We start from the raw sequence: 288,358 nt of genomic DNA on the forward strand, positions 1-288,358 counted from the left end.
AGGGCAGAGAGACTCCGATGATCTTCTCAGCTGTCCTCACTATCCTCTGTAGGGTCTTGCGATCCGCGACGGTGCAGTTCCCAAACCAGGCAGTGATGCAGCTGCTCAGGATGCTCTCAATGGTCCCTCTGTAGAACATGGTCAGGATGGGGGGAAGGAGATGGGCTTTCCTCAGCCTTCTCAGGAAGTAGAGACGCTGCTGGGCCTTCTTGGTGATGGAGCTGGTGTTGACTGACCAGGTGAGGTTGTCCGCCAGATGAACACCAAGGAATTTGGTGCTCTTGACTATCTCCACTGAGGATCCATCGATGATCAATGGAGAATGGTCACCCTGTGCTCTCCTGAAGTCCACAACCATCTCTTTAGTTTTGTCAACGTTCAGAGACAGGTTGTTTGCTCCACACCAGGCTGTTAATCGTTGCACCTCCTCTCTGTAGGCTGACTCGTCGTTCTTGCTGATTAGACCCACCACGGTCGTGTCATCAGCAAACTTGACTATGTGGTTAGAGCTGTGCATTGCTACACAGTCGTGCGTCAGCAGAGTGAACAGCAGAGGGCTGAGCACACAGCCCTGAGGGGCTCCAGTGCTCAGTGTGGTGGTGCTGGAGATGTTGTTCCCGATCCGGACTGACTGGGGTCTCCCAGTCAGGAAGTCCAGAATCCAGTTGCAGAGGGAGGTGTTCAGGCCCAGTATGCTCAATTTCTCGGTCAGGTGCTGAGGGATGATTGTGTTGAATCCTGAGCTGAAGTCAATGAACAGCATTCGTACGTATGAGTCCTTACTGTCCAGGTGGGTGAGGGCCAGATGGAGGGTCGTGGAGATGGCATCGTCCGTGGAACGATTTGGATGATACGCAAACTGCATGGGGTCCAGGGAGGTTGGGAGTTGGGTCTTAATGTGCCTCATGACGAGCCTTTCGAAGCATTTCATCACGATGGGTGTGAGCGCGACGGGACGGTAGTCATTGAGGCAGGAGACAGTAGACTTCTTAGGCACAGGCACGATGGTCGTTGCCTTGAGGCACGTAGGAACAACGTTGCTGCTCAGGGAGATGTTGAAGATGTCTGTGAAGACATCCGCTAGCTGTTCTGCGCACTCCCTGAGCACTCTGCCAGGAATGTTGTCTGGTCCAGCAGACTTCCGTGGGTTAACTCTGCATAGAGTTTTCCTCACTTCAACTGTGGTTAGACAGAGCACCTGGTCACTGGGAGGAGGAGTGGACTTCCTTGCCTTCACGTTGTTCTGTGCCTCAAACCGGGCGTAGAAGTGGTTCAGCGCATCTGGGAGGGAGGCGTCGCGGTCACAATCAGGTGAAGTTGTCTTGTAGTTCGTGATCGCCTGGATGCCCTGCCACATGCGCCGGGTGTCTCCATGGTCTTCGAAGTGGTCGTGGATTTTCTTTGAGTGTGCGCGCTTTGCCTCTCTAATGGCACGGGACAGTTTGGCCCTTGCTGTTCTCAAGGCCGTCTTGTCCCCTGTTCTGAAGGCAGCGTCTCTTTGTTTCAGCAGCGCACACACATTGGCATTTATCCACGGCTTCCTGTTGGAGCGTGTAGTGATGGTCTTGGAGATGGTCACATCGTCAACGCACTTGCTGATGTAGCTGGTTACTGTTGACGTGTATTCCTCCAAGTTGATGGAATCGCCGTTGGTTGCGGCCTCCCTAAACATGTCCCAGTCAGTGCACTCAAAACAGTCTTGAAGAGCAGAAGTAGCTCCTGCTGGCCAGGTTTTCACCCGTTTCAGAACCGGTTTAGAGCGTCTGACGAGCGGTCTGTATGCTGGAATTAGCATAACCGAGATGTGGTCTGAGTAGCCGAGATGGGGGCGGGGCTCCGCACGATACGCCCCGGGGATGTTTGTGTAAACAAGATCCAGCGTGTTCCCTCCTCTCGTTGCAAAGTCCACATGCTGATGGAGTTTAGGGAGCACAGTCCTGAGATTCGCATGGTTGAAATCTCCGGCAATAATAAACAGTCCGTCGGAGTGAGCGTTCTGTAGGTCGCTAATAGCACCGTAGAGTTCACATAGTGCCTCCTTAGCATTAGCGCTGGGGGGAATGTACACTCCGACAATGAAAACAGTGGTGAATTCCCGTGGTAAATAGAACGGTCTGCATCTAACAGTCACAAACTCCACTAGCGATGAGCAGAAACGTGAGACAAGCACAGAGTTCTTGCACCATTCCGTGTTGATGTAAACACACACGCCACCACCGCGAGTCTTACCGCACAGAGCAGCGTTTCTGTCGGCGCAAAACACGGTTAGCCTGTCTAACTGGATGGCGGCTTCCGGAACTCTGTCACTGAGCCACGTCTCCGTGAAAACAAAGATGCAGCAGTCTCTGAATTCTCGCCGCGTGGTCCGCTGGAGTCGGATGTAGTCTAGTTTATTGTCCAGGGAGCAGACGTTGGAGAGGAGAATGGATGGTAGAGCCGGCCGGCTAGGGTTAGCATTTAGCCTAGCACGGACACCTGCCCGCTTGCCGCGCTTCCGCTTCCTCGAGCAGCGCTTCCGACGTCCCCTCACCTGGCCACCGGCGTCAGGTGACACCGAGGGCTGGGGGCCTGGTATTTGTCGCTGGGGTTGTAGCAAGCCGAGGTCGCGAAGGTTACCAATTACTTCCTCGTGCAGATTATTGTATGTATGAACCCTGTGCCGCAGCAATGTCTGGCGGTCGTAAACATGAACACAGCTGACTATGGTGTCCATGTACTGTAAAGGGTCTGGCTAAATACCATTTGTTGGATCCGGAGAGGCCGCTGCGAGCCACTGCCGCGCCGCCATCTTGAAAACAATGTGATCAGGGAGACGGGTAGGAGGGTACTCGGTGTGTCATCTGGAAATAGGAAAGTGGACAAGGAGACTTGGTGGTGGAACGAGGAAGTTCAGGAGTGTATACAGGGACAGAGGTTAGCTAAGAAGAAGCTGGACACTGAGAGGACTGAAGAGAGTAGACAGGAGTACAGGGAGATGCAGCGTAAGATGAAGGTAGAGGTGGCAAAGGCCAAACAAAGAGCATATGAGGACTTGTATGTTAGGTTGGACACTAAAGACAGAGAGGTGGATTTGTACAGGTTGGTGAGGCAGAGAGATAGAGATGGGAAGAAAAATGCTCTGGAAAACAGAGGAATGAAGGTTAGTGGCAGTGAGAAAGAACGTGTGTGTGATTGAGAGGGACCCAAGTGGAAGGCTCACTGATTCACTGATTCCTTGACAAATTTGTGGTACAAACAGCCTATACAATTTTTCAGGACAGGTTTCTCCTGCAATATCTCAAGTCACTCTACAGAATAAAGTCAAATGCTATAAAATTGTTTAGAGAGAAGCTAACAATTCCCCCTTGAGCAAGCCCTAGGCAACAGTGGAGAAGAAATACTCCCTTGGTAGGACCCAGGTTGGTAGGACCAGTGGCTGCACACACTGGGAAACACACAGCTTCAAAGCCGGGGACACCTGCAGAAAGGGACAGAGAAGAAGAAAGACAACTATGGGAGAAGACACACAGAGTTAAGGTCATACAGTAGTGACAATTGCGGGGTGAGAGGAGAGGAAAGAGGGAGAAGAGGAGGAAAGGAGCTCAGTACATCGGGGGTGGGTCCCTCAGCAGTTTAGGCCTTTAGCAGCATAACTATAACTAAGTGTAAGCTTTATCAAAGAGGAAGGTGTTAAGCCTAGACTTAAAAGTAGAGAGGGTGTCTGCTTCCCGAATCTGAACTGGGAGCTGGTTGCACAGTAGAGGAGCTAAAGGCTCTGCCTCCCATTCTACCTGTGGAAATTCTAGGAACCACAAGTAGGCCTGCATTCTGAGAGCGAAGGGGTCTACTGTGATGATATGGTGCTACGAGGTCTTATATATATGATGGAGCCTGACCGTTCAGAGCTTGATATGTAAGAAACAGGGTTTTAAATTCTAGATTTAATTGGAATCCAATGGAGAGAAGCTAGTGAAGGTGAAATATGATCTCTCTTGCTAGTTCCAGTCAGAACTCTTGGTGCAGCATTTTGGATTAATTGCAGGCTCTTTAGGGAGTTACTAAAAGTAGAGAATTACAGTAGTCCAACCTAGAGGTAACAAATGCATGGACTAGTTTTTTGGCATCACTTTGAGACAGGATGCTCCTAATTTTGGCAATGTTCCATAGGTGGAAGAAGTCCCAACACAGAGCCTTGTGGAACTCCATAGCTAACCTTTGTGTGCATGGAGGATTCATCAGTAACATGAACAAATTGAAATCTATCAGATAAGATTTAAACCAACCTAGTGCAGTTCCTTTAATCCCTATTTCATGTTCCAGTCTCTGTAATAAAATGTTTTGATCATTGGTATCAAATGCAGCACTAAGATCTAACAGAACAAGTATAGAGATGAGTCCATTATCTGAGGCCATGAGAAGATCGTTGGTGACTTTTACCAGTGCTGTTTCTGTACTATGATGAACTCTAAATCCTGACTGAAAGTCTTCATAAAAAATATTCCTATAAAGGTGATCACATAATTGTTTTGCAACTATTTTTTCAATTATTTTAGAAATAAAGGGGAGATTAGATATTTGTCTGTAATTGGCTAAAACACCTGGGTCAAGACAGGGTTTTTTAAGTAATGGTTTAATTACAGCTACCTTATAGGCCTGTGGTACATAGCCTGTTTCTAAAGATAGATTTATGATATCTAATATGAATGTATCTATTAAGGGTAAAGCTTCCTTGAGCAGCTTAGTTGGAACAGGGTCTAGCAGACAAGTTGTTGGTTTAGATGAGGTAATAATTGAAGTTAGCTCAGTGAGATCTATGGGTAAAAAGCAGTCTAACAGGGATTGGGGCCTAATCGATGACTCTAGCACTGCTGTACGTGAAGATATATCTGTAATATTTGGGGGGAGGATCTGGTGAATTCTTTCTCTAATAGCTACAATTTTATTCATAAAGAAAGTCATGAAGTCATTGCATTGCAGAAAACTAAGGGGAAAACTAAGGGAAAACTAGGCTCAACAGAACTATGGCTCTTAGTCAGCCTGGCTACAGTGCTGAACAGTCGCCCGCTCTGGCCCCAGGAAGACATTTGACTACGGCCGCTGGAGTGTCTAACTTCACGTTTCTGACTATAGAGGTGCCAATTACCAGAGTTGGTTTCTCAGCAGTAGTGTTACTGAGTGGGGAAAATCAATTTCAAACGTGAACCGACTGGTGGTGTCTGTTTAGCATTAGATGTCTTATGGACTGTCACCCAGCCGGACTGGCTTCCCGGCTAATCGGGAACTGACAGGGGACATCTAACATGGGCTACACTAGGTTGGCCCGGACCAGCTACCGGGGTCTGACTAGCTGAATTGTTTTTCATGGTGCGGACCCGAGCTTCCAATTCCGTGAGCCTCGCCTCCGAAGCTGCAAAAACCTTACACCTGTTACATAAACCGTTATCACTAAAGGAGGCAGAGGAAAAACTGAACATGAGACACACCGAGCAAGTGAGAAAAAAAGAGACAGAGGGAGACAGAAAAGCCATTGCTAACGGATAACTGCTAAGCTAACGAAGCTAAAACAGGAAAAGTGTGGAATTAAAATGTGGAATTAGTAAACGTTAGCTAGTTATGTTTTACAAGAGCAAATGCTTGTGTAATACACGACTCAAGTATTAATTGATGTGTGAAGAAATCACTTATTTAAGCAAAATAAAAGCTGCAATTAATCAGTAAACAGTCCTTTGGTAGAAACCCAAGAGTGTGTAGAAACAGGAAGTGACGCAACACGCTTACCGCACAAGACATACACAAGGCTACTGTCAGATAAACTACCAAACAACTTTTACACGTTTTTACTAAATGTCTGTCTCTATGATCTTTTGGTGATTAGTCTAGAGCTTTACAGGATGAAAAAAATTGATTTTGGCCCTTTGAAACACCAGGTGGGGTTCACCTTGGACAGGTCTCCAGTCTATTTTAGGGCCAACAGATAGAGGCATACACAGACAAACATTCCATTCACACTCACATTCACACCTACGGGTAATTTAGTCACCAATTAACTTAACGTGCGCGTCTTTGGACTGATGGAGAAAAACCCGAGTACCCAGAGGAAACTCAAAAGTACGGGGAGAACATGCAAACTCCACACAGGACGGCCACAGTTTGTAGGCAGAGTTGGCAGTGCTAACCACACCTAACTGCAAACTCGTTCTAATTAATTGGAAACAGCAGGGGGAAAAAAAAATGTGTTTGATTCATGCTTAAATAAAAATATAGTGAGCGCTTTTCAAGGTGCTGGAATAACCCTGAGCATCATTTCACTTGCTGCCTGCCTGTGTGCTGTGCAGAGAAATGTTTAGTTCTACCATAGACAGGCATTGTACATTTATTAGTCAGAGTGAGATGCTGTCAAGTGTGCTGCTGCAAAATGTAAATCTTAACTCACTATGTTGACTTTGTGAAACATTCTCTTTGACTGTGTTGTCTAGTTTTTGGCCTTTGAGACAAGATATATGGAGTTGACAGTGTTTACGTTAGCATAATACTTTGATAATATGTTTTTTAACAAAGTTTGGCAGGATTTTTCATTGGGTGGAAATGAAGACCGAATAAGAGTTAGGAACATATTGTGGGTAAGGGTCCTTCATTTAGTCTTTACTTTAGTCTTTGACCAAGCCAACACTACACAGAGATCAAAATCATAATAATCCCCTTGAACCAAATATTCATATGCTTAGTTTGTACATATGGATCTCTTTCATACATGATTTATCTGTGCTAAAGTTCTTTCGAGCCCCTGGGGTCTACGTCTGGTACATTTGTAATGGAAAAACAAACAAACAGATGAGTATGGGTAGTTCACTCTGTTGATATAACCTGCATTAGAATCACAGCAGGATCCTTGAAAATAGAAACTGTCTACGCCTGACTGCTACTGCTGCAAAAGATAGTACACAGACGCTGCCTCAGGCTCCGTATTTAGTCATCTTCATAATTCAGCCGCGAAAGTGCAGGTCAGAATTAGTGAATCTCACCAACCTATGTGATGGGAAGTTAAAGCTGTTATGGGGCTTCGAAGCATTTCTCACTTGTATCTGTGTCTCCCCTGGTTTCCGTGGCTTTTTCCCTGCATCCTAACACTTCTCTTTACCTTTCACCTTCTCTATGTACTGTCTTTGAACATATATGACCCTGTTAGCAGTCTGATTTAGCTGGACATTTGGTAGTTGCATTGTTCTATTACACACACACACATGCACATGCACATGCACAAACATACGTAACAGATGGTGAGGCTAATTGGCTGCTCTCTCAGCTTGGTTGCCCCTGTGCGTATGTGTTGCTTTGTTGTAGATGTGTGTGTGCTCCTAAAAACCTGTGTTTAGGTTAATCATAGGATGTGCATGTGCTTCTGGGTGTAAAGATAGCGACTGAAACATTTTGCTCTGTTTCACTTGATGTCCGTAGAGATACAGGAAGTGCTATGTGTGTATGTTACAAAAATCAGGTAGAGTGCAGGCTCGTTTTACACCGTATGTTTGCCAGACGGATGCTGTGCTGGTATCATTTAACAACATGTGCGCACAGACACATACGGTGAGACTGTCCACAGACACAAATGCAGAAGGTAACACTTTCCACACACACACACACACACACACACACACACACACACACACACACACACACACACTTTAGGCTTCTGATATACACACGTGTCCTGTAACTAAACACAATCCCTGTTGAGCCAACAGGAGATGATGGCACCCTGCCGAACTACATTTGTCTATCATAGTCATACTGAAGGATGATGGCTGTATGAATAATGTATCCTCTCCCCCTGGATAGTGACATGACATTATTAGCCATAGAGCACATTAGTAGCACAATTAACCTTGTTATTTGAATTGACATTATGATGTAGAAGTGTAATAATGTCAAAACACCAGTTATAGTATAATTATCCGTAACCAGGATAATATGTTAGGCTCTGATAGGTGCAGCCTCAAATAGCTTATTTTGCCGCAGCTTTTGCATGTTGCAATGTTTGTTCTTTTTCAATAAAATTACCAAATAAACTTGTTGCTGTGAGAACAGTGTTCTGAGTTAGAATACAACACCAAAGTTAACACTAACCATGTTTATTTAGTTTAACTCACCTTGATATTTTAGCACTTCTCACAGTAATTTCTCTGGGCTGTAACGATGTTGTTGATACTTCAGGTGTTTCACCATAGAAACGTGCTCCTCCACAAGACTGTACAAGATGCAACGCATTCTTCTTCCACAAATACCCTGCATAATCTTTAGCAGTAGAATCTTTACACATGCAACAATAACAGTGGCTCTCTGAGGCCTGTGAGTTGTACAGAATACACTAAGCTGGAAATCTGATTTCTTCTGCTCCTGTCATAAGTGCAACTAGTATTTGCCTTTGTGTGTGCAATTTAATTTAAGCAAGTAAAATATTAGGAAGCTCTCCTCAACAGCTCTGATGCAGATATGTGAAGTGTTGAGGTGCCTACACACAGTGTAAATCAAATGTATGGAAAACCTACATCGACATAATTACAAGGTCTTCCTGGATGAACTGATAGAAGTTGAACGTATTATGACACAGGCTCATGGTGAACTGTAACCAAGAACAGGCAGAAAGTAAATTACTAAGATGCCATATTGGTAAGTAACTTTATTTGTGTTTGAAGATGCTGCAGTGGTGCATGGTACGTGTAATGAAGGTCAAAGAAAAAAAAGATCGTACTCGCCAAATGGGTGAACAAGTGATTATTATCTCAAAGTTATTATCTCCTATTCTGCACACTGTATGGGACTACTATTACTAATGACGCTTCCAGGTGTTTTTTGCATTTTGTCCAGCGCATGCTGATATACGCATCAGTACAAAACCCACTTCAGTGAGAAACTGATTCTGACTGAACGTGCTGGGGTGAGCAACCTAATAAACAAAAGTAAATAGAACAAAGCAGCAGGATAAATCATTACAAAAAAGAAGGATGATGGAAATGACACCCTTGGTTAAGACATTCTCACATACTGAAATTGAAGAATGTAGTGAACACAGACTTCGACTGCTTTGATGATACTCAGCCACTGTATCGCTCTTGGTGCCACAAAACTCTGATCAATCCTTGGGAGCAGCGAGGCATTACATCTCGTCTGTAGGTGATAGTCTGAGGCTGTGTCAGTTTAAAAAAAGCCGTTCTTTCCAGCACTGTTGGTGAAGCATAAGGATTTTACAAAAGAAACACATTTGGTTAAGACCACAGAGGTCTTAGAGGCCATAACATGCATAATGCTAGTTTATATTTTTGATTGGGAGGCTCTGCTGAAATACGATGGATTTGTATTATTTATTATGCAGTACCTTTTGTTTAAGAAGGTTTGTCTGTAATGCTTAGGGTGGGAGGGGGCTTTGAAAGAACAGAGTTAACCCAAGTGCACACTGTTCTGAGTGGCAAGCTTGCAGAAACCTGCCAGTAGCCTAAAACATCTAGAGCGCTTACATGAACTTAAGTAACCAGGTTACAGTCGGTGTTTTCTGAAAAGTGGATTTAATTATGTAGGTTGAAAAGCTGGTTTGCACAGATACATTTCTGATTTGCCTGCTATGTTTGCCATTGTTTGCCTTACTTACAAATACTATAAAAATAGGACTCAAGATAGAGAATGAAGTACATACAGTTCATGAAACAAGTGTACAGTTTGCTTTGCTTGCACGTGCTTGGTCAGCGCTCTTGGACTCTCAATGGGACGGCTGCGGTCTTAACCAAACACTTCAAGGTCCTGGAGTTGTGCAGCTCCTGCAGCAGTGGCTGATTGCAGCCAGTTATTCTCTCAGCCAAGCCAATGACTTGCTGCTCTTACCCTTGGTAGTGGAGGCAGCGAAGCAAACACTGATGGAGTAGGGCCAGACTCAGTGATACTGTGTACGTCTATAATGCCATGAGTACTTCTGCCGTTCTGCATATTTCCCTCTGCCTTCCCCTTTCCTCTTTTTTACCATCAATATTCTGCTATCTTTTGTGTTTTGTTCTAGCTGCTTTCTGGTGTAATTTTCTTCTGTCTTCTATGACATGCTGTGTTCTCCCTCTTTGATTATCCTACATCTCGGCAATAAAGCTAACACAGGCCTCAGTACAGTGTTATTGTAATGCTGTGTTTTTATGAAATGGAACGTTTTTCAACCCCATACCCATTAGTGAGGTTTCCTGACTGATAATACAGTAAGTGGGCTGCCTGAAATGAAAACACCTCATTATTTTCTTTTGTGTCTTTGCTCTTCCAGAGGGTCAAAAGCTTTGTTATTAAGAGGATCACTTTCATTTTCCCCCCACCACTGTTCTACACTGGCCTTGTGTCACTTGTGTGTCAAAGTTTGCTTTGAAATGTTTTGGTTCATACTGTATATCTATGTTCTCACACAGTGGTTAAAGGGAAACCACCAGAACCATTTCACTCACTTGACAGAATGAGCTGTTGCATAAAGAGGCATTGTAGCATTAAAAATTATTTTTATTTTAATAAAACTCCTTAATCTAATATATAAATCTTAACACCTGCATAATATGGTCTCCTTCTCATCCTGTCCTCATTCCAGAGGAATCAAAAAGCACTGCTATGTTCAGTCCCTTAGTGTTACATGCTGATGCTTAGGTACCTGATTGTGTCAGTGGTCAATGTTCAGAGATGTTCAAAGTTCTTTCCCTAACCCTATGACAGTTTTTGGATAGGACATTGTTCCCATGGCATCCAATAGTAACGCCAAGGTTTACCCTTTGACACCTTAGGAGGCATCAATATCTGATGCTATATCTTCACCTTCTGAACATTTGTTTGCACTGTACAATGTGCTACGAAACAAGTTGACAGTTCTCTAATTTAAAAGCCCAGTTTAACCAATGTGTAGCCCCCAAAATGTGCTTGTTGTTTTATCCAAAGGGGTTGATAAGGTTACTACTTAATTATCTACTCACACTCTCTCACATACACACACACACACACACACACACACACACACACACACACACACACACACACACACACACACACCGATGACGGTGGCTACCATGCATAGTATATAAACTTACGCTTCGGTGCCTTGCCTAAAAACACTTTGACATGTAGCCAGGATCTGACCCTGTTGCTCTTGGACGACTGTTCTGCCAACTGAGCCACAGCCACCTGTCTGTTTGAGAAAGAAATGAAAAGAACATTGAGGTTAACGTGAATAGTCAAAATGTGGTTACTGAATGGTTTTCGAAGCGATACATTAGCTATACTTAGTTAGTCTAGTACTTATTTGGGGGAGTACTTGCACATTTACTTCGGAATTTAATTCATGAACTTCCACAACATCTGTTCTATGGTGCATTTTGTGATGCCACGAGACTCCAGACATCAAATTCCCTATCAATTAGCTATTCTGACTGTTAAAATCTGAAAACCAAAATACTTTCACGCTCCAACCTCATTTAAGACCAACATACCCAGTACTTTACTATGGTCAAATATACAAAGAGGGCCATTTGTCACAGGAATGAATTCCAGTTGGCACAATATCACCTGGTCTCTAAACATAATTAAAGCATAGGCCAGGAGAAAATCAAACTCGTATCACTGAAGCCAAACATGCATGAGAGAGAAAAGAATTTCCCCGACAGTAATTCCCAACAAGTGATACAAATTTGGTGAGGCAGCAGATTGTGTAAGTATTTGAAATAATAACTGCCTGCATTTAGTTATGCCTCGTTATCATATTGTTTGTGTGCATGTTCTGATGGACATATTGAGATAAGAAGCATGTGAACAAAATGGCAATAACAAAACTTTGATTTTATTCTAATTGTGTTTAGGTGCTCACAGCACTTGACTGGGAAAGACCGTGGTCTCGCCCAATCTTTGTGAAGCTTGAACTTCACAAAGATGAACTGGGTGATGTTCTAATGCAACTTTTTTACAGTGATTTTTTTTTTTTACATATAGGAACTTAAGAAGACAGGAATACAATTCTGCAACAGCAGGTTGGTTTCTCTTCCATATATGTTTAAATTTACTCAGGATTTATAAAACAACCAAAACGATTATAGTTGTAGTTCTTGAAGGAGTAACTGGACACCCTGAAAATCTTTTCTATCTCCGTCTCTTTTAACAGCGCAAAGAGCCATAAATGCACATCTTGCTCTATCTTAGATGCCTGCACAGATCTAGTGAATTCTAGATTGACCCCACTCCCACTGATTCCACCTCTATTTTACAGCGCTGTAGTCCAGCTTCACCACTGGCCTCGCTGACTTAACTATACAGAAAGCTGTTTATCGCTAGCAGACATGTCTGACATAGGATTTGTGGTGTTTTGGCATGTCTTGGCCTCTTCCTCAGCTCAACAATGAGGTTTTGAAGGTGCATATTGAACAGGGGCCCCAAACCATCATCAACATGCCCTCGCATACTTCAGATAGAAATTATTCAATCTAGACCGATGTAGTCACGCTAGCAGTTTTCACCCATGACTCATCACTAAGCTTCTTCTGACACTGTCTCATTAAATATACAGCACTTTTTAGAGTTTTTAATTTTTCACATATACAATCAGCAAGTCCCATCTTTGGTACCAGTTATATTTAGAGAACATTCCCACACATCCAAAGCCCAACAATAAAAAAAAATAAATAAAAAAGGGAAGAAACTGCAGCAGAGCCCCACTGGTCACACTTATAGTATAGCACTAGATTCCCTACATCATCACTGATGCAGTCATAGGCATATTTTTAAAGGTAAATGGGAGAAAGCTGCAGAAAAACTTGATACACAGTGTACAGGTTCTTTTAATTAAGTCATGAAATCATTAATGTACAATTACCATACTGATATTATACAGGCCCTGACCTTTTCATTTAATTCTTGGAAAAAACTAATAATTTCTTACAGTGGCAAAGTATTGGTTTCATATATTTGCTCATATTATTAATTAGCATGTCTCAGGACCAGCTGGAGGAGAATATGTATCCCACAGAGGATTTGCTAAATCACTGCACAATATATGCCAAACACTAATGCGGGTAGTTTTAAAATGTGATTGACAAGGATTATCTGAACTACGCTTATGCAGTAATAAGTCAACAGAGTTAAGTCTACTTTACAAATTTTTAGATATAACTATATAAATATCATATTGACATATAATAACAATCTTGGACTTTTTTGTTCCAATCTATTTCATTCATCTCGTCCTGGCTGGGGTGGGCCTTAATGCAGCCCCAGCAGTACCATAGAGACAGAATGACAAAACGTGTGTGCAAAAGAGAGCAGCCCCACTTGAGTTAAAGGCATCCTTGCTTGTTCAAGTATTCTCAGTGTGAGCAATTTACTTTTCCCAAATGGGCAAAAGGCATCCTTGTGTGTACAAGTACTCACAGAAAGACTTCAGTTAACAGTCTAGTGCGCTTCCTCAGGCTGTGTGGTCTTGTTTCAACTTCTTTTTTTTTTCTTTTTTTTTTTGTACATCCAGTGAGCTGGTTGAGTCTGGATCTTTTGAATTTAATTTGACTGATTTACTCGTGCAGTCAGCTGCGTATCGGTTTATCAATTTCAAACCCGATTTGAAAAAGTTAATCTTTGGTACATAAGTCAAGGAAGAAGATGTGGTATCATTCAGCTTTAGAATAAAGTGTGTAACTAAAAAGAACACGATTCAATCTGATATTTTAAGAAGTGAACATCAGAATGATTGAATGGTTTCTGTTCCATTTACGAATACATTTTTTTACTTTTTACTTTACTTTTACTTCTTTTTTTAAAAACTGTTTCAGTCCCTCTGGCAGCATAAGTTAGAGTTGAGACAGCATGAGCTATAGGCTTTATCAAAAAGGAAAATTGGTTTGAAATTAGAGAGGGGGTCTGCCTCCCAATTCCAAAATACAAGGAAAATGCAAAACAGCAATTACTAACAAGGAATAGGAATTGTGTTGACCTCAACCAAACTGCATTAGCAACAGGTTTAATGTGTTAGTTAAAGGAAATATCGAGATCTATAATAACACCAACATTCCCCACATTAGTACTTAGGGTCAAAGCAATGCAATCTAAAGTAACTTTATGGCAAGACAGCATATTTCTGAGATTTGTAAGCCTGAATTGAGAAGTGGGAAATTAGAAGACATCAGGGTTTACGTCTTTTAATCATGCTTGAAGTTTAACTAATTGTTTGTCTAATCTAGTTTTATAAATAGAGCTGATTGTCATTTCCATAGCAATGTAAATGTATGTATTTCCTAATAATGTTGCCTAGAGTCATAAATAGAATGGAAATTATTGGTCCTATAACAGAGCCCCGTGGAACTCCATTATTAACTTTTGTGTGCATAGAAAATTATCCTTAATATGAACAAATTTGAATCTGGTAGATAAAATTTAAATCGACCTAGTGCAGTTCTTTTAATCCCAATGACATGTTCCAGTTTCTTTAATAAAATATTGTGGTCAGTGGCGTCAAATCCAGCACTAAGATCTAACACAACAAGTAAACTGAGAATTCCAGAAGATCATTAGTCATTTTCACCTGTGCTGTTTCTGTACTATGATGTACCGTGACTGGAAATCTTTAAACAAGTTATTCCTGTGCAGGTGGTCAAATATTTGCCTTGCTGCTGCTTTTTCAAGAATAATTAGAAATAAAGGAGCGGATTGCATATGGATCTGCAATTGCCTTTGGTACCAGATATACATCCTTATAAGTAGTGGTTTGATTAGAGCAGCTATATAAGCCTTTGGTAGATATCCTGTTAATAAAGATAGATTAACAAAATTATAGACATGAAGAAATAAGCATGGTTAGTGGTAATGTAGTGCAAATCTCAATGTAGAGGTATGTGTGCCTCTGTGCACGACGAACTGTGTGTGTTATTTAGAACACTCAGAACACTGACGTCTATTCTCACTGGAACAAGTTGTCTTTGATTTTTTTTTTTGCTTTAAGATGAAATGTAACAAAAATATTTGCCATTTTCATTTCATTGCAAAGGGACACATAGAAACATCACAATACCTAATGGGCCAAAAATCTGGCATTGCTAGCTGCAAAAATCTTCTGTGTAGAGTTACTCTTCAGTTAGACTCTGCCATATGCTATAGCTGTATCTGACTGTAACACTCTTACTTAGGCCGTTAGAACTCTTGATGGTAACATGAATGAATTCGATACAGAAGCTGAATAACAACTTAGGACTCACTAAGTGCAATTCTACTATATATGTACTATTTATAAGGCATAATACAATGACATAAAGGTGTAGCCCTGGTCTACAAGTGTTCCACTTTTAGCATTCAGAGAAATGTTCTTCACAGTCTTGTGGTTGTGCAAAAGAACAGTTAGGACTGAAAGCGCGAACCCTGATTGAATCGTACCTAACTTTACGTCACATTCTGTCGTGTTTTATGTTATGTTGTTACATTTTGTTCCATTACCTCATTGATGTCCATCCCTGAAGACACTGGGCCATGGAAGCAGCTTTGTGTGACTCACCAAAAGCTTGATAGTGCTGGATGTGTAAACGCATTCCTCCACCGCCACCTTTTTAATGGGTTATATTTTTGTCCCAACTAACCCCAGCAGAGGTGATGCTCTGCAAAAGTCACACACTTCAGAGTGCAATAAAAGCTGAGACCAATTCCGGTCATATCCTTTATTGGTCTCCCATTGCTCAGACCTATGAGATTGGAAAGACTGCTGCCGAGGTCCAACTGATCTGTTTTCCCTTCAGCATCTAGATCTGACCCTTTACTTTTAGTTCTTTCTTGCTGCCTTATTTTTATTTATTTTTTTGTCTTTGTTGAAAGAATGAAATATTACATTGCAGCCTCGAGTCATTTACCTTTTATGTAGTACCCATGCTTCGCTTGTTTGTTTGGGGTTGTAGTTGTACTTCTTAATGATTTTGCACAGACCAGACACTGTAATCGGTGCTTATTTCTTACAGATCTTCGCATTTTTCCCAATCACATGCTCCGTTTGTCTTCTAACACAAAACATTACAGTCTGCATCAATCATCCTTTGGTTTAAGGGATGTACATTTTTGATAGACATTTCATACTGTAGCTAGATGGACGTGTTTTGACAGTCTTGGATACACATGGCTATTTAAATTTCTGTCACTGTACTTTGCCACAATACTCCCAGCTCCATGGTTCAGTAAATATGTCAATACAATCTACCTAAACATTTAATTTTCTTAGAATTGCTCACAAATAAAAAATTATTGTTGCTTGGAGTTTTGCTAGGGGGGCCTGGTGCCTCAAATCCCACCCCACCAGGTGTGGCCCTGCCCAGCCACCAAGGACGACCCCAGTGCCAGTCCCGAGTCCAGACAAAATCTGGCATACAAATCCTTGCCAGATCAACGTCCAGAACAGCTTCTGCTGCAGCAAGCCCTGGTGGGACAAGCCAACAGCTACTGATCTTTGTTGCTTGGAACTTTGCTAGTTTTAATGCTCCATCATACACGTTGATATGATTAGAGTTGTCAACTAGATACCGTAGTTTTTAAAATGGGCTGTTTTCTGGGCCAGGTAGGCAAACTTCATAGGAGACGTGTATGATTACTTAAAAATGTGTGGCTTTTAGTCAAAAGCACCACAACCTCATAACCAGGCTATTCTATTTATAGATTTTTTTTTTTTTCTCCTTTCGGCTTATCCCCCAAGTTCAGGTTCACCACAACGAATCATTAGTTTGCATGTTGATTTGGCACATTTGTCCTCCACAGGATGCATTTTATCAGGCTTGGGACCAGCACTGGGTTTTGGTTCAGTTTTGGGCAGTTTTGGGGTTCAGTGTGGTTAGAGAGAGCAGGACATGAACCTCCAACCCTATACTTTATGGCTAATTCTACATATCATTCAACTGGTGGTGTTTATGGGAGACAAGTGGGGAAGTTGTTAAGTTAACAAATTGGCATTATTTAGCAATGTGTCGCTTTACTTTGTCAATTTGCAACATGTTTTTTCACATATTGTGCACTAGTTTCGACTCTTAAATTGAGTTGAAGCTAATGTGCCTTTATAAACCTGCAGACCATCAAAAACTTCAGTTTGTTTTCATCCTACGTCTGTATTATTCCTAGGAGTGATTTTGACACAAACGTGTCAAACGATGAAGTCAAAACTTTATTTTGTTTTGAAATGTCTCACTGTATTTGTAGCCATTTCAATGTAAATGGCGGAAAAAAGCCAAGGCCTAACAACAATGTTATCTGGAACATAGTGTCTATATAATTACAGTGTAATCCCTCATATGTCCACAAAATGTCTATTCTTGAAGGGCATCCAGTTTGTCTGATTAATTTACCATTATATATAGTTTTTATATATTTTTGTGGTTATTTGTGGTATTTAGATCCTGGTAGCTGTTGTTTGAAGTTGGAGAAAGTTTATGGTCTGGTTTATTAGAGAAATTGTAACCAACAAACACATATTGATTTACTTTTTAAATATACCCACAATCTTTCTCAGACGACATGCTTTTTATTGCCCACACCTCAGCCTTCACTGGATCCTGGAGTCGATCTGCATCCTCCTTGCAACTTGCTTTCTGTTTAGTAAATGCAGTATTTCCTTCAATCAAATCACACATTACATTATAATCATCCAGTTGCAGAGAAAAGTAATTTTTAGAAGTCAACGTTGCCAACAGAGTGGTGTGAAGATATCGGACGAACATCGGAGACAGAGCTCTGACGCACATAGATAAACCAAGGCAATGAAAAATTATATGTTATGTGTTACTTTTATTGAACTTACAGGACATGTGCAGGACATGTTTGTGCAGGACCTTGATTACTCATCATGCGTCCTCTAAATCATAGTTCACAACTTATAACTTGCAGAAACTTTCTGTGGTTTCAACAGCAGTTTTTGACGAGTTCGGGTCACAAAGTGCGTCAGAGGAAAGATATATACTTTCTATGTGAAAGGGGGGAAAAAAAATGTCCCATGGTGACTTGTGTCACTCAGGTGTGTCTTGGTGTCAGTGTACACGGAACATAAAAAGGAAGTGTTTCTGTTCTGGGAGACAGGCAAGCGACAGACATCAAAATCACTTTTAGTGTGCACTGCTTTTTGGTTTGTGCTTTTAAGTTCTGAGAGGAAGAAGAAGCCAAAGAACCCCGTGCACTTTTGATCACTTGAACTCCCTTTAGTGTTTCTGTTTTTAGACCCTTCCTCAGGTAAAACTCAGACATTGTTCTGTAGTTCTTTCGCATTCAAAGGTTTTGATCCTACACATATGTCAGTAAGCCTATCAAGCCCTTTTCAATGAGAGGTAACAAAGAAAAGAAACAAACATTTGTCTTTCTGCCATCTGTAGACCTGGTATGGCTCTTGGTTCTAAATGGCTCCATTTGGAGCCAAAAGTCAACTGATGTCTTCCTTCTTTCTGGGTGAACACTCAAGCCACTATGGTCACAATTTATCTGTGTACTCGACGAAAAGGAGCCATCATGTAACCAATCTTAAATGCAGATAATCTTTCTTTGTCTTTTCACCAAAAGCTACGTTTTAATGAGCTGCAGATGAAATGGAAAGTTATTTCTTGCTTCAGAGCAACGACAACTCAGGGATGACTCACTCGCTGTTTGTCTCATAAACATTTTGTTGATACAAGCACCGACTGAGTTCTCAACACCAACTGTCATCTGCCGGCTGGATTTTAAAAAGTAATTTCCTGCCTTTTATTATGATGAGAAGCGAGACTGAAGCTACTAAAACAGGCCAACAAGAGAGTAGTGAGTCACAAACAAGGGGCATGAATTAATGACAGTAAAATGCAAGTTCCATTACCACGGGGAAACTTGATGCACTGTATTTCTTCCTCGGTTCTCTCCAGGGGGCAGTCGGAACAGGAGCTATTTACCATTTCTTTTCTTTTTCCTTTCACTGTGTATTAATCACACTCTCTATTGCCATGTTCCTCTCTCCGTCTCTCTCCATCCCCATATTAAAAGCTTTTAGCCTTTTATCTCTCTTTCTTAATTGCCTCATACCGCTCCCTCCATCTCTCTTGTTCCTACTCCCGAGAGTGCTGTGGCGCCAGAGGACTGAGACTACAAACACCCACCCATTGATGTTCTACTTTAGCACAACCCTATATGCCACTCACCTGGTTTTGTTTCTCGGCCGTGTAAATTAGCAAACACTCTGTGAGAGCTGAAAAGCTTTTAATGCCGTGTAAGTTGTCATGATGGAAGGGTGTTTTTTTTTACTTGCACTCCTTGTTTTTTTTGTTTTTTTTTTGGTGAGGGGGTTGACTACACAGTGCAAATGAACATTGTGTAACAGTGCTGTGTGACTGTTCCTGTAGGAATGTTGTTCTTTTTTTTAAGTCCTGGCAGGGATTCTGTGTCTTTGTCTAGAACCTTTCAGTTAGGTTGATTCTAGTAATTAAGGGTTTTGAAGCTGGATTGTTCTGTTAAAGCAGGGCTATAGAGCTTGAGCCCAGTCTTGAGGTTTTAACATAGGACATGATCTTGGATTAGTCTTGTTGTCTTGCTCCCCCTTGTTTACTGTTGTGCATGTGTCTTAAGCTCAACCACTGACTTCAACTGAATTCTGTTGATTTGCTGAAAATGGAATAGAATATGATGTCAGTAAGTTGTCCGTTTCCTTTACATATACAGTATATATACATTTTTGAAATCTTTTTGAAATACATGTCCTTATTCAGTTTCAGAGGCATCAAAAGTTACATCACTTTTTGAAGTTATTTGCTAAAGCTCCGAGCATTAGTCACCAACACAATTGGGTACTCTATGCATCATGTAACGCAGAAGGGAGGGGACAAAGCGACGCTTTTTGACGCCTCAGAAATGAGAATGGGCTGGATATACACAGAGCACCAATGTACCATATTCAGTCCATCGGTAAATCACATTACTTTAGGTTGGACCTTCTTGTCATGTTTGTACCTTTTTGTTAACTTTAACTGCTTTGATTGTGTGCGTTTTTTTTACATATGTATTTTTTTTTTTTCTTAAGTGTGATTAGTTTTTTTTGCATGTTGTAAACATACTGTACAACACACCAGTTATAGTTCAGTCATGGTGACCTCAAGCACAAAACACAGTGTAAGCCACCAAAACATCTAAATACTTGAATATACCCCTAAGCAGTTGGACTAGTAGAACAAACGGTGCTTGTGACACTAAGAAATACTGTTTTTAATTCAAGGAAAAAAGCTGTAACTGTAAGGTCATCTGAAGAAGCATAATGTGAAAAATGTGACAGAAAACCTGATGTGTTTATAACAGCCGTGATGCTTCGCAGTGACTTATTTTGTAGAACGAGAGAGAGAGAGAGGGAGAGAGAGAGAGAGATTTTCCTCTTTTGTTTTTTTTTACTCCAGCAGGTATAATTTACTAAGTAGGTGTTAATTTTCCTTCATATTTTCTTTTGCTCTGCATTTACTCTATAGGAGGCAAACGGATATCCACCTTACAAATCCTCAGCCAAAGGAGTGTGAGCTCTCATGTGTTTTCGAGCTCTCTGCTTCTATCTCTGTGGGAACAGAGCGTAATAGACAAAATCTGTCCCGTGTCTCTTTGTTGTTACTGGCTGCACTCGCATCACCGCCTAACAGGTAACACACAGGTACACTTGCACTCACACTTCCACAAACACACACACACACACACACACACACACAGAAGTGCAAACCACTGCTGTAGAGATCAGAGGATCCAGCTGGTGTTGGTAGATGAGACTGGTCAGAGGTTAATCATTGCAAAGCAGATGAAAAGGTGACGGAAGGGAATGGAAGTGTGGCAGGAAGTAAAAGGAATGGGGGACAAAAAGGAGCAGAGGAACAACAGACAGCTAAACAGAGAGACAAACCTGAAAAAAGATAATGGTTGTTGAATGGCCTGATAACACCCCAAGCTTGCGTTTTGGTGCCGTTCAATAACCATTATCTTTTTCCAGCACAATACTTATTGGCCAGTTTGCACCTGCTCCGTATGCTAAAAGGCTCAGTGGGTCATTACCATACAGTGTTATGCCCTGCAATGTTGTTTGGTGTAGTAACAAAAAATACATGTGGTTAGGTATAGAGACCAAAATGCAAACATTAGAGGTAGATTGTGATTTTTTTTGTTAAAATGGTAAATACAGAAAGGGGAGTCACTAGTTTATATCCAGATCATAAATCCTCTTTCGACTTTCTTGATTTTAAATTACATCACCGAACGCCACTCTGGCACCTTGTGCCTCTGTCATATTTATTATACCCACTAGATGTCACTAATTAACCACATGTCACGAATAATAAAAATGCTGTTGAGTGGTAGGTGACCTACTAAAGAACAACTGGATTCGAAAATGGCCGATAACTCACCATTAATGTTTTATTTTTATTCCCTACTATTTAGCATCTACAGAGAAAGTACAATACAGTCTCTAATAGTGTTTGTTACTTTGCACTCAACACTTGGAAGGTCACGCAAACAAATCCAAATCTGACCATAATCATTATTTAGTTGTACACTATCAATGGCAACGATGCTTGAGCTTGAATTATGTTATGTAAGTGCTTTTTCTCCTCCAGTGTAAAATGGAAAATTCAAAATCAACTCTAGCAGCTGCTCTCACAATAAAATTCTAATAAAGAAAAATAAAATATGATCACAACTTAATGCTCATTTCCCATCAACCCACTAGGCCCAACTTGTTTCATAAGAACCTTTTCATCTTAAAACTCTAAAAAAAAAAGTCCAAGAGTTCAAACCTTTCTCCAAACCAGCTACTCAATGCTGTCTCTGTTCACCAGACACTGAAGCATTTTAAGAGGTTATTAGCCCTGTTGAGTTGACAGTTGGCACAGGTTAAACAGGTTACTTGAATTGCCTGTGGGGACACAGAGCCTCAAACACTAAAATCTGGGACCAAAGTGACCATGTCAAACTCAATGGACCTAAAAGCCTGCAATGACTTTGTGTGTCGTCTGCAGGATGTTCACATGATGATACACCTCTGTAGTTATCTTTATGTAGACCCCAGACCACACTTGGCTCCGTAAGGCAAAGAAGAGGTCATCCAGCTTTGGATGTTACTGCACCTTTTAGTGGCTATTATCAGTGACGAGCAGCAAGGATCTTGGATTCTGACCCCTGCTCCCCCCCTGCCAGTGGGCTCATTGGGTCATTATCGTACAAGGTCACGTGCCAGACTTATATTGTTTTTTGCTACATTATTTATATACACACAGCATTTGTCTCAGTTACTATTAAATGTGCATTCTAGTAGTTTTTCATAGCTGAAGAAACAAGTCAACTGCACAATAACTGTAACCTGAGCATTCACAACTGAATGTCAGGCAGAGATGGGATTTTGCAGAAACAGACTCGATGCGATCTCCTGGCTGTCGTTTAGGACGTCTGGGGTCCCAAGTTTTTTCAATGTGTCCCTATTAGTCACTTTGGATGCAGTCATTTGCCAAACATCTCAATGTAAGATATAAATGTAGCCTTACTGATTACTTACTTATCGAAGGTAACCACCTACTGGTAGGTATTAGATGCTCTACTGATTCTTAACTATGCAACTGCTACACGTGATATGTCACCCAGGTGACATTGTGTACTACAAATATTTTCACAGTTAAACTTTACAAGGCTCTAAAAACTTGCACTGATAAGTTTATCAACTGGCTTTAAAAGGAGTGTGTTGCATATATGTCCCCATCTCCAAGAAATAGCAGTGCACATCATCTGTAACATTTCTAATCGGACACAAAAAAACCTGGCTCGGCTGGTCATCAAAATAAGGTTGATGATGGACTTAATATTAGTCATAATAGTGGATTTAGTATTTGAACAAAACTCCACCTTAAAAACAAGAGTAAATGTTTTTTAATGCTGTGCTAACAGGCTAGGACACATCATTGTGCTTTCATCTAACAGCTAGCAAATCTATTTTTCATCACTGCCATAACAATTGTACAATAGCAAAAAATAAATTAAGCACTTTACTTAAGATGTCAGATGCCAATAGAAATCACTCCAACTGAGCTAAACAGACACACTTTGCATCTAAGCGACTCCGACATGGCTACTTCTGCATGCATGCTGAGCCGTCTGCATTTCATCAAGCAGTGGGTAGAGTATGAAATGTTTTCAGGCTGCACAGGGTATTGATTCTTGCTCAGAGGATCTGGTCAGCACTTCAAGCTGTCTGGACATTCATCTCTTTTCCCTCAAGGCCATCCTCTCCACACGCATGTGTGCACACGTTCACGTTCGTTTTCTCTCAAACTGAGAATTAATGGTATTCCACCATCGCGTTTCCAGTCGATGCTGATTTGATTTGTGAATTCATTACAGGTGGTGTCTCTGAGAACTTCAGGATGTGTATAGGTGTATATTTTATTTATGCCTTCATTCTGGGTTTCCAGTATTAAAATACATGCGTGCGAGTGTGGGTACACACTCTGAACACTCTGCACTCTGTACACACTTCCTTAAATTCTCTGATATGTGGATTCAATTTTTCACACAAGTTCCATTCAGATCACATCTAGGTTGCATCACATTTATCTTTAAGCTGCACATGGATATTAATCTCGGATGGATATGGCATTGTGATGTTTGCATTTAATCACACGCTTGCTCTCTTCGATCAGCAATGAAATCTTGCTGGAATTTTTACATTTATTATTGATTGCTTATCCTGAGCTGTCAAAGAAAGAAATACATACACCATAGCTGACCTTCCTGCTGCATTTTGCCTTCTAGTTTTACTTGATTAAAAGTTAGGAGCACACTGTACAGAATTGTCATGAAATTAATGATCTCTGCACAGGAAATGTTCCTCCGTGCTGTCGAAGATAAGGTATAATCCACCTTCTGCCTTCTTCCTCACACTGAACTCTGTATCTTCTCGTCTGATTTAGCTAAAATTTAATGTGTGGTGCCAGCCGATGCTAAAAGTTTAAAGACATTCTGTTTACCAAAAGAGGTTATAAAGGTGAAATGATATCATGATCCTGAAAAAATAAAAAACATATGAAAACTGGCCAGGGCTTGGCTCAGAGGTAACCATATTATATATAGCCATATTTTATGCCTTTTGCTACGTTTTATCAAGTCTGCAGCGAAGCTAAATACTTAAAAAAAAAAAAAAAAAAAAAAAAAAACAGTTGCATTTCATCCATCTAAGTAACAGATCTGCATTATAAATTTTATTTAGCTGCAATTAGCTGTGACAATACAACAGCCAGCACTAGTATTTGTAGGAAACATAATTAGTGGTTGGATTATGTTTCAATGCAACCTTTATTTGTTAGTTTGGTCGATTTTAAAATGCTGAAGTGCTGCATTTAGTGTTGCCAACTCCTGAGTATGAAAAGTAGCTATTTGCTCTTCCAGAGGCCTCACTTGTAAGTCTCTCTGGATAAAAGCCTCTGCCAAATGACTAAATGTAAATGTAAAAGTCGCTACAAGTCTCTAAATGGTGTCATCACATAATTGGTGATGTGCATGTTATTGTAATGGATGCGGTAGGAGAGAGGGACGACATTGCGGGAGACAAAGTAAGTAAAAAACACTGACTTTTTAATTGTTTCTTGTTTTGTTTTGTTTTTTTATGTCACAATTCCATCCCTCCTCCTTTCTCTAAGCTTGGGACCGATGTAAGAGATTGAAAAGTTATTTGTTTGTTGTGGTTTTTTGTGCAGTGGTTTATTTTAGACAAAGAACATTTTACATTTCGGGATCCGCTTTGCCTGCCTGATTCATTTCATTTGCAGCCTGGACATGGCAGAGGGGTGATCATCTCCTGCTCTGGCTGTAGCTGCTGCTAAAGTTGCTAAGTTGGTAACACTGGCTACATTTACTGACACGGTCTGAGGTGGGCAGAGTGGAACACAAAAGACCTGAGTCTGACTCTGGTGTGCCATATGTGGGTAGGGTTAGTCAAGAAGAGCACTTTGGTTTAGGTTAAAGGAAGATTGTGGATTTGTTTAAATGTAATCACCTTATGGCTGAAATCACTGTTTTTAATTGATATGAATTAATAATATTCTGATGGTTTCAGTACAAAACATGGACCGCTTGCAATTACATGCCCCAAAAAACTCATTTGTGACTGAAGCTTATTGCAAACATAATCGCTATGGTTCTGTATTAATGTGAAAAAATCTGTTTGAATTGGAAACAGTTGAATCAGTCTATCTCAGTGTAAATCATCACTGAGATGGTCATGAAGTGCCGGCAAACGTCTACAGGTTCAGGTCAGACACCCAGAGTAGACTGGCTGATGTGATCGAGCAAGAACGAAACTAAAAAGCCATATGTGACATTGTTTAGCAAATGCATTACGTGAAAATGATGGTAAAAAGGAAAAAAAAACAAGGGTCAAGTGGAAAAAAGCCGAAAGGAAAGAAAAGGATGGAGGACGTGAAGGGGAAGAAAATAGCAGAAAGATAGCGTTTGGAAAATGACCTTTTGAAAGATGTGATCCAGTTAAGTGGTTTCCACTGGTGTCTTTGAAAGTATAACAAAATGTCAGTCAGGATTTAGACTTGGGGGCTTTTAGAACATACCACAAACCCCCTGGGTGTCCTTGCCTTTGATAACTACATACAAACACAATGCTTGTTAAAATTTAAAAAGCAGTTGGTATAAAGCAGGTTTATGGATATCACACAAACCTCTGAAGGTAAAGACTGTTTGAATCCACAAGTTTTTGTCATGGTCATGGTCGCTGTCCCTCTATGTGCCCTATCATTCTCTGCCCCCCTCCCTCTCCCTCTCTCTCTCTCTTTCTTTACCCTTGCTCTCTCCTCTCCATTTCCCAGCCACTCACAGGTGTCCTGATTTACCTGATTGTGCTTCTCCACTCCTGCACTCAGCCCCCTGTTTCTTGTCCACTCATTAATGTCTCTATTTAAACACCCAGAAACATTCCTTCCCTGTCAGACCTTTGTTACCATCTCCCCATGGTGCATGGTTTTGGTTTGCCAGTTTGGGCTCTGTTTTCTAAAACTTTAGTCTGAGATTTAGTTATTTTTATATCTTGTGTTTTGATTGCTCCCTGTATATGTGCACTCACCCATTTTTTTGTTTGGTAGCTAATTGTTTATCCCTTTGTTGGCCTCAGAATGTGTCCACCTTAAGTCTTAGTCTGATATTATTGTCTACTCTCTGCTCTTTCCCTGTATTTTTCACTCTGTTTTTTGTTTAATACCTTCCCTGGTAGTTCTCTGTATACATGCAATTGGTTTCTTGGGTTTCCTCCATGCTGTCGCATCTAGTTTTGCTAGTATTTACTCACACAGATCCCATAGTTTCCACACGTTCTGGTTCACGTTAGATTCCTCACATTTACTCTTTTGGCTTGAGTTTAGTGTAAATCTTCAGATTAATGGACTTTATTATTTTGTCCAATCCCAACGTGCTTTTTCTGTCCTTGGTGTAAATTTCCGTTTTCTTTTATTTCTTGTCAGAAATTGCTCTTTTTCATCAAACCTCCCCTTGTCTTGTCCTGTTCCTGGATCTATTTCTTTGTCTACTTAATTTGATATAACGTAGGCCAATTTAGGGGTTTTGTTTTTCTGACTTACATTTTTATCAAAGTGTGAATTTTTAAAAATTGTGGATGGATGGATGGATGGATGGATGGATAGATATACAATTTGTAAAACCATATGTCCATGATTGTTCGGACTTTGAAACGCTGTCCTTAATATGACCGGACCTTAACCAATAACACTTGCGAAACTTTTTATTTCAAATATATTTATACAATATAGTAATCCACACCCTTTCTGACTTGGATGCGTCAGTCAAGGATCTGGTCCCTGTCCTTCTGTATCTGGATTAAAGTGGATCAAACAGCTTCGTGTTGCTCTCTCAAACATTCTCTTGCTGAACTTCCCACCCTAGTCTCACCCCACATACAGTAGATTTACTCTTTTTTTATCCCCCCAGGCCTACACTTGGAAGGTAGTGAGCGAAGTCTTTTATCCTAAACACTGATTCTTACTGTGGGGAAAAGAAACAGCAGGTGCAGGTGAACTCCCAGGTTCAGAAAAGCGAATAATGCAGGTTATGGTCTAACACAAAGTTTCCTCCCCCTAACAAAGAATGAAGAAACAACGTATTTGTGTGGTTAAACTGAGCAATCTTTCTCCCAAAAAAAAAGCAATTTACAATTTTACACAACACCCCAACTTTTATGGTATTCTGCAAAATCTTTTTAACCACTTTGAACACATTATTCTAAGTTGTATTTGTGTCTTCTCCATGACATAACAGCAAATCTAACATATTGCTCATCTATGAATCACTACAAAGAAACATAGGTAAATTTGTGGAAGCCACAGGGAACAGACTATACTGCAAAATGAAAAAACTGACAAAACGGGACTCAAGTGGATGGATGAATGCATGGAGACATGACTTGAAGGAAAACCAGATTACATTAGATAGACACAGATCTTGAATTGACAACGACTCTATTTCTAAAGAAGGGACACCGCAGATGCATAAACGGATGAATAGATGTTGGGGGAGATAGCTGCAGAGGCATGTCCCTACCCTTGGCTTGCTTGTAAATCTAATCTGTGACAAGGCCCTGTCCATCTGGCAGCAGTGACAGCCAGGCTCAGTGAATAATAAACAGACTGAAACTTTTTAGACGAGGAGAGACGGAGAGAAAAACTGAGGCCATAAAGAGGGAGAAGATTTCAGCTGGTCTTTTGGGACTGAATGAGGAGGATCAAAAAGACCAGGAGGTTAGAGAGGGGCCAGGATTGAGGGGAGTACTGGCTTAAAACATAGTGTCAACACATGTCAGAGATTGATAGAGAGGGAAAGAGGCAAGCAGGTAAAAAAGAGGGCTACAGGGGAATAAGGGGGTTGTTGGGGTTATTGAGCTGCTGCCAAGATGGAACGAGAGGAGCTGAAGTGGCAGTCTTGTAGAAAGCCCCACTGATGACTGCTGCTCATGAATGATGGATACTAAAGTGTATGAACACAATATACAATATACTGTTCCATACTTTTTATGATAGGAGTTTTAAATGCAACACTTAACCTTTTGCCGTGAGTCAACTTCTCACTTTGCAGAATATTTCAAGCAACATTTCAAAAGTTGAGCTGACTGTTTAAACCAAACTAAAGCAAAATATAGCACAAGTGGATGGCAGACATGCTTAGACGTTACTTCAAAATTCTACAACAGTGCGGATGTACATGAGCTGCACTTCGGTAAATGTGAATTAACTGCAGGAGCCCTGTGTGTTTGGTGTTGACCAACCTTTCTTGATTACAATATCAGCAATAATTATCCCTCTTAAATGTGTCAGCACCTTTTGTACACAGGCTTATAATTTGCCCATTTTCTAATTAGCATTTAATTACACCATCATATCAACAAACATTTTTATACTGTCAGCTATAAAATAAACAAGCCAATTAACATCAGAAACCCAAATAGAACGGAATCTGCAGGCTGCTTTCTGTTTCTGATCATGCTCAAGGATTTAGCTCTCTGATGCTCTTGACTCACTCGGGAAAGATGAGTTTATATTTTCAAAATTAAATATTAACTGACATTAATTTCATATCTGCTGCCAAGCACAAAGCAGTTTAAAGTTAATTAAACCTGCTCAGAATACAGTTCAAATGTGTCAGAGTGGCATTTACTCTTAATCCCAGTAAGTCTCATACGATATCATATTAAACTAAAACTTGCTAATGGGCTTTTTTTGTTGTTCCTCTTATCATTCTATCTTTGCATTTTAGTACAAAAGTTCTCTTTTTGTTGTGGATTTTCTCCTTGACTGAGTAATAACATTCTCATAAACTGAAACAATTAATGAATAATTTTCCCTAATAGGAACCTTGTCTTATCCTACATTAATGTTCAAAGGTCATTTGTATGAAACAAGTGGATTAATTTCTAATTAGCCTCTGTTCATTAGACTTAAGCGATAATGGGGCGAAGGGTAACGCACTAATAGGAGTAATATGCTAATTGAAGGTAAACTAATTTTCTCTCTCAGCAAGGGGTTTGATGGGCCCTGGAGGGGAATGAAAGGCATAGGGCACTGAGTGATTGCAAACTTTGAGCGACAGAGGGAGAAAGGGAGAGGTGAGCATGAAAAAAGTTAAACTATGGAGGAAACGGGGAAACATCCGAACCAAAGCAAATGGGCAAATGACAGCAAACGAAGTGACGTCAGACTAATGTCCATTGTACCAAAAGTGCTGTTGGCGAATCTAAAATTGCAAACTGCAGAAAGTATTTCCAAAACTAAATTTAGTTTAAGTAAAATTAATGGCCATTTATTTACAAATTTTGCAAAGCGATTAAAAATCCAAACCTCAAAACTGTCTCTCATTACTAAAAGTATAGCTCTAACCCAGTATAGGGAGTTGTTAAAGCTCTGGCTTTTCATGGGAAATTCTCTACACATTTCTTTCACCTGGATTTGGGCAGTCAGTCCTTCTTCTAAGTTATCTTCTGCATTGCCATCACATCTGTTAATAAGTATTAAAGTCTGGCCTTTAGTTAGGCCAGTGTCAAAGAAATGTCCTAAAGCCACTCCAATGTTATTTTTTTCGGCTGTTTTGCTTCAGGTCATTGTTGCACTGAAAGGTGAACCAACAGTCCATTTCCTGGTTACTGTGACCTTGAGTATCCTGAGATAACCAGTCAACGGTGTGGGTCAACTGCCAAAACTGCTATTTAATAAAAACAAAACAATTTTCTAAATCCTAAAATTAAAGGAAAATACTTCCGTCATACTACGGCCAGGAGACAAAGTACCCACCGGGGGCTGTGAGTATCCTAAATGTTAAGTCACAACACAACAAACCAAAATCATATTAAATAAAAAGACAATTAAACCATAGAAACACTAACAAATGAGTGAACTCCCAATATACTAACCATACCCATAGCTGTAGCCCCCAACCCCCGCAGGACTAGAAACAAAAGAAGAATTAAAACTCAACCAAATACAAAAACAACCTAACAAATTAAAACCATAATATACAACATTACTATACAACAATACTAAAATAAACGTTGCTCAGTGCTCTGCCTTACACCAGGTGACGACACTGCTCAACTTGTTAACTAAAGCCACAAGCAGAGGCATCTCAACAGTACCAGCAGAATGAGCATCGGCCAGCTTCCCACACCTGCTTCACATTTCTCTCTTAATCAGTTTGCTGTTTCTCTCATTGGCTGCTGCTCCATTAGATACAATTTATAACAGTTTTCCGTTTCTCTTTGTCTTCAATCACCCTTCTTTTAGTTCTCACCCATTGTTTGGCTCTGCTGCTGAGATGCACCCCCGGAGCTGCCATCACCATGCCTCACTGTAGAGACAGTATTAGTAGGTGACAAGTAGTTCCTGGTGTTTGCCAGGCACAGCACTTAGCATTGTGCATAACAAGCTTGATTTGTTCTCCATAGAATGTTTTTTTCTTATTCTCTTAGTCCTTTTAATGTTTGAAAACAGCAGATGAGCTTTTGTTACCATCTAACCACTGTACCATAAAGGCCCAATGGATGAACTATTGCAGTCCTTCCAGTATACTTACTTATTTGTTGGGTTCCTAATCACTTCATTGACCAAAGTCTTGTCTGGTTTTTCACTGGCAGCTCTAGAAAGATTGTGAAAGTGAACAATCATTGAGGCCACTTTCCTCCTGGCAACATTCACAGCTTTAGAAATGGTTTGATAAACACCACCACCACCACCAATCATGTTAATGTGGAGGTTTACAGAGTTCCTTGGAATTCATGGTTCACTTTATATCCTGACTTGCAGTGTTAACTCTGGTATGATGTCAAGTCAAGTGGCTTTTATTGTCATTTCTACTATACACAGTGGTACACAGTAGAAACGAGATAACGTTCCTCCAAGAACCAAGGTGCTACAAAACAACACAAGCTATGTAAAGTGCATCGAGTGCAACCTAGTGCAAACAGTGCAGACAAAAAACAGTACAGACAGACAATGTAGACAGACAACACAAGATACCACAGGACAGGAAACAAAACCTAATACAGCGGCGACAAGTAAACCTATTGTATACTTTGATTATACAGTAAAGTACAGTCAAGTGTGCTAAGGGTGTAAAAAGAGCAGCATGTAAACAGTGCAATTGCATTGGAATGTGCAAAAAACAGCAGGTAGAAACTGTAGTGCGGTAAATGTAGGATAATGTAAGTAAGTAAGTAAATAAGTGATGCTGGAATGAATTGAGATGAGTAATGAATGATGAGTGTGTGTAAGTTCTATTTCAGTTCTGTGTGTTGAGGAGCCTGATGGCTTGCAGGAAAAAACTGTTGCACAGTCTGGATGTGGTGGCCCGAATGCTTCGGAACCTCTTTCCTGATGGCAGGAGTGTGAAGAGTGTGTGTGATGGGTGTGTGGGGTCGTCCACAATGCTGTTGGCTTTGCGGATGCATCCTGTTGTGTAAATGTGCATAATAGAGGGGAGAGAGATTCCGATGATCTTCTCAGCTGTCCTCACTATCCTCTGTAGGGTCTTGCGATCTGCGACGGTGCAGTTCCCAAACCAGGCAGTGATGCAGCTGCTCAGGATGCTCTCAATGGTCCCTCTGTAGAACATGGTCAGGATGGGGGGAGGGAGATGGGCTTTCCTCAGCCTTCTCAGGAAGTAGAGACGCTGCTGGGCCTTCTTGGTGATGGAGCTGGTGTCGACTGACCAGGTGAGGTTGTCCGCCAGATGAACACCAAGGAATTTGGTGCTCTTGACGGTCTCCACTGAGGATCCATCGATAATCAGGGGAGAATGGTCGCTCTGTGCTCTCCTGAAGTCCACAACCATCTCTTGGGTTTTGATAACGTTCAGAGACAGGTTGTTTGCTCCACACCAGGCTGTTAACCGTTGCACCTCCTCTCTGTAAGCTGAGTCAGCTATACACTCATGTTCGTGGCTTTTTTAATTTGTCCCATCATTAAACTTCACAGACACCCTTAATAGAAAAGAGAGCCAATAGAATGCACCTAATCACAATTTGGACAACTAGGATACAGGACATGAAAACTTTAGTTAATGAGAGCTACATGGGTCAGGACGTAGACATGTGCGAGGACAAGCCGGGAAAAGAACCAACAATCCAACCAACCAACAATTACCAATAATGTAGGAACGTATGGGTTACCCCCCCATAGGACATTATTCAGAATTATAATCTATTAGACACATATCAAAAGCTCTAATAGACACTTGTAAAATTCATTCATGTTATACTGAAACCTCTCTCACGCACGCACACACATACTGGAGGACAACACAGTTTAAGTAAAGGACTTCCTGTTTAAGTTTAACAAGTCATAAGTAGTAGTCATTTATAGTAATGACTTGTTTTTCTAAAATTAAAGTTAAGTTAATTTATAAATATAAATGTTTACAAGTACTTTAATAGCAAACTGACAATGCTTTTATGTAGTTGCAAGTATTTGTTTTTATTAACGTTATTCTCAGTTTTATTTCTTTTCATTGGTTTGTAGCTCTGAGAGAGGACTTGCAGACCCATTGCTAACTGCATGAGCCACCACCAAACTTTCTTCTCACCATTAGTATTTTCCCTTCTGGTTTATAGTAACCATGATGGACCTTGGACATCATTTAATTATGCAGACCTCTAGTGTCTCTAGTGTGTTCTTTTATTTTTTTGACTACTATTAATAGTGACCTGAATTGTACCCATTGACCAAAATGGTCAAGAACAAGTGATTTAGGAAGCTTAATTACATTGATTTCCACAGATTCTGTGAAGGACTGAAAAGACTTGTGGTTTTGGAGAAAGTCCAAATGTATCCAGACAGCTTTCCCCCCCTGTTCTGCTATGAGCCAAGCACACTGACTGCTGACCAGATGGATGATCTTTTCAGCACTCGCCTGTCTCCCCTTTGATACCTTACTTTTGAGAAGTAAAATACTCAATTGGACAATAAACGAACACATAAAAAATATATGTTTTTACATAATTTTTTATTATTTGGATCAACTACTACTTGTAATTTTTTTCGGTTTCTCTATAAGAAGAAGGCCCATCAAAACTACAGCAGATACTGACCTTTGTAACTGGAGCCTCTGTGGTACCAGCCATGGGCTTTTCACCACCACCCTCTGTTGAGTTCATTCTTAAAGGAGATGATGACTTCTCCTGTAGACCACTGTTCCCTATTGCCAACACACGTGTAAACTGCATCAAGTTACCGCTACATGTGTCATGCCAAATGTTCAAGGAGATGTTTGACTTTGCATTAAGAAACACGTTGGCTTGGCAGGGCCTGAACATACTGTATCATGTTCTGTACGTTTTTGTTTTTGTGTCTCTCACTTAATTCTCAGTTTGTTTTACAAGACATGTTTTGTATTCATATGGTTTTTTAAATGTTTAAGATATATTTTACAGAGTTGGGCATGGATGTATGTCAGTGCCTTATTTTACCATCTCTTGTCTGCCTCTGTCAGTCTTGGTCTGGCTGTACTTCACTACTCCTCCACTCTGATCTCTAAATGTGTCTGTATTTCTCTGTCTCTCACATTCTCTTTTTTTCTCAGTCTTTGTGAAAAAGAACAATTACCAACTGTCATTTGTGAACAAATGTTTAATATGTTCAATTTTATGAAATGATCTTTTAAATGAATCAAGTGGGGAAAAAAACAAATAAACCATAGGATAACTCACTGCACTATTCACTGCAAATAGTTCAGAAGTGACAAAAACACATGTATTTCACAGTTTCCATCATTTTCAATTGGATTCAAATGTTGGTTAATGTTCATTGTGGTGTCATTAATGTCTGGAATTACAACATTATTGTTTGATTCAAGTTCTAGTAATAGCCCTTCTTCATCAATGCCATAGTTATTGACATCAAAACTTGTGTGGAGAGGTCATGGCTGTTGTATTGGTTGAATTCTGTTAGTGTCTGCTCAACTCATGGTAAATATGAATCAGAAGCAACATTATCTATGGAGAAGACTATGGCTAAACCACAGAAGACACATTGTTTGCTATTGTCTGTTGAAGTACTGCATATCCTTCAGTTTTTAAAAGCTTCCAAACCATTAATCAATAGCAGTATAACTCTAAGCATGTTCAATTGTATACACTCAGTTGGCAGTTTATTAGGTACACTTAGTCGCAGCTAACTGAACTGTACTGTAGCATAAATGTGTCCCCTGCTGCAATTTACATGCCAACCCTTGATGGATTACAACATCTGACTCACAGTAGATTGATGGCTGCCCATTTATCAGTGTACTGCTGCAGCAATCTGTTTGGGATTTAATTTACATTGGAGTGTTGTTGTTCTACTGTAAGTAGGATGTTGCAGCTGGACCTCAAGCACATGGGAGCAGTTGGCTTCAACTTGGGGAACTTGGCATAGAATTTATAAATGTCACTTACCTTGAACATGGTGACAGGTGGAGGCTATTGTGAAAATGAGAAAACTGCAAGCAAAGTTTGTCGGGACTCAAATATTAATGAAAGTGACAACATTTTATTTATCAAACACAGAGATTGAATTGAGCAAGAGAGCAAGGCAAATAGTTATGAGTCAGGAAAACTTCAATAAAGATCAGTGCTGCAATAAAACTCAAGCGGCTCAGAACATCAGTAGCTAAAGAGACGGAAGAAATACAAAGAGCTATTAGAAAATTTGTCGTGGGTCAGGCTGTGTTTTGTTAACTTGATGGAAGAAACAGTGAGTAGAGTGCATTTGGCCAGAGTCCAGGTTATTCTACAAATAAATGAATGGAGAGGAATTATATGGGGAGTGCCACAAGGTGATGGTTCAGTCGCAAATTACTTAAAATTAAATCTAATGAAAAATGAATTTCTGCATTCGGCAACATGTTATGCATCCATGTGTTATAATTTACTTTTCAGTATTGACTGGCTCAGTATCAAGTTCAGTTTCAGTGCTAATATTACATTTTCGATGAAGAATAAACCTTATCGGGCTAATATTTTAAGAAGTAAAGTGTGTAAAGAGAGCGCACCAGGGGAGAACGAACTGAGGAAGAAAATGATGCTGATAAAGAGGAGTGAAAGTGGAGGCATTAAAAAGGGCAATGTGTGTTACAAAGCCAGAGAATGGAGCATCTGACACACTCCTCATTTACTGTCAAGTAAGCGCAGAATGTTACAAAGGTTACTATCAACTATGTGAGTGACCCTTGGCGATCAATATCACATTTACTGTGATGGAAACTGAAACTTCTATAAAAGACTGTGAGCTTCTATGCATCAGGGCAATACAGGAGGATGCATAAGAACACGGGCTCTCATTCATGTATTATTTAGTCAGAATAGAGATTTCTACTGACAACATTGTGTAATTTACTAATAAACAGCCTTTGGTGAAGAGTTTGTTAATTTAACACTACCTGAAACCAGTGTCTGTTCAGTAGTTTAAAAGAAGATTCCATCAGCTTGCTAGCATTTGGCTCCAAATTAACATATGTCAATATGATGCAATGCAGGACGAATTACAAATAAAAAAAAAAAAAACAAGAAGCCATTTATGTTATGTATGCTTTGCATCAAAATGTACTTGAAAATCCTCACAAGTGTAGTTTCTTATAAACTATTGAATGGCATTGCCAACAGTATAAGTCGGCAAACTAATGCACAGTTGATAATGAATAACGTAACATAAGATCATTGGTGACAAATGCAAATTTAAGATACTGATGATTATCTTGCATTCCTTAAAATCACATTAATGCTATATTGGGATTTGTTGCAAGTAGGGAGAAGGGGAAACACATGCACTGTGCTTCTGTTATTTCTAGTTAGCACTGAGACAAATTTGTGATGCATTTTATTTTATCCTCCATTGCTTGCAAAGCCATAAAGAAAACATTGGGTTTCACATTACGTCCATTATATACTCATTTATGCCTGCTTGCAATGTTTTAACGATACCATTAAAAGCTATTATGTTTCCTATCAGTCCCCCTGTGTTTATACTGTTTTGATTAATTCTGCAATTCATCCCTACTTCATATTTAATCATAATTCACTTTCTGTTCACATCACCATCACTGATTGTCTTTTCTCGATTTTTATTCTAATATACTGCAGGCACATGTTCTGCACTGGGACTTTTGTATATTGTCTATGCAGGAAAAACGCAGAGTAAGTTAAATGATTTCCCCTCAGTTTTCATTGTTATGGTGCAAAAAGACCAAAAAATAAATAAAAAATAAATGACACATCTTTTACCTACAAATAAATTGTTAGCTAAGCAACCACTACCCTTTCCCACTACTTATTGAAGTTAGTAATGCAGTATAAGTATAAATGTATTCTTCCAATTTCTCTAGGTGCAATATATTAAAGTTCAAATGCTGCTAGTTTGGCTGAAAATAGGTTCAATTATACAAATTAGCCTCAACAAGGGGTATTCTACTGATTCAGCATTGAAAATAAGATGAGATCAATTAATTGTCTGCAGAAGGAGAAATAGTTGTGAATCAGAATTATTGCGACAAAATAGAATACATAGAAATAATAAATAAAAACGATGGTGTTAAAACATATTTAAATTAAACAAAATAAAATCTTTGCATCAAATGAGTTTTTAAGTTAAGGTGAGAAAAAGTATTGGAACATGTGACTGACAGGTGCTTCTTGCTACCGAGTTGTTACCGGTGAGATTGATGGTTTAAACAGTGAATTGGTTTTTAGTTTTAGTTTTAGTTTAGTTTTTGCCTTGCATTTTACTTATGAACACAGTATTGGCTGTTTTTTTTTGTTTTTTTTTGTCCTTTTGGCTTATCCCATGAGTTCAGGGTTGGCACAGTTGATCATTGTCAGCATGTTGATTTGGCACAGTTTATATTTTTTTTTTTTTTACGCCGGATGCCCTTCCTGACGCAACCCTCCCCAATTTCTACCGGATTTGGACCAGCACTGCACAGCTGGGGAGGGGAAACTGCTGTTGGTTTTTTAAGTCGTACATTTGTGGTCAGCAAACCACTTTTTGGAACTGTCTGTTCTTGACAGTGTCATGTCTAAAGAGTGGCAAAGCAGGCACAAGCCCCACATGCAAACTGACATTTAAGGACATTTCTACATCCAACAATAGTCCATTGTGAGAGAGGACAGGAGGCTGCTGCAGATGCACTCACTGCAGATGTAGATCCAGATCCACAATAGTTGAGATTTACAAAACACAACCAAGTATGTGTGCATCTCTATCAAGCTGATACAAATAATTTGCTGCATATATCTGTTTATGTACACATTTGTATGCATTTTATTACCTTTGACACGTAATGATAAATTTTAAAATAAATGTTGTTGTTGTGGTTTTTGTAATTACACAAGGGGCCCATTGAGGTTTTTATGTGCATACATTTGTGGAATAGCCATCTTCACTATTAAAAAACCCTATAAGTATTAGCAAAGCCATTGACAATAGTTGTTAAATTATTAAAGAATGAGGTGTTATTACAGGGACAAGTTGCTGTATCATACTTTAGCTTGTTTTATGTGTTGTAGCAGCGGTGACGCTCACTTAAAACTGTTTATTGTTGGTTGAAATACTGTGACCGAGCATCTTGCTTGATTTAAAGTGGCATAACAGTCTTCTGAAAGATAGAGATTCGGCAAATTGAATGAACGAGGTCAGTCCATCTGTAGACTGAATGCCTCTTTCCTTTAGATACATATTAGAAAGCAGGGCTGTTTTTATAGGCCTTCTGTGGACATGGATGCGCAGTAATTTAGTTCTTCTTCTTTTTTTTTCTTTTTTTTTTGTGGACTAAAGCTCTTATTAAACAAGACTTTTTAGCGTTTAGATTGATGATATGTGAATTAATGACTCTGTTAGCTTTTAGAATTCGCCTCCATTAACTGTACAGGGACTCTCACTTTCAAATGTTCTGTATCATGGTCATGGGTGTAGAATGAACAATATTGACAAAGCATGTAATAAATGTGTATTGTAGTATTTAAGGATGTGCTCTCACTCTCTCTTCCTGACAGAACAGGTGACGCACATTGTCTTTAAGCTTACCATCACCATCATTTGGTAATTAGCTCTAACAGTTATGATTCAGTGAAGCTGGCAATTCAAATTAAAAGCAGTGCATTAGCAGTCAGCGCTAACATAATTAGCTACACTTTGAAGGCAGCTAATCACAGAGCAGGAACCCCTGGGCAACCCTGCCAACACACAGAGGTTAGCAACACTGAACTGATTAAAAATCTGTCTTGTATGCACAAGGAAGGATTTCCATCGGACAACAGACCCAGTGTCAAACTGCCGCGTCGTTGGGCAGGTGATTCAGGAAAAGAGGATTAAGTATTCTGTATTGGAGAAACTCACTTTGTTAAAGCTGCACTGATCATGTGAAAGGTGTCACACTTTGGGGCAAACAGGGAAGAGAATTATCACCTGAATCAGCAGTTCACCTAAGCCCCATGAAGCTTTCTAGCTCGAGTGTGTGGTCGTTTTTGACCCACGTCCTTAGGTTCCAGCCACAACAGCTAAATATACAATCTATACAACTACACATGTTTTCCTTTGAGAAAAAATAAATCCCAACTAGATTACGCTTTTGGTGGGACGTTCCACGGAAAGGCCGCGGCAGACAAAATGTTCAGATGTAGGTATAAACGTGTCGGTGTCAGCTTACACTGAGTTGAGCGCTGTATGCCCAGAGGGCTATTACTACTCAGAAACTGAAGTAAAGACAAAAAAAAAAAAACACTAGTAAAGTCATGATTATTGAGTGAATTTAGTGTCAGATCAGCTTTTTTTTTCCTGCTCTATTATCTTTACCAACTTGGAAGAAGATAATATACAGTAACATTATTTCAAAGAGCTTGTCTTCTAAAAAGGACATTTTTAGGGAACATTTTTATTTTTGAATGAATGAAAAGCAACATTTATCCACACAAACCAAATGCGTTCGTTATTCCTGCCACCAAAAAGCAGCTAGAGTCAGACATTTCCTTCAACGGTTGGTCAACACTAAACTAAGCTTATAGTATAGACAATATTAAAACACATCTTATGGCTGAATGATTTAAATCCTTAGGTGTAATCCAGTTAGATAATAAAAAAAAGGTTGCAGAAGCACTATCAATTACATCAGGTATGGATTTTAAAGAGTAATATTTTCCCCTAATCCATGACCACTCTTGTTGCAGGTATCAACTATATGTCCTGTCTCTTGGTGTTTCAGTGGAGTTTTAAAAGGAACACAGATGCCTGGAAAAAGGTTACACTTTTTTTTTTTTCATATTAAGTGGCTGCAATCTTTCCAGTTTTCCTCTTCCTTGGTGTTGTGTAGGTATTGCTGTGGTGTTAGGCAGAAAGGTTGATTGAACAATCTGGTACCTGTTTCAGTTTTATATGAGCTTTCTTCTTTTCTCAGCTTTTAAAACTGGTTGGTTAACTCTCCCTCTTTTAAAACCATAAGTAGGATTCCCTATCCCCTATGATCCCATAATCATATATTCCCTTAAGACAATTCCTGACCTTTGTTCTCTGAGGCTTTTGCTGGCTCCTGCTAACATGATTGGTGGAGATTCTTACATTTTGAAGGTGGCTAACATCGCAGACAAGAAGCCCTGGGCTAATCTCCCAGTGGCTGTGGATCAAAACACAGACGTGATTGAATACGCCATATCTGGAAGAAGAAGGGATGGGGTGGTGGTGATCCAATCAGTCAGTGGGTGGTCTCTTTGATCAGACATTGGCTCAGGCCAGGGGAAATCGGGCCAACAAAATGCTGGATTGAAAGAAAAGAATTGCAGGATGAGATGTGTTTTTAATATTTTACATTATTTATAATGTGCAAATATTAAGGAGGGTTATTAATTATGTATATGTATTATTTCACTGTCCTCTGAAACCAATTTCATGTTAGATCTCTTTTCTGAAAAATGACATTAAGTTGGGACTTTCTTTCTTGTTTCTGGCTGTGTTCCTGACTCCTTGAGCAGGCTGCCTTTGACCTCATAGTTTATCATTTCTAAACAATAAGTTAGATGCCTCAAATGATCAAGAACTACAAATATGCAAGAATGAAATCTTTCTCCTTAGAAGAGATATTAGACCTGCTACTGCCTTTTTTTTTTTTTTTACAATACGTTACATTATCAAGAAGAACCTTCATACAAAACTAGAGAAAAAGAATATTTAACCAGAGGACAAGCAACTTTTTGCTTCTTTGTGTGCGATCACTTCTAGATATGATATATCAATGATATATGAGGGGAAATGAGTGTCAGGTGTTCCCTTAAGACATTCTTAATGTAACGAACATCCACATGCTTTTAACAGTGGCTTTAGAAAATGTGGATAGACAGACTAAGAAAATGGCAGAAAACTCTTGTGTTCTCATATCGATTGTTACTCTAAAACGAGGCCCTGATCAGTGATGGCCCAGGATCAATTCCAAGCCTGCAATAAGACGTTATTATTCATTTAACCATGATCAAAACCATAATGGAACCATTTTGACCTAATTACCTTTAAACATCTATTGTCTCTGTGTATTTGGAGTCAGGTTGTGGCAGCAGGTCCAACAAGGTAGTACAGACGTCTCTCTCCTTAGCAATGTTTCTAGCTCGCCAGTTGGGGTTTCATGGCCCTTTCAGACATAATGGAAATACATTATCTGGCCTACCAGTTGAACATGCCCAAGAGAGAGCATATCCACCTAGTACAAAGCTTGATCAATGCTTTACGTTTGTGTGACTATTTAAATTCAGTGTGTGTTAATGTGTGTGAGGTGAGCAGCCGTCATTTTATGTGCAGAACTCACACATACAATAAAGACATCTTCAGTCCCCATTGAGACTATACTGCTGAATAACACTTGGCTAAGGTGTCAGTCAAAGTTGTGGTATTGACACTGAGGATCCAGAGAGAATACACAGAGTCCCTTCTTACCATGGTGGGACGGGGAGAAAGACAGACACAAAGACTGATTAACTGTCAATATGGTGTGCTCAAGTCAGCTGTCTGAGTGAATGACACCCGTCTAGAGTTCACATCAGCAGCAGACCAAAAGACAGTACGGTCTCAAGCTTGTGGTGAAGGAAAGGATAACCAAAAGTAGACTCAGAATGTGATTCTTTTAGGCTGATTTCATTCATTTCTCACAGGATTTCTCCAAACCTTTTTTTTTTTTAAAACATTAAAATAAAATCATTTTCTTGATTGGTAGTGGAAGGATCTTGCATCCAGTAAAATTCTTGATCTAGGCCTGTAAACAAAAATGAAAAAAGATAATCTTGAACGTAATTTCAGAGAGTTTATTTTTCAGTGACAACTCACTGAGACACGTGCCCATGCACCTGCTAATTAAGCTAATTGGTATTGCTCTAGCACAACAGACTGGAAGGGCAGGTAACATCACCCTACTGTTTCCACTGCTGCAGCTGACTTCAAATTAGCATTGTAGTAAATTTGTAGAGCGTGAGTCTTATTATGTAGCTTCAATTGTTTTGAAATAAGTGTTTTTATCCCAAAAGTCTGTTTAAAACAAATTAATGCAGAGAACATTGCATTTCAGTCATGTAAGGAGCCGAGTCACCAGACGATACAATCTCCAAAGCACAATTTACAGTCATTGGAGTCCTATTCTCACTGGAAGTAAAGAAATCTCTCATGTGACAGCTAAGACAGGTCCTGTTCAGCTCATGACAAAATAGCCAAGACACTTTTCCCTTTAACAACCGACTTTCATTTCCAGTTTAATTTCTCTCACAGCAAGTTCTTGGCTCGAAGCGTCTTTCTGAGGGAATAAATCAGGGCTCGACACTAGTCCCGGGCTGTTACAGGTGTCTGCACAGATCAGGTCAGAACTTCCACCTGGAGGTCCTCATAAAGTGAAATCAAATGTCATGTTGGTCAATGAGGAAATGATGCTGAAAGGTAAACAGGTGAAGCACTAATAGAGAGAGAGATTGATTTATGTGAACTGTGCTGTGTGAATCAGAAAAGCCATTTTGTGAGGAATAGATAGGTGTGATGATATATTACAGTTTTGTTACTATTAAAAATCTGGACTCATTTATCAAAATATGCATAGAGCAAGTTCTTAATGTGTGCAATGCATGAACAAGAAAATGGTTATTTATCTATTAAACATGCACCTCAAACACCTCAAAGATGCTAAGTATAAACACAGCCTCTGTCCAAGAGGAATGCAGAATTAGGAGCTAGGTCTTTCAAGGCGCCAAGTCTAATTTCTCAGGTGATCCTGCATTATTCAAAGCTGCTAAATGTGATGAGACCATGGTGTGCAGATCCTCATGCACTGCTTGCTGTGCAAACACATCAACTGAAAAGAAAGCAATGCTTCCTGTCAGCACATGCAGTAATATCAAACTGTGCTCCAACAATAGAGCAGCTGAGAAACCAAGTAACCAAAAAACAAACAACAAAAAAAAAAACCCAACATTCATCCAGTCTCCTTTTGACATTTCCACAGTTTCATCTAACACTATCAAACGTATGATGGTGACGGCTGATTAAAGATGATGTTAGTCTGTCAAATGTGATTGCTTAACATTTAAGCAGAACAGAAATTAATGATACACTAAATAACTGTTTACTAAAATGATACTAAAACAGGTTATTGTGAATCCAGAGTTATTCTGTAACATTAGTCATAGTGGTAGAAATTCCTTTTTAATTTTACAGATAAAAACAGAAATGCAGTAACAATAGTTTACAATATAATCTTACTTACATGCTTTATTAGAGATGATTGAAGTCAACTATACCCTTTATGATGGGAACATATTGGTCCACCTAATCTGAAGCCCCATTCTGTAAACTATAATCAATAACTCCGTAGCCTCACAAAAAGAGCAAAGATTATACAATTTAATGATTTTGTAGATGTATGTGGCAAAAGACACAGCAACAGGTGAATTTAGCTGTTCTAAGAAGAATGCTGACAATTTATAACTTAAGAATGTTTTATATTTATTTTGAAATATTGGGATTTGGTTGGTTTTGAAAAGACCCCGAAATGGATTAATAATTTTTTTTTCAATTTGTTTAGTTCTACTAAACTAAAAGCTACTTAAAAACACCTGTATTATAAATACAGGCTAAATGGAATCTGACTGACCACAATTGGGACTGATTTGGTGGGTCGCCCCCATGAAAATATTCTGGGGGCACCACTGTTTTCATGCATCTGAGAGTATATGGATACTACACTACAATGCTGCTAGATAGAACAAAAATACTGCAGACCCTAGGCAGGAAAGCAAATAGTACAAATACATACCTGGTCAGTGTTTGAGAACAATTATCCAATTTACCTTGAAATCTCCAGTAATACAAATTTGTGGTACAGTTGCATGTTTATCCCAGACACATTGCAGGATGGATTTGGGGTTGAGATTCAGAATGGTAACTATGTAGGAGCTCTGGCAATACCCAGTGTGAAAAATGATGATGGAGCTGTTAAACACGCACACAGATTCACACACCCGTGTGCACACACACAGGCTAATGCTGATCCAGGACGCAGCTACCAAGTCAAAGTAATTGGAGAGTCGTGCGAGGTAACGCGAATGAAAACATTGAGCCAGCAGAGCCCAAAGGTAAGAAAAAAGGAATTCATTCATTGTTGAGGCTTAAGAGTGATGAACAACAACTGCAGAGGAAGGAGGTCAGAGAAGAAATACTCATGGAATAAAGGACAGAAGACCAGCTGTGTTGTAAAAGAACAAGGGTACGGTGGAAACTCGAGTTCACTTACATTCAGTTCCAGCCAATCAATGAGTTCAAAGACAATTGGTGGAGTTATACAAAAATCTCAACACCAACGGAAAAACTAATCAAGAAGCAGTTCTTTTAAAAGTGCAGTGTGTAAGATTGAGGCCAAAAAGAGGCAAAATAATAAATATTGGTGTGGCCTTCAATGAAGGACAAATGTTTTCACAGAGACGACGAAGTCATTTCAAGATAAGTACATCAAACAATAATTTAGTCGGTGGTTTAATCCCCAGCTCTTCGTCAAAGTGTCCTTAGACGAGTCACTGAATCATAGGTTGCTCTCAGTGGGTCAGGCCAATACCTTTACATGAAAGTTCAGTCACCACGGGTGTGTAAGTGTGCTTAAGGATACATAAGTGATCATCCGCCCACACATTGGTCCCTCACACACACTTTACAGTAGTAGCACTAATATGTCAAATGCAAGTAGTGCAGCAGAAATGGCAGTAAAGGGCAAATCTACACAATTGGTCTTTTCACTGCAGCGGCACAAAAGCACAAATTCTTTACTTCCCAAGGTAGCCCTGTAGGACACACACACACACACACACACACACACACACACACACACACACACACACACACACACACACACACACACACACACAGCTGCCATGGTGGCAGTGAGGGTAGAAGTAGTTATTTCTCTTCAAGCAAGATGGAGACAGGTTCATTTACTAATCCCCCCCCCCCCACCACCACCACCACCTTCAGCACCTCAGGGCCTGCCCCACAAGACTTTCTGTCTCACATAAACACACACACACACACAAAGATACCTCTATATTTCATTCCATCCCTTTATCTCATTCTGTTCTTTTCCCCCCTCTAAGCCTTTCTTGTGTGTTCCATCACATATCCCTTTCCATTTTCTGTCCAACTCCTGTCGTTTGTTTAAAATCCTTCTTCTTTTGGTGAATTGAAGGACAAGGACAAAGAGAAACCTGGTTAAAAGTGAAACAAAACTAAAAAGAGTGAATATAATGCAAACAATATGTTTATTATGAACACATCTTCACTTTTAATCAACAAAGAAGACATGAGGAGGAGGTTGGAAAGGATGGTTGGGGTCAGAGAGGACTTGAATCCAGGACACTAGCCCTTTTTTGTATTTAAGTCAAGTGGTTAGTTTTTAATATTTAGTCCATAGTCTGGATTAAAGTTATTTAAGTTTGCTAAAAACACATACAACAATCATAAGATATAAAAACTAGTAGATCCACTAATGGAACAATGTTCTCTCATGTGGCTGTGGTAAAACAGGCCACCCGCTAAACACAGCGTGTCCTGAGTTTCCTCATGGGGATCAATAAAAAAATATTACAAGTAGTCAAAATTAAATAGGAAGTTAATTAACGTTCTAATGTAGCATTTAGCATAAAGCACTCACTACCCGAGTACAGATTTATAGATCCACCAGGTTGCCCATAAACTCTTAGAGGGATCCTTATTAAGTTCCAAATTATCACCAGGGGCAGTGTGTTTACCAAGACGACCAGATGCACTGTTTGAGTCCAGCAACAACTCCCGACTAGACTGGGCCTTTCCTAAAGAAAATGTGTGTGATTGCTGAAAGCCAGCTGCTACAGCTGCTCGCAGCTTTTGCCGCTGTGCAATTGGAAGCCCTGAACAATTTAGAAGTGACAAGTAGGCTGCTATTGCTACCTGCTGCCATCTCCTCTGTCTGATAGACAGCGTTAAACACTTTTGAAGCGGAAAAACATTAAATGAAAAATAAATATTCAATTGCAGTTGGTGGAAAGAAAATACATCATGATGTTACTGCACAGCTGTGTGCAGAGTGGCAACTTAACTCATCGAAGTAGGAATTGAAGCACAACTCTTCAATACAACAACCTATCATTGGCCACGAGGTGGCGCTATATAGGCCACACTGTAATTAAGCAGATAATTTTAATATTGGGCAGCTGTACACAAAGTTTCATAATGTTACGATCTGTAGTTTTTGAGATATTGCTGTGTAAAGATGACTCCCATATTCACACTAATAATAAATACTGGAAACAACACAAGTTACATATTTCTGGAATCACACTAATATGAATAAAAACAACAATAGTTTTAATAAAATTATTAAAATAATAATAATGATATTAATATATAATATAATTTATTAAATACAAAAAGAAGAATAATGATGATAATAATATTCCTCTTCTTCTTTTCCTTTGGGCTGCTCCCTTTCAGGGGTTTCCACAGCGAATCATGTGCCTCCATCTAACCCTGTCCTCTGCATCCTCTTCTCTCACACCAACTAACTTCATGTCCTCTCTCACTACATCCATAAATCTCCCCTTTGCTCTTCCTCTAGACCTCCTGCCTGGCAGCTCCAACCTCAGCATCCTTCTACCGATATATTCACAGTTTCTCCTCTGAACAGTCCTCTCAGTGTCCCTCTTCTTCTTAGCTAACCTCTTTGTATACACTCCTGAACTTCCTCGTCGCAACACCAAGTCTCCTTGTCCACTTTCCTCTCTCCTGATGACACACTGACTACCCTCCTACCTGTCACCCTGATCACATCAGCTGTAATGGTCCAGTCATCTGAGAGCACCCCCAGACAACCCAGAGTCTGTCTCAGTTACTCAAAAAACTACACAACATTCTTCCTTTTTCAACTTCCACCACTTCGTCCTCTGCTCTGCCTTTGTCCTCTTCATCTTCCTCACCACCAGCATCATTTTACACACCACCATCCTGTGTTGTCTGGCTACACTCTCCCCTACCAATACTTTACAGTCACTGATCTCTTTCAGATTACAATGTCTACACAAGATGTAGTCTACCTGAGTGCTTCTACCTCCGCTTTTATACGTCACCTAATGTTCCTGCCTCTTCTGGAAGAAAGTGTTCACTAGAGCCATTTCCATCCTCTTTGCAAAGTCTACCACCATTTCACATTACATTTACATTTAGTCATTTACCAGACGCTTTTATCCAAAGCAACTTACAAGTGAGGTACAAGGCAGCAAAAATCTAAGTCACCATCTGTCCTTTTGCGTTCTTGTCCTGAAGACCAAACCTGCCCATCGCATTCTCATCACCTCTGTTCCCTTCAACTATATGTCCATTGAAATCTTCACCAATCACCACTCTCTCACCTCTGGGGATGGTCTGCATCACTTCATCTATTTCTCCTTCTCTTCTAACTCACATCCTACCTGTGGGGCATAACCACTCACAACACTGAAAATCACCCCTTCAATTTCCAGCTTTAGACTCATCAACCTGTCTGATACTCTTTTCACCTCTAGAACATTCCTCACCAACTCCTCTTTCAGGATAAATCCTACTCCATTTCTCTTCCTATCTGACCCATGGTAGAACAACTTGAACCCTGTTCCTAAGCTTCTAGCTTTGCTACCTTTCCACCTGGTCTCCTGGACACACAGTATGTCACCCTCCTTTTCTGCATCATGTCAGTCAACTCTCTAGCCTTCTCTGTCATAGTCCCAACATTCATTCATCCGATGTGTTTTACATCGGATGCCCTTCCTGACACAACCCTCTGCATTTATCCAGACTTGGGACTGGCACAAGAACATACTGGCTTGTGCCCCCTTGCAGTTGCATTAAGAATAAGGATAATAATAAACACTGGAAACAACAAGAGTGTGATCCCTAATAAATACAACCTGAATCCCCCTCCCACCGCATGGTATTGGCTCAAGATGACTTGGCCCTACTCATCGTTTATGTTTTCCCATCAGTAAAATGTGCATAAGGCCATGGTTACTCAGGTGATACTAAAATGTGTTGTGAAAAAACTCCGGACTCCGAAAGTGTCATAACCACCACAGTCGACAACAGCACTGTTGTAACTTTATGTGCTGTTGCCATTGTCACCCGCTACATCTGCAACAAAAAACTACAAACCTGGTACCCAAGAAAAAAGTTGAGCTGGTGCCGTGCATTTAAAAATCAATACTAGAGTTTTGGTAGGTAGCCAAGCCGCTCTTTTGTGCTGGATGTCAATTTCTCTTCCTCTCTTTGCTTTAAATTTCTCTTTTTGTTTGCACTGCTTTTTATAGCTGTTAGTCACAGACATTAATGTGGTGACATTTTAGAAGCATTTATTTCTGTTTAGAGTCTAAATAAAATCCTTTGTAAATATCATTCTTTGTCATACAAATAGACAACATTAGGTGAAACGTAAGTATTAGTTTGTATAAAGATTTTAATGCCAATTAACAATGTGAATGTGTTTATATTAATGTGTTTTATTCGGATTGACCAGAAGGACAAGCTTTGCTCAAAATGCTTTAGAAGCAAATATCTCTGTATTGTCGCTGTTCAATGAGCCTAAGCTCTTCACATCAAGATATGTTATGGTGCATAAACATATATAAAAATACATACAAAAAATGTTGTACACTGTAACTTTAAGGTCAACTCCAGGTGTTTCTTGTCAAATGAAGATTTTGGCTTTAACATATCATCTTTGTCTCCTTAAGCAACTTCCATCACAACAAAGTGAGTCTAATTATTTTCTGGAGCAACTGTATTAATACAATCACCATGCTCTAAAAAACAACATCAGCTGAAAGCATTGTTGCATTTCCATGCCCTTGTACCCTCACATTCCTCTCATCTCTATCTCCTGTTTTTCTTGTCCTTTCTCTCTGTCAGCTGATGTTTATCTCATTATTGCTTTGGGCCTCTGGGTTTGTGTGATCAACAGGTTATTCCTACAGGGCTGGGCTATCAGCTGAGTCCTTTACTGTGGGAAAAAAGCAACCTCATAAAGTATCAACCTCATTTCTTTAAAAGGCTAGTGTGTGTGTGTGTTCGTGTTTGTGCATGCGTGTGTTTGTGTGTGTGCGTGTGTGCGTTTTCTATGCTTGTGCTACTTTACTTCCTTACTTGTCGTACATTAAGACAACTGTGCAAACATTTACTCATCAGTTTCAGGGAAAAAGAGCAGATTTGTCTTTTAAAAGTGGTATCTGCAGTTTTGCAAATTTAAAGCCACCATCATATATTAATTAGTCCTGTTTATTTAATTAAATATTATTACCATTGTTATGGATTATTTAAGTACTGTGTGTTTTTCAGCTTCAAGATTTGATGCCTTTCACTCGTAACTGGGTTGGTGCACTCCAGGAAAAACTCATGCATTTACCCATTTCAAGATACTTGAAAATGAGGGTTGTTATCTGCTTCCAGGTGGACTATGGTGTCATTTCTTATGGGAATCCCTCTACCACAAGGAGGGACCTTAAGGAGGATTGGCTTTGTCAATGGTGACTCATTTAGACTCATTCAGAGTGGCTGGAAGTGGGCCTGGCCTGAACAGCTACCAAACGCTGCACGCTCAGCTGACTCTCTCCCAATATTCAAAAAACCGCTGAAAACTGAAATCTTCCGCATCTTCCTATGCACTTAAATCTCTTAACAAAAATAAATAAATCCTGCTGCTCTCTTGCACTTGCATCTCGTGAACTGTGAACACTTTTCTGATAGGACTTTGCTTTGATGTTTTCTCCTTGACTTAGATTTTTGCTGCCTTGCACATCACTTGTAAGTCACTTTGGATAAACGCGTCTGACAAATGACTAAATGTAACAGCTGTGTTAACCTTAGTGGGGTGGAAATCATTCACACTAACCTTTATTTATGTAAATAATGTTTACCAGATATCAGAAGCACTGCTTTAGCAAAATCCAATACAATTGCAATGGTAAAGCAAGCCAAGGAAATACTTAACAAGAAATACCATTCCATGTTTTTACTGAGGTTAAAGCGCTAACACCATTGAATGAAATAAATGTTCCAACACAATTTAGCTTGATGTACATAATAAACTGACAAACTAATTCTGCAGTTCCCCTTTGGAAAAACAGTAGTATTACAGTACAGGATGGCCCTTCACCCCTGCCACAAAACACACACACAGGTTCATTTAAGCACAAAACATCTGTTGTCAGATGCCCCGTTCTTTACCAGAGTAGTCTTCTTCAGGAAGCCATGCTCTGTGAACTCTGTATCTACCACAAAGCTTGTACAACTCATGTTGCACCTTTGCTGACCTGGATTTCTGCTGACTGAGCATTCTTGGGCACATCCTTGAGCTGTACTGCAAAGTGAAAAATGATTTTTGCACTGACAAAATCCTCCAGTTTTGTTTCTTCCAAGATACAACATGTCCTGCTTGACCCGAGGTTGAGCTGCCTGAAACAGGTTTACCTTTATGTCCTCTCTATTGTGGCAGTGTCATGACACTTCCTACTTTGTGAGAAGCAGTAAACCATACAAAGCATGGTCTTTGCAAGGCTGTAATGTGATTTCTGTGATGCCCTCACACCACAAAAACTGACAATGTAATTTTTGTAATAGAAAAGAATTAAATAACTGATATTAGTGCAAAGAGTGAATTGCAAAGTGTTTAGACCATTGATTCTGATGACTGGGCTGGTCTCCATTGACAAACTCATGTTTCTGGTTTAACAGTCCTTTACTTTCTATGTCCTCCATTCCCCACAGGATGTCTCTGTGCGGATCATATTCTGATGTGGTTTACGCCTTAATCCTCATTGGATTAAGACGTAAACCACATCACATATTCAGTGCTGGTTGAGCTGTGAATCAGCTCAGGACGTTTTTCATGTCATTCTCTCTAATTATGAAGTCACAGCATCACAGCCTCCACTGACTGATCGCATTTTTTAAATGTTAATTCCAGTTTCTCACAGCTTAACTCTTAAGTTTTGCCATCATTCCATATTTTTTTTTCATATCAAGTTTCAGTTTTTACCACTGTACCACTCCTTAAATCAGATATTAATAACTGTCACTAACACAATAAGAGCTGGAAGGTTTTCGACTGAACCAAAATTTGGGCTGATGAGAACTGTGACCAGACCGCTGAATGGCATAATAACGTCCCAATCGGGAAGTTACACATATTACCTTCCCAATTGTGGAAGTTAATGTGTACAGAGTACACACATTAATGACAAGAGACATATACAGATGCAAAATAGGAGCTGAAAGAGAATCTGCTTGGTAGGCAAAGCATTACAAATAATTGCTTTTCACATTCACGTTAAAATAATGAGCATACACGCAAACTTTGCATGGTGTCTTTTCATTATTTGTGTAAAAAGCGTGGTGCTCAACACATCCTCTTTACTCTACTGCACTAATTCTGCGTACCTTAACAAAAGAAGGTCCCTCCTGCCAATTAAAAGCACATTAGCCTAATCACCCAGTAAAAACTACTCATCCATTATGGCTCACTTTGTGAATTTTATCGGCACATTTCACCAGAGTAATGGCACCGCTCCACTGCAAGGGTCCCGAAAGTCATTAGCGAGTCTGCGTGAGTTTTAAAGGAGATGGCTGAAAATGTGTTGACAAATCAAATCACACACATTGATAACTGGGCATTACAAGCTACTAAATAGGAGGTGCTTGACAAATCGGGGTACGCGTTTTAGAATGAAAGCTAAAGCTCAGATATCAAGTTTACAGTAACTGTATTCATCCATCAAATCTGTGACTTGTGTTCTTCCTCCTTTCCTCTGTTTTGTTCACAAGTTTTGTCTTAGTATGCATTGTACGTCTGTGTGCATGTGAGTCATTGCAGCCTAATCCTCAGGACTTTGCAGTGCACACATAGTTCCACATTTGCAAGACAGATTTTATTATTTGTAATAAAAATAGAACCATGCATGAAGTGTAATGTAATTCTGGGTTTTTGTCCTATTTCCTTGCTCCTTCATTCAATTTCAAATCCAAACAAACTAATGATCTGCTGTATAATCTACTAGAGCAGCCTTTTAACTATTTTGAGATCTGTGCTGTGTTAGGATACAGAATACAGCTTGTGTTAAATTATGACTTTGCTGCTGCAATAAATATACAATTGTACTGTTATTAAGACTGTGACTGCCTTCAATACTGTAAACCACCAAATCCTGCTGTCCTCACTCTCTGACCTGGGCATCTCTTGAAAGGACTAGGCCTGGCTCAGGTCTTACCTTCAAGGTTGCTTGACAGTAGCAAATTTTTCTTAATACCTTTCTACCGGTGTGCCACAGGGCTCAGTTCTCGGCCCCCCTCTCATCTCTATCAACACCACATCCCTGGGATCTATCATCCTTATGGATTTTCCGATTATTGCTATATCGATGAAACAAAACTCTTCTGGGCCTGTCCACCAGAAGACTTCACTGTCTCATCAGCCATTTCTGCCTGTCTTTCTGACATCTCTGCTGTATTTATTGCCATTGCAAAAGACATAAATATGTAAAAGAAATCAGTCCATTCATTGTCTGTAACCGTTTAGCTTTTTCAGGTTCACGGGGGGCTGGAGTCTATCCCAGCTGTCACAGGGCAAGAAGTGGGGTACACCCTGAACAGTTCTCCAGCCTATCTCAGGGCAAACCCCGAGACATTTACAGACAGACAACCACACAAACTTACCAGTTAACCTAACATGCACGACTTTGGGCTGTAGGAGGAATCACATAACTAACAGAATATCAAGAATCATAAAACCATCAGTGACCAAATTTTAAACAACATAAAAAACATGGAAATGAGGAGAAATCAACAATCCCCTTATTTTAATCATAATCATAATCATATGGACTGTAGGGACAGGTCATTGCCAATATTTACTGAGGACAGTCAGTTTCAATATTTGAACAAATATTTGTTCTCATTACCTTTGGAGTGAAATGCCATCCCATAGATCATTGGTAGGTTTTCTCCCTGATGCTACAAATTATGTTCTACAGCCCCTCTAGGCTGCATCCTCTCAATTCTGTGTGCTTTCTTATGTTGAAGTGATGCTGTTATAATGTCATCTATTGCCCATAGGCGTTAATGTGATAGTTGTTGTCATTCTGTCTCCCTGTGTCAGCCCTGCAATAGGCAGGTGATCAGTCTAAGGTCCACTTTGCAGCTCAGTGACAGCTGGTATCCACTCCAGTCCACGCCATCCTCAAAAGTGGTATTTTGACAGTGTTACTGTCTGTTAGATATGAAGGTGATCTATTGAGATATGGAAAAAAAATTGTATTTATAATGGCAGGCTATTTAAAAAGCAAAATTATATATATTATTATTAATATTGAGAAATTTGTAGATATCACACCAAAACAGAACGGAGGCATTAGAAGTTTCTCCACCACCCACAGCGTAAGCAATATGCTAGGTAATAACTGAACTAGTCAATGCAACATTGATTTTCAGTATAAAACCTAACACCACTACTGTTACGGTCACGTTGCTACCAGGAAGTATATGGGTGCATAAAACAACATTTCATTCTAGAAACAGCATGAAAATGTTAGAATTAATAAATTATTTTGTATACTGGAAACTAAGAATCAAGTTTGAGATGTAATAGGAGGCTGGTGTCTTCCTATTACGGTGTGTAATAGTGTTTCAGGTGAGGTCATAATGATGAACCAAACCAACATTACTAATTTTCACTGGAAATTTTCAGAATAAAAGTCTATTGTAAAAGGAAAGAAATTAAATAATGAATAAATGAATGAATGCATGATGGAAGACGTGATCGCTGTAGGACACTGTAGAACTTTCTGTACGATGGAATACGGATGGTCATCTGGCGTTGACAGGTGCCGCTCATGCACAAACAGCTGCCTGATCACCACCTGCGTCACCAAAGCACAGCAGCACTATGACAGACTGAGTCATTACAGTCTCAACTTATAGATCCAGTCTGAGAAAACTGCTGTCACAGAAGACTCTCCCTGATTGGCGTACTTCATCCTCAGATTGTAGTCTTGATGGTTTTTATTCCGCTTTTGCCATCTTCTGTGCTGCTTTTATTTTGCACTGCAGTGGTTAAATTACTATGACTTTTATGGACTGAGCTTTTCTCTGGTTCTGTTTTTTTTTTTTTTTTTTTCTTTTAGGTCTGCTTTAGTTCACTTTAAAGTGCTTTTAAACTAACTTTATAGAATTGCTTTCTAAATTTTACACAACCATTATTAATAGTGTTCTTTTCCATTATCAACTGCTGACATTATCTCCTGAATATCTGAGAGCAGACTAAATCAGAAATAATGCATTCAGTACACCACCCACCACTGGGAGACCAGCTGAAAACATCTAGGCTCTCCAAGAATAACACAGAACATTGATAAGACACAATGTTAGATAAATGTAGAAACACCCATAAAAAGTGGCCACACGTCACTGCATGAGCAAATGTTTATTAGCCTTTGGAAAATAGAGGGCTTTGATCTAAGGAGAAAAATTAATTGTCTCTGAACAGAGCACAGAAGGGGCAGCCTCTGATTGTTCCCCAGTGAGTCATACATCACATGATAAAGATAAATAGGTGATTATGGTGCTGTGTAATAACTCAGGAGATCCTAATTACCATGTTGATAGCATGGTATTTGATCATTGCACATATTTCATTATTCACTCAGCTGGTCAGTGAACAATTGAACAAACAGTGGATTTTGATTGCAATAATAACACATCACTCGACCAAATGTTTGAACATTTGCATGGATGGTTCACCATATGTCTAACCCAAGCCTGCTTCAACAGACTAAACACTCTGAGAGCCGATGTTAACTGAGGAGGTGGTTCATAATTATTTTAGGGAGCCAGCATCACATTATTATTATCATTATTATTATTATTAGGTAGGATTTGATACTTTTGCCCTTATGATACTATGATGTAATCCAAGGTTTCAATCTTTTCTGCTGTGATGTGAGTGCATCCAAATTTTAATTTGGCAGATATATGGCATAGAGCACAACACCCAACACTAGTAATTGCAATTGAGAACCAGTTTCAGTTAAGTTTTGTTTCCAAATTTTCGAATCCTTTGGATGAAATGTCATGGTTGTTGTGGCTCATAAAAAGAAGCTGGAAGCCTGCAGCAAGAAGCCTTTGTTGGGAAGATTCAGACAGTTGGTGCTGAAACCTTGTGTAGACCTGTGTAGACTTTGTTTGGTTCTAAACAGAAAATTGATGAGACATCAATGAATTTCCTTCCCTGTCATGATCCCAGACATTTTTCTCTTTACTTCCATGGCTTTTATTTTGAAGTGCATCAGCCCTATTTCCCACTAGTCTTTTTGGTTCCCTATTCACCTTGTTAGTCTACATGGCTTTTATTTTGAAGTGCATCAGCCCTATTTCCCACTAGTCTTTTTGGTTCCCTATTCACCTTGTTAGTCTTGATAAGTTTCACCTGTTCTCCCCCTAGTTCCTCAGCACTCTGCTCTCACTCGCCTGTTTACACTCTCCCTCTGTTCATGGACAGTGGGTCATTTGTTCATTCTGAAGAAATCTGTTTGTTGGACTCTGATTCCCCTCATTGGTCTGAGGTTTGGTCTTCTGTTTCCTGTTTAGTGTTTGTTTATCCCTGTCTGTTAGATTCTGTTTTAGCATTGGGGTTTGGATCTGTCACTGTTGGCCTGTTTGAACACTTTGTTTAGTAATTGTATTCATTCTCTCCCAGTCTATTAATCAATGTAAGTTTGTTTAGTTATATGGTTTATTGTTTCTCATCTAGTTGATTTGTACATGCTCACACCCTTTAGTTAATCCTTTTTTCTTGTTTGCTTCGTCACTCGTTAGTCCGTGCATTTTCCCATTCTCTGTCTGGAGTGAATTTCTGTTTGTTTGCTTTCATTAATAAATCCTTTACTTTAATTCTTCCTCTCGCCATTACTTCCTTTTGGCTCCTCTATAAAAAAAAATAAATCTAACATTATCTACTCAAGCTCCAAGTTTTAACCCTAGTGTGTAGTTACAATGTGCTTTTAAAGTTATAAGCCATTTTAAGAATTTGCCCAGGACCACAATCTTTCTTTAAATATAGAGTTTTCCTGCAGACTTGTGCAGGGAGTGGATTCTGTCACTTCCTGTTCCTGCACACTCTTGGGTTTCTACCAAAGGTCTGTTTACTAATTAATTGCAACTCTCATTTTACTCAAATAAGTGATTTCTCCACACACCAATTAATACTTGAGTCATGACATATGCTTCTATTACACAAGCACTTGCTCTTGTAAAACATAACTAGCTATTGTTTACTAATTGCACATTTTAATTCCACATTTTACCTGTTTTAGCTCCGGTAGCTTAGCAGTTATCCGTTAGCAATGGCTTCTCTGTCTTTTCTTCTTTCACTTGCTCGGTCTGTCCCATGTTCAGTTTTCCTCTGCCTCGTTTAGTGATAATTGTTTATGTAACAAGTGTAAGGCTCACGGAATTGGAAGTGCGGCTCTGCACCATGAAAAATAATCCAGCTAGTCAGGCCCCGGTAGCTGGTGCGGACCAATCTAGCACAGTCCCTGTTAGCAGTTTCTTATCAAGAAATATGGCTGGTTTTATTAGACAACCAAAAGAATGACAATCCAGAGTTGAGCCTAGGATGCAGAGATCCAGTCCTACACGCCTCTCTGCAGTGTCCTTACAACCGTCACCCCCCCACAACTCCCACATACCTATAGAGACTGTTTGGTTTATGTAATTTAGTTGGTCGGGGAACAGATAAAGGACCATAAGAGGAGTTAATCATGATAACCTAATAAAAGTTAAGACTACTCCTCTTACAGAAAAAAACCCCAAAACTATTAAATGTGGATTATTAAATAGACATTCTGATATTCTCTCTTCTGGTAAATGACTTAATAAATGATCATCAATTCGATTTATTTTGTCTCACTGAAACTTGGTTGGAGCAGGAAGAATATGTCAGTTTAAATGAGTCAACTCCCCCAAGTCATATTAATTATCATGTTCCTAGAAGCACAGGCCGAGGTGGAGGAGTTGCAGCAATCTTCCATTGTAGCTTATCAATAAATCCTAGACCTAAACATAGTTATAACTCATTTGAGATTCTTACTCTTAACCTTTCACACCCAAACTGGAAAACTCAAAAACCACTATTATTTGTTATCGTGTACCGTCCTCCAGTCCCTTATTCAGAGTTTTTGATTGAATTTTCTGATTTTCTAGCTGATTTAGTGCTTAGTACAGATAAAGTCATTATAGTGGGTGACTTTAACATTCATGTAGATCCTGACAGTAACTGTCTGAGCACTGCGTTTAATTCATTATTACATTCAATTGGTTTTTCCCAAAATGTAAATAAACCCACTCACTGTTTTAGTCACACGTTAGACCTTGTCCTTACGTATGGAATTGAAGCGGATAATTTAACCATATTTCCTCACAACTCTCTTCTGTCTGACCATTTTTTAATAACATTTGAATTTACAAAAATGGACTATACAGCAGTTAGGGAAAAATTCCACTATAGCAGATGCTTAAGTGAAAAAGCTGTCAACAAATTTAAAGAAATGATTCTTTCATCATTTGCTTCACCATGTTAATATAATGGAAAGTAGTCTCCTTAATGTTACTCCTGCACAACTAGATTATCTTAACAATTCTGCAGCCTCACTACGTACAATACTCGATAGTGTTGCCCCTCTGAAAAAGAAGGCAGTAAACCAGAAGAGGTGATCTCCATGGTATAGTTCACAAACACGCAACTTAAAACAGGGAGCATGAAAGTCAGAAGGGAAGTGGCGTTACAGAAATTTAGAAGAATCTCATTTAGCCTGGAAAAATAGTTTAAAAATGTACAAAAAAGCTCTCCGTGATGCCAGATCAGCATATTATTCATCATTAATAGAAGAAAACAAGAACAACCCCCGGTTTCTGTTCAGCACTGTAACCAGGCTGACTAAGAGCCATAGTTCTGTTGAGCCTAGTTTTCCCTTTACTCTGAGCAGCAATGACTTCATGACTGCTCAAGGAAGCTTTACTCTTAATAGATACGTTCATATTAGATATCATCAATCTATCTTTAGAAACAAGCTATGTACCACAGGCCTATAAGGTAGCTGTAATTAAACCACTACTTGGAAAAACCTTGTCTTCACCCAAGTGTCCAACCATGTTGTTACTCTAGATGGCATAAGTCTGGCCTCCAGTACTACTGCAAGGAATCTTTGGAGTTATTTTTGACCAGGATTTGTCCTTTACCTCACATATATAACTAATGTAATGCCCTACTTTGAGAGCCTGCAATTAATTCAAAAGGCTGCAGCAAGTGTGCTGATTGGAACTAGCAAGAGAGATCATATTTCACCTTCACTAGCTTCTCTCCAATGGTTTCCCATTAAATTTTGAATAGAATTTAAAACCCGGCTTCTTACATATAAAGCTCTTAATGTAAGACCTCATAGCAACATATCATCCCAGTAGACCACTTCGATCTCAGAATGCAGGCCTACTTGTGGTTCCCAGGATTTCCAAAGGTAGAATGGGAGGCAGAGCCTTTAGCTATCAAGCTCCTCTCCTGTGGAACCAGCTCCCAGTTCAGATTCGGGAAGCTGTGTGTTTTCCAGTGTGCAGCTACTGGTCCTACCAACCTGCCAGATGTTTTGTTGTTGCTCTTTTTTTTTCTCTCTTCACTTTCCACTCACCCCAAAGGAGTTTTTCCTCTCCAATGTTGCGTAGGGTTCTCTCAAAGGGGAATTGTTGGGTTCTCTCTATACATCTTTATAGTCTTGACTTTATTCTGTAAAGTGCCTTGAGATGACTTTGTTGTGAATTGGTGCTATATAAATAAAGTTGAGTTGAATTGAAATGTAACCAGATACTGTGAAAGTCTAAACAAACTGTAAAATGAATTAAATTCAGTGTAGTGAAAGTTCACAATTCATAACAGCTACCTCAAAATTCAAATTTTAGTTCAGGAGTCCACAAAAATCAACTTGTCACAGTCTCTTTCTGTTGACTTCACCTGACTTTCAACTCTTTCTGTTGCGTGTCAGTGTAAGTAAGTCAGACTGCAACCCTAAAGCAGAATCAACACATACACAGGCAGAGGCAGCGAAATAAAAGAAGGTTTTATATAATGACCAGGAGTTGGCAAAGAGAAAAACAAGGTGGCTGGTCAAAACTAAAAATGTTTTACTACGAGGGACACTCTGGTGACTGGGAAGGTGCAGAGGATGCAGCTTTCTTGCCCCTAAAGGGAATAACCACACAAGGGATTTGTGAGCATATTCTGCCCAAGGTAACTGAGAAGTCCAGGTGCTGGGGTCCTTAGAACACAAGGCTAGTAGGGTGGTCTCAAGGTCCTGGTTAAATCTGTTTACCTGGCCATTGGTCTGAGGGTGGAAACCAGAGGTCAGACTGACAGACTCCCGAAAATTTGCAGAACTCCCTCCAAAAGCTAGCCACAAACTTTGGACCCCTGTCAGACGCACTTTTCACAGGGAGACCGTGTAAATGGAAATATTCAATCAGGATCAAGGTCAGCTCCTTGGCTGAAGGGAGGTTAGGCAGAGCCACAACATGAGCTAGAGAAACTGTTGACAATATTCAGAATTTTTACATTAAGATGGAAGGAGCCCAGTGATTAAGCCCAATGCAATGTGGGACCAATCCCGGGATGGTACAGGTAGAGGCTGTAGGAAATCTGCAAGGCGGGGTCCCAGTCGCATCTTTACACAGGCAAAGGTAGGATAGGCTTCCACAAAGGTCCTAACATGGTGGGATACTGTGGGAAATGCAGTATTTGTAGCTCTGGGGTGGCACGCCAGGCGGGAAATCTGCCCTTGACCTTTCGCTTCAGTGCATAGCTCTTCAAAAGCCAGTTGCGGGGTTGGTCAGGTGATAACGATCATGCTTTGGCTTTGCTGAAGGTGGCACTGACGTCATGATTCTCAGCTGGAACACTACTGAGGTCCTGAGGAGCTGGAGGAGACTTGGAGAAGAAAGTACGTACAGTGGCATCATATCCCATACTACAGCCCATACTGTTTAATTAACAGACTGGTCCTCACCTGGAGCCCATAGTATGTTTGAGGATAGACTGGGTTTGTGTGATACGGGTGATATAGTTTGTATAGTTTGTGTTTTTTGTTGTGTACTTTTTTTTTTAAGTTAAGGGACATGCCTAACAAAAATAAAGAAGAAGTGGGGAGAAAGGCTGACGCTTTCAGTGTATGACAAAAATTGTCACTTGAACAAGTCTACAACCAGCAGTGAAATATTATAGACAAGAAAAACAAACGGAGCGAAAAGAGCCAGGCTACGCCAGAGTTCAAACACTTTGGCCCTAAGTACTTGCAGTGTTAAAGGGATATTTCAGGGGAGCAGGACAGGACACAAAAAACGAATTGCAGACTGATGATCACGACCCAAGAGCAGACAAGGGAACATCTAAGACACACTGACATAGAGTATTCATTCACGCAGTCCACACTAATCAGCCTCAAGTGCAGAAAGCTGTGCATCCCTCCACAGCGCTGCTCTGGGGTGTGCTTTTGGCTTTAAACACAACTGACCTCTGTTTTTTTTACAACCCCTGAATGCATCACTTTACTGACACATTTAGTTAATTTACATGGACAAGGTTAGTCGGCTTTCTCAGGAACACTGATTTCCTAACAGTCATGTAAACGGAAAAGCTGGTTTCGAAATACGGGATAGGGAATTAGAGGAACCTGGTGTCCCATGGTAGATTTCTGTCAGAGAACATCGATTTCTTTGCCATCTATACGCGTAACCAGTTTTCTAATCAGCTTTCTCCAACTGTGCATGTTTGTACAAAAGGCTGCAGACAGGAATAAAAGATCATTAACAGGGCGATGCCACCTCATTGTTAAAACAAAGTCTGCCTAAAGTCCCATAGAAAACGTAACTAACACAAACTGCATTGTAGAAGTATGAATAGGTAACTTTCCCCAGAGATTTTTCACTTTAAGAGAGTTCCTATTGTAAATGAGCAAGAATTCAGTTCCATTTATTCTCATCATTCACTGTTATCTGTTTGTATCTCTTACATTATCCGATGCTTTCTATACACTCTGTGAGGATAGTGGTGATGATAACCGTTGCCAAATTGTACAGAGGTAATTCTCCCTAGTGCACAATGTTACCAAGGGTTGTTATACATATGCTGAACCTTAAAAAACGTCACACTTTCTGATGCACATCTACAGTATCTGATAAACTATGTTTAAGTCATTTGAAATTAGATTCTGATACACTCCTAATTAATTAGGTCTATAGGCCATAACCATGAAATGCCCACGTGATACTTTACTGTCTGTCCCTCACTGTATGCCAATTTCAGCTCGGTGTAATGTCCTGTCATAAAGCAAAAGCTGATTTCATTGCTGTCATTGTGCTATATTAGGCTTCCAGTCAACTCCCTCACCCCCACCGTCTTCATCCTTTGCCTTTCTCTCTGCATTGCAGTAGTAGCAGTAGCAGCAAGTCAGGCTGGTCGTTATAATGAATCCATTTAGGGCTGGAGTGATTAGGTCTGTCTTCACATCTGTCAAACTCATTTTGTCAATGAATAATCCCCACATTAGAGCGTGTGTGTGTGTCAGAATGTGTGTGAGTTTACTCACTGCAGCCTGTGTTAGGAGTTTTACAGTTTCATCTCTTTACCTGACTTTCAACCTTTTCTGCATTATAAAGTCAGGCTTTGTTGGTTTTTATTTTCCCTGACTTGAAAATTCATAACTTCTGGTTGGATAATTGCAACAGTGTTACTCAAAGCTAAATCAAAGAAAGCTAAAGGTCCTCAGGCAATTTTAAAGATATTTTATGTCTAATAGGATTCACAGTACATCTGAAGGCTCAGTTCTTAAATGAAGGCTAGTTTAAATAAATGTATGACCCTGTTCGTGTAATATTACACATTTTAGCACTAAGTAGTCTAATTAGTAGAAGCATTTAATTTTATTGTAGGAAAACCTAAAGCCTCTAGCAGTGTTACTTTTGAAGGATAAAAAGTAAAGCTTTGACAGCCCATATGTGCTCATGTAGCCTATTTCAGGGTTTAAGGATTTTTAAAAGGATACAGGCACCAGCAGGGCAAAAAGTTTATTTGGCCAACTTCCAATAAATGCATGAAAGGAGCGAAATGTGTGTCTTGATGGTTTACAGTAGAAAGACATACTGTCAGCAACTGAACAGTTACAGTGTAGTAAAAGTTATACATGCAATAGGCTGAACTATTAATAGATCATTTGTAAGTGTTTTGACTCACCTTAAGTGAACCAAGATCATATTTATAACCTTTGTGGTTTGCATACTACTACAGGCCTGTATTAATTGCTTCTACATTAAAAAATCAGTTAATTATTTTAAATGAATGCGCATTTTGAATTGGGTGCATATCTGCATTTGCAGTTTACGGTCGGCCGTCGACAGCCAGTGAGCATCTGATGGCCTAGTTTTTGTCTAGTTTTGGCACAAGTGGGACCCCTGTCAGCGGCTTTTAGCCAATCTAGCAGCTGTGAAACAGATCACTCTGATTGGCGATTCATCTTAATGAATCATTTGCTGCACCACATCCAGACTGCTAAGGCTGGGGACACAGCTGAAGACTAGCCAAGAGTTTCAAAGACTGGACAGTTCACTGGACTTTCCGCCAACAGTTTGACAGCCTGGCAGAGGCACACAGCAGATGACTTAGTAAACTGTGGGTAACACACTTAATGATTGGTTGGGAATGACTGACATTTCGCGAGATAAACACGTGGAAATCCGACGTATTCTCACAGGTACTAGCCCTTAAAAGTAAGTGGGTCAAAAATTCCGCGGTGAGGTCGTTTTCTTGCAATATCTCTGTAATGAAAAGTTATCATTTCATAGTCCAGCTATTTCGAAAAAAAAAAAAAAACATGTTATTGATATCATGCCACTTACATTTTTAACCTTTCATGGAAACCTCAGATTCTTTGACCGTCAGGAATATATATTCTGTGGACGTCACAGACTGTCACACATACTCTTTCACACAGTAATCATGAAGCACACGCACACACATTTCTGAGGTAAAAAAAGAAGCTAAGATTAATGTATGTATTGCATGTGTGTGTGCATTTCTTTATAAAGCTACATGTTGATCAATGGTTTGCTTGTCATTTGAAACTTTCAAGTAACAATGATCATAAAGTCAACAGTCAATGAGGGAGATGCAATGATCACAGCCAGAAACTTGTAGTTTGTCACATCTCTGTACAGTGATGAGACAAGAAGGCAAGAAAAGTTGTTACACACACACACACACACACAGGAGAGAGTACTACAAATTGCAAGGCTGCAGCTCAGTTGGTAAAACAGTGGTCCACAGTGTCAGTGGTTCGATTCCCGGACCCTCCTGGCTACGTGTCAAAGTGTCCTTGGTCAAGCACCTTGCATGACAGCCAGCGCTAGGATGTAAATGGGAATCTACATTGTACATTGAAAAGCTGTATACACACACACACACACACACACACACACACACACACACACACACACACACACACACACACACACACACACACACACAAAATGGATAATTTTCAAAATTACAAAATGTTTTCAAAATATGAAAAATAAAAGTATTTCATTTGTGAATACTAATGATTATTTTTAACCAGAATGACAAAAGTGGCATAAAAACACATGGGGTCATTTTTCTATCCACTTATAGAAGAGTGAAGGGTCCCATCACTTTTTGTCTTCTGTTGTCCTTCTATGTGAAAATTCTTTAACCCTTAGATGCACAAGATCCTTATAGAGCAGTGAGGACAATGGAGATTATAGAGCCTAGACAAGGAACTTGAGGTAAAATAACTTTCTAAACAAAGCCAAATTCAGGTGATGCTGCAGTTACTATAGGTGTCCCTTGGTTGTGATGTCCTTGATCACCAATATTCTTCATATATAAAAATTGGAATGGCCGAGACTGAAAGCTTGAATTTTTACACAGCTCACACTGACTGATTTTTATCTGCCAACTGCACTGACTAAGCTGCACTGGCACCAATCTAGGTCCAACTGGTCGTCACGACCAAATCACATTCGTAATTTGCTTCACAGTCTTGGTGGAGTGTGTGCCCAGCTTTAGAACACTGCATCTAAGGAATTCAACTGTAACAACTGCAATGCTTTTCACAGTTTTTTTCTCTACAAACAGGAAATACATCTTGTTCATTTGTGTTGTGCATCAATAACAAGAGTGTATCATCATTAGTTATTTACTTATTGGCCGGTTAATGAAACTTTATTCATACCAAGCCGGATTTTAAAGACTACACGTGTTAAACTATCTTGTTTCTAAATTGATCATACTAATGATCCTTTTTAGGATGGAATAATCTGCAGAGTATTGTCTTTAGTAACCAACCGATTGTTTGGGTTGTAAAATTTCAGAAAATATTGGGAAATGGTCTAATATACGTTCATAAACTTTTTGCCCTGTTGGTGCCTGTATCCTTTTCACAAATTGTCTAAACAGTTATCAAGATTGTTATCAAGACCCAATTTTAGGTACATGAGACCCTAACTGATCCTGCCTGTACCTGTAACTCACATACACAAAGACAATTAAAATGACCACATTCATGATGGATGCTTTAGCCCTTATGTGCTTTTCTGTTAGGGGTTAATTGAAGTTATAATTTATGTGAGCATCAGCGCAGCCAGACTGATCCTGTCTCTTTAAGTCACAAACTCACTCCTTGAATCGGGAAGCTTTATCAATGCTTAAACGTAAGACAGTAAAGTTATAAATGGGATACATACTCTATTTTGCAAAGAGAGATAGTGTTCTCAAACATGTTTATTGTGCTTCCTCTTGTGGCAGCCTTTGATTGCAATTTGCATTTGCGTTTTTAAAGGCAACTCAACCACGATTTATGGGATATCCAATTTGGTCCCACTGCTGATTTGAGTATCTTTTCTAAGGACAAAGATCAGCCTCTCTCTGCCTGGTCCTTCACTGCATGTGTGCATGTTGCCAGAGGATGTGCACACACAGACAGGATTCTTCCCTTTGCTGCCATTTTTGCTGCCCTTCCATTTTTTACATTTTAACATCTCGAGTCACTCAGTGTGAAACAGAGTGACTCTAGTCCACTTAATGTGTATTTAACTGCAGCAAAATGGGGTCTTCTGCTGTCACTTCCTTTCATCCCTGCACAAAACATTATATTTCACTGCTGGTAGTAGACTTGTGAGAAGTGACACTTTTTGTCATAGACTGAAAGCGTCAGCCTTTGTCACCACTTCGTCTATATTTTTGTTAACGTTAAAAAAAAAGTACACAACAAAAAATGACACAGCAAAAAGCACAAACTACACAAATTATACAAACTCTGTATCACACAACTAGATAAGTCTAAGAAGAGAATCATTACTCGTATTGCACTTACTGAGTCATCTAAACTTGACCTTTCTTGTGTCCCTTGATGCAAACTCATCAACGGCAAACCCACATTGGGTAATGTGCACTCTGCTAAAACTCACCCACAGTTTACTTTATTCAGCAACAGAATTACTGTTGTCCGGCAGAATCAACAGCTTTTACAGCTTGTTAAAGCAGTGTTCATCGTGTACTCATCAAAATGTCAAACTGCTTTCTTTGGGTTTTCATATAAAAGACTGATCAGTCCCAGAAAACACTTATGAGCTGAAACACAAGTGAGAAATCCTAAAGTGAAAGCAAAGACAACACTCATTCCTTCCTTTTGTTATCATTCATCTTGTAGAATATGGTCTTAGTTTTTTTTTTTTTTTTTCACTTCAGCAGACCAATTTGGAAGCTAGAACCTTTTCTTTGAATTTAGCAAATCAATTGACAATCTATTATGCTTTCAAACCACATTCATTCTTTGTAGAATTTTCATTTAGAATTTGTGTTTGAAGCAAAGTGATGCCGTGATAGCTGTTTCACATGTGGTTTCAGTGCTGTAAACCACTTTGGATTTAAAATCCACCCTGTGTGTGAGCTCCACAAGAGGCCCCATGTTAACAACATTTCAGCTGTAAATCCCATCTCTCCTGTGTGTGTGTGTGTGTGTGTGTGTGTGTGTGTGTGTGTGCTTTTTACATGCATGAGCAAAGGTGTGAGTCTGTCGATATGAGGGTGTGTTTGTGTATGTGTGCTCAGAGCCCCTCTGAAATAAATCTTTGTTCTCCTGGGTGTGTGTGCAACAGGGCGAAGCTCTGACGTCTGACAGGCACCATACGGACTGAAAACGCTGCTCCAAGATGTCTGTCATGTCCTCCAAGTCACCACACTCTCTTGGGATGACAAATACCCACTCAGCTTGCACTTCTTTCCCTCGTGGCTCTACCTGCTGATGTTGTCTTGACTCTCTTCTTTTCTAATGTAAATGTCTTCTTTGAACAAAGAGTCAAGCAGCTATACAACAATAAGCCAGAACATCATTAGACAACATTGAATGAATTACTACTAGTTAATATGGTTGTGAGCACTACACATTAAGTCCATAATTAAAATGCTCTATTTCCATAACCATCTGTTCCTCTTTCACATTGTTTAGTTTAATTTGCTGATGTAAAAATGTAAATCATAGTTCACGTTTTCAATGGATACTTTTATGTTAGTTGTAGTCTCATCATCTTCATGAAATATTGGCCGTCAACAAATATTTTTTGTCACTTACCAATGTGGTCAATATCTTTTTAACAAATATCTTTATGCTTTGTATTAGCAGTGTTATGTACCACCAGTAACTGCGAACATGTGATTTCTCCTAAAAGTTTAGGAATAGTAAAAATGCTCATCCAGTGGGCTGCCATGTCTGGCTGTTGTGTGTTTAATATTTTAGACAATATAGTACAGACAAACAGGCTAATCTACGCTGCAGGATGACAACTACCCAAATGTAAGTGGGGGAGTCTATGTAATTAAGTTTTTTGTTGTTGTTTTTTTTTTGGCTTATCTCATAAGTTCAGTGGCGCCACAGTGGATGATTGGACTGCGTGTTGATTTGGCAGATTTTTACACTGGAGGCCCGTCCTGAGGCAACCGTCCACAATTACCAGTCTTGGGACTGGCACTACCTGGCTGGGGAGGATGGGGGTTGGTGGTTTTGGGAGGAACCAGGCGCGAGCCTCTGACCCTATGGTCAGTGGGCGACCACTCTACCAACTAAGCCACTGCCGCCCCCCAGTCTATGTACATAATGATTGGGGACAATATGAAAGCAAGTCGAAACTAGTTTTTACTCGATTTACTGTCTTAATTTAAAAATCTAGCTGTATGTTCTTTGTTGGGTTTCAAAAGTCTCTTTTCTGTTAAAAAAAAAAAACTTCAGTCCCTGGTTTGTTTCTCAGCCCTGTGACTTTACGTCTTCCAGCCACTAGCTCCTCTCGTGCCCTTTATCTCTACTCTTTATCTCCGGCACCTCACCTGTCCCTTTCACATTAAACATATCTCCTAGTTTGTTCCTAGACCAGATTTTGTCACAAGCTAGTCGCTTTTCCTATCTACTAACTTGTGGTCAAAGGCATGAACCTGTTGCACCTACTTGTTTTCACCTACCCATGTTTGAACTTTGTACATGGAACTTTGCTGCATGTTTTTTTTTTTTTTTTTTTTTGTGGACTGTTACTGTTAGTGGATTTGTTTACCTGCTGTTGCCAACCTCAGCTAATCTCCCGACTCTGCCTTCTTTCAGACAGTCTGGTTTGTTCACGTGGACTTTCAGAAAGTCTGTTTATTTCCAAGTGAAGTGCACAAATCAGAATTCCTGCCTGACTGTTTGAAGCCACATCACAATATTCTGCAGCTCCACGTATACATGCTGTCAATTTCACAACAGTCATTTAAATCTAAACTTGCAATGACCTCTTTTCTAGAGTCAGATGCAAAATTCAGGCTTTGCGCTGTTTTGACCTTCTAACTATAATTTATATATAACGTTTTAATAAATGGTCCAACCTGTCAATACTGATTCTTGATGATATAATTTATCTTTAATGCCATATTAAAGAGCAATGACCTCATCATTCTTTTTCTTTGTCTTGTACTTTCCCTTTCTCTCTCTTTGACCCATCATGACCTCAAAGCAATTCTCAGAGGTTGGTGTCATGTTAGATGGATGACGCCATCAGCAAAACAGCCTGTGGAGGAGACAGGGAGTAGATATGATAGAGATGGCGGTACATGATGTAGACATTCAAACAAAACCCAAAAATCCACATTTTAGTCCCCACTATAAGCTTGAGTTTTGTTTTTCACAAAGATTGTTTTTCTTGTAACTGTAAAAATGTTTCATTGTTTCTTTTTTTCCCACCTTTCTTTCAAAGCACACTCACAGGGGTCAGCTGCCACGTTAGATGGATTGAATCATCAGAAAGCCTGGTAGATGAGGTGAAGAAGCAGTATTAGAACGAGTCATCAATTAATGAAATGTGAGAAGGATGAATACTGACAAGCTTGTCGTTAAAGTCTACACAGTCAGGTAGACTGTGCGATCACAACAGAAACATTAGCTATATCTGCATGTGTCATACAGTGAAGCTTATTATGTCCAATGTTGTGAAGCTGTTGTGCACCTCTCTCCCTCTCTAATCCAACCTGACCCCAAATGCACACTCACAGGTCAGCTGCCATTTTAGATAGATGGAGCCATCAACAGCTCTGACCTTTTTTTTAGTCCCAATTACTGACTGGTGGCTGGCTGGCTGGTGGACTGCAGGCTCTCAGTCTGTATGTCCCTTAATAAAGAAACATAGAGGCATGTTTCTTTATTATACTCCTAGCATATTATACTGGACTTTGCTCTCGTTTTAATTGTATGGGTTCCATTAAAGAACACATGAACTGTAGTATGGTAAAAAGAGGGTCAAGCATTGAAACCTTCAGCAGAAGTCTGCTATAAAGTCCTGTAGAAAACATGCACATTAAATAACTCATACTCATTGCAGGCATCAGAATAGATATAGAGGTAATCACTCACTTTTTGTTTTAGCCAGTTAATCATCAATTCACAAATTAATCAGTCATACGTCAAAGGCAGGGAATTCTCCAGATGATTAGTCTTCTGTATCACCAAAAGAATGTTTATTGATCTAATAACTACTTAATAAAAATGGAGGTAATTAATTAATAATTGAAGTAATTTGCAGTTTAAAGAATAAACACTGTGGGATGGATAAGGTTTTCAGCAAAGGAAATTTAATGGAAATATAAATGAGCTGATGGTTCATCATAGCACTAATGCTGAATAGTTTAATTTAGATGAGATTAAAAATGTTCCAGTAAGTTTATGTTAAAATGTTAAACATTGAGTTTTGTTTGCCTATTTCAGAGTAGCTTGGATCTCTGAAAGCTTTCAGAGCGAGAAGGAAAGGCAGAACGTGCCCAAACGCAATCAGGGGTCTTTACGCCAAAAGCATCTTTTGTCTCCAAGGCAACCACAGAATGCAGTAAGCCAGTCGCTCTACCAGTCATGGTGAGGATCAGAGTGGACAGGATGTGCAAGCCTGTAAGACTTTTGACATGATTTGTGTGAACACAAGATTTTCTGTTTTTCCACAATGTGGTCTAATGTCAGAAAGAGTCTTTAATCTGTTGCTTGAAGGAAAACTTTAAATTTAACAATGAACGAGCATAAAATAATTTTGTGAAACACTTAGAGAAAAAACGAAATAAATAAAACTGCGTGAGTTAGGAGCCAGCCTGAATTGATTTAGTGTAGAATGTTTCCTGTAATTTAAGGACAAATTTGTGTATGAATATATGTGAGGTTGTGAAAACTGAACAGTTTTGTCTGAGAGAGAAAAATTGTTTTGCATATCCATTAGGTTGATTTTATCACCATATGTAAGTTTAAGCCATGAGGATAATACCATTAATAAGTCACATGAAGTATGTGATGGTATAATCTTAAAAATACATTCAAAGTGTTAGAACTTACAAACCAGTACAAAGGTCCAGTGAGTCAATCAGACATGTTGTTAGCACTGTGATATGATGAAAGTTAGTACCTCTGGGCAGCGCTGTGGCTAAAATCACTAGTGTATTCTAGGTAGCAACATAACAGATCAGATCATTATCAGATCACTAAACTCTTTTACTTGGATGTTGGATGGTTTTTGACCTCTCTGGTTTGCGTCAAGGTCGAGAAGGATTTGAGAGTTTTGATCCATTACAGGGTCTTCTGGGTTTACCCTGGATTAAATGTTCATCAAGAGTCCCAGAGTGGTCTTCTTGAAGAGGACTATTGATGATGAACGGTTTTAAAGTCGTGGTTCCTGTTTCCACATGCATACACGACATCCTCTTGGGGAAAAGTCAAAGGTCAGTTTAATACCTTGGGATACTCAGGATTCTTTCTCTGCAGCCCTGTTTTTACTACAGTCCTTATGTGCACGGTTTGTCCTAATGGAACCCAACAGTTTAATCTATTTTACCATCTTCTCGGAAGCATACACTATATGCATGACTCATGATGCCCAGCTTAGTCTTTTCATTTTGTGGGTTTGCCCATCCTGTTTTTTTACCCACTGCCAACTCCCATTCTTACCACCAGATGCCCTTGCTCTCCTTCTCTTTTTACTCATTCATTCAGCAACCTGCCCTCCCTTGCCACCTCTGCCTAAACATCATGATTCCCCCTTTTTCCACAGTATTTTGATGGATTGTTGAAATTACCTTATGGTCTCTATATACGCGGCAGTTCTCCTGTTTTTTTCTGAGTTGCCCTGTTTTTCAAGTTTTCTAATAATGCTGTTGGCCTGTGTACTGGATATTTTTCCTGATCCCTTTCACCTACTGGAGTTGTGGAATGATTCTCATTACCGTGTGAGCTTTGGTTATGGAAATTATCGTCTACCGCATCCATCCACCTGTCTGTGCTGCAATTGTGTCCTGTTGGTCAGTATTCGGTGTAGCACATTAGAGAAACTGCAGAAACTACATTTATTGATTATGTATACAATTGGCCAGTGTGCACAATAACTGCTTATGGCTAAGAAAGCACTGCTGTGACAGCAGAGCCAGATAAAAGAAAAACTCCTAACACTTAGTGACGCAGCCTTGGATACAACTAAACTTTTCATCCCGAGTTCAAATAAAACGGAAACTGTATAAGTCTAAAGTCATTTTCCGTCACTGAACACCAAGAGGAAACAACACATACATTTGCACTGCAATGTCACCGACTTGTCCAAACTCTATAAAAAATTCTGAATCAGTCTATAGGTGATACAAGGGAGCTGTAGAACTATAATAAATTTGCAAACTGTTCTGAAATTTTGTTTTTGCATTGCCAATATGGGTGTTTGGGTGTAAAAATGAATATATTTATCCAATGGAAATTACATTTACAATGTAGTAAAATGTGAAGGGGCATTTTTTATCTGTCATCAAACTCCAAATTCTGTGTTGCCACCATGTCTTACGATAAAACTGGTGTCTATCAAAAAGAAGAAATTACACTTTATAGTGTTTTTGCGTTCTTGTTATAGTCTAATAACCAAATTTCCCAAATTGCAGCAGCCTCACCAAGCTCTGCAGGCAGTTAGATAATGTATCCACAGGTATTGAGAACAGTGTACTTTCTGATACTGGTGCAGGTGGTGATACTGGCAGTGACTTTGTACTAAAGCTATTGTCAGCATCCATGTTAAATGAGAAAGAAAATGGAGGGTTTTACAGCTACTGCAAGCTTGGAGGCAAAACTGTTAATAAGCACCCACATGGCTTAAAGTGAGCTACACTTTGGCAAACCACTAAAGGGATTTTGTAACACCATTTAGGGTGGTAATCTTTCCGTCACAGTTACTTGCAGTTTGTTGGTACAATCATAGCCAAATACATAGCAAAATAGGAGATATTACCTATCTTTCATTATAACATAACACACAGACAATGATTCTCAAGTGTTACTGATTTTGTGAAGCAAAACTAAAATCTCTTTGTGAAATATAATTCACACACTTTACAGTTTGTGTGAAAAGCAAAAAAACAAAATCTAAAAAAACAATCTACCATACATACAAATGGTTTAAGCGCATAAACAGTATGTAAAACATGCACTTGACTTATTTTGGAAATGTATTGTGTCACTTTCAGTTGTTCAACAGTATCAAAAAGGAACTGTTTTCTACATTTGGCCAGTGTGAGTCAGTGTAAAAGAATGTGATAGCAACATACCTGCTGCTTCAGGCTTGATCGGATTGTTCTGCAAACAACAATATTAGTAGTGCTACTCAGTCTGGTGCTTAAAAACAGACAGGGAAACACAGATAACTACAACCCTACAACAGCAAATGATAATAAAATATTGCCTCACACAATAAAGTTAAACTGCAAGCGGAATAACATAAGAGCAGCATCGTCTCATTATCAGTGCATATTGGAGGTAAGGGCAGATTTGCCAATGGTAATAGTGTTACTGTAGCTGATCAGGAAGGGTCCTCAGATAGGAGACCACCAAAGAACTTAAAAAGCTGCACTTTTTCCACACATTTATGTAAAGTAGGGTTGGTCTGAGTCCAGTTCTTTGGTCTAGGTTGTTTTATAGTAATGGTGGATGAGTGGACAGGTGTATAGTGTATACAGAAGTGGAAGAAGCACACATCCTTAAAGAATTACAAACTCAAACTGTTGTGCATCGCCATACTGATGATGAAACCAAAGAAACAGCACAAAACAAACTGGCCAAGTAATAAAAATGAGTTTGGTGCTGCATTTCATTTATGGTTATCAACCACATGATTTGGATTTTATTTTTGTTTTTGTGCGGGGAAGAGGAAGACAGGGGGCACAGGGCTGTGGTCAGATCCTTTTACAGCACAAACTAGGAAGTTTCACTTTATTAGACAGGTATACTGGAATGAGACAATATAAGCCGAACTGCAACCTGTGACTATTAATAAGCAACTTTTCAGAATAATCAGCCCAAAGTCACCTATAATAAGTGGACTTGATAGGAGTGGTAGTGAGCAACATGAGCACTGTACTGCACTGTACAAGCTCAAAGACCATATACATTGTTTGTCCTTGAACTAAACCCAAGAAAACACTTGTTGAAAGAGTGGCCCCCACGCCGCCAGACAACTGTTGAAACTGCAACCAGACACCAAAATGGCAACCGTTGCCTTTTTTAAATTGGCAAAAAATTTGCAGGTGGCATAAAACAATTTCTCATCCTTAGCTGTTTAGGGATAAAGATGTACAGGTTAGGTTCAGGCACACCTTACAACTTTTATGTTAATCCAAAGTAACATCATATATTACAATATATTTAGGTAATTTTGCAAACAAGGGGCCAAAATAACTTTTTTCTAGCATTACTGAACTATTTACATTTGTTTATACGAGTCTACTTTTTTGTCTTTTGGCTTTATTGTCCTAGCAAACCCTTCATGTGCAAAATCTAAATAAAAATCAACACAGTTGGTTTGAAAAGACCCGTTAGTACATTAAATAAGTGGGAGGTCTAATTGTGAGGAAGAGGTTTCACAGGTTTCACTTTCTTTCAAAGAGGAGAAAAATCCAGAAACGGTCAACAACAGTCATGCTTCATGAAAGTTCATCTTGACATGATGTGTTTATTTCCACTCTTCTATCTCTTCTGTCCAAATTGGGCAAAAATGATTTCCTCAAACGCTGCAGCTCTTCCCTTTAACAGATTCCAATAGCTGAGTCCTGCATTGCAATGCTAGAAGAGGAGAAAAGCTACCTCCGTATGAAATCTGACAGCCAGTTGGGAACATTACTCAAACCTTTGAGGCATGCACCTTTCAAATGAAACCACAAGAGCGAGTTGCTGAAAGAAAAAAGAAAAGTAGGAGAGAATGCAAGAGAGGGGGAGAGTTTATGATGCGTTAAAATGATCTAAGGAACAGTATCCATTTATTCTCATGAAGTGACAAAACTCTTTCCTTTTTTTCCTGTCAACCTCCTCCTCCCCCCATCACCTCAGGAATCGGTTTTCTATCTGTAGTCCTTTCTCTCATGCAAAGTAAATTCTCCAGCTGAGAACGCAAACTGAATTTATAAAAAGAAAAAATATATACTTACTGCTGCTTTATGTAGTGTTAATAGTTCTAAATAAAATACCAACCAATACCATTCATACTGTAATAAAACCATAAGGGATTTATGAGCAGCACAGAGCATTTTACATTTTGAATGCTGCAGGCCTAAATCTGCTTTTGTTGCATAGCTGACAAGTACCACACAAGGAATAAGTTTCTCTATCTTCTTGGCTTATTTTCAGCACAGTTATGAAGTTCCTCAGTGCCAGACAGCGTACAACAGCGTATTCTAGCACTGAAAGCTTCTTGAAAATAGAACAAACTTTACCACAAAAAACAAAAACTGATGTCATGATAAATTGTTCCAAGGCACATAAAGCATTAAGACCAAGAGTCCACAAACATCCTTTTGCACGGTTTTATGTGTTTATGCTATGACAATTATTTCTGCACTTACAATGGCAAGAAAAATGATTTGAACCCTTTGAAATCACTGCAGGAACTGGTCATAAAATGTGATCTGATCTTCATCCAGGTCAGAAGTAGAGAGATGCAAAATGTGCTCACACAAACAATCGAATAATACAACAACATCACAATTAAAACAAGAACGTTTCTAGGTTTTCATTTACTTGCCACTGCATGGGGTTATAACTGACATTTTTATGAAATAGGATCATCCAACTGTTGTGTGGTAAATTATTAACAGTTTGTAAAAGTTTCTTATTTGTATGGCCCTACAAAGTGTCTTATCCTGACTCATTTTCCGACTAACTGCATGGTGTTCACAGTCGGGCCAATCAGACGCAGTCAGAATGTGGATAACCTTATAATTTATACACCGTTTTGATGTGGGATTATAAAATGGATCACATAGCACAGCATTATATACAGCTAAAGCAGAGTCACATTTCAACAGTTTAGTGCATATTTGGTGCTAAATTGAGCGAATTTTCAGGCAACATTTGAGATAATTCATTTTAGACCACAGGGCCATCTATCAGCTGTTTTTTCCCTTGGTACACAGTACATGTCCAGTACAAAGGGTGTTCAAATGCAGTATTTTGTTACGGTTATCAGTCTCTTTCTAACTTTATGCAATCTTCTCAGTAAAGTGCTTCTAATAGCTGTTTTATTTAAGAGGGAGGAAAGGCAGCAAGGAAAACAGTGCACTTATTTCTCTGTCATAAAATGTATGTATACACAAAATGTATTTCTGCTTTGCTTTTCTTCTCTGTAACCATTTCAAAGCATTTCTTCACTTATTTGTTTTTTTCTATATAACATTTTTACATTTGGAAAACTGCTTCGTAATCCCTGACCTAATTGTTGAAGTGAGACCTGCAAACCTGTACACATTTTGCTTAGCAGCTGTGCTTTTGGATATCAAAGTGCACTGGTACAGTTTTCCACTTAAACCTAAGCAAAAAAGCCAGTGAAAGAATAAATTATATATCACACAGAATGAGGAAAAAAAGGTTAAGAAACACCTACAAACTTTCGTATTTCTATTATGTTGGGTTGGTTTTAGTCAATCAAATGGTTGTAAACCATTCAACTGCCCCTTGGAGGAATAAATGCCTGACAAATCCATAGTATTTTACTAATCTGTTTTTGCAGATATTCCAATATGATTTCCTCTCAGACCTTCTGCAGGACATCCCAAAGGCCTGCTGTGCTGGTTGGCACGTGTTCCTTAAAATCTTCAGTCCAGCTTCGTTTACATTAGCTTGATGAGATTCAGACCTATTGATTGATTGAGTTGGCCAAGGCATAACTGAGAATTTTAGCAGCTACTTTATTCTCCAGATAATTCTTGCACAACCAGGAAAATGCTTGGGGTCATTGTCTTGCTGCAGAATTACGTTTTCTGAAATCAGTCATTGCCGGGACAGAATGGCACTTCGGTATGAAGTGGTATCCATGCTGAATGAGGATGCCTCACCCATGATGCAGATCACCCACTCTTCCATACCCAAAGCATCTCCAGATCATAATGTTTCCATTCCTGTGCTTCACTGATGGTGTTAGGTAGGCATCCATCATCTTTTAAGGAGCTTTGCTTCTGACAAATGTTCTTCACTTGGATCGAAACACCTAAAACTTTGACTCATCAGTTTACAAGACTTTGTTCCAGTCATGTTAAGTCCACTGTTTGTGCATCTTGGCTCACTGCAACCTTTTCTTACGCCTTGCCAAAATTAGTACCGTTTTTTATTCTTTGCCAATCCATAGATCTCTTTAGGTCTCTATAGAGACTTTAGGTCACACCTTTAAAAAAAAATGTATTTGGATATTTTTGTTCTAATTTACAATAAAAATGGCAGGTTACTCTAACTATAGATGAAGAGCAAAATCAAAACGTATGTTATTGTTTACTGGATATGAACTTATTTTATGATGTTTTAACACCTGGGAGGGACACACACGATCAATTAGGGCATCTGCAATTAAATTTCTGGAAGCAACATTTTGACCATTATTCTGTGTTTAAATATGCCTAAAATCATTAGTTCTTTTCATTTTTTGATAAATCAGATAAATCAGAGAATAATATATACACAGATATATCAGTGTGGTATAAATTACACTATTTGACCTGAAGCAGCTGGAAGCAGAGAGATATTTTAAAATAGAGATGTTCAGAGGGAAATTGGATGATCTTCATATACACCCCTAACTACAAACATAGGGAATCAGTTGAAAATTTATAAAGTTGCCCAGGAATCCATGTACATCTTTAAAATGTGTGTACACTTACATTAAAATTAGTGTTTTTTTTGTTTTGCAGCATTTTGTGTGATAATGTGAACCACATTGATGTACCTCACATTACACACCAGTTGAAGGGCCTACATGTGTATATACTGTACATGCATGCTTACCGATGCTTATCCAGGTCTACATGTTTGCTTGTATATGCAACATTGCCTCTAGGGACCATGTGTTTCCAACTCTGTGTGCGCGCATGTGTGTGTGTCAAAGTGAACACGGCTGTGTGTGCGGTGGAACAGCATGAACCACCTGTTCCTGAAGCACCATGGCAAGTGAAAGGTCTGGATCAGCCTGAATCCTGTAGAGTTGACACCTGTCAGCTTGTCAGCCCTTCTGCTTAACTGTCCTGTCCTGCACCAGATAGCAGCTTCCAGCACTGATAACCCACAGACCATGTCTAACACTGACAGCTCCACTGCCTTACAGGGGGACATCTGGGGGAGACACACAGAACACAGAAGACTGAGGTATCAGTGTAGAGCTCAGAAGACAACTTGTTTTGAAGGCTATTGGCAACACATCTTCCGGAGATTGCTGTGTAGCAATAATGCACCACAATTAACCATTACTTTGATAAATATTAAAATAAAGTATAATTAATTTTTTAATCGTCAGCAAATCCCCTAGAAGTGCTAAGTGGTAAATACTGCATTTGGGTAATATTTTGATTGCACCAAATGGGGGCTATTTTCAGTGATAATTTAATTTGCATTTGGTGGAGGTGTGATCTTTTCCAACAGCAGCATGGTGAGTGAGTGAGAGTCAAAACTACAGTGTATGTCTTTATAGTAATGAAGGAAAATGTCCACAGTGTGGTTGACTTGCAGGCTGCTAATTCCAGTGAATTAAAGTGCTGGAAAAGTATTAGAAAAATAGATGTTTAAAAAAATGTTTTTTAGAGTATAGATGTGTAATGTGCACTCATATCTGGGCTCAAATGCATCACTCAGATCCAGATGTGTTGGCAAACATGAAAAGGCAAAATGTGGTGAAGGGAAAGGCTAAGGTCGGTTACAGGAGGCCTACTGGCTGAGGCACAAAGGGGCTAGGCTGGAGGCAGAAGTCACAGAGGCAAGCTAAGGTCGTCTAATGCTAGGAACCCAAGGAAAGGACGAAAGCTGGAAAGCTATGGCCGCGGGTGCATAATAAACAATCTGGCAGAGGAGAAAGGAAAGCTGGCTAGTATAAATACTGGTACTAATTAGGAGAGAATCAGCAGCAGGTGCCTAGAGGAAGCCAAGTGGACAATCAGACAGGACCAATAAGCAGGCAGGGGTAGGAGGAGGAGGAAATGGTTGGGGTCTGCAATTTATAAGGACACACATGAACCTTTTCCATCTATCCAGCCATCATCTTTACCACCTATTATGTTAAAGGTTTCTGGTTGCTGGAGCCAGTCAAAGCTGTCACTGGGCAAACTGCAAAGGTCTTGTCTAAGACCTTGTTGTCCCCGAACGGGTCTATATGTCTTGATCATTAAGGAAGTAAGCGCAAGTGAGTTTTCCCCCTATCCACTCCTAACGCTCGCCATGTTTGCCCTGTACAAATGTAGAAAAGTCCTTAAACATCAGTTTGAAAATTGATACTTTACCTACTCCACTGCTCACTACACCTGTGTCTGGGAAGCATGAGCGGCAATGATTGTGATAGTGACTGATTGTGTTGTTTTCCCACAGCAGCAGAGAATCTGTTATCATACATGATCATTAATCACGACTGTGGCCACATAAAGCCCCTGTACCACCAATTTATCACGAATAACTGTAAACCACAAATGCTGATAGCTGTTCCCTCAGCTAGCTGCAGATAGCTGTAGGAAAGAACAGGGGTCAGTAGGGTCTGCAGCTACACAACCCCCCTTCACAGCGACCTGTGACCCACTGTGTGTGGACACTTACTTATCATGGCCAGCTTAAATTTTCCCATGTCGACCTCTGTCCACCGTAATGTCATACAACCACAACCAGACATACACCTATCAGTCACAGCATTAACATAAAAGAGACTGGTCAAATTAGCTCTCAGGACAAACAATATCCCATTATTAATTAGCCTGCGAGATATCCAAGACAGGATGAATAGAAAAACTATCACAACACCTGAAGACTCTAATTCAGTTTCCAGATCAAACCTGGCAAAGAATTATTTGTAAGAAAGGTTAACAGTTTGACTTACGTGTCCTGTGTTGAGAAATGAGAAAACATGAGTAAATCTTTTTTATCTAATTAAGTAAATGTACAATTTACCTAGTTATACATTTCGCATGTTTTCAACTAGGTATTTCACATTTTCATTTCAATGCTTAGATCTGTCTTAATGTCTTAGTCTTAGCAGTGTAAAATTCAAAGTGGGTCTAAGTGTCGTCAAACTTTTGCTGCTGCATCTCCGATTTGTTATTGCTCCATAATTTTGTTCACACTTTTTCTTCGCTGCCCCCCCCAAGAACTTCGCAGTTGTGAAGCCAAAATGCTGAACAGGCTTTGTTTCATTTTAGACTGATACTTGGTGGCAGCATATCGGTTACAAACTTAAAAAATGGGAGATATCAATTTTATGATTACTTGTTCCATCCGTACCACATACCTACTGCATATTTTTATTGTAAGATTGACATGTTGGAAATTGGTGATATCTGAGTGTCATAGCAATCACGCAGCCTGTTGGAGTTGCACTTTGGAGTTGCTTCCACGGAAGAAATCGGGGAGGGATGTCATTAATAACACTGAATCCCAATATCATACTGGACGTGAATTGGTGTCACTTGGGTCAAAGTCTGTCGTACTAAGCCTGCTAGCATGTGAATAAGGTGCAGATAACAACAGACAATGGGCATTAAATGGTGTTAAAACATCCAAAGCTGGTGTACCCACAACACAAACCAACTCACAAGGATCAGCTTGATTGTGTGTTGCAGTTACTCTCAACAACAGAGTCAAGTTTTGTGACTACTCAAGTCACAGAAGTCTGTCCAACCATCTGTGACTAAATATTTGGTTTGGCATCCGGATTCTGTTCCGCAAAAAATTACAACATCGCATAACGAACACTCAGCAGGTTTAGAGAGTTTATGTGTCATCTTTAGTTTAAAGGAAGAATTTCTTTGAGATTGTTTGGCTTGAAGGCTGTCATGGCAGCATGAGTGATGTGCCTCTAGTGGCATCATGCATCATTCACAGACAGCAAGATTTAACTGATTTAATGTGTGTGTGTGTGTGTGTGTGTGTGTGTGTGTGTGTGTGTGTGTGTGTGTGTGTGTGTGTGTGTGTGTGTTCAAAAACCACACCTGCTCACCGATTAGCCGTCATGACCGCACACACGATGTTTATGAGATCTCTCTGCTTATTTTCAACACACACACACACACACACACACACACACACACACACACACACACACACACACACACACACACACACACACACACACAGATGGTCTACTGAACCATGTCAATGTGTGAACAGGTTTGGGTAAATACAAATAGTAACAGACAGAGTGTATACATAGATACTTCTACGAAGCTCACACAAACATGGAAAAACATGACCATCTGAGAACAATCACATCTCCTGATCTGGTCAACAGCAGGGCTCTGACGATTCTCCTCATCTTTTTGTGTCGATGAAAGCCCCTCTGTGAGTGTTCTTTAGAACACAAACTGTATTTCTGTCTGCTCTTCATTGTGCTCAGACATATTGGAAATCTGGCATCAAAAACTCTCAGTAAAGAGAGTCCATCCATTATCTTAATATTATTCAACTCTTTGTTCTGTGATCTCTACATTATGTCAATTATTTTAATCACCTACATTTAACTTAGTAGTTATTAGATCAATAAATATTCATTCATAGATGTCGGGTGATGTGTTTCAATATTTCTTTGGTGAGAGAAGGCAAATATCAATTATCTGGTGAAGAGCATCTTTGATACGTTTATGACCAATTTGTTCCACTTAATCAATAATTAAGTTGAATTAAACAGTGTGGTCATCTCTTACAACTGACCTAAAACCAAACATTAAGAATTTAGTAATTGATAATTTTTGTTATATTATTATGATGCTCTGGTACAAGGCCTATTATCAATAGTAATATTTTAATTTAGAGTTCTACACTATTCGAAATAGTAACTAATTCGAAACGGTTATTAAAACAAAAAATATACACACCACAAATCTCAACATTTGGTGCAGAACTTTGCATTGATGGGTTGGTTGGTTAATGTCACAAATTCAGGAGGCAGGATTGAAACAGAAATGAAAACAAAGAAAATAAAGCAGTATAAAGATGGAGCAGTTAAAAGACTGGCTAGCAGAGGATGTTAGAAAGTACTTTGCTTGTTTGTTCTTCTCTCCTTTCAGCAATTTGGGCCACCATGAGTATTCAGAACAGCTTCATAAAGATATTCCCTGCTTTACTGTTTTTATAACGGTGGAGGAGAGTAATTTCACTTGGGTTGTGTTGTTAAATTCTGTATTGTCAAATGTGACGGCGGTAACACATCATCGACGTAATTTCCATCCTGTTCAGTGATGCCTCGTGTCTTGATTGATGCACTTTCATCCTGTTTCTCTAATTATATATTCAGGTTTTGCCTTCAATTGTCATTCGTCTGTAACTCATAAAGTCACAACTTGTTAAACAAGCTACAGCATCTGGCTTTGGAGGTGGGTTCTATCCATCCTGCAGCCTGTTTCAGCTGCACACCTGCCAACTGAATGAGCAAATATTATTGGTGTGTCGATGCTTGATTCATGCCAACCACCTCTACCTTGTTATGAAAGCGCTATCTTACTTTGGTGCGAGATGTAATGGTTACCACTTGACCACAGAAAGGGAAGATGCACAGTGTGAAGCAGGTGGAGGAAAATCTAGAGAGGTGGAGGTCTGCTCTGGAAAACAGAGGAATGAAGCTTAGCCGCAGTAAGACAGAATACATGTGTGTCAATGAGAGGGACCCAGGTGGAACAGTGAGGTTACAGGGAGCACAGGTGAAGAAGGTGCTTGTTGTTCGGCTTAGAGACAGTGACACTGAAGAAAATACAGGAGGCAGAGCTGGAGGTAGCAGAGCTTAAGATGTTGAGGTTCTCTTTGGGAGGGACAAGGATGGACAGGATCAGGAATGAGGACGTCAGAGGGACAGCTCATGTTAGATGTTTTGGAGATAAAGTCAGAGAGGCCAGATTGAGGTGGTTTGGACATGTTCAGAGGAGAAACTGTGAATATATCTGTAGAAGGATGCTGAGGTTGGAGCTGCCAGGCAGGAGGTCTAGAGGAAGACCAAAGAGGAGATTTATGGATGTAGTGAGGGAGGACATGAAGTTAGTTGGTGTGAGAGAAGAGGATGCAGAGGACAGAGTTAGATGGAGGCACATGATTCACTGTGGAGACCCCTGAAAGGGAACAGATGAAAAGAAAAGAAGATTTAAAATATATGAAAAAAACATCTACAAGCAAAAAGCTGAAATCAACTTAAAAATGCATGTGACAAATTTCAGAAATGTATCTAGTTGGACAAAACATCTAAAATCTACCTCTTTTCCACGGTTTGCAGAGAGAATTGTCTCAGCTTTGTCTGAACATGGACAAATTATCTGTAATTATCTCTACTAGAGTCATTGTTATATTCTGCTATGAAAGAGAGTCTATTGTCTGACATCTTTTGACTGGAATTCAATAATTGTTCTCGTTGTAAATGTCAGTCTTTATGCTATGTCTGTCTTTATGTCTGTCTTTATGCTGGGACAACTGTCTGGGCCCTCTAACCCTGCAAAGAACAGACACATTGTAAAAATTGGTTTAATGGATGTACGTTTTTTTATAGTTCTGCCATCAGAAGATTGTAGGGGGACAGAGTTCTGAAGTTTTTCATCCATTAGACAAGCAGTTCTGACAGTGTCTGACTAAATATGCAATGGCTGAACAAAATGATTTTAATGATATCAAATGTGAGCAATTAAGTGCAAACAAGGCCTAAAATGCATGTTAGCTTTGAACTATGAGGAAACCATTCAACCTGCCCCAAGTAGACATTAAGGTACAATCTGCCGACACAGTCGTTACGTTAAGTAACTTAATGTTTAGCAGTGTCGAGGTGATCTTACTCAAATCTGACGTCTCTGCAAATACTTCACTCCGGAGATCGATGTATGACAAACATTGAGAAACTTGTTTGATGAAACACAAAACCCAATACCTACATTCACTAAATTATTAAAATATTTGCTAAAAAAAGTATTTTAAAACTGAGATGTCACAATGGACAAGGTTTCTGGTCTGAGCCTACTGATATTTTACGATGTGAACATAAAACTGTGTGAGTGTGTGAATGGATGCAGTTTTGACCCACTATCGAATCTTTTTAAGTGGCTGGCTGCTCATCTGGGTGCACAACTTTCTACATCAATTTCACATAACTCCTTTTTTTTAAGTTAAACTTTTGCTGCTATGTCAAAACTGTGCAAACCATTTCTTATGTCATACAATGTTTTTTTTTTTTTTTCAATAGACACAAGAACATCTTTTCCTTTAAGCCTCAGAGTGTTGGCTGTTTATCATGGGCATAATGCAGGTGCTGCCAGCCCTTCCTTAAAGACCCTAATTAACATTGTCCCCGTGGCGTGTCAGGCGGGTTAAAGTGAGTGGCCCTGGAGAATCAGAAAGTATTTAACTAACAATGTGACCCTGCTTTGTTGGCCAGAAGGTTTTCAAAGCAGTTCAAGTTGTCACCTGTCAGGGGACGGTGCGCCTGCTACGCCAGCATCTGTCCCTGTGACACACACACAGCTCACACACAGATAAAAGCAGTTTTTTTGGGAAACAAATACAGATGCTGTGTGCCCACTGTCTCTAGCCTACCCCACCTGTCCTTTCATGTCCACAAGTGTTCAAGTCCACGGCCTCTAAAGTGCTGCAGCAGATGGGAGCTGATTCCCAAACTCACCTAGTGACACTCCTCCTGTGTACTCATTTACCCTCCAGGCCCCTTTGCCTGCATTAGCATATAATTACCTCCCATTATAATTTTCCACTTTTCAGGATACACACTGAAATAATTACCTGGTGAAAAGTTTTCTTAATTTGTGTGAAGGGCTTGACAGACATCTACAAAGTTTTTCATATAGGGTTTTATTAAAATATTCCCTTCCGATACATTATCAGTTTTGTGAAAGAGATTCAAAGTAAAGTCTTTCAAAAGCAGTTGATGGTTACAAAAATTGGAACCTATACCAGTGATCTTAAGTGTCAGTTAGTTAGTGAGAAATGTTTTTATATTTTTAGTTTTTTAAGGTACAGTATTAATTACGTAGTATTTTCATTTTTCCATCATCATAACTGGTCCAAAGAAAGTGTGAGATAGTTTTGACGATGTTCAGATGAGTCTGAGTTTATAGAAATCATTGTTTTTATAAACTTTATTTACGATTTTATTTTATTTTCCTGACACTACTATTTATGATAATTATGTGTAAAATTCTTAAAATATGCCAGTCAGCTGCAACAGCAATGTGTCAGTACTGTGATTAATGTGTAAACGCCATTGGATCTTCTCTTTTTTTGTAAATACACCATAATAGTGTTAATCATCAGTGACTATGGGGCTTGGTGCAGTTACTTGACTCATTAACTTGAACAGTCAGATTTCCATAAATGTTAATATTTGCACTCTTTGTCATAAAACTTATTTAGCTTATATTTTTTGCAGGCAGGAGGAGGTGGGTCGTGTTACGACTTTCAGACTTAGGAGTCACATTCAAAGTTTTGTGGTTGGAAACAGGCACCTTCTGATTTCCCCTTTTTTTTTTCTTTGTATAACCTGCATTGGGGGGCGGAGGCTAATTATCCAAAAATAATTGTGTCATGATAACACAAAGTTAGATGCTTTGTCATAACTTTAAAGTGCAGCCATTGGTCCTATTATTTTATTAATAGAATAGTCCCGATTTTCTCTTCTTTTACAGGGTTTTGATTTTTGTGTTTGTTTATTTAAGCATTTGACATTTACTTTCATTTGATATTTAAAGCAGTTTGTACGCTTTTTGAGCAGGAATTTCACACATAGTGACGTGCTGGTGGAGGCCAAGTTACACATCAAATCAAGCAGAGGAATACAGAACACGGCATGATATTTTGGCGAGCCAAAAAAATTCACATTAAACCAGCTTCGGAAACAGATTTGAACAGATATTAAGAAGAACCTCGACTACATGAAACCATGTGTATCAGCCATGGATAAATGCTGGAGGCTGTACGCTTTCAGATCAGTCATATACTTCAGAGAAACATGCTTAAATAAAATGTTTTGTTCCCGAATGCAATAATGGAGCATTTATTTTACATTTGCAACAGTTCTTGTTTTGGCTTCTTTTCCTTGGCATTAATATTGGAAGGGTGGTTATAACTGAGAAAGGATCACCGTGGCACAAATCTTTATCTCTCTTCCTCCGATATGCTCTAGTTTGTAGCCCCTGTCAGTTGCTTGAGGCAGGCCTGGGTAGGAAAGCTGCTAAACTATGAAGTACTTTCACAGCAGACAGTGGCACTGCTTCCTCCAAAAGGTCAGTCACTCAGCAAGCAGAGGATCAAGGCAAGAGAGATGCTGTGTGATGTGCAGGAACAGAACTATGACCAAAATCTGCAATGTTTTATTCTTTGACTGATGACAGAACCAGTTAAAATGTGTTTCTGTCCAAACTTGACTTGTTCCCATTCGCTAGTTTGATTTCTAACCAAATGGCAAGAGATTTACAAACAAAAATAAGTTATTGTATGATAGAAAGCTGGAATCAATTTCATGTTTTAATTGCAGACACTGCAGTCTCCCAGCTCAACATCGATTTACAGATTACAGGATACAACAGCAGGTATAATCTACCCAAGAGCTCTTTGCATCACTCTACCCAACCACCTTACTTGACACATCTAATGATTTCCTGTATCAGTCCTATATACCCTTTGTTTACATCGTTTCCCCTTTGCTTTATTTGCTAGCTTGTTAGAGATAGTGTCTGAAGCTAACAACGTGTGTCCAGAATGTACCCCTGACAGTAATCCCGTCATTGAGGTGTGTGCACACACACAGAGTGATGTATTAGGCTACTAGCCCACTATCAGTTGGGCTATCATTAGACCAGACCTGCTACTGTGAATACACAGTATCACAAAGCATGGGCCTGTTCCACGTGTGTGTGTTATGCTGGAGAGGCTCTTGCACTGAGAGCCAAATGATGATTGCAATGACTGCTTGTTACTGCAAATCAAAAGTTAATAATGCCTTTTCTTCCCTAATGTCTTTGTGTCCTTCTTTCTCTACCATCCCTCTACTCCCCATTTTTCCTCGCTCATCTCTCACATTTTCATTGTTTCCTCCATTTCTGTCTTCCCACTTCTGAACTATGATCTAATTTGTTCTCTCATCTCTTCTCTTCTTCCTGTTTGTTGTGTATCTCTTGCTTTTTCAATTTTCCTTCCCCACTAATCTCTTTGCCCTCTGACTCTCTCTTTTGCTCGCTTTGTCTTTCTCAACATCCTTTTTCTCTCTCTCAATTGCCTCTAACCTTGTCATCTAATTCTCTGTCTCCAACAGAACACCTATCGGAATTTTTCTTACAGCAATTCTCTGAAAAGCAGTAATACAAAGACATACTATGATAAGGAGCATATTCGCAGTGCTTGGTAAAATAGCACCAACACATTCTAAAACCACCATATTTAAAGTATTTTCAGTTGTTGAAAGCTCTTTTCCAAAATTTCTTCCAACCTTTATGCCCAGAGGACTTTGTCCCTACACTCTCATATGACCAACAGAACAATTTTTTGAAAGAGCTTTCCTTTTGGCACCAAATTGCCAGATGCCGTCTCTAACAGTGGGACTAAAATAGTGGATATTTTTTGCGCTAAACAACAAATCTCTGGAAAAGTAATTGCCGCAAATCAAAAACAAATGGTGGAGCATTCGACAACTAATTAGGTTAATTTGCAACAGGTCAGTGACATGACTGGGTATAAAAGGAGCATTTCAGAGAGGCAGAGCCTCTCGAATGCAAAGGTGGGCAGAGGTTCCCCAACCTGAAAAAATTGTCTAAAAAAATTATGGAACAATTTTAGAAAAATGTTACTCTAAATTGCCCTTTAAAAAAGGCTTTGAAAATCCCATTATTTACAGTAAATAAATATCATCAAAAGATTCAGAGAATCAGGAGAAATCTCTGTGCTCAAGGTAAAAACTGGATGCGCATGATCTTCGGGCCCTCAAGCAGCACTGCTTTAAAAACAGGCATGATTCTCGACTGGACATCACTGCATGGGCGCAGGAACACCTCCAGAAATCCCTGTCTGTGAACACAGTTTGCAGTGCGATCCACATATGTAAGTTAAAGCTGTATCATGCACAGACGAAGTCATATGTGAACATGGTCCAGAAATGCCATCATGTTCTCTGGGCCAAACCTCATCTAAAATGGTCTGAGGCAAAATGGAAAACCCTTATATGGTCAGATGATTTTAATTTTAAAATTGTTTGTGGAAAGCAGGGACGCCGTGTCCTTAACCGCATACTGTATCCATAACAACAGCATGGCTTCAGAGCAGAAGAGTCTGAGTGCTGAACTGGCCATCCTGCAGTCCAGAACTTTCACCAATAGAAAACACTTGGGGCGTCATAAAACTAAAAAATCGTCCCAACTTTTTATAATTTGGGGTTGTAAAAGTGGCTGACTATGTGACAGGATGTGAACAGGATTAGTCACCAAGTGAACCATCTTGTAGTGTAGAATCTTTGGCTGAGCTAAACCTGCCAAAACCTGGCTTAGAGACAATTTGAGCTTTTAATAAAAGAGAGGCATGTACTAGATTTATATTAATACAATACGAAACAGCAAGCCGTAGCATAGCCACTAAATATAAATGGTTCTGGTTAATGAACCAGTTTGCCTTAAAAATTGTTTCGTTCTTCATGTCACATGACATAACAGCAATAAAAGCTGTTGTTTTGTTAAGTCATTCATTTTCCTCAAAAACCTTTGTGGGTTTAAATACTTTGATGGTGTTAGGTTAACTTCAGCCAGTAGATATTGTAAAGAAAATACTGAATTTGGTCTTTTTTGGCTTTTGGGACAAAAGACCTATGAAGTTAGATTTTACAGGTGGACAGTCTCCTTTCTTCTCCATGCACATCCAGAATCAGTTTGGAATTGTAGGGTTTTTAAAAACTCATCTATAATTTCATCCAGTCATCCAGATGGGGGAACCAGGGACTCCCACACATGTTTAATCTACATCACGGTCATTGCTGGCCTTTCTCTATTTCAGCTTTACATTTTTGTAACACCAGATGCAGAGTCTGCACTCTTTCAACAGTTTTTTACAATTATGGGTTTATACTGCTTAAATGTGTTTGCTGTTGTGTTGTTGTTTCTGGAGCATAATTCTGAAAGTGAGACATGTGCAGCAATGTTCTTAATATTTTAGTAGAAAAATAGATCAGACTGAAAATTGATCAATTTTTATCTAAGAATGTATTATATTGTATGTCCTTGGTGTTTTAGTTATACGACTTATTTTGCTACCTTAGTTAGTATCAGCTGGACTTAAATTCAATGCACTTTGCCCAGGGCTGCAAGTAGCTGTCTTTATGACATTACAATAAATAAGAATTTTCCAAAACTAATCACCAGAAATAACTAAAATGATATTTTTTTTTTAGTTAATTATATCTATCTAGTATTTCACAATTTAAACTTGCAAAGCACAAAACATCACAAGTTAAGCCCAGCAAACTAAATTATAAATTAACAGAATACATATACATATACACACACACACACACACACACATATATATATATATATATATATACACACAAGCAGTTTCAATTCTTTTGCCAAGCTTGTCCCAGAATTCGGTCATGTAACTCCTCTCAATCCTTCCTCCACTGGCTTCTTGCCTTTGTTTTGAAGCAGCCTCAAGGCCATAATTCAACCCAACACTTTGGCCTGGCTTCTGCACTTGGCTGTTGCTAGTCAATGTCTATCCCCCATGGCACCATGACCAGTTATCACTCTTCTTGGTGTGTAAGTGGTAGAATGATGATTTCACATTGATCAGCACACACCAGGGTGGTATGTTCACTATAGTTTTCCACTGTTGATAGGATAGATGTTCCTATTTAACCACCTAAATAATGCAGCTCAAGGACTCTTAACTCTTTCACTCTTGCATTTATTGTAGGCCATGCTGCGTTGTCTGCCACATCCCTGAATGTGAATAAAATGATCTGCGCAGAAGCACCTCCTTTTGTATCATTCATGTGTTCTGATTTGAATGTGTTCAACTAACATGAGGAAACAAAATCATACTGGGCTATTTTCTGAATTAAGGTTTTAAACCAGCAGTGCTCTGATCTCCTGAAATTTGAAGAAAGTGCATGTTTTACTGTGACTGAGATAAAGGAAACTGGGGCAATAACAGGTAATTTCAAGAAAGATTCATTTTTCCTGAGACATTCTGGTATCATCTTCTGGATTTCAGAAATGGTTGTGATATAGATTGGTTCGGTTTAACAATGCAAAAAAAAAAAATCATTGTAAAATCTAGCTTCAGCCCAAACTTCACAATCTGTGACACCCATTTCTTAACTCTTTGTATGCAAGGGTTAGCATAGTACAGATACCCACATCCTCCTGCTTTCTTTATATTATAAATATCAGCTTTGCTGCTGTGTTGTACATAAGCAACTGCAATAAATGAAGCCCCTTGTCTGGGAACATTTTTGTTGTAATTTTAGGACATAGAGTATTATAGGGAGAAATTGGGCAAATGGTAGGTTGCCAACTATTATTTATATATATATATATATATATATAGATAAATTCTATAAAAGCCCTCAAAAAGGATATCGCTACGAGGTGAGTGTGAGGCATTTTTCCACATTACGACAAATGCAAATCAAAGATAGGCTTCCCCATCTCTGTCCCTGATATGAACTATGTTATTTTAGTTCCTTCAATGAAGCATGACAGGAAGTCAACAAATGCTGCCAGAGGACTGCAGAGGCTATGGAGTATAAAATGTCCATAGTTTTTTTTCCTCCTTTTTCAAGTGCCTGAGGATGAGATTAGTGATCAAAAAGACAGATTTCTGACTGTGACTGACTGTGAATGTGCCCTGTGGAGAATAAAGAACACACATAGACCACGCATGGATTCTATATGTTCATTTAGCAAATCACTTTTGACATGATTATCATTTGGATAATATTTTCCTAAATATACACTGACTATGTGCCAGCAATAGTAGTAGCTTTGCCTAGAATCTTTTTTGGTATTAGTCAATGACCATATAGTAAAAGTGCATTTGTGCATGCATGTGTACAGTATGTTTCATTAGTCATCGTACCAATTCTGGGCCAGAAAATGCAGTGACATTTTGTCTTGTTACATAAAAGTACAGTGTGTGTGTAGATTTCACACATACAATGCCTATAAAAAAATGTTCGCCTCTCTTTGATAGGCACTGCATACTGTACATGTCTGTACAACAATCAGTCACAACATTAACTTAGTGGTCTCACTATTGTTATGGAGGAAAAGGGTCAGCACGGCCACTCTCAATGAATGCTATCATTATTTATATGTCATACACCAAGACCAGCCAGCATAGGCTTACAAGACCCTGGTTATGTCACCTTCAGAGGCAACATAAAATAAAATGCATCCCAAGATACAATATTACCTGACTACTAGCTATACACCATGTAATTTAACAAGCAATGCTTTCATATGCTGATGGCTTGCATTTTACAAATCTTTCACTTTATTATCTCCTTTAAGAAAACTATGTATTTTAAACAATAGTGATTGTGGTAATTTGGGCAAAACATATACAGTAATTAATGAAAAAATAAGGGTCAAAGGTCACTGTTGGAAAAACAGGAGCTGATTTTAAACTTACGCAAAAAGATTAGTCAGTACTGTGTAGAAGTTATTACATTTCTGAATAAAGAGTTTAAATATGTAAATTCAATTTCAGTTTTTGATTTTTAATTATTTGCAAAATGTTTAAAAATGTTTTCACTTTGTCATTTTATGATGTTCTGTGTAGATTCGTAGGCAAAATGTATTTTTCATATTTTTCATTGGGTTTTCATGAGCTTTAAATCTAATCTGTAGGTGCTCTGTGAGGTTGGTCACATGTAATCCAATGTCATTAGATACATTACATACATGTTCAATGCTGCATGAACATTTACAAATATACCATTATATACACTATATAGAATCTAAAGAATAAAACCTCCTCCACCAGCCTCCTTCTGTCCATGACCCTGACTAAGTTAAAGAGAGGAGCAGCAAGATGGTGTCCACTGTTGCCAAACCTCTGTCTATCCTTTGGCGTCTCCTGCCTTTCAACTGTGATGCCAAATTAGACATGTCACAATTTGCCTCTCAGGTCATAAGCACAGTCATTAACCTTCCTATTGTCTGCACAAACACGAACACTGATGAGGATCCTTACATTCTAAATCCTGCTGTTACTAAGAGGAAATTTTTCTAGTTGATACTAGAGGAACAGTCATGCACACTTTGAATGCTATTTGCCAGGTTCTTGTTACATTTTAATACTCTGCAAACCACACACACACACACACACACACACACACACACACACACACACACACACACAGATGTATTTTGAGACAGAGACAGATAATCAGCAAAGAAAGCCACAACATTAATACCACCTGGTTGTTTTAAAATGAAAATATGATATGTTAAACTATGAACTAATGAATGCTGACGTATCAATATGGGTTAAACATCTCTCAGCACTGGAAGTGGTTAACCATTCTCAGATCTGGGTTCAACCATTTTAACCCATTCTTCCTGATTCCATTCGTCCTCTCAAGCTCTGTAAGACTGTGTGGGAAGTAATTGTGAAATGTCTTATTCCGGGTAAAATGCTGTAAAATGTACAAAAAGTAAAGGGGTCTAAATACTTTTCAACACAACAGATGTAGATCCAGTATGACATCTGTACACTTCCTGAGGACAACATTACAGTACAGTATGTGCCTATTATAAATAAAAGTGATAGTTGCATTTCAAGGTTATACAGTACTTACAGTATTTATTTACCACAACCTTTTTATGAGGTGTGTAAGAAAGCATCTTTATTTCAGTATATATGATGAACAGAGGTCTAATGGGTAAAAGACAGGTTTTTGTTTCACACCTACATGGACACACAGCATGTTGCTATTCTGATCTTGCAAATGCAATAATTAGATGACAATTTAAAATGTCTACCTCTTCCAGGCAAAATCCAAAGTCAAAACATCAAATGAGAGAAGTGATGTGAAAATAACCAGATCTGTGTAGTTAACAGACCTGATTGCAAATTGCAATTCTTGAAGGTTATTGATATGCAGTAGAGTGGGCTGACATTTTCTCAGTGCCCTTACTATCAAAGCTCCTGTTTGGCCTTTTACACCAGCAGTTATGTAAAGCAAGAAGTGATTTCCACCAGAAAACATGCTTGGTCATGCCCTGCCAGATAACCTCACACTGATGCCAGCTGATCTCTGCTTCATTTGTATTCACCACAGAAATCATTTTATTTTCACTTTAACTTTTATAGAATTCAAATGCACTGAGGTTTTAAACAGCTCCCTGCTCCTTCTACTTCTGCATTGAATACAGAACCCTCTGAAACAAGCCTTTGACTGGTGGCAAATGGTCACGTTCAACCTGAAAACACACATTCCACAGCAAGAGCAAGCAGCATCAATATTAAACAGCGTCAGATGAAGTGAAATATAAGCTAATGTCATCAATAGAGGATTATTACACAGGAGCTTTGCATATCTCCTTATCAGGCGTAGTGGACCTTGCCGAGAGAAATTTCTATAACAATAACACAAGTGCCATCTATCATCCAGCTGGCTAATATTTCTTTTGTCAACAGGGTGCAAAAAAAACCAATGATCCTGTGGGCTGTGTGGGGAGCAATACTGAGGACTAAATCCCAAATACATCTACTCTGAAATAGCCCTAGACCAAGTGCCTCAACTGATTTACCAACAAGAAAGATTCACAGAACAAAATGCAAACTCTAAACTTAACAGAATAGAAGGCAATGCAAAGGCAGGAGACCACCTACATACTCAAAGCAGATGAAATAATGGAGAAATCCTAAATGCTTGACCCTGTAATGAGGGGATCTGGTGGCTCTCTGGACATATTGCTAGCATGCTGTGGGTCCACTTGCCCCCTTAACTGCAAATCAGTCCAAAATTGGTATGAGTAATCGCCTTTATCCTATAATGCAACATGTCCATCCAAGTTGCAGTGTCCACCTTCAGATGACATGTGTAGGGCATGAGGGTGTTCTGAATAGTTGGAGTATGAAAAAGGACTTCACACTCACCAGATCTTAACCTAGATGAACAGCTAGGACATTTTGCTTTCACACACACCATCATCAGAATACCAAATCGGGGAATATCATTTAATACAATGATTTTTCTGTGGAGATTCACAGACTTGTAGAATCAATGCCCAAGTAAAATTGTCGTAGTTGGCAGTTTGTATCGGCTGCTAAAAATAACCAAAGGTTATGTTTTACTACTTAACTCTAGTGACGGTCACATAGTATTTAGACTAACAAACATTGGTCCAGAGAAGGTTGGGATGGGTGAGATAGTGTGAAACTGCAACACCTTACATCACGCGTTGAATGACATCAACTTTACTTTCTGTATTGTTGTTTGTCGAACAATTTCCTCCATGTTTCTGGAGCAGAGGTTATGTCTGTGTCTCCAACCATGCATTTGTTCCCATATGTAGAAAATCAATGATTTACATGGACATTCCTGTGCACATTGTGCTGCTAAGTGGAAATAACCTGCTAGTTTGAAGGACCACATTGCATTGCAACCATCAGAATTGGGCATCATTAGAAGAAAACTTTCCGTTTCTTAAAGGGTTGTTTCCTGAGCTTTTATACATACTGTAGATGTAGGAGGAAGAAAGTTTCCAGTGTTAATGTTGTTTGCAGAAGAATTCCTAGTAAAATATATATTTTTGTTTCACTTTGCCATTTTATTGTTTCGGCATTTGCATTTCTTTATTTTTACTCTCACTATAAATTCACTGAAGCATCTTTAAACGCTCCAACAGTCTCTCTTTTCTATCAGTCCTGGAGTTACTGGCACAGCTCTACACTGCTCTGTCAGACATAACTGATGTTGTGGGAAGTATGGATTTACTGATGCTGAATTGATTTGACAGGTTAGTATTATTGAATTTCACTGCCAGCAGTGCTGTAGTCTTTAAGAGGGTACTCACTGTGTACAGTGATACTTACCTCTGCTTAAATGTCCTAAAGGACTTTTATGTGCTGCTCTCCTGGACACCTGCTCTGCCGCTTTTTGTTGGGGGTTTGGTATTTAAATCTAACATCTGTGCAGTTGTTTTCAGTTACATTTGATTATATCCTTCTAAATGATGGATGCACAGTGGCTGTTTAACTTAGTTTGTTCTATTTCTAACCTTTCTTCACGATGAGAGTTAATTATTCAGAGATTATTTGAAATGCACAAAAATTACTGACATGAACTTGACAGATATTGCAGTATTTTAAACTTACCAAGTGAATTGAATTTTAAATTTCGGATAGGTATTTGTCTATTTGTGAGGGTATTATTGTTATTCTAGAAGGTTTTACAATGACTGAATTATTGGAATAATGTGCACTACTTTGACATAGACCTCTTGCACTTCTGGGTAATAACCATGATTTCCCAGATGACACGAGAAAATACAAATCATTCCAGAGAACTACAAAAGCAGGTAAGGTTAATCAGTAACCTTACCCTGCTCTATTCTTTTTTTCTCTCCACTTTCCACTCACCCCAACCGGTCGAGGCAGATGGCCGTCCACCCTGAGCCTGGTTCTGCTGGAGGTTTCTTCCGTTAAAGGGAGTTTTTCCTCTCCACTGTTGTCTATGGCTTGCTCCAGGGGGAATTGTTGGGTTCTCTATATACATCTTTATAATCTTGACTTTATTCTGTAAAGTGCCCTGAGATGACTTTTTTTTGTGAATTGGCGCTATATAAATAAAGTTGAATTGAATTGAATTGAATTAAGAAAGTATAGCCATGAAGATCATTCATAGCAATTACCAAATCTGTGCTGCATGAACAGAGCATTGGGAGGTAAAGTTAAAGACATAAAGTTGTTATAAATGGATAAAAGTTAGTTATGTAGTTATGCCATAGACTGATCATGATATCTGATTTCTGATCTAATTTCTGCTTAGTAACTAATGAACGTGGTGGAAGTACATATTCGGTTTGTCAAAGTGTAAATTAAGCATAACCTAATGTAGGAAAAATAGTATATAAACCCCAAGCATTTGCTGGTTGGAGGGGTGCAAAATCATGGTAGAGAGGATGAGTATGAAAAGTAGCCATGTGTAAAGTAGACAGAGAAGACAAGAAAACAACTAAAACAGCTTGAGGTGAAGGGTCATGAGAACATGGCTGCTTTGAACATTGACAGCTTTATTTTGTCCAACTGATTGTGAGCCCACAAAAAAATTACAAACTTAAGTCCTATATGAATAACCAACATGTGTAATTAGAATTAGAAGCTCTATTGGTTGTCATTGGTCGACAAAATGCCCACTGATTGTAATGCACGTGCATGATTAGTCCAGTATTTCTGATCCTGAATCTGCAAGTCATGTCCCCAGTTTCATTGTTCCTCAAACTGCGGTTGACAGAACAAAGTCTTCCCTTTGGCTAGTAGTCTGTTAAGAAGTTGAAGTTGTAATATCCATGTAAAGGGTAAAGGAAGTGAATACTTAAGCATTTTTTTAATGCCAGCACAGCAAAATAGAGCTAAATCTCCGAGTCCCGCTCCCTGAGCCTTCTGCTCCATGAAATATGGATTTTAGACAGCGGCTGTTGAATTGATGGGGCACATTAAGAATATTGCATTTTTAAATCGAGCACATTTGACAGAAAGAGTCTTTGTGAGCAATTATGCACTGTAAACTCCTATTTTCACTCTGGTGGATCTTCCTCAGATACGCTGAACTGATTTCATCATTTGGATCGACCAGTTTGTTCATTTGCTCTTCTGCTGAATGATGTGTACTGTATATGTAAGCGGTTAAAGGTCAGTTAACATAATGGCTGAAAAAGGTCCTCAAAAATGTTGGAAATGCTGGGAAAAAAATAATCAGGGTAATTAAAAGACGTAGATGTATGATTAAGGTGATGAGAAATGAAATAAGTTTTTTTTTAGAAATCTGAAATGTAATGTCATTGAAATATCTTATAATATTAAAATAAAAGTTTTGTCCTTGTTGTTTTAATGACTTGTGTTTAACAGGGCCTTTAGAGTGGAAAACATGGGTCTAAGACTCTTTAAACGTCATTAGTGATCGAGTTGGCGGGCGAAAAGTTTTCTAAAATCACTTCACACATCAGCATTTTTCACACATTATCTCGTCTTTTCATCTATAATCTGTCTCTTTTTTTAAACTTCTGTTACATCAAAGTAAAAAGCAAAGTAAGAAGGTCAAGCCCGAGATTATGCCTCCCTCAGAATTCCGTCTGAATGTGTAGTCTTTCTTGACCCCCGTAAAGAAATTCCATCTTTGCCATAATCCTGTTTCCATCAGCCATAACTCCACTTTGGAACAATCTCATTTCCCATATCAGTAAAAATAAACTTTATTTGAGTTACCAACCCAGCCATGACATGTGACCTTTGACCAGCTAAAAATACATTAAATCTGCACAGTCCAATTTCAGCATAGTAGAGGAACTTCACATTAGTACTTCTTGGACTTTGGTTTTACTCCAGTAACATTTTCCTGCTTTTTGGTCTGTCATGTGCTTGTTCTCATAAGGCTTAATGAGCAAGCAGTCAGTTTTGCCAAAGGTCAATAAACTAATGGTGGAATTTTAGTTATGAAATCATTGTTCCATTTTCAACAGAATTTCTGACTGCCTGAGTGCAGTGCATGACTTTGCAGCTCTTTTCTGCAACTGCAACCAGCTATTAATCTGCTCGCAGACTTTGATTGATGGATAAATTTGCCACAAATTTAAGTGGCCTTTAACAGGCAACATTTCCATTTGATGTTTCTTTAGTTTATTATGCACATATCCACTTATTTTATTTGCAGTTTTTTTAAGTGATTTATTTCATTTGCCTTCTTTTTAAAAAAAAGCTGTAAAAAAACTCTTATCAACCATCTACTACCCTCTCAAACCACAAACCTTCGCATATAATAATTACACATTAGCTCACTGCAATAGCTTCACTGACTGAGGTCACTTCACAGTACCTGTCACACTTCTCCTTCATTACGCAGCAGGAGGTTGAGAACATCATCTGCACATCATGACCATCCACCTAGCCCCCTGGACATATTCCCCTCCCCTTGCTCAAAGCTCAAACTGATTAACAACATTCATAAATGTTTCTCTGCAAACGTCATGGCCCATCCTTCTAGCTCTCATCAGGCCTTATCTCGAGAAACCTACCCGAGATCCTGAAGTTCTGTTCAATTACAGGAGTCTGACTCTGGCTTCCCGTCTCTTCTCATCCTTCTTGACCTCACTGCTGCGTTTGACACCCGAGATCATCACATCCTCCTTCAACCGTCTTCAGCACATCAGACTCTCTGACACTTCCCTCCTCTGGTTCTGCTCATATCTCAGCTCATATCTCATGGTAAGGACTAAGTTTGTAGATCTGGGGGACTCTAAATCCTGGTCCCACTCCATCACTATGGGGTCCCCCAGGGCTCGGTGTTTGGTCCAACCCTCTTCACCATCTACATGCTCCTCCTCGGTCGTATCAGCAGGCATGATATCTTATTCCACTGCTATGCTGAGTACACACACATATACATTAAGGTCAACCCATACTGCCACTGTCGCACTGTCTCTTCATGCCTGGAGGAAATACAGGCATGGATGCGGCAAAACTTCCTGCAGCTTAATAGTTAGGGGTCAAATTTAATTCCCTGCTCACCTTTGAGAATTATATTAATAACATCTGCAAAACCTTCCTTTTCCATCTCCGAAATATTACCAAACTCGGCCCTTCACTTTAAATCCCTGCTACAGAGAAGCTCATCCATGCCTTTGTCTCCTCCAGACTGGACTACTGTAACACATTAGGATTCCTGGGAGGACTCTTCAAAAGCTCCAATACGTACAAAACAGTGCTGCCAGGATCCTGTTGAGAGTGAGGAAATATGAGCATGTCACCTCTAACTTCCACACACTCCACTGGGTCCCTGTTCACCTCCGTGTACAAACAAAAGTACAAACTCCTTTTTCACACCCATCTCTGTCTGTATGATGATGCCCCCCACATACCCGAAAGGACTCTCCCTCTGCAGACCATCTCTAAAACCCGGTCAGAACAAATGCACTGTCTTTGAGCATCCAAGACAAAACTCCAAACTCTTAGATGTTTTTAGATCATGCTATTATAGTATTATATTGTTGTCGCTGTAGATATTCTTACACTTTGTTTAAACTTGCATCTTCCTTGTAGCACTTTGTAAAGTGCGTTACAAATAAAAAGTATTATTATTATTATTATTCTAATGTCCTGTGACCTCCAATTTGTGCTTTTAGAATAAACTTGTTTCATTTACTTGGTATGGAGTCACACAGATGCTAAATTGGCTTCTAATTGAACACACCCATACTGTATGTGCCACCTATTGCACCTTCTGATTTATAACAGTAGCATGAATCCTTGATATTTTTCCAACACTACTAATAGCATTTTACTTTCTAAACTACAACTTCAGTGTAACAGACTTGCAGTAAAAATTGTCCTCTATGATGAATGTGTTTCTGCTGTAAAAGCCTGCTTTATTCAGAACTAGCAGGATCAAACTCATATGCATTTATAACTCCTCTAACCCTGAGTTTCAAACCCCCTCATTATACAAGTCCTGTTGCCCTCTCTATTTCATCCCACGAACTTTCTCGCTTTCTAGCACCCTTCTAGTCCCTCCCTGCTTTCTTTCATTCCTTCTCTCTTTCTTTCTTTCTTTCTTTTTCTTTCTGTTCCACTCTTCCATATGCTGGCTTGCACAACAGAACAGCCAAATCAATATGGTCGAGGCGATTAATGCGCTGGCGGTGGTGATGTACTTATAAAGAGCTTTCATGGCCCAGTGAAGGATGAAATCACCCTCTGAGTCCAGAGATCTTAAAGAACCTGAGGTGCACTGGGCAAAGACAGACAGAGAAAGAGAGTGAGCGAGGGTGAGAAAGAATGAGTGAGACCACAACAGAGTTCATTGGATCACCTCCAATAGGCGAAAATGTAGAAGGAAAGAGAAATGTGAGAGCTTTGAGGAGGGCATTGGACCTTCTCCAATAACCTAGTAACAGAGGCAAGGCTCCACTTTTGACAGGGTGAAAAAAAAGAAGCTGCAGCAGGGACTGAGAGAGTTGGAGGGAGAATGATGTAGCTATTAGTGCGTTTGGTGCCACTGCAACTCCTCTATTTAACGGCTTGCTGCTGCTGCTAAATATCTTTGGGGCTAAAGACAAGCGTCTACCATGTAAACAGTCACTAGTGATCTTTTTACTTACATGTGAATACCCGAAAAAGAAAACAACATTTTGTGTTTGCATTTATTTTTTGGATGAATAATGGGTGATAATAACATGTGACATGTAACATTGTTCTGTTTAATGGATTTTTAACATAACTTTGTTAAATGTAACTTTCTCACCTGACTTGCACAAGTGTGAAGATACCGTCCTATATTGGGATTTCAGAGAGACATATGTTGCCATAAGACAACATATTATCCCGTTACAGCCTTGGGGCCTGGACTCTCTCCAACCTTCTGAGAGTCTGTGTCTGTTTGTGTCCATGTAAATTAGACCTGTCCAATCCTCATTGGGGATTTTTTTTTTCTTTCTATTTCCTTTCTTCCTCCTTAAAATAACACCCTAAGTATCCTCTTAGAACCTGGAGTCCACATGCATATAAATCACATTTTGGGTTATATTTCCATAGTAGTTAATTCTACTTAACTGAGACCTCTTGGCCACATATATGGACACTTATATTAGTTAGGTCTTAGTTAATGACTAATGTTAATTGTGTTTTGTTTTTGTTTTTTTGGCTTTTTGTTGTTAGTTATCCTGCAATGACTCTATTACAATAATAGAGAATAACCACCAACATCAGGTTATTTATGTTGCTACCTTTAGGCTTGGTGCCTGGGGACGTAACAAGACATCAGTGGATATCTTAGCAGGACAATAACAGGCCTCATTATGCATTTGCTACGACAGTGTGGCTTCACTGCCCTGCATGCCTCCAAATCTGTCACCTTTTGAAATATATGGAGCATCGTGAGGAGGATTAGGGGAATTACAAATGACACATTTTAGTTCAACTCTTTTTTTGGGGGGAAAGGATATTACTCACTATGTTATCAGTTAGGTGTCTTTGTATTTTGTGCCAGTGTTTTTCATATGTGCATTCATTCTGTGTCCTGTGCGCCCACTGCAGTATCCGTCCTCGGCACCACTGTCTGTCTCTGCTCGTCCCTGGTCTCTGCTACTCGGCTGGGCTACAAATTCCTACAAATTCCTTACCTGTTCCTGATAATCATCATCACCATCCCTGATTGTTCTGTGTATTTATGATCCTATGTGTGAACTGTTTAGTTGGTAGTGTGTCATTGTTCATCCCAGTATGTTCTCCTACCCTACTCGTCTTTCCCCCAACCACCAGCCTTTTCTAATATCTGTGAGTCTCAATCACAGGTTTGCACTAGTCTTATTGACAGTCTTAAAGACAATACTAATTTAATGTGTTTTTCCTTGCACTACCACAAATATTAGAAGATGTTTTGTCAAAAAAGAGCTGGTTGGCTGAATCTTTAGTTGGGTGTTATAAAACCATTGCAGAGTAGGAGGATGGAATAGATTGTGAAAACATGACGGCAATAAGGCACTTTTGTTTCATGTATTTTCACTTTGTTAGATTTTTGCTTTACACCTTGCATTGCTGCTTGAAATAATAACTAAGGGAGACTTGTGTTGTACTGACAAAGAAAGTGAGTTGTTTCGTGGTGAAGGTGGTAAAGCCAGATGCACTTGCTCTGACACTATGTCATGATTTTCAAGACAAATCTGCAGAAAGATTTTGATGGTGGCTGATCTCACATTAACACACGTTGACCCTGCTGAACTCCCAAGTAGAGCTGTCATGACAAACACATGTTGCATGGCAAAGCACTATTCAAAGCCACAGATGTTTGTATATTAATTTTCTAGTTAAGATCTTGTGGTTTCTGAAGATATACATAGAATAACAGACACAGAGGATTTAGCAATCGTTAGGAGGATGACAGCAATATAATCCTGGATTTATGAAGGTTAGTAACAGCTTTCATAGTGTTGTAGCACAGCTGATTTGAGTGTTATGACGCCATTGAATGGTGATAAATAGTAATGATTGAGTTGACCATCTACTACTGTACCTGCCAGCATTGCTATTATTACTGTGCATTATAATTGGCAAAATCTAGATGCTGTTGTGAAAAAACAGGAGCAATAGTGGCATTGGGTGGTGTAATTTAGAAGACATACAGTTAAGGTTGTGGTGTTTAGGTGGGTAGAGTATGGATCAAGCCATATATTTGTTCTCCAATTGGACACAAGCCTGAGTGTTTGGTGGCCAAACCCTAATGGCTCATGATTTTATTTCTTTTCAAATAGCATCTTCTGTTAGACTGAAAAAGGATTTGTGTCTGTTTTGCGGTTAAAATGTCCATTATGTCTTTTTTAGACAAGCCTACTGTACATGACTGAACCCTACCCAAACATCATCATTTCTAAATTTCTGTCTTACCTATAATACTCAGGCATCGATAAGTATCATCATGCACGTGTCTTGATTCCTGATTTTAATTTTGTAGCATTTCTATTTTGGTTGGTCTCTGATTTCTCTTGGTCTGAGATTTGGTTTCTCGTTTGTTTTCTGATTATTGGTTATTATTGGTTTAATCTGTTTTGAGTACTGAGTTTTTTGTTTTTCTGTTTTGATATCTTTAAGTTACTCATTTGTCCATCTGTCAGATTCTGTTTCCGATTTAGGTTCAGTCATTGGTTAATCCCTGCTTGTTAGGTCCTGGTTTAGTACTGATGCTTTGGTCAGGTGTCTGTCACTGTTAGTTTTCTATTTTCAGCAGTTCTTATTAGTTTCCTATTATTCTTAACTATTTTGTCTCAATTCATTGTTTGCCTAGTTTGTTTTAAAACTGGGGTGTCCTGTGCTTTAAACTGTTAACCATCTTGTCTCTTTAGTCTTTACTCTATTTTAACCCACTTTATTTTCACTGTTTCTGTGCCCAAAGTTAATTATAGCCAGAGAACATTGTGGTACATAATATTGATACTGAACTACTGAGCCTGGCAGCATGTGCAGTAGGTACTTAGCTATAGTGCTGATATTAACAGATCAAAATCTGAAGCAGCTGGGCCAAAAAACAATACATCTAAACACAACCCTGTCAAGCTATTTTATGTCATTAGCTTAGCTGCAGTTTAAGGTTGATGGTGGGTCACTTTACTATCAGAATTGGCAGGACAGGTAAGGCAGTGAAATTACTATTCCACCTAGTATCTAGTAGTGGAGACAGTAATTTATTATTTATTGATATAATAATGAGGTAGTGAAGCAGACGGCAGGGAGGAGAGTTGTGTGCTGCAGAGGGAACCGCGGGAAAACAGTTGACAGCAAGGAGTTCTAGGAGAGAAGCAGAAGGTGAGTAATATGTCTGCGCATAAACAGATAATATATGGTGACAAGGTGCTTATGGTGGTATGGAGGAGCAGAGAAGGCCTGCAGAGGATCGAAGGGAGGGCCAGTTCAGGTGAGGAGGCAGGGGAAGAAGGAGAACTGAAAGCGACAGAGATTATCAGGAAAAAAGTATCCAATGCCAAATGTAAAGTCACTTACTGCTTGTGATCCCCAGGGAACAAGGCATAAGGTTTCATGGAAAACACAGGTCCTAAGGCCAGACAAATAGCAGAACGACAGATCATCGTTGGAACAGGTGAAACTCGGGAGAGGAAAACAGGTAGCCGCTCACAGGATACTGGAAGACTTTCTAGCAGAGAGGAGAAGGTGAGTGGTGCATATAAAGGTGAGGAAAGTTATGACTTCTTAGGCACAGCACTCGGGAGGGAGAGAGAGAGAACAGAGTGGAGAGTAGAGACAGTGGTGGTCACCAAGGCAACACGGATCAGAGTCACAGCCATAACAGTTACTCAAATGACAGCATCAAATCAGGATCTAGGATGAACTGAGCCAGGACCCACGAACGCTTCTCTGGATCCAGCTGACCAGGTTCTGGAAACCCTGGCCCCGACGGCACGATCTCAGCAACCGTTTAACAGAGAAGGCTGGGGCTCCATCTATGAGCTGAGCGGGTCGTTGGGGTCTGGAGGTGGTCCTAGGCTACTAGTGACAACAGGTTTAATACGAGAAACATAAAAGGCAGGAGGAATCTTGAGTGCTCTAAGAGTCCGAGATCCTGATCCTAATCTCTCAGCACCACACGGAAGCCTGTACAGAGGGAACCGATGAGTCTCTTTCACATAATTCAATAGTGGTTGATGGTAATTGAAAACTGCTCGAAAGGGAGTCAACCCCGTGGAGGCATACGGTAGGGAGTTGTGTGCTTACTCTACCCAGATCAGATTCTAGGACCAGGAGGATGGTACGCAAGAGCAGATATCCCGGGGCACAGTCTCCAGATCCTGGTTTAGGGTCTGACCATTGGACTAAGGATGGCAACCTGAGGAGAGACTGACAGTAACACTGAACAGCCTAAAGAACACCCTCCAAAACTATAAAGTGGGGGCTCTGGTCAGAGACGACGTCATAGAGGAGACCATGGATTGGACACGGGGGAAATATGAAATCTGGTTCCTCGCTAACACGGGAACGATCAAACATATGGGATAAAGCATCGGCTTTAGTATTTTTATGGCCAGGATGGCAAGCCAGAGTGAACTGAAAACTGAAGAGGTTGGCGGGAGTTGAACCTCTTGCCGATTTTTGGTAATCTAAGTTCTTGTGATTGGTGAGAACTACAAAAGGATGTTCGGCCTCCTCCAACCAATGCCTCCAGTCTTCCAACGCCAGTTTAACCGTTCTCGGTTACCAATGTCATAGTTTTGCTCTGCTTCAGAGAGGCGATGGGAGAGAAGCCGAAGGTGAGTAATATGTCTGTGCATAAAGAGATAATGTGACAGGGTGCTGGTATGGAAGAGCCGAGGTGGTCTGCAGAAGGTCCGAGGGAGGGCCAGTTCAGGTGGGGAGGCAGGGGAAGAAGGAGAACTGAAAAAAGTAACAACTCAGCATAATACAAAGTAGCAACACAACAGAAAATAAAAACTCAAGACAACATCCAATGCCAAACACAGTATAATAGCGTTAATCCACAAGAGGGCTGCAATCAATGTGAAGCCACTTACTACTTGTGATGGGGAACAAAACAGAAGATTTCATGGAAAATGCAGTACAAAAACTAAAGTATGTTAAATAGCAAGACACAGTCTTGTTCCAGTGGCATTTTGTTAGCAGTTAGAAATATATGTTTAGCTGAAATGTAAACTGAAATCAGTCTCCCTAATGACTATTTTCAAAGAGGACAAAGGCTTCTGTGTTCTACTAAATCATCACTGTGGGGCCCATCCTGCAAGGTCATTCATCACACCTCCGTGGACTGGCTGTGGATCAGCAGCTAGAACTGTTTGAACACCTAAACCTGCAATTAGTCAACAGTCTCTGGCTGTTCCTTTCTGTATGTCAAAGTGTCCTAAAGCAAAACAGTGCATACCGACTATTAGGCGAATGTGTGTGGGAGTGAGTGACTGAGATGTAAACTGTGCTGCAGTGGAGCAGCGTAAAAGCTCCACAAAAATGCATTCCACTGCAACATTTACTGCATTTCAAGAGAACGTTTGCTTGTTCTGACACAGCAATGACGTTCACCTTTCCACCCAGCTGCATTTGAACCACAAAAAGATGTGAATATGGTTAATTTGTTCTAAACTGGCAACGGCAGGACTGTACTGTATAGTATCTATAGACAGTGGCATTAGTTGAAATGAATACACTCAAAAATGTAGCTTATTCAAGTGCAAGAAAATGTCTCCTTAAAATTTGTTTCATTTGTGGAAGTCTGCGCATGTGAGAGTCTGTTTGTAACAGATAATTAGATGTAGAGACAGATGGACAGGGGCTGAGCTACAGATCAACTTCTGGCTTCACTGCAGTGAAATAAGGAACACTGTGTAATTGCTGTGTGCCTGCAGTTTCATCAACTACAGTGTTTAACAGACAATGTTGCATTTTGGAAGCAGACCTCACAGGAATTAAGATGAATTCAATTTACTTTGCATAGAGAAGGCGGAAAATGGCTTTGTGCTTCCTTTAAATGTCTATTGATTTGTTTTGAAGATTTAATGGCGTAAGTCCTTTGCTACAATTTATTTGCTAAGACATGCTGCATTTGGTTGATGTTGGCTTTGACTTTGAGTATGATTACAGCCAAGGGCTTGCAGCAAGCATAGTTTATGTTTTGGCAGGCTTTGAAAGGCTGTGAATTTCCCAACTGGGACTCTATAGTGGTGGTTGTGGGTGACTTTGGGAGGCTGTGGAACTTGCTGAATTGCCTCAGCAGCACAAATTTAAAGCTTGTATGAATAAAAGCAACTCAATGATCGGGCAGTGACTTTTAAAACTGCAAAGAGACATCTACGCAGATAAGGGGACCTAATGTACGTCGGTTTAATGTACACTAGACAAAAAAAAAAAAACATTGGTCACCCCTGGATCTTTTCATTTGAAAGGTCAAAGTCAAAGAAGAGTCTTCTACTTGCAGAAACTTTCAATGTATCTTTATAATTCAATGCATTGCCATCATGTCTCTCATGGCCAGTGTAAGTTTGATTATTAAATGATAAGATTTCCACTACTGTTGTTTAAGTTAAACTTAATTCCATGTTATGCTTCCCTGAAAGGTTTCCAGTCAAATAGAATGTAAACTGATCACAGAAATTCTTATTAAGCTGTTTATTTAATTTCAACTTTGCTTGTATTGAAGCTGGTTGATAAGAAGAGACAGAAAAGACAAGAAATAGAAAAAAACAAACAAATTTTGAAGGATATCCACTAAGTGTTGTTTCATATGTTATAAACAAAGACATACGGTAAAATCTTATTTTATTTATGTATTTATTTATTTTTGTTTTGAGAGGTGAATATTTAGCCTAACCTACCTGTACCTTATCTAAGAAAGCTGAGGGAAATTTTTCATTATTATACAGTGTAAACTAAACTGACATCAGAAAGGTGAACCACCCATAGATGGTTACCTACCTACCTTCACTCTACAGATAAAAGTACAATCTTATTCATCAAAACTGTGGTAGGGCAAATATAGTAACAGCCTAAAGGTGACTATGTTTAAAAAATATTTCTAAATAGATTAAAATCTAATTGCACTGACACAAAAACGGGAAAATGCAATATTAAATGCCTGTGTTAATATTGGCCATCTGTGAATGGTTGCATAGTGCATTAACTGTGTGTCAAAAGTGTGTCTAAAAATTGTCCCATGGTAGCAATTTATTTCTATAAATAAATAAATAAACTAACTACCGCACTACATTAGACTATTACATTATTATATCATTTAGCAGATGCTTTTATCCAAACTGAGGTACAAGGCAAGCAAAAATCAAAGAGTCAAAGAGAAAACATCAAAGCAAATTCCTATCAGAAAAGTTTTTTGAATATTGGGAGTGAGTTTGCTGAGCGTGCAGAGTTTGGTAGCTCATTCCACCACCGTGGGATCATTGCGCTAAAGAGTTTTGCTTGATGTCTTCTGTGCAGTGCTGGGACCACCAGGCGTCGTTCATTGGCAGAGCACAGCGGACGGGAGGGATTGAAGACCTGATTGAGGGAGTTGAGGTAAGCAGGAGCTGTTGAGTTGATCACCCTGTAGGCAAGAGACAGAGATAAGACAGTGGAGTCATCTAGTAGAAAGACAGTAAGAGCTGCATGTCATCAGCATAGCAGTGATCGTAAAAGCCATGTGAGAATCCAGGGATGTAGCATAGATGGAAAAAAGAAGAGGACCAAGAACTGAACCCTGCAGCACACCAGTAGAGAGAAACATGCCTCTGCCATGATACCTTGAAGGTTTAAAGCTCGAGCCTGGCTTTGGAATTACCTGTCGGGAGATAATACCGAAGCCAGGCTCAAGCTGATCCAGAGATGCCTAAGTCAGAGAGTGTAGACAAGAGGATCTGATAGTTCACAGTGTCAAAGGCTGCAGAAATGTTGAATAGAATTAAGACAGAAGACTGAAGACTGTCAGGTGCTGCTTGAAGCCAGATTGTTTGACATCAAGGAGGCTGTTCTTCTTGCTTCCTTAGCTGACACAAGACTTAAAACTAGTATTGTAAAAATGAGCAACACTTTCTTCAAAAATCATGCATATTTAGTTAAGTCAGACATTGAGTGTTTGTTTATGAACAACTGCAGGACATAGAGAAACTACTGTAGAGAGGAACCCATCAGACTGATGTGGGGTCTGTGCTAATAAGATGCATTGGCTTGGAGCATCTCTTAAAATGGTCTGTTACGAAATAGCACCCTAACAGTGGCAGTTTGGTTTATTTACAATAAATACAATTCTTTTTTTATACTATATTATTTATTTTCCACCATTTCAAAGCACACATAGAAACACATTTTATTTCAGATTAATAAAAGCGCTGATTAATGTGACAGGACAATGACAGTCATGGTTACAATAGGAAACACATTAACTATGTTGAATCTACATAGTTTTAACCTTCATCAGTTTAAATGTATCTGAATCCACCCAGGCAACAGTCACCTTCTACTTCTATGCATTACAATGCATGTGTATATAGCTATGTTATATCTCAACCTTCCAAACCACAAAATATAAATATAGTAAATATAGTTAATGTTTTAATTTTACTAGAAAGTCAGGTTTAACATCATATGTAGGGCTACAAAAAATGTATTGTGTGTAACAAAGCTGATTGCATTTACTTCCTCAATTTAAAAAAAACAAAAGCTTTTATATAAAGCAGGTATCACTACCAGTGTCTTAAAGCCCCATGAGTTACCTTTGAATAGTAGATATATAAACTTGAGGAAGTAAGAAATGAATATGAACTTCGCAATAGCAGTAAAACTATACATTTAGATTTAGAAAAAAAATACTGGCAAAATGTTATTTTAAACATTCATGTTTTGTTTACATAATTACATAATGTTCTCTACTTTGGTTTTTAAATACACATTATTTAGCTTTTTATCTTCAAGCTTTTTAGATGTTTTCCATGTGCCACACAATCACATTATTGAGCAGCAACTCTATCAGTTTTCCCACTCATATTCTTTACATTTTTCATTTTGACACTGGTAATCTGCAGTTTTTGTTTGTTCATAGGACATGAACTGAGCTGGAATGAGTGCTGAGATTTGTAGATTGTTTTCATGGAAATTTTAGAAAACCACTGTATGTATGTGTTTGAGCACGCATTTGTAAATTTGTAAAATCATGACAACAAAAGATGGATAAGTGAGATTACTACCACATAAGCCATATACTGTGATGCTCATGCTTATTATGTCACATGCACCAGTGCAAAGATACACTAACTGTGTTTCCAAAAACTCACTGTGATCCACAGAGACGCACAAATGAGGAGGAATCCTTCTCGGAGTACAAAATAATTCCCTAGAAATGAGCTTTAGGTGTCTGAAAAGAAGAAAACCAACCAAAGCTCTGTAATAGCTGTCTCAGTTATTAGCTAATGAAGAACTCTACGTGAACACATAATGAGAAAGTGGCCCCCTGAGGCAACAAACTCAAAAGGCTAAAGGCTAAAACATTTTTAAAAATTCAAGTCATACCACTCTGGAAGATTTCAAAATTGTTTAGTAACAAATGAGGGGATCGTGATTGGGTATAAAATGAGCTATATGACATATACAGAAAATGCCATTTCTGGGCTTGAGTTCTCTGGGCCCCAAACGTATGTCAGCTCATCTAAAAAAATGATAGAAACTCTTCTGTGGTCAGACAACTCTACATTTCATTTGGTTTTTGAAAATCACGACAAAATAAAATCAACAAAAATAAAGGCCAGACAGAGCATCTAGACTGTTATCAGATGCAAAGGCCAGCATCTGTGATAGTGAGGAGGTGAAGCGGAGTGTGTGATTTACATATGTACATATCTAGATACTAACATCTTCAGTCATAAGGTGATGTCATAAGGTCTTGTTCACCTTTTTTTTTTGTATGTTTCAACGCTGAACAACAAAACACTCTATTTGGCAGGTCGGCCACTGACTTCACTACTCCTCTTTGCCAGGTCTGCAGGCAAGTAGGATTTTAGAGAGACATATGCTGTCAACATCTTTTTTGTAGGAGGTCAGCAGGACAACGTCAGGCCTCAGTTGATACCTGCTATAACAGTGTGGCTTTATAGACACACAGTGTGTGTACTTGACTCACCATATCTGTCTCCTATTGAAATAATATGGTATTATCTTGTGAAATTATTATAAAACTTAAGAAAAACGAATTAGAAGATTCTGACACTGCTAACATACAGACATATGAAGACTAATTCAATTTTCTTTACTGTGCAAGAAAAAGAGTAAGATGGCTATTCAATGCTGCTTTACAAGCTGGGAGACATGGATTGATTAATTAAAGTCATGGCTCAATTGTTATTTGATTTACCATTGTAATTTGTCAATTCCCCTATAAAGTGTTCATACCAGTCACAACAGGTCCTTTAAATGTATTAGGTACCCTTTATATGTTTTCACCTTTGACCCTCAGACTGCACACATTAATGTGTAAACGTCATTAATATTGCAGGAGGCTACACTGACAGCTGCTTCATCCATATCAAATCCTCAGCATTTGTGAGCTGATTTTATTTGTTTTTAAAAACCTGCATCTCCAAAGCAACTATAGAAAAATGTAAAATATTTCCCTGTAAAATGTAGCCAGGTTAAAGTAATAGTAAATTGAAAAACTAAAGAGCACAATAGATTCAACTTTAGCTGTTTCATTGCTTTGTAATTGTACATGTGTAATGACAATAAAGTAAAGGTAAAGTAAATTACTGCAGACTGCAGGTATCTTAAATTTATGCTTAAGAACACTGTATTTGAGTAAATTAGTAAAATTTCATATAACAGCTCTGGATGACAGATCTTGCCAGTTTGACATTAAATTAAATTTTAAAGACTTTACAGAGGTCCTGCTCTAACCTTAGTATTGGGTTTTGTGTCAATTTTAAACCCATCTCTTTGTTATGACGTGTTGACCACTCCCTCTTGTTTGACAAGGGGCGTGAACTGACAGAACCTGGCCACATCCAAATGGGAGCTGTTGAGTTTTACTCCTCCCTATACAGCTGTAAGTAAAAGAAGAACAATGTGCTGTTTGAGGAGCTCTGATGTAAACAGCTTAAGGTCTCTGAAGAGACCAACTCTCAGCTGGAGAGGCCTCTGGAGGAGCTTTGCGCTGATCTGCAAGGCATGCGGGAAACACAAGCTCCCAGCATAGATGGCCTGTGTTGAATGTTACAAAGCCTTCTGGAATATCCTAGGGAACTATTTTCTAGAGGTTTTTAATGACACCATTGTTTCTGGTTCACTGCAACTGTCCTGTCGCATAGATGTTATTACTCTACTGCCTAAAAAAAAAAAAGGAAAGCTACATGAAATCAGGAAGAGCCTGAGAGAAGCTATGCAAGTAGGTCATCCATCAGGACCAGATGTACTGGGCCTGGAAGGCCCATGGTAGATAGTATCTGCCTAAGGTCGGGTCATTGGGTAATAACACTGGTGTGGTTTCTCTGCATTGTCTGGTGAGCTATATGCACTCTCCATGGAAGCCCTGCTTTTACCTGATTAAAAAAGTTATGACATTGTTTTTTAACAGTGTTTTAGCTCACACTTTTACTTCAATTTACACTTGGTGCTCAGAGAATGTCAGAAAACTGAAGTGAGGTCCTGGCTTTTAGTGAATGGCATTGTAGTCTTGCAGTTCTTCCCCAGAGCTTAGCCTGGAAATTTAAGTAAGTTGGTGTTTTCCTAGAAAATAAAAAATATTGTCTAGAAGAACTGGAACAATGTTGTAGAAAAGATGGACTGCAAAATGAAAATGGTAGATAGCTGTTGATTTACAATCTTGTAGCCTCCCTATTCTGGCATTGGCCGAAAAATATGCACCCCTCCAATAAATCAGGTTAAAAATAACAGGTAATAGATTTTTTTAAATTACTTTTTCAAGTATCATTTGCATCATTTGTGTTATTGTTGTGTTATTTGTATCTAATGAGGAAGGAGGACAGAGCCTGGCCAGCAGAACAGCCACCTCTAGATGACAGTGCTCTCAGAGATACCTGACAGAACCAATAGCTCTAGTATGGAAAGAAGTGACAACCTTCAGATGTGCCAATAACTTGGGACTGGATGCTGCTCTATTTTTAATTGATTCTAAGTTTTAGTTAAGTGAAGTGGGCTTCTTAGGCACATTTGTCTTTAGCGACATAACAGCATCATGATTTCAACTCACTATATTGCATGGATGTCTGCGTTGGCCTGAGCAGAGGGAGTGCTATGTAAATCAAGAACCCGTTGTCTGAAACAACTGTGGGATCCAGCAGGTATATTGCGGATTGCTGGGCCTGCAGTCTATTTACATAGTTCATACAGTTCTGGAGCTCAGGAGGCAAAGAGTCTCTGGACAGGAGCCTTATGGTGAAGGACACCATAGGAACTACAAAACCTAATGACAGAGACCAATTCTATATTATCCCCTTCAATCTGTCGTGGCAAAAACTGTAAGGCAAGTTTAGGAGGCAAAAGGCAGCTCACAGTCTTGGTTATGGTGAGTTTAATCAGCAAGACAGAGAAACACACACAGCGGAACAGAACTACAGTCATGAGTGGGTCAATCAGATTTGACCAGGTTTTACAAGTTATGGTGTCTTTTAACCAGCTCAGCAGCTGAATTTACCTAAAAGCACAAAGGAATGAGTCAATGCAAATCAACCTTACAGAACATACACACAGTGGTCAGGAATCTAATTAGCAAGTATCTGAGACCACTGGTCTCCTATGTGTTCCCTGCTTGGACAGCTTCCTGATGAAGCTCTGGTCTAAAGACAGTGCAGATAGAAGGTCTGCTGAGGTGTGAATGTAGCATTTGGTCACCATAAACAGGAAAATTTCTCTCCCAGAATTTGAGCCTCCACAAGACAAAGACAACTTTGAAATGCGTTTCACACCATTCACATATAGTGTTTGCTGTAGTAAAAATATTTCAAAGCGAAGCGCCAGCTAATAGGTGAAGCCAAACTGGCAATGTACTGAAGCCATAGGGCCCAACTGCAGGCTGGACCTGTACTAAATGTTCTGACCCTGTGGAGATCAGAGATTAACGCTAGGCAGTGATTGGAGTCCACAGATTGTATGGAGATTTTTAATAATCAATGTTATTATAAAAACATAATATGTATGTGATGAAGAACGAACATGTGCTGGTTGCGTGAAACCTGGTCTTGCTTTTTGTTTTTATGTGCTTTGTTTTGATAACTGGTGTAAATATAGTCTGCTTTTAATGTCAAAATCATTTAATAAAGCATATAGTTAGTTATAGTTATGCTGCCATAGGCTTAGACTGCTGGTGGACCCACCCCCCAATGCACTGAGCTCCTTTCCTCCTCTTGACCATCTCTCCTCACACCCCCCAATTGTCACCACTATATGTCATTAACTCTGTGTGTTCTCGCCCGTAGTTGTCTTTGTCCCTCTGTCCCCCTCTCTCTGTCCCTTTCTGCAGGTGTCCTCGGCTTTGAAGCTGTGTGTCTTCCAGCGTGCAGCTACTGTTCCTACCAACCTGCCCAATGGTTTCTGGTTCACTTTCCACTCACACCAACCGGTCGAGGCAGATGTCCGTCCACCCTGAGCCTGGTTCTGCTGGAGGTTTCTTCCGTTAAAGGGAGTTTTTCCTCTCCACTGTTACCTATGGCTTGCGCCAGGGGGAATTGTTGGGTTCTCTTTATACATCTTTATAATCTGGACTTTATTCTGTAAAGTGCCCTGAGATGACTTTGTTGTGAATTGGCGCTATATAAATAAAGTTGAATTGAATTGAATTGAATTGAATTTTCTCTCTCTCTAGGCATTGCATTGCAAATAATAGGCCTCCAGCCTTTATGTAAAATAAGGGATCATCAGAAATACAGTTGTTTATTATTGTTTATTTCATGAAAATTACTATAGGTAAACTACGAACTCTATGGAATTTACTGCGCCACTCTTGCTGGTTGAAAGAAAATTTTTTGCTCTGTTGCTCAGGGTGTCAAGTAAGGCACATGTTTGCACATCCTTGGTACATCTACTCAACATTTATTACAGGGAGTTACACACTGATGCCCTATAAACATGGGTAACAAGCCAGGCAGCGCAGCAGGGAGGATGACTTAAGAGAATTGGGGCTTAAAAGTTTGGCTTTTGCTGCAAGTATTTTAGCGTTTACTGAAATACAGACATCTAAGAATAAAGTTCCGATTTCTTTTTTTTTAACTAATTCAAAGCTCAGATGCATCGAATGAGTGGTCCACCAATTTACTAACACATGCTCCAGCAGAATAAATTGTAACTTTTCAACACATTCTTTGACATCAATAGAAAACTTTGATTACATAGTTAATGTGGCGCCTGCCTTATTCAAACTGGTGAGAGCTCAAGTAAATGGCCTGTTGAGGTCATAAATGGCTAAATGCCTGCACTGTGTTCTGTGCTTTCTATTTACATTTTATGGTTTATGTCATATTTAGAAAGAGAAAAGCAGAAAAAAAATTTGCATGCAACTTCTGCTACTCATAAATCAGATGTGACTCAACATTTTAAAGCCCCAATTACATAGGCATAGTTAAAAAAGGGCCACTGTCTTGTCTGGCTGCCTGTGTAATCCTCACTATCCAGCAACCTCCCTGCAAAAGATGGCAGCAAAACTGAAAACAAGTAAGAAAATGTTTAATCAGACACTAAAGTGATATATGCCATACAATTAACTCATACTATCATAGGTTCCTGGGAAGAGCAGATTGATTTTTGAGAGATTCTCCTTAGACATGGATGCTCATTTCTTTAGCAGAGGTCTTCTGTGTCTCCCTGAAGCTTCTGTGTCTGCATCAACAGTGACTTATTCCTTGGTCTGGTTTTACTGCCTGAGCTAAAAAAAAAACAAACAAAAAGTATTCTGTCAGGCCATACCTCTCTTCACCATAATGTACTAAAAGGGAAGCAGATTCTACCCAGTCATGAGTCATAATGATGATTTCTATGCCGCTTAGGCCATAATTATAACATTCAAGACAAAATAAAGTCACTGAATGCACAGACGTGGAGACACTGTATGCATGTCCAGTCCTTACATCAGATCTACAACACTCCGTATACAAATGCTTCCAGGTTCATGGGTCTTAGCCAGCATTAAAATCGTTTGCTTGTTCACTGGCCAAATGCTTACTCATGCAGTTAGTCAGAAATGGAGGTCAACATAGCCCTGTTGTATTTAGTTCAACCACAAATATCAAACATTAGCCACAGGTTCAAGAAAACTAATGGGCTGTATTTTATTCCTTCTGAGAGGGACAATGCAGCAGCTGAAAAAAGAGCCACAGGCACAGCAATGGAGCAAAAACACCATAGTGGTGACAATAGCAATGCTTGAAAATAAATACGCAGTCTGGGCCGAAAGGGAGCAGGTGGAAACGGGCAGATTCATATACTGAAGTGGTAGAATGAGGATCAGGTGATTGGCATGGGCAGGAAGACACTTGATACTGATAACAACAGGTGAGGAATCAACTGTGGAGCAAAAATGAACAAAAAATATGTAAAATTCTTAGCAGCTGATGTTATGACACCTAAAGCCTTGTCATTGAATGGTTGCATCCGTCATTCTATCGCTCAGCTACCGATAGTTGTTATAGGTCACATCATTATATTCAATGAAATTATTTGTTTATCTCTCAAGGACACTTCAAGACTGCCAAGTTTGAAAACACAATGAAACATATTATCTTTTATATTGACTGTTCACAATTCTTAACTGCCTGCTGAATAAACCGAAAATTCCTCCAGTTTGTTTTATGTGAAGACACACTCTAGTGCAGACCAGACTGCATTAATAAACTACTGAAAAATACTGAAGAATAGATATGCACTATTAAGTGATGTTCAATGATGAACATTAAATGATGTGATGATATACAGAGCAGGAGGACAAAGCAGACAATGATTGCATCTTGTAGGTAATTATGTGGCACAAACATCAGGTCAATCTAATTGTTGGCATATGCCTAAAAGAGTCAAACTGTAGTTCCTGTTTTATTAAATCTTATAAAGTCTATTAAGGTTCCATTTGTAAATGCAGTATGAGGTTGATTTGAGCACTAACACGTGCAGAGGCAACTTTGTTAACTCATGCATGGTAGAATAAGTGTCAGTCAATGGCTGCTCTGCTGTAAGCGCTCTGATTTCAATTGATCTTGCAGTGTCATCAGTCCTTTATTACATTGCAGGAAATGACATTAGCATGGGCTTCAGAGGTTTCCACCTATTCTTTTTGGCACTGTCTTTTGTCTAATTCATTTATTCATAGATTCTGGCTGGACATGTCTTTGAGGGGTACCCAGTGGATCCTTCCTCAGTAACATGCTAGATAGCACAGAGACTGAATATTTGATACCTCTGTAACTGCAGACCCTGCATACTGAGAAAGCATGAGCACCTTTTGATCAAAATCAAGGACCAGAAGTTTCAGCCAGAACTATTTGTTTCAAGTTCTACAGAACATTATTAATGATTCGGCTTAGTCTCAAGTCCCTCTATACTGAAAATCTGGCCTATTTTAAAAAAGCAATGAAACGTAATGAAGTTACTTTTTTTTCTACAATCTCTTTCATTCTCTCGTTCAGACTCAAGCGATATAATCCCGTCCATATCAAGTAAGTGCCTAAACCCAAGTCTTAACCTAACCTAACCTAAACCGACATCTAAACCTTTACACTGAAAGCAAGACTTAACCCTCAAAACGTCTTTTGATGTTGCACAGACTGGCCAAAATGTCCTCACAACAACAAAATGTCCTGGCAGTCAAGGAATCCACAAAAGGAAAATCAAATGTATCATATCCTTCAGCAGTGAAACACCCTGTGTCCTGCTGTTAATTTTGTTGAGGAAAATTATGGCAATATATTTTTCAGACATGTCTTTTGAGTTGACGAAACTGATCCCTAATTTGACTGAATGGAATTCATGTTTTTTTGTCACCTAATATTCTGACAAGAGATAAAACTTCTTTTCAGTCAACCAAAAACTGCCACATACACTACATACAGAGTCAGGGTGGCAAAGTCTAACACTCTTTACCATTATTAACTATAATGGGGAATGTTCAAAGCCAAATCTATCTGTCACAACAAAAAACAAAGTTTATATCCACTTTTAGTTAACAATCAAATAAAACAAATAAAAATCTTTTTAAAAAACGTTTTCTAAATTGTGCTTTATATAATTTTACAAATTCACTTTTCAGCACTGTTTCAATAGGTACAGTATATTTTATAGCAGATATTTTCCACTTTCCATGCATGGTTAAAATAAATATACTTCCGTAATGGAAATATGTCTACTACTACCAACCCCAGCTTTAATCACTGAGCATGGTGATGGTGATTGTCATGAGCCAAAACAAAGCACTTGGCCACATAGTGGGTAAATAACCCAGCAACATAGGACATAAGAATGTGTAGCAATTTTACTGTTGGGACAAAAAAAACAAATCGCTAAATACATGCAAGCTGAAAAGACAAAAAACTAAATAAAACTAAAAAACTTTTATACTAGATGCAACCGCATTAGAACAACTGTATCTTTCTGAAGGAGCAAAAGAAAACAGACCCAGTCTACATTGCCCATACATTAGTTAATGTGAAAAGCTCAATGTAAATTCAATGTGTAGCTCATTCTGAAATCATTCTACAGGCATCTCAATGCTACAATATGTCATGTCTTTGACTGTTTAAGTAGAAATATGTTATAGAATGTATCTTCCTGTGGAGTTTGTTTTATCGTTTTGGCATTAAATAATTATTAATAGCTGAAGAACGTTGCAGAGCGTGTCAGAGTGCAGCAGCTTGTTCCCAGCACAGGGAAAGGGAGCACTGAGCAGGGTGGACACATTTCGAGGCTAGCAATCGTCAAACTCTGCTCTGCTGCGCTCTGCTATGCTCTGCTTAACTGTGAAATGCTTTGCCCAGCATTTATGTGGTCATCATTGAATGAAAATGGTATATACGGGCAGGCCTCACTCAAAAACATTTAGAAAACGTAGTGAAAGTTCACACTGTGAAAGTTGGGTTTACAGAAGGCTCCAACTTCAACTGTCTACATTAAGATACATTTTGGGGCATATTTCTGGTAAAAAACAAAAAGTTACATACTGTAGCTTTAAGTGGATGAAAACTACCTGAAAAACTACAAAATGTTATGAGAGACACAGAAAAACAGAAAAAAAACCCAGGGTTTTAAAAAATTGAAATGAAAAGAGATATTTAAAAAGACCTTAAAAAAAACACGTAATATTATTTGTCTCATTTAAGAAGGCTGGACGACTGCTCTGCCTGCTGTGATGCTTTTGCTTTTCTGAGAGAAGTGAGGTCAATGTGTCCGGTCAAGAATAGGGGACAATTTCCAGTTTAAGAGACATCCACATCATATGGTTAAACATTTCCGTTAACTGTCCTCAAAAAAGACAGAATAGACTAAGACAAATGCAATTACTTCAGTATTTTTCTGAGAAATAAACTGATAGCCACAGTAGTAGCCTGTTACTAAGAAAAATCAAGTTATGATAATGATGGCCTGGCACTGAGTGAAAGGGAAATAAAATTTTATTTTGTGCAAAACAACAATTGTCATAAATCCCAATTTTACATCGCAAGGTGACCTTTAAGCTCATTAGATCAAGATAAATGTTCCCAATGGTGCTCATTACATACCGAGTTCAACTGCATGTTGCTCGTCTGTCTTTCCTGTCATCCTCATTTTTGTTCCATCTAATGAAGCAGAAATGCCATAAACACAATGTTTGAGAAAACCAAAGCAGTTTAGCTTTATTTGTGCAATGCAGTGGACGCGGTGTTATAAAAGCCACTCTAGGGTATGAGTCTGGATCCTTGAACCAAAGACCATCACAGAGATGAGAAATGACTTCAGCAAAATGGGCTGTTGAGACAGTAACACACAAGTACATACACAACAATGCGACACATCCAAAATTCCAGGACATAAATCCCGAATTCACTTGGATGCAAACTTGGCCTCTATCTGTGCTCATACACACATGTCTGGGACATAAACCTTAAGGACATAAACACACTCGCTCAATTTGAGGCTCTATCAGGGTTGAAAAAACTGAATTTAATGACATTAGTTGTAAAGTTGCCAAAAAAGTGGACATAACTTTTGTCCAAGGTTAAATGAGGGGTAGTGTCCACTGAGGCTTTGTAGTGTCAGAAGTAGAAAAGTTAGTTGACCACTGAGTAAACGGAAGCATTACACAAGTGTCTACAGACGTACCAGTGGCTCTATGAGACGGTACTTGAGCTAACAGCTAACAGCTAACATCGTCGAGTTAACACGTTTGGACCTTATTCCAATGCCTTGATGTTGCTTGCTGAAATGCATGTATCAATGCTTTAAATATTATGTAGAGAAATACATTTTATTTTGTTTTAGCAGCAACGATTAGGTGCTGACTCAACTTCTACCTGGCTGAGTAATAGATCACAGTACAGGCTCGCATTGGTCTTCTTGATCCATTACTCCACTCTTGCACTAGAAATCATTCTTATTCCAAAATGCACAGACACCAGCACATCAAAAGCTAGAAATATTTTATACAGTGCAGTCTGCCAAATTTTCAATTTGTAGCAAACAGACAGGAAAACAATACAGGAAAGTATGATGGATGTCTTATCTGTCTACCTTTATTTATCAACCAACCTGTATATTTATAAAAGACTCACATTTACAGCAGTAGGTGAACAAAGACCAGGACAATCAGTAATACTGGGAGTGCAAAGCTACAATATACAATACAGTAAGAATATATTCATAAGATGCAAAGACGTACATGTACATCTCTGAGTTTCTAAATAGACATTTTTGAATGTAATGTGTTTCATCATCAAGATGTCAAGCCTTTAGCTGCAAGTGGAAGAAAGTCAACCATGCTTCCTTCACATTGAGAGAAAGACATACGCAGTCCTCCTTCCACACCACTGGGATTGTCTGTCAGGAGCTGACAACTCATTTCCATTAAATGAGTAACTGTGGGAAACATACATAGAAACAACACAAAGATTAGAAGGCAGAGAAATGAGGAGTAACTTACTGAAGCAAAGTTGAGTCGAAGATGAATAGGTAGATGAAGATGAATTTAAAAAAGTACAAAGAATAGAAACAGATGGCTTAATCTTAGTCGCCAAAGGATGAAAACATTTGGGGTTTAAAAGGACAATGCTGTAAATTATTCCGAAATACAAAACAGTGGCCCATGGAGGACAAAAAAAAATGGGTTTAGGCTCCAGCCTCTCAGGAGGCATGGGTTTGAATCCTACCACTTCCATTTCACAATATGAGGCCATTTGACTAGGTGGCAGGATTTTATCTGTAGTCAGGACCACAGGGTGCAGAGGCAAAGCATCCTGGCTCAAAAAATGGTAATGTCAGCACAAAAAATTGTGAAACAAAACTGTGCGTCTTCTGACCTTTTGTGTGACATTTGCTGTTGCAGTTGCTTCTTCATCCCATAATCTAAAGATTAAAGATTAAGATATGGAAATATGTGCCTGTCTGACACCCTAAGCAACACAGCAGAGTGGTGCAGCAGAAGCGTTGCTGGGTCCAGAGATCGATGAACCAAAACCATCCTCTGCTATTTCTGTTTCTTTTTCAAGCAGCAAGTCTTCCTTTGATCTGCATCCATTGCAAAAAGTTTTGAAAGTTGACTTCATTTCTTCTCCAGTCTAAAAGGGGGAACAATTTCAAAAGACAAAGCTGAAAAAGTCGCCAGATACAAAGTCATTCTGAATTCCACTAACTGCTTTAGTTTTGAGCTGTCGATTGGAAGATCTTGGTTCCCGTAAATCAATCAGTGTCATTCAGTAATATGTTAGGTTCCTTTACTATTAATTTCTATTCATGGGCCCCATTGTCAATTTATCCTACGTGCTCAGATGCCTGCTGCCTTTTCGTCACAAGTGCAGAAAGTAGCTTGTTGAGGTAGTGTGGTCGAGTGGTCTAAGGCGCTAGATTAAGGCTCCAGTCTCTCAGGAGACGTGGGTTTGAATCCTGTCCCATCATTTGACAGCAGGAGACAAAGGAGTGCTCCTCTATGTAAGTACTGGTACTTTGTGGATTTACCTGTTCAATTCTTGCAGGGCGTCAGTGTTTACTCCTTGTACATTTATGCACAGATGATCATTATGATCACTCACTGCTCTGCACGGCCTATAAAATTCTGTCCAAAGATCTGGACAACAGGCTCAGAGAAGCAATGGAGCAAGTCCATCAAGACCAGAAATATTCCGTACCTGGCAGCTCCATGCTAGACAATATCTACCTATTCGGGATGTTTTGGAGATTTCCATCTTATTGGGTATGGACACTGATCTGATTTCTCTGGATCTGTGTTGAACACTGCTTCCTGGAAAACAATGGACAATATTTGATCCACCAATGGTTTCATTGCCGAGATCAAGGTACAACAGCAATGTTAAGAGTGTGCTGAAGTTTAATGGTAATTTGATTGATCCTTTTAGGGTTGATAGAGGCATCCGCAACCCCTGCTTAGTAAAATATGTTCAAACATTGACGGCTTGTTTTCACCTGATTTTAATTATAACATTTTTTTAAATCTTCTTACACAGATGACATTTTTATTAAAATCACGTGGATATTTCAGCCAACATTGTAAAGTTTTGTAAAACATATCTGCAACATGTGGAGCCATTGCTGTTGGTGAACGGCTTGATGGTTTCCCAGTTCTTCCACAGGATTCAGCCTGAAAAAGGGATGGACTCAAGTATCTGGGTGTGTTGATTCTGCTCTGTTTTTGACTGATTCTAAATGTTTAAGGTTAAGTGGACGACCTCCATTTTATCAGGATGTTTTTAAATTCTGGGCAGTTTTTAATAGTGAAAGAACAGACAACACTAACTTTCTGTACTGGTTATTGAAGGAGCCAATGGCTGTGCCTCACAAAGACCATGTGCCCTAACCAATTAGTGGGCACAGTAGGTCTGTCACTTACAAAGATTAGGGACACTAAGGTCCTTCAACATCTGCAGCACCATGCTGTGGATGTTTTATGAGTCTGTGGTACCAAGCTCCATCTTCTATGCTGTGGTTTGATGGGGAAGCAATATGAAGGTGACAGACAGTAACAGAGTGGACAAACTGATAATAAGGACTGGTTCTGTTCTGGGGGAGGAGCTGGACCCTCTGCATGTTGTGGCTGAGAGGAGAATGTTGTTTAAACTCCTCTCAATCCTGGACAAGCCCCCCCCCCACCGACTCCACTGTGTGCTGGCTGCACAGAGGAGCACTTTCAGCCAGAGACTGATCACAGTAAGTGCTCCACAGAACAACACAGAAGATCCTTTCTCCCAGTGGCCATTAAACTGTTTGACTCATCCCCTTTCTGTTAAAAGGAGGGGGACTGAATGTTGTAAATGGACAATTAGTATTGTTTTTATTGAATTTATTATTTTTATTTTTATTATTTTTATTCCTCTAGCTGAGTTCTTACTTATTAACCAGTATGTTGGTACTGCTACTTGTTTATTGTCTTGGTTTGGTGGAAGCTTTTTCCTTTCTTTTCTACTTTTCACATGGAGAGCAGCTGTAACAAGGCAACACAATTTCCCTATGGGATCAATAAAGATTTTTGTAAATTAACTCTGATGCCCAGGCCTTGGCCTCTTTGCTATTTGTGGGGTCCGTGTGGTTTGGTGCTATTTGTGTGTTGCAGAGTTTAGCAGAAGGATCCACTGAGCTTGATCAGAGATTCATTCCTTGAAATTTATTAAAGTCCTGTATTTGGAGAGCTGGGTTTAGCACCGTTTACTGCATGCAAGCCAGAAAAACTAATTCTAGAATGGGTTGATAAGAAAAGTCTTGCATGGTGAGATTACCACAAATGCTTTTATCTCTGTGCTAAACCCTGCTGTTTTAAGTACATGTCCATTCTGTGAGTTTCAAGAAAAAGTGTATGTAGGAGAATCACAAATTTCTTCACCTTTCTAAGTCATGCTTGTTTGATGTTATCTTGACTACACCTGTTTTTAATTTCGCGCTCAAATACAGAAACAATTCAATTATTGCTAATTATTTTCTTATTAAATGAAGCAAAAATCTATTTAAGTCACAGGGACAGATTGCAGGACAGATCTGTTTTTGTAAATCCTTAAACTCATGCATCATTGGTGCCAGAAGAACATAATTTGACATGTGTCAAATTTAGAACTGGTTGACTTTTTAAACTAAAACCACTTTCATGGTTGTTATAGATCAAAGATCAGCGGCTTTCAGCTGGTCCCTTCCTTGGTAGCAATAGGATGAATGAGGCCAGTTGCTCAGACCAACCCTCTTTTGGAAGGAAATGTAATGAGTGAAGAAATACTTTCAGATGCAGCATATTTTTGGAATAACAGAAAGTATTAAATTTTAAGTGTAGGGGCAGATGGTTGGCATATAAAGCATAGGACCTTCATCCCACAAACCCATTTCCAAATTCAGGTGTGTGCTGTGTGCTTTACAAAATCATGTAGACACCAAAAAAATGTCCATACTTGATATCACTGGTTAAAACAAGCTGATTCTGTTGTCACGACAACCAACTATTGAGCAACCTTCCCAGTGAACAGTTTATCAAAACTGCTTCCAAGTGGAAAAAAAAAAAAAACTTTAAATCTAACAAAAAACTTCTTCATAATTCTGAAATTATCAATAAATAGAGGCTGAGAAATCTGAAAATGTGGTTTTCTTTTATGGTACAGTATTTATCTTCTACGAAACACTTAACCTTAGGCTTTTGATTAAAGATCAAAATGTACAGTATTTTTCAGACCCATTATAGTATGAGTGGGGCTCTTTGCTAGAAGCTGCTTTGTAGCTTTGTGTAGAGCTAAAAGACACTAGAAATGTTCTCATGTTTTCTTTTTCTTTATTTACAGATTCGTGTACTTTTGCTGGGAAACATGCTCTCAGCCAACATAATCAAGAAGCATTGAAAACTGATTACTCCAGCGTGACATTTGAGATGGAGAGCTCAGAATGTGTTTGTATGATTGCTCCAAATCAATGAATATTTTCGGAGCAGTCAATTTCCTTACATCACAGCAAGCATGCTTCATTGGCCTCAGGGTTAATGTCTGCTTCACTCGGTCCTGGGTGTCGAGCTAGAAACTGACAATAATGGAAATGAATACATCTCCAGTACACTTTTAATATATATAATGTAAAACTTTTTCTGGTCCACAGAGGGACTTGGGGTGGGGATTTAGGAGAAACAAATGGGAAAGTGTCATGATTCCCATCACCTGTTGGCCATCCCTGTCCCTGATCTGTCCACTAACACACACCCTGTCCTCATACATACTCGTTCTTCCTCTCTCTCTTGTCCACTCATTCTCTTGCTTTCTCACCCCTTAATCTCCCCCTCTCAGTTTCTCCTTCTCGCTCTCTCTAGTCCACCTTCCAGCCAACTACAGGTGTCCCGACTTACCCGATTGTATCCGCCGCTCACACATTCGCTCACCTGCTCCCATTCTGCTCATTAACACCTCCATTTAAACCTCCAGCAAGATTTAGTCCTTGTCAGATCCTTGCTGTCTTCTTCCTGAATTCCCAGCTTCCCTGTTCTGCCTGGGTTCTGTTTTGATGGACTGTTCTTGTGTTTTATTTTAGTCTGAGGTAAGATTTATTGCTAATGCCTACTCCTGTTTGTTTTCATAGGTGTGCACCTGACCCAGGGCTGAGTGTCTCTAGTTTCCTTAAGGTGTACCAGTTGTTCTGTTCAGGTTTTTCTTACACTCTTAGATATTGTTGTTCTTTTCCTTTAGCTTCCTTCGCCTTTTTTGAGTGTTATTTTTTTAGTTCCTGTAACTGTTTGGATTCTTTAGCTTCAATTGCTTATTTATTTCATTTGCCTTTATGTATTCATGCTTGTGTTGTGGCACTGGTTTATGTTAGTTTCCTGGACCTTGTACTTATGCTCATGCTCAGACTTTTTAGAGCTAATTAACCTATCTTTTATCTGTTTCTCTGGTTTATATCCATTTACCCTTCATTGTGCCTCTCTTGTCCGCCTTTCAAGAGTCACTTTTCTGTTTCCTTTCTACTGTGCCCAGAATTAAGCCCATTTTTCGTTATTGTGCCTCCCCCTCATCAGGGGGGATATGAGAATTGTGTAATGATGGTCTCTAAACAGTATTACTTACTATATAGTCCTAGCAGGACCTAACTGTTTAGACCCCTGTTAGAGAAATACCTGTGACTGTTTCCCCTTTAGTGGATGTTATTAGGCTCCAAGTTGCACTCTAATCCCTCTGCCTAAGTTTGGATAAGAGGCTGGAAAATGTTGTGCAATATTTTTGCTATTGCAAATTGTTTATAAATTTACTCTTTAGCAAGTGGTTGAAAATACAAGTGTAATATATACAACGAGTAAAGTGTGGGCAATAGAAGAAATGGCTGCTAGGTAATGACTGGAACGTCTTGTGATACACTTCTGCAAATCCAGTGATATCGGAGCTACAGCCTTTCTGTGTTTAGTTTACATGAGTGGATAAGCTGTTAAGATGACGACTGGATGGAGAACTTTTGCACCATATGCAAAACATATGGTGAAATATTGAATAGAAATGTGTGGGGAAAATGTGAACTACAGGGTAAATTACTTCATGAATCAACGCTAAGATTATGTAATGTTTGATGTAGCACAACTCTCTTGGCTCTGATATGATCCGTTGCAAATGGTAATTTTATAACTTTGTTTTTAAAAAACCCCAAAAAAAAAAAAAACACACACACAACTGCCACAGACTTGAATTTATGTGTATTTGATAAATACAGTATAGTTTCACATACACATTTTTGCATTTTGTTTCAGTAAAAATATTAAAAGACTAGCCATGCAAATAATCATGCAGTTGCTGGGCACATTTCCTATTGTGACATAGTTGACTTTGGATTAAGGAACAAGGGAATTCAAGAAAAGGTGGTTTTACAGTTTTCTTTTGTCCGTGATTCTATTTGTGAGTAAAACTTTTTTAAAGCAAAAGGATAAGACAAAATTTATTCCTATGCAAATAGTTTGGTACTTGTGTTTGAAATGTACTAGACTTTAGATAATTTTATATAGCTCTAAACGCTACAATCGGGGATCAACCAGCAACTTGAGGATTGGTGGAAATCGCTCTACCTTCCTGCCCCGACTGTCTCCCCGTAAGCATTAACAGACCAGTAACACCCAAGAAGCTCAGTAGTTCCTATTAGTCTGTGTGCATTACTTTATGGTTACATTACCTCAGAAATTCATACTATTTTCATATCTGCAGTAGTTTCCTAAAAAGCTTATAAATGCTTGGTGCATTGAATTTAATGCCAGTCATTAACAAACGGTTCACCACAGCTTTTTTTGAAAACTTTGCAGGGACTTTGTAATAGGCTCACTTGCCTCATCAGTTAGCAGTTTGCTCTAAAAGATGTCTAGAGTGTAAGAGGAAATCCAACCTGAATTGCTGCCATATAAAAGCAATAAGCTGCTCTGAAAACCCTGCAAATTCCTCATTCATGTCATTCAGTTTTTTAAGGAAACCTCTCAGGTGTATTTTTTCATATCATCTGACTATTTTTTAAAGGGGGGGGGGGGGGGGGCAGGACTAAGACGATTATATTTGATGTATTGCTGTCCAATCCATCATGACTAAACCTGTTAGAAGTTTCATTTTTAACAGGTTTAAAGTGTTTGAATAGCAGAAGTGCTGTGTAGGAAAGAAATCTTATTTCCACATGCTTTTAAAGACTAAAAATGCCTCCTCTCTAGAAAGGTGCATGTGTTCTTTTTAGTGAGGTTTCACTGGGCTTCAAAGAGTTCTAAGGTCATAAACTTCGTTATCTCTCGCATTATCATCACAAAAGGGAATTGTGTTAATATGGCAGGTGGGTTATTCTTGTGGCTTTGGTGAACTCTAAAACTCACTAATGTGTCAAAGTTGGGGAAATATGCAGCCACAAAGTGGAAGGGAAGTGAGATTTCCTTCTTTCAGTTCCCTGGTAGTAGGTGGTTATGTGATCTATGCAACTCTACAATACGGTGTCAGTGTGAGCTGAGTGCAGTGTTTCTGTTTTTTTTTTTTGTTATTCATTATTTAAAAAAAAAAAAAGACTAAACCACTGCACTCAGCTCACCTTCTTCCATGTTCCTTTTTAAAGTCTACAAAAAAATGTAAATTCCATGACTAAAGAGGACACAAACACAAGGAGCCTGCTCAAATAAAATGCACCCAGAGTTTGAAAGATCTATTCATGAGTCTGCAACAAGGGAACAACTGGTACTTTGAGGTGATATTGTGGATTTTAGAAGATCAACATTATTCAATGCTGAAATAAAAGTAAGACTATCATCATGCATTTAGTTATACTGTATGGCAGGTCAATAGATTTCAAGATATGATTGAGCTAAGTTATATAATTTCTTAAAATTCCTCAGTTATCTCAAATCATTTGACCGGTTAAACCTGGAAGTTACTCACACTGATGGATTTGATACACCTATAATTTTTCATAATCATATACACTCACCAGCCACTTTTTTTATTTTATTTTTTTTTTAGGGCCACTTGTACAATCTAATGCCATCAAATACAGCAGCTCTGCCATAAATTCCACTATTAATTTCTCATTTTTTATGGTAACTGTCAGAAAGATAATTCTGCTCTGTTTGTTAAGCTCAAACGAGAATTTACAACAAAACATACTTGAACGGGCCTCTAGAAATCAATGGCTTCAGAACTTTCAATCACATTCCAATGTTTATATGTGCTGCCTCATATGAACAAAGGAAGAACATCGAATTCAGTTTATCACACACAGTCGAGTCACAGTTGAGTTAGACTGTAATTTGCTGTGAGACCTGGACTGAAGCTGTCAACATTGTGGGATAATTGACAATGAAATAATAAAAATAATGACTGAAGTTACTGTTGGTGTGCCACATGCATAAAAATGGTAATTCTTCATTTAAATATGCACATAATGGTTTTGCTGCTGCACCCAGATTGGGTAACTTTAATACAAAATTGCATAGCAACCCTTTGTTTTAAACCGTTAAAAATTTTACACAGACACTAAACAGGTAAAGTTGTGTTTCTGCATGATGTAACTTTAAAGAGTTTACATTAGTAGTTTTTATTCAAAATCCTGTTTTTGCACCTGAGTGAGAGCGCAGTGGGAGAGTAATGGAAAGAGGAGTCACACACAGCTGAATAAAAAAATAAAAATAAAAAAATAAATTAAAAAATACGCTGGGGAAAGTGACTTAGACTTCTTCGAAGTACTTTGTGTTAAATGTTCTGTCGGACTGCAGACAGACGTTTTGCAAATGAGGCGATACCTCATTGAGTCTCTCCACCGTTCAATCAATGCATGTTTCTGCAGCCTTTTGTTACATACAGTACATGTGCTGTTGGTTAGAACAGCGCATGTTGGCTGGTTAAAAAGTGGTTAGAAACCCGCTCTCCCCTATACATGCAAGTTAAGCTGCAGTGTTACTGTTTCATCTTTTAAAGGCAAAATACGTAGGGAAATGGAGCTGATAAATGGAACAGGGCAACATTAACAGTAATAATCTTTTTCAAAGCCAGTTAAGAGACATCTTTTGGTTGGAGAGTTTTGGATTAAAGCAGTTTATTTACATCGTTAACACAGCTCCAGAATTATGCCCATTTGATGCTGTAGCAACTAAAAGCTAAATGAAAGGAGGGATCATTACCAGAGCGCTGCCCCGTCGTTTTAAACACACAGCACAGAACATCTCTTTCCGGCACAATACTGTGAAAAATAGTCAACCACTGTTCCACAGATGGAATAGGTTTTATTAAGAGAAGCCCAGGTTTGAACACGTGAGCTGGTACATTGGCGCTTCCCATTGAAGCTACGCATTGGACCACAGCAGCTTTTAAAACATAGGTGATTAAAAATGATGTGGCGCGTGTCTGCGTCCCACTGCTGGGGTCTGCGACATGGAAAAGACAGTGGTCGAGTGGAGTAAAGAGTGAATGTAGGGAGTGGTGTTAACGAGACCAAAGCAGTAAATCTGATGGTCTCACTGTGGTTATGTTCTAAAGCACAGTTAATGTTCACAATGCAGATCACTGATAGGAAAAAAAAAACAGAGCTACAGTACAATGAGGGTTCTTGATTGGACAGAAAGTTCAGAACATCACACACTGAAAAATGCACTGCCACTTGATGAAAATTGAATGACCTCAACAAACATTCCTGAATCTCTACATTCCTTAAAAAAAATTCCTTTATGCAACTGAGCTTCATTTATTAGTGAAACTGCTTTGGAGGAAATTCCAATCGAGGGCACGTGGGGACTAGAAAAGTGACTAATGAGGTCACAGCAAAGGTTACATTTGTGTGTGTGGTTTACATCCACTTACTCTGCAAATGCAGCTTGCAAAAGCCAATATATTGATTCAAATCCATGCCACTTTGTGTCGATCGTATTTGAAACCTCACTAAACTGTTTAAGGTCATGGTATTTCGACTTGTATTTTGGCAATAAAATAATAAAGGCTCAGGTGAACTGGGTAACACAGTAATATTGAATTCAGTTATAGTATTTGTTTACTACATGTCAGTAAATTAATCAATGTGCCTTATTTATTTGTTTTTTTTTCTCCTTTTCCATGTGCCGACATAAGGAGCTGCTGATCACAGCCACTTCATCCGAGCCCGGCACTGTTCTCTTCAACAACACTCAGCTGTAAATGACAGTTAAAAGCATGGACACAAACAGTGCCATCTACAGCAGGTGAAACACACACACACACACACACACACACGGTATTACAAGCATAATAATGTGAAAATGACTTCAGTGTCAAATCAAGCAGACGTAAATACAGTCGACTGCACTTTCTCAAATCAAACAGTCAGCAGACATCTGCTGAATGACAGCTGGGAAAGGTGTGTGTCTGAATGAGACAGAGAGTCGGAGTGTGACAAGGATTATCAGCCACTGCTGCATCACTTCCCATACAACTGTGAGACTGAGACTGACATTGTGTTAACCTCCGTTATATTAGACAAAAATGTTTCAGTCACATACTTGATTTGTTTTGTGAGTAAATGTTCTCACTGCAGACGGGCTGTAAACAACACTGCAGTTTAGCCAGACTCCCTAAACATACTTCAGCGAGTAAAGCGAGTTGATAATCTGCCAAAAGTGATTTCAAACTTCAAATCGGTCAGTTCATTTGGTGTGGTATGACTATGCCAGGGACCACTTGGTTTACCTGATGGAATGCCAACGTACACATTGACATTGGTCAAAGAGGAGCAAACAAATGATTTCAATGTGTACTGCACGTTGATTTGGCAAGAGCTTTCATGCTGGACGCCCTTCCTGCCGCGACCCTTCAATTTTTATCGGGGCATGGGATCGGCTGGGCGGGGCCACACCTGGTCGGGTGGGATTCGAGCCTGTGGCCTCCTGCATACCAACCCAATGCTCTACCACTGTGTCACCAGGCCCCCAAAAGATGTGTGTGTAATCATTCTGCTAAAATTACAAAAAAACATTTATTTTATTTAGTTATTTTAATTATAATATTAATTAATGAAAACATTACTTTTTTATTAATTTTAACTAATTAAAAACTTATTATATAAAAAATATTTTTATATCAAAGGTTCACCTCCTTTGTTCTATTGGACTGAACAACATAAGAAAGTGAAGAATAACTACTGTGTAACATGACTAATTGCACAGTACCTACACATTGCCTGAAACTAGCAGTGCTACTAGTTTTGCTTTCAAAGTGTTTGCTTTCACAATTAAACAGTATCCATGTCTGTGAAACTGATCAAAAGTAATATTATGTTTACTTACGATAAACAGTGGCTTTAGCTGAGCTGATGTACGGCATAATCTAAAAGTAAAGTGACGTTTGCTCTTTGCTGAAAGGAGCTTTAAATTCATCCACTATCTCTAGTACAATTTAAGTTGACCTTTTTTATTCCATTAACGGCATAGAACAACAAAGTACATATAGTAGGATACCACTAAAGAAACACAGTGAGCAGTACAAATATGGTGATTGTTTCAACTGGATGAAATAAGGTGCTTTTCCAGGAAGAAAATGATGAGTTAAAGCCCTCCAGTCAGTAAAGACAATACAAAAAGTCCATCAAGGTCATGGACACACTGGATATAATTTGTTCCAGGCTTCATTGACCATTATGGTTTTCATTGCTCGATATCTCAAACACGTATGGGGTTAGCAGATGCGCACGCGCGCACACACACACACACACACACACACACACGCACACACACTTTAAGTTGTTTTCCTCCCAGAATTAACCTTGATAAAGTCTTTTATACAAAAAAGTTCTTTACTGCCCTTCTTTGAAGTGGGGGTTTGTGCTGCCCTACACTAAATCCAGCATCCAACTGACTGGCAGCAGAAACATATTACTGTTAAAAAGCTGAACTTCTGCCTTAAGAATTTTTTTTTTAGGATGAGGAAAGTCAGACTATATATTAAACATATTTGTGCAACACTTTAATGAGAAACATGCAGCAGAGGGTGGTAATGGTGTGGTGTGTGTGTGTGTGTGTGCGGCAGAAGGGCAGATGCTGGCGTAGCGGGCGAACTGTCCCCTGACAGGTGACAACTCTAGCAGCTTTGAAAACCTTATGGCCAACAGAGCAGGGTCACATTGTTAGTTAAACACTTTGTGGTTCTCAAGGGACGCTCACTTTAACCTTCTTGACAAACCATATGGTGAAAGGACTGGGGCCAACATGAGGAGATTTGTTCCTCAATCCTCTAGAAAGTGATGATTTAGAGATGATATCAAGGTCACATTTGGACTTGCACACATTGTAGTTCTGCAGTGCTAAATGCTCACAGTCCTACTCAAATCACAAATGTCACTGAAGTTTGCTGCCAAAATTAACTGTCAAAATAATTGGACCTAGTGAATATTTATTGGATGAAAATAAGGGTCTTTGGAAATCCTTGAGATATCCTCATTTCGCCTTCAAAGCCACAGTTTGGGCTGGCTGTGTTTGAGTGACAGCTGTGCTACAATGCATACTAAAATGCAGTTTAAGCAAACTTTAGTGGAAATGTGGCTTTCAAAGCAAGGGCAGACAGCATTAAGTTAGTAGTGTTGAGAATGACAACACTATTTCGTAGTCCAGGGGTCGCAACTATTTCATCACTGATCAAACTGAGGAAAAAAGCAAAAAGGTGCTCATCACGACTTTCCAGAGGAAGGTGAGATTTTAAAAACTGCCTTTTTAACTGAGATTCAGTTTATGATGATGCATGACTCAGAAAAGCAGCCAATCCTGACTGTTGAATAGTATTTTTTTTCACAGTGTTACTTGGCAAAATAAAAAGACCAGTAATTCTTTGCAGATTTTTTTTTTTTTTTTAAATTCGGCTCCCTGATTTAGGTGTCAAATATTAAAGTGTTGGGCTTTCTCTTTACACTGAAAGCACAGAGCATCAAACACCAACGCAAACGGAAGCGTCAGCATGTCATGCTGGAGGGACTGGATAACGTGACGCCTCGGGAATGAGAACGGGCACCTGGTTTTAAAGTAGTATATCCTAATTTTGTCCAGGAGCAGAGTCTCCCTGCTAGTGCTGATGTTGTTTGTGTTGAAAGTTTTTATCCTCAGCTCCCTCAGTGTTGTACCACATCTCTATTAATATAGCCAAGCATTTCATAGATTAAAAACCCAAATAATGCATATAGTATAACTACTTGGCCAGATTTGCTTTTATTCTCATCCCCGTTAAAGAAAAAAGTAGCCAGATTGGCAAATTTACAGTAAAAGATTAAAAGACTAATGGTTACAGACAAAATGACTTTCTTTCATAAAAAGAATTCCTGTTAATACCATTATTTCTGGTGCAGATCTTTTTTTCCAATAAAAATACATGGAATTCACAAAGCTATTTGCTGCTGCACGAACACCGTGCAGTTCTCTTACAACCCCAATTCCAAAAAAGTTGGGACAATGTGTAAAATGTAAATAAAAACAGAATGCAATGAAATCTTATCAACGCATATTTTATTCACAGTAGAACATAAACAAAATCAGTCATCTGTCAATATTCTACCCAGTCATCTTACTCATCTGTTGCCAATTAACCTAATTAGTTGTCGGCTGCGCCTGCATTTGTTTTTGATTTGCATTTTTATTTGATTTGAGATGTGTTGCTGCCATCAAATTCAAAATGAGCTAATATTTTCCGTGAAATGGTCATTTCTCAGTTTCAACATCCAGTATGTTCTTTATGTTCTGCTGTGAATAAAATAGTGTTTGCAAATTATTGCATTCTGTTTTTATGTTTTACACATCTCAATTTTTTAGAAATTGGGGTTGTAATATGTCTTTGAAACATGCTGACATGAGTCATCAAACAGGAATTTTGTAAACCACTATTTTGGTAGTGAAATTTAAAGTACTGAATGTATAATTAAGCCCAGATGTTGGCGTTTCATCATTATAAAGGAAACTAAATAGGGATCGTCAGATCTGCTCATCCAACAACAACTGGAAGCAGAAGGAATGATGGAAGGAAAAGAAGCATGGATAAGGGAGAATACAGAGAATGAAGTAGAATAAGGCAGAAATGTAGAGGAATGAACCTGTCATTTTCAATAGGAAGTGTGAATAAAGCCTGTTTGGTCTGGCAAACGATGGAAGCACTGTCGTTACAAGAATTGATTCAGGAATGGAAAGTGTATGAAAATGTAATAGTGTTTTGGGATTGACATAGCAGAAAGGGAATAGAGTTGCGTGTCTTCTTTGTCCTGTTGTCATGAAGCTTTTCACAGTCCCTGGACAAATGTGAAAATTGGAATAGAAAGCGCATATTGTGGAGATGTATTGTCCCACATGAAGTTAGATATTGACAGTAACACTTATGCTTCTCATTTCTAAAGTAATTTATTCTAGGTGGCACTTAATATGTTAATGTAAGAAATCAGTTGGTTAACGTCAGAAATCTCAAAGAATAAGGACCATTATTCGTGCTTCCTGCAGAAATCCACAACTACTTTCTTCGTTTTTGCCACATTCAGTTCCAGTTTATCTGTACTGCACCAATCCTAAGATGAAAGATGAAATTTGCATCCTATACATCAACCCACCACCATGATGTCATCTGCAAATCTGAATAATGACTGACTGACTGTGAAATGCAGCCATTGGTGAACATTGGCAACAAAAGGCTTTTGATGTTTTTTGATTGCACTTAACCACTTCAACCCTCACCGTTAAAGTCCAGAACCCTCTGGCACAAAGCTTGTTTAACACCCTTATGACAGAGCTTAACATACAGTCTAGATGGCAAAAATAGTTTTAAACACCAAGCTGAAATTGACTTGCATAATTACCAGGACAATCCAGATGTTACAATACAGAATATGGGCATAATGACTCCATATCATCAACAGACCTACTAGGCCTGTACGAAGCTGATATGGTTATAATTGTAAAAGTTATTTTAAGTGTGTGATGACCTTGTCACTATGTGGGTCTTTCTCTTCTCCTTCTTCCTGCAGGCAGCTGGTGGGTGGAGCTTGAAGGTTGGGTGTCTGTATTTGTGGCATATGGGGCAGTGTTTTTGGTATTTTTGGTTAGTTTCATTTAATAAAAAAGTTTGTTCAGTATAAGTGTGTGTGTGTGTGTTACTTTTTTGTTGCCTGCTTTGAATCAGCTGGTAATTAACTTTTACCTTTTTTTTGGAAGATTTTCTTTTTTCTTCGCATGGTGGATTGTGGTTTCTTCAGCCTTGCTATGTGGTTGTTAGTTAGGTCACTGTTGTTTGGGGTTTTTTCGTAGTTCTCAGAATGTTTCTGCCACTAGCTGTTGTTTTCCTTGGATGACTAATTTGTGTATGTGTATATTTTCAGGAATTAAAAAATTCTCAATGATGGCTTTTTTTTGTTGGTTTTTCCCTATTTTCTTTCTGCCTTTCTCCCACAGACAGCTCTCAGGTGTCCATGTAATCTATTCTTTTTTTTAACCAACAAATACAGTTTTCAGACAAACCCTAAGACTTAAACCAAGACAAGTCATTTGAGCCATTCATTATTGAACGATTAATTCATCTCACAGAAACCCCTGGGCTAACAGGAAACACAGTCACATGTTACGAGCACTTAAAAACAAATGGGGTAAATGTGCCGCAATTTTGAACTTTCTTCGTATCCATCTTTCTCAAACCTGAATGGTTTCTGTTCCCAGCAAGATGGAATGAATTGGTTTTACCTTTTCAAAACTTTTAGTCAGGGCTGTAGCTGGACATGGGGATTTTAGTCCATAGCCCCCCACCCCCTCCCAAATATCTGCCAATGTTTCACAAGCAAATTCTTTTACAGTAAAATGACAGTTCTGTTGACTGACAGCAGCTTCTGCTCATCACGATTCACCTACCAGCAGCAGCTGTAGCAGCACAAAACTCAAGCGGAGCTCTCTGCTTTGTAGACTCCGACAACAAAGGCGATGTGGAGCTGCCCGCATTGTTCCGCCTTCAGAACATATTCAGTGTGATCAGGCTCCAGCGCAATGTTTGCTGTAGGGAAATGATCCCCTCCCATCTCATCACTTTCTCCATCTCGGTCTACCCCACCATTTTTCATCTGTCTTCCACCCTCTTTCTCTGACTCTGCTGAGGAGCCATTCAGCAGATGCTTATTGACGGTGCAATACAAAGTATAGCTTTACAGTGTCACTATATCAGGGGATGCTGACAGTCACAATTACATGATCTCCAGAGTGTACTCATAATGTCCCTGCAACTGATGTGTGGTTTAATTGTCTTAACCCCGTCTGCTGTTTTTTGAGCTAATTTCCAAAGCTACATGCATGATGAAACTTTATCTACATTGGCAGCAGTCTCACTAATCACATGCGTACACAAGCCTTAAATCAGAACTATTTCCGACGCTACGCTTAACATTCCAAAAGAATGATCTCCATTCCCTCCACAGTATTTTCCCTTCCAGTGTTATTCCACTTCTATGACCTGCACTGTTGAACCTCTTTTCTATATTACCATATTTACTCTATTAACTTTATTTGTTTTCAGCTGTCTCAGTGCACATCTCAAGAGCTCACTTACTGCAGAATGTACATCAGCATGCATAATCATATTAAGACATTAAATTTTATGCAGCTACTAAACCTGATTTATTTTATTGCAGGAAAAAAGCGGCACTGTTTTTTTTTTTTGTTTTGTTTTGGTTTTTTTCTTCTTATCAACTCTCATTTTTGCATCATCAATCACTCCTCTGTGGGATTAGCTCATACTATCCTGTTTGTTTTTCCAAAATGTCCCAATAATGACAGTACAGCAGAACTTTGCAAACCTAATTAAAGTTTTGAAATGATTCCTAGTGGTTAGATTCTCCATTAAGATAAGACATCAGAAAACTTCCCTTTAGGGCTCTATATGGCATAATTTATGGCATAATGAGCTTTTCTAGACATTACCTTGAGGAGCAGTGTCTGAGCACTCAAATGTCCAAATCAGTTGGACTGGATAATAAATGAACGTCACCTTCTTATAGTATAAAGTCTGTTTGATGCATTGATTAGGTGGGCGTATCAATGATGATTTTGTGACTAGAGTGCAACCAGATGAATGCAAATATCCGCGTTTGAAAAAGAGAACATTTACATAACGGCGCCAATGGAAATTTCTAACTGGACAGAGGAGACACATCCTTTTCTGTCTGTAAGGGCAGGTTTCCAAATGGTCAGATAAGATCAAGTTGTAAGAGACAGCGACAGTTTGTTTATGCCTTATTTACTTTTTCCATCATGTTCACCAGGCTCTACCCTATGCTTAAATCCATCCATCCATCTGAAACCGGTGGGCTGGAGGTTCACGGCCCGCTCTTGTCAAACACGTGTCAAAGTGTCCCTGGGTGAGACACTGAACCCCAAGCAGCCCAATCAAATCCCCCAGCTGCGCAGTGCCCGTCCCAAGCCCGGTAAAAATTGGGGAGTGTTGCGTCAGGATGGGCATCTGGTGTAAAAGCTATCCCAAATCAACCTGCGGACTAATGATCTACTATGGCAGCCCTGAAATTACGGCATAAGGATGCTTAGTGAGCCATAATTATATGCTGATGAGCACTGAAAACTTCTTACTGAATGATTTTTTTTGTTTATAGATCAAGTAGTAAGATTTACCAGTTACTATCCCTTGCAGGTACAAGTGTATACTACACTCATACTACACATTCATGTTTAAAACCAACTGGTTGTACCAGTGACAATTTAGAGATATTACTTTAAAAGGAAACCACCAATTTTCAACTACTCTCTATGGCTTTAGTTTAGGGTGTAAATGTACCTTAATGCTTTTAAATGTCCCTATGACTCCTGAAGTATTTCCTAAGTATTTCTCTCTTTTAGCTGAAAAACTCCGGAGAAGTTTTACATCATTTTAGATGGAGCCCTGGGAAAAGTTAGTTGGCCATGATTACAAACTCTAGTGTGAGCAACAAGATGACATAATCTGAATTGATGGTTCACCCAAGTGATGTCATCTGGAGGAGTTTTTCAGCCAGAAGTAGAGATATTTTAATATAGCACAATCTATTTGAGTGAAGGCATCCTTTTGAAGATGGTGAATACCTTTGCAAGCACTTATTTTTTGTATTTAAAATTGCAGACAGCTGTTTTCTGAAGTGAAAGGTGTCAAAAAAGCCATATAAAATCAACCATTCCATGTTCCATTAAGAAGGTACTTTGCCTTTAGTGTGACCTGCAAAAATGTAATGTTATCTGTATGAAAGCTGAGGTACTGTATTGGTAGTTTTTTTTTTTTTTTTTTTTTATTAAAAAAAATAATTAACCCTAAATTCAGTCAACAATACATTTGAAATCGGCATAAATTTAACCGGTGAACATTTTTTTTTTTTTTTCTTCTGTTCTTCTTTCAGGTTCTAAACATAAATAATGTGATAGATAAAATAAAATATATTAAATAGTTTTGTCCAATCAACTTTAAACAAACACATTTCTGTTGTTTTAAACCTTTTTAAGGTTACAGAATCGACCCTCCTCAATCAACTAGCCTGAATAGTCTTTTCGTGTCATGTCAATTCTGCTGTTGTAAATGTTTAATAACTGACCTCGGTGCCCAAGACTTAATGAAACAAAGTTATTCAGATTTTCTGATGAAACACTGTGAACATTCTCTACTGAAACCTCGTTTCGAGTGTCATCATGCGTATAGCTATAAAATACAAATCCTTTAAGTCTTTGATTAGTATTTCCATTAAAGGTGACGTGGTTCTTCACAAATCAGTGCCTTAGAAAATAATTTCGGCAGACTTGAATCCTGCCTTTATGTCAGTAGGTCAGTTTTCTTTCTTTCTTTATTGTTAAAAATGTTCCCACTGGTGTTTTTAATGTCTAGCAAAGGCTTAAAGAATGACCTTGATTCTTTTGGTTCTAGTTTGGGAAGTACATGTATATAAATGCCATTAAATGTCCCTTAGGAAACACACAAACCGTTCATAAAGCACAATTTTGGAAATGTGTTTTCAATGACACATGAGTCAATATTCCAGATTACTAAGCAGAGAGGTACAACACTGCTTCTATGCTGATTGAACTGAAGTACATTTAAGTTTCAACCCTGTCTCCTAAAAATGACGCTCTTCGACAACTAATCTGCAGATGTGACACCGTTCTCCAGAGAAACATAATTTCAACCAAATATGTTGACATGTAATGTAAATGGGGAGTTGTAAATTCATTGATACTGAGCAAATCAATGTCTGCCGAAATATCTGGTATTGTTTTTCTTCCGTAACATGTGGTCCTGCAGAACAATGACCAGTTTGTTTGGCTACAGCATTATTCAAGCTTTTTATGGTTGTGATCAGGCAGATGCAGCCTCTGTTCAGGGTCAGAGGAAGATTGAGGGCAGGTGTAACACAGAAAAATGTAACAATAATTTTACACAAAACGTGTTTTATTGCTTTCAAACACATCCAAAATCTTTCTGTAACCCTAACTTCAGGGGTTTTCTTGCCTGAACATAACCAGACACAGGACTCATAACCAGCCATCTCCTGACAGCCCCTTTCTCTTAAACAAAATTTTCAGATGCAACGTGCTTTTTGAATGAATTAAACAGCACAGTTATGATGTCATTACATTTGCTACAAAAACATAATCGCGTGTGTTACAACCAATTCATCAGTTTACCATAATACACAATCTAAGGCTAAAAATGAAGGTGAAAATAAATCCACTGTTGAACACACAAACAAAAAGAAAAACCTAGATTTTGGTGGTTTCCTTGTTTTACATCTCATTGTGTTTTCTCTGCACCATAGCTATGGGACCCATTTTTGGATCCCTACTTTGATGACGGTGACGCACCCTCATCTGGTCCTCCCCAGGTGTTCATTTCATCCAATTGCATAAGAAGAAAGGATATCCCCACATGAATATAGCGTGGGCACAGAGACATGCATGGGCTCTGCTGTTGCCATGACACACCTAATAAAATGCAATGCTTCCACAGTCACCATGGTTACCCAAGTTAGACAGCCACGAGGTTAAAAGTAGAACATGCTTTTGGGAAGATACTTGGAGCATTGTGTCTTCAGTGGTTGTGATAACTGCTGTTCATTTTTTCTTTTTTTTCTTTTTTTTGTTATTTACTTGTGTGAATACATGCTGCATAGTTAGTTTTATACACAGTTACGGCATGAATAATATTCCCAGAGAGAGAGAGAGAGAATGTTTTTCTGCGCCTTGGATCTTAAGTAATACTATATTTCTCATTGGTGTCCCCAGCTGACAGAATTCAACGTCCTTTGATGTTTGTGCTTCAGTAATTCTTGACTCCAAGTCTTCATGTCATATTACTGCAGCTGCTGCCAGAAAGGGCCTTTTCACCTCTTAGACTTCACCATGTAGCACTGACTTTGCAATGAAAAAATGGCTGTGAAGTCTATAAGCCAGGCCTCTTGGATATGTAAGGTACCAGTCCACTGCTTACATCCACCATAGAGCAATTGAGCCTAGACAATTTCCACTGAAGGCTTCAGATCAGGACCCATATTTTCTAAAGTGAAAGCACGGGGAAGAATCCCACGCCTGTTTTTCACGTGTGTTCAAATAGTTTAGCGAACTGAACACAGCTCGTTTTCTAGCTGGGTGCCTGCAGCTTACGCCACATTGAGACCCTTGTTTTTACTGTGTCCGTGGTGCTGAGCTCATTGGTGTGAGTGCAGATTGGAGTTTGAGTTGTACAAACATTTCTCAGAGGCAAAGTTATTCTGTAGGCAGAAATAATCTCATTAAATGAAATGAAGCTCAGTGAGAGGAGCCAAAGAAACCTTTTTTTTGTGGCCAAATAAAGTATTATCACACAGACGCCAAAAGCAAAGACGGCTGATATTACACAGCCTGAAAATCTGATTAAAATAGCCATTTTATTTAACTTTATTTAACCAGACATGTTCATTTAAGCCAATAACTGTTTGAAGCTGTTACTTTGGACTGTTCTGCCCTAGCTGTTCAGAAGCGAGTGGCCTAACCTTCCTACAAGTGTTGTTTTCAGTCCACAGTCCAATATTTCACTAAATCTACTTGCAAAAACCTGTGACAAACTGATCCACATTGTCAATTTTCATGTTTTAGCCGATAGCCCAAAACCTTTCAGGATATCCTGTGAGTTCAGGGTTTCTTAAGGGTGTATGAATTCCAGGCAGTCTGCAAAAGTGAACAACGGATATAAAGTAAGTGTTTGTTTGTATTGTTTTTTTTCTTGAGTAGGAATATTAGCAGATACAGTGACTGTGTGAGGACGGCAGAAAAGTTCTTCCATAGGCAGTGAGCACTGCAGGAGAATTTCCAACCAGCTATTTTTGTTCCAAGGCAAGGAATGACAATACATCTGTGGTTTGCATAAGTACATGGGCCTTTGGGTTTTGAATTTGTAAGTGAGCACTTGGTGCAGCCAGGCAGTAATGCATTGTACTTGTCACTGCTCCTGAGTAAACATCACTTTTCAGTCTTATCACTGCTTATTTTGTACGAATACATTTACGAGGAAATTATACAGTATTGCTGTAAGTGGAAAGGAAACACATTTAGTTAGGAGCTAAAAGGATATGAGCTACATACAGTAGGATGTGCACGTTTGTCCTTTTGAACATTCAAATGGCAACATTTGAATAATGTACCGGCCCCGCAGGTACAAGCTTTTGTGCTCCGTGCCTGCTATACCATTTGTAGCTGTAGTAGTGTCCATAGTTGCTACTTGAAATGTTTTTATAGATGTATAGATATGAAGTAATACTAAGCAGTCAACACAAGGCACTAAACAGCAAAAAGAAATACGAAATAATTCTAGATACAAAACATCTACAAAAAGATCCATACATTCATTATCTGTCACTGCTCATCGTGTTTAGGGTCGCGGGGTGTTTGGAGCTTATCCCAGCTGTCGTAGGACTCATTGATTGAGATTCAGGGTCCACCCTGGACAGGTCACCATTCTATCTTCAGGGCCAACACAGAGAAAGACACACAGACAGAGAACCATTCACACTCACATTCGCGCCTAAGAGTAATTTAGATTCGCCAACTAACCTAACATGCATCCCTTTGGACCGTGGGAAGAAACTAGAGTATCTGGAGGAAACCCACACAAGCATGGGGAGAACATGCTAATTCCACACAGAAAGGCCACAGTCGGCCAGGGCACGAACCCACAACCTTCTACCTGTGAGGCAGCAGCGCTAACTACTCCACCTGATCAAAAAGATGCACAAAATAACACAATGCAAAGAGTTAAAACAACTACAATGACACAACACTTCAACAAAGAGATGCTAAATTATTTACAGAGGGATTCAAAATGACCAAGAAGAGACAGAAAATACTGTAAAACCACAACAAAGAGATGAACAACCACAAACACATGCACAATAACCAAGAAGCGAGCAAAGAATACAACATATTGTAAACAACCTGCAGTCCACACTAAACACTGTAAACTATGTTAAAGTTATAGAAGAGGACAGACTAGTAATGTGGATTGTAAATTATAATTTAAAGAGAGTCACCTTTTCACGATATCGTAACAACCTAATGTTTTTGTTAATACACTGCGAAGATAAAAACCACAGTAACTTAAGATCTACTCTAGAAATAATTGTATTAATTATCCAACTCAAAGATATTTTAATTGTTCTGAGATCTTAATATGTGTAATAGGTTTTACTCTGTGCTTTAAAAGTCAGTTATTGTTCTCTAAGCTGATTGTTCTAAATGGGATTCACAGTGATGATCTGTACTAAAGCAGTATTTAGGCTTTATTTGAAATGTAAATGCCATCTAAGATGACTAATCAGGTTGGAAAGGTGATATAAATGTAATAGCTATGATGAGTGATGATGAGAAAGGTATTGACAGAGTCCTCTACAGTGAGTAGTGTGTAGTGTATGTGCTTCGGCTCCAGTGGGAGTAACCACAACCCACAGTTACTGCTGTAACCCTGTCTCAGAGTAGACAGACAGAATTCAAGCTTTAGACAAGTTTTCTAAAAATCACAAGAACACATTGTACATTGTACAGTCCTAGAATGAAAGCTTTTTATTCTTTTTTTTTTTCCTCGTTCAACCATCTGCTAACCCCCAAATTACACTCACAAGCACTTTAGGTCATTAAAGGACCAAACACACATTAAAAGTATGAGCAAAGAGGTTTGTTATGAAAAAAGATCCTCCAACATGAACATAGAGGGGCAGCATTGGCCTGAGAACACTGAGGCTTCCTCATAGCATCACCGCACAGAACTTGCTGCAATCATACTCACCGATAATGATAGTGACAGATTACTTTAAGTGTAGAAATCAATTTCTCACCATGAAACACAGACAGACAATACACATGGAGCAGTGTGGAGAGATTCGTTATAGAGCTCAGAGGAAGGAGGATGCAGTCTGTCCAGCCAGTATGAATGAGACTGAAAGACACAGAATAGACATTTTAGACCATAAAAAAGATGCATTTGAGACTGTCCTGTAAAAGTGACCACACAAGTTTTATGTGCGAGGAGATTATTGCCACCGATGGTAACCATTTACTGTAAAAGCAAATAAAATTGAGGTGTCTAGTATAAAGACCCACAATGTGAAAATGTTTAAAAAAATGACAGAAAAAAACAAAAAAAACCCCGACAAAATGGCGGATACTTTTGCTTAGCAGCCAGTTTTACGCTAAGATGTGAGATTTAAACTGTGCAGACATGTTTATGCACAAAATAAAATGGTTAAAGTCACATGACCTGCATCCTGTTCCTGGCTGCGATAACACTGACAGTCGTTTCACACTGGATTCTCTGGAAGGTGGAGGTCTATAGTTTAAGGAACTAATTATTATGTAACATACTTAAGTTTACCACAGTCACAAGAAGTCACAAAACAGTAATACGCATCTCTCGATAGGTCACGATAGGTCACCCTACTCTGTGGAATTCTACAGGAGGACAGTCTCTATCGCTGTGGTGTCAGCTGCTATTTTGGGGCCATTGTAAGACACAGCAGGTGCTGTTCTGCTTCCTGCTGCCAGGTGGGTGTGGTTGCATGGTGGCACAAATGCACCTGTGGGTTGTAAGGGGGAAGAGACAAACTTATAGACTTATTGTCTAGTCCTAACCTTCTTCCAGCAGTGTGTCATTGGACTTTCATCCCTGTCCTGTACAGTGGTTTCTTTTTTCTCATTTGTTTTCTGGTTATTTTTTATTTTTTTTTGCCTTAAATTAAGAAAAAAATAAAAAAATAATACCATCTTAATGATCCAAACCCACACAAACTGTTTTTGTGCCTAAAACTAACCAAACTATAACCTGGCCTTAAGGGTATTTTCTATTGTTGCCATGACGGCAAACGTGTGGTCTTGCTGATGCACGCTATACTGTGTCTGCATGACTTTGGTGCTTCAGCATTTGCGTCTTATTTACCCAGTCACCAATAACAGGAAGCTACTAGGGAAGACACTGGACTAACCATCTGCATTCAGGAGAGCTGTGACCAGAAGCAGCCTGAAATCAAACAATGCTCTGATAAGCAAATAATAATCTCTACTCTTTTGATTCAACAATATTCTTCCGTTGCAAGTTAAAGGTATGCAATAAAACAGGATGATTGAATGATGATTCAACGATTGTTCTCCATAATTAGATTCCATGAGGAACAGGCCAGTCCCCCTCATACACTAACGTTCGCTCCGTATAATACACTGACGCCATAATGACGTCAATCTCTCTTCTGTGTTGCACACTAACAATGTTATTTTTAATTTATTATTACGGGGACAATAAAACTAAACAGTGTTGCAACTGAGCAAAAGGCAAATAGCAAAAAGCTCATTTTCAGCCCCTGATTAGGCTTTAGGACAAAAACATAAAACAAACAACAAAAAAAGAATGAACATATGTTTACATGTACAGCACAATGTCATCCCCATCAACCCTGACGTGGCAACTATGTACATATTAAACTCAACACTGATATATACGCACAAAGTATCAGTACAGAATGAGTATTAACAAGTATAAGACCAGTGTGAATCCAGCACACCCACCAAAACTGTCCTGTGTTCACATACCTCTTGTCATTTCAGTCAATGTTTCAGCTTTTTAGTGAAAACCCTGATTTCTGATTGGGATTTTAAATCTAAAGGTGTCATACTCCATAATTGTGAAACTTTTACTAAAATAGAGGACTGAGTCACAAATAGTAGTTCTGCACTGTTCGAACTCCCACTTACTTGCCCCTCTTGTCTTCACACCTGCATTTTCATATTTTCCTATCAGCTGACAGACTACATCTACTGGAAGGCCTCTTATATATTTGAGTGTTGATTTTCATGTATAAAAACTTTAAGAAGTTAACAAAAAAAATGTCAGTAAATTGCAATGAGGTGCTTCAGACTTTCTCCCTCCTTGTGTGTCTCCTGATTAAAACTCTGACCAATACTGTAAAAACACAAGTGTAAATGAAGCAAAAATAAACCCACTAGTAAACAAGAGTTTACTTCTTTACGCATTTTCCACACTTTGAAAGTATTTGTCAGGCTTAGACATGACACTTAGGATATGTTCATATAGAATGTGCAGTGTGGGCTGCACATTAGCAGAGGCTACAGTGCTACATGTCAGTGTTTAAATCAGAGTCTTGGCCACTTGCGTAAGCTCCCAGACACCAACACACAATCACTAAGATTACATGTGTAAATGCGTTAAAATAGACTTAAACCAAGCAAGTGGCACATGAGCTGATACATTGACTGAATATATTTATATAAGAGCACATCTGTTGTGTGAGACGGGCATGAAACAACTGAAAAAAACGTGGCTGACGCAACATCACACTGCTGACAGATTGTTATACTGGATTAAAATGGCAATAAAGCCCAATGAAGAAATATTTTTTTCAAAGTTTGGGGCTGGAGCAACTTGAAGATCTCTCATAAAACCCAAACCTCAACCTCTTCTAAATCCTTGCTATTTTAGTTTGCACAACTTTTCTTTGTTAACAAAGGGATACTACACCCATTACTTTAATCAGGTGTCCACATAACTTTAGAACACACATAAGAGGTTGTACCGCAAACTATTTTTTAACTAAGATTGGGAAAAATGTGACCACGCACCAGCAATAGCCTTGAAAATCCTTCTAAAACTGACTATCAAAATAAAAGAGTAATACAGTACATTCAGTGTGTCGCCCAGGGAGCTGACTTTTTTTTGCACCCAAATAACTTAATGTTACATCTTTAAACTAATTCCAGAATGATTATATTCTAAAAAATGTAGGTCACCCTGCTGGTCACACTCTTTGAAATGCTTGCTGGATACAAGTATAAAGCGGTACGTGCTGGAGCAACCAGCACAGCCGGGCAGCTCGAGAGACTCTGCTAAGAACTGCTGGTTTTCAGGCAAGGATACAGTTTGCCTCAGGACTTTAAGTCAAGGTTCCTCTCTTCAGAACAAATTCATACTCCCAGCTGGAGCCTGTAGCAAAAGAGCCCAGAGATGGCAACACGTTTAATGGATTTTATTATTATTTCTGAAGTTCTGCTTTGCTAAAATTAGTCTCAAAAATGCTCCAGGGAAAAGATAGGAAAGCTTGGCCACTGCTGATCTTTGTCTTTACCACACAGTGTTTTTTTTTTATTTTATTATTATTTTTTTTTTATCTGCAATTATGTTTGCTCTAAGATGTTTGTCATAATTTGGAAAAGTATTAAAGCAGACAGATGCTCGTCCTGTCTGACTCTCCATAATGTGACTGAGGGGGTATCATGTCCTTGTTTTGTTGTTTTCGGACAGAATATTACATGGAGCCATGTGAGTCCTAACATGTCACCCGTGGGTGTGAAATTTCACTGCACTTTCACATTTTTCATAATTGTCTTACTTTATGGGAACTATTCAGCGGATCCCTTTGTTTCAAAACAGCCAAATATGTTAATTGATATTATTTTTGAATGGACTTTTTTTTTTTTTTTTATTCTACACTTGCCAATAAGTTAACACAGTGGTAAATTAATGTTCATAGTGTCATTAAAGAACCTGTATAACATGTATTAATTGGTGCATTTCAAAAGGTGACCTGAATTGAAGCCATTTAAGTACAGCAGCCTGCGGCGTTAGTGCAGCTGAATGACTTGGCAGATTGACACAGTCTTTCCTGTCACTCTCCTCTGTAATTTAAGAGGCTCATGCAAAGAAGGAAGAAAGACAAGGGGGTGGGGGGAGCTCTACTTCTGCTGCAACACTGAAGCAAGCACTTTAATTTGATGTTTTCCGGTTAATGCAAATGGATTTTCCTGCAATGAACAGTTTCCTGTTACTGCGCTTGAACTGCCAATAGATGGTGCTATTCTTTAGACAGGTCTATTGATTTTAGAGGAAACCCACCATCCCCTGTCTCATTGTTGTTTGCATACCTATGCAGAGACAGCTGAAAAAAGCTCAATTACGCTAATTGAAATAAGATTGCTATTGAGTATCCTTGTGTATTTCATTAAACCGGCAGTAATGGTTTTTGTTTCTTTCTTTTTTTTTTTTTTAGCTTAACAAGCTGTAAACACATTTATAGGTTATCACCCATTAAAGTTGGTGTGGTCAACTAACACCACTGCAAACAAAGAGCTACATTAGCATTCATTTAGTTTAATTCCTCTCCTGATGGATTTAAGTCCAATATTCACTTTTCCCTTTTAACACTGTTTTCCTACCAATTCCTGAGGGAAATATGTGTCTGTTTAGCTCTATGTTCTGCACTCTACTCACCAGTCGTTGTTTAACTCTATCTGCCATTGGGTGTTTAGAATGTACAGTGCTTTATTTCAGTTTTTTTTTTGAGCTATGGATGTGGATTAGAGCAATGAAACAGGACAAACATGAACCCTTTTTTTTCCAACCCTACAGCTAAATCATAAAATACTAAAGCACTGAAACCCACCGTAGTAGCACATAGTAATGTAGTAGCAACATTGATTTACAGCTGTCCAACAACATATTCCCTGTTTGTTTTTTCAGAAATTCCATGTGGCTGCTTCACACTTTGTGCTTTGGGTCTATACGCAATTTAATGTCTTGATGCCAATACTAATATCGAATATTGGGTCTGATACCGCCCTCGGGTACTTTTATTTGTATTCATAAAACTTGTTGTCGTCAATACCTGCGGTTTACAGTTCTTTTTAAGATAACTGATGATGACAAAGGCCAAGGTAAATGCAAGCTGTGCTCTGCTCTGCTAATGGTTCTCAAAATTATTTTAAACCTGTTTAAACTTTAAGCCTGACATTGGTGACACCCGGGGAAGATCTACAGCAAATTGTTTTACTTTCATATTACTCTGTAAACTGTACAGTTCAAATTGTCCGTGTCTGTTTATCCACAATCTTACCTCAAATCTGTGGTTCATTCTTCTTTTTTTTCTTATCTTTAAATTATTTTCAACAAAACGTTTTTAGTTTATAATACCCAGAATGTTATTAGATTTCCTCTTTGGCAAGGCCTTCTATTGGTTAAACTGAAAGGAAATAGTAGTAGTGTAGTAGTGTATTTGGACCAAAAAATAATAATTATGGGATTGTGATTGTTTTTAACATTTTAAAGGGTTGTTAGGGTTTCAATTGCAGGGTCTGTTGGTGGTGAAACAGTAGAAGGATCTGTGGAAGAAACAAATGAAATTCACCGGGGAACAGCAATCCACTGCCCTGCTGCTCCCTGTAGGGTCTGACCACTGAGAGGCAATGAAGCAAAAGATCTCTCTGATAGACATTGGTACATTACTGATGGACTTGACTTGCAGGTCACCAGCACGTTATTACTCTCAACTGCTTAGTCCAGCCAGCCATGCTTGAAAGGTCATACAGGTATTCAAACGGCATAGTTGATTTGAGAAAGTGGTTCTGGTGTGTATCTGGGTGCATATTCATTAATGAGCATTACATTATTCCTAAAAAATAAATTGCTCTTCCCCAATTAAGATTTAATTTCTGTGGGGGGTGGTTAAAGTTTTTCATCCATCCGTCATCTTTGCCACGTATCCTGTAAAGGGTAACAGTGGTGCTGGGGCTGATCCACGCTGTGATTGAGCCAGAGGCCGGGCTCATGCTCGGAGACAATCATTAGTGCTCAGGTGAATAATGCCCAGTGCCGACCATGCAAACAGTTTCACTGTTTAGCAAAACATTTGTTTCTCCCAAAGAGTTTATGTTTTGGCTACCAGGTAACAGCGAAAAGTGAAATGCAAAAGTTTCACAAGTGCAGAAAGAAATAGTTTGACTTTAATTTGAAAAGTTTTATTGTTTTTTTTTGTTAAACTACATTATTTCTGCCTTATTAAATTAGTGCACTCAAGACTAAACCTGATAAAAGATGATCTGAGTCACGGCCAGCCCTCATCAGGAGTTCGTCTCCTGTGAGCAATGATTCACAGATCATAGAAAAACAACCTTTTCCCTGACATTATCAATGTGATCATATGTATTTAATTGTCCACAGAGAAAGAATAGACTGACAATAATAGTTATTCCTGGATGGTTTATTAAAATAAATGTCAAAAAAGTTTTATCATGTACAGATTCTCTTTTAAACTGTAAGCGGGTTCAATAACTCTGTAGCTATGCAATAATGCACAAATGAGTTTGCATTAAGCCTATTGGTAATACATAGAATGATATGTTTAACTGTTTCTTGTATATAAGACCTCTATAAGATAATTGATATTCTTAGTGTAAAATGTGTCAAACTATTCAACAGGTTGAAACGGTTGGTGCTTTTGGAAGCTAAATAGTCTAATATCCATTTCCATCACAAAAACTTCGGCCTCCAACCTAAATGTCCACATACTGTACGTAGTTTAGCCATCTCCGCTTATGACTCACTGAAGCATTTGTTGAAAGAGCACGGCTATGGCAACTGGTGTCTGCTGAAGCTGCACACCTTTGCACCAAACATTAAATTATGTGGCTAGTTGGGTAGTAAATAAACATAGTTAGGTTGAGGAAATGTCATGGTTTGGCTTAAAATGACTGCTTCGCTAATGTGGCCTAACGTGCAGAACATCATAGGTATAGGATCATGTACTAACACCTTTGTTGTATAAAAGGCAAAAGTTGTTTCACACTGGACTCGATCTTCAGTCTCTTTATCCAACTGCCACCTGCATGTTCCCTAGACTCACTAGGCCAAGGGTGGGCAACCCATGCTTAAGCCCAGTGCCATGTTTACTATGGCTGCTAGATGTAATACACTAGTCATTAGTCCTTTTCTGCTGCAGGTATTTAAAGTATTTTAATGCAGTATTTTACAGGAAATTCCCGAAAAAAAAACAAGCAAAAAGTAATGAATACTCATATGCTGCTGAATAGCACCGTTTGGGAGAACCATAACCTACATGAATGAGAATCTTCACCAATATAGGCAATAATAGTAAATGGTTGACTGGACTTTTTGTCATCTGCAGTGTTTGCCTTGAATTTACTTTACATTTGTTGTAATATGATATTTAAGATCATTCTGTTGCTTATTTAGTGCATTTTCTGAAACTGAAAAAGAAACAGAACTCTAAAGTAGGGACGTCCCAATAGCACTTTCATTAAACTTGCACTAAATACAAGTACCTTTTTTGCTTTTAGAATGACTTGCTGGGCACTAAACTCCTCATCAATCCTCTGGAGAGTTGAGCTGATGACAGACATTGTGCAGACACTGATAGTCCAAATATCAGTTGTGAAGCTGAAAGTTGGGGACACACTGGAAAACTAGTTGAGACCTTCAAAATCTGGTAAGTTCACATTTTCACCATCTGTCACAGATTTTTAGTCTTTGACAGTCTGGATGAAGCACACACCCAGTGACTCAGTGGATTGTGAGCAACACACAGAACAACGGGAAGTTCTGAAGAGGAAAGATAAAAAGCCACAAACCGTAACAAGAAAGAAAATTCTTCTTTTATTCTTATTTTTTTTTTTTTTTTTTTGTACCAAAGCATAGTGGCTACCAGTGTGTTTTGACTTTATGAACAAAGCAATTTTTCACAGGACATCACTACCCCAAAGTGGTATTAACTTTAATCTGCACTTTGACAGGAAATAGTGGGCATATGAAATTTGTGGTTACTTTGATTTAAAGACTGTTTGTTTGCATCTCTAGATTAATAATTAAATTCTTTTATGGGATAAATTTGTGTAGTATTGGAGTTTGATGTTGTCATGTTTTTAAAACCGTAACTCTTGATACTGTAATATTTGCATACTAGAAACAGTTTATTTAAAAATTAAACAGCTGAATATAATTTTTTTTAAAAATCATGCAAAATCCATTTAAGGACACTGGTCTTTGCAACAAGACAGACTTTGTTGTTTCTCTGTCAGACATGTATTGCATGACCTGACAGCATTCAGACCGATTGTTACCTTGATGATAATGTTCCTATGGAAACGTGTGATGGATTTAATTATTCTCAGACTTGCATGTGTGGTGTGGATTTGTGAACTGAGTTAAAGTATATTGTGCTCATCATCCACTTCACATCTACACACAGAAAATGCCACCAAGGAAACCTCAAGCTGAAACCCCTGAAGAAGATATTGAGGAGGTTAGAGAATCTTTAAACTTTGTCAAAGCAAATAACTAAAAATGGTGCAGCTACTTGATTTAATGGAGGAGCTTCACAAGTTGAAATCATTGATAAAAGAAAAAGGCCAAATGATTTAAGACGTGGAGGGCAGAGAGGAGGAGCTGGAGCAGAGATCATATGCTTGGGCGGTGGCTGGAAAAGATGCACAACAAGCAGAGCTACAGTTGCTTGAACAGCAAGTAATCTAGATCGTCCACAGTAAGAACATTAACAATAAAAGTGAATAATAACAGCATGCCACACACTCCCCAGGAGAAAGAGCAAAATGAAGCCTGACATCAATGTCAGTGCTTTCAAAACCATTATAAATCGAAAGCACAAGATAAAATTACTAAAGCAAGTTAAAGGAAACCTACATTTACGTCAACAAGCATCTCGCCAGAAGGAACGCAGAAATCTACAGACATGCCTGAATTATGAGGTGACAGAACAAAATACAAGCAACATGGACATGGAACTGCAGAGTGGATATGTTTGAACGGAAATCCAGAAAAAACGAAAGGCAATTGCTATAAAAGGCCTTAAAGAACTGGATCCATTTTGATGAAGCAAAATAAATTATTATAATAATTGTAAATGCTATTTTTAAACTGGGCAGAAGGACATGGAGAGCATGACGGATATTGTTATCGGAACTGAGACTGAAACTTTACACACTTTAGGCCATTTGATATCCAGGAATACAGTTCAAATGAATTTAATCCTGAGGGGAACTTATTTAATACCGTAAATTAGGGTAATGAATTTCAAAGTTTCAATTTTTATCTCTGATTCATTTTAATAGTAGAAGCCTGAATATGAATTTTGGTAATGAAACACATTATTTGAATCAGTTTAAAAAACACTTTACTCTGATAGCTGTGGCAGAAACATGGTTGAGTGATCAAACAATGATGGACTTTCAAATACAAGGGTATTTTTAGAGTCCCCCCGGAACCATTGTAGACAACTGTCATAGCAATGTTTCAAGGGGCTGCTAAAAACTGACCTGCATATAGATTTGTAGATGTATTTTTAGAGGCTCCCGGAGACATTTCTGTTGTTTTGTGGCTTTTGCAGTGCATTTCTCAAAATGCTTGTGTGTTTCTTTATTTGGGTTTTTTTTTTTTTTTTTGCAGTGCATTTAAGGCTGAGCCAGTGTTGTCAAATTAATGAACCCTTTTTTTTTTTTTTAAATTCGCTTGTGTTTTGTCTATTTGCATGTTTTTTTTCTCCATTTGCAGTGCAGTGAGCTCTCAGGGCCCCTGTGCTTGTGTGATAAAATGCTGATACATTATATCATTTAAAATGGTGGCAATATCTGTGAGGGCCCCGTCATGTCCTGTATAGGACTAACCAGAATTTAGCATGTTGGTTATAACATGGACCCCATTTTCAAATTTTATAAACAATTACTTTATACTATCTCCCATCGTAGAGCAAAAACAAATCAGGTTACAGGTAGCAAAAGCGAAAAGGTCATATGGATCATGAGGAGTGCATGAAATTGGGAAAATGGCACAGGAAGTTACTAAAGTGTCATTAATTACAAACATTCACAACAAGTACTGTCACTTGATACCTATGACACATACACAAATTCACTGACCACACACACAGCAACAGTGACATAATGTGACAGATGCATGTAGGCACACACGCACAAGCAGAAAAACACTCTTTTGCACACTGGCCGTGACATATACTTTCACCCTGTTTCACACACAAATACTCCCACACATACCTGCCAGCTCTGCCAGGAAGCACAGCCACTGACACACATACACACTCGCACATTCCTAGCGTCCGCTCCCAAGAACCCTTATCGCTGAGACATGTCACTCTTGAACAGGCTGCATTAGATTTGTATAATGCCCTATTATTATTCACATTATAATACACATGCCCCTGTGTGATTTTAATATGGGGACTGGAATTCTTGATATATCTGGCATTTGGTAGGAAAACAGCTTGTGTTATTCTTCTGTTAGTTTTGTGCACAGGATTCGGGAATACTGCTATATCTGACATTTGTTTTCATCGCAGTGGAGAAACCGATGCAGAGAGGCTTTTTTTTTTTTAAGTTGAGTTTGAATTGAATTCAATGTGAGTTAGTGCAGAAGAAAAAGTAGCTTCCATATAAATACTGCATAACCTAGTCAGTGAGTCATGCAGCCAGCTGGTGAGTATGTTCTTACATCTGATTTGGACAGTGCCACTTTTATTGTTTTGCAACATTCAAAAAGTTATTGAAATTATTATCACACAAAACAAACAAGGAATATATGATGTTCAGATTTCCCCCGAGATTTTGCATAGTCCAGTGCATGAATGTCTACATTAATGTTCCCTTCTGCTAATTCCATAAATAAATGTTGGTACACCAGTGTTTCCTGACAAGACAAAAATACTAAAAGCTGCAACAGAATTGCAAAGTATAAGCAGTTACTTCAGGTATCAGTAAATCTGTGAGTTAAAGTTACATTCATTTTACACACAGTGATGGGTAAATAGCAAAATAAGTAAGAATGATGTGATTTAAAGCCTTTAAGTCTGTGTACATGAAAGAGTAAACGTAGAACTACAACTCCCAAAATGCATTTTTTTCATATGAATAGCTTTCACTCTGTAGCAACAGCTCCCAAAAGTTATAATGATTTTTTTTAAAAATGACATGATTGAAATTTTGTCCATAATTGAATTCTATGAAACTGCAAAGTGACTCCAAAAATTCCCATGATGTTAAGGCAAAGTAAGGTAATTAAACCTTGATACAGCTTCACAAATCCAAAAATACACATTAACCAAACTGCTGGTATTTGTGACATCGTCTTTTTAAAGGGCCAAAAAAGGGCCATGTCCTTTGAAGGTAGAGGTCTAAATCAGAATCTGAATCAAAAAACTGTTTATTGCCAGGTACAGTTAAGAAAACCTCAGTGTCAGGCGCTAAAATATAAAGTTAAAATGCAAAGGTGTGACACACAACAAATATAAAATATGTACAAAAAGATAGAATAAAATAAGATTAAGAAAAAGAAGCTATGTACTGTTCTTGTGGCGTGAGGTTCTGGTCTTAATGAACTGGAGCCTGTTGCCAGAGGGGAGGGGCTGAAAGAGTCCATGTCCAAGATGAGAGGAGTCTGCTGCAATCCTGACTGCCCGCTACACAGCTCCTGGAGACATGGGAGGCTGCCGCCAATCACCTTCTCAGCAGAGTGGATGACGTGCTGCAGCCCCGTCCAGGGACGAGGCCAAGCTGAACCAGACTGTGATCTTTTCTGAAATCCACTATCATCTCCATTGTCTTCAGAGCGTTGAGCTCCAGGTTGTTCATCTCACTACTGTAGGCCGACTCATTTCCGTCAGAGATGAGGTCGATGAGAGTGGTATTATCTGTGAACTTTGACAGACTGGTGACCAGATGTGCAGCTGCTTGTATACAGGGAGAATAACAGAGGAGGAAGGATGCAGCCTTGATGGGGACCCACTGCTGTAATGGTCTGGTCCCTGCCCATTGTTTTCAAAAACTTACAAACATTTGTATCATTTTACCCCTTGGGCTCCTGTATATGCTTTTTTTTTTTTGTTAAATCACCGTATTGTATGACAAGGGATCTAACTGTCTGAGCCTTTGTTCGTACATTTCTCTGCCAAGTTTAAACGAGGCTTCAAAATGGGGCAGTCTTGTTGTGATGGCGTGATAATATTGGTCTTTACATGAAGCCTTTGTTACAGCCCCTAAAATTCCAAGAACCTTTTTAAATGTATTTAATGTGGACAATGCAAAAAGTAATCTGGTTTCAAGTTGAATTTATTATTCATTCATTTATCATTCCTAACCTATTTCCATTAGCTCCCTGCTGCTATGAAAATCAAACACTGATTGAAGAGAGCTCACAAACAGTAAACAAACCCAACAGCCCACTAACCAGCAAATTATCCAACACCATATTCTATTCACTCGTATATTAGAAACACTTCCTGGCACCAGGAGTGAGGCAGTCAACGAAAAGCCATCGACTTTGTGCTACAAAATGTGTTTCTCCTCTATTTTGAGAATATCCCACACAGCTCAAAATGCTCCAGCTGTTTCAAACTGAGGGAATCTGGAATATGCCTGTGGGAATAACTGTTTGGGACGAACAGAACAAACTCAGTTTCCGCCTTGTTTTCTGGGCCACATCTGCTCGCCCTTTCGTTAAGGTCACACGATCCGTCACAGACACAACTCATGTAGTTCCGGCATTGTTTGCTGTTTGTTTGTGCGTGTGTGTGTGTTAATGCTGAACCGATAAAACTGACATGTACTGTAGCAAAAACAGTTTTTTTTAATAAGAGGTTAAGAATGGGTGCATTCTGTTTGCTTTGTGTTCTCTTAGGGAGTTAGAACTTTACTGAAGTTCACCAGTGGCAAATTAAATTGACTGGACATAGCTCAGCAAGGCAAAGGTAGGTTCTACGTATAGTTTACGCTGCACGCCAGCACAAAAAACGAGCTCAGAAACTCAAGGTACTCAGCAGTAGAACCCTGGTCGGTCAGGGCAACGGTATACAACCATTTCTACAGCACTGAGTGTTTTCAGAAGCACAGTGACCTCAATAAATGTAAATGCTCCTCCACATGAACACACACACACACACACACACACACACACACACACACACACACACACACACACACACACACACACACACACACACACACACACACACACACACACACACACACACACACACACACACACACACACACACACACACATATGCATCCACACAAAAAAATAAAAATTCTGAAGCATGAAACTACTCTTGGGTAGTTTTAACATTGGAATATCGTGCATCAAACATTTTGAGTAATAGATTTAACAATGAAACATGATGAGAAGTTTAATCAAACCTGTACAGCAGCCACATCGAACTCCCACAGCCATCAGGGTTAGAAATGTTCATGTGTAAGATCTGAGATGCTGCATCCACCTGTAGTTCAGATTGAAAGAACAAGGATATTTATCGTTATTGTAATAATTCATAACAACTCATTAAAAAGCTTTTAAATATCTTTTAAATTACTTTTACACTATTAAGTCAAGTATATAAATAGATTCATGCAAATAAACTTCTTACGATTGTGAAAATGATTCCCATGATCAGGTCATGAGTCAGGGACTGAGGCTGTGTATCTACGTGGTGTAGTGTAAGTGAGTTTAGCAGATTGTTCTCACATAATCCTTCGGATAGATCCTTTGCCAGTTGTCACTGCAAACTGCACCAGCTGGGACGTAGCGTGAGAGCCACCTTTTTTATGTGTGGTACTCAGACCTCTCCTCTCCAGTCTTTATTTAAGCATTACATCATGTAATGACAGCAGCACAAAGCAGCTGTGCTTTACAGACACAAACTAGTCAAGATAGATGTATAATTCAGGGAGAGCATGGTTGTTGAGTCTTTCAAGAAGTAAGGCAATTGTTGATGTGAGCAATTTAATTAGACTATTGGAAGGGACCTAGGCATGATACAATTATGCATTCATTGATTTGTTGAATTAAATTGTGGCCATCACAAAGCAAAAAGAAATCCATCATATTATCATCCTAGTTGTAAATTCTTGAGGTAAAACAATGAGCCAAAACGTTGATCCAGCCAACATTAAACCAACAGCAAAAGTCCAGACACTCCTTATCCCTGCCAAGTTTCCCCATTTCTTACCATTCTTGAGGAATCCCGCCACTTTCCTTTAGCCAGATCAGAATAACTCTATAATTCCTACAGCGTTTTTGGGATCTGCCCAGGTTTCCCACTTCCAATGGGAGGACTCCTGATCAGATACCCAAATCTTTTCAACTGTGATTGTAGACCCAAGATACACGAACTGACTCATTCCCAACCTGAAGGCATCAGCCCAGCATGACCTCCAATATGGAGGCGCTGATTCATTCCACCCGCATCACACTGGGGCAAACCACCACAGTGCAAAGGTAAAGGTGTAAAGGTGCTCAAAATGGAACACTCTCCTCCCTTTGTTACTGTGGTGACAGGTAAAAGTCACACCACCCCCTAGGGCTAATTATGGTACCTCAAGGTACCATAATGTGTGTAACGTTTGAGGCAATAATGTCACCTATTTTCTGAGTGTTGGAAACCCAGCAAAACTAAACAAACTTACTTATTTATATGATTTTGGCGACTGTATTTTTTTTTTTTTTCAGCATTTTATGTTCAGTTAGTCAAAACACAGAAATTAACATCAATCTACTGTACAAATAAAATACATTATTGTACCTTTGGGGGTTCAACAGCTTGTACCCTCTGGGCCACATTTGTACTCTTTACACTGGGTAAAGAGGCTCAGTTGTTAGAGTGGCCTCCCACTGACCATAGGAGGCTCGCACCCCGCTTTTCCCAACCACGAGTTGAAGTTTCACTGGGTAAGAAACCAAACCCCCAGCAGCCCATCCGTATCCTCAGCTGCGCAGTGCCGGTCTGAAGCACAATACAAACTGGGGAGGGCTGCTTCAGGAAGGGCATCTGGCAAAAAAAACGCCACTCTGTCGACCCTGAACTCAAAAACAAAAGGACAAAAAACACTGGTTACTTATTTGTACCATTGTGGTAATAGCTGTACTCACTATCAGCAATAGTGTAGATTTTACTCTGGGCGACAGAAATTGACTCTTATCGTACCCCTTTATGTAAAACTGAATTGACCGTTACACCCCAAAAACACCCCAGTAGTACGTGATAACACATGTCACAGTTTAACCAAAATTCTTATTCTAGCTTCTTTCTCGCAGTTAAACCTCTTAGGTTGAACTTCTTACAATAGTCTACATCAGTCGTAAGTTTCAACTAAACAGATCTGCGTCATTTAATTCAAACACATAAGCTGAGGGATTTTTACATAGTATTGTCTCTTTTTAACAAAGTTAATCATTTATTCTTAGACAATTTTATTCAATTCATAGAATCCATCTTTATTATCATGCCTGAAGTCTATCTTTATTATTTTACGTTACAAATAACACAGTTGATTTGGTGTACAGCAGGTTAAAAGGCAAACTGTGTAATAGACGTCAGTAGTTCATCTCTCAGCCTTCACTGCATGTTCTGCTCGCTTATTCTTTCACATTTCATCTTGGAGAGCTTTTGCAAAATTAATATTTTACATCTGGTTTCGGTTCAAGTATCTCAGATGAGACGCTGAAACAAAACTGCTCCATTTTGTCCCGGTGCAAAATTATCATTTTGGTCATGGGGGGATAAACACTGAGGAAACAATAATGAATCAGTTCTGGTGTGTGGTGCATGACATTATTGTAAAGTGTTGTCAGAGTTCCATTGAGAGTGTGTTTACCTCTTATCAGGACCTTGTTCTAATAGAGAGAGTGCCCATGTGTGCTGACAGAGAGATGCAGGAAGAGTGAAAGATATGATATGTACAAATGAGTTCAGAGAGGGGAGAAAATGATAGCAAGAAAGACACAAAGAGGCAGAAAACAGTGCAGGCTCATCATTGTGGGTGTCAGTACAGTCGAATTCGTTCTATTATCTGTTATTATCTTGTTCTATTAAGAATTTAACTCATTTGTATTGTCTGCTGTCTGATTAGAAACACTGTGTGCACACTCACTGCATACTGATCAACCGGCATTTTTCCTTAACACAATGCGGATTGTTTTTTATCGGTTTTATGTGTCTGTTTTCTTTTCCACTCATCTGAGAATATTCCAGTGATAATGGCTGCATTTTTATTATGCAGATCGCATGTTTGTTTTTTTTCCTTTCTTCCATCATAGGAGTCAAAATGTTTGACAGCTGCTGTTTACTCCTGTCAAGAATTTCAGCATAAACACAAGACGCCACAAGCAGCTGAAAGTATTGTTTTAATTCCCACGACGATAATTTAAACTATTTACACGCAGAATGTCACAAAACCCCACAATGATAAGGATTTTTTTTTAAATGTTACATTATTGTAATTTTTATCACTAGGGTTTTGTAAGAGTGAGACGCTCAAGCAGATTGTAGCATTAGTGCTCTAATAGCAAAAGCACCTATCTCTTATACATGTATCTGATAACATAATAATAATTCTGTTCCAAATTCTATTAGAAGTTGTTAGATTTTTACACTGCCAATCAGAAGTGTCCCAATCTAATACAAAGCATTAGTATCAGCGTTATCGGGACATATTTTAAAGCGTTTGAACTGGTCAAAAAAAAAAAGGAATCATTTCGAGCCTTATCTAGTTTCACTGTCTTGTGTGAGTGGATTAGGTCTCTGAGCCCTTCCAAAACATGACTGGTGCTCTGTATGGTTCCTGTGCACCTCCCACACACACACTGACACCCCGATCACACTACTTTGTAACGAGAAATCCACACACAAAGGCAACAGAGAGGTCCACTTACAACAGGAACACAGGAAATGTCATATTTTCAGTGTACTGCATATGACTTGCAGGCATCAGGGAGATGCTGCCAATTTGCAAGAGATTCCTGGATCACCTGGAAGCAGTGGATGGTGTGCGACCTGTGCAACATTTTCTGTGGTGGAAAATGTTGGTTTTTGTTGTCTTTTAAGGAGTTTTAGAGTTCGATTTTGGATTTAGATTTTAGAGTCATGATACTAACAACTAAAAATGACAAATTTTATTAACACGATGGAGCTTGACACCTTCATGAGATACCTTTTCTTAGTGCAGCATCGCAGACAAACTGGCTAAGGCAGGACAGTTTAAATACTCACCACAGGCTTGTGCTCATTTGCAGGACATTCAGACTAACACAAAGATGTGACTGATGCACTTGCAGGAAGATGTGCAGTTCAGACAGAAGAGCAGTTACTATAGGAACAGAAAAACTTGGCTGGGGAGAGGTCAAGACAATTTAGAAAAAATACAGTTAATTAATATTATAGATATCATGCCAATATTTATGCTAAAAGACTAGATAGGACATACTTGCTATCCTAAAGTGAGGTCCTTTGCAAATGACCCTCCCACTGTAAACAAATCACATCGATGCATCTTTTTATTTCTTAAATTTACCTCGACATCTTGGATTGAATATTTGCATCGTCAAGTTGCATTAAGGCTGAAAACTGGAGATTTTAGGGTAGAAGAATTTCTTTGCACCACCAATTCCCTGCACGTTGTTGGTTTATATCATCTTTTATTCTGTAAGAAAAATTACAAAATCAAATGACTTTCAAAGAAAAGGCAACATACACAATTTGCATGCATAACTTTTTATCCAGATTTGAACAGCATGCTACATTATGCATAATTAGAATGGATTGAGTCATTTGCCATGTGTTGGTGAAGCTTTGGATAATTGAGAACATTATGTAACATGCAGGTTTCTGGTGTTCACCTGCTTGTCGCCACATGAATAGACCGCTACATAACTATTTGTGTGCAGTACTTATGCCACAAACAATTTTTCCCACTTCACAATTTGGGAATCACATACAGTACATAATTGGAAGGAGAGGATGCCTGCATATCTAACATTATGATGTGAAGAGGGAGCGTGCAGGCACGAGCTGCACCTCTCCGGAGATAAAGTTGAGTGTGTTAGGTGTGTTGGCATGTGGCTCCTAATATAGAAAGTCTTCCTCCGGGTTAAAATTTATTTTACTGCTCATTGTGGTGACTAAAAGAGGATGGGACGTTTCACTTAAAAACAGATTCCCCAGGGAATTCAGAAGACTGCGCGCACATACATTTGTGTAAACCACACAGGAGGTCCGCTCCATTACCTTCCAGGTCATGTGAGACACAAACTGGTGACACGTGCCTGTGGGCTGTACAGGTTCTGAACATGATCCATTTATTTTGGCTAAGTCAGTCTTCCAAGAGGATGCATCTTTGACGAGGGGTTTCTACGTGACGATGGTTATTCATTAAAAGGCTTGTAATGTTTCATGCAAGCAAAAGTCAGTGAGGTGAAAATGCAGCAGGAGATGGAACTAGCTGTCTGAGAAAGCATATGAAGTTTTTTTTTCAAATGAAATCTATGTAATTACCCTGCGCTTTAAGTAGATGCTGGTGTAGAGGGGATGACCACTGGGGAGATGGAGGCACCTGATGCAGAAGTCATTAATGTGGGGTGATGGTGCAAAGTGGTCAGCAGCACTGGCCAGCTCACTAAGGCGGCTTTCAATGGAGGGTGGGTGCAGGAGTCAATGGTGCCTGGACACATGTTCACAAATATCCTCAAGTAGCTAAGCTTCCTGTAGCTGGTCTTAAAGTCAGGCTTCACTGGGTTTCCTGTCTCATGCTCCCCTGTCAGCAGCAGCCTGTGAAGCCAGAGTGATGGAGTTATTGGTGTAAAAGAGATAAAAATATCAGTACCACAGTGCTCAATCATCAGGAAAAGTGGCTTTTCTCTCGTTGTCCTGTAAATTTACCTAACCTCAATCATTAAACTCTCTGATGCCGCTTGATGATATTGTTATGGCTGTGGTCAAAACAAGTGAAATGACACATGTCGGGGTAAGTAAATGTTCCCCTGTCTTTGTGCAACAGTTATCGCTGATTTAGCTTATTTTTTTTTTTTTGAAGGTTTGTGAGACAATTTTGTTTGTGTTCAGTTGTCCCCTCCCCGACACATGGACAACTTTTGTAGAGTTAAAAGGTCCTGTAGATTTCTTAATTTGATTTATTTTGAAAAAGGCTTCAGAGCTTGTGATGGTGCTCATGGTGCCCTCCATCTATAGTTGGCATTTACAGAAGTTTTGAGTCAAAGCAACTTACAAAATAATCATTGTCTGTATAAATGTCCTTTTTATCAATAAAAAAAATGAACTGATGACCTGATTGTGTCCCCTCAGCATCCATATATTAATACCCTTTATATACAGTAATGTGCAATATATGGCTGTCACTGACAATCTGTGTTCACCTATATGGCCGCTTATTTCGGGCAGAGCTACAATATCTATATACACAAATATTAAAGGAACTTGCAGAAAATAAATGTAATACTACCACACAAACTGTCACATGTTAACCTTGTAATCATGAACGCAGGCAAGAGATCTGGCTGTTATGCTCAGTGATACAGGTACAACCACTTCAATCCATGTTGTGAATGATGTTAACATTAAGTACCATTTATATTCATAACTCGCCTATTTGATGTTTACCATACTCTCTGCCCAGTTCAAACTGAAACAGGCTTCAGGCTCATACTGTGACCATGGAGTGGAATTAGAGGGAATGTGGTAAATGATTGAGTGTGGCATCATATGTATTTTCTTTTTTCATTTGTGTGCACTGAATATGTGTCGGGTGCAGAGACTCTACAAAGCAGCCAGACACATGACACATTAAATCACGCATAATATATGAGGAGGATGCTGGAATTGATAAGTGACTGACTTTGTGGGTTTGTACCACGCCACCAATTGGCACTTCTTCCTCTGTCATATTTGCTACAGCCTCTAGATGTCTTCACATTTCCACTGTTATTAATGATAATCATCTACTGGTGGGTGGTAAGTGACCTACCACTCAACGCTCAAACCTGCAGGAAAAACAACAGTAACTAATATGTTTTTCACAAACTTCCATGCACCTGTTTCCTCCCATTCCTCTCTTTCTTATAAGCCTCCTGTGCAACTCTCCCCTCCCGTATATACTGAGGTTGCCCTCACTGACAGACATACCCAGAATAGTCCCGGAAGGCTTCCCAATCATACACCCAAACCACTTCTGCTGGCTCTGTTCATTACGAAAGAACAAAGTGAGAAGCACAGAGGCACTATGGTATTTTCCTGTCGCCCCAACAATGTGTTTTGTGCTGTCTGATGCCAATCCTCAAAGCAGGACCTATTCAGCACACTTTTATTACACTGTACTTTGGATGTACTCTGTACTTACCAGATCCTCAACACGCCCAGATGTGAATTTAAAAGTGAACTCAACAGAAAGGAGACATCATTTGCTCCAGGCAGTATATTTGAGCTGCTGTGTTTAGAGTTGAAAACTCTATACATCCTACGTATGCACTAGTTTCCTACGAGGAAAAACTCCCTACAGGATCTGTCACTGCAACCTGATGGGACAGTCCTGTGTTTAACAAATGAAGGGATGAAGGCACTGAATGTGCTTGGCTATGTCTGTGCGTGTGTCACTTTCTGTTAATCCCTTTGTGCTGGTAATTTAAATTATGCAGTGCAATCATGAGTCGGTGCCACTGGTGCCAATGCAGTGAAATGTCTTTAAAAATTCTGTATATAAGGATTTTAAAAATGTAAATCAATCGATCGGAGTGCTGGCCCAATAAAATCACAAAAAGTTAGCCACTAAATGTGACTAGTTGTGGGCAACCTCATTCTTTCTGCTGAGATGCAGCCATATGGAAACAGCACATACTGGCCTCTCATCTCAATTCTAATCATCATATGCACTGTTTTTACTTACCATTTCTTTCATGACACATTTTTCAAGAGCAATACTCCAAAGCAACCGACTCGATTTAACTGCAAACTATTTTACTTTCCAAGGTCGTTTGGAAAGCACACACATATACTCTAAAATTTCCGATTTTCTTTCAGTGACCGTCCTCTTCTGCTGTAATTAAGCACCTCATTTGGTTTTACTGAAAGACTGTGGAGCAAGCAGTAGTTCAAATTCAGAGAGGTTCTAGTGGTGTGTGTGTGTTTGTGTGTGTGTATACGTCATCATGTCTTGGATTTAGAGTTAAAGGTATATGTAGTAGAGGAAACTGTTGTGGGTCCTTGGAAGAGCCCCAGACAACCTAGACATCCTAAAACATCACACATGTGCACACAAATGCATACAATTAACTTTGTGTCCCACAAAATGTGATAACTAAATAGTTAATTATTCGTCAATTCACTTAAAGGGGTTCACTTGATAAAATTTTAATGGTTTTAAAAAATACAGAGGACATGCAGCTTCAGTTCTGATTGCTCCCTTGCAATAGAAAATCCGATATGATGTTTTGACAAAGCAATTTAACATTTGAAAACATGTACACATACAAAGTGTCAATTGGCTGAAAGTCTGATTAGGGGTTACTGTGAACGGCAAATATTATTGTAAGTGGAACGGTTATTTTTATGTACTTTTTTTTTGTACTGTATTTTTACATCAACAAGGTACAAGGTAATTTTAAAAAAGCCTACTTCGTCTAAACAATTACTCTCATAGCAACTTAATATGTTTTGTATGTTTGTATGGATGTAACATAATGAATGAAGGAAGGCTTTATTTCTGTATTAGGAACAGAAGTTCACTACATTAGTTTAGCTGAGGTGGTGAAAGTACATCATTCAGTCCCTTCATCCTATTAACAGTATAGCAAAGTTTTTTCTCTTGATTTCATCTGTTGTCTAGCTGTTAGCCATTAAATAGTTTTGCTTTATAAGATGGTGAGGTCTGTGTCATCACAAATCTTTATTTGTGCGCAGAGGGCATGATGGTGGAGATAACTAAATGTCTGGGGGGAAAAAAGATTCCCTTTGAAGATTGTAGGCATCATCTTTGACTTTTACAGTGTACTCAACTTATCTCGATATCCAGGCACTGAAGAGCCACAGACAGTAAGGTTTGGAGATCATTTGTAATTATGCATCACAGATGGCTATAACTGGTCCTGCAAGATTTCCTCCCAGTGTAGCAAGGGCTTCTATAATGGGGAAACCCCAGCGGTGTTGCCCTGTGGCATACATGACAGGCCATAGAGTCTTAAAGCATTGCTGCCATGGTGATGTCAAACTTTTGTCTTAGTACGTTGCAGCAGTTCAGGCTTATTTTCCTGCAATGACAAATTCAGAAATACCTACCCCCTTTTTGTATTTCTATTATCTGTTGTTGATTGCCTTTAATCAAATGGTTGTAAATGGATAGCAAAACACCTTGGTATTGTTTTTCATGGCAACTCTGTCCATGAGCCCAGCAGACCTGAGTCCAGAACTTACAGTGTCTGTGCACACTGGTTTCTCTCTTTTCGTATTCAACAATTTAACTCAGGACCAGTAACACTCAGAAGTCCTTGTCTCCATGGGCAGATGTGCCTTCTACAGCATCTTCTGTCCTGATTGGATCCAGGTACAGCATGTCTCTGGAGATTATAATGTGCACCGTGTAAATAAATCTTTATGTTCTTGACCATTTCTGATAGAGAATAACCCCTTTCTCGACACAAGTATAGACCGACAAGTTTCTGATGTAAGTTGTTTTTTACAACTTTGTCCTCCCGTTTCAGAACCTCTAGCCGCCCTGCTTTGCACCACTTTCCTCTCCGGCTCCTCATCAACTTGGCTCTCTCCCCCCCTGCTCTTTGCCTATGTTTCCCAGGCATCTCACCGTTCCACTGCTCGACCTGTTCCAGGACTGACCTGCCTCTCCCCATGGACATTCCTCCCTTTCCAAGACTACACTAGAAATGTGGCAAATTGGCCATTTTTGTGTTTTGACTTAAACTGAAAATGATAGCTCACTCTCTCCATGAATGAAGAGCAAAATAAAAAATAAGTTTGTTTTACTGGGCTTGAAGTTTCTGGAAAAACTGTATATGATTTATATGCCAGACTGAAAGTGAAGTTTAACATAAATTTAATTTTACCAATATTTTGTACTCAAAAACAAATTACTGTCAATTTTTTGCATCGTTGTGATCGTTTTAAAAACATTTAATCAAATACAACCAACAGAAGATTGTACAAAATGTACAAGTAAATTAACTGACAGTAGTAGTACATTTCTTTAGGGTAAATGGATGTTGAAAAAGTATCCTGCTTTGAATGTGTAGGAAATTGGACTATTTGTTTTCTTTCTTAGAGAGAAATAGTTAAAATGATGAAATCCAGACATGGTCAGCCTAACCTAGCCTTAAGACTGGAAGTAGGGCATATGTATGTAAAACTATACTTTTAATTTGCTGCCTCAGCATACATGTTTATAAAATATAGCATACTATATATTAACAGAAAAGCCAGTTGCTGCAAAACATAAAGAGGCAAAACCACTTAAAGCTGACCTCATGCATGTCAGAGTAAGTTTAAATTCACCTTTTATTTTTTCCATCAGTATGTGTAAACTATATTGCTAATGTCCTTATGTTTGGAAAGACAAGGACATTGGAGAATACTTGAGGATATAAAGGGTAAATGCCCACTTATATATAGCGTTACAATGTTGATTTCCATTCACACACTCACACTCACCGATGGCGGCGCGTGCCATGCAATGTGCTCACCTGACCCAACATGGGGGTACACGAAGCCGTGACCGGGGATCGATGACTGCCTTACCAACTGAGCTACAGCTGCCTCACTTGCAGATGTGCAGATAAAATAGAAAACTACTCACATGAAACGAAATTCTGAAATAATGCATCAAGGTTTTTCTTTATTCCAGTGTTTTATTGAAAAATAATCAGCATATGCAGCCATCTGTGTCGAAGTGTGTGTGTATACTGTATCTGTGTTCTTACCACAAATGTGAACCCGTTCAGATGTTTATACTTTTAAATATCCCTAAATATTTGTACAGTGACTCTCTTTACTCAACAGAGAGATGGGTGATGAGAAAAGAAAGTGGCTCAATAAACTGTTTTGTGTTGGTGATGCAAGTGAGATTCGATTGAAAACCTCCAAACAGGGACGTCACATTATGGCACCTAAATAGGCACATACTGTATCTGGAAGTCTAGTTAATGGTGAATCAGTATCCTGCCAAAATAAAGACAAAAGAACAGACAAATCCACGTTGTGAAAGGATAATTGAAATGATGATGTCAGGGAATGGAGCATAAAAGAAGGACCACCAAGACACCCTTGACCCCTTCGAAGCAGTTTTAAACTTCAACAGGTGAGATGATTCCCACGTCATGAGTTTGATGGTAGGGAATACGTTCACTTTTGTAAAAGTAATGCAAAAGTTACTAAAACATATCAAAATACCGCTTTGGAAAGTAACTGTAACTTATTATTTAATGAACACTCATGAGTAATATATAATAGAATACTTTTTAAACTCCCCTAATAATAATTGCTAGGGTTTTGTAAAATCTGAAATTCTTCAGTGTACTGCTTTTCCAAATGCAATGATCTTTCACAGCAGAAGGACCCACCTCCATAATAGAACATCCGCTCAGGTGTTAGTCAGGAAAAGCATTCATAGACCATTAGCCTGGTCAATGGCTGTCACCTCTGGATGTTTTAACTCATCAGTTTATGTTTTTTTTCATATTAAATGCGACATAGCTTCACTCCAATCCACAGTATGTCTGCATGGTTATACAATCCACTTCTTGAAACAAGAGTAAGTTTAATATTCGACAAAGTAAAGACAGATTAGACAGATTTATTTCTCTTTCTGCCTTTCTCATAGACAAAAGGCGTAGGGCTATACAAAATGAATTCCAACTACCCCAATGAGACACTTAAATGAAATAATATGATGAAAGGATTGTTAAATCAAAGGGAAGAAAGTGAGGACCATTGTCTAACTGATCTAACAAAGGGCTATAATGCAGAGATGATGGCAGAGAACTGGAGTGAGGAACTGGCAGATGTAGAGACGAGGATGAAAAATGATTACATGCAGCAAGGAGAGAAAATACACTCAAGACTTGGAATGTTACTGAATATGAAGTTTGCTTCACAGAGAGCATTGGTTTGTAACTGGAAAATTAGAAACAGGTGGCTGAATGAGGTTTCTACCCTCAGGTAATATGGGTGATATAGTGTGTGTTGTCATTGAGCTGTATTATTTTTCCATGTGTGTGATTATCTATATTGTCTATATTGTGTATATACCCAATGCTCTACCCACTGATCCACCAGACCGCTATTATCTGCTGAATTCCTTATTTTATGGAAATGATTGTCCACATTAGTGGTTCTCCACAGAAAGTTCTTGCTTACTGATTCTGAATAACTTGACCCGACATGATTTACATGTTGCCAGTTATTCACAGGATTATAGAATGTTCATCACCAAACTATACAGTCCGTTCCAAAAGTACTCAAACAGCAGGGCCAATTCACCTATGGTTGGTGCACAATGAAGACATGTTCAGCCTTTATTTGATGCCACCTCCACCTATTTAGATACTTTAAAAATATTGAACATAGCACCTGTTGTATCATGCAGTTACACCCTAGTCTGTGTAAATATATTGAAACAGATAGTTTTAAGTTAACTATGACCCCTCTGATAAAGTCATTTGTTGAGTTGGCAGTGTGTGATAAAGATGTGATTTGATACATTTCTCTGTAGACAAAATGTTCGTCCACCTCTGAATTCATTCTGCTGCTACCATCATGATTCATATAAATGAAAAGGTCAGTGACCCTAAACCAGAAGCAGCCTCGTAGTCAAGTCATGACGTACCTCCACTGTACTTCACAGATGAGCTTAAATGGTTTGGATCATGAGCAGATCTTTTCCTCCATGCTTCAACCTTTCTATCACTTTGGTAGCAGGTCATTGGTTATGTCACTAACCACAGGTATAAAGGCTCTTAATTGTAATAACTTGTGGCCTTTCCCCTTTAATCTCCCTCTGGCACATCTGTTCAAGTTAAATTTAACCATTAAGGGCTACTACTATTTTTAACGTTTTTGTTTTAATTTCTTGTAGAAAGGGGCAGCATGGTGGTCGAGTGGTTAGCACTGCCGCCTCACAGCTGGAAGGTCCCTGATTCAAATCTGTCTTTCAGCTGCAGCCTCTTTGTGTGGAGTTTACATGTTCTCCCTGTACTTGCGTGGGTTTCATCTGGGTACTCTGGTTTCCTTCCACAGTCCAAAGAGATGCATGTTAAGCTAACTGGTGACCAGAATGCTTGTGGATGTGAATGGTCTGTCTGTGTTGGCACTGAGATAGACCTGTCCAGGATGTGCCTTGCCTCTTGGTGGCTGGAATAGGCTTCAGCAAACCTGAACACAATAAGTTAAGATATTGGACAGATGGATGTTTTGTAGAAAGACAGTAAAGACCTCTGATAACAGCCTCAGCTCTGCAGTCAGTTATGAAATAAACCTGAGAATCAATATGATTCAAGGCCAAACACAGCTACAATCTGCATGTACGGCCCTGTGGCTGTACATTGTTTAAATGTACAGCAATAAAGACTAACAAGCTTTATCAGACATATGAAAAGCAGGTGCAATATAATCCATTTCTGTAGGATTTAATCACAAAATTCAGAATCTTTTTTATTGTTAGATGTGGTTAAGCAGCACGATTGTTTTTAATGAGACAATACTAGTTTAAATTCCCCCAGTGGATGTTGAAAGCGAAACATATTACTATTCTTCCTCCCAGCAGCTGCTGTGCAAGTCCTCCCTGAACACCCAACAGAGTCAAACTATAACATTCAGGACCTTGTAAAGTGCTATAAATAATAAATATAAATAGTAATATTATACTTACTTTAAACACTAACAACTGGAATAGCAGGATATCATTTCTGTTCTGTGTCGCAAGTGGTTTGTTTGATAGGCTCCCTAACTGAAACTTTTAGTTGTGTTTTGGTGAAATGTTGGCCCTCTGGACTTGTGGACGTGGGCCATTGTGAACATCTGTACTGTCACATGTCAAAAGTGCTCAGTGTCTTCACATGAAATTTCCAAGAGCCCTGGTCTGCTAACAGATTAAATGTGCTACGAAACAGAACTCCACTCTAACAGGAATTGTGCTTCTAAATTGTACTCCCACTTCTACAAGTAGGAACTGTGTGAATAGTCTGTAGCTGGAGACTGAAAGTTGAATGAAATGAGATGATCAGTGATTTCAATTTCAAATATAGGAATTAAGAACAGGGCCTTCAATAAAGAGGCCACAACAGTCAGTGTGGGTCAACTGCCATAATGTCTATTTAATAAAAACAAAACAACAATATTAAAATCATAAAATGAAAAGGAAAAGAAGAAGACAGTCCTAGTTAGCCTGGAGACAAACCACCAACCGGCAGGGGGCTGGGAGTATCCTAAATGTGAATTAATCAAACAACAAACCAAAATCATATTAAATAAAGAGACAATCAAACCGTACAAACTTAGCAGTGAGTGAACTCCCAATATATAAACTATACCCATGGGTGGAGGCCACAACTTGCCGCAGGACTAGAAACAAAAGAAGAATTAAAAGTCAAACAAATCTAAAAACAAAACAACAAATTAATACTATAATATACAACATTACTATACAACAATACTAAAATAAACATTGCTCAGCGCTCTGCCTTACACCAGGTGATGACACTGCTCAACTTGTTAACTAAAGCCACAAGCAGAGGCATCTCGACGGTACCAGCAGAATGAGCATCCACCAGCTTCCCACACCTGCTTCACATTTACACATTTAATCAGTTTGCTGTTTCTCTCATTGGCTGCTGCTCCTCTCTTGCCACCACCCCTGCCCGAGTCCTAGTGTCTACCTGCCACACATTGATTTGAAAAACTGAATGTTATCATTGCTAAAACCTTTACCTGAGGATCATCATTCAGCATGTACTAATGTTTCACATGAAACATTTGTTTTTGAATTTGTAGACAGTACCTTTTATAATATTTTATGGTAAATGGTTTATGATGTTGTAAGAAAATCCACTATCCCCTACAGTTAACCTACAACTGTGGAGTTTTTTTACCACTAATGGTGCAACAGAGGAAGCACATGCTTGGAAACAAGCTCTCTTCTATTCTGGCAGTGAGTTCACAAAATTCCACTGAGTAAAAATGACATTCCTTTTCAAATGAATCACAATGCAGTTCAGTTTTTGTAGGAACTCAGTTCCTGGCTTGATTGTGTTCCGAGTAACAGCAATAGGGCTAATAAGAGGTAGTTGGTAGACTTAAAATTTGTCAACTCAAATCAGCCCTTTCTGTCCCTACTCTGCTCCATCACAATTCAATAATTAGTTATAGTTATAGTAGTATAGTTATTAGTTAGTGAGTAAATATGTGGAAGACAAAAACAACCAATGATACCCAATCAGAAACATTTACAATGCTGGGTGAGTATGTGGTCATGTGGTTAAGGACCAGTCATTTGTCACATTAGCAAAAAGCCAAGGCATATGTCTAGTAATTGACACGGGTGATACCATATTAGCTCAGTAGGTAAAAGAAATTAATGTGAGGGGGAAGGTTGTGGACGTATGACCAATATGGTGTGCTCCATAATCAGACCAATCAACACCTTCAAGAAGTCATGGAAAATAAGATTACAATAAAAAGTGTAAAAGAAAAAGCACTTGTATGTGATCCTGATTTTTACTGAGAAACTAAACCTGAGGTACAAAAAATAAAATAAAATAGATGAAGTCATGGCTGAGAAAACCGAACCAACGTGGCGTGTATGTTTTGCAGCGCGAGCTGGAGATCAGTTGAAATTAAAATTTAATTCCAAGTCTCAAATGAGACTGGTGGAAGCTTCTAGAAGTAAACAACATCTGTGGGTGATGCTTCCTGGTCAGCTCACTCTCTTTGGCTGTCCCTGGTTTCTGCTCATTGTTCCATCACTGTTCTTTTCACACTACAGTATTTGAAGATTTAGTATCAGGAAGACTGAACATTGGTAATATGCAAACAAACGTAGCAGCTGACCAAGAAAAGCAGTGAAGAAGAAAGCTGCTGTCAACGACCAAATGAAAACATGAAACAAAGCAGCTTCATTTATGGGGAAAGCAATGCAGTTAACACATTTGTTAGAACTTGTGCACCCAGAAAGTATTTGCACGTGTTAATGACTTGTAGATGGAGCAGTTTCATGCTGGTGCCATTAATAAAATCAGTGGATGTTCTGCAAGCAGATGTTTAATTAGATGATGAAAAAGTTCTGTTGTCATGTAGCCCCGTTTGTGGATTTCAATACAAGGCTGTCTGTAAAAATTCTTCCCTAACAAGAGAAAACATTTTCCCAGAGTTTTAAATTATGTATTATTTTGAAGACTGCAGATTTATGCTTTTTGCACTCCCTTTATTACAGTGGAGATAAGACAGGACCCAGAGCAGGGACACAGCTGCTGAACACCTAGTCCACTAGGGAGGACTTTCCTTACAGGCGGCCTCTAATGTTAACCCTGCCTACGTAAACCTCATGTTAATGTTATAAGTTAACATCAGGTTAACCTAATGTTAAAGTAACATCAAATATTTTTTTAAACTACAGTCTCTGAGTGTGTATGTTAACATTAAGGAAGAAAGAATTAATGTTATGATAAACCCAACTTGAGTCCTCAAGTGGATCATGTTTGACATTTAAGTAAATTTATAAATTTAAAATTGAATGCTTATTTATTAGACTAGCAACTGAGCCACTGCCGCCCCTAAACCGCTAATGTTATTTATGATAGAGCCCATCACCATGCCCATCCCCAACTTCAGCACAGTGCTGGTCCCAGGGCCGGTAAAGATCTGGGTTTGTGTCAGGAAGGGCATCCGGTGTGTAAATCCTGCCAAATAAGCACGCGGACAATTGATCCGCTGTGGTGACCCTGAACTTATGGGATAAACCGAAAGGACAAAAAAATTAATAAATAATGATAGAGGTTTGCAACGATTTACTATTAATTCATCATGTTGATAAATTGAATCCAAACTGTCCTTTTACTGAATCCCCCACCCCAGCATTTTTAAATTGCAAGGTTGCAGAGAATTCCGAGGAGATCACTTGAATTTATTGTTGTGTTGCTCGTAACACTGTGAATTTCTGGAGCGACTTCTTGAAGCCTATCATTGTATGTGTGAAATACGATTGTGAGCATTTTCCTCCATGTGTGTTGCTGGTTATCAGTATTACATTATTACTATCCAGACACTGTATCTCTGTAATTTACTCCTCCGTGTCACTGCCTGTACGGTTTCTAAAGCCGTGGCGTAAACGAATTACAACTGAGAGCCCACACTCCTTTACTGGCACCTTTTCCTATTTGAAAGCATGTGATTTACTGTGAACAGACATTTACATAGTAACACTGCTACCATGTCACATGTTTTTCTTTAGGTTATAGTTCATAATTCTCCCGGTGAGCATCACGATGGCAACAGGTTCAGTAGACATTCACCTGTGACAATAATCATAGCTCTCGTTATGGCATTTGTTCCAACTGTGTATTGTTTCATTTTTTTAGATTTAAAATCAGATAATAAATACTCTGAACACGAGCCCGGGAAAAGTCTAGGACAGGAAGGTGTAAATATTTCATAATCCACTTCCTTGTTGCCTGCAACCTCTAGTTTTCAATTTCAAACAATTTACCTTCTTATGCAAGGAATGCTAGTCACTTGGAAAATAAATTTTTTTATCGAAGTTTCAGCAGGGCATATAAGGTTAGTATACACAATATGGACACTGTTTTCTAATAATGTTATATCCATACATTCTGCTCAACATGAAATGACATAACTCATATAATTATGAATAAATTTACGGTTTATACTTTCCTTGTTCTAAGCAAATGGGAGCCAGTGTTTGCACAGTATTTTGATTTCAATGTAACGTGCTGTTTGCAAAACCTCCAAGCTGCAACAAGGAGAGGTCGGTATAAATGCAAATCTGGGATTAAAAATCCCCTGTCTTTAAGTAAATTCTTGAAACCAGAATGTCACATCTTAAATTTTGGTTAATCAAAGTTGTCTATTTGCTCATTATTGTAAGAACACAACAGCTTACCAAAGTAAGGGATTATGTATTATTCATTACTTTCTTATAGTTGACTTTAGGCAGTAATGTGCTGCCACGTTTATAAACTGTACTGCGGTTGTTTAAGGTAATTTATGTTTTCTGGACATATTGAGTCTCCTCAACAATGCTACATTCACCAAGACTCTGTACTAACAAAGTGCAAAGCAGTGAAAGTTAGAGCTGATTCTAAATCTCTGAATTTGCTATGCACATGCACAGTTGGATAAAGCTGATGAGAAACCTGGGTATGCGTTTACATGGCAAAAATGTCAGGCTCCTCAGACAAAACTCTACCTGGGGAAATAGGGTTTCTGTAATTCCCTATCCCAGTTTTGAAAAGCAGCTTTTCCGTTAAAATTACAGTTAAGGGATCAACTTTCCTGAGAAAGCAGATTGTAACCTGGTTATTTTAGGTACATGTAAATGTCCATGTTGCAGAACTTGAGTGGGGCCATGCAGGCAGAGGGGTGAGCTGTTGCGTTGTGTCATTGAGACTGTTAGAGGGGACAGAAGAGACAAGATTACAGAATAACTACTGCATATTTATATAATTGGCATTGGTCTCATCTATACCTCCACTGAAATTATATAGATAATCCTTAAAACATTGATACAGTGCAGAGTCCTATTTAGGCCATAGACGCCTTCACCCTTATTTTTAGTTTCTTAATGAATTTGCTAAACTTATTAAAGATCAAGTCACTTACTGTGATGACACCCTTATTATGGATGACTTTAATATCCATGTAAACAAGGTCTGTGATTCTGCAAGTAAATCCTTCCTCGCAATCATTTATACTTGGGGGTTCACCCAGATATCAGTAGGGTGGTATTCGAACCCTACGCCACCAGGTGTGGCCGATCCCGGATAAAACGGGAGGGTGGTGGCATAAAGGGGGAATCGGCTGACGTGCTTTAGCTTTAATGGGATGAATCGGTTATGCACAAAAATACTGTCCACTGCGAAAAAAAGCCAATAATTACTCTTGTACTTAAGATTAATTAAACACAGTCTTATGATTTTCTCTGACACTGTGGCCAAATTTACAAGATTGGCTTTATTAGCTCCTCCACCTTTGCAGTGATTTACTTACTTTATCTGTAATAAGATGGATATTAACACAATATATATATATATATATATATATATATATATATATATATATATATATATATTACCCCATTCCATTACTAAATAAACAAATCACTTTCTTGAAATTCAAATAGTTCCTGCATTAATTTTTTAAATTTATGGCATTGTCCACAATCACCATACAGACATTTAAGCCGAAATGGAATCTTCTGCTTACATTTGGTTGTCAGTCTGGACCTTGGATGCCATATCTGCCATCGTTGATGCCGCAGACCACTATTGTTGCTCAAAAACTCAAATCAAATTAGCTCGATAGGATAACATATCCCTGCCTTTTAAAACCAGCAACCTATTTAAAAAAAAAAAACGTTGCATCATAATCTCAGATTCGGCACCTTGTATTTTAGTCAGTAAACTGTCCATGTGTGACATCAAGGGAGAATTACAGAGGATGTAGTCAAAGTTTGCAAGGGTCTTGGTTTTCTGAAAAAAAAAAAAAAAGATTTTTGTACACAGTTTTGTATGAAGCTGCTTTGTACACATTTTATTTGCTTGCGTGTTCCTGCAGTTTAAAGCACATTTACTGTAACATGGTGAATCTGTTTCTGTAGAATAAAGAAAGTGCAGTGATGTTTTGTGGGGTTTTTTTAGTACAAAGAAAAGGAATAACTAGATTGTTAATTTCTGTAGTGTAAACTGCCGTAACTTTAACGCACACACGCTTCTGCACAATAAAGAACAGCAACTATTACATGGTGTGCATGTTTTTGTAGTGTAAAGTACAGTAAAAGCCACATAGTGTGTTAGTTTCTTTTGACATGTTTTGTATGTTTCTGTTGTATTCTTTATTCAGTTTTTTATGTCCTTTCGGCTTATTCCGTGAGGTCAGGGTCGCCCCAGCGGATATTTGTCTGCATGTTGATTTGGCACAGTTTTTACTCCGGATGCCCTTCCTGACACAACCGTCCCCAATTTTTATCAGGCTTGGACAGCTGGGGATGGGAATGAGCTGTTGGGGGTTCAGTGTCTTGCCCAGAGGCGTAAACCAGTACATAAACCTTTGGTATGGATTCCCCACACAGTTTCAGAAATAAGGCCCCTGGTAATTACCGGGTATCAGAGATGCCCAGTTTGGATCTAACATGATCATTGACCAAAGAAAGTGGAAAATAAGGGGTTTGAGATTTTGTTTGATGCACTGATCAATTGCTGAAAAAAAAAAGTTCAGTAAGAGGTGACTGGTGTGGAGCAGGAAGTAGCAAAGATAAGTAAGAGTGAAGTGAGGAGGACATTGAAGAGGATGAAGAGCGGAAAGGCAGTTGGTCCTGATGACATACCTGTGGAGGTATGGAAGTGTCTAGGAGAGGTGGCAGTAGAGTTTTTGACTAGTTTGTTTAACAAGATCTTGGAGAGTGAGAGGATGCCAGAGGACTGGAGGAAAAGTGTACTGGTACCAATTTTTAAGAACAAGGGAGATGTGCAGAGCTGTGGCAACTACAGAGGAATAAAGCTGATGAGTCACACAATGAAGTTGTGGGAAAGAGTAGTGGAAGCTCGGCTAAGGGCAGAGGTGAACATTTGTGAGCAGCAACATGGTTTCATGCCTAGAAAGAGTACAACAGATGCAGTATTTGCTTTGAGGATGCTGATGGAGAAGTACAGAGAGGGTCATAGGGAGTTGCATTGTGTCTTCGTAGATTTAGAGAAAGCGTATGACAGGGTGCAGAGAGATGAGCTGTGGTATTGTTTGAGGACGTCTGGAGTGGCAGACAAGTATGTTAGAGTGGTGCAGGACATGTATGAGAGCTGTAAGACAGTGGTGAGGTGCTGTAGGTGTGACAGAGGAGTTCAAGGTGGAGGTGGGTCTGCATCAAGGATCGGCTTTGAGCCCCTTCTTGTTTGCTCTGGTGATGGACAGACTGACAGATGAGGTTAGACAAGAATCTCCCTGGACTATGATGTTTGCAGATGACATTGTTATTTGTAGTGAGAGCAGGGACCAGGTGGAGGAAAATCTAGAGAGGTGGAGGTCTGCTCTGGAAAACAGAGGAATGAAGCTAAGGTTCTGGTGCTAAGGTGAGGTTCTGTTTGGGAGTGACGAGGATGGACAGGATCAGGAATGAGGACGTCAGAGGGACAGCTCATGTTAGATGTGTTGGAGATAAAGTCAGAGAGGCCAGATTGAGGTGGTTTGGACATGTTCAGAGGAGAAACTGTGAATATATCGGTAGAAGGATGCTGAGGTTGGAGCTGCCAGGCAGGAGGTCTAGAGGAAGAACAAAGCGGAGATTTATGGATGTAGTGAGGGAGGACATGAAGTTAGTTGGTGTGAGAGAAGAGGATGCAGAGGACAGAGTTAGATGGAGGCACATGATTCACTGTGGCGACACCTGAAAGGGAGCAGCCGAAAAGAAAAGAAGAAGAAGTAAAAGGACAAACAGACCACAAAGTAATGAACAACACAACAAAAATGAATACATTGACCTAAGAAGAGATTAGTGATGACCTATCCAGAGAAGTGCCACATGGCAAAAACAGAAAAAATGAGACAAATAAGAATAAACGGGATGGTAAGGAAGAGCAAAAATACAACTTGTAGCAACCCTTCCCCTGTCTTTGCCCCAGAACCTATTTTCCTATAATCCATTCATGGTTTAAAGGCGTTTTCGGTCACATTTCAAATGCATGTTCAGTATTTATTTTCGCTCTTCTTTGGTCTTCAGAAGGACTTAAAATACCTGGCTTTTTAGCTCATTAGACATGTCCCTGTCTAGCTTAGGTTAAGGTCTGTGAATTGATAACACATTTAAGGTTTAGTATGGTCTGGTTTTAAATCAGTCCACACAGCTGTTTAGAAAAAGCTTGTGGTGCTCTTGAGCAGCTACACAAACGGCACCAGCATCCATGTTTCCCCCACCTTTGTTGCTCTGCCTTTTTTTTTTTCCATTCCCTGCAATATTCCACTTCTGATTAATAATGAACATGGGACTCATCCTATTTGTTCCTAATGTGTTTTCACAAGGGAAGGGGCTGTTTGTTTGTATGATGCACCGTGTCTCGCTCATTGTATGAAAGAAGTTACATCATCTCCCCAGTGTGGGCTTCTCCTATCATGCTTCCCTGAGGCTCTCCTTAAGGCCTAAGAATAATACTAACACAGAGTTTTCCATTCATTTTATCTACACACACACACATGCGAACACACAGAGATGCTCTTTCTCTCTCTCTCATTCATATACTATGCCATCACCCTATTTGGTCACACACAAACACAGTGATGTAGCTGGCTGATTCACTGACACACATACCGCACACACACACACACACACACATAGGGGTTAGCCATACATCAGTGGCTGAGGTTTGGAGGACGTGTCACTGTGTCTGAGTCAGTAAAAAACTCATCTGTCTCTCAGCCACACGCATGTGGCCTCTGCCTCCACCTGTTCACTCCTAACTGCCTGTCAGTGGTGGATGTGTTTGTGTGTGTAAATGGTCTCAGTAGAAGCGGTTGTTGTGCAGACCCCTATGTACATCTACCTGGATTTTGTTTACCTAAATGTGTGAGTGTGTGATTGTGTATTCGTGTACAAATGTGTGCATGTGAATGTGTGTTTGAACTCTCTTCCTACTGCTAACAACCCAGTGTGTCATATCACCTACTCTATAACAGTGAAAATAATAAGACCTACATTCTGTACATTCTACCATCCAAGTAAAAACTTCTATAACCCCTTTATTTTTCATCAAACAAGATCTCTAGTAAATGGAAGAGAGTTTTTTTTACATGGTGTAATCAGGTCACATGACACCCCAACATTTATTTAGACATATTACCATTTATGTCAAGTTTCCACTGTATGCACTGTGTTTCAATTTGTTCACCTGTCTCCCATAAAATGATGTTCCTATACAACTAAACTGCAAACGCGATTACGTTTTTGTAGGGAACATGATTAATACGTTCAGATACGTCTTTTTTGAACGAATAAAACGTTACTTTCATTTAGGGAAACAGAAGTGCCAAGAGGTTGTTGTGGAGTTTGGCGGTTGTCTAATGCACAGGACTGTCAAGCCAAGGACCTGGGTTCACCTACCAAGTCCTGTCCCAGAGTTCTGTGGAAAAGCTCCATTTAACAGAAGAAACCTCTGACAGCACCAGGCTCAGGACAGGGGGTCTTCTGCCTCAAGCAGGTTGGGGTGAGTGGAGAGAAAAAGAAGAGCAACAGGAAGCAACAAACAAAATATAATCAGGGAGGTGATAAGCAACTTCCAGGTGTTACCACCATATTGCCTGGGACACACAGCTCCTCTCCATCATACCTGGATAAAGGACAGAGGCAGGAGAGGCACAGAGCCGGGATACTCATGTGTTGGGAAGAAAAAACAGATGGTTAGAAGATGCAGTGATTTTCAGTAAGATACAGTAAACGTTTCCAATGGGCAACACTGCACAGACTATACTGTACATACTGGGTTTACTAATTAAGTTAATTATTTAAGACTGAAACTAATGCACCAGCCAGAATTTGGTAGCAAGTACAAACCCCGTAAGTACGGCACTAATTAAAGATTAAAGTAGATAAGTTTGTATTAAATCCCCTGCTAAATTAGACTGCCTGAGGTCGGCAGGGAGGTTATTCTGGAGGACAGGGGCACGATAGGAAAAGGCCTCGTGGCCTTATGAGTTTCCTTCTGAATTTGTCTACGAGTATAGTGTGATGGTGTCAAAAGCTGCACTAAGATCCATAACTAAAACACAGAGGTGGAATCTGAACCCATATTAAGCTGAAATTTACTTTGGTGAATGCAGTTTCAGTGGAAAGCAGACATCAGCAGGTGTTAACAGGCAGCTGGTTATGATTAATGACCTCAAAGATATCTTGTTACAACACGTACATACATAGGTGAAAGGGATAAAATACTACAGCATACAGTCGATTCTGTTTTTCTGAAGGACATGGATATATTAAGCTAATCCCCCAGGCGGGTGGGGTAAATGCAGGGAAATCATTTCATTGCAATATGTATATGTGCTCAATAGCAATAAAGGTTGTAATTGTTCTTCTTCTAATCATGACAGAAAACACTAAGAAAAACAAGACTGTGACGAAACACAAGAAATTCTTTTCCTAGTTCTGTCTGAACATCTGGGTGCCAGTGCTGAATACACAATGACTATATTCACACTAATGTTTTAAGATTACTGTCCATGGAGTTGTACCAAAACAAGCATTTGAAAAGGTTAAAAATATTATCAAAGTGAAATATGGCGATATTTCCCCTTGATGTACATTTGTGTGAACACGGGTTTTCAAGCTAAAGCCTTTAAGCTATTTAAGACTTAGAGAGAGATGCACTTTCTATTAGACTGACACTGAGGGGGTGCCCTGGTGTACTTGTGACAATTTGAAACTGAGTGTATGAATCATTGCAGGGATGTGTGAAGGTGTTGCATTCTCTTACACTTTCTCCTTACCATCCATTTTCCACCTGGGACACACAGGTGATAATGGATCTTTTGTATCCTGGGAAAAGGTTCGGTCCAAGAAGAGAATGACCTGCCATCATCATTCTGACTCTTCCCAACATTCACTCTGTGTGTGTGTGTGTGTGTTCATGCGTGTTTGTGTGTGCGTCTGTCGTACTTGGCCTATTTACTCAAACTCAATTCTGCTGTAAGTGTTTGGTCACATGGGGGAAATTGTTTCTGGGGAGGGAGACACTGCTGTCAAATTGGTCACTTTGTTGATGTATTTAGTGACCTTTGAAATCCCTTGATGACGTCATTTATTAAAAAAAAACTTATTTTTGTTGTTTTGACTCCCATTTGGTAAGTATTTCATAAAAAAAGTGCGTCAATTTGGTTCATAGTGATGCTATTTGTTTGTTCAATTAAAAGATGTAGATCAGAGCATGGTGTAACCTCTCTTTCAGCTGTAAAGGTGAAAATTTTATTGAATAATAAATTATTACATCTATACTTAAGGCTGACGATATGTATTGAATGTATTCCATTGCTCATTATTAGAAAAGCAGACGTGTTGAAACCTTTGTTTCCATGCATGTTTGTTCTGGGCGACTGTGGTGCAGGAAGGTAGAGTGGTTGTCCACCAATCTCGCAGTTGTTGGTTTAATACCCGGCTCTTCCGGTCACATGTTGAAGTGACCTTTGTCTTCGTCCTCCTTATGGTGCTTTTTTATCTAAAGCCAGAAAAGACACAAATCACAATGTTTTCCATAGTGTTTATGCCAGCAGCCATTTATACACGGTGCATACGAATGCCGTCCTGTTTGGAGCTAAAACTTAAAGAGAACCTGGTTGCAGGCAAAGATGGCAGAATTACAGATGTAGTGGGCTTTGGGTTAGGGCAGCCTTTACAATCTGCGATTTGCTAACTATTTGAGCTCTTTACGTCAACGTACCTCAGCCTACTGCTCAAAATGAACTTACAAGCATTACCAACAGATAATATAATTAGATATGATAAAATATAAAGTACAATATTTGGACTTCTGAAAAGATAAATACAAACACTTAGCCTGATGAACTCATCCTGAACACAACTGCTTTGTTTATATAATAATAATATAATAACAGGGAAACTGTATTGTTCATTTAGCACCGCGCCGTATAAAAGTGCACCGCCCCTCTGAATGTTGCAGTAATGTGCACACACTCCATTGGTGGCTATTTGAAGCTGAATACATATAATATAAATATAACTTTGATCTAGGGTCTTGCTGGTTGCCAGGGACAGGAGGTAGAGGGCTGCTCCGGTGGGCTCTGGCCCAGTTTAACCCTGCCAGCCCATTGACTTCTGAGAAACTAGTGAATGAGCCTAATTGTACTATATAAAATTTAAATACATATAATATCTCTATATAATATCTATATAGAGCAATTAACCTATATCTACTTGTGAAAAACCTTGTTTTCCTTGGGGGACAGTAGCTTTCCAGCTACTGTGCAGGCAACATCTGGTTTCCACTGTCAGACTTGCTTAGATAGCGCTTGTATCCAAAGCGCTTTACAATGTTTTTTTATTCAGTCATTCACACTCTGATGACAGCAGCTGCCATGCAAGGCGCTCACCTGATCCACCCGGTGCCACCTGGCATTCACTGTCACGCCCAACCACACTTGTGGTCCATCATAAAATCCAGATAAAATCAGGATCTTTTAATAGGTAAATGGTGTTCACTCATAAACAGCACATTTCTTCCTTATTGGTACACGAAGGACTTTATATTGCTTGTCAATAACCCATATGCACCCACAATCACACACAATGATGAGGGAGCTGCTATGCTGTGCAACTTCTCCACCTCTTGAGCTACAGTCGCCGCTTTGCTTTGTCTTTGTTGCAAAGCAAAAGCAAACAAATCCAACTGTTTAAGAACCTGTCCTTGATAGCTACCACTTAATAAGCAGTGTAGTCCACCTCCACAAGGCACAAAAGTGTCCAATAATTTGTTCACTGTTTTCAGTTGACACAGTATTAGACCCTTAAATACATAAGTGGGTGAAAAATGACCCGGTGAGGTCGTTTTCTTGCAATATTTGTAATGAAAACAGCACATAGTCCAGATATTTCTAAAAATGCATGCTATTCATATCATGCCACTTACATTTTTAACTTACCATTTATACATTTTACGAAATTGTAGTATTTGTATTACTACCCCAAGCTTCCATAGGTGGGTCAAAACTTAATTCCTATGAAATATCATGGGAGCCTTAGATTCTTCAACTGTCCGGAATATATGTCCTGTGGACCACCAAGACTATCACACATACTTTTTCACTCAGTAGTCATGAAGGACAAGCACACACATTTCTGAGGTAAACAAATGATTCTTACATAAGTGTATGTCCTGTGTGTGTGTGTGTGTGTGTGAGAAGGTTTCTTATCTATCATCAAATTTGCCTATTTTATAGTTTGTGAAACTAGTTAGCTAACATTACTGTATATATGAAGGCGTGTGTGTGTGTGTGTGTGTGTGTGTGTGTGTGTGTGTGTGTGCAAAAATATCATACAAATGATTATTTCTAACCCAAATGACAAAAGGCATAAAAACACTTTGACTGGACCCTGCACTCTTCCATTAGTGGGCCTAAAATGACCCGTGTTAGAATCATTCCTCAGTCTATGGTTTAAACATTTTTACTTTGATACACTTTACAGGCTAAAATTTGTTTTTTTACAATCAAATAATGTAAGTGTAACTTAGGCTTACAACAATTACAGCAAAATGTAAAAACATTTTAAACAACTATTTAATTCTATATTTTGTTTTTGAAAAAGTGAGGGAGCAACTACAAAGGGGTCAAAAGGCAGTGGGTTGCCAACCCCTAGGTTAGGCAATAAGGTTGAGTGGTTAGCATAGGGGAAAGGCTTTTGTCAAGGTAAAAAGTCAAGAAGAGTTTCACAAACTTCTGGAAAAAAGGACAACTTCTTATATTGTGCCATATTGTCAGCAGTCAGTTGTTTTGTCTGCTAAAAATCCATTTCACAAAACCACTTCTGTGCATCGATCAGTGACATTATGTGGTGCCTTCTGCACATCTTTGGCTTTGTATATTGTCTTAATGGTCATTGTCTTCAAATCACTATTGTGAATCACTTTGTTTTGCTATAGTGCTACTAGTGATCAAAAACCCAGGTATGCAAACAAAGGGACTCAGAGACACATACAAAAGTAAAACCAATGCACCCAATTACCCCTGTATGTATAAATTGACAAGGAAGTGAAATTTCAGTAAGATCAAATTTCAGACAGATAAAAGATAAGCGGGTAATTATAAATGAGTGAAAATAAGTATTTATATTTGTTTATTGTACTGTATGTAGAGTGTTGCATTGTAGTGAGTGAAACTGTTCAACAGACTATTACTGGTGTCTCGTGCAAATGCAGGAAAGTCAAGATAAAGTGCCAACATATGCTTTGATTTGCACAGACATCACGTGTGACATGCAAGCTGACACAAGGGCTGTATAGACAGCTGCACTGATTAAAACTAGAGTGTATTAGCTCTGCAAGAGGCACGTGACGTGCACGACTGACAGCATTTTAGTGCAAATGAACAAATCAAGCAGGGATAATGGGTGGCAAAAGTCAGAAGACAGGCCAAGTTTGAGAACACGCAGGCAGGGAAGTCCAAGCAAGCAAAATCATTTAGTTTCAGGCAGATTGATGCTTTAAATCAGAATTGTCCACCCTCACCCACCTGCCATTTAGAAGGTAAAATCTGACAATGCTCTGATTTAATGATTCCGACATAATGCAAATAAGACATTTAAACCTTTCTGAAATGTAAGTTATCTCCCACATTCATTTAGAATTAAAATGCGGCTTGAAGCCATTGCTGACCTGGTCCAGAACTTTTCAATTCCAACATAAAACATTCTGACTAAAAGCTCTGTATGACTTTGTTTACCAGGGTGGGTGGCTCATCACTGTACTCCTACAGGCACAAACAACCTCAAAAGCATCCCATGCTTCTTTTTTTTTTTTTCCTTTGAGAGCTTTTGTGTTTTCTTTTCACAAACAATGAGCAAAAGGTTCTAAGTCATTGAGTTCTCGCACAGATTTAGTTTTTCACAGGACACAGCTTGAACTTTTTTTTTTTTCTTCTTAGTTTCTCATGAAGCCACTATGAGCAAAACATAACGGATGAAAGACCCCAATTACAGTACACCTGGTAATAACATGCACCTGCACACTAGATCTATATAATGACATATGATTTCCTTTTTGCTAGGCTTGGATAGCGGCAGGAGAAGGCGAAAGATGACCTTTTAAATTGAGTATTTTTTTTTTTCTTTGTCTACAGATTTTTTTATGAACAGTTAACTGCCTTCACTGGGAAGAATGGGGGGTCATTTTGGCCTTATTGAGTTTTCTTAATAAAAATTTGTGCTTCACATGGGTCCTAACAGTTGTCAGGGCCCCCATGGATCTCTGGTAATACTGGTATGTAAATTATTCATTTATTATCATTATTGTTGCTGAGATAATGATTATAACACACATCTTTAACAATCAAATTCGCAGGGTTTAACTCTTTTCTTTGCATTGCTGCCCCTGGGCTCCAACTTCAGAAGACATGGCATCTCTTTTCACTGCTTATGCTGATGACTGTCAGATCTGTCAGATCTCTAATAGGAAGGATGGCTTTTCTGTGAATTTATTACTAGAGTGTGTGAAGGACATTAACGGCCTGGATGGCTCTTAACTTTTTACATTTTAAAGATTCAAAGACTGAGTTGGTGGTGATAGGAACTAATATGTCCAGTGGGGTTGCCCCTGCATGCTTGGGACTCTTGGCTGAATAGCCCAAAATCCAAAATAGTAATTTAAAAGTTTAAAATGAATGCTGATCTAAAGCTTGAGAGCCAGATCCGATCTGTGTTAAGTGTATTTTTTTCCACCAGAGGCAGCTGGCCAAAATCCGTTCTAACAAAGCAGCACAATAAAACAGTTATCCACGCCTTTGACACCACCCAGCTGGATTATAGCAATGCACTTTATCTTGGTGTCAACCAGTCGTCAGGCTCTCAATTGAAGCTCGTTCAAAATGCTGCTTCACATCTCTTAACTGGCACTTGAAAACGTGAGACGAACACGAAGGAGATTGTTGTTGACTTCAGGAGAGCGCACACTCAGCACGCTCCTCTAACCATCAACGGTGCGACTGTGGAGAGGGTGAGCAGCACCAAGTTCCTGGGTGTGCACATCACAGAGGACCTCTCCTGGACCGACAATACTGCAGCACTGGCCAAGAAATCACAGCAGCATCTCTACTTCCTCCGCAAACTGAGAAGAGCCAGAGCCCCGCCCCCCATCATGTACACCGTCTACAGAGGCACCACCAGAGCATTCTGACGAGCTGCATCACTGTGTGGTATGGGGCCTGCAACACCTCCTGCTGGAAGATCATTGGTGTCTCTCTCCCCTCCCTCCAGGACATTTATGAAACCCTTCTCACACACAAAGCCCTCTGCATTGCAGGTGATCCCACTCACCCGTCACACAGCTTCTTCAGTCTGCTGCCATCAGGGAGGAGACTGCGGAGTCTACAGGCACCAGCAGACTGAGGGACAGCTTCATTCATCAGGCTGTCAGGAAGCTGAACTAGCTCCCGAACTTGCCCCCCCCCCCCCCCCCTTCACTCTTCTAGCACAGGCACCTCAGAACTATGAACCTTATTCAACAGAACACTTCCACATTCTGACATCATCTGACTACCTTTTCAGTCAGTCAATTTAATAAGACTATATAAGCTTTTTTGCACTAAAATCTTTTTATCTGCACTGTTTGTTCACTTCGCTGGTTTGCACTCTATCTGCCATGTGCCTTGCGATGCTTTATTTTACTTAATTTAAATTTATTTTTATTTTTATTACTCTTTTAGATGCCCTTATTGTATAGTTGTATTTTATATTGTATATTTGATTTCGTTTTTTAGGCTCTACTGTTAGTGTCATCTGTAAGCACCATGGGTCTGAGAGTAACACAATTTCTATTCTCTGTATGTATATGTACTGTACATGTGGAAGAACTGACAAAAAAGCAGACTTGACGGGACTTGACTTAAGCAATTGTCGCTAATGCTATTGGTCGCTCAGATCAGCTGACCTGTTGCTCCTGAGTTTACCAAAAACTAAGCATAGGCTCAGAGGCGGCAGCTCCAACAGTGTGGAATGAGCTGCCCGTGCAACTTTAGACAGGTCTCATGCTTGCCTGTTTTTAAAGTCCTTCTTAAAACCTACTTGTTTTCATTCAACTTTGACACACTCTGAATGATTATTTTATCTGTCCGTTATTTATTGTTATGTTTTATTGGATACTTTTTTTGGATACTTTTTTTATTCCTGTTTCTTTTCTTCTCATTTTTTAAACCTGTACAGCACTTTGGTCAACCCAGTTGTTTTAGTGTACTTAACAATTAAACTTAAAGCTATATATATATATATGTATATAATGTCCAGAACGGCTATTTTAATCCCAGTCCAGCCTCGTCCTGCTAATAAAAGAGTGCACCTCTGAATCAGAATCATGCTTTAAATGTGAATTTGCTGACATTAAGGTCATTATCAGCCCTCTTCCTGTGAGAAGTGTGACTTTGCATCGTGGCAGCACATTAAAAGTTATCCAAAACCAAAAAGAATCTTTTCATGCCCTACCTTGGCATGAGTGAGAAGAGGAAGAAAGCAAAGAAATGTTGAAGCTTTGTGTGAGTGAGAGAGAAAGAGAGAGAGAGAGTGCAATATCGACGGAGCTGTGAGCAGAATTTGCTGAGAAATCGCCAGCGGTGTTATCGACAAACCATTGAGAGATTAGAATTTAGAACACCTCCTTCCCTGTGCCAGGCCTTTCTGTCAGGAAAGATAACTTCACTGCAAACCATGGGGGGTGCAGGGGGGCTTACCAAACAGCTGCTCACTCACACACACACACGCACACTTGTGTACTGTCATTGTCATTGTCATATACACACAGTACGAGCTTTGCACAAACACATAGGCACCCTTAAAGTGAGTGTCACAAATTTAAACTGCTGAAAAGAGTTTGGCACTGTTATTGATCACACACAAGGCTCTTTGTTGGCTCTGAAAAGAACAACTCTCTGCTATCGAGTTTATTTTTTCTTTCTTAACACAACTGAAAATGAGAAGATTTTCTTCAAACATAGAGCTTCCTTCAGGTTATTCAGTGTATGGTATTCTTACAGCATTCTTATGGTGACCAGTTGTCAGAAAAGACAAGTTAAATAATATAACATTTTGGCATATTTTTCTTTCAACGGTAGAGAAGGTGGAGCTTATGTCATTTCCATTAGAAAACTGCATAAACAGCTGTAGGGAGCTGCCCGTGTCCAGTTTAAATGAAGAATTAAAATGTACAAAAGCTCGATTTTAGATGGTGCTGTCGGAATCTATTGCAGAGGAAGACCAGGGCCTACAGTCTCAGCAAAGAAGAAGGTGAACCAGGGAAAAGCAGTTTGACAGGCTCAGACAGCACATAGAGACACTGTAGGCTAGGTACAGCATGGACAGCACCCATATGGTCATATCAAAGCCTAAGGTGCAAAAGCAGCTTGACAGAGGTAAACTAGTTGTGGAAGACATTCAGAAGCAAAAGTAGCCAGCTGTACAGTAGCTAGCTTTGCAGGGTCAGGCAATAAGGTGGGAATTTGTATATTAGAACAGATAAATAACCTTTTTCTACCCTATGGTACAAGCTTAACTCAACTGTTGGAAGTGGGTAAGTAAGAACAGGATGTGTCCTGTGTGTTTAAGCACAGCTTCACTTTGACCCATTCTTTCAGGGGGTAAAACAAGTGTGTTTTGTGGGTGTCCCACAGTGTCCAACTGCAGCCACTGAGAGTAAACGTTTGCAACTTGATGCAAAAAAGAAAACAGATGGAATATTGTCGGTTCATAGGGGTGAAAATGTCAGGAATCAAGCACTGAACTGGCATGATGTATGATGTGCTGTAGAAATGTCCTATGAGAGGAAAAAACTGACAGCAGAGGCAGAGGGGCATGGTTTGAAAACCTAAGCTTTACAAGTCAGTCCAGTAGTTCTTCTCCCTGATAACTAAACTGAATAAAAAGGAGGAAACCTAAAGTTGCAAAGTGGAAGGAAAATGGGCAGAACCTACAGAGAGGAAGCAGTCAGTTGTAAATACAAGAAAATAAAGCTGAATATTGAACTTTCTTCTCACACCTTCCCGTCTTTTCATCAGTGTCTTTAAAATCAATGTCCTCAGTGTAAAGCACCTCACCTCACAGAGTCAATACTTTGAAAGGGACCGTATACACCTAATTAAGTACCTCAAATTTATAGTACTGATACATAGAACTTTACGTTTACATTAGTCAGACGCAACATAATTTACACAATAAATGAAAAACTTTACAGACTTTAGAAATTTCATGTAACAGTTACACGTGTGGGCTCAAACACAATGACTGATTCTCTAGCAAAACGAAGCAGTCATGGAAGTTTCCCTTAGCAAAGCAGGGAGAAGAACTTTTACAATACAAAGGATTATTAACTAAGTGTTAACTTAACTGGAAAAACAGGTTTTCATCTCTATGGAGTTCAGAAGGAAGTGGGAAATATGACGATAATTGGAAAAACCGAAGGGAGGAAAATATAATATCAAGATTATAGAACACACATGACTAAACTAGATATAATGGTTTGTGTGAATTTTGCCATACAGAAGAGTCAATATATCATGTTTTAAGTCAGTGTCCAAAATAGTAATTGAAGAGACAGATTCTAAACAGGCAGATTAGATTACAAGAAAGAGGAATTATTATTATTATTATTATTATTTATTTATTTATTTATTTTTTTATGAAGGGGACAGCTACTCCACACTCCAACATAGTAGGGGGCAGTAATGCACCTTGACGTTAGAAGCCACCTGTCACTAAAGAAGAAGAAGCAAAAAGTATGGCCGACTTTGTCGTTTCCAGTTAATGCCATTGGGTGGAGGAAATGTGAGAATCTAGAATAAAGATAAGTAAGTATAGTATTTGGTGTTTAACCTTAATATTCTTTAAGCCTGAGTGTATTTTGTGTTGCTTTCAAAAATAGGGTACTACGGAAAAACAATGCGGTGAACGTTTGGTGCCTGAGGCAGAAAGGTGGCCTGGCTGCTTGCTAACAGTAGAATCTTGGGCAGTTGGTTTTATAGTTTATCAAAATGGGGGTGAATGCTGGTTGGCTTATATGGAGCCTCAGGCATTACGCTAAGTGACCTAGGATGCTGGCTAAGTTGTTGCTGTGTGATGGTGGTTTTTATCTAAGCATATGCCTAGCGTGCTAATTATCATATTAATTAGCTTTGTGTGCTAGTAAGCTCCTAACTAGCACATGTTTGTTAGTTGGCGGGTGGTGAGCGGGACTATTTGGCTGTTGCTTAAGCTGAGCAAGCTTACTGCTAGCTGCTGTTTAGTTTGACAGGGAGGCAGCTCCTTGCACTCGATTAGCCAACTAGTAGCTGGTTATAATTGGAAGCCATTGTGTCGTGGAGGAGTGTGTGTGTGGATGTGGGTAACACAATAGGAGCACAATATCAAGGTTTCTCAGTGTTGTGAGGCTGATGAAATGAATTCACATGGAAGATGCAGAATAATTGAAAGCTTTTTCTTTCCTTACACAATAAAATCAAATGTGACACACAATGAGTGAAATTTGACCCCCAAGGAGCAAACCTCAGTCCAGCTCTGATCAGCTATAAGCAAAATGATTCCAAATTTACAACGTTGCTTCTCATTCACCCATTCTCACACTTATGACAGCAGCTGCCACACAACTTGTTCACCTGACCCATCTGGAGCAACTGCTTTCTTTTTTGAATATATTATTGTAGATGTCAAAGTGTCTTCGGCCCTTGGATTGTCCCACAGTGTGACATGTTCCTCATGTCAATTTGGCAGGAACCCTGCTGCCCTCTCGCAACATGTGCCTCCCACCTCCCATTTTTATCCGGGCTTTTATTATTATCTATTATTATTTTTTATTACCTTATCATCCTTCCAACCCGCTGCATTCTGCATCCCAGCCCTGAGCTCTACCGCTGAGCCACCAGACCCCCCTTAAGTGTCACTTTGTAAATTATCTCAGTGGGTCCGCTGGATGTGTATGGTTGTGTGAATAGTTCCCAGTTTTCAAAATCGCATTTAAGCACTTGTTAAAATCTGTAACATGGCCACTGTAACCCACCATATGGTGTTACGCCGTTCTTGATGCAGAGTAAACCTTTCACTTACTTAAATTTTAAGGTCCAAAATTTATTTGGGATTTTGGAAAACTACAGTTAATAAGGTCCGTTCAATTGTTGAGTTGACTGGAGTTTGACAAAAGTTGTAGATGCTTTGAGTTTTGTTTTTTTTTTCTTAAAAGATTAAATATGTCCTGTTTTGTGTTTGCTGGATTTTTTAGCGGTCATTTGTCTAATGAAAACCCAGCATGGTCAAAATATTGTTGCGTTCTCTCAAGCAACAATTTTAAGCAACAAGTTTTCCATCCTCCCTATTTCTCAGTCTAGATTGCTGTGGCTACAGGGACTAAGAAGGAGCTAAGGACCATAGCCACAACCCTTTTCCATGTGGATCCCAAGATGTTTCCAGGTCTACTGGTATCCTGCCAATCGGATGCAAGTGGATCACTGCCAGCTGTACGTACACTCATCCAGTGCCTGAACCACCTCAGCTGACTAATTTCCAAAAGGTTTGTGTCTTTTGTTTTCGCCATGTCCAAGAAATGTGTAACGTTTGCACCTTTCATTTTCTTCATGTAATGAGGGTTGAATTTTACCAAGTTCTTAAACTTGAAGACACTTTGTGAATGAAAATTTAAAATACAAATAATGAATATTTTTATTTTATATGAATAAATTCTGGCCAATTTTTTTCAATTTGACTGCAAGTTTTAAACATCTCTTTACAAAAACTCGATAATGTGTGAGTACTTTGCACTTACACTGTAACGTGTCGAGTTCACATTCCTCAAGAGTTACACATAAATAAAAGCAAGTCCAGTACTTTTTATCAACTAACTGCAGGATGCCCCTGTTTTTTTTTTTTTGTTTGTTTTCTGTTTTTTTTACCACATGCTTGTCTTTATTGGTCCACAGCTGCCTAGAAGGTCTGAAGTCTAAGAGTCAAACCTTAAAGTACCATGGTCTGTTCGTACAGGAGAAATTGTCTCTAGGAGCAACACATGAATTATGTTGCGGGTACAATGAGGCTTGATCTTATCTTGTTTGTTTCACAATTCGCTTGTAAAGTGATATCTCCCAAACAAGTAGAAAGCCGTTGTCCAAAAGGTCCAGTTTAAAGGTCAAGGACTGAAGGGTGAAAGATTTACATAAAATGGAAAGCTACAATATGCCTGAGGATGTCTAGCTCTTCAATGCCAAGGACATCCAAAATAGAGCACATCCCTGCCAGAACCCTTACCAGTCAAACATAAGCTACCGTCCACCCACATACTGTGCAAGACTTGGCACCATCTAATTTGGTTATACTGGTGTGGAAATACTGGTACTAAGATGTACCTCTACCTCTATGTACCTTTTTATTGGTTTGTTGTAATTTATTCCTCGTGCAAGAACTCACTTTCTTTGTTCAGTGTCAGCACAGCTTTCACCAAAATACAAGTCTGTACATGGTTTTTATCTTTATTTCAAGTCAGTCATAATGATTCACTTTGCTTTATTAATTTTAAGATGTGTTCAACATACATTATAATAATTCAAACTTTGTTATTAATTCACTTCAGAGAATTGGTTCCCTTCGCCTCGACACTGAGGCCATTTCTTTTATCCACCATACTACTGTGTCAATGAAGAGTGGTACTTTATCACCTCTCCCAGCAGCCTCATCAACTTCCCAGACACTGTCTGCGGCAGCTGGCAGAATTAGATTTTCATTAGCTGTGAGTGATTTCTTTACGTGGACAGTGTGATACAACGCTATAAGGGATCCTTCAGGGCACAATCAGGAATGTTCTTAGAAATCATTGTGCGTAAAGCTCATCAGTTTCGGTTCAGTATGCATCTTCTAAATCCTATATGAGCAATTCACTTTGCCCCGTATCCCAGGAGGGAAAAGAATGATCCCCCTGGCCATGGCCTAACATGAAAAGCAAAGTATTTCTAGTCGGGTTTTGTGAGCTAAGTACTTTTACACTACTCCAAATTGCTTTGTGCCCCATCTGCCTACCCGGCTTTTAAATGTTATTTTAACTGGAATTGTTACAACCTTGATTTATAAACTGATATGACTTTTTTTCGGATAAATTGTAGATTTTTTTTAAGCAGCACAAGAATTATTTCGTTATACACTTTTTATAATTTAGTAAAATAACTCATCTGATTTTACTTACTCATAAGTCAGCAGTAGCAGCAACACAGGCCATAATACAGCTAGTAGAAACATTTAAAGTACTGGTGTCCATTGAGATAAACGATTGCATGTGAATTATACATATTTGACTGTCCTTCATTATGTCAGGTTGCAGTAATGAGTAAATATGCACAAGAATGATGAACAAGACTACTAGTGCATACAATACAATTTGTTATATGATCATTAGACTTTATTTTTCTTTAACATTTTGGAATTGAAAGGGCTAGTTGATGAGAACTAGAATTGATAAGGAGAACTGAAATCAGTTTAGGTTAAATGATACCCAGTCCTGATAAAAACTAAACTAACATTAACTGGAACTGTAATCTGTGTATATTATGTTTTGGAATCTTATGCAGTAGTTTCATTGGCACCACTAATTATTGCTGCAAACTCTAAAAATCAAAGTGCCACTATCAAACAGGCTAACTGTTAAGTGTTCTCATTAGCCTTTCTAAGGGCAGTGGTGTCTGCGGAGCTGCCACGTTAGTGTAATCAGGACTACTGGACAAAGAATAGGAAGACATTATGTTGGGATGGTGAATACACAAACAGAGTATTGGCAGGGAACAGATAGAAATATAGAAGAAATACATAAAGGGAACAAGAAGACACCCCTACCAAAAGTGAAACCTCTGCATACTCATAGCACCAACCCTCCCCCGGCAAGTATTATTTTACAAATTACCAACTTAATGGTACATGCATTCATAGAGTAGGGCAATTGTATTGATCTGTCCCCTGTAAATTCTCTAATAAAACTTTTTTAATTCTAAGTTTTGAGTCATGGCCATGGGTGTATTGAACACAAATAAAGTCAAGCCAGAAACCTAACACTGCTTGCATGCTTCACTACTGAACACTGGTAATTGTTTTCATAAATTATATTTTGTATATAATGTAATGTATGGACCATTTCCGAATTCACATCCTTATGTAATATCATCCAGCTTATTTATTTTCACTGGTACACATCTTCTTCTTCAGTCTACTGATGCATGTACAGGATGCATGACAGTACAGGTCCAACCTGTGGCATGTCTTCATCTATGAATACAATGATGGACAAATACAACTCTTACAGTAAGGGGTAACGACGATTAAGTAACTTTTCTTTCGTGCTACTAATCGTTCTGTATATTCCACAAAAAAAGGAAAGCATCCGTTTGAAGGTTTTTTCTATGTTTTTTTTAATCAACCAATGCTCTAATTCATCAGAGACTCTATTTTATGCAGGTCGTGTTCATTTTCATTTACTGTAGTGTAGTAGAGGAACGTAACTAAATGCAGACTACATATTCAGAAAACTTGGTTTAAAATGTGAATAAAGACCATGTAATGATTATAACATTTTTACAATCTGTTTTCTTCAGCAAACACAGCCGTAAACATGATCTGTCAACTTTTTTGATATGTTGTATTTATACTATTTACAATTGAAATAAGTTAAAATTATTCCATTGCCATTATTTACTCATTAGGATTCCACTTTATTAGGTACACATGCAACTGCTTGCTAATGCAAATACTGTACTGGTCAGAGGAGGATTGTCAAACTAGTTTAAGCTAACAGAAAAGTAACACTTACTCAAATAACCATTTATTTTAAATGACATATGCTAAAGATCATCTATAAACTCACAAATCACATACAAGGCAGGATTCATGCTGATTAACAGTTCAGACTGCTGCCAGTGGTGTAATGATATAGGCGATATAGTTTGTCACAATCTGTAGTACCAATTGCAACATCTCTAAGGAATGTTACCATCACCTTGTTGAATCTATTCCACAAAGCATGAAGGAAATTTTGAAAGCAAAAAAGGAGTCCAACCTGGTACTAGTAAGTTGTACCTATTAATAAAGTGGTGTTTGCCTTGATTTTAGCATAATGCACATGTAATCTATGATAACTGATAAGGTTTTGTGTTGACAAGCATTATTGGGCTGTGTGCAGTTAGTCTTTAGGATAAAGAAAGCTTCAAGCTATCTAGGTAGGATCTTGGCAATGTTACAAGCAGACTCTCCCGATACCCGGTCAATTCATTGCTAATAAACTTTTTTTTTTTTTTTTACTGTGGTAAATCCACAATTCCAATCAAATTGTGAAGTACATCCACATTGGTGCGTTATCATGTTGGCAATTTAAACTGGAAGACAAATGATAAACTGGCAAAATTGGGCTTTTTCATAATGAGTGAAGGTTTGTCCTTTTGAGGTAAAAAAATGTTTTGGCATTGACAGCATTCTGACTTAATAGCACTGGACAGTGCTGGCAGCAAGTTGGCTCATTAGCTTGTGGCTAGCAGGAGTCATTAGTTTAAATAAGGAAAGGCTGTTTGCAGGGCAGTGAAAGACAATGTGGAAGCTCTGTTGCTGGTATCTTAGGACATAAATACAATGTTAACATCTACTAAACAGAAAATGTTGAACTTACAATAAGAAAAATACATTTAATGATAATTGCAAAAGTTATTCTCATTCAGAAGTGCAGCACGTTTGCAGCTGTAGGTAACTTGCTCTTCGCCCTCTTTTTCATTCCACTGTATTTCCTACATCCTCGCTTTCACTTCCCGGTACTGTACCTTCTTCTTCCTTACTGCAATAAAGCTCTAATATCCAATAATAAAACTCTCCTCTGCTGCAGAACAACACTTAATATGAAAATGAACAAGTGTTAAGTAATTGTACCGGCCAGTGTTCAGCATTCATCAACATTTATTCAGAGGGAGGGAGAAATGAAGAGTCTTGGAGGGATGGGAAGAGCAAGAGGTTGGTGATAAAGACAAGAAAGAAAAGGAGAGGAGAGCAAAGGGCAGTGAGTGAGAGAATAAGGAGCAAAGAAAAAGAAGATGAGATGTCAACAGGACAAAAGCAAATGGGTAACGGGGGAAAAAGGACAGACAATGGAAAAGACAATGTTGGAAAGAGAGAAGATGAAGGAGGAACGTTGAAGTAGCAGACAGACTTCTAGAGTCCTAGTAGCTCTGAAATACTGGTTTTCATACGATGGACTGGGTGAATGGAAGACAACAGAAAGATGGAAGAGGAATGGGTGGAAATGATGGGCAAGATCTCTGAGCATCCAACCTACAAAGTAGGTGCAGGAGGGTTTGGATGTGTTTTTTTAGAAAACAGTACTAGGTTACTGTACCTCCTGAAAAAAAAACATTTAAAGAAGCAGAATGTAACTTGCTATTGTTGTTTGCTACAAAGATGCTCCAGAACTTAACTGCAATTTCGCAACGACTACCTGAAGAAGTGTTTAGGCCATGGCAGAGTGTCGCAGAGCAGAGATGAAGGAAAGCTGGCTGAAGTAGAGCTTTACAATTTTGCAGGCGTGTTTTAGAATCATTGATGTTTGTTTGTGCTTTGCCACAGAACTGTTAGCAGTGCAAGAAAGTCTAGGTGATATTTTTGAAGGCTCCAAAAACACCAGTTAAACCGGTGATTTGTATAAGTGCACTAAAGCCGTACGCTTCATGGTGTGTAAATGACATCTCCTGCCTACTGAACGATTTAGGAAGCCTCCAGACCTTTCCTACATTTTAGTGGCAATAGGATATACTAAATAGCAAAACTGATAAATTGCTCTTGCTCCTAGTGTAAGAGCAATTTATCACCTCCCAGCAAGAGAGATCATTTGGACTGCCCAGCAGTCTTTCGCTGCTTTCTCTCACAGTTCATCACAATGTCCTGGATCCTATTTCGGTTAGCTATTTTTTAGAATTTAAAAGTTATTGTTCTCAAAAGGTGTACTTAGCATGATAGTAGAATCCAGACTGGCAGTGCCACTGCCAGCATCTCTGCTGGCACCTCTGCCATAGTGGTAAAGGACATGCATGCAAAGAGGATCAAACTTTAAATCAAGTGATGCATTACATACAACAGCATTGTACCAACCATTTTCAGATCTAAGATGTTTACCTGTCTGGTCATGGCCCAGTATGTACTGTAGATCTCTACATGTGTGGTGATACAGCACCAAGCAACCTGTCACATTAAGAGTCTGAGACTGAATGCACCCAGATTTTGTTCTAGACTCTGAGCTCGAGGTAAAATAACATTTGACTTTACCATATGGACACTAATAATAAAACTGTAAAGAGAGGTCACATCTGTCTGAAAGCCAGCAAATGATTTCAAAAATTACAGGCCTAACAAGGGATTATTGGAAAAAAAAACCATGACCTTCATTTGTAGAGTGTTACATTTACTGAAAGTGTGGTTCTTAATATATGACACACAATATGACACAAAAGCTGCCAAGATGAAATGCAACCTGATCAACCTGGAAGGTTATCTATCAAATTTCCCTGAAAGGTGTAAACCAATCATAATGAAACATTAAATATGAACTCTAACATCAGCAAAAGGTTTGTTTGTCTTGACTTTTCAAACATTTTTCCTTCTTTTACAATAATTGGACAAAGTCTTAAAGATAGACAGCCAAAATATCAAATTTCTAACAAAAGACATGATTCATAAATCATATAGCTTTGATATTCATAGGAGTTTTGTGTCTTCAGTGCCTTTGGTAATTTGATGCACTTGGACCTGTTTTGATTTAAACCATTTAATTCACACAAAAACTGTCAGAAGTGCTTTTGTTTCCATTAGTCACATTAAGTATTTTAAAGTCAGCAGTTGCTAGTGACCCCTTAACACTAAATTTAAATAATAATAACAAAGCAAACATTACCACTCCTGGCCAGAGGAAAAAGGTAAAAGTATTTTTTTTTCAAATGTGGTGTTCTTTCTTTTTCTCCCACAACATTGTGTTAGTGCTATTTGCGTGTTATTAAAACTCTTCTGTCAGTTTGCCATTGTGCATCCCAGGACCACTTAGCAAAATCACAGTAATTTCATGAGAGGTCATGCCCCCTTACAATAGTGGACGTGACCTCTCGACTGCAGATTATCTAGTGTTCTCTTTTTGACAGGAAGAAACTTTTTACATTTTTTTTTTCCAACTTTTTACCAGTTGTGCTTTTTTGCTTCTGGTTAGCAAATATCCGTTGGTTACATTCATGTCCACACTGCCACTTTTCTTAAATCAACTGATGTACACTATTCTGTGGTCTTAAAAATATTAAGAAAGAAACAGACAATGTGGACAAAACAAATACGGCTCATAGATACATCAATATACGGTGGCTCACTTTAGCTAATTTTCCGCTCTGGATTTATCCACATTTGGGGCTGTAATACACTATAGAGTCCGATTTGTCGTGATCCTTGCTCTCGACTTTTTGTTTTGCTCCTTGCCCTCTGACCTGCTTTACACACTAACACAGCCCTCAGTCTGCTTACTTACGCACTTAGTTGCCTGTTTCTTACCACTGCGACTCTCTCCCAATTTTTTTTTTACTTTATTATCACCTGCTAGTTACATTCAGCTGCTCCCACTCATCTAATTAGGTCCTGGCTGACACACACACACACACACACACACACACACACACACACACACACACACACACACACACACACACACACACACTCATCTCTGGCTGCAGTTCTTTTGTTTAGTTTTCCCTCTGTTGACCTAACCCTGCCTCTTTTCACATGGAGTTCATTTTGTTCATCAGCTCTTTCACTATTTAAGCTGCTCTCACCCTTCACTCCTGGCTGGTTTGTTTTATCTACACCCTATAGCTTCCGCAGTTCATCTCCGCTTTTACTCCAGACTCATGCTTCAAGATCACCTACGTTCAGCTCTGTTCATGAGGCATTTTCCATCACTCTGGTCTAAGACTTTCTGGTTGTCTTCACATCTTTCCTAACACTGTCTACTGAGAGAGGTTGCATTCAGGTCTCCATGTTCCTCTCTAAATCATTCAACTGATTCTGTCACCTTATAAAGTTACTTATCTGAGTGTATCCTGTCAAAGTAGTTTCCATGATTCTGTTACCTTTTAATTGCCGGATTTGTGTTGAAGTAACCTCCCTTATTCTGCACCCTATAGAAGTTACTTACCTGGCTGTGTAAACTGTAAATGTCGCTGTAACTGGCATTATGAACAAAAGGCTTAGAGCCACAAACTAGGAAGTCAGGTGAGAAGAAACCAACTGCAGAGAATTTCCCGACTGGATTCTTTCAGTCAATAGAATATTGTCTGTCTCTAAAGCAGTGTCTTGCTTTTTTTGTTTGTTTTCTTTTCGGTGCTTTCGGCTCATCCCGTGAGTTCAGGGTCGCCACAGCGGCTCATTTGTCCGCATGTTGATTTGGCACAGTTTTCACGCCGGAGGCCCTTCCTGACGCAACCCTCCCCAATTTCTACCAATGCAGTGTCCATGTTAAATCAGCCCCCCTCCCTTTACCAGCTGTACTAGACAACCACGTCGGATGAAGAAGGAAAAACAACCAGTGACTGGATTCTATCATTTTTAACCCTTTAACAGTGATGGTAAATGGTAAATAGTCACTTATATACCGCTTTTATCCAAAGCGCTTTACAATGTAGCTTCCCATTCACCCATTCACACACACCGATGGCGGTGGCTGCCATGCTAGGTGCTCACGTGACCCACCTGGAGCAACTTGGGGTTCGGTGTCTTGCCCAAGGACACTTCAACTTGTAGCCAGGAGCGGGGATTGAACCACTGACCACTGTGGTCCATAGTCAATTGCCTTACCAACTGAGCTAAAGCCGCCATCCGGACATGCGGGATGAGCTGAAATAGTTACAGTGATAAATATAGGGACTAGTTTAAGTTTTTATTAAAAGATTAAGGGACATTATTTAAATGCAGTTATTGAGTTCTCAGATATATAGATTCACCAAGTCAGTACCATGTGTTTACTTGTATGTAAGAAGTATTAAAACTTAAAAAAAATGTCCCTTGTAAGTAAATTAAACAGATGTCAGTAAATAAAACTTAGCTTCAGCTCAGCTGAAGCACTGTGAATTTGTTCAAATGTTATTAGTATTAGCCTTGATTAGCTGGTGAGAGAAACAGGAGTAATTAGCAGCGGTTTTGTTTAAGCACATCAACAAAGCAGGTTGTGAAGTGCGAAGTGAGTTTGATAACCCTAAATGAACTGGAGGTGGAGAAGATGGTGCTGACCTTTTTAAAGGTTTTGTTTTGCTTTGCAACAAATGTTGCACTTATTAAAATGCCTTGTCTGACTGCAGTGCACAATAGCAATATAGGTGTGTTTTGTGTTACCGACCACCCTCACACCCATTTACCCCACAAGGATCAATTAGCTCCTATCTTATCTTTGGACAGACCCACCGCACATAGGAGGACAGTTCGGAGCAGCCCCTGGTGCTGCTGATGGGGTCATGTGTGAATTTCACCACTCAGAAAGAATAGTGAGCTGATGAGAAATTGTGTTTCTACTATAGTCTCATCCATCACTGTGTTCCTCTTAGCGTGTAAGCGACTTTTACATACACGGCTAACTGCATTTCACTGGCAGACAAGATTATGCTAATGAGAATGGAAGTGGTGCATTTTGGTTTCTTAGCTTTTTTTCTTTATTGAAACAAAAATGACCCAGTGGAAAAATAGACCAATTTCACAAGCTGGTCTCATGATTTTAGTCCAGAGCAAATGAGCTAAAGGTTGGAAAATTACTGCTTTTCTTTTTTTTTTTTTTTCTTTTTTTTTTTTTTTTAATATCCAATGCAGTACAAGTAAGTGGATACAGTAGGACTTGGATGTATTTTGCTGGGCACAGAACGTCTCCTGTTGTACTACTCTAGTTGACACAAAGACAATCTGCCAAAATAAATCAAGCAATACTGTTGCTGACTTAAAAGCATCATTTCATGTTTTCCTCCTTTTTATTTCACTGTATTTGCTGGAAATCTGGGAGTTACAGACATATTGCTCTTGGATCTTGTGCTAGTGATGACACAGATTTGTTGCATTCCTAAATCTGTTTTGCCATTTCCGAATCAGTACATTGGCGTGTGTGTGTGTGTGTGTGTGTGTGTGTGTGTGTGTGTGACTGTCATGGCAGATGCTGCAGAAAGTGTAATTTTATCATCAATTTTTTTCCAAACTACTTCTCAAACAGTTGGATAAGTTAAGATTCCACCTCCTCCTACCACGAGGTTTGTATTCACCATCTTTCTGTCATGACTGGTCGGCTGTTCTGTCTTCTAAACACAGATTCTGTCAACACTAACTCAATTCTAAGTTCTCTCTGTCCTTAACATTTCATGTGTGCAGTTAACTCTCTGAATAAACCTCCACCAAATGTGGTCCACACTTTCTGCCTGTGCATCGTGCAGACTGGGCTTGGCAAAAAAAAAAAAAACAGTTAAGCTGCACTTTTGTGGACTTTGAATTGAGTTATCAGTAGAGGTTTGTTTCTTCTGCTCCTCTCTGGATCTGAATTGCTCATTATTAATAAAAGCAGATTTTCTACTGTATGTTACTGTATGCAGCAAACTCTCTCCATGCTTATTTTGGTTAATGCTTAGCCTCTTAACAGTTCCAACTTTGCCCCAGCCTCTTATATAACACATGCATACCCCAAAAAACAATACATTACCGTTATTTATAACCTTAGTCATTTTACAGCACTACAGTCAAACTCCCAAGGTGTTTGGACTTTTTTTTAAAACCGTAAGCATTTGGGAAATACCTTTTTTTTTTTTTTTTTTTTTTTAAATTTGGGTAAGTGTAAAATTATTAAATATTTAGAATCCGTCAGCATCTACTGCTTCCCAGGGTAATGCAGCCTTAGCACCGTGACTCAAGATACAGGCGGGGGCTAGTGCCACCTGTGAGGGGAAAGTAACAATGTGGCTGGAAGGAAAAAGATTTCTAAAGTTGTTCCACATGTGTTTAAAATAACACTAGTCACAGTATAACTGACACTTACACAAACATTTCCAGAGTTCCTTTGCAGGTATTATCCTCTGGCTATGTGGTAGTTAGTGACTTGCATTTTCTCAGAAAATTATATTTAAAAGACACGTGATGAATGAATGTTAACCTTGAAAATGGATGCAACAAGTTAAAGACAGCTCTACAGTTATATAATGCATATTTAGCACTAGCTGTAACCCATTATTTCATCGCTTTCAACTTTATTGTTTTATGATTCATCATTCTGGATGAAATAATTGTGTCCAAAGACTCCACACAGGTAGAGTTGGTAAATTTGTTCAACATCCCATTATTTAATTCTACTTATTTGTAGAATTAGATCATTGTGTAAATCAGTTCAGCCTGTGAAGTGGCTTAAAGTTCCTGGAATCCTGGAGGATTCCTCCTTGCTTTGCTGGTTAAAGAGCGACCAGCTGATCCACCGCTGCTTCTCTCAGGCAGCAGCAGCAGTGAGAGACATAACAAACTACATTAGAGAAATTACACCCCCCTGCTGAAACATGACATTGCTGTGAAACTGCATTTGACAACCTCACCTCAGCACTGTCAGCAGCTGGAGTCTAAGCTACAAAAATGCTGTCTGGGGAAATCCGCTTATCTGGGCCACGCTGAGGCCAGAAGCAAGGCAGTGGCTTGGATTTGGACCAGGACTGCCGCCAGAAGAGACGCTGGATTCTCTCATAGGCTTGGGCTTACTGTAGGTAGACAAAGGATGAGAGAGGATACACCCAGTAGCATGGGTGATTTAGAAACGGGAAGGTGGATGGCTCCAAATTTATGACCTCCTCCAGCAGCTCTTGATTTGCTGGGCCCTCTTCCATTACTGACACTTGATCAATGTGTCTCCCTGTGTGAAGGTGTAGCAGTGGGAAGTGGGGGCTGAGGAGGGGTTCTGCTGATGGCACTGCCAGAGGATGTCCTTGCTGGCATTCACTAAGAGTGGAAATACATTTACTCTCCTTACTGTAATGGAGTGCTGTTAGATGTGTTAGATGACAGTCATTCAAATTTTACTTAAAGAAACATTAAGCAATCTCTGACTTTAATCAACCTCTATCAGCCAAAAGAAGGCAGAGGCACTGACATGAACTTGGCACAGACATAAACTGTCTGTAATTGACACAACTATTAATATCATTTTTCTTTTTTTACAATAGAGAGCAGGGAGCCAGGTAATTAAAGCAGAGGCATTAATGCAGGAACACCTAATGAGGAGGTAATAATAAAAACAAATGTGTGAAATACTGACCCTTCCTGTTGGTGAAGCATTAAAGCCTAATGTTCATAATTCAAATCCAGGAAACAGTAGAATCTAAACTGCAAGAGATAAGTCTGATCCTGTTGTAAATGGCCACTTATGTTGATTCCCATTCACACTCACACACCGATGGCGGTGGCTGGCATGCAAGTTGATCCCCTGACCCACCGGGAGCAGCTTAGAGTTCAGTGTCTTGCCCAAGGATGCTTCGACACGTAGCCGGGACCGGGGATTGATCCAATGACCGTGTGGTCCATGGACGACTGCCTCACTAACTGAGCTACAGCATCTTCTAAGTATATGTTCCTACACATACTTTTATCAGTTTTCTTCTAACGTCACTTGAGTATTTCCTTTGCTTCTGTACCTCCATGCTTTATATTGGCACTTGAGGATGTTTTTTACTTTAAAATTAGGATGAATATTTGCGGCTCCATGCCATTTAAGCATCTGAACTGCACGCTTCAACACTGACTGCGTTAACATGGACTTAAGTAACTGGGGTACTCAAAGAAATCAGCTTTCACTGGTAATCGGGAAACAGCGTTTACATGGACTTAAGTAACCTGGTTACGGAAAATCCCCTTATACATACAGCAGAAGAGAACCTGCTTTCTCCTCAACATCAGAAACTTGCTGCACAGATTTCAACTGTATGATGATGGAAAATGCTGCTTTGTGGTTTTTTCTCTCTCTCCCTCTGCATGTGCCTGTCTTTGTGTTCCTGTTGCAGCAGAGTGACAGTTGCAATGGAGAGAAAGGAAAGAAACATGAAGCTCATCCACAACAGTCTGAATTTTAAAAATCCAAACGGGGGAATTGACTTATTTATACTTTTAAGAGACACTTTGTGTAAATTCCATTTTCTGTCAGATCTTATGGGGATTTTGTTTTTAAGAATTAGGTGGCATTTCCCCATTAACGATCTGCTTTTATTCGTTCTTTCACTTAGCTGCTTGCAGCTTCCTGTCTGCAGTGTTTGGTTACGCACGTGTGCGGTTGGAGAAAGCAGATTAGAAACCTGGTTACACACATAAATGACAGAGTAATTGGATTACAGATTGGGATGTGAGACACATCCTTAACAATTGTGGCACTGAACACTTTCAAAAGATGGAGGAATCAGTTTCAAACACATTTGGAAATATACCATCGCCAAAGTCCATCCGTTGTTACTTGTTACTCGTTATTAGCGACTTCTCCTGTTAAGAATTGCACCATGCCGAAACCAGTCATTGGACAAACTGCATGGTTCACCGTGAATAGGTTGCCAGTCTATCTCAGGGTTGATACAGACACTCAGAGACCTAAAGTATTCATACCTGCAGGCAATTTGGTCACTAATTAACCTAACTACATGTATGTAAATGCTCCAAATTGTACATTTTCCTTCCTTTAAAACAGTGAGTAACTGCCAGTGTAACAAAAGACCCTTGAACTAAATACTCGATGTATTTGAATTATTTTATTAAAAAAAAAAAAAAAAAGTCCAATTATTCTGTGTAGCATGGCAAACATAATGACACCATGAGCATTTTTACCGTGTAGTAATATAGTAGCTTGGTATTATTTCAATACATGCTTTTCTGCTCAACAATGGCAGATGTGACAAGAAGGTTAAAGACACTGACAAAGCAAAAGCCTGATCAAAAGTAAATATTGCAGGTTGGCACGAGATAAAAAGGTTCAAGAGCCCAAGGTTTTTCCAGCTGTTGAACAAAAGTATTATATTTGCTGCTTGCTATGTTTTGTATTTTTCTCTTGGTTGTGTTAGAAAATTTGCTTAACTAAGTAACATCAAGATACGGGAACTGTTCTTGTGGTGGTTGCTATAAAATGTTGCTTTGCTTGCTAGACAAGTGTAATTTTTTGTGTATGTTAGTTGGATAGGTGTACAGTTTTTACAGATAGGTGCACGTGAAGCTCACCTCACATGCGTTCTCTCCCCCTTTTTTTTTTTTCTTCGTTTTTCAGAAATTGTGCCATCGTGACATTTTGGCACATGAAGAACTTCTTGTTTTCCTTTCGGCTGTTCCTTTTCAGGTGTCTCCACATGGAATCATGTGTCTCCGTCTAACCCTGTCCTCGGCATCCTCTTCTCTCCCACCAACTAACTTCATGTCCTCCCTCACTACATCCATAAATCTCCTCTTTGGTCTTCCTCTAAAGTGCAAGTTTTTTTTCTCCTGTAAAGTCTAAAGCTTTATAAGACTTGGTAATTAAGTCGGTGGCCGATTCCTGTTTCCGAATTTGCTGACTATGTTGCTTTCCTTTTAACAGTTCCCCTGTCTCCCCACATAACCCGTGACTCTGTCTCTTTTTCCATCTATCTCCATATCATCATTGGCTTGGCTGGTGACAGCCCTCTCTCTTTCTCTGTGCACATCAGGCACTTAAATCCCCGATGTTGGGATTGAATTTATAGGCGACGGTTATGTAAAGTAAGTCAAGCCCCAGCCAATTGTGCTTTGCTCTTCTAGTCTGTTATTTACTCCACATTTGCAGAGTAAATAACCCTGAAATGCACCCTGTGAAACCATCACACATACACAAATGTGTATGCAATGAAAGTGAGTAGCAACGTTAGAGGATAATGCAGCAAAAGAGCTTGGATTAATGAAACTTTTAAAGAAAGCGATGGAGAAAGCTAGTGATGGAGAGGAAAGGAAAAACAACATACCACGACCTCGACTTGGCATTTGCTTTAAAAGTCATTTCTAAAAGACTTAAACCAAAATCTGTCTGGCTGTGACCTTGGAAACTTTCCTGTTGACAGACAAGAGACGGAAAGCACTTGGAAGGCCTTATCTGCTGGAGACATGACTAGACAAGTCTGCTGTAGCCTGTATGACAGAATTATTACTGGGCCACTTGCTTCTTGTCTGTCAGTTTTTTTTTTTTTTCGTTTTTGGTGAGGACATAAGGAGTAAAAATCCTTCATTTGCCATTCTGCAGAAGACACAGAGGATATGAGAAGAGCAGGAGGGAGGAGGATGCATTAAAGTGGCAAACACCCCCTGTGGAAGAAATTTATATTAAAAAAAGAAGCTGCTCATTTGCATCAGATGTTTGATGAAAAATGAAGCAAATCCCTGACTGAAATAAAAGAATCAGGCATCTGATTTTCAAAGAAATTTAAATTAACTGTTATTAGTTCACTTATGGGGACCTAAATAAATTGAAGTCACATTTTATGTGCTTTCTGATCTGAGATGAGGTTTTGTATTCTCATGTAGTTGTGCTTTGTGTTACACATTTTTTGTTTGTAGTTGGTAATTTGTCTACACAGTTTTTTGTTCTACCTCATCTTACCTGACATGTCTTCCACTGCTTCACATTCACACATGTGCATATTGCCTTTTGTCATCGGTATCTGCATCTCACGGGAGCTGGATCCACGTCACTTACAAACATGAATGTGAATCACCAATATAAAATGCTCAGATCAGGCAAAACTTTCAGGAAAAAAAAACCCTTTCTCCTCTTTAGCATGGATGTGGTGTCTATGATTTCCTAAAAGCATTTCCAGTTTTGACTCGTCCTGTCACAGGACATTTTTCCACTTCACCTCTGTCCAAACTGTACTTTTTTATACAAAGGTCTACTGTTACATGTTAATGTTCTACAATAACCCTTCAGTGTGTTTTATATCGAATATGGTGCTAACGGTGAGTCAGCCATTCTTGTGCTGGGTTCAGATACCTACGCAACAATAAATTAACAAAAATTAGTAAGCATATAATCTAGCAATATCTCACTCTTAGTGATCACTCACTTTTTACTGTAATGCAATCAATACATCCTATTTCTGCCGGTTCGGTTTCAAATCATTCCATTATGATTAAGTGTGTAAGATGAGTTGTATCTAGGTATGGGCATAGTAAGGTGTGTGTGTGTGTGTGTGGGTGGGTGGGTGGGTGTGTGTGTGTGTGTGTGTGTGTGTGTGTGTGTAGGTGTGTGTGGGTGTGTGTGTGGGGGTGTGGGTGTGGGAGACAGAGAAAGCTGCTCCAACCCCTCTCAACAACAGATCTTCTTAACTGGAAATGGTAAAAGTGCATCATACATTAATTAGACAGTGTTGGTGAGATAAAATGTAAAGAAAACTGTAAAGCAGCAATATTAAAGAAAAAATCAATTTTCTTAATTTCTTCATTACCAATAGCAGCACCGATAACGGAAAGGTTTGTTGGTCCTATGGTTGAGTCTAGCCCCAAAGCTCATTTAACACTGTATTTATTTATTTTTTTACCCTATGAGATGTGTTAACTTGTCCCTGCTACGGTTGTTCCCTGATTATCTTTTTTTTTTGGCATCGCTTTTCGGGATCATGAAAAACGTCAAATCACAGCCTCAAAATGTCCAGAAAGGTGTTTAAAATCTCACAGGATAGCACCTACACCCCTACACAGTTAACAGTTTGACATCAACTTGACATTCGACAGAATGCTAAATACTATGTAGAGTATAGATTTCATGAATTGTACCTACTGCTATATCCAACCAATAAACAAATACTGTAAAAACCAACTGTGACACATCGCATAATGTCAAAGGTTAAATGTAAGTGTGCTTTATAATCTGCTCCACAACTACACCCCTGTCCCGATTTAGATAAAAACACATACTCCCCAAATCCCTTTATAACAGGGGAAGAAAAACTTAAAAAAAAAAAACAAAACAAATGAAGAGGGGTCCCCCCACCCCCCCTCCTAGGACAGACAGCCCAAGGTAGTGTGTACAGAGCATGAGGTGGTATTTATTTTTAATGACAGTGTGAAGACTTCATTGTGTAGAGGTCACATTTATTTATAGATGCCAGTTATAACATGAGAAATGCAGAAACTGAGTCCTGATACAGCTGGGATATTAAAAACCAGTGTTTTCTAGCTTTTCATTTCAGTGGTATTAGTAGTGGTGGTGGTATTAGAATTATTGATATTAGAGAATGTTCAATGTGCATTTCGTTCATCTGAAACTAGGTTTCCTGATCTGTTCCAATGCAGTGCTTTGAAAAAAAAACAGTGAATATTTATTTCATATTTGTGATTTAAGAGTATTTTTTTAATTGCACAAAGTGCTTGAATTTGAGGATTTTAAAACAATCAATTCATACAATATAGTCAGTCTTTACTCAATGGCAAACAAGAATGAACTGACTTGTATAGGCTTTACAGGTGAATGAAGAACTGCAAGTTATTGTTGGATGTAGATTTGGCCCCTCTGCATTAAATCAGACCTGATTTAAAAAAACAAAACAAAAAATGTCCTGGATCCACCCGATCTTTCCTGCATCTTTCTAAGTTAGTCTTTAAAAAACAAATTTCACCCTTTGTTACCCCAATACTCCCTAGACTGATATGGCACAGCAATATGAATCCTGTATCTCATTTGTTGTTGTTCTGGTGACCAGCTTAATTTACAAGTTGAGAACAAAATTAACTTAGAAGCCAATTTTTACATTAGAGATTCAACTGCTGGAGTAATTTTGTAGGTTGAGGTTTGGGAAAACAATTTATGTAATGCAACTTACTCCCAGTGTGTGATTGAATTATATTTGTAGAAGTCTGATTCACTGGAGTGTTTCTGTAGTTCTGTATTTGTCACTGGCAATGTGGTTTATGTTTGTATCATCTATGTTTTGTTTTTTTTCATAAAATAAATGTGAAAGTGTTCCACATGTTTCCCGAGAGATCTTGAAAGGAGCAGGTTGTGGTCATAGTTGGCATCATGCAGTTTGCAGACTTACATGTATGTGGACACAAAAAAATAAATAAATTAAGGTCATAATCCTCTGCTGCAGTGCCAGAGACCAAAAGATTGTGAAATTTATAGTAAAATTTTTGTAACTTTATACATTTGTAACCGCATAGATTTATGATCAATGTAGCTAAATGCAAACACTTCTGTATGAGTTGGACTTTAAAAAGATTATTTTTCTTCTTTCTTTCTGTTTTGGATGTCAGACATTGATGCTTCCTTAAGGCGCTAAATTGTGCTGCTTCGTACGTCCTTCGCTGTATCATTACTATCAAACACTCCAGGAGCACCACTATTTGATGCCCTGGGAATAGATGCGTCCAGTATTGATGCTAGAGCTGCACTTGGGCGTGTGTATTGGATGCTCCAGGAGCATCACCTCGCGACAAGAACGACTTTATATGCACAAGAAAACTGCATTAGTCTTAGGGAAAACAACTTCAGGATAATGTTAAGGAAAATCTACAGTTAGGGATAGGTACAAAAACACACTAGGGTAAGGTTATCTTAGAATACAAATTAAATAAAAATAAATAAATAAATAAATTGAAAATGCTACAAAAAATACACGTGTTTCCATAATATATTAACCACATGCGCTACGTTGTGAAACAATCATCAATAAAGTGAACAAATAGAGTCAAAACCTGGTCTGCGGCAGAAAAGTCCTGTGTCTTGTTGTACCGTCCACCACCTCGTCCTCGTCCCTATGAGACAACGGTGTTTTGGTGTCCAATTTTGAAGCGCCGGGGTTTATAATTAACTGCACCGAAAGCTACAAGTGTCAATCACCAACTCAAATGGCTGCCTTCAGCTTCAGCATGTAATGCAGGTGTTGACAAAGCAACACTTTTTAATGCCTCAAGACACAATGGGCTGTAATAAGGGCTGGAAACACTGTGGCCCTTATTTTATTTTATTTTATTTTTTTTACAGTCAGATGACAGTGTATAACTCTAGTTTCTATTAAAACCAGCTGAAAAAAATCCCACACTATTCCTTTGATGACATTTGGACATAAGTGGGACGATTGGATTCCACGAAAGAGAAGATCACAATTGGACTTTAAATGGGAATGGGAAATTGTGGCATGTGGCAGCTGGTCCTCACGCCAGCTCTGCCACATGCTGTGCCTCTACACCAACCTGGCTGCTACGCCAGGACAGGCAAGGACACCTGTCTATTGGCAGCCATTTAAAAAAAAACATTGGAACCTGCTGGAGCAACAGGTATTTAGACTTAAAAAAAAAAAAACTGATTCAGAGTCAGATTTCCCAAAGCAACAGCTTCCAGAAGAAGGTGAAGAAGTTACAAAAGCATCTGTGTTCATCTTATTACCTAACTAGCATTGCCTGGAAGGACTGAAGCAAAAAAATGTTTTTCCTAAAAGTAATTACTTGTTTTTAAACTGCAAATTCCCACTTTCCTTCTATTTTGTGTGTCCATCCTGCAGAAACAGTTACACAACGGGGGACAACAAAGTCCATTTCAAGATTTCCTGCTGAGACTGAAATTAGCATCTACACGCACACACAAACACACACAAAGGATCACACAGACCTTTAATTTGTACACATTATGTTTGTGAGTTCCTTCGTCCCTGGCTAGTAAGTCTTGAGTAGAATGTCCTCTCTTTGTCTCTCCCATATGAGTGTTGGCTGATAAATCACGATAGGAGGCAATAAAAGCAAAGTCATGTTGATTAAGCATTTCATGTTTCTATAACATTGTGGATTGTGTTTGCATGCACCGTCCTTGTGTGTGTGTGTGTGTGTGTGTGTGTGTGTGTGTGTGTGTGTGTGTGTGTGTGTAAAGACATTTTAGCAAAAATAAAGGCACTTTCTGCTGGCTCGTTCTTTGGGGTTAGATCCTTTCATCGTATCAAAGAAAGACACACACTAGCACACTAGCTGAGCATAGAATAATAACTGAACTCCACTGAAGGACATTTTTCCTAATTCAAAAACCGATTAACAGACGTCTCACATGATGCTCCAGTTCTGCACCTCCTTGTATTTCGGTCAGTGAACTGCACATGATTGACATTTGAGGTGCAATTACAGAGACTGAAGAGTGTGGACAATGTTTACAAGGGTCTTGGTTTTCGGAATGAATAAACATTCCAGCCAGTGAAGCTGCATGTCTGGTTGATGTGGTTTTAATAGTTTTTGGACAACATCAACAAAATGAGTGAATTCAGGCTGCAGACTGACAAACATGACAGTCGCATTGGCTTAAGCGTCTGTATGGTGGTGGTGGGCAATATGATTAATTTAATTAAAAAATGATCACAATTATCCTTTATTATGTCTGTTGTTTTTTACAGAACCCCAAGTGACCCAAAAACAGTTGATGCAGGATTAGGCTTAGCTGTAGGCTTTATGTTTAATAATAATAGTGAAAATAAATAATGCCGAAGGTAACAATAATATATTATATATATATAACCAGAATTTTCACAAATGGTCAACGATGAACAATTAAAACGTTTCACCCCAGAGAGTTGACAAACACAGTGCAGTATCAAGATGCTGTCAGTATACTGTATGGGCTGTTGAAGAAAACAAGGTGTGATGATTTTGGTGCTTGTCATATGTCACAAGCGTGGGCTTCTGTATTTCATTTTCCCAGCTCTACTCTCTGGCCTGATGCTCAAGTTGAGATATTCCCTCGACAAAGTGAAAAGATACTTTTATCGACGCAGTAAACATTTGTATCTTGGTGTGCATCAACCAATTTCCTTTCATAAAAGTGCAACAACCCTCTGCATAGAACTCGTTCTGGCTAGTACTTTGAAAATGAAACACCTAGAGGCACATAACCAACATTCTGCTGTACTGACTTCTAGGATTATTTCAATCACTGTTTAAATGTTGGGAGACAAACATTTAGCTTTGTTATTGTCATTATAATTATGATTATTATGCAGTATGTGATGTTACTATAGGGTTCACTGGCAAATCCTGAATGCTTCCCACTATACATCGCTATTAGTGTAAATTAAAATAAATTTCTAATGTTTTTTTTCTCATCATTTGCTTTTTTGTTTTTCTGCCAGAATTCCTGTTTTAATCCTGGATCTGTGTCATCAAGTCTGGCTTCATGTATAAAGGAGAGCTGGTCTCACATTATTTCTAGCAATTTTTCTACCTTTCCAGCACTAAAACGCAGACTGACAAAGCAGCAGAAAAGCATTCCAACTTTAACAGCCTAAAGACACCGTTTCCCCAGTTGTTTTTAGAGTGTCACACAGAGCTTAAGGGACTTTGGCAGCAAAGTACACAGGTATTTGAGCCTAACCGGTTTGTACATCACTGTGTTGACTTTACACGTTGTTGTGTTCTGGAGTGTAATATGATGCAAGTGTGAGCTGTGATCTAAGAACATGTATCGATGCCAGCCAGGCCAGATATTGTCATTCTCATACTGCCTTGTATGTGTGTGAACTTTATGTTTGTATATAGAGGCTACTGTTTAGCATTGTGCATATGATGAACGTAGACCGCTGTCAAGCCTGATGGCGGATCTTTAGCAATCAATTTGTCTGACACTAGGCTCCATGTAAGTAGCCATGAGTGCTATGGGAAATGGATCACCAACCATTGTGCTGTCTTGTTGAAACATGCACTGCAGGGAATAAATATTAGCAACACATGATATAACAGTAAAACGTAATTATAATTGTGCTGCAGGGGCCAATAGGATTACTGTAGAGTAACTGCTTTGCTTTGTATTACATGCATTATATTTTTCTTTTGTACTCATTCAATGACCTTCTTCTCTCCTGCTTTGTTTTTATTCTGAAGAACTAGAGCATTTCTAATTGGCATGCCATATGCATGGTCAACTCTATAGCACTAGTCAAACACCCTGCTGTCTTTATTTCCATCCAGAGAGGCCTTCGACCCAGGCAGCAGCCCAGATATTTACACGGGTCAGTGATGGAGCGCAAGGGCAACACTTAAACCTCTGTCAAAGGAAGCTTTTTATTGGAAGCAAGCAGGCAGGCAGGCAGGCATGAAACCTTGCACACTTGCCTACACACACACACACACACACACACACACACACACACACACACACACACACACACACAAAGAGACGTTCACTTCATGATAAGCAGATGGTTGTGACATTACACAGCTACAGGCAATGAGGAATTCTGAAATGTTGGGTCCAAGTTTACATTTCTTTAAAGCGGTTCAGGCAGAGTGCCGACCAATGCTCAGTCCTGTTTTGTGATGTATACCCTAAGACACACTGAAAGTACATTTTAGTACTAATTATGTTTACCGTATGCAGTACAATCAAATAAATACATAAAATTAAATTACTCTTCAAATATGCACCATGAATTTTACATGTGTTGATATGCAAAGTGTTGATTTGTGACACTGGTTCATTTTTTGTTAAAGGAGTAATTTTATGGTCTGAACGCTAAATTAAAATGCACTAAAACTAGGCAGTAAAACCTAAGAATAAATAATTAGTTTATCCTTGTGACACCTGTCTTGCATGTCTCTTTTCCACTTCTGTTGACAGGACCACAATTAAAATAAGCATTTAGCTTTTTATTAGTTATTGTTTTTACCCCTGACTATTCTATCGTGTGGCAGAAAAGTTGTCTTGTATTGATAATCAATCATCCTGCAATATCCAAAAGGTTGTTTGGAAACATCTGTCCCTGGGATTATATGAGCTGAAATACTATGGAATTAGTCAAACATCTCAATGACCCAAGAGAAGAAAAAGAAAATGCTGCTCCAGCAATCGCACACACAGCCACTGACTAGTTACTTAGTTAGTTTACTGTGTTCTTGTCAACTTACTGATAAGTTCAGTCCAGACGGTGAATAAATCAGATTTTAAACTTTCTTTAAGCTTCTATCAAATCATGAAAAGCACAGGGACTGGCTGAGAAGAAAGGCTCCATTATTGTGTGAAATGTAGTTTCTTATGACTGTGCTGACTAAAAGTGGGTTCAGAGTGAATCAAATCCAGGTGAGGTGGAAATGTATTTCTAAGCTAACATCAAAAATAGGTGTGCTGCAATCACACAACGTGATAAGAGATTTCAGACTTTTTTTTTTTTTCTTCCCTCAGTCCCAGTGTCTCCTTAAACAAGTCTGTGCACGTCCGTACATTAACAAGCCTGTGTGGTTGGGATTTTGATGAAAGAGAACATTATAAACCGGTGCCATCACTGCACTTTAACCATCTCTGTTTGTATAAAAATGTACGAGAAGAATGCGAGAACAAAATACAGAGAAAAATGGTGTGTGTGTGTGTGTGTGTGTGTGTGTGTGTGTGAAATCAGTTGTAACATACAAAGCTGCCCAAGACAGCGCCGTTGGGGCCCCTTTGACAAGCTTACACTATAGCAGCAGTGAGGGCCAAAGTAGCACCATCCACACTACATGGTGTAAAATCTACAAAGTGTTGCACTGCTGGCTTGTTCCCTGGGATGCTTGTTCTCTGTGGTGGTGTTATTTCCACAGGGACAATCTGAAAAATAAAGTTTGTGTAAGAAACATTTAGTGAAACTTGAGAAACCATAGCAGTATTGTTGCATTAAAGTTTCACCAGGCTATGGACCTGTATTTTTAGTCTAAATGATAAAGTGGAGCTGCACTCTATGGTCTTTGGTTGATTTAACTGAGTAAACTTGCCCTTTTAAACCATTTTGGATTTTTCTCACTGGAAAGAAATTCACTTCAGTGTCCTTAGAAGTAATTTCTAAACCTCTGACTCACCTCCACCCACAACACTAGTAGACATTTAGTTTGATGTCATCCAGAGTATTTCTATAATGGAGTTCAACAACTCGTCCTCGCTGACATCTAGGTGAAAAGTGATGTCACTGAAGAGTGAACCACAGCAATGGTTTGCCTTTTGAATGGTAAATGCATATAAATTTGACTTCCTGTCCTATTTTGTTGAACCTTTTAAGGCGCTGTCTTTCCGTGTTGCTTCCTTAGGTTTCTTTCCCATTGAATAAACCCAGATTTAAGGTCTTAAAGTCTTACTTTGAATGAGTTGTAGTTGATTGTAGCAGTCTATAACAGTTAGATATTATCTGTTGACCTTCACTGAATGTTTAGTTTTCTAATCTGTAATTTAGTTGGTTTTATCTGTAAAGAAGTTTGCGAATACATTCTGATTTAGTTGTGTTTGGGTGGTTATGGCATTAACCAACAGTGGGATAAAAATCAGAAAATCAAGGTTGATTCTTCACCAAAGGACACTCTTGGTTGTAATAATACAACTGTGGCCCCTAAATGTCACCTACACTACCTTGTAAAAGTATTGAACCTTTTTACATTTTGTCATGTTACAGCCACAAATGTAAATTCCTTTTATTGGGATTTTGTGTGATAGACCAACACAAAGCAAGTAAGAGCAAAATGATAAATGGTTTCCAAATTTTTTGCAAATAAATATCAATATGTGGAAAATGTGAAGGGGTATGAATACTTTTATCAATTAAATGCACCTTGGTGGCTATGGGTTTGAGGCCAGCATTACTGTTACTCTTACTGCTCTCTTACTGAGTAGAGTGATCATCCCATGACTGGAAGGTCAGTGGTTGGAGGCCCAACTCCCTCTGGTCATAATAGTAGTGTCCCCAGACAAAAACACTGAACCCCTAAGACTTATTTTGGCAAAAAGTTAAAAGGATTTAACCATGAAACTACAGTACAAGTACTGCACACTCAAGGATCCATGATTATGGATGAGTAGGAAAGTTCTAAGGGAATATTAAGGGTTTAAATACTAAGGTAACAACTGTTCCTCCTACATGAACTTTGTTGGTCTTTATACATTAACAATGGTTAGGGTAACCCATAAATGCTAACCCTATCTCCCTCGGTTTCTAACCTATTCTAACCTTTTTTGTCACCCTATGACATCACCAAGAATCCTTCTGCTCATCCACATATTTTTTTGTAATTTTTGGGCAGCGCATCTGTCCTTACATTCTCCACCATGCTGCATTTTGCTGTAGAATGACAACGGTGTAAAACAAGATGCAACGCATTTCTTGAGGTCTAAATTAGCCTTTGAACCTTTTGCAGATGATGGAGGATCCTTGACTGTGCCTTGTCTAGACTTTAGGCTGAATGAGATAGAAGAGCGATCCCTTTGTCTTGTCCCTCAGCCTAGATTCCAGACTAAAGATGATTAAGCATACTTCAGACTGTCACTCGTAACATTAAGGATGATTAAAGGTCCTTCTGGCTGTCACTGTGCAATAAAGGTGATTGAATGTCTGTGATTGTTTCTCTGCCTACACTCAAAGGTCTTGGGAAACAAAAATGTGTAATTTCTGTACTGATGAGCTAATTTCACTATACAGAGCAGGGAAAATGTGGCCTCCATTGGTGTCTGAGGATCAGCTTTTAAAGAGATGTTAGGTTTTGCTTGGTACCAGTTCACATACGCAACTAATCATTTTGCCACAGTGAACAGTTCTTCATAATTACCTAATCTTACCAGATTGACCGACTGTAAATGCAGAATAATTACACCATACACCAGCACCCATAAATGGCTATAAAGTAGTGATGAAGGATGTGTAGGAGTCAGAAACTCTCAGGTCCTCAATCTAGTGTTACACACATTAGCTGACTTTTCTTTAAAGATGTATCTTTTCTTTAGAAACTGTGTAAATGTTCACAGCTCGGACCTAATTTTCAGAGGGTGCAAGGCAAACAGGTTGAGAATGGCAAATGTGTTTAATGTCATCTATTCATTGCTCATGGTGTCTAGACTGGGTCAAAATCAGCAGCTATCGAAGCAAGAAAAGATGTCCTGAGTGGGTATTCAACTGCCTTGTACAGACCAGAATTATAAAGACTCAAACGCAGAGGAAAAAGAATCCATTTAGATACTGTCCTTTTCCCTTTTTAAAAAATTGTCTTTAACAAGCAGGATTAATTCTGTCCTAATTAAATCAAAACTGCCCAGTAGGCGTTTATCCAATTTTCTAAAAGCTCCATCAATAAACATATTTGAGCACTGACATTTTATTGTATTGCAATTGTTCTTAAGTCTAATGAGGTAGGAGGTTTACTGTTTAGGCAAGAACTACATCAAATCAAGGTCAAGTAAATAACACTAGTTTATGTTTCTAAAAACATAGATACTTTAGCATGTATCTATGTGGTTTTGGCCACCTTTGTGCAAACCATCCAAATTGTGTCACTGATTATCCTTTAAAGGGCCACAAATAACGGGATATTGAAACAATCATAAAACACTGAGGGCACATGAGCTCATTCCACTGCCGCATCCAGAAATACAATCCTAAACTCTACACATAAGTTCTGTGCAGAAACACAGATTAGTTTTCTGAGCCTGAGCTCATGTCAGATAGAAGGAGAGTAATAAGGTGTTCTGTGGTCAGCGAGGCCAAGTTTTAACTTGTTTTCAGGAAAAATGGACATTGGGTTCCCTATGCCAACGATAAAAAATCCTTCTCAGACTATTATCAGTCTGCAAAACGGCAAAAAACTGAATCTCTCCACCATAAAACTCTGTAAACAGAGTTTGTAGCTATTAGCAGTTTCTGATTGCTACTTTTACAGTAAATGAATGTGCCATTGTCTCTCAGTCAATCACTGATTTGTATATAAGAACACTTAATGAAAATGTGATAACTCTAGATTGTGTTAGATACGGTTTCCTTCCACAGTACAAAGTGGTTGTTGGTTTACTTTATAACTTTATAAGTCTACACCTAATAATTTCTGACATGGTACATGTAGCACTTTCACTGGGAGTTGCTATTATTCTCTGGTATACAGTAGGCAGTGGATCATGGTTCCTCAGTCCAGCGAGCCAATCATCATCAACAAGCAGTCATGCAGAATTGCTGCAAAAGGCAGTGCTTCATATTTTGAAAACCAACACCACTTCTCTGCACCTGCTAAAAAGATGTATTTACTGAGGTTTGCAGGAACATGCAGGACACTGTGCAGCATGCTGCAGAAAGCATGCAACTAGCCCAAGTACCATTAGCTAGTTGACATCAACATCAACATGTTTCACAGTGAATAGACTATGCATGCCAAAGCACTGCATCTATTTTATATTCATACTGGTACATCATGGAGTGAAATCCATCAAAAGTGAAGCTATCACAACAGCTAGAGGCATCTTTGCTTTGTTAATGATTCCATAATTTTCATTTTGAGAAATAACAGCAACAAGTAGGTGTCACTGTCTTCCATCTATTTTGTGCCAAGATTAGGTGGAAAGAGATGTAGATGTTAAAGTTTGCCAAGGGAGCATCAGCCATGTCTACAGTGATGACGGGTGCTTTCATAACGTGGCATATTAGATTTTTCTGGTGTTACATTTAGACTGATTCAACAGTTTGCTCAGACGGTATTGCCCTAGATGAGCTCTATCAGACGTTAGAAAACAGTGTATATTAGATTTATCTTAAATATAGGAGATTTTAAATATAAATAAATGAATATCAAATCTCAATATCAATAATGAACACAAAAAGGCTTATGTTATGTAAAATCCTCTTATAAAGTTTCATTTCTCAAACTTTGTAACTCTATACCCATTTTTTTTTTCTGAAAGGTAAAGGACAAAAATAATAACTACTGATTAGTGGTAAAATCAGAATTGTTTGCGACGTTTTGGTTTGTCCCTGTGCATTACTTCATTGCCATCATCAAAATGGTAATATCTCTAGACTGAGCAATATTAGAAGAATAAGGAGACTGTCAGGCAAATTGTTTTATTATTGAATAGAGTTCCTGCAAATAAACTTGGTCATTAGTCTGAAGGCAATTTTGAGTAATATGGCTAATCCTAACTCTAACCCCTGACCCAAATTCTAATATTAACATGCTAACATGATCACACTTACTAAAGGCCTTTGCTGCCATAAAAACTCGTCCTGGGGACCAGGAACCTTTTGAGTAACTTAGTTTCTCTACCTGTTTCATAACTGGAGTTGATATCTCTAGTATAATATAATCTTCTTACTGATTTGACCTTGCTGCGGAAATGCAAATCACAAAGCCCTTGAAAGAACTATAACCCCACAAAAGGTTAATTAAATTTAGTTCCTGGGAAAGTACCAGAATGTTAATGATTCTTAAACAATTTTTACTATGTTTGCATGTTAATTGCCCAATTTAGTTGCTGTTTATAAGTTGTTTTAGGACCACATGCATTGTTTAATAGGACATTGTTTTACCGTTCTTGTAGGGAATCGTATGCACCGAATCATTGTTGTCACGGTTTAATTGTCAGATTAAACACACAATGAAGCAAGTTTCAATTATTCGACATCTGTTACACTAACTCAACACTGTGGCACAACGGATGGCAGCCTCTGTGTTTTGGTGTGCTCTACTTTGACTTGTTTTGTGTTTTAATTCACTTTTCTGAATCACTTTCCTACAAAATGGACCAGCTGTCCCTGCTGCTGAACAAAAACAGGGACCTTTCTACGTCCTGTGTTTTGTGCTTCACGGAAACCTGGCTTTGGGATCTTATACCGGACTCTGCGTTACAGCTGAGGGAATTGTCTTTCCATCATGCACCAGGGTGAATTATGACAATGACAAACCCTGGTTCACAGCTAGCTCAGATAGCTAAGGTCAGAGAAAGAGGCCACATTCAGAAGTAGAGACAAAAACAAATAGAGGCTAAGTACAGATTTCACTAACTACAAGCCTGAGGTTCTTAACTGTGCCTGGCAATAAACTGTTTTCTGATTCTGAACAGCCACTATCAATGACCAATTTCGCGCACAACTATAAATGCATAGCTTGGCCTCTGCAAACATCTATACATTATGAATGAATTTTTACAATGCTCACTCCTAGGACACTGTCAAGATCCCACAAAGAACCAGCAATAGGTGGTTAAGAAGAGACTGGCTTTATGCCCAGAGGTCCTGATTGGAAATAGCTTTAGGTGTTTGTGGCTGAATGGAAAAGAACAGGGTGACGCTAAAAAGTTTAGGGACAGGAAACAGAAAACTTAAGATGGCGGCAGCGGCTCAGCACCTCAGCAATCGGTACTCTGTAATTCTTCCTTGTTTACCTCTTATTGAATGCCGCATATGTTAAATACAGCAGACAAGATCTACGTACTATCGGTTTGAGTAAAGGAAGCTGTAATTTAAATTCAGGTGACTCGCGTCACAACCTTCTGATAAAGTTCGTCAGACCATCAGGGACTCCATCAACTATTCTCCCTGCTGGGAAGTGGCTAAGGCAGCGCAGAGAGCGGATACGTAAGCGAGGATGCCGGACCGGGATACGAGTGAGGCTAGGCAGAAAACGGCACAAGCCTGGACTGAAGAGCCTCTTTGTCTCCAATGTAAGATCATTGAACAAAATCGAGGAGTTTAAACTTAGCATCATCACACAGGAAAACCTTCAGGACTGATGTAGTCTGTTATGTTATTAGCAAACAACAATGGGTTCACCCAGATGGAGTGTTGGTTATAGCAGGTGATGTTAACCAGGCCAATATGAAGATCATCCTCCTTAAATTCTACCAACATGTCCATTGTCCCACAAGACAAGATAAACCTTTGGACCATGTTTATAGTAACATCAAGCATGGCTATTGGGCAACACCTCTGCCACATCTGGGACAATCTGACCACATATACCTGTTTTTAACTCCAGCATATAGACATCTTGTCAACACAGTCAACCCAACTGCTAGAGATGAACAGAGGGAGTGTGTGAACAACTTCAGGACTGAATGGACACTGTTTGTGAAGGACAACATTAACACCTACACCTTGTCTGTACTGTTTTACATCATAAGCTGCACGGACATTGTCACCACTACCAAACAAACACGGGCTTTCCCGAACAACAAGCCCTGGATTACCAGTGATGTGCACCTTTTGCTAAAGGCCCGAAATGCAGCGTTCCACTCAGGTAATACAAAATAGTACAGTGAGGCCGGACCAAACTGGAAGAAAGGCATCAGGAATACAGATGGAGGATTGAATACCAATACCAAGCTCGGATCCCCACCAAGCATGGCAAGGTCTACAATGCGTCACCAGGTATAACCTCAACAAGAGTCTGATCAGCAGCAGCGAACCTGTAGCAGAGCAGCTCAATCACTTCTTCAGGGGCTTTGAGGTGTAAGCAGCGAGGACTACCGCTCTAGTTCCACCCACCGTCTACCAGCCACTCATCCTGCAGCCTGCTGATGTGAGACGTGTCCTCCAGAACATCAGCACCAGGAAAGGAGTTGGCCCAGATGCAAATCTGGGACGGGTTCTCATAGAATGTGCTGCAGAGTTAGCTGAGGTATTTACTAAAATCTTTAACACTTTATCTCTGTGGCAGTCACTGTTCCCACCTGCTTGAAGACCACTGTGAGGGAAATTTCCTATAAATGCAAAATGCCTGTTGATGCATTGTTTGAGACCAGAGCTTCTTCAGGAAGCTTTCCCAACAGTGAACAACTAAGACATGAGTTGATTCCTGACCACTGTGCATTCACCTGTATGTATGTCCTGTAAGGTTGATTTGCATTGAGTCATTCCTTTGTCCTTTTGTGTGAATTCTGCTGCTGAGATAAGTGGTTAAAAGGCAGCCATAACCTAATAACCTTGTCAATGTGAGTGGCCCACTCTGAGTGAACTGTTCTGCTGCTTTTTCTCCCTTTGCTGATTGTACTTACCATAAGCATCACTTGTGAGCCATCTGTTACCTCTTAACTTGCCTTACAGTTTTTGCCACGACAACCACAGCCATAGTGCCAGCTCCCAAGCAGGCTGTAGTGGCATCCCAATATGATTACAGGCCAGTGGCATTAACACCTGTAATAATGAAATGCTTCAACAGGCTGGTGTTAAATCACATCAAGGCTGGCCTCCCATCCCCCTTGGATCCCTACCAGTACACATACAAGGGCAGTAGGTCAACTGATGATGCCACATCAATTCCTTTGCACACGGTATTACACCACCTGGAACTACCGGGAACATATGCACCACCCTGAAACTGAGCACAGGAGCCCCACAAGGGTGTGTGCATAGCCCCTTCCTTTACTCCGTGTACACACATGACTACATCCCTTCACATAACACCAATGCTATCATCAATTTGCAGATGATACGAGAGTGGTGGTGCGGATTTATAAGAATGATGAGTCTGCTTACAGTGGGGGGGGGACTGTCTGTGTGGTGTAAAAACAATAACCTTACGCTCAACATCAAAAAGACCAAAGAACTAATCATTTAAACTTAAACTTTAGGAAAAAGAAGCATGTACATACACCACTGTACATCAATGGCAAAGAAGTGGAAGGGGTAGCAAGCTTTAAATTCCTGGGTATCCAACATCTGCTTGGGTCTTACTATCGCAGCACCATTGACATCGTCCTGACACACGGCATCCTGGTGTGGTATGGGAGCAGTTCTGCAGCAGACAAAAAGGCTCTGCAGAAAATCATTAAGACTCCACAGAACATCACTAATTCCCACCTCCAAGCACTGGATGAAATCTTCACTTTCTGCGCTCTGTAAAAGACCCACAGCATCCTCAGAGACTCCTTCCATCCTGCCTGTCACTTTTTTGAACTGGTGCCCTCGGGTAAACGATACAGATCCAATAAATGTTCTCTACACGATTTCTGAACAGTTTTTACCCCAGATCCATAAGCATATGGCAATGACCTTAAAACCTACTAAGAGAAATATGGACATTTTCTTAACTCAGCCTACCTCACTAAATGTATATCATGGCTATCCTTGCCCTACCCACTGCCAATTCCCTGAATCAGATGTATTTGGTCAATCAGCGGAGGGTAGTGTAGGGATAGTTGGAAAACGACTAGCGCTCTGGTTCTATTCTAGGGTGTAAATAATGGCGACTGCCTTCAAATCAATCCTCTACATCATACTTGAAAATTACCTGTATAATAGTAAATCATCCTCTCTCTTCCTCTGTTCACCACAGATACAATTTCTTGTCTTGTTAATTAGCTGCTTTGACAGAAGTGGTGGAAAGCTTTTAGAGACACAGTTAGTTGCTCCAGTGCTCCTCAACTCCGAGGAGCAATCTGTTCCCATCAACAGAGGAACATGCTGTTATACCAACTGAATCTGTCAGGCTACTAATACTGTGTATAATAATTGAAAACATGTTTCAAATGATTTCTTTCAATGGGCCTACCTCAGTTCTTGTTTCACAGTACTCAAGATGACAATTGGGCACCGCAGTGCCATTAGTAAACGAGACTGATGCCCTTAAACGAATCATGGAATCATTGGGATCTAACAAACTGAGAGTGAGTATGGATGATGTTTAGTTGTAGGGGAGTGGTGAAAGCCAATTATCCCTGGAGGTGCCGTGGTTCCATTCAGCCACGTGTGTATGATGGATTGAGACCAACCTAATTTCATTTACATATACACCCGCAGAGATTATACTATTAGATTAGAAAACATTACAAAAAGCACCTCTGATCTTTCTAACTAAAGCATGTTGTGCAGATGATATGTGATAAGTAACATTGGACATCAGCCTTACACATTTACTAATTATTATGTAAATAAAAGCTGTGAAGTAAATGACAAAGATGTAAGTCTGTAAGCACAGTTAATTAGGTTACACAGGTTTATCAGGCTTAGATAATGTGACCCGTAATGAAATACTGGAATGCAGAAGCAAGTTGAAGCTAACTGTATCGTATTTTACTGAAGCACACTGTTTTCATTTTCTTGCTAGCAACTATAGTGTTTTGGTGATGATGATGACAAGTGATGACATCCTGCTAACTTCTTCTAAACTTGTACAATGTATCCACCGTCCTGTCAGACCTGTCTCTCTTCTTCCATTTCTGGCCAAGACCATGGAATGAGTAGTCTTCAATCAACTCTCAGACTTTCTTTCCAATAACAGCATCCTCAATGTCAACCAGTCTGGCTTCAAGAGTGAACACTCCTGATAGTCATGGAATCTCTGTGGGCTGCAAAAGCAGCCGGTCAGTCTTCTGTCTTAATCCTACCTACCTGGAGCCTTTGACACTGCGAACCATCAGATCCTCTTGTCCACACTGTTTGACTTGGGCATCTCTGGATGAGCTCTAGCCTGGCTTAAGTCTAACTTATCGGGATGAACCTTCAAGGTGTCCTGGCAGGGGCATGTTTCTAATGCTTGTGAGCTCTCTACGGGTGTGCAGCAGGGTTCAGTTCTTGGTTGTCTTCTTTTTTCTGACTATACTACATCCCTGGGTTCTATCATCCACTCACGTTGCTTTTCCTATTACTGCTATGCTGACGACACACAGCTCTTTATGTTCTTTCCACTCAATGACTCCACTGTCTCATCATGCATTTCTGTCTCTCTGACATGTCTGTTTGGGAGAGAGACATTTTTAGCTCAAGTTTTCCAAGACTGAACTTCTTGTCTTCCCAGCCAGACCTTCCAAACAACCTGAGTTCAGCATAAACATTGTATCTACAGTGATTGTCCCCACTATGTCGGCCAGAAATGTGGGGGTTGTTATCGACCAACTGAGGTTTGAGGACCACATCTCCTCAGTCTCTAGGGCATGCAGATTTGCCCTCTACAACATCAGAACGATCAGACCTTACCTCATGGAATATACAACCAAACTCATCGTACAGACATTGGTCGTATCTTCTTTTGATTACTGCAAGGGTTTGTTAATGGGGTTACCGGTATCAATAATCAAACCCTTGCAGATGATCCAAAATGAGGCAGCACACCTCATTTTCTTAGCATCCTAAACGGACTAATGTCACACCTTCTTCAGATCTTTACACTGAGTTCCTGTAGCTGCCTACATCAGGTTCTGTCTCTGGCCTGCAGGGTGATCACCTCAACAGCTCCCGTTTACCTCAGCTCCTTCATCCATGTCTACAAACCCTCCCGTCCACCGTCCGCTGCGCCCTGCCAAGGAATGATGTCTGGTGGTCTCAGTACCACACAGTCGACAACAAGCAAAACTTTCAACTCTCAACTCAGTGATCCCAGGATGGTGGAACGAGCTACCAAACCCTGCACGCGCAGCAACAATATTCAAAAAACAGCTGAAAATAGAACTCTTCTGCACCTTCTTATGCATTTAAATTTAGCAAATCCATTCTGCTCCTACTTGCACTTGGATCTCATGAAACGTAAACACAATTTACTAAAAGGACTTTGCTTTGATGTTTTCTCCTTGACTTAGATTTTTGCTTGCCTTGCACTACACTTGCAAGTCTCTTTGGATAAATGCGCCTGCTAAATGATCAAATGTAATATAAACTGTAAATGTTCTCATTTGTTTAGGGTTTTTATTTCAATAGTTTTCTGTAGAATAATATAATGGTGCCTAAAAATGCCTGAAGGCTTTTATTTATTTTCGCTTTTAATTATCTAACATTAATATTGATGCATTACTCAACCATACTTGACTCAATCTTTACTTGCAAAACGTATTTATTTATTTACTAGTTCTCAGAATGGCAGCATCCCGCTAATTACTTTGTGAAACCATGTAAACTGTGGAGAAGTACGCTTTCACTGTTCATCTGCAGCAACATGAATCTGATGACTTCTGACACCGCAGCTTAAGTCTTCATCATTACTGCTCTAATGAAGCTGTTCGTTCAACATAAGGCACTATCAGCTTTATATAGGCATGTTAGATACTGAGGCTCAAGAGGGAAAGTCTACCAGGGCTTTATAAAGAAAGAAATAAGAGGAATAATGAATTTATACACCATTGTACTGTAAAATCTAATGCAATGCAGTACAGCAGCTCTGCCATGAATTCTCCTTTTACAATGCTGTTTACAATAAGTTAGAACTGTCAGAAAGGTCATAATTCTACTCTCAGTTTATTATCGAGGTCCGAGTGGTTAATGGGGTTGTACTGCAGTGCAGTATATGAAAAGGAGGTTCGAATTTTTGGCCACCCCTTTTTTAAATAAATGACGTGGCCAAAACATTAGAATGTAACATGTTAAACTCTCTTATGTCATTTGAGTAAACTTTTGAGCTGAAACTGCTGCACATCGTAATACTTAAATGGCAGGCGATGAGTTGCTGTACTCATTCACAAGCACTAAGTTACAGTATGGTACATTAAGCTATAAGACACTTACAGTGATTACTTGTATGAAGCACAAAGGGAGGCAGAAGAGAGGAAACAATGAAGGATTGCAGTAGCATAATGTATCATCCTACCTGCAGCTGTTTTAACTGGAACAGACTAGAGAGACAGGAGGTTATATCAGAGATAAACAACACTTTACACCCACACACTTGCTTAAAGGTACAGAAAATGTTGACTTGGAAACATACACCTCCACAAAAACACACATAGTGCACATGCACACATGCAGAAATGCAGGAATGAATCCATAAACATATGCAGAACTTTTTCCCGACTCAAGAATGCACTTGTACACATTGTTTGTGTGTGTGTGTGTGTGTGTGTTTGCTCCTCACAGATATAATAAATGCACACAGTGCTTCACACCTTCTGTCTGTCTCCTCTCTCACACACCAGTGGTTCTCCTGGTTGTAGTTACAGTAGTTGTAGTTTTAGTTTTATTTTTCAGTGTAGTTTAATGTTGGGTCTAGTTAATTGTGACCAGCCTGCATCAGTGAAATGTTTTTTTTTTTTCCCTTTTGGTTAATATACCAGTTGCTTTTTTCATTATAACAATACTGCATGCTGGATAAAAGGATGCTTTGCGTCGTAATTTCAGTCCAGCCGGGTTGCTATTAGAATAAGCTGTTACACTGTGCCAAGAGAATGATTCCTGATAAGAAAGTTACAAACACATTTCAAGTTAGAAAGGAAACTGAATGTAAATATAGCATCCATACTGAAATTGACACCCAAGTGTAAAAGTTAAATAATACCTCCGGACCTACCTTAGCCAGGCACCTATTAGTAACCAATTTGTTATTATGTTTAATTTTTATTTCGTCTTCAACTAAAATTATTACTTAGATGTTATTCTTTATTTGTTAGATTTTTGGAGATTGGGTTTGTTTCAGTTTTTCAGAGAAATCTAGTTTTATTTATTTTAGTCTGTATGTATTTGACATTTTTATTTGTTGAGTTAGTTTCAAAACATTTTTAAAGATATATTTGTTTATACATTTCTTGTATTTCATTTCCGTTTTACTTTCAGGTATTTTAATACCTTGGCACTGCCTTACCAACTGAGCTACAGCCGCCCCCAAAAGAAAGAAAAGAATATTGTCAGGTAAATACCAATAACCAAAAGAAAGATTACATTTTGATTAAGAACTGAATGGTCAAATGTATAATTGGAAATATTTTCTACTCTGAGTGTGTGTTTGTGTGTGGGTGTGTGTGTGTGTGTCCTATTCAATTTTAGCTTGCTCTTCTTACTATTAGTTATAGCTTGCTTGCAACAAATAATACTTTCAGAGCATTTTAAAAATCATAAATAGTTATATTGATCATTCAGAATTGCATTTTCCATTTGGTGATTCAAAAATAATTTCATTTTAAATGTATCGTTTCATTTTAAAACCTCTAATTAAGCTGGGGCTTGGTATGCAAGACTTAGTTAAACATCCACACTATAGCATCAATGGTGCCAAATGACAGAGGTGGGATTTGAACCCAGCCCTCCTGGGATTTCTAAGCCTCAATTTGGAGCTTTAGAACACTTGGCTATGCCATTTGTTGGTTTTTTATTCTCACTGTGTCTTTGCAAACCTAGTTTGATGCTTTTGTTGCATGCAGACGCTCATCATTAAGCAGTATGATGACAAACCGCAGCAGTGGTATTTCGACCTACTGCTCCTAAAGACTAATGTTTTAACCCAGTGCCTTCCACGGGGGTTTAACTGTTGCCAGCTGTTTATTTTAATGCTTATGATTGTTAATATTCACACCAGAGCACTGTGCATTCATTTCTACTTTCTTTTTCTACGGCTTTTTGGGAAGATCTAGATTGGGATTTTTGCCAGATCTAGATTCAGACTATTGAGTTATAATGTGTAGACTGGCACTTGTGCCACTGCAGCTTTTAAGCAACTTACTTTGCACTGTGAGTGATTCATTCGTCAACCTTTTAGTTCCGTCCCAACCTTTAAACAAAGTCCGAGGATAGAAGGTTGTGATTACACCATCTGCTTCCATTTTTAAAAGGTCAAGTAAGGATGTTGCTTTTCGAGAAAGTAGTACAGGAAGTAAAAGCTTTGCTGAAGAAGTGAATCAGTGCTTTGTCTAGATCTGCGAAATGTTGCGTGATTGAATTTATCAATAGCCTAAAAGAAAATAAAGTGAGTGAGCTCATCTAAAGGAATTAATGGCAGTCCTATCAGTGAGAGAGACCACTTTGATTGTCCTTGCAGCTTAGTGAATCAGTGCATGAGAACAGACCAAGGACTGGTAAAGCCTCTAATGCCATTTATAACTTTGTATAGTATCATATAGATGTATGCTCTGTAAGCTAACACTGCTTTGTTATATATCTGTAGTCGTAGGTCCTTTCCTTTCCCTCTCTGCTACGTTTTGGCCCAGACAAAGGCGATGCTGCAACGTCTTTGATGGCAGCTTTGTAAGTCTTTGCCCTCACTCGAGCGTTTGGGAATACTGTATGTTGCTTTGAGTCATGTATGCTTTAACGTTAGCAAATTAATTCTTGAAGGTGAATTTTTGCCCACGCAGCAGCTGCATTGTGTTCATCCACTAATTGCTAACTGTAGCGCTGTTTTTGTGGCATGAGAAGATATCATACAGAGTTTATTTGGGATGTTTTGACTCTTTTGCTGTGAAAATGTCCCCCCCCCCCCAAACTTTGTCTCTTATTTAATGAATGGATTAAAACCAGCACATAGACAGCACCAGTTATGCAGTTATCCTGCCAGTGTAAATGCAGGCATTCGGAACAATTGAAACCGATGATGTAATAAATGAAAACTATCAGTACGCCTGATAATGTGATTCCCAACAATGGATTTTAGCTACACCAAAGACGATCATATTGTGGTTTTAGTAATTCTGCTGTTTCTGACACATAAGTAATATGGACATTTCCATACCCACTGTGTCCTGTAAATGAGCATATTGTGTTTTATGCACAGATGAAGATAAGATGCATGTATCCTTCTGGATGTGAAAATCTCGACCCGTTAATAAGCTGAGCATGTAGTCAGTAAGATAATGACACAAAGTGTAATGTACCTATTTACACTGAAGTAAAATATTTTGTGTTATGTTGTGACAGATGATATTTGCTGATCATCACAAATTTACTCCTGTTTGAGAAAATGGAAGATTACACCACCTTAGTGGTGACTTTACATAGTCCACGTTAAAGTCACCACTAAGGAACTGAAATAGTCCACGTTAGACTGCCAGTCCTGGCAGCGGTAAGACAATGATAAATAAATCAGGAGTGAGATCCAGCAATCTGCACTTGGCTATATAGTCTGCCGTGGTAGCCGATTTACAGAGCCCAGGATGCTAAATCCAACCTGACAAGAGCCACATCAAACTTTTACAGCCTTGTAAGTGATCTGCTGCTGCACTGGGGGGCTATTTTATTGGACAGATTAAAATTGCATGGTTCATAGTGAAATACACACACACACCTCCCAATATTTCAGCGTAGAAATCATGCTGACAAAAAGCTTCTTCTTCCTGTCATACACCTCTTATGGCCACCCATCTCCCACTTCTCCACTTTTCTACTCTTAATCTTCTTGTTTTCTTTGCATCTGTACTTCACTTACACATCATTCACCTTAATTACTGCATTTCCTAACTAGACAAGACTTGGTGAATTTTCCAAATGATTCCTCTTGGGAGGCAGCAACAGCCATAATTAACCAGCATTAGTTCACCAGCGTGCAGGCAAAAAAGTGGGACATCTACCATGGCTGCATCTGGAAATGGCTCTCTGGTTAATTATGCGGCAAAACCATTCTCTCCCAAGAGGAAGTATTCATAAAATTACTCTTTCTATTTCTGCCTATTTCTTTTTTTTTGCTTTAGGTTTTTCAATCACCCCTAAAAGGTGAATTATTCAAAATGCAATATGTACTGGCCAACTAAATATAAAGGGAACTACAACATGAGAAATCGGAATGTTAAACACTTCTTTTACTATATGTAAATAATAAACCACGACTTAGTTGGGTTTAAAGAAACAAATTTGATTTGGTACAAATGTGCTGGGATTCATTTAACTGTACAGAAAAAGTGTAGAGGTAGTTTTAAGTTTTTCCCCTTTTTAAAATGTATTTTATTAATTCCCTTTTACACCATGAAGTACAGTACACTAGCAATAATTTTCACCATCAATACTTTGTTCATACCCCATTGTTTTAAATGCAAATCTGTTTTGCTTTACATTTTGTATATACGTGTGCGGTACATCAAATTCAACATCACTTTAAACATCACTGCTCTGCTAGCTGCTGTACTCACTGAACACTGAGTGTGGTTTGGTCGGTTTAATGCAGGTGTTGACAAACTTCTACATTTGCCATTTTGGCAAGAAGGAGGAAAAAAATTGTAATTGAGCCCTTGATATACATTACAACTACATGACCTTGCAATTTAAAATAACAATGCAACATGTATCCCCTAAAATGCCTGTAAATATTTGTGAATCGCGTCAAGATTTTGTATAATTCACAGGACATTGGTTAATTTCATTCTTGCAATCACAATATTGCACATTCATTGACACGTTCAAAACCGCCCCTCTGGAGAGTCACTTTATTATGGAACAGTGTTGTCCACCTCATAGCACTGCACACAACTAGTGGTGGCTTCAGCTATTTTTCAACATTTTGTTCACCATTTTGAGTTTACAAAGTGTTTTTTTTTTTTTTATTCTGTGTAAAGGCTTCATATTTACAATGGAATATAGGCTGGACCTAGGCATACAAGATATCTTTGATTAAGCCAGGGAGCCACTACAAAGGAGCTAAAGAGCCGCATTCAGCCATGGAAGTCGCAGGTTGCTGAACCCTGGCTGTTATAATAAAATAAAATAAATGGAATGTCTCATGAAAAAATACAATTTTCAACTTGCTTCTTTCGCTTGTAGTTGTACTATGCATATGAATGGTATTAAACATCTCCAGTGGGTGAAAATATCTGTTTATTTTAGTGGAAAAATTCCTCCAAAAGACATCATGTGAGGAAGCTTTTCACTTTAGATTACACCTTGTGGAGAAGCAGGTAAACTATCAAACTATAACCACAAGTTAGAAATCATCTGAACTAGGATCAGGGAGATATTTGAAAATTTGAAAAGGAGAGGAACTAAAGGAACTAAACAACAAACACAACTCATGCAGCCTAATGAAGAAAGTTGCCAAACTGATATTGTTCCATAAATTTGCATTAAGTAACACATTGTTTCTTTGTGAATTTGGGATTTTTTTTTTCCATAACTGCATTAAACTGACTTAGTTTCATGTCTCCCTAAACTGGCAACTGAGCTGGCATACAAAGAGGGAACTCAAAATTATACTCCTATGGGAGAGAATGCAGGTAAAAATAGAACAACGGAGAACTATTTGAGTGCTTGAGATTATTGGTTGCTGCGGGTTGTGTTATAGACAGCTGTCATCTCATAGTGTTGCTGTATATGGGGACTGACTGCTGTGCAGTGCCTAAGGTAGCTGCTTTCTTTGCTCTTGCGCCGCTGTGTCACTGCTGCGTCTGATTTGTGGAGAGTCTTAATGTCACTTAATGAAGATCAGCAGAACTTCTCATTTCCAATCGCCGCTTGAGTTTGATTTACAAGTGTCTCCTTGAGGGAGCGTCACGGTTACTGGATAAATGTATGTTGAAGGCGTGCAGAAGCCGTACTATTTCTGTCCACTCATACCCTGTCTGACAAGATGGAATCACTTACAAAAAGTTGTACATATTTCATCTGCAGACTATCAGATTCGCAGAATAAACCTAGATTTCCCATGAATCTGCCACTAATCTGAGGGATATCTTTAAGAGCAAGTGGATTATCACCTCCTCAACTCCCTCTCCTCGCTCCTTTATTATCAGAATCAGAAAGATGTTCATTGCCAGGCACAGTTACTAACACTTAATACATTATGTAAACTAGTACCGATAGACTAACTCTGGTTAAGGGTTATTCTTCTCTTGTTCTCCATTCAAAGAAGAAGAAGAAAAGTTGGGGCTGAAACACCTGCAATTTTCTGCTGAATTTTACCAAAGTACCAATGTAGCGTTTGCTTTGTTGTAAAGTCAAACACATAATATTAAAAGTTTTAATAAAAGATGTCAAGCAGCTTTCCAATTAAGGATTTGCAGAAATAAGATGGACACTCTATAAGGAGATGGGCCAAAGTTTTACTTTTACGCATTTAGCTGCGTTATTAATGCCTATGAATACGGTAAATTTGAATTGCCGATGAAAGTTCATAATAAGTCATTTTTAAATGTTTTAAAGAAAAAAATATGTCTAGGACAGAAAATGGAAACAAAACAAAAAGTAAGCACAACCTTTTAAACTTTTGGCACATTAAGCAGCTCACCCCGGGGAGCTGATGAAGGCATGTCACGTGCAGAAAAAGGATGATGATGATGAAACACTGAATGTTCTCATGAAATGCTCTTCAGGCTTGTGCTAGGTGTCACATACCCAGCAAGTTTTTTTTATTTAGTATTTTTTATTTTTTTATCTCTTAAAATGACTCTTGGTACTGGGTGTACAGAGCTTTAGAGCCTTTTTTTGTGTGCTTACACTTCAAGACTTTTAGAGGTTACTTCCACACATCTATCAATCACAAGTCAGGAGTTTCTTGCTGCTTATAGTGTTTGTTTGGTTTTTTTTTTAGAAATAGGTGGAAAGCAGGAAAAAGCTCACTAATAATTAGCTAATACTGAATCTGCATACTGTTTATGTAAGAGCATAGATACCTGTGGGATGTACCAGCTAACATTAGTGCATGCTGAGACAAGCTTAGTTAATAGGTAAGGCTTTATCAGTTGGTGTATTTGGGTCATTGAAGCTGTACGTGTCACACTGGTAGAGAAACCCAGATTTTTAATTAAGGGTGAATGAAATGAATAGAAACTATAAATTTGCTCACCTCTTCTTTTAACAATTGCCTGTAAGCATTAGGGAACCGAGGAGGCCAGTGCCCTTTTTTTTTTCTTTTTTTTTAAATTCTTGCCTGATATAGATATAGGATTTTGACTGGCCAACACTTGGGGCTTTTACATACAGATTTAATGATATTCTGTACTGCAGATTGGGGGTGCAACAAATCATGACAATCTGGATGGATGCAGATACCATTTTTTTTCTTTGCTAATTATATTTTCTCTATTACTCCCTTTCTTTGGCATTTATCTTACTATACTTTTGCCCCAATTCAATGAAACCAGTGTTTTTTTCTTTTTACATAATTTTATTATATAATATTATATTTATATTATAATATTATTATCTATTAATATTATAATATTCGGTGGTACTTGATGGGGGGTGAATAGTAATTAATAATAAAATAATAATTTTCTGTTTGCTGCCCATCTGACCTGTTGCCTCCACACCAGCTTTCTGCTGTTCTTCCACCAGCAGCACTGGTTAAAGGCTGGGATTATTCCAAGTTTAATACCCCATCTTATAATTTTCATCATCCATACTGCCTGCATCTCCTCAGAAGGAATTTTCAAAACTCATCTGGATCGAGGAGCAAACATTCAGCTTAGGGGTTGAAGAGTTAACATTGGTCAAAGGGTTAAAAGTGACAAGTGCTCACAGATTAGTCCCTTCAGAATTTTTCAGAGTTTTATTTTTATGTGTATTTTTTTTCCTTTGTTGATTGTTGCAGCCTAAAATGCCTGATGTCACTACAGCTTTTATATAAAAAGTTGTGATGCTTGTTGCATTGCTTTTTTTGATTCCAAGCCTGTTTCCCATTGCTTTTGAGACGTGTTTTTGGCATCAAGAAATTTATGCAAAATCCCAGCTTTTCTATAAACGACCACACATAACGTGTGTATAATGAACATTAAAGGATCCGAAATTGTCCATACACCTGAGGGAGGTGAGTGTTGGGTTGACACAAAGAAAACTTTTACATTACTGTTAGTAATTTCATCCTTTCATAATATTAAGATACTTAGTGCAGATCATTAATTGTTCATCATGTGTCTGTTCTATGTATTACAATGGATTCTAATTCTAGTGAAGTTGCTTCCTTTCACTGGAGATGCCTCCTTGTTTGAAGTTTTTACCAATGACTTTTCAGGGCTTTTGTTATCAGGGTGTGATAAACCATGTGAGAGGAATGTAAATGCCAGGATGCAGTGTGCACACACACGCTCTCCTTGGGCTTTAACCAGATAAGTTGGACAAAGGCAATCCATACATGCACTGATACAAAGTAGCTCACATGAAGGCACATGGCCCCTCTTAGTCCCACTACAGTACGCACAAAAAGATTAGTTGTTCCAATGGGAAGACGGATTGGATCAAAGGACGAGAAAGCAAACCGGGCCTGTCTTTGATTGGGGCTTACTGTGTGATCTTTGCATGGCTGATTTACACCAGTTGATCATATAAAAACCCACAGTTCCAACGTAAAATGAAATTCTCGTAAATTTTCATAATAAAACAGGGATGTTTGTGCCTTCTGCCTTTGTTTTGTTCATCGGGGGTTGTCTCGGTAAGCAATCGGGAATAACAGGACCACCCTTCTGTACATTGCTGTACCTTTCTCTACCTTTTTCTCATCAATACAATATCTGTACGCTGTTCTTACAGAAGCTACAATCTGCCTTGCTGGAACAGGGTGCTTGCTGTGGGCCATGTCTTTGCAGTCGGGGTCTGCTACAGCCCTCAGCAACTCTTCTGGGTTACCTTAGTATTCAGCCTTTGACATACAGTTGTAGTGGTTGATGGATGAGTTTATTCTATTTCAGGCATTTTGTAAATCATTTTCATTGTATTGTCCGCAATAACCCAACAGGGACTAAAATTTGGAATTTGCTGGAATTTGCTCTGCTCACGACTTATCATCGGTGCCATAGACCTCTGTTGTTGTCCACAAACTAATCAGAAATCAGATCAGATAGACACCCATCTCCACTGGGTTACACCTTTCATCTTTTCTTGGGTGCTTTATTTTTTAACGAACATCTCTTCATCTGTTTCAAGTCAGCGTGTCTTGTTCCACAAATATCTGCATTTCTACTACTTAGTGTAACCCAGTGAACACTACCCACCAGGAGCCCTAGTAGGTGAAAACATCTTTCTAAGTTGCTGTTAGCTGTGTGTTAGCTGTTTGTTAGTTGTGTGGGTCACTGTCTTTATTCACACACTCTGTAACTAGAATCTGTTAGAAATGTAAAAGGCTAATTCCCACATTTGCCGTATGCAATAGACGTGCTGCTTCACTTTGCACTCACATATCAGCTAGGATAGCTTCTTACTTTTACATGGTTATTCCTCTTAGTTTCAGATCCCAGAACACTGAAGCTTTGAAATGCTCCGGTGAACTTGTTGTCTGGTTTTCCCTTGTCACTTGTCAGGCAGAGGGTAGACGCAGCAGGAGGGCAAACACAGAAATCTGATTGGACCCCACAAGGGCCAGATTGACTGTTAAGAATGCAGCTGTTGCAAAGTTCCGACATGCTTGTCAACATGCTTTTTACCCACCAACACATCAGATAAGCATTTCTGGTTATAAGATCACAAATAATGAACAGAGGCTAGTTTTATTTTGCTTTCTGTTGCTTTCATTTATTCCTTGCTCCTATCAGCTAATTAGCAACATTGAGTGACTTACCCTGCCTCCCTCTGCCTATATGTGATGAGTTTTAATTGATATTTGCCTCGTACAACATCTTATATGGTTTCATTTGCTGTATATTCACTGTGTTCAACACCACACATACTCACACATACACACAGAAAACATCCTCATGGCCAATAGAAAACCCGATGAGCTGTAGAGGTCAGTTTCTAGCTTCACATCCACAAACACTCACATTCTCTACCTCGGAGGCGGAATTGGACTGACTATTCCCATCTTATTTGACCCCATCACTGTAGCTATAACCTACAAGGCAAACACAATAGACCACCATGACATTGACCATCCATTACAAGAGCTCTGCTTTCCTATGGATGCACATTTAGGTCCCTTAAGGGGTGAATGCCTTGGTTCACTAAGTGCTTCATACGCTGCCACACCGGACAAAAAAACCCTCAAGCTTTATAGTATGAACACAGTACAGCTAATACTACTGCTGCTGCTGCTGCATGCTTCAAGTGAGGCTTTCGACTGTGTTTATGTATATATTCATGTGCTGTCATTATCTTTCATCATCTTCCATCTTCTTCTTGACACGTGAGTTTGCTGACACATGATGTGGGGCTGGTTAACAGTATAAAGGAACGCTTACCCCTCTGGCAAAGAGGCAGAGTTCAAACTAGTAAGACAGAACTTTCCTTGTCAAGTCCAGTCAATTCACATTTATGTTTAAAGTGCTTTTAACAAATCAACTTCATCATGAAGCACTGTATAGAGAAAAAGGATGCAAAGGTCAATAGAGTGCTGTAGAAACGAGTCCTGAAAAACAGACATCAGTTAGGATTTTTGCACTTTTCTTTCCCTCGTTCCAAAGTCTATGGGTTTAAAAAAGCAAACAAACAGACTCCTGTGGGGGAATAGAGTTCATTTAGTCATATAGTTAGATAATTATCAAGATGGGCTTATTGAAGAGGTCACAAAGAGGACAAGAAGTCACAGGGTGTCATGTTTAGAGGACTGCTTAAGATCACAGGAGGCACTTTGTTGTTACAAGGCCCAAAGCAGTGTAGTAGATAGTGGATCCTGGGGTAACACGATCTCCAAGAAGGTGCAATAAAAGGGTTTTATTGTTTCACAACTGACATTGAGCGATAAAAAGGGACAAGAATGATGACGGTCAACTGCGTGCACCTGGATTCTAAATTCATGTTTTGTGAGAGTGGTTCCTTTCTTAGAAGGGGTTTGAGAGTTACAAGTCAGAAGACACCAACATCCATGTGTTCTTCTCCCTGCTGGCAGGTATTAAACTGCGATGGTTCATCACGCTGAGTTCTGTCAACAATTCCTCCAAGATCTAGCAAGACTTGACTAAAGAAGAGGGGAAAATTTTCTATTACACTCCTCTACTCTACATCAACTAGTTTTACTTACGAGCACGAGATAGATCAAGTCAAGATTCTAGCTTTACAGTGGACCTAAAAAAGACAAAAGAAAAAAGAAATCTCGTCCCCACAGTACTCCACAGTGTAAGCCATCACTGTGATTGTCTAATGTACTATACTGTACTGTGTGTCCACTGCAGAATCATGCTCTTCTCTACAGATCATTATTAATGCTTCCCAGAACTGTACTAGAAAAACAAACTATTTATCATTTGCATATTTTACCCAAAAATGTCACCATTAAAACTTAACTTCAGGTTTCAGCAAAACGACTTGGACTCAACATTCATCCAATTTTTTTTTTTATTCTTACCATAATTACTAGATATATCTTACTGTACGATTTGTATGTTTGATTCCTTCAATGACATTTTACAAAAATGTATTTTGTTTCCTTTCTGCACCTTGACATATGTGGTCCCCTTTGCTAGCTCACCCACAGTGCTCTCTCTCTCTCTCTCTCTCTCTCTCTCTCTCTTTCTCTTTCTTTCTTTCTGGGCACGTTCTACTGCTGCTTTTTATTCAATACTCTGGTAGGAATCCACGTTTGACACCACAACCTCTCTGGTTTGTAGAATCCCTGGGACGTGCAGAAGGAGGTACGTACATGCCCCCGGCTAAAGGTGACAATGCCTTCTTCCTCAATGATTCTACTAGAGCTTATTGTCAATTGAGCATTACATGAACCAACATAAAGTATCTGTATTAAAGGCGTTTCATGTTGAACTCTGCCTTTCTAGCCCACAGTGTACATCAATTTAGATTTAACACAAACATTACCTGAAGTTCTGACAAAAATTTAAAGGATCCAGTCTATCAATCATATTCATCTTTCAACCGAGGACTTGCTACCTTCTATAATAAGACAATGTCATTACTGTGTTTTCTAATGTCAGAAGTGGTTGACATCTCCGTTTATCTCCTCTCTGGGAATGTTTTCATCCCAACAAATGAGTTTGGTGCTTAGTGGGACTCAGGCAAACTACAGTTTTATTATTTTGTCTTGATCCAATTTTCAGTCAAATGATCAGAGTCTCCCCTGGGCAAGTGTTCTCTCTCAGCCTGTTTGGTAATATACAACACCTTTTCTCTGACCCTGACAGACCTGTAGCGCTGCTCTTGAGATAGTGATAAAGTGAGGAAGTCTATTAACACCAAGCGCAAAATGGAGGGTTTAAGGCCCAACCCAAAATTAAACACATGCATGAAGAAGTGTGTAACCGTACACACAGACTCACAAATGCATAGCAAGAAGGTAAAGCTTGTAAAGAAAATTAGGGAGAGGTCACTATGGACATAAGTTTTAAGTCACACTCGTGATTACTACATTTCTGACTCATGGATTATCTTCTATTCCCCTGCTTAGCAACAGATACATCTTCCTTTGCTTTCTCCATTTTTGTGTCTCCATTTTTTTCTTCTATCCTCTCTCATTGCTTCTGTTTCCTCTCGGTTCTGTCCTTTCTCCATTATGTCTTGATTGTTTGCCAGCAACTGTTGATTCATGGCATCCTCCAGGATGATGTAGCTGTCATTTAGACAATCCCTGAAACCCTTTCTTAAAATGAAGCTATTACTGGAATAAAAAGCAACAACGGCACCACAACACATTTCTGTAAAATCTGGCTACAGCTGGGCGAACACTGAAGTAAGGCTTTTAGAAATTAATCACCATCTGTTTTGTAATCTTTCTGTCAGTGTCAATTATTTTCATCTCCAGGTTCAAGAAGGATTTCAGAGCACCGCAGTCATACACGCAGTGAGCTACACTGATCGGCAACATCACCAACTTCTTCTGCTGGTCTTAATGTTGAGGCTGATTGGTGTATAAAGTGCTTGTGTCATCCAACTAGCAAGTCCGTTTTGGCTGATTAAAAATGAGGCATGCTGCAGCATTTTGAATCATCTGCAAGGGTTTGATTTTGCATGGAGAAGACAGGAAGACCATAGCAGTGAAAGGAAAAGCCTTGTGAGCAGGTGATAAAACCCACAGATGTAGTATAGATAGAAAAAAGAGGAGGACCAAGAAGTGAGCCCTGCAGCACACAGGTAGAGATGCTAGGAGAGTTAGAAACATGCCCCTGCCAGGATACCTTGAAGTTTCATCCCCATAAGTTAGACTGAAGCCAGGTTGGAGCTCATCCACAGATGCCCATCAGAGAGTGCAGACGAGAGCACAGTGTCACAGGCTGAAAAAAGATCCAGGAGGATTAAGACAGAAAATTGACCTGCGGTTTTTGCAGCTCGCAGTTTCCACGAGTGCCGATCTGTGCAGTGACCAGTCTTGAAGTCTTTTAAATGAAGACCACTTGTTCCATGGGCTTGGCCAGAACTGGAACAAAGAAATGGGTCTGCAATTCTCCACAAGGGAGGGGACAAGAGAAGGCTTGTTAAGCAGCGGGGCAATACAAATAAAAATATATTCATTTTAACCTCTTTAGACTAACTTATTCTAACGCAAATCATTCCTATGCACCAATTTGTCGTGTGTAAAACACTAAATATGTCATTTTTATGATGACTTATATTGGCTGAGAGCTTTGAACGCAAGTAAATGCTGTAAAGAATACGATGTGAGAAAAGGAGAATCGTGCATACAGACACTCCTAGAATCAATCACACACACGGAAAGGACATTTTCGGGAATTTCTTAAACGTTATCATTTGGTTTTTGTTACAGTCATAAAAATGATCAGGTGTTATCTGTGTTTACAGTAAATACAGAAACAAACTGACTGTGTGTCAGTGTTTGAGCATCTTAAAAGAAAGAGATGCATCTGCAGCTGGAGGCTCTGTTGTTTGGCAATAGTTACCTCCTGCAGAGGCTGCTGTTTTGCAGGGGTTGATGGGACCAACTGCTGAGTTGTGCCCATAAACCAATTAAATGTGTCAACACTGGCAGCCAGTCCAGATAAAACACTTATTTAGACCTTGAGTCTGTGAAAAATCTCCAGTGACAACAAAAACATGTTTTGCTGAAAATCCTTATAAAACATCATTGACAAGCTTGGTACTTCGGGTTCTGTGTGTTTTATGTTTGCTTTCAGAAACTACAATTTAATTAATATAGTAAAAAAGTGGTCATTTATTTTCCATTAGAAAACAAAGAAGTGAAAAACACTGGAAAAAAGCATTTCCATTTTCTTCCTTTGTGTCCCACATCAGAAAAAATGAAATGCAACACTGGCACCAACAAGTTGTACATTTTCAAGAATACAACTTGAGTTCCCTCAGAATGAAAATATAGGTTGTCTAATTGTTTTTCAGGTGTGAGTGGGACAGTGAAATCCCATATCAAATTAAGACTTTATTGTGTTTTACACTATAATGATAGTGAGTTGTGTAGTGATGCTTTTGTCCTGGTCCTTGAGGTTCTTGAAGGACTTTTTTTGTATGTCTGAAACATGGTTACAACGTATCAGATTTTATATATATATATATATATTATATATTTATAACATATATTGTATACCTAAAGATAAGCAGGCAGCTTTTCAGAATGTAATAGCTGGTTTAGAGTGGGATCACTGATTATCTTTTTATGCCGTAGTATGTTTACTAATATTCATTTTAGGTAATACTAAAATTACCCTGGTTTAATGTCAATTAAAGTAAAAAAATCAAATTGATTTAATTGATTCACATCAAATAAATAAAACATACTACAAAGATATAACCAGTCCTTATTGCATTCTAATCTAACCTCTTAGTGTTTTTAGGTTGGTGTGATCTCGGATGAAAGAATTGTGGGATATTCTTACAAGATGCTGAAAAAGTATGACAGCAGAACAGCTAACCTTGACAAAAAAAAAATATATAAAATAAATTAAAAAAATAAATAAATAAATACATATAGCATAAGTGATTTCCTCTGATAAGTAGTTAAGCAGTAGTTAAGCCTGTTAGTTAGATGGCCTGGTAGCTCAATGGGTAGAGCAGCAGGATGTTGGATGCACAGAAGCCGCGCAATCAAGTCCGAGCCCAACCACCTGGTGTGTCCCTGAGCAAGACACTCAGTGCTTGTTCCCTGGGTGCACATTTCATTGTAATGTGATGTGTGTTCAATATATAAAGGTGCTCAGTGACAATAAAGGCTGTTCTTCTTCTACTCGCCTAACATTCAAATTGCCTTATAGCATTTTCCATAATGTGGAGAAAAGTGCCAGTGGAGAAATATGTTGGCAGAAATATTTGGACGTGATTTAGGCAGCTTGTCGTCATGAGTGAATATCAAATCAAAATTAATATTTCTTAATTTGACGTTTGTTCAGTTCAGAAAAAAATGTGCTTTATGCGTCCAGCAGTTAGTTTGGCGCATGTGTCAACATGTGTTTGTGTCCATTTAAATTTAACTTGACGTTCATTCTTTAGATTTTGGGTTAGAACTAATACTAATGCTTTTTGATTATTTATATTAGCTTTTAAGACTTGAAGAGTGAAACAGTATTCTGCTGCTATGTGTAACGAATAGACATAGTTCTCCGTCAGTAGGTTTTCATTTGTTTTTAACATACACTTTGTATACAACTAAGTATTAGTATGTGTACAGTCGTGGAGTTTCTTTACTACATCAAAGTGATGGATGGCAAATGCCTCAAGCTCCCATTTACTTTTTACTGCTGTACTTCACAATGTCACACTTGTGCTTCACCGTGTGACATTAGAGCCCTTCATATTCAGTGTCAGACCCTTCCAGCCTGCTGCAATGTTGGAGGTACAAGTGTCTGTGTGTGTGTGTGTGTGTGTGTGTGTGTGTGTGTGTGTGAGAGAGCTTTAATGCTATGTGTCACTATGTTTCATTTCCTGCATTCTACCTGCTTTTATGTTAGTGCATGTTTGTCCTCAACAATGCCAGATCCAGTGCAGCTTATCAGCTCTCTAACCCCAGATCAGACATGGAAGTCAAAGGGAGCTCTTGGGCGTATGACTGCTCACCCCCACTGCTGAGATCACAGCAGTCTCTGCTGCTGGAGATGCTTAAAATGTGACTGTGGGCTATTTAGCTCAGTGAAAGAGATTACAAACACTGGTGTAGCTGTGGATGCTTAAGATACTGTTTTTAATACAGTTTAGCTGTGGATACTACTGGTAGTCTTGCTGACATGTTGCTGTGAGACGTAACCCTCGAGTAAATTTTAATACACTGACAGAGTGATGGCTCTGTTATGTAGCCAGACATCTTTGATAAATAGGTAGAACAAAATAACAAACTCCTGTCAGTCGGGGTGTAACAATTCTGTACATACGCAATTCAGGGCTTCACTCATGATATTGTTAATCAAGTACGAATGAAATGAAATTCATGCATAGGTGTGTAAAGAGCAAACTATTTTCAGACATTGGTTTCTTAATTTTTTTTCTTTCTATGTAAATTACACTGTAAATTACTCAGTCACATTATAATGTGAATCAGTCGTGATGACTGCTCAGACCTGGTTGGTCTCTCAGTGCCAGTGTGGCCCAGTTGGATAAGAATTTGTTTAGTTTGTTCTGGGTAAAGATTCAAGTATTTATTTTTTAGATCCAGTCACTGTCATTCTCACAAAGATTTTTTTGTTTGGTTGTTTATAACCGATATCAGCAACTGATAATGTTACAACTGAGGCAGAGCTGCAGTAGCTACAGCTTTACCTGAACATAGCATTGTTTTACAGTTATTTTACCTTCATTTGTCTCTGCACGCTCTATATTCCACATTGTCCTCACCTTTAGTCATGTTTTTGTTGCTTTTATTCCGTCTTTTATTCTGTTCCTTTACGCACAAATTGTTAAGTTAAAAGTTCCCAGTTGGGAAAGTTGCAATATTTCTATTGGATTTGAGTGTTTTTTTTTTCTATGTCCAGAACCGTACAATTGTTCCCAAATAGTCTTGTGTGCTTTAAGTTTCTGCTTTGTCAGAAACTAGAAATCTGTGATAATTGGTGGAAATAGTCTTCATGTGTGAACTACCCAGTGTTTGACAGTCTTTGAAATCGAAACTCTGCTTAACCAGAGTCAATTGTACCAAAGTACAATTAGACTTGTAGCCAGACATCAAGCCATGTTTGAGTGTTGTCACAGGAACCTATTTGTGTTTATAGCTTAGGACAAAGGGATACGTTTGTTTAATTAATTATTTATTTATTTTTTATTTTAGGGCAATCAACATGTCCACATTTTCTGACAGCAGTTCTGATCTTTGACGATTCTCAGTGCATGTTTCAAAGTCCTATTTAATACTAACTTCTACATAAATGTACCTGTCTGTTGACATTAGTCTCTGCATCTCAAGCTAATTGAAATCCCTATTGGTCTATAATAATTAGAGGAAATATGGAATAGTTTTATTTAAACATGCAGTAGTCTAATTTTGTTTCATACCAAAAATTAGCCAAATGGTAGTAGTACAAATAATAGTAGGCCGAATGACGGCAAGCCAACCATTTTAATAAGCGAGTACCACAACTGGGAGTAAATTTGCCCATTCTGGTAATAAACTATAATCTATCCACACAGACAGCCTAACTAGTTAAGAAGTAGCATGAGCTACAGTACTGCAGGTTGTAGTAGTAACATTTGCTTCTTAATGAGACACATCCCAGTTAAACTGCAGACTTATAATACAACATGATGACAGAACAGTGATTAAACAAAATAAATGAAGTGGATGAAAGACAAAGTGCCTCTGTGCTGCATCAGGTTTCATGGGACCCGTTGCACTATACACGTTATAGTTGTCTTTTCTCCTGATCCCCTCTATGATTGCCCTCATCTCCCCTTTTCCTCCCTCTTTCCCTGGCTACCGAACAGCAATGCAACACATTAAATAGCCTCAAGTGGGAAACAGCTAACAAGACTCATCCGCTATTGGCTGCCTACCAATAGAAGCTTATGTATAGCATAAGACTGGCTAGAAGAGAGAGAGGGAGATTAAAGTGGTATTCAGCTAAACCACTGGTCCGCTGTTGATTTAAATGGAGGGAGAAAGAGGTAAAAGAACTGCAGACAGAAGGAGATGGAACGCGAACGTATTAGGGAAATAAACAGTTAGTTGGAGAAGGGAAGGTCAGGGATGCAGGTGTGACACCCACCAGTGGTTGGTCACAATTGTTGATTAGGAATATGTGTTTTTTTTTGTATTTTGGTGCAGAGAGGCTAAATTTCTGAACATTTACCATGGGTTTAGGTTTCAAGCTTTTCATTGTAATTGTCAAGTTACGCCACTAGGTGGAGCATTCATCAAAATGAGCGCTAGTTGAACGTAGCCTTCAGGCCTCTGCTTCTCAGACAGAAACAGCCTGATTGAACGGACACAACTAACGTCTCCCGTCTCTACTTTTTCCTGTCTGAAACAGGGTATATATCCTGTCTACAGGTCTCTGTTGTTTGGGGCCTGTAACATAATTTTGGAGGCACCGCTGGGATCGGCATCTGGTGAGAGCTGGTGCTGATCCTTAACTCTACAGACCCAAGGCAGACATCACAGAACCAGCATGGTAAAGCTGCATGTGCGCAACTGAGGTAACCCGAGGACTAAGGGCTAGAGAGAAACCCCAGTTGGAGGAGGACAGCACAGCCTGCTGGAAATTGCTAAACTGAGATATCACTTATCAGGGGAAACATCATGGATGACAGCGGAAGAAAAGAGTTAATATGGAAGATAAAGAAAAGCCTTCATGCTTTAACAACAGAGGAACTCTTTCAAATTTTTGAGAATATCACACTAGTAGAGGACCTGGATCCTTCAAGTGTAATACCGGGTGATGAGGAGAGTTGCCTTGACTACATATGTACTTACTTGAACTGTCAGGCATTGCTCGACTTAGAGGATCAGGGGTTTTCCCATCTGCTATCCATGAGAGATGCCATTACTGATCTTATGTCTAGTCGTGCTGTTAGATGCACTCAATCTATATTGTCAGGTAGTGAAAATGAGACTATGACACTGGCATCCCCACCTACTAGATTGTCAGAGCAGAGCAGTGTAAAGAATAATACCAATGACACGTATCCTGTGCATTCTGATGACCCACAAGTAGTCGAGTACCAACAGCTAATGACTAATTATGAGGCTCTAGGTAGAAGATTGGCTGAGTTTAAGACAGCGTCACCGGTCCAAATAAAGCCCATCTTAACAGCTACACAACCACAACCCTTGACAGCAGTTAGACATCACAGTCCAGCCCCATTAGACCACATCGAACGTAGGCCTGATAGTATGGTCTCCTTAAGGGATTTATCCTTCCTCCAGCGTAGAGAGTTTAAAGTCCATGGGGGCCAGGTTGGGGACAGTACATCTGACATCAGCTATCATGGGCTGTGTAAACAGATTGATGAGGGACACAAAGCAAAGCACACAGACAGTGAAATCATCCAAGGGGTGCTGCGCATCATCAAACCAGGACAGTTTAAAGACATGCTCATCAACAAAGATGACCTAACCCTCACAGAGCTCAAAAGTTTCCTAAGGTCACACTTGAGTGAAAAGAGCGGCAGTGAGCTTTTCCAGGAACTAATGAGCACTAAACAACATGAGCATGAGAGCCCCCAACAGTTTCTATACAGGATGATAGGACTAAAACAGAAAGTTATGTTTGCTTCTAAACAAGATAACATGGACATTGAGTATGAACCGCGCACAGTGCAAAATGTGTTCCTGCGCACCATCCATCAGGGCCTTCTCCCAAAATACGCAGATGTTCGTACTGAACTCAAACCCCTTCTCTCAGACTATGGTGGGACAGATGAAGCACTAATACGGCAGGTGAATAAAGTATCCAGTGAGGAGAGCGAAAGGCAGCGCAGACTCGGTGCAACCTCTCGTCAAAAGGTAACTCATGCTCATAGTGCTCAACTTACTACTGAAAGAGACATTGAAAGTACATCAGATGGTAAAGTAAGGAGTAAAAATAAAGTCATAGAGGAACTGAATGCCAAAATTGATGCTCTGACTAAAGTGGTTGAAGCCCTCGCAGCTAATAGGGTCCAAGAACCATCTTACCAGTGTATTCATACTAAACAAAGCAAGCCCAAGTTAACACCAAGGAAGTATGGCTGTCCGAGATGTATTGAAGGAGGCATGAGTTCATGTAGTCATTGCTTCATATGTGGAGAGGCAGGGCATAGGGCAGTTGGATGTTTCAGAAGAGTACAGAGACAGAGCTCCAGTCACTTACTTGCTGAAGCACATACACCAAGTAGCAGCGGGCAGCCAAACACCACAAAATCAGAGCTTGGTCAGAAGGAAACTGCAAATGTGAAGACAAGCTATGTGCCATCCTTGCTCACAGAACATGAGACTGAAGCCCGTGAGACTGTAGCTCAGCTAGTTGGGAGGAAATGTCGAATCAAATGCTACATTCACAACTATGCAGTAGACTGTTTATTAGACACTGGAGCACAAGTTAGCCTCCTCGACCGCCAGTGGATAAAGACCTACCTCCCTGACCACCAGCTACGGCCACTAGCTGAACTCATAGGAAAAAAAGACTTGAGTGTGCTGGCTGTGAATGGACAGCCACTACCTTATGATGGTTGGATAGGAGTGGTTGTGAGTCTTCCAGACAACAGTGACCCAGATCTGTCAATACAAGTGCCCTTCCTGGTGAGCAGTGTTCCTCTGGATGCCCCTCTGATCGGTTTTAATGTAATTGAGCAGCTAGTATTAGGACCAAAGGGCGATACAGACCTCATCCCTGCTCTGGTGAAACTCATACGTGGTGCAATGAATCTTCACTGCGACCAAGCCACTGCACTTGTCAACTTAATCCAGACGAAACTCAGCAATGACAAGGGTACATGTCATGGCAAGCTGAGACTGGGGCAGTATGATGTAGTTATTCCAGCTGGTCAAGTTAGAAATGTTAAGTGTAAAGTACCCTCCACATTTGACACGTCAAATTCACTTGTGCTCTTTGAACCTCATGAGGACAATCCACAGCTACAACAGTTGGATGTTGGGGATAGTCTAATTGAAATCACTCAGGCGAAAGTCTCTTACGTCACAGTTCCCATTAGCAACCGTACCAAGCACAGTATAACCCTGAACTGCAGGACTGTCTTGGGGAGCATTGAACCAGTAGCGAAAGTAATTGAGACTAAAGAACTGAACTTGTTTGAGTCACATACCCCCCAGGGAACCAGCAGTGAGGAGTCCTCTGCCGCACAGCAGGATGCGGGAAGTAGTGGGACATCAACATGGGACCCACCAGTGGATGTCAGTCACTTAAGTGATGACCAGCAGAAAATTGTCAAGAAAATGCTGCGAGAGGAATCAGCCGCATTTGCACGGGACGACAATGACATGGGGTGTATCCCGAGTTTAGAGATGTGCATCACACTGAAAGATAACACGCCTATTCAGAAAGCTTACACCTCCATTCCAAAACCCCTTTACAAGGAAGTCAAGGAGTACATCGAGGATCTTTTGGCAAAGGGGTGGATTGTAAAGTCCAAATCTCCGTACTCAGCACCTGTTGTCTGTGTACGTAAGAAGGATGGAACACTCAGACTCTGCGTCGATTATCGCCTTCTCAATCAACACACAGTACCAGACCGGCATCCATTGCCAAGAATCCAGGACCTTACAGACACCCTGGGTGGGTACAGTTGGTTTTCCATTTTAGATCAAGGAAAGGCTTATCACCAGGGCTTTATTGCTGAGGGTTCACGCCACTTAACTGCATTCATAACCCCCTGGGGCCTGTACGAGTGGGTGCGAATCCCTTTTGGGCTAACAAATGCTCCTGCTGCATTCCAACGCAGTATGGAAGAAATGCTTGCCCCCCTGCGAGATGAGTGCTGCATTCCATACTTGGATGACATCTTATGTTATGCTCGCACGTTTGAAGACCATGTTGAAGGACTGAGGAAAGTCCTTAGAGCCCTACAGAGTCATGGAGTCAAACTCAGGGCCACAAAGTGTGACTTGTTCAAACGGGAGGTGAGGTATGTTGGTCGCTTGGTCTCGGCTGAAGGAGTGCGTATTGATCCCAAAGATTTGGAGGCAGTGTACGCCCTGAAGGATAAAACGCCAAACACTGTGGGAGACGTGCGAAGAATTGCTGGGTTTTTGGGCTACTACCGCTCATATATCCAAGATTTTTCCAGACTGGCCCAACCAATCTATGAACTTCTGCAACCAAAGGTGAATCCTGAGGTGCAGATGGGAGGGAGACATGGTGTACAGAAAGTCAGGGGTGCACAGTTACCATCTAGGACTCCAGTTACATGAACAATGAGACACCAAGAGGCACTGTGTAAGTTAATTGATATGCTGGCGAATCCACCTGTTCTTGCCTATCCAGACTTTGAACTGCCATTTGTGCTTCACACAGACGCGTCCGACAAAGGGCTTGGAGCAGTCCTTTACCAAAATCAGAACGGCAAACTCAGGGTGATTGGGTATGGCTCAAGGACCCTCACACCAGCCGAGAAAAACTATCGGCTCCACTCGGGCAAGTTGGAATTTCTTGCTCTAAAGTGGGCTGTCTGCGAGAAATTCAGGGATTATTTGTTTTATGCCCCATATTTCACTATCTATACAGACAATAATCCCTTGACGTATGTCATGAGTACAGCCAAATTGAATGCAGTCGGTTTCAGATGGGTGGGGGAACTGTCTGATTTCAGATTTGACATACGTTATCGACCTGGAAAAGTGAATGTTGATGCAGACACTCTTTCTAGATGCCCTCTTGACATCAACAAATATATGAAAGAGTGTACGGAGCAACTGGTTGGGGAAGCTGTCACTACTACATGGGAAGGCTGCAGGGCAAGTAAAAATCAGGATGTTGCCTGGATTGCCGCCCTGACAATCTCACAGGGTGACCAGCTTGAAGCAAGCAGCAGAGATGTTTTGTTGCCTATGGATCCCGCTGAACTGCAAAGAGCTCAACGAGATGATTCAGTGATAGGCGAAATAATGAAAATGAAAGAGTCAAAAAAAACACTCACAGATGACATGAAGCGTAGTGTAAAGGGAGCAAGTAAAAAAATGATGCATGAATGGGGAAAACTATGCATTGAAGATGGGATCCTATATCGTAAGACCCCGGAGAGACGGCAGCTAGTTCTACCTGCCAGCTTAAAATCACTAGTGTTGAAACACTTACATAATGACATGGGGCATGTTGGTATTGAACGAGTTCTTACTTTGGCACGACAGAGATTTTATTGGCCCTATATGAGAAAAGAGATAGAAGCATATGTTACCAGACAGTGCTCATGTATAAAGCAAAAGAAGCCAGCGACGCACATAAGAGCCCCAATGTCTAGCATCGTCACAAACTCACCCATGGAGCTTGTTTCCATTGACTACCTGCACCTGGAGACTAGTAGGGGAGGATACCAATACATCTTAGTTGTCATAGACCACTTTACAAGATATGCACAGGCTTACCCAACCCGCAATAAGTCTGGAAAAACAGCAGCGGAAAAGATCTTCAATGATTACATCCCCAGGTTTGGTTATCCTTTAAAGCTGCACCACGACCAAGGGCGTGAGTTTGAGAATGAGCTATTTCAGACTTTGCAACAGCTGAGTAAAGTGGGACACTCACGAACAACACCTTATCACCCCCAGGGCAATCCAGCTGAACGATTTAATCGCACAGTGTTGCAAATGCTCAGGACGCTAGGAGAGAAGGAAAAGGAAAGGTGGAAAGACTTTCTCCCTCAGATTGTGCAAGCGTACAATTGTACACGGCATGAAGCAACAGGGTATGCACCTTTCTTTCTGCTCTTTGGCCGACATCCACGGTTGCCAATAGATCTGTTATTCAGGCTATCTACAAATGAAGAGCCCCAAACAGCAAGGGGTTATGCAGAAAAATGGGCAGAGAGGATGACCGAAGCTTACCGGATAGCATCAGAAAATAGCAGGAAGTCAGGTGCCCGTGGTAAGAAATACTATGACAAACACATCAAGGGAGTAGTACTGCAACCAGGAGATCGGGTACTGGTAAGAAACCTGGGTGAACGAGGTGGTCCTGGAAAGTTGAGGTCATATTGGGAGAACATGATCTATGTTGTAAAAGAGCAGATTAATGACAATCCAGTCTACAAAGTTGTCTCAGAAATGGATGGGAAGAGATCACGTGTCTTGCATCGTAACTTGTTGCATCTTGTCAACGATCTACCTTTGGATCTCCCGGCAGACAATGGAAAAACAAAAGCAACACTTGAGCAGAGAACGAGATCAAAAACAAGCAGCAAAGAGACAAAACCACAATCTCACAGTGAGACAAGTTCTGATGATGATGATAACTCTGTCTACTATGAGTTACGATATGACCTGAGAAATAGAAATAGAACAGATGCTTTCCCTTCTAGTGAACCTATCTTTGCTCCTGTGGGTTCTTCTCCCACTGAATCACGTGCCACTGCCAACTATAAACACCCTATCAGAGGAGGAAGTTTGAAACACAAGGTCAAATCACCTACTAAACTGATAAATGAGCAAAGACAAGAACAGTACAGTGGACATCAGGACCAAGAATGTGCAAGTAGAGGGGAAGAGGACTACAATATGGAAGATGGAGAGTCGGAAGCCATCCACAATTCTTCTACAGAGAGTGAGAGTGCAGCTGAGTCACCTGCTCTGAACAAGACACCAGCAGGACCAAGTCGGACCTCGGAAGCAGCGGAGCAGACGCTCAGAAGGTCTAATAGAGACAGGCGACCGGTAACGTTTTTCACTTACAATACATTAGGCCAGCCTTCACATCAAGTACACCCATCAGTGAATAGTACAGATGTGTACATAACACCCTACACAACACTTTGGGACATGCAGCCATACTGTTGGATGCCTCACATGGTTCCTTCACGTCACCACATGTCACCAGTATATTTACCACACTCTTATACGTAACAGGGTTGGTTCATAAGTTGATGTACATAGGTTTAGAAAGTGGGTTGAGTAGTACTTAAAGTTCTAAATTTAGTTTATATTGAGTGAATGAGTTATACATGAAAATGTCAGGAGCCATTTTATTTTTGTTGGGGAGTGTGTGACACCCACCAGTGGTTGGTCACAATTGTTGATTAGGAATATGTGTTTTTTTTTGTATTTTGGTGCAGAGAGGCTAAATTTCTGAACATTTACCATGGGTTTAGGTTTCAAGCTTTTCATTGTAATTGTCAAGTTACGCCACTAGGTGGAGCATTCATCAAAATGAGCGCTAGTTGAACGTAGCCTTCAGGCCTCTGCTTCTCAGACAGAAACAGCCTGATTGAACGGACACAACTAACGTCTCCCGTCTCTACTTTTTCCTGTCTGAAACAGGGTATATATCCTGTCTACAGGTCTCTGTTGTTTGGGGCCTGTAACACAGGCACTGTAACCACTGCAGAGGTCCCATCTTGCCTTAGGGCTGCCTACTAACACATGAAAAGACTATGTAAAGTTTCTTTTTTTGTTCCCTTTCGAGCTCCGGTTCAAAATTATGTGCTAACATCGGCATTATTGTAACTCTTTAATACTGACATTTCTGTTAAAGTTTTCCAGTTTACTGCTGAGGGATCCTGCGTTGGGAACTCACCCGGCGAAAAAAGTCGCTTTTCATATCCCTAGAGGGAGCGGCGTGAAATGGTCTCAATGACTATCACTTGAATCAGCGATCTTTGGGACTACATGAAAATAAAGCTTCAAACTGTGGTGGAAGAAGTGTTTCGATAATTTCCGTAAAACTATCATTATTACTGTGAAGGATCACTCATGTAAAGATCCTGCATTCAAAATGTTACTTAAGTAAAAATGCACGTGTCAGATCCAAAAATACTAAAGGTAAAAGTATTCATTATGTGGAGTGTTTTATTTTTTTGGTTCTCTATAGGTACATTACTTTTTAGACAGTGGCCATGGCCATCATTGGAAAACCTCAGGCCGCCCCAAATCTGACTGTGATGCCACCTAGTGTTAATTCCCCATTTGTGTGCTAATGTTATCAATAATAATTTGTCCTATTTCTGATAGTTTTTCTGACTAAGTCAGAAGTTAATGTTAACTTAACTGGTCAATTTTATTTTCTAAGCAGTAGCCCCCTATTGAAAGCAACAGAAGCTCACTTCCAACAGTAAAAGACAAAAATAAAAAATAAAAAAGATTATGATATTATGTTATAAAGTCAAAATGGTGAGATAAAATGCCAAACTTATGAGATTAGTAAAAAGTTGGACTTTTCAAGATGGACTTTTCTTTGTGCGACCCCATAAAAATCATCCCACTTCGCATTTTGTGCAGGTGCAGCAGTGAAACATAACATGTCAGTTACTTTATGTACAGAAAATGCCACCCAGAAGTCAAAGTTAAACCATAGAAAGTTTTATTCTCCCCAACATAATGAAAACATAATGCAAAAATAAAGTATTTTATGACTGAGACTACAGTTATATGTGCATAGTTATAAATATTAATTTGAATTTGGAAACCGTTCAGAATCATACAGGAGTTGTACAGAAACCCATCAGAATACTGCAAACGATGAAAAAAAAGTGCTACAGATGCTCAGCATATTAGTCAAATTAAAGCTAAATCTAGTTTTCACACTTCCTCAAATATACTGGCCAGATTTAGCAGAAGTGTTTGAAAACATAAAGATTTTTGATTAATTGGGAGTTTCCTGAGGTCATTGTAATTTACAGTTGGCAGCCTCTGCTTAAATTTAAATCCATCTCAACCAGCCCAGACTCTATAAACAGAATCATAGAAAGCATTCTGGAGAGTAAGGGCAGGACTGCTGAGGATGATTCCGGTGGGACTGAAATGGGGGCAACAGTAGCCTCAGGGTTATGAACCCAGGCTTATGTCAAGAGCATCACTGGTTTAAATGCTTAGAACATCTGGAAGAAGCTGGTGAAGAGTCTTGCTGTCCCTCCTTAAAATAACTGTTAACAAATTGCCCTTGAGCAAAGCCCTTTACACCAGGTTAGTGAAATAGAATTGAAGCAAATGTTTACTCTGAAACATCCCGAAGATATAAAATCATAACCAAAACCAGGCTGGTTAAAATATAATAAAAATATATGTAAATTCATAAATATATATGAAACACATATATCAACAAGACGACTTACACCATTAAGGCTTGACTCATAAATCAGTAAACATCACAACATCAAGTGGATTTAGAATGTAAAAGAAAATTACTCCAACACACAACATTTAGAGAAATAAAATAAAACTACTACATACAGAGGGAGTTTTCACAGGATTCTCTCGGGCAGCTCTGCTGTTGCCATCTCTCTTGTACCTGCCTGGAGGGATTTAATGCTCCGCTTTTCACAAACAGTACATAAGATGTGGGGAAGAATATTACAGGTACATAAATAGTTCATGACCGAGGTTTAAACTGTGCTGTAGGTAAAAGTAGGTGGCTTACTTTCTAGCTCTGCTGTATCTAAGGGCAAAGGGAATCTTTGGAGTCCTATGGCAGGGCTGTTTTAAATGGGAGGAATTTTACTTAAGGTCAATTTTCCACCACAGGAACTTTACCCAGGGAACAGGAAATAGAATATAATTTTAGTTCTGGGGCTGTAGTTCTACGTTTTGGACTTGGTTGGAGGTACTGTTTTCTGTCCAGGAACTATCAGCACTGGCCTGCAGTGCTAATCATTGCAGTCTGGTCAAATATTTAGCGTGATGTTACTTGCTTACTTAAAAGTGAGCATCTTAAATGTTTGGTACATCAAGCTAAAGCTTTGACCCTGTTGTTCTAATGCAAATCATGATTCCTTGACTTCACTTCCTGGACTTGAGTTTCCGGGAAAGAAAATTTTTGACAATTTTATGGTGGTAATGGGCCTTTACACAATGTGACGCAATCTTCTCAAAGTCAAAAACAATTAATGTGCGGTGACCAAGTAATTTACCTGATATTTTTGGGTAGAACCATATGATCAGACCAAATAGTTTTTTATAAGATTGTCATTATTTCATGAAAACTGCACATTAAGTTAAATACAACTAAACTAAAATATGAACAGAATATCTCACTTTCTAAATTCTCTATATCCATAAATAACAACCTCACTCCTGCCCACACCTGCTGTATCATTCTTGTTTTTCTTATTGCAATCTCTCACTTCTTTATAGAACCACACTACTTGTCTAGTGTTTCTGTCTCACACTCCCTGTTTTGTCTGCATTTAACTTTCATTTTTTTGTTTTCCGATTCAAGTAGCTTACGTTCTTGATTTTCTCTGTACTAAAATAATTTAATTTCTTAGGTTTAAAATTCAAAGTTAAATAGGACAAAAAAATAAAAAATAAATACAGGGCCTGGACTAAAAGATAATGTTTTCTTATGCTGATGATGTGTTCAGTATTTTAGTAAGTCAGCAGCCCACATCCTTTTATACTAGCACTAGTGTATATATTTAGAAGAACCGTGCCAAATCAACATTAGGAAAATGATCTGCTGTGGTGACCCTGAACTCACGGGATAAGCCGAAAGGACTAAAAATTAATAAAACTATCATTATTATACAATTATTCATCAGACTGGATTCACTATCACTTATGGAAACTTATCATTGTGGTCTAATGAAGCTAGTCCACAAAGTTATTTTGGTTGCTGGTACAGTTATGATCATGATGGCGACGGCAGCCTGCGTGTTTTGGTGCCCTCTACTTTGTCTTGTTTTGTGTTTTAATTCAGTTTTCTGCCATGGTTCTGGTGGCCATTACTCCATGGAAGAACTCATGACCATCAGAGCTACTACCCCTGTGGATTTATTTCAGAATTTTTGGCTTCTATCGCAAGATTTACTTGCTATTATGATCAAGGATGCGCGTAACAAAGTGAGGCTCCACAGAAGAAGTAAACACTCAGGTGTGGTTGTGCGCCTCCGCCGGCGTGGATTATTTTTGCAGTAGTGTCCAAATGTGATGAGTATTGTGTCTGTCCATTAAAGAACGCACTCACAACTCCAACATTAAAATATAAAAAAGAAGTGTATGCAGCACAACTTTCTACTGACAATCCCACAATGCATTGCTCCCTTTTAGAGCAAAGCACGCTATGGAATTTCTAGTGCCTCTAAAGATGCCACAGCATTTGAAGGAGAAGCAAAGGGAAATTGTACTGTCTAACGTGATGGAACTTATTCTTGAATATATGCAGTTAAACCTTCAATATGTATGTCATTACAATTATGTCATTTTCTACACGAATCTGACTGAAGTAATATGTGTTTACTATTGTTCTTTCTGAAGCCTTTACCCTTGAACAAAGCATATATATCTTATAAGATAAAGTAACGTTTGTGGAAATGTCATTAAAAAAACATCTTAGCTATGAAGTAAAACATGGGGATAAGACAGAGGCAATTAGAGGATATTGAAAAAGGGCTTTTGTTTTAGTGAGCGAGAATTTAATAGAAACCTCATAAAAGACACATATGTCAAACAAATGTACCCTGTAATATATTATGAATCAGGCCTATGTTAGATTCGGAGTTGCTCTTACAATTTTAATGTGGGGAGTGTTTGGAAAGCACATTCTAGTACTGCATATTTTAGGTATGTTCTCGTTCTGGCTCTTTGCCTAAGCACGGTGTAATTATTGAACGGGTGTGCTGCAGATCTACTGTATGTTCTCAAGCTAAATATTTAGCCTTTTATAAGTGATTAAATCTAAGTGTTTTTATTTCTAGGGGCCAGATTTGTTCAGCTTTGGGGGGTGTGAACGTTACATCGAAAGCCAGTTCCATTTAAGAGCACTTGGGCCGATCTTTGACTAGTGTGAGTTAATAAAATGGATTCAACTGCCCAGCAACTACTTAAAAGCCAGTTTTAGTTGCAAAACATATCTGAGAGTTTTGAAATAAAAGATGTTCGATGCACCAAATCACAGCAATTTTGACATTCTGAATTTTAAATACATAACTCAAAAACTTTTTTTTCCCCCCCAGTTCGTCTTCTCTATTTTGGTGACTAATAAGCTGTTCCTCCAACTGGCTTTCATCAATTTTCCTTGACTCACCGATACATGAAACAGCAAACCCCAATCCACAATCCCATCTGTTGTTATGACACAGGGCAATTGTCAGTGTGAATGATGATGATGTGTTAAATTTAAAAACTTTCATTTTCCATCATTATTACCATATTTAAGCTGTATTTTATATTCTGCAAAAAGTTAGTGTAAAAACAAAATCCCTCCTCGTGCCCTTGCCTCTGGCAATATGCAAACTCATTCAAACTACACTATTTATTAATTTTCCCATTCTTGTTGATCAAGGTCTTACTGATTGTGCCATATCTGATAAAACACACACAAACACAAAAATCAAAAAATATTTAAGCAAATTCAAAGTGAAAATATGTTTTGGACAGTACTGGAGAACATCAAACGTGACCTTTGGAAAGAGAAGAGTTTTTGGTGCCAAAGAGAGAGACAGAATGGTCAACCTGAGACTTAATAATAGAAAGTGGTTAAAATGTGTTATGATTGCATACGTTGTTACAAAACTGCTGACTTTTGCATTTTGTGTTCAGTGAGCAAGAGTGCGTATGCGTGAAGTTTCAATCTAGGGGGGAACCAGTATGATATGCTCATGCTTTGCCTTTGACTCTCTACCCCAGTCATTGGACGAAGAGCGAGAGTCATCGAGATAGATTAATTTCCCTCACCCGGAACATAATAAGGCACATTCAGCTAGTACAAATGCTCTTTTGTCATTAGAAGTAACAAAAATGTGGACTGTGTATAAAATTGTTAAATTTATGAATATTTAATGAATGCAAACGATTGCATCTCTATTAATAAATTGAAAAAAATAAATAAAAATGAACTTAATTTTGATGAAGAAACACTTGTAAAAACTAACTGTGCATTAAGTATGTTGATAAAAGAGAATATTATAACTCTTGTGACATTTCAAACTAAGGGAAACTTACACCAGCAGTTCAATTTAATTTTGAATTAATTGATAACAGAGGTTTTTGCCCTGTTAAAAAAAATAAGCAAAGGAGAACAGTATCTCTCCCTGTACAATAAGCCAGGTGTTAAAAATAATTCATTTTTTGAATGTTCAGAGTAAGTTCTCCTCCGGTGTGATATGTTGCCCTCTGCCCTGTTAGCCCGGCACACTTACATGAGGACTCTGTGACTTTCGTGCTCCTCCATAATGACAGCACTGATGTTCCATTCCTGGAATAACAACACTAACAAAAAAAAGGAAAGATGTGGCTGAAAAGTTCTCCCCAATAAACTTAAAATCCAAAAAAACCCAAAACGCTTTAAACTGTTCATCTAGCAGCAGTAGCTGTGCAGACAAGAGAGAGGAGGAACATAGCAGAGTGGATTCAACACCACAGTACAACCAGTGACATTTTAAGTACTTTAAGTACTGGGATAGTTATAGGCAGAAGACGCTCATGGTTTGAAGGCATCTGTACACCTCTGATCACATAGACTAGGCCTGTAGGCACAGTTAATGATAATCATCATGTCGGCTAAAATCACTTCCCAGTTTAAATATAGGCTTTAGAAGTGACAAACAGCCCAATGGGAAGTGCGTTTTTAATATTCAAGTAAAACATTTAGTGTGGTTCAAAATAAAGTAGAACAGTGCATCACTAAAACAAACGTGTGGCTAAACATTACAGGACTTATCAACAGAATAGTGTTTAATATACGGCACTGACAAACTATCCAATGGTAAGTGCATTTTTAAAAATTCAAATACAGTTCACCGTGTCATAAAAACTTAATTAACTTCAAGTACAAGTTCAGTCATTAAATGACTTAAGCTATGTTGAGCAACAACAATAATTTATGTGCATTTTTAAACCGTGTCATTAAAACATTCAGGGTGTCATTAAAATTCAGGTTCCGCATTTAGTGGCTAATTAAAAATAAAGTTGTGGCAAGAGATGAAGACAAAACCTATAGTTAGATGTGACGTATATAAATGGCTCCCCTTTAGGGCACATCCCATCTGCCCGTCTTTGAAAGACCTGCCGTCGGACCCATACCCTGCGTCTGCCTCCAAACAATCCATTCACTGCCCTCAACTACTTTGCTGTGCTCTACTGTACTGCAACAAAATGTCAGTGCATTTAATTCCTTGGGTATTTGTGGTGCACCTGTACTGTAACAACACAGTGTCATTTACACTCTAGATATCCTTTGGAAGCAGACGGGGGCTCAGGTTTCCTCTCCCTAAAACGGCAGAACCAGTCTTTTCAGGTCGTCCTGGTCTGGTCCCACCTTTTTGGGTCATTGCACATGTATTTTCCAAGGCAAACATGAAAGTGATATTTACACATAGCATATAACATAAATTCACTATTCTACATACATATACCTAGTATATGTATGTATACATAGTGATTTGTGGATGTGTTTATGGATGATTGCAGTGCCTTGTCCGCTTACAGGCTGTTCTAGAAGTAATTTAACGTGGAAGACAATTTCCAATTCTATGTATTTATCCATGACCATTCCCAATATCAATATCAGGACCAATACGTCCTTTATTTCAGAACAGCGATGACCAGTGGTCCTGAAATGCTAAACTTCCATGACGAAGTCCTGAATGCCAGCTGCACGGCAGTGAGTTTGCTTATTTAGTTTAAGTTTATCAATTTTTCTCCACAAAAGATGATGTGTAAATACATCATAAGCAAGTTTTGTTTCCATAATAAAAGCCCACTGACTTAGGTACACAATATTGCTCACCAGCTACTTCCTTTGAATTGGCTACTGAAGGTCCTGATTCAAAACTACAATTTGATTATTGACATGATATAAACACTGAAACACGGAAACACTGAAATCTTCTTACTAGAGATAAGACCACACTGAGGTTTCCTGCGCAGCAGCAAACAAAACAATGCTAATTCTTTACGCTTATGTTAATTGTGTGAGGAGACTGTTGTGCTTTTTAGTTTTTGGGCACACTGATGCCTTGATTACCAATATTAATGCTAAGGCGATGCTGTTACAAAATATATGCATACACAGGCTTTAACTGTTTTTTTTTTCGTCTTTCTGAAATGATGGAGCTTGACTTGACACATACTGTGTGTATACATTTACCATCAACACTTCTCCTAGTGCCAGTAGCAAATAACTGCACATCATCAAGTGTTGGCAGGTTTTGTAATGGAAGAAATGTAGAGTGTTGTATCATACTGATGTGTTTTAATCACTTTTGAAGAACAACAGCACAGACAAACAAGCTAATCCAGGTTTCAAACAAACACACACACAAGGTTAGAGGCATTTAATTATTGTTCAAAGGCAAAATGGTTTAAAGGTCATGGTTTGTGGGGGGAAAATAAAGGTTCAACATTGACTCTTTTGTACATGTAGAGGTCATCAACCTCTGTCCACAATGTGCCAGAATAGTGTATTGAATGCTTCGAGCATTTTCATGATTACAGTAGTAAGCAAATATGTTTACTGGTGCAGGCTGCTTGTAGCAAAGGAGTAAGAATAAAGTAACTGGCATTTTCAGTTGCATCTATGTCTGAATAAAGATGACAATATACTGTATCATGCAAGAGGTGGTCAGCTTTTTCTCCTTTCATGCTAAAGCAACAATGGTCAGACTGTTGCTTACAGTGCGCTTGTGTTGCGTTAGGATTTTTCAAGAATGCAACAACACTGAAATACTCATGCTTGATTTTACAAGGGTTTGCATACTTGTGCGAACTATGTTTTGGTGCCCTGGGACCACGACACACCAAGCCATGAGTGTTGAGAAAGGCCACTGATTGGCTGTTCAGCTTAGCAAGTCAGTGCACAAGAAGGGAAGCAAAGGTGACAAAAGCAGGCAACCAATAAAGTCAAGAAGACTCACATGGAAGGCTGCTTTCGTCTCCTCTGAACATTCAGAATCGTGAATATTTTTAGAATGACATACAGCAAGAATAGATGTAGCTGAGCAGCATAATTCTGTATGACATTGTATTGTTAAAGGACTTTATATCTGCAGTTCTTTCTTCTGCTTCCCCTCTTTTGATGACAACTACAGACCACCTGCTGCTACACAGACTGATTTCCTCTCATGTAGGTGCAGTGCATGCTAGTTAACTGCTGGCTGGAGTCTTTGCCTTGTGTTTTAGTGAAAGCAGTGTAAAGCAATGCAACAGCCTGCTTTCGACAGCCTGGTGTGTCCCTGCCCATGGACTCTGTATGGGGATTGTTACAAATGGCTGCCGTTATATGTCTGTGTGTGTGTGTGTGTGTTCGTGTTTTTTTGTGCTTCCATGTAAAACGTCAGTTTACAGGACTGCAGATGTCTGAGAACACAATAACACAGAGAAGTAAAGAGAGTAAATCTAAAATGAGAAACAGAGGAACTAGACAGCAGGAGACTATCAAGTGAATATATTTGTGTCCTCCAGCCAAATCGATGACTGCACAGTTGTGTTGAGCCTCAGTTGTCTTAGTTGAGCTGCTAACTTGGACACTGTTCATGGATTTGGGCCAAAGTTTTTCTTCCAGGCACACAGGGCTTTAATTTGATTATTGTTAGCTGAGTAGAGTTTTTTCTCAGTTTCAAAAGTTAAATTAAAGTTACCGTTGGTCACATTTACTCTTCTTTTCTTGAGGAATAGAATGGGGCAGACTTGTGCTAAGGGACAGACTGTACAGCATATAAAAATAATGAAATAGAAAATCTCAACCCTTCGTCTACATTGCTTTTCGAAAATCAAATCTAGAACTGGGTGTATGTGTATGCGTTTGCGTGTTTGCGTGTGAGATACAAATTATATGGTCACAAAAGGATAAAGCACAGGAGAAAGAGGAGGTACATGGCTTTATGTCTCCCACTCTGCTCTAATGTTGTTGAGCCTGTGGTACTGTCAATCATACAGCTGATACTGGAACAATTTTAGGGAACACACAAACAAACACACACACACACACACACCGTGCAATCACACTACCATAACCAGAGGCCATGTCCTAACTCACACCGGTCTGTTGCCCTTTTGAGAATTAATGCCTACGCAATAAAAAAAAAAAAAAGCTAATAATCAAATACAAGCGAGCAACACTTGATTAATTCCTTCAATAAACACTTGAAATTTAACACAATGGCTTTCAGAGTAGTTGTCATGCTGGTGATAGACTGTTTCTCTAGGCAGAATAAATAGAAGACTGCTATAAAGTGATCATAGAAAAAAAAAACATTAAAACAATACCGGCTTCTGCTTCTATTTTATGTTGAGGTTATATGTAATCTTTTTTAATATCCTTGAAAAATGAAGCTCATATCCTTAGACAATAACAGGTCAATGATGAGTTATCTCTTCACAACGAAAATGAACCTGTTTAAATGGCTCAATTATTCTAAGATAAATGATTCATGATGATCCTTCATAATTCTTTCAGCTAAAGTCTGTCTGTTTGTTACGTGGTTTGCAGACTTTTGAATTAACACAGATGCAAATAGTATGTGTTTCAAAGGACGTGTCTAAGTTTCCTTGGGCAAGGCACCGAACCCCAAGTTGCTCCCGGTGGGTCAGGTGAGCATCAGTGTGAAGAGTGTGTGTGTGTGTGTGTGTGAATGGGTGAATGAGAAGCAACAATGTAAAGTGCTTTGGATAAAAAGCTCTATATATAAGTGGCCATTTGAACCATATTGAACTTGCTTCTTTTGGATCTAGTATGAATGTCATTATATTTCCCTCTGACTTCCCTACATTAACACATCTCCCCTTTCCTAGCTGAAAAAGGCCTCCAGCTCACATCCCTTGTAGGAACCGTCAGTTCAGATTACGTCATCTTGTTGCTCGTACTATGGAGTTAATAATCAACCTGTTTTTCCAGAGCTTCCCCACATGACAACATCTGAACTCCTAATGATGAAAAACTCCTCCGGGTGATGTCATCTGGAGGAACGTTTTTTGCTAGAAACAGAGAAACATTTTAATGTAGGGTGGTCAAAGGGAAATTTAAAAGCACTAATGTACATTTGCACCCTAAACTAAAGCCATAAAAAGTTGAAATTTGGTGTAGTCGATCGAGTTTAATGAGCTTGAGTCTGCAGTTGACAGAGTCCATCTTTTACTCAGACGCTGGGCTTGTTTCACATGGGCTGAGATCAGACGAAGGCTCAACAAAGACAAAACTATTCTGGGAGAAATGGTTTCCAGCCCTAATGGATGTGTGATGCTGCCAAAGTCTCACTGGGCTCTGTGATCCATGGAAATTCAAAAACCTGCTGACTCATGGTCTATTTTTCTTTTGCAATAAAATACAAATCTTTTCCAGGTTTTATGAAAGCAAATGTATGGTGATCTCAGGTTAATTTCTGAGCTCACAAGACCTCAGCACTTGGAGGATGTTTGATTACATAGTTTCTTTAAATAATTACCTTAATGCTAAGCATTTGCTGACATATGGTTTAATTTTATTTGGCTGTAGAACTAAGTTTGCTCCTTATGATTAAAAACACCAAAGTATTAGTGCTTCAACACACAGACACCTGTTCTCAGTGTAAAAATATCAGTAACCACTTTGTTGGAATAAAGGTAGCCGTCCCACCTTTTAACTTCTACACAGACAGACAAAAACAAGTATCAGGAACTATGGTTGGTGTCACGAGCGACCTGTTAAAGGCTCTATCGCAGCCTTCAAACCTGGGATGTGGTTCTGACCGCTGTCTGTGGTGCTGAACAGCACATCGACAACCCAGACGGCCATATTTCTTTTTCACTCAAACAAAACAAACCACACAGAAACTTTACCTCTTGGGCAATGGCTTGAGGATACAACAACAACTCTTATGATAAATCAGATAGAAAAGGAAGGAAGCTTAACATAATAAGATGCAGAGAGATAACAGGGCTACTCCGACAGACAACATACGTTAGGAAAACTGTGGCCAAGGCCAAAGCTGGCTGGACCAAATGGTCGACCCTTCATACAATAAAAAAAAAAGAGTTTTCCAAAATGTAAAATGTTTATCACTCACATACTTTATACACTAGTACATGATTATATTTTTTATCGATTCAGAGCTTTACGCATGGGAACAAACAAGCATTGGTGGAAGGACATGACTGAGTGATCAGTTTAGCTAGAAAGTTGGCCCTTATACATTTTTCCAGCCTGTTCTCATTCCTGAGTCTTTGTCAAGACCCTCTGAATTACGTGCTGATGCTGGAGGTACCCGTTTGAGTCTGTGATTGACGCTCGGAGCTTTCAGTTTAGTTTATTAGAAACCCCAGTGCTTCAATATTTGATGCCAAAATTGATGAGGTACAATAGGAATTTAAAAAGTCCCATCAGGGGGTGGACAGTGTGGTGGATGGTACAACAAGACACAGGACTTTCCCATCTTTCTTCACACATGGTTACTATATTAAGGAAGTACGTGTGGGCCATTGGCCCTGTTTGTAGCGTTTTTATGTAATTTTTATTCTAAATTAACCTTACCCAGAAGTTTCTGTGCCGAACCCTAACCATTGTTTCTTAGCGTAATAATACCTTAAAGTTGTTTCTTTTAACTTTGTCGTTTTTTTGTGAAGGTAAAGTGGTTCCTCTCACGTGCAAAGGTGATGCTACTGGAGCTTTCAACAGTGATGCCAAAGTGCACCTGCAGCATCAATACTGGACGCAGTTGTTCCCATGGCGTCAAATACTAGCGCTCCTTGTGTCAATGTGATACGCCAAAGGACGGAAAAATCCACACGATTTGATGCCTTAGGAAACATGGGATGAGAACTAGGTTCCACGTAGGGGCTAGCTCCATTGGTTAACTCCGTCAGTGGATATCTTGCATTTGCTTTGCTTCTGACTCTGAGATAAATGTGAAGAATAATTTGTCTGAAATCATGTTAATCCTCAGGACTTTTGGAGATTAACCATTTGACCAAATATCTGCCGTTTAATGTTATTTCGCATTTTGCCGGATCTCTACAATAGAGGCACAGATAAAAAGTCAGCACTAAATATAGAGTCACCATGTAGCAGGTTCCAAAAACATATTTATCTTTTAAGTATTCTTCTCAAGCAAAAGGCAAATTTGAAAGTAATATCAAATTGTATTCATCCAGAAGCGATTCTTACATTTATTTCCATTCAGAAAGCTCAGGTTTTACAAATGCAGGCAAACACAAACAATCCTTAATTTCTAAAAAAGTACATTTTATCACTTCAATCCCATGAAGCCTTAGACTAATGTAGCGAACATTGGAAACGTTTTAGAGTTTGACAACTGTAGATGACACCTCTTACACTGGAGAATAGCAGGGAAAGATTTTTTTTGACCTATTGTGAAAAAAAAGTGTCTAGTTTCCCTTTCTGTTAACTTGTGGACATTAGTGTATGTTTGTAAAAATGCAGTAACATTTAGTAGTGTACAGCAAAACCATGGGTTTCACGAATTGCACCACGATGTGTTGCTCACATCTACATGCTACTTAAGAGAACAGTTTTCAGTGATCATGAACATGTCATGGCAGCAAAGCATGTAGATAATAGTGAATCTCAATCTGCCACAGCCATAGCAAAATTGTGCCTCAGGTTTGTACATCTCTCTCAGTGTAGACATGCCAAGGCTCAAAAGAGACACTGGAATCTACAGACCCAAAAATATGAGCATGACAGTGATGCAAATTAGGTTGTTTACTCAACTTTGAAGCCATTTTAGGGGAAATTAACTTTATCCAAGGTTGAAACAATTCCAGTGAAGGCATGGTACGTCTCTCTGCATCTCAGGCAGCAGCATGCTGATTGATGATGCATCATGATTTGACAGTGCTATTAGAAACAGCACATCACCTCAAGATATTGTGTAGTGTGTGCATGTGCACAGTATGAAACATGTAGCCGATAGTGCAAAGCAGCATTTTCCATTGGCTCTGCAGAGCATTTTTTTTCAAATCTCATTCTTATCAACTTCCAGTTTCCACATAGAGTTGCAGGTGTTTCTAGTTAAATTCTGCTCATCACTAATCAAGAGATATTTTAGAGACACATGACTGCATGATTACTGCATGATGCTAGTTAGAAGTCAGAATCAGAATCTACCCACCCGGATTTGTCTTCAGTCACTCCACCTTCATCTCAGACAGAATCTTCCAGCTTCTGATTTACTGGAGAAACAACAAGCTGAGCAGGGGTCCTTGAGGACCAGGACTGAGAACCACTGGTCTATATTAATGCTGTTAACTAGTTGCTGAAGTTTTCTTAACATTTACCATCACACATGATTAACACTGATTGTTGTTCTAGCACCAATATACTTTGGCAACTAAGATATAACACTGTTCTGAGCAGTAATTAGCACAGCAACATGTTGAAACTGCAGATACAGATTTATTCATTTCGGAAAGTCTAGTTGCATCACAGGTACCATGGTTTAAGATTGGTACTTTAAGTTCTCCACCACCTCAGTTTCTGTCCCCCTGATGTTAACGGGGGATGGGGATCACCAGAAAACCTCTGCAGATGGCAGGATTGTACAGTATATCTGAGGTGTAGAGGGTGAACAAAGGAAACCGGACTTTCTCATGAGTATGTGTCAGTCCAATCTGTACCTGAAAATATGAAATCCTAAACACGCTGAGAAATGTTCAAGTTGTCCAATCACAGTTAGCAGTAAGAAATGCAAGGATGGATGAATAAATGCATTTATAGAGATGCCATGAGCGTTTGTCAAGGCACAGTAACTTTCTAATTTGAGTATGCAGGATTCGGTCAGGCGAACCAGAGAAAGATTTTTCTAATCATATTCACGTCTTCTTCTTTATACCTTGTATACTTAAATCAATTATTAATGTCACTGTAGCAGTGGAAGGTTTCTAGTTGTTTGTGGCACTTAGTAAATGCAAATTAATTAATTATGAATCTTTCCAATCTCCACAACTTTATACAAGAAAAAGGCAAAAAATCTAAATGTTAAATTCCACTTCCTCTTCTTTCAATAACACCACAGTTTAGATTTCCTTCAAACAGACAGTTGTGTTTTACATAATAGTCACCCCTGGTGAGGCTTTCAACTTAATTTTGAGTATTTTTTTTAGCTTGTAAAGGAATATCTCATTGATGTCTGCTTTAAATAGGATGGACGACTCACTGGTGTGACACAAAGAATATCCCCAGCTACTTGGATCCACATGTGGTGGCTCTTTCCTCGTGTACACCATCCCTTAAGGGAAATTCTGTAAATACATTTGCTGCATAAAACAGATGGTTTAGAAGCCTGGGAGTGTTTCTTTCTAGTGCTATATTGCTGTTGTTTCTGGCCCTCTCCCTTACGTTCTCAATCAATTCCATTCTTTCATCTTTCCCTCATTTTTCTGTTGCACAACGTTAGTTCCACTTATTCCCCGAACAGGTGATGAGCTGACATTGTTGCTGAAGATTTTTTTCCTACCTTTAGGAGAGAACTAAGTGGAGCCCTGGGATATCTGTTTTCAAAGGCATCACTTCCACACCTAAGGGAGGAAGGATAAAAAAAAGGGAAGGATGAAGGAAAGGAATGAGGGAGGATGTTGGATATAGACCTAAACAGATGGAACGAATGGAAGCAAAAGAAATACAAAAACATGATGAAGATGATGATGATGAACTAAGAGCTGTCTCTTTTGTGAAACATGGGCAAGCTATTGAGATATTTGCTTTCCAATGTGCACCTCTGAGCTTTAGGGAAGTACAGTGACTATGTGAGGTGGAGGAAAGTGTGGTAGCAGAAAATATGAAGGATATGCTTGGTTCCTGCTTCAAAGTCATTCCAGAATATTTAAAGGCCTGTATTTATCCAAATCCTTCAGCTTTAATCACAATTAAAGCTGAAGGATAAAAAACACAGAGTAGGACTGGAGTTGAATTATAATAATTGAAAGAAAACCTGAGCTCTATACTGGGGGCATAAAGAGGTATAGAGGGTGTGGGGAATGATGCTAATGAGTTCCATTATTGGAACTGCAGGATACAGTGCTTTGGGCCATGAGTTATAGTAGTGACTTAAGGAAAAGGTTCACATTTTTTCAAGTCTGTCTTAAAACAACAGTCAGGAGTGTTTGACAGTGACCGTTTTTACCTACTGGGATCATTCTTCCTGCTAATTTAGACCTGTAATAGATCTATCCAAATACTTTCTAAAAATATTAGATTTGATTAACTCAAACTGCTGAAGCTACATTTTAATGTAGGATTTATATCTGAATACCTTTTTTTTATACAACATCTCAGTTTACCTCTTCATGGCTAGTGTTAACAGGAGGAATGATCCCAACGAGGAAAACTTCATTGTTCATAAAGACCCTAAACTGTTTCAAGACAGACTTGAAAAACTGTGTCTCATTTCACCCGTCCTCTGTTTTTGCTGACCTCCAGGTCTGGATATTCTCATCGTACTGCAAAAGTGTGCAGGTGTATGCCAAAAGCTGACTGACTGCACAGATTCAGAGCATTTAGGACAGCAGCACCAGTATCATTGTCAGTACTTGCTTTTGTACTCCAAAAAAATCCAGATCCGTTTCTGTTTTTAAGCCTTTTTTTCAGCTGGTTGTTGGCAAGGTTGTTCATGAGATGTGTACAGTTTGGAGTCAATGTAAAACCAACTTTCTTAAGTTTTGAGAAGCTACCTGAATCAGCTGTGAAATGTGAACTAACAACAACGAAGTCCAGTTACCATGACTCAACATTATGAACATTTTTGCATAGTTAGGGCGATTTCCTTTCAAATAAACTATCTAAAAAAGGCCCAGAAGTTTGTCAGAAATGTCAGGCTTATGACCAATGTAGCCGCCAATAAGTCCTAAAAAAACTGTTTTTGATATTTGATTAAGTTTTATTTGCTTCTACGTAGGACAAACTGAGTGAGCATGAAAACAGAAATCCATGCACACACACAGGTGCTGTGTCATTGTTACGTGCCCATGTTGTGTAAAATGAGGATTTATAAAAGGGCAATATCCTCCTCCTTGCCCTGCCTTGTATTTCATCTCACTTCACCATGCTGAATTTATAACTCCAGTACAAACCTCTGATAGAATAAATATTACTCTCTGTCTAACGAAGAGGAAGACAGAGTTGTAGCCTGTTTCTATCAGCTTCACTGAGGCTGATTTACAACCTTAATAAAGCTGTAATGCAATAAAGTCTAGCGTCTGTCTGTGGAAGGTGTCTCTTTGATGGTTTAACTGATGCCATTGCAGACTTCATCCCAGGAGAGAGATGCAGAGATAAAACTTTAAAGTAACACCATTTAAAGAACCCAGGGCTTTTCAGGTGATGGTCCGGGACTTCTGGGGGTCTTTGAGTGTGTTATCTGTACACTGTTGCTTCATTCACTAAAAATCTTCTTATAGTGACGAGGTATTAGCGTTACCCTGTTTTAGATGGAAATCCTGATACAGAAGTTTGACAGACGGAACTTTAGCACAGCAGTGACACAGTGCCACAGATCTGGATGCAACTGGATGTAATTCCTTGTTTTTTCCCTAATTCCTTGTGAACATCAGACTGGATTCCAAGTACAGCAGAGAAATCATCCAGATTACTGGTTGTAACATGGTTTCCATAGAGGATTAAGTGCAGGCTAAATGGTCTGCTTACGCTCCTTTGTGATGTCAGTGCACACTCTGTGCAACCATCAATGTGTTCATTCTTATGCGAGTCCTGCTTTTTTTGTGTGTTGTTGGTGTCTAACACTGTGGTGACGCTGTGGACCAGTCTGCAGCAGCACACAGGGAGAAAGCAAGATGCAAAGCCAATCACTGTGGTTCTTTGTCAAAACTTAACAGTTGTGCTCTGTAAATATCTTTCATCATTCACTGTTTTTATGTTAAGGGCAGCACAGTGGTGGACTGGTTAGCACTGTCACCTCACAGTTACAAGGACCCAAATTTGAATTTCTGTGTGGGGTTTGTATGTTCTCCCTGTGGTTGAGTGAGTTTCCTCTGGGTACGCAGGTTCCCTGCCACAGTCCAAAGACATGCACATGTTGGGTTTACTGGTGACTCTAAATTGCCTTTAGGTGTGAACGGCTATTTGTCTGTGTTGGCCCTGAGATAGACTGGCATCCTGTCCACTCTGTACCCTGCCTCTTGCCCAGTGAAAGCCGGGATAGACTCCAGATCCCCCGGGACCCTAAACAGGATAAGCAGTTACAGATAACGGATGAATATTTTTATGTTAATTTTGGTCTGTATGAATATGTTTGATATCTTGCATTGTGGAAGTAGTACAGTGTACGGTAGTTATCTGATTTATTTCGTTAAAGCTGCCACAGGCCTGCCCTCTGTAGACAATCTCCAGGCTGCTGCAGGGTACTGGGGTGGCCTTTTGTTCCGAGAAACTATAATACTATCTGTAAAGTGGTTACCACTCAGAACCAGAACTACTCTCCAGCTTTCTTCATGCCAACCCAAAGGGAACAAGCTGAAAATCATGCCGTGGCCATCAACCGCTGCAGTCAAAGTTGTATGACAAAGATTAAGGTCAGCAGAGGTGGACAGCAGAGGACGATAAGTAGAGAAGATGAAGGTTAACTACTGTCCAGTGGCAGCTGAGTGGGAAGCATTGGCTTGTTTTACTGAGTGTCTGTCCAAATCATTTTGGACATCAGTTAGTTTTTTCTAAATACAAATAACATCTACAACACATGTAGACTCACTATATCAAAAATGCAATTTACTGCTTATTGCATGGGTTGCATTTGATATTGTTTTAAAATTTTTTGTGCAGTGATAATGATACAGTCCATTGACTCCACCAGGTTCATGCCGTTAAGTCCGTCATGTGTGATGCCTGTGGAAGGGCCACACTGGTGAGCCTGAACACATGCAGGGGCGATGGAGTTGTTAGCGCTGCCGTCTCACAACTAGAAGGTTTGCGATCCCCAGACTGATTGTGGCCTGTGTGGGGACACAGAAAGGGTATGGAAGTCCAAAGACATGTATGTTAGGTCAATTGGTGACTCTGAAATAGCCCATAGGAAATAAACCATAATTCATACAGTAGGTGTGAATGGTTGTCAGTCTGCGTATGTGTGCTGGCCCTGAGATAGACTGCAGACCTGACCAGGGTGTATCCCACCTTTCAGTCTTAGGCAGCTGGGATAGGCTCCAGCCCCCCCACCACTGTAAACAGGATAATCTGTTAAGGTGATGGATGGATTGATGTATCTTAGGCTCCAAGCCAGAAATAGAATATTTTTAATTTGGAAGGAAACTAATTAAGAAGGCTTTATATGGTATATCAACAAGTACACACACATCTGACAAACCGTGACAGAAAAGAACAGTCAACACAATAAATTCTATCCACACCAAAGAATTCTGTAATCTTTTTGTACATGCAGATTATTGTATTGAAAAATGATAAAATTATTGGACAAAATTATAGCTCTTACTCAGAAAAGTAGTACAGTAATAGAGCTACTCTCCATGAGTAAAGAAAAACAGAAGGACATACAATTTAGGAGACAAGATATCACTCAAAGTTTATGAAAAGAAAAGAAAATCAGACAATTTTAAAAAATCAGCAATGTAAATAAGTAAATACCCAAAATAAATGTTTTATTTGTAAAAAATAATGATCTCCAAATAAGTACTTCGAGCTGAAAAACAGAAAGCAACAAAAGACCTACAGTATTTTGAAGGTGTGTTTCCTGTAGGTGTTGTGAGCTCGTTGTTTCATACGCTAGAGAGAAAAAAGAGAAAAAAATCCAGCTGATGTACCAGAGACAATCCTTTTCTAAGCCTGTAGCCACTGTTTTTTTATTTTTTTATTTTTTTTTTGGAACCTTTCTGAAAATGTCTTCAAATATAAACTGCAAGTACAAAAAAAAAAAGGTTACACCCAGAGATACTGAGGACACACTTAAAACGTCCAGTTTTTCATTTGGGAGTCAATGGGGATTGTTGGCTCATATTTTGGGCATCTCTGTTGCAGTGGTAACTCCGTACTTTACCAAGTCACAGCACACCATTGCTGACTTAGCCAGTTGATGAATAATTCATACATTAACAAAACAACCTCTGGCTTTATGGGTAAAATCTGCAGACATAACCAAAATAGCTGGGTATACCTAATATTTTCCCATATGCCTTCTGCTATTCTGAAACCCATTCATATTCTGTCATAGCACAAATGTGGCACCTGACTCATTTGCATGCAAAACAAGTCTTTGCTACCTTGCTACCTTCAACTCGTATCACACTCCCTGACTTTTTAATCCACTATCACGGTTCATTTAACCCCTGTCTATCTCTGTACTTAGCCATACTTTGTGCTCCCTCTCTCCGTGTGCATGTTGCTTTTTTCTTTGCGTTCATGTTCACTCATTGGGACTTACCATTTATCTCCATCTCAAGTGACAGAAAGTTCAACCAGCCCAAATGTAATCTGCCCTCTGTTCATTCCTCTATCTGCATTCTTTCTTAGTCACTTCTAGAACATTTTTCACCTGTCTTTCCAGCAGTTTGTTCCCATTTACTCCTGTCATTGCCTCTCAGAAAATCTCATTACATCTGTCCCACTGTAATTTAGGCTGTGTTCACATAGACAATAGAAGGATGGCCTCCATAGTGACCATTAGCAAAGTTGATCCTGGATCACTCCAGCGTCCTAGTGCTGCTTGCTTCTCTCGTTCTCTCTTTCCTTTTAGGATACAGGCCAACACCCGTTTCAGCTACATGATGTGCTATTATAGCAACCTATGTAGCAAAATATAACTGTGATGATAAAATGACTGTATTTGCATAAATTATTTTATGCAAAGACTTTAAAACGATCAGAATAGCTCCAGTCACTATCACTCATTTTGCAAATCTGAATCTGAGTCTTTAGCCATATGCACAATCACCATTCAAGGCAGCTTTACCAAACTATAAGCCATTTTGCTGTTCTGTATAAAATGTACCAAACTATTGGGGTCAGGGTCGATTCTTCTTTAGACCATCTTCAGAGGTGTCAGAGATTCAGGTTCACACCGTTTCTGAGACCCTTCCATGGTAAATGACTCAAGCTGGTATCAGTAGAACATGTTGTACTGTACACAGTCACAAAAATGATAAAAAAAACTTAAGATGTCGGTCATGACCGCATTGAGCATTATGTCGACTGACGAGATAATTTAAATAATAATTTAAAACTATAGGTCATAACTTCGTTGTTACAGTATGGCTTATAGCATTCTGAGTTCGTGGGTTGAGCTCTAAAGCTGTTTATTTTTGCTTAATTAAATTGGCAATAATATTCAGCAGCTATGGGTTGATCTCAGCCACTGGATCCTGGGGATTTAGGTAAAGATAAATACTACTTTTGGGGCATGTGAAATTACTTTCAAATGTTCATTGGTATTCCCATGGCCAATGTTCTAACCAAAGCTATCAAACAACACATTGCATTTAAGTTTGGCTAACTTACCAGCAGAAAACTGACAACTTTACACTGGACAACTTTACACTGGAAGCTATTTGTTATTTATTTTTTGTCCTTTCGGCTTATCCTGTGGGTTCAGGGTCACAACAGCGGATAATTTGTCTGCATGTTGATTTGGCGACCCTGACGCAACCCTCTCCATTTTATACCAGGCTTGGGACCTGCCCTGCACGGCTAGGGATGGGGTGGGGCTGTCGGGGGCTGTCTTGCCCAGGGACACTTTGACATGGGGCCGAGAAGAGCGGGGCGCGAACCTCCGACCCTACTCTACCAACTGAGCCACATCCTCCCCTATTACTCTAGAAGTAACTATCCCTCATTAATGATTGCCAGTTGGGACAGGCCACACTAGCATTTCGCTTTGTTTTTGTCCGTATGAGTTCCAAGGTTCCTTTTTTCTCCCCAAATTTAGTTTCTCAAACTTCTCGAGAAATTTCTTTCCTTTTTTTTTGTTCTTCGTCTTTCAAGCAGTGCGATAGCATCAATACATCAAAACAACAATTCTTATTTTCAGGTGATTAAACACTAATTATGAACACTAAATTCCATTTTTACCCATAGATGCCTTTAAATCACACACAGCAACCTTAATAATGCCTGACTTTCATCACATGTTACTAAATATTTTGGGATGTGTACAGTTAAGGAGTCTTAGGGTAAGCAATCAGGTTGATATATTAATTCAGCATACAGTTTTTTCTGGTTAATGCCTAATAAATATTGTAACATCTTGCAGTACTGTCCTGAATGGATGTTAATTGAAAAGGAGCATTTACAATCAAACTAACTCAAACATTATGAAAAACTTCAAGCTAAATATAGCACATAGACATTTTAGAGATAGAATGTCTCTGAGAATAAGATGGAACACTGATGTGGGTGGACAAGAGAAAGAGAGAAAGCGAGTAAGCCTGACATGTCTGTTGGGTGTGAGCATCCAGGCAGGATATTGGATATGACGATGGTATATTGCTTCCTAATCCTCAGGGGAATTTAATGCATCTTCTGGCAAGTTCACATGCTTCCTGTTCACAGAAAACTGTGTCATCTGAACTAGTTACAGGATTGGATTAAATTTAATGTAGGAAAGTAAAAGTAAGTAAAAAAAACATTCTAAGGTTTTACGCAAACAGTGTATTTCTACTAAACTTTTTGAAACTTAATTTTCTTAAAATTTCATACAGTATTAAGAAATATTATGTTTGGCTTGCAACAGATTTAATGGGAACCCTTTCCTCCAAACAGTTCAACGTTTGACTCATCAGTCCTTAGAAGATTCTAGTGAAAGGTTCAAGGGTCATATAGGTGTGTTGTGGTAGAATTCAGACAAGCCTGAATGTTCTTATGGGTTAGTAGTGGTTTTCACCTCATCGCTCGCCCATGATGAGGTGACTTATTGAAGTTAGAAGGGCTGCACTTCCTTGGATGTTTTTCTTCAATCTTTTGTAAATTCTTTGGATAAGTTTTTACTGTGCTCTTGAACTAATTCTGGATGGTTAACAACTCCTTAGAAAGCTTACAATTGTTCCAAATCTTCATGTATCTAATTACTGGTTTATGTATTTTTATTTCTGTGAGATGCACCACACCCACTGTAAAGGATTGAAGGAAAAATTCTGGAGAGAACAACATTACCGATAAGAATAGGATGCATTTGGCAAGTTGGTTTATACTATTTATGTGAGATACAATCCTGCATGTTACCAAGCGGCCAGTGTTAACCAACAACGTCTTTGCTGCGAATCACTATAATAATAGAGAAAAGTGTTGGAGAAAAACTAAGCTTATCCATAACTACACACATCTACCTCCCCGCAATAGCTGTCATCATTGCTGTTTCCTCTGCCGTGATCTCAACATTAATCTCTTCTAGGGTTGACAAGGCTTCTGTTTGTTACAATCATGAGGAAGAAATTCCATCATTATTAAGATATATTAGACCCTAGTCTGTACTTTAGTGGATAACAGATTAAATCCTCCACATCTACACAAAGATGTGAAGAAGTATGTAAACAATAATATAAATGACACCCGTCTTTTTGATGTTTAGATGTGGTAAATAGTGAGGAATTTTGACGCCCAAGGGGTCAAAAAAGAGAAGATTTGCAATTTATGCAGCCCCATTTTTGCTTACAGTAGCAGCTCAGCTCGGCACTTACAAATACACTTCAATACAACTGTGCCTTGTTGTGAAATCATCTCAAATACACCGATTTTTTTAGCAAAAAGAAAAAAATTCAATTGAAATTTTACTGCACCACTTCTATTTTACTTTTAGTCTGAATTTAAACCAGTTATCAGGCATTTCAGTAGTGCGGCTCAAACAAATAAATCAGTATTTTCTACCATTTTTGCAAGTTCAATACAAATTAAGTTTACTCTGGTATTGCATTGTCCCCAGGAAAACATAATACAGTCCTACACTGACGATGGCTTCAAACTCGACTCCATATCAGGTTTTCATTTAGTTGTTCTTTTGTACGACGAGAAAGTGCTGCCTTTGCTTTGATCATGTGCCATAATCACATGTATGTGCGTGCGAGGATATATATAAGAATCATTCCATTAAATCACTCCATTACAAACCATTGCATTAAATAACCAGGCACGTGCAGGGCCCACAGGGTTGTATGTTAAAATAAAATTTAATACTTTTCAAGATAATCATCATTCGAAGTAAAGGACACTTGGTAGAAGCCTAAAAAAGATGAACATTAAAGTGAAACATGAAGTGAAACAACAGAGTGTCAGCTTTTCGGTGGAGGTTTTTAGTAATCTTCATAATACATATAAATAACCCATTTTGGACACATTGCCCACTCTTATTTTATATTTTGATTGATTGTCACTTCTTTTGACTATGGACTACTAGTTTTCACTGTACGTCAAACTGATTGACAAAGCTTTTCATAGAAGGACTGACGACGTATGACAGTTAAACAGTTGTGTATGCAATTATAACCTATTAAGATGTACTTCTGTCCAGCTTTAAGATCGGTCCATCAGTAACTTTGACATGTGTTTTAAGCTGGATGAGATCTAATTCATTAAGGCTCAAAGTGTCAACTGTCAGTTTTGGTTCTTGACAGTCTTCCACCTTTCTTTAAAAGGTCAGTATTTTTGTTAAAGGGTGAGGAGTGAAAAATATTGTCACATTAACGATACGTTAAGAGGCAGTGTGTAATTCACTTGCTTCTCCCAGTTGTAATTGGCTTTTCCTTTCACCTATTTTTGTGCATCGTTAATTTTTGAGGTCAGGGATTGAAAAGTATCGCAGTGAGGTAGAGTGTAAATGCCAGAAATTGTAGAAAGTAAAAAGGTTCCGTGAAATAATGTGTGTCTCAAAACGGACACATACTTATTGAATGAAATGAGTTCATTTGAATTCATTTTGAAGGGAAACCACAACTCATCAGCAGAAGCCAGTCCATGTATATTTTGTATTTTATATATATTTTTTTATAATGTTAAGGCTTCAGCTTCCAAAAGCTTGTGCTTTAGTGGTTGGCAATGTTAAATTAAACCTTGTGGAATCCACCTTATTGAGTTACTGATGCTACTGTAATGGACGCTAGCACTGAAACATCCAAAATAAATGTTGTCACACTGTAGTCAGGCAACCAGCATTTCGTACTCCAAAACCTTTGCTCACAAATATGTTGTCAGAGAACATCTTGCCGATAAGTTCAGTGTCAACATATTTGTGACTTGCCATTTGCAGTACGTTAAATGTCAACATACGCTCTTCAGGGAAAGAGTAAGATCGTGGATATGTTTCAAAAGCAATAAAAGATGTTTTGTGTAAAATGACGGTTAGATTTTTCTCTATCACACCAGCCCCTGATGCTTTTCAATGCTGTAGTCACACAAACTGGACATTGTACCGCAGGATTGCGTATTAGGGCAGAAAATGAAACTGGGTATTTTGCTGGATCAGATATTTTGAAATTTTACTCGTTATAATATAAACATATCTTCTAGTCTGTTTTCATTATAATGATATATTATATATTTACAGATAATCACAAACTATTCATAAGCAGTTCATTATGTATCACATTTTTTTATTGCATTGTTGTTACTCAAGTTCATTATTATTGTCGCCACTAATTCCATATCCCTAATGTCCTTGACTTATTATGGATTAACATAAATATGATTCCATTCTACATTTGCATTAGCTATGTGACACAGTGCAGATGATGCTTAAAATGTTTGACATTATCAAAAATATTGCTTCCAGTTATAAGAGATACCAGCACATGTCCACAGGTGGCTGAGCAGTTAATCCATTTAATTTCGTGCTAACCAATTCAGGTGAGTCACTTTATGGATCATGCACTAATTACCCTCAAAGCATGTAAATAAATGTTTGCAAGTATAACATAACATACTGTGTTACGGCCTGTTAAGCAGCTCATTCGCCACCATCGTAAAAGCCGAAAAGGCCCAACACATGGTTAATGAATTGAGTTACAGAGGTTAACCCTGTTGACATCCTATAGCTCTTTAACACATGTTCTAGTCTATCTATATCCTGAGGCTCAAGTGCACTGTAAACCGATACTACTCACATGGTCTCTTCCCTCAGTGCCCTCCTTTTGTATGTGTGTGCGTGTGTGTGTCACTCTATCTTTGTAGCATGTCCATAGATGCCACCGATCCTTTCTTAGTAACACGAGACCCATGACAACAATGCAAACACAGTGCCGCACACATGCATCTTCACGCACAGTGGTGTCTAACAAGAGCTCAGTCACCTTTACTTCAGAGTAGGAAACATACAAAGCTGCTCTGCAGTGTAGGACTGTACACTTGTCACGGCTGAACTGGTATAGTGACACAATGATTGGGTAATTGGCTTGAATCGTGTTTTGACTTGTGGCACAGACCTAACTGACGTTTTTTATCTGCCTCACATTTACGCCATTAAAAAAAGGGGTTGACTAATCGGAAATTTACAAAGAACAGAAATAGTTGGTGGTAAGTATTTTTTTGTTGATGCTTCTTTTAGTTTTTAAATTTTTCCCAAACAGCTTTTAAGCCACCATGACACAGGATCAACATAGACCAGTGGATTCAAATGGCAGTGGACACAAAGTGTTCAAAGTTGTTTGAAGAGCAACGGCCTCTGCTTTTCAACCGCTTTAATAATCCACTCTAAAGTCAGTTATTGGCTGCAATTTCAATGAAATAAGTAATAAATATTAGAATAAATTCCAAAAGTGCAAATGTATCTTAGCAACTCAAACCTAAAGGTTGTTGTCATTGTGTTTTTGGACTTGAAGTTGAGTTGCTTTTGAAACATTGTGTTACTGCGAAACCCACTTATCCTAAATTCCAAATTACATTGTTAATCAAAATTTCCTAAAGAAGCAGAACCCACATTCACCTTAAAAATTAATTAAATTTTTCAAAAGTAATATCTTCATCTATTCCATGGACCCCCATTGTTGTCCAAAAATGATTAATATCACATAAGCCTTATTTGTTATATACACAATGCAGCATCTTTAAGTACAGTGTTGACTGGCAACTAATCCCAATAGCTTCTCACAGCTTTTTTTAAAGGTGTCTGTGGGTCCTGGAAGCTCAACAATACTAAAGCCGGTAAACTTGGTTCTAAACCTGGTAGCCTCACAGTAAACACAGAACTAAGGATACTCTTAGTCACTATACATCGCTGTGTGACAAAGAAATACATACAAAAATTTAACTTTCCCCAAATTCCATGTACTATTATTATTTTTTTTTTGTATTACTTTACATATTAAACAATCAACAATCAGTACCTACATTTACCTACACCTCTGTGGTGTACGTCATTAACACTAGTTGTGGTCATTCGAATTTACATTTACACGCTTTTATCCAAAGTGACTTACAAGTGAGGTACAAGGCAGCAAAAATCTAAGCCAAGGAGAAAACATCAAAGCAAAGTCCTATCAGAAAAGTGTTTATAGTTCATGAGATGCAAGTGTGAGAAAGAGCAGAAAGGAATTTTTTATTATTTTATTAATCTGCACCAAGGAATTCTTATTATATGGTTCAAGCTTTGCCGTAAAAAAAACATAAGCTTCAGGGCCTTATTCAATAACAAGTAGAGTGTACTAATGCATAATGAACAAACTCTAATAAATATGTATAGTAATATTTTTTTATCCAGGTACTTGAATCCTTGCAGCGTTTTAAAACAAGGACTAATTTCTTCTTATACAGATAAACATGTATCTGTTATGGTATCTGCATTATTTAAAAATTCAAACTGTGATTTTTGAGCATTTCGTAGCTAGCTTAGCACACACACACACACACACACACACACACAAACCAAGGCAATGTATGATTTATAAATAATTAAAGCAAGTCTTTCCTTGTTAATTTTTAATTCTGTAATTTAAACTTTACTTATAGCCTGTAGTGTGTGACACGCCTGGGGTTTATGTTTGTGTCATTAGAAAAGAAGGAACAAGCAAAGTGAGGAGGGATAAAAAAAATGATTTCACCAACCTGACATACTGACAAAAAGCAGGTTCTTTTAGGCTTTGGGTTTTTTATTTTCATGTCTAAATATGACCATCAAGAGGAGAAACACCCTCTGTATGAAAACTCTTACTCAAATTAGTAAAATGTTAAGAAAATTGCTGTAACTGGTAAAATTTTTGAACTTTGCGTCATACAAATTAAGTCTAAATTCGTATCTGACATATTTCTACCTAAATGAATCATCATTTAATAATTAATTCATTATTACTCATTTGAATGACAGAGCAAAGCAGTCAATAGAAGAGCCTATTAGAGCAGGGAGAGGGAATGTTGGGTGAAGCAAAGTGTGTCTTGTGTTAGTGCTAGCTTAAGTTTTAAATGAACTAAGTCTTTATCAATTTTATTCTAAACATAACATGATTTGAAACAAAATTCCTAAAACTCCAAACACATTTTAGTCAAATATATGTTATGATTAGTTAACAAATGGTAAATGTTCTGCACTTATATAGCACTTTTCTACCTATTGGCACTCAAAGTGCTTTACGCTGCTTCTTATTCACCCAGTCACACTCACAATCACACACACACACACACAAAAACGGGTTTGTTAGTACAGGGGTTAAGCTCAGTGAGGTCAGCTTCTTAAATTCAGTGGCTCAATTTTTGTGTTTTGGCAATATAGTCACTTTATTAAGTCAAGGTGGGCACCGTGGATTGAAATAAGTGACACTTTGGCCTCCAATAACCTTTTTGAATCTCAGGAGACAAGGCTGCTTTACTGTTTCAGATCTCTCCGAAATAATTTTTTCTTAAATCGTACTTTACATTATGTTATGATTGCTCATTGGATCCCGGTAGTACATGTTTGCATAGCAGAACATCAGTTGTTCAGAACATCAGCTGTTTTATCTGTCTCACTTCCTTTTAAATGCCAGAGGTCAATACAGCCACCCAGCCTCATTTTTTGATTAGTAATTCATGCATGATTACAATTAACAAAGAGGCGTGGCTGTTTAGAAATGCATTAGAATTAACAGTGTAACACACTAATATCCAGAGACGTGTTTTTTTTTTTTTTTTACGTGTAAAAAAAAATAAAATAAATACAAATCATTTTGTATCTAAATAAATTAAAAGTGACAGATATTATGACTTTTACATTTTATGCTTTTTATTTTGTAACAGTCATCAACATGTACATTATTCTGCTGCCTTGAAAATATGAGTTCAACTAATATCAAAGATATTATGTTTAAATTAAAAAATTTAGTATTAAATGTAAAAATGTCAGAATCAAGTTAAATAAACTCAAAACATTATGTTAAATCCACAGTTTAGTCTTTTACAATGATTTCTTTGTCCATTAATTTCTAAAGTTGCCAGTAAATACCTGGTAATAGTTCACAAAACAATGTTGTTGTAAATTGTACTTACAAGTAATTTTAGCAGTTTACAACCTAAACTCTGGTTGGATATTTCTCAACCAGCCCCACCTCAGAAGAACAGCAGCATCAAACAATTGCACCAACAAACCATTTTAGTGCTCATTACTAAAAATATTGTCATGTTCTTCAGCAGTTGGCCTAGTTTTCCGCTGCTGTTGTTCTTGATGTGGGGATGTTGGGAGTTCTCCAACAAAATGACTTCTTTTAAACTGGTCTAAGTCTCCTTAATATACTGATGAACACCCCCACCCATATATAAATGTTAGTGCAAACTTTATACAAATGGTAAAACAAGGAGGTTGGACCATAACTGTAGTAGGCCGGACGCTTCTGCTGCTCACATGGTCCAGGCTGTTACTAGCGCCGCCACTTTTATTTTTTTTGTCTTTTCCGCTTATCCTGTGAGTTCAGGGTCACCACAGCGGATCATTGTACACGAGTTCCTGACGCAAACCTTCCTAATTTCTACCAGGCGTGGAACGGCACTACACAACTGGGGATGGGAAAGCGCTGTTGGGGGTTCACTGTCTTGCCTAGAGACACATATAGCTTGGATCAGAGATCGAACCACTGACCCTGTTGTCCATGGTCATTACTGCCTTACCAACCTGCATCTTCACTCTGCAGTATTGCTGGGGTCATAACAGCTTAGTTAAAATAATGGGAAATGACAGTCTCTCTCACAATTAAGAAAATTTTATTCTCACCAAAGAAAGGACTGTTGCTCCTCTGCTTCGGTGATTCAAATGCTTTTGTTCCTCATTCAAATGCAAACGCCAGAATCAACAGTACTCAGCTGTAATGTGCATCATCTACAGTCAAGACACAACTTGCAATATGTTATTGTGGAAAAATGCTGTTATCTGCTGTAATAGTTTTTTTTTTTTTTTTACCCATGATGCATTGCAACATACAGTTAAACATTGAAACTTACAACAATTTGTTAAAGAATAAAAGAGAAAAAATATTGTACCTCTCCTTCAAATGAATTCATGTGAAACATGTCGTTACTTGCTACTTTATACAGAGACAGATTTACCCTCTAATGTACTCGTGCGTTCAATACCTGCTCTAGATACTTTGTTTACTGACTCACAGGCATAGAATGACACTGTATGTGGTGCTATAATCAAGGGACAAACTTACATTTTAATTGTCCCACAGACATCTGTATAATATCTGGATGCACACACACACACACACACACACACAGACTAATCAGTAATCCCCTCCTCTCTCAAAGCGGTCACTCTCCATGCTGCTGTCTATCTCCTGAACACAGAGATTACAGCAGGTCCAATTGTCCTCTCTGCTTAATGTCCTTGCACTTGGCTACTTACTGGTTGTACCTTGAATGAACCTGATGTACGGACTAAATGAGATTTAAACAGCTCCAGCTCTAATTATGCTGACTGTGTTCTCTTGTTAAGCCAGTTTAGTATAGAAATAATGAATACAATGTTTTTTATGGTGACAGAATATGATGGAAAATCAAGTCTGATTAAATGATTACATTTTACTCTAGTTATAATGAAAACTTGTACTCAGTGTACTTTTGAAGGATGTTTGAATGTTGTTTAAACTTTGTCTCATATACATGTTTTGTCCTGAAGTATTTGCAGAACTGCTCCAAGGTCAGTTATTGTCTAACAGCAGACCATCCCACACTGTAGGGACCCAGAGTCACTTCATGCTCACAGGTGCTTATCAAAGTGCTGAAAAGGGAAATGGTTTCCATAAAAGGAGAAAAGGGCTGGTCGCAGTATCCTGAGGGTGGAGGATGTTCTGCCCAGCAACAGAAAGATATAAAATTAATGTGTGATGTATGAAGTTTAGAACTGCATAGGATGGAGAACTGAAACTCTGTTGATGTACTTCTCTCTTGCAAGATAAAAGACATAATGGATGTTGAAACGTCTTTACTGATCACACTTGAGGCGTCTAAGACCAGATATTTTTGCCATGACACAGTATTAAAATGTGGTTGTATGCTTACATGGCCTGATAAAAAAAAAAAAAAATAGTAACAACAGCTCACTTATAAGAGCCAGAAGGTTGTGGGTTAACCAAGCGCCTACAATTTAATGAAAAATGTTCTGTGAATGTTACTACGATACAAAAGGATCTCTGAAAGAATGCAAGGAGCATAAAAGCATAATGAGGTGTTTTCAAATGTTTGAAGCTAATGGTTTCTAAAGTAGGAGAAGAAGTCAAATGTTAAATCCAACAGGATAATTAATTAACATTCCTCATTCCTATAACAAGGTTATTGCTATTGGCTAAATAATATTTAATCTATTTGTCTGTATGTCTGCAGCATCTATCCATCCTTTCATTGCCACAGTTGTTGGCAAACTGCACAGGGATTTTCATCAGGGCCAACTTCCAAGCTTTTTCTCTCAGCTAACATTTGAATGTGAGATCACTGTATGTCAAAAAAAAGATGTGGGATGCACTTACATCTGCAACTTCACAGGTGGAACAATCAATGTCTAAGACTCTGTCACTGAAGTATTTTCAAAATGGAGGTCTGTCATCCCCCTGCCTAGTGATAACTAAACCAGTAGTGACTATGCCTTCATCAAATGGTTAGCTGCTCTCTGAAGCAATGCCACCTCCTCATTCTATGTCCTTTTCCTTCCAGTTGACAGAATCATTTTGTCTGAGTGAACCAGAGGGCAGACAGTCCAAGGCATCATCTGCATAACTGCCGGCAAGACTTTCACTGAGAAGGTGAGCTATTGTAAAAAAACAAAAAAAAAACAAAACTGTAGCTCATGGCTTTTAGTTTCCTTTTCAGCACCTAAATGAAGCCACTTTAATGTGCCATTGTAACTTAACAATGATAGGGATCAACTTTCTTTAGTTACTTCTGAAATGCATCACCATCTTCAGCCATGTGGAAAAACCCCTCTTCGAACTTGGGGAACTTGACAATGGCTTGTCCCTATATATTCTCTTGGCATGCTGAACCTCCACCATGGATTGATGAAGCCCTGTTTTGTGCTGAAATATTCCCAGCACTTGCCAGTTGGTCCTCTGACAGATGGAGCACAGCTCTGAATTGTATGAGTGTGACACAATGTTTTTTTTCCAAAAGTCACATCAGATTTTCTAAATTTGCACATTTAGAATGGCAGAGACCATGACTCATTGAGAACTTTGTGAATTAAAAAAAGAAAACAAACAGGTTGCAGCATTTCTGTCATCACTATGGTAATCTGTTGGTTTGGTCCAGACGGAAATGTATGAGTTGAAAATAGTATGAGTTCAGTGTAAATATGAAAGATTGCCATGACGACAAATGATTCAAACCCATTCAAACGCCACATTTTTTCACCTTAAAAACAAAAAAACGTGCCATTAGTTTAAGATCTACAGTTAAGGATCTGTGCAGTCCAGGTGCAGGAAGTGTGATGACTTTAATGCATTTAATTTCAACTCTGGCTCCCTGCAGCAGATTTAGATGACATGGGCTCTTTTAATGTATTAGATAAAGCCATTAAGGCAGCGTTTATGCTACCGTGTCTTCAGCTTAAACCAAAGACATGTTTGAAAATTCCCTCATGATTGATCATGTTCTGATTATTTAATTGCTTAGAAGAGTCCTTAAACCGCACATTATTTACACCTAACGTAGAATATTTAAAGCTCAGGTGTTGGCCGTGCACCAACAGCTTATATCAGCTTTATATTAGAGTGTTTATGCCCACATGAACAGGTTTAGAGCCTTGTAGAGACATTGTTGACCAATCATATTACTTAAAATAATATGCTAAAATTTGAATCTTTAATATCCAATTTGAAAAACTGTCAAAAAAAGACATGTTTGCCTGCAATTGAGAAGTTGACATATTGGGAAACAGGAGATAAAATAAAAGATGATGAAAATATCAAGATGCATTGAAAACAATGTTTTATCTAATGATCAATATGTGCTTCTGGTTCTTTATATACTATGTAATATAATAATTGGAATAGATTAGATTGTACTTTGTCATTGCACAAGATGCACTTCAGCTACAAAATACATGCATATCTAACTGTAGCATTGGCTGCTAACTGACTGAAGGGTCAGCTGTTTGTGCCCTGTTTTCCCCTGGCCACATGTTTAATATGTCCCTGGGCAAGACACTGAACACCCAGACTGCCTGATCCCAGCTGTTGATGCTGTGCATATCTAAGCACTGGTCCCAAGCCCAGTGAAATTGGGCAAGGTTGCATCAAGAAGGGCATCCAGTGTAAAAAAAGCCTGTGACAAAACAATGTGTGAATCAGTGATTCACTGTGTTAAGCCAAAAGTGGGAAAACAAAATACAGTGTCTTTTATATTTATATATATATAAAGAACATTAAACGCCCAGGGGTAATTACGGTAAGAAGATATGAAGATGCAAAACTAACTATAGAATATAAAAATGTACAGGATAGCGTATCTTATTTCTCAGTGCCATAACTCCTCATCACTATAAAAACCACCAGTGACATATTCACATATACACACACTGTTAGTATTAGGACTTAATTCCACAGACACCTTCCTGCTACTGTAAATACTCGCATGAGCTTCAGTGTATTGCTGCTGAAAATGTTCCTTAACAAATGTACTACTCTGCTGACATTTGCAAAAATCTACATAGCCCAGTCGTTTTAGGAAACAACGGAACCCTATTCAATATTAATCTATATATTCATGATCTATGTTTAAATATATAGATTTTAGGGAATTGAGAGCTGCTATAATTAAGAATGTAGATGTAGGGTGCAGTTTTTTTTTGTTTGTTTTTTTCGATTTGACATCTTCAACATATATCTAATGCAAATGTAAATATATCTACACTACCACTTTTCATACATATGAAAATCATGACACTGCTTTAGAAAACAAGCCTTAACCTTAATCATATGACAGAGAAGGTGGGTTGTTTAAGTTTGTTTCCTCTTTCCTTTTGATTCCTCTTTTCACCATCTGCAACATCTTCCTGTCAGCTTATTAATTCATAATGTACATGCGGATGGTAATGTACCATATATTTAAGCAGGCTGGCCTTTTGAAATGATTCATGTTTCATTTCAAAGTGATTCATGTCTGCTGCTTCTCCCCTGTTCATCCTTAGGGGTTTAATTGCTCTGCTCGTTGAATCTTTAGCATGCTGCTTTGATTCCTACATAGCATGCAGAATATCCTGTCTCAAACAACTGTATAACTATTAGTCAAATCATTTGAAATTCATGACAAAAGAGTTCCTGAGATGCATTTTTCTGCAGACCAGTGTTGTCGACTGGAAACTCATTTTCACTTTAACTATGCGGCCAGTGAGCTTAAGCTGTCCTTTGATGCTTTTCATCTTGTTTTCATGTGGTATAGCGTATACAGTAATAATAGAATCCTGCTGCGGTTGAGAGGATGTGAAAACAAAGAATTTTTTCAGCGTGCTTAGGCTTCTTATCAAACTTTCAGGAAGCCGGCAAGTAGCAATTAATATTTGCACAAGCCATGTAAGCACTTTTGTTGCATTTGAGGACGTCTGACCACTCAGTGTTCCACTACTTAAATGCTTTTGACTACAAGTTACGGGGGATTAAGATGCAAAGTGTCTCCTTAATCTTGAAGGGTAAAATAAGCTTACTTGGTTTGGAGCTACAGTTTTCTGTTGAACTAGCAGCAATGCAATCAGTATGCAAAGCTCAGCCTTACTGCCATTTTCAAAAGCATAATGACATTTACATGTAATGCATAAGCTTTGAAAATGTGTGTGTTCCTATTTTATATACAATAGGTGATTAAACCTCAGACATACCTACACCCACTACAGTCCCCTCTAACAGTACTGGGACAACAAGGTTAATTTTTTTTTGCAGTACACTAAAGAAATTTAAACTTAACTCATATTAAATATCTTACTTTTAGTTTTCATATGATGGTATCATAGATTACTCTAATTCCATGTCTTGCAAAAGCATTAAAACATGGTGTCAGTTGCTGTTGTTACCCAGGTCTGTCTTACTGGATGATGATTGATTTTCAAACAAAAAGAAACTACAGTAACTGCCGTTGTACTGAACACAGACACAGGTCGGCAACAACAGATGATAGAAAAACTGAGAAAGCTGTAAATAAAAAACAGTCAGTGACATTAGCACCAACCTGAAAAAGAGCAGGGGCAAAGGTGCAGAATTATTGTAAACAAAAACAAAAAGAATGCAACCAAATGTTTAGTTTTATTTACTATTTAAATTATAACTCAAACACTTTGTCTTCAATGCACAACAAACACAAATAAATTAGCTCCTTAATCTGCATGGACATAGGTAGTAATGACTGTTTGTTTTCATTATTGAATGTTTTTCTTTTCTACACACACACACACACACACACACACACACACACACATATTCATCTTTATACAGTTTGACTGAAAGCCACATAGCTGCTGTCTTCATAAGTCTTGTTTTTGTGCCAAGTCAGCGCCACAGAAGAAGATGTAGATGAATGTAAATCCATGCCTATAGATTATCCATTTTCCTCTCACAAAAACGCCTTCCACAATCCCCCATTCACCCTCTTTATATCCCTTCCCCTCATATGGATTTCAGCACTCAAATGGTATTATATAGAGAGACCCTGGTGGCTTTCTTGGCTGGAATGTGTGGTGCTTGTGCTGTCATTTTGTGGGTTAAAATCCAGTAAATCAGCTTCATGTGAATCCTCTCCCAGTAAGCCATTTCTGCTCTGTTCTTTAAATGTCAGAATTATCATTTTAGTAAATTCAAATCCGCTTCTCTGGAATATTTATTATTTCCATCTGATCTTATTATGATAACAATGAGCGGGTTCAAATACGGGTGAGGTTTTGCACAGTATACAAAAACGTTGATATGGATTGAAAATAGAGCAATAGTGATAGCGTAGTATATAAATACCTATAGACACATTCCATCACTGGAGTCAAGACATAATATGCAGCTGTTTAAAGTAAATCTCCAGTACAAATATGCTCCAAAAATTATCCTAATATGGGGAAGTCATGTTGCTACTTACTTTCTCCAGCAATGCAGACATGGATGTATTATGGGAAAATGGGCCCCTGAGCATGGACAAGTAAAAGACTCTCTGCCACTGCAATAGAGGGTTTCGTCATTTTCATATTTGGGGTTAATTCTATGTCTCTCTGGTTTTCTTGTCCTCTTTTGTCTCTTTGGGACCATTTTCTGTTCATTGTTGGTCATTTGGCTATTGTTTGACTGTTCATGGTCATGATTTGTGATTGATGACCATGTGATTATGTGTTAAAGGCCCATTTGATAACCTGTCTGTGAAAGAATATGCATTGATTTCTAATTGATTCTCAGGCATTAGTAGGTTTTGGAGCATTTTCATTTATTGTAATTTCTTAACAACTAATAGCTGAAGGGCTGGACAGAATATGGCACAGTATAGTAATATGGGGAGTGAGAAGTCTCAAACTAGCACTAGCTTCAGATGCATATTTTAGTGATCAAAAACAGCTTTTATTTTATCGTGAAAGTACCGAACAGTAAGGTTTGCAAAACTTTTTGTAGAGTAAAATGAAAATAGAAAGTGCTTTGAGCCCTTAGAGCTCAAAGCACTGCAATGTGAGAAAACACAAATATCGTAAAAAAAAAAAACGCTGCAAAAGCCACAGTTGTAGACAAATGTCATGGCCATGTTTCCTGGAGACACTAAAAAGACACTAATTTATTGTTAGTTGCTCCCGGAGAAATGTCACATTGTCTGCACCTGCAGATGAATAAAGTTAAATTGTGCATGCAACACAAATATTAGGTTACAGTATATAGAAGGTTGTTCTGTTGAATTTGTCGACCAGAATAGTGTGATGAAGGGAAGAAAGACTGTAAGAGGGTTCCGTTAGCTATTATAATCAAGATGTCTTTGTTCTCGGCCAAAAAAGGGCGAAATAATAACACATTACCAACAAACAAAAAAAAAAACATGGGTATCAGCCAAATTATTATTTTAAACACTAGTATCTGCCCAGAGTTTTAATATCAGTGCATCTCTTCTAACAACTATCCAAAACCTCCTCGAAAGCTGCTCTTTTTATTGCTACTCAAACTCTCTATTTCAGGTCTATGTAAGTAAGTAAGTAGTTTTATCAGCTGAGGTCGATAAAGGTGTTCACGTTTGCTCCTCACCATACGCAGCATGAAAGACTATAGTACATGGTTATATGGCCAAAGGAGACATCCCACCATATGAGGCTTCATGCAAAGCTGCCTTACAATAAATCCACTTTCTATTAGATGGCCCACTTGGATTATACTTTTTTTTTTTTTTGTTCAAGCCAACTAGTACAGTCAAATCCTTTTGGAGCCTAACAGGAGTAAAGGACAATACTTTAAAATGGCAAAGTACACACTTTCATTTCTATCTTATGTTTTCACCAAGAACACTCCTGACATTCATTTTCATCAATCTGCTGGTTTATGTTTTCCAACAGATGCTTCACGCAGAATGGCAGCTTATTTTCAAATGATGTTCTTGTTTTTGTGATTTCAAACGTGAAGCCTCTAAGGGCTTTGAGGAGCCATAGCTATTTCTTCCATTCTGTCAGAGTGACTTGATATTTTTACATTTGCTCTCAGAATATAATGTAGGATGACATTTGAAAATGCTGCTATTGTCAGTGACTAGTTGTTTTCAGGATGTGACTATAGTGCACATTCTGCTAAATTAGATAGAAGCAGTCTTCATTTTTTATCTAATTAATGTGTCTTTATTTGGCTTTTATGAATGAACCTTTTTCACTTTATTCACAATGTCCTTGCTTTAGTCAGAGCTTTTTCTGGTTTTTTGTTGGTTTTTTCCTTTTTTTTTTGGTGAATGTATAAGGTGCAGCTTGTGATGTTCTGTATTCCATGATTAATAAACTGCAGACACTGAGTCCGGATGCCCTCCTCATCGTCTCTGGAGACTTTAATCACGCCCCTTCGTTCTCCACTCTGCCCACATTCACCCAGTATGTGTCATGCCACACCACAGACAATAAAACACTGGACTTATTTTATGCCAACTCCAAGGAGGCATATTCCTCAGCATCCCACCCCCATCCCCACCCCCTTGGGAAGATCGGATCACAACCTGGTCCATCTCCTGCCTGTTTAGAGGCCCCATGTATGTAGGCAACCAT

This window comes from Channa argus, chromosome 10 (genome assembly GCF_033026475.1).
Source record: "Channa argus isolate prfri chromosome 10, Channa argus male v1.0, whole genome shotgun sequence".
In the NCBI taxonomy this organism is placed as follows: Eukaryota; Metazoa; Chordata; class Actinopteri; order Anabantiformes; family Channidae; genus Channa; species Channa argus.